The sequence below is a fragment of the Phocoena phocoena genome, chromosome 19, assembly GCF_963924675.1.
Source record: "Phocoena phocoena chromosome 19, mPhoPho1.1, whole genome shotgun sequence".
In the NCBI taxonomy this organism is placed as follows: domain Eukaryota; kingdom Metazoa; phylum Chordata; class Mammalia; order Artiodactyla; family Phocoenidae; genus Phocoena; species Phocoena phocoena.
This window is the reverse complement of record NC_089237.1, coordinates 2,306,264-2,594,621: the sequence shown is the minus strand read 5'-3', so window position 1 is coordinate 2,594,621 and position 288,358 is coordinate 2,306,264. Positions and strand designations below refer to the sequence as shown.

The 288,358-nt window shown below is 42.6% G+C and overlaps 1 protein-coding gene across 1 annotated transcript; it reads right to left on the bottom strand.

The window, feature by feature from the left end:
- Nucleotides 1-113,188: 113,188 nt before the first annotated feature.
- Nucleotides 113,189-236,407, bottom strand: MAP2K6 (mitogen-activated protein kinase kinase 6). The gene is made up of 12 exons (XM_065896548.1): nucleotides 236,126-236,407; nucleotides 145,906-145,972; nucleotides 135,363-135,411; nucleotides 134,669-134,782; nucleotides 133,198-133,317; nucleotides 132,263-132,379; nucleotides 131,538-131,589; nucleotides 128,710-128,837; nucleotides 127,491-127,568; nucleotides 125,912-126,051; nucleotides 118,267-118,312; nucleotides 113,189-113,544 (listed from the first exon to the last, which is right to left on the bottom strand). The coding sequence occupies exons 1-12, from the start codon at nucleotides 236,139-236,141 to the stop codon at nucleotides 113,467-113,469; spliced, it is 1,005 nt and encodes a 334-aa protein (XP_065752620.1). The 5' UTR covers nucleotides 236,142-236,407; the 3' UTR covers nucleotides 113,189-113,466.
- Nucleotides 236,408-288,358: the final 51,951 nt, after the last annotated feature.

Genomic DNA, 288,358 nt, shown 5'->3' with positions numbered 1-288,358 from the left:
ATGCCATGAAAAAGCAGAGCAATGAGGTAGTGAGGGCAGAGAGTTAGCCCTGTCAACATTACAACATATTATGAAGCCTCTAGAATTAAAACAGTACAGTATCAGTACATAAACTGTCAGAGAATAAAGGAACGTATTAGAAATCCAGAAATGGACCCAAATGCAGATGCAAAATTAACGTACAATAAAATCAGCATGTCGTATCACTGCGTAAAAGATGGTCTAGCTAATAAGTTGTATTGGGCTAACTAGATAATCATGTGAAAAAAATAATAAGACTGGAATATTTCCTCACATCACAGTCCAGGATAAATTCCAAATGGATAAGATATTTAAATGTAAAAATTTAAACCTATAATACTAGAAGTGAATTCCTTTACAACCTAAAAGGAAGGGAAACTTTCCTAACAGTGACTGAAATCCAGAAGCAGTAAGGAATTAGATACATAAATTTGGTAACTTAAAAATTAAAACATTTCCATGACAAAAGATCACAAAAGTAAAAAACAAATAAACCAGGAAAATATTTTTATTTTTATCACAAAGTTTTAAAACCTCTAATACATGATGAGTTTCTAAACATAGAGAAGTAAAACACTAACCACTCAACAGAAAAAAAATGGGCTCTAGATTAATGAAAATGAAGTTCACAGAAAGAGAAGTGCAAATGCCTCTTAACCATCACAAGAGAAAGACAAACTAAAGCTACACTGAGCCAACTCTTCTCATCTATGTTTTTGTCAAAATCCGAAAGTTTGAGAATATTCATCACGGACGCGTTGTGAGGATACAGGCAATGTTGTTGGAACAGAGAAAGGAGAATTTAGCAATATATAATGAAATTATACATGCATCCATCATTTCACCCAACAATCCCACTTCTCAGAACCCATCACAAAGCTACGTTTAAACAAACAAACAAAAATGGTATATGCACCAAGCTGTATACTGCAAGACTTTTTGTAGTGACAAAATACTGGAAACAACCCATACGTCGACTAGAAGTCTGACTGACTGAATAGCCTATAGCACATCCTGACAATGGAGAATGATTCATTTCTGCAAAGGGATGAGGAATATCTCTATATACAGCTATAGATGATGTTGAGGATATACTGTGAAGTAGGAACGGCAAGATGAAGAAAGTTGTGATAAACTATCACTCGGCCAAGATAAGCAGATATAGGAATATATTTAAGTATCTGCTTCTATTTTGAAACGAACAGTAAAATAATAAATATATAATAAATATAAAAATAAATGTATATCTGATCTGGTATATATGCATCTGCTTATATTTTAAAACAAACAGTAAAATAATGACTATTTTTTATAAATAATGACTATATAATAAATATATAACAAAGATAAATATAAATATATATATATATGCTTCTATTTTAAAACAAGCAGCAAAATTATATATAGACAAGTTTAGCCTTGCTTGAATCTACATCATTCTGGATATTTCCTTTTGAAACTATGCAAATGTTTCAGATAATTATAAAACCTAGTTATTTTTAAAATACAATGCCAAATATTAAAGTAAATGGTTTTAGGGGCTTCCCTGGTGGTGCAGTGGTTAAGAATCCACCTGCCAATGCAGGGGACACGGGTTCAAGCCCTGGTCCGGGAAGATCCCACATGCCGCGAAGCAACTAAGCCCGTGCACCACAACTACTGAGCCTGCGCTCTAGAACCCGTGCTCCACCACAAGAGAAGCCACCGCAATGAGAAGCCTGCGCACTGCAACAAAGAGCAGACCCCGCTCGCTGCAACTAGAGAAAGCACACGCGCAGCAACAAAGACCCAACGCAGCCAAAAATAAAATAAATTTAAACAAACAAATAAATAAATGGTTCTAAATATATATCTAGGTGGTAGCATAGTCACACATAGAGAAACCTAACTATCCCACGCGACTTTAAAGCACAATGATTTGTCTGCACGTACCTGAAGCTGGACTCCTCACACTCTAAATGTGCTAAGGACAAAGGAAACTACCCAAACAAGATGTACTCTGCTTTCTTAATTACATAGCTGGCAGCAGTGTCGGTAGTGTTATTCTTGGACTGTTGGGAGTACATCAAGGTATAAAAGAGTTGAGTATTTATGGAATACGCTAATTCTAAAATTCCTAGTGCTACTGAGAAATGGGGTTCTAGAGTAGGAGAAAGAAGATAGACATGTGATATCAACGTAGGGTTAGCACAGACCTTAAGCAGCCCTGAATTGAACCTGGAAGTATCAATAAAAACTCATTATTTTCTTGTTTTTAAAAATGTGTCTACATTTTTCCTAGAATTGTCCACTGAGAAAGCAATCTCAGCAGCAATGATGACCCCTACAGACTAGAATATGGTGTCCAAATATTTTTTCCTACTAAAAAGAACCAGGGCTTCTTAGAGAAATGACTGATTACAGATATGAAAGAGGCAATGTACAGAAGAGGCTGAAATCCTACTACATGACAAGGACCCTACAAAAGACCACAGGCGTTTTACCAACGGACCCAGGAACCAACCTGAGTAAGCTCTGCCCACTGCCCCCAGTCGAAGTGGGATACTTTGAACATCAGTATGAAAAATAACCATAATGGGTTGAAACATACTAAGGGTGTAGGTTTCATGTGTGTATACGTATGTGTTTGTATGTATAACCTACGAATCAAAATGACCACCCCCCCCAAATAAATAATCACACTTATCTGATCACAGTTGCTTATTAACTCATTATTTTAAAAACTAGTAAATATGGGGGCGGGGGGGAATGAAGCATTTGTCCTTATTTTCCTGTGTAAAATGTACCACATGGGAGAAAAGTTGGAAATGAGAGACATTTCTTTTTAAAGAAGTTTCTAGTTAATACATGAAAAAAAAGTTGCTACAATTAGTCTATAGCAATTTTGGAAACCCTAATTAATGAATCTAGGTCGCTAACAGCAGCATCTACAAACATCACAAAAAGAGAAAACAAGGCTCCTTACAGAAGAACCTAAACCATCCACAGGTCTCTCTGCCCTTCCCAAAATCTACTGTCAGATGTACCTTATCAAGCCTCCCAATAGAACTATCAATTTACAGGAAACTCAAAGGACAGAGCCACATGGGGTGCCAGCTGAAAACTCCAGACCCTGCACAGGCGACCCAGTTTATTCAATAAATAAATGGCAAGGAAGGAACCCCCTGGTGGTACGCTGGTTAGGATTCCACGCCTTCACTGCTGAGGGCCCGGGTTTGATCCTTGGTGGCGGAACTAAGAGCCCACAGAAAACAAAACAAGTGTAAAGAAAAAATAATAATAAAATAAATTGCAAGGAAAGAAGGAGAGAAAGAAAGAGATAAAAAGGGAGAGGGAGCAAGAGAGACGGCACCTGTAAATTAAAAATTATCTGTAACATGTGGACATTATTTGGATCCCAATTCAAATAAACAATGTTTTTAAAAATTAAAAGTACAAACACACAGCTGTAACTCTTAGGACATAACTGGAGGGCTGAACACTGGACATCTGATGACACAGGCAGGTCTCATTTCACTCCGCTTCACTTGACTGTGCTCTGCAGATACTGTGTCTTTTTACAAACTGCAGACTTACGGCAACCCTGCGCTGAGCGAGTCTGTCGGCGCTACCGCTCCATTTGCTCACTCCCTATCTCTGTGTCACATTTTGGTAATTTTCCCAATATTTCCAAACGTTTTATTATTATTTTATTCGCTTTGGTGACCTGTGATCAGTGATCTTTGATGTTACGATTTTAATTGTTTTGGGGTGCCATGAGCTTCACCCATATAAGACAGTGAACTTAAGGGATAAATGTTGTGCGTGTTCTGACTGCTCCACCGACTGGCCATACCCCGTCTCTCCCCTGTCCTTGGGCCTCTCTGTTCCTTGAAATGCAACAATACTGAAATCTGTCCAGTTAATAACCCTGTAATGGCTTCTAAGTGTTCGTGTAAAAGGAGGAGTTGCACACCTCTCACTCTGCATTAAAAGCTTAGTGAAGAAAGTGCGTCTACAGCTGAGACAGCCTGAAAGCTGGGCCTCTTGCTCCAACCAGGTAGCCAAGTTGTGACTCAAAGGAAAAGTTCCTGAAGGAAATCAAAAGTGCTGCTCCAGTGAACACACAAATGCTAAGAAAGCAAAACGACCTTATTGCTGATGTGGAGAAAGTCGCAGTGGTCTGGATAGAAGATCAAACCAGTCACAACATCCCCTTAAATGAAAAGCCTCATCCACAGCAAGGCCCTACCTCTTCAATTCTGCAAAGGCTGAGAGGTGAGGAAGCTGCAGAAGAAGAGCCTGAAGCCAGGAGAGGCGATTCATGAGGTTTAAGGACGGAAGCCGCCTCCATAACACCAAGGTACAAGGTGAAGCAGCGGTGCCGATGCAGGAGCTGCAGCAAGTCATCCGGAAGATGGAGCCGAGATATTTCATGAAGGTGGCTACACTAAACAAAACATTTTCAGTGTAGAAGCAGCAGCCTTATTTTGGAAGATGCCATTTAGGACTTCCATATCTACAGAGAAGTCAATGCCTGGCTTTAAAGCTTCAAAGGACAGGCTGACTCTCTTGTTAGGGGCTAAAGCAGCAGGTGACTTGAAGTTGAAGCCAATGATCATTTACCATTCCGAAAATCCTAAGGCCCTTAAGCATTATGCTCAGTCTACTCTGCCTGTGCTCTCTGAGGGGAACAACAAAGCCTGGCTGACGGCACGTCTGCTGACAACATGGTTTACTGAATACCTTAAACCCACTGCTGCGACCTACTGTTCAGAAAAAAGGATTCTCTTCAAATATTACTTCTCACTGACAAGGCACGCGGTCATCCAAGAACTCTGATGGAGCTGTGCAATGACGTTAACGTTGTTTTCATACCTGCTAACTTAAGAGCTGTTCTACGGCCCCTGGATCAACGAGTCATTTCGGCTTTCAAGTCTCATTTTTTAAGAAATACACTTTGTAAAGCTATAGCTGCCATAGGCAGTGATCCCTCTGCTAGATCTGGGCAAAGTAAATTGAAAACCTTCTGGAAAGGATTCACCATTCTGGATTCCATTAAGAACACCCGTAATTCATGGGAAGAGTATAAAAACCAGCATTAACAGGATTTTGGAAGAAGTTGATTCCAACCCTCATGGATGACTTTGAGGGGTTCAAGACTTTCATAGAAGAAGTAACTTTTGTAGTGTAAACATAACTTTCATATGAACCGGGAAACCAAAAAATTATGGCTCCCTTTACTGCAACAGTCAATTTACTATGGTGGCATGGAACCAAACCCATAATAACTCCCAGGTATACCTGTATGAAGAAACTTCTGTAATGATTTTCAAGTGTGATAATGGCATCATGGCTTTATTTTCTTGAGTCCTTATCTTTTACAGATGCATACAGAAATATTATGGATAAAATAATATGATGTCTTGGGTTTTGTTCAAACTGACAAGGGAGGGGGAAATCTGTGGGGATGTACATAGAACAAATTTGGCCACAAATTGTTAATTGTTGAAGCTGGGACATGGGTACTGGGCAGATCACTATACTGGTCGGTTTCCTTTTGTGTAAGTTTGCAATGTTCCACGATTAAAATTTAGGGGCGGGGGGAGATTTTGAATATAAAACATTTAGACAGCACCTAACACACAGGAAACATTCGATTGGTTATTAATAGTTATTAATATTATTTTGTTACTTTATAGATTAGAGATCACAATGTTAGTTTTCTGTACATATCCACATTACTTAAAAAGAAAATAAACATCCTTGAGAAAACTAATCTTGCTGCATTATTAATAATGGTGTACCATTATTTCCTCACGTTCCATGCCACTGGGTTTTCCAGAGGTATGGATTATTGAATTCATGTCTAGCCAACTACTTCATACAACGGCCTTTGTGAAAATGTATTTCAGAATTTATTAAAATATCATTTTTAGAAACACTATAATAAAAAGTAAACCAATTTCACTATCTCTTTACATTAAATTAACTCTAAATTTTTTAAAGTGACAAATCATAAGAAATAGAAATGCATTCGTTTGTTGTTTAATTACATAACCACTTTCCTAACTTTCATATGTCCCAATCCAGCTGAAAATAAACAAGGGAGACCCCACGCAAAGCCATAATGTATGACTTCCCTTTTATGTGCTGAAAGTCTCTTTTCCGTGCTTGTTTTCCCACCATCCTGGGTGACAATCCTTCCCTCAAACTCGGTCACCCAACACCCTCCTCCTATGTTCAGTCCTGACACCATCAAAATAGAGAAGATCTAAGTGTTTTTCACTTTCTTGATTAGATATGCCTTGATTCACATTAAATTATGCCAAAAATCTTGCTTTCCTCTAGTATTTACCTTTTAAAGATTTTTTTTTTTTTGAGTTTTGTAGCAGAATAAATTGAAGCACTCCTCTCCTTTTATTAAGTGGAGATTGGGTGATCAGGAAAGACCCATTCAGGCCTGGCACCCTCTGTTCCAGGTGGCCCAAAGTTCATCTCTGAGTCAACGTAAGACACGAAAGTAAGTTTAGGATGGCAGCAGTGGAGGCAACGTTCTCGGCAAAGAGAAAAGCAGACACAAGCAAACATGGGTGCACGAGAGTGCACAACATGTGAGGAAACACAGTAAAAGTTTTGGGGTTTTGGACTTCTATGGTTCAAACCACAGGTAGGTAAACCAGAGCCAGATGGCCAAATTCAGCCCACCACCTGTTCTGGAACCACCAGTGAGCTAAGAATGGGTTTTGCAATTTTAACGGTTGAAAAAAAATCACACGGATAATAATATTTAGTGAGATGAGAAAATTATAATATATGAAATTGAAATGTCAGTATCTATAAGTAAAGTTTGATTGGAACACAGCCATGCTTGTTTATTTACCTACTTTCTATGGCTGTTTCTGGGTGCAAGGGCAGAGCTGAGTAATTGAAATAGAGACCATACAGTCCACAAACCCGAAAATATTTATCATCCGTCCCTTTGCAGGAAAAAATTTACTGACCCTTGCTTTAAGTAAGGGGGAACCAACAACAGATTATATTGCAGAAAAATCATGATCAAATTTACATTTTAGGATGGTTCAAATAATACGAAGTCCAATCTCTCCCTGAGTGAATACAGTATTGTCAAACTGGCCTTTAGAAAGTCACACCAATTTACAAGGCCACAGGGGCTTTAGAAGAATGCCCATTTCGCTAACTGGACACGTGACTTCCACAGGCACCACCACTGAGCATAATCTTGTCTTTACTCGCCCCCTCGAGGGGTTCACAAATAACGCTGCCACATTATTTTAAGATTCTTTGTCACGGTGAACATCTTTTTCATACTTTAATAGCGATTTCTACATTCATTTGCCAAATGTCTGTATCCTTTACCTATTTTTCCATTGAGCTTTTTTTTAACCTGACATGTAAGAACTCTTTATATTACATTTAGCCATTACCTACAGGATGGGTACGTTTTAAATAAGGTCTGAGTACACAGGGTCAATCAAGGTCTCCTGGAAGGGAAAAGTGTGTTCCAGTGATTCTGAAATGCTGCTTGTGGGATACCAGTTCAGTGAGTTCATACTGTGAACCATGCTGATATAAAATGACCATCTATAAAGTCAGAATAAAATAATCAATGCCCACATTCATCTCTTTGACTCATTTTCCTTTAATTTTGTGTGTGAATTTTCCTTTGTTCTTGTTCTACTGTGTGTTCATTTTCCTGTTTTTTTTTCCTTTGGACATAAAATTTGTTTCCAAACATTCCAAAGCAGTAGAGTTAACACCTTCTGATCATACCTTATCTGCCACTACCCATCTGTCCGGGCCAATCTGGATGCCTTGAACAAGCCCGATGCCTTACTCATCAGGAACACATTTCCCGCTGCAGCATTGATAAGCCATCAGTATCACCATTTCTTGTAGACCTCTCGAGGTTACTTCTATGGAGATACCCCCACATTCAGTATTTGAAAAAAGCCACTTGACTCAAAGACAGTGAGACTGGATCATGGCCAAAGAAACACTCTCCTGGAATTAAATGTGTACCTGTAGAACCATCCAGTCACAGTTAGAGACTCGGCTCTGCCGTCACTCCAAGCCTGCTATTTCTGTTTTCAGACTCTTTGGTTTTCTCTTCTGCCAAAGGACCAAGAAGATGAAGAAGGAACAGAATGGGGGTGGAGGCTTTTCTCTGAACAATTCACAAATGAAAATGATAAACAACGTTACTAAAGCTCTTATATGTGCTAAAGAAATGGCAACGTGAACTCCCATTCCAGACTGTTTCTCACCTTCAATCCCTTTATCCCAAATATTCAAATTTCATTAGAGAAGACCAATTCCAAAGTCCAAGCTTCTTCAATTAACGTGCACTTTAAATTACTAGATAAAACTTGAATATAATCTCTTTCTCATTAAATTTGCACAGCTTCTGTACTCCCTTTCATGGTGCATCATTTGAATTCATAATTTCTATGGAAAAGCTAATATTCCACTGAGATAAAGACTCATATAATTTTTGCAGCCAAGGACATTACAGCGAACACTCACATTCTGTAGACGAGAAATAAAACTTTCACAATAGTCTCTAGAAGAACACAGTGAAAAACCAGCTGCATGAAACAAATTCCACCTGCTCTAGAAAGATTAAGAACCACCAGGGTTTGGTAGCGGGGGTGATGAGCAAATAAGATCCAGCCAAATGTACTACAGCAGCAAATGTTAAGGGAATTCTCGAAATTCACTGGTTGTATAAAAAGAGTATTGCTTCTGTGGTTCTCTGTGTCCAGGTCAGAAACCCGAAGCCCAGGTTCCTAGGAGTCTCTATACGGACACAACACTCTGTCCTGTGCCTGTCCTCACTCCACACCCAGACCTACGTGTCTAGGCTTCCAAGCCAGCCAGATTCCTTGGTGGGATGAAAGTGTTGTTTCAGCCCCTCAGCCATTCAGGAAAAGTGAGATACTCTAAATCCCTGTTCTCTCATGGCCCCAAACTAAAACCTCACTTTCTTCTCTCTCCCAGAAAACTGTCATGCATGGGCAATCCTCAAACTGCATTTGGTCTCACTCCCAGCTCCCTGGTGGCCGCTCGCCACCGTCCAAGGATTCCCAAGTCAGTCAGTGATGCTTGGGACCCAACATCACTTTCCCAGTCGTCTCCAGAGGCACTGCCTGCTGACGCCCTGCTGAGATTTCCACTGGCAGGGCCTTAGCCCGAGTGCTGGTTCAAAGCTCTGGGTCTCATGTCACCCTTCTAACTGCACTGTCTGCTCCCACCTGCTGTTCTCTGAGGTGAGGTACATTTTCAGGAATCTTCCGTCGAGCTCTCACACTTCTTCACGGGGCCTTCCCAGGAGCTGCAACGTGAAATTCCTCCCTAGGAGTGACATCATCAAGATGACATCATAGGTTGTTCTGAATTCAGTCCTTGTCACAAGAAGACAAACTCGTGTGAAAGAATTTCTATCGAAAATAAACCAGAGGATATGAAATGGAGACTCCTGTGCCTGTGCCCTCAGGAAGACAAAAAACTTAAAGACTAAGAGACTCAGATGTTGATCAAAAGTAGTCCCATATCATCCTCGGGAAGTTCTGCCAGAGGCACGGATGCGAGATGACCCGGGTCGGACTGGTCTCACCAAGTGGGCTGACTTGAGCTTTGCTTGTGCGACTGGACTGATTTTGTCTGCTCAGGAAGTTTTCCAGGCTGGTCTCCGTTTGTTGTGGATTGTAACTGACTCTAGCTAAACTCTCCCCCCTTTACATTCTCTGCCTGCAAATACAACCTACCGCAAACCCTCAACGGACTCACGATGGTTCCAAACTGCGACTCCTCGGCTGTTCCCAAATAAGCTCATCTTTCTGAGCTTGCCTCAGTTTACCTCTTCATAGGTCAACACTAGCAACTATCCACAGGCAAGACACCATCGTAAAAATCCTGAGACCTCCCATCTGGACCACAGAGACTGAGAAGGACCCCATTAGAAGGGTAAAAGGAGTGGCTACACTTTCACGGCAGGGCCCCTCCTCCAGGCTGGCAGAACACTGACTGCACAGAGAGGGCCCCCTGGGCCTGTGGTTTCTCCAGTAGGAAGAAGAGAACCCCAAGTGGACAAAGAGCTCTCCCGGCATTGCAAGACGCTTCCCAGGAGGCCCACTCAGGTCTAACCTCATGGGGGTCACTGGAGGAATCTACAGAGCTCAACCAGGGGATCAGATAGAGATGGAGAAGGGGAGGTGGGCATACAGCAACCAGTACTCTGATCCTGGCAAATGGTATTCCTGCTTACGGCAGCACCAAAGCAGTCTTTTAGTTACTACTAAAAGATTGGGTGGTACGTGTTCATACTACCCAAAGCCGTCTATAGATTCAACAAGCCCTATCCAAATTCCAAAGGCACATTTCATATAAGAAAAACAGTCCTAAAATTCATATGGAACCACAAAAGATCCCGAATTTAAGAAAGAAGAACAAAGCTTGAAGCAACCCACTTCCTCATTTCAAACTATACTACATAGTTATAGTAATTAAAACAGTGTGGTACTAGCATAAAAACAGACATACAGACCAAGGGAAGAGAACAGAGAGGCCAGAAATAAACCCATGCATTTATGATCAATTAATTTATGACTAAGGATCCAAGAATATACAATGTGGGTAGGACAGTCTCTTAAATAAATGGTGTTGGGAAAACTGGGAAGCCACATGCAAAAAAGAAAGAAACTGGACTCTATCTTATGCTGTACACTAAAATCAACTCAAAATGGATTAAACACTTAAACATAAGACCTGAAACCACAAAACTCCTAGAAGAAAACGTAGAGGGTAAGCTCCTTGACAATGGTCTTGGCAACAAGGTTTTGGATTTGACAACAAAAGTAAAGGCAATGCAAACAAAAATCAATAAATGAGACTACATCAAACTAAAAAAGAAACAATAAAAGAATGTTTTTATTGTTTCTTTTTATTGCTTTTAAATGCTTTTCTCCATAAAGAAACAATCATCAACATTGAAAGACAATCCATGGAATGGCAGAAGATATTGCAAATCATTAATTTGATTATATATATGTCCATATATATGTGTGTGTGTGTATGCATATATATGTATATCCAAAATACATAAAGAACTCATACAACTCAACAGCAAAACCCCCAAATAATGTAATTTAAAATGGACAAATCACCTGGATCGACATTTTCCAAAGAAGATATACAAGTGGCCAACAGGTATATGAAAAAGTGCTCATCACCACTAATCATCAGGGAAGTTCAAATCAAAACCACGATGAGTTATCACCTCACACTTGTTAGAATGTCTGTTACTAAAAAGACAAGACATAAAAAGTGCTGGTGAGGATGTAGAGAAAAGGGAACTCTTGTATGCTGTTGGTGGGAATGTAAAGTGGTACAGCCAGTATTTGAAAACAGTATGTAGGTTCCTTAAAAACTAAAAATAGAACTACATTATGACCCAGTAATTCCACTTCTGGATATATATCGAAAAAAATGAAATCACTATTTTGAAGAGATATGTGCACCTCCATGTTTATTGCAGCACTACTTACAATATTCATGACACGGAAACAGTCTAAGTGTCCATCAATGGACGAATGAATTTTACTTAATGTTGCATATATACAATGGAATATTACTCAGCCATGAAGAAGAAAGAAATCCTGCCATTTGCAACAACACGGAAAAAGGCCGTCATGCTAAGTGAAATATCAGACACAGAAAGTCAAAACCGCATGATCTCAAGTCACATACTGCATGTTGAAATTAAAGTTCATCACTCCCACCTCTCAGGACAGGATGCTATATTTTAGCCCCTTGCTATTCAAAGTGTGGTCAGAGGATCAGGTGCAGTGACATCACCTGAAAGCTGATTAGAAGTGCAGAATCTCACACTCAACCCCAGGTCTACCAAATCAGAATCTGCATTTATCAAGATCCCCAGCTGATTTATAAGTACATTAAAGTTTGATAAGCACTGGTGGAGGTGCTTCTGCAAATGAGTTTTTGTTTCTGTATGTCCAACTCACTCACTTCTGAGACAAAGGAGCAGATATCCACAGCTCCTTTTGGGAATAATCCTAGCTTTTATCCAGTAAATTTCCAAGGAAAATGTAATTAAAAAATTAGATAACCAACAAGGACCTACTGTATAGCACAGGGAACTCTGCTCAATATTATGTAACAACCTAATTGGGAAAAGAATTTGAAAAAGAATAGATACATGTATATGTATAACTGAATCACTTTGTCGTGCAACTGAAACTAACACAACATTGTCAATCAACTATACTCCAATATAAAATAAAAAGTTAAAAAATCAATCAATCAATCAATTTGAAAGAAAAAAGAAATTCACTTCATAGAAAGTAAGAGAAAATGTTCTCTGGGGACCCAATAGGTTTATTTTCCTTTGTGAAGATTCTGATGCTATATATGTGGAATCTAGAAAAATGGTACAGATGAACTGGTTTGCAGGGCAGAAATAGAGACACAGATGTAGAGCACAAACCTATGGACACCAAGGGGGGAAAGAGTGTGGGGAGCGGGGTGGTGGTGGGATGAATTGGGAGATTGGGATTGACATATATACACTAAAATGTATAAAATAGATAACTAATAAGAAAAAAAAAGAATCTGATGCTAAAATTAACTCTGCTGTAATTTTGCTGTTTCTGCTCTGTCTTCTGAGAATAAAGTATGAAAATGCAAAAAAAAAAAAAAAAAAAAGGATATCTATGAGTTACACCTAAATGAAGCATCCCTTGAGGTTAGTAAGTGGTTTTCTGATCAAACATGGAAAGCAATGGCATTTGACGTCAGCTAATTACTTTGCAAATCATACGTGATATTCATGCAAATAGTGACAAATAGGCCCCCTTGTCACTCCACCAAAACCAACACTTGTAGTCATACATGATTTCTGTCCCAATCTCATGAAACTGTTCATAATGACACTTTCATAAAACCGTTTCCAGTGAGAGGAAGAAAATCTGAAAATTATTTTTTAAATATTCCTTGGGAGTTATCTGTAACATTACAATAGTTGTTCAGTAAAAGCCAGAAATTCCACAAACTCGACTCTTACCTCAATATGCCCCACGACTATTATCTATGATAAGAATAACCTGGCATAATAAAAAAGAATGAAATGTTGCCATTTTCAGCAACATGGATGGACCCAGAGAATATCAAACTAAGAGAAGTTAGAGAAAGACAAATATTATATCACTTATATGTGGAATCTAAAAAAAATACAAATGAATCTATTTACAAAACAGAAACAGACTCACAGACATACAAAACAAATTTACAGTTACCAAAGGGGAAAGGATGGGAGGGATAAATTAGGAATTTGGGATTAACAGATACAAACTACTTTACATAAAATAGATAAGCAATTAGGATTTACTATATAACACAGGGAACCGTATTCAATATCCTGTAATAACCTATAATGGAAAATAATCAGAAAAAATATACATATATATGTATAACTGAGTCACTTTGCTGTACACCTGAAACTACCACAATGTTGTAAATCAACTACACTTCAATTAAATAAAAAAGAAGAACCCAGCATATTAATGCCCCAGCTTCCTCGCACCCAGGCATCTTTGGGGAACAGGCCTGAAAAGCTGAATGCTTCACAAGACCACACGTGATTCCTAACAACAAGAAATTGCGAGAAACTTGGCAAGTTGTTCTGACACGTTAGAGGGTAACAGATTCACCAGGACGCACCTTTCGTTAAAAAGAGCACGTTTCTAGATCCCAGCCTGAGATCCTGATTCAGTGAACTGGTGGAGAAGCACAAGACCTGCGTTTTAAACAAACTGCCCAGGTGACTGACTTTAATGAAATGTTCAACACCCACCTCTGGAAGGGCACTGAGTGGGGACATGCCCCCAACCCTGCAGATTCTGGCCCCTCCCACAGCTGTTCCCAGGCAACAGTTTACCGGATCAGATTTCTGATGGTTATGGATCAGACCTTTACAGCCCAATTTAACACAAAATGTGTTCTTGCCTCAATGACGTTGCCGACTAGTTCCCTGTAATTTTCCTATCAACAACTGAACTCCCGAGCAGTCCTTCCGTCCGTCAGCAGTTAAGGTTCCCGTCCTCAAAGCCCAAATTACCCTTGAAAGGTAATGGAAACATTCCTCATGCCACATCCAACGCCAGCTTCTGGACAGACCCTTGCCGTCTACCTGCTGCTTGCCTTGGGGAGCCCTGTCAATGTTGTTGGCCTTTTCTTTGTTTAATTGATCGGTGGTTTTCATAATTATTTTTAGCTATGAGACTCTTTTTCCTTTTTTCAAGAAATATCTTATATGGAACTCCAATAAAATACAAATAAAATAAAACTGCTGCGAAGAAGATGGTGGGGGAAAAGGGAATGCAGGCAGCCTTCCCAGTCTCTCTCTCTCTCTCTCTCTCTCTCTCTCTCACACACACACACACACACACACACACACACGCACCCTCGACCCCAAGGCGGTACTATATACAATCTTATGGCTCCATGGAAGACAATCTGAAAACCTCTACCCTAGGTCACGCATTCAGCTTTGGGGTATAGCATTGGACTGCCTTCCTAGGTTTAAGTGTCTGACTTTAAATCTACCTTCAAAATGTTACAGATGAACTTATTTGCAAAGCAGAAATAGAGTCACAGATGTAGAAAACAAACTTATGGTTACCGAGGGGGGAGGGACGGGGGGGGGATGAATTGGGAGAGTGGGACTGACATATACACGCTACTACGTATAAAACAGGTGACTAACGAGAACCTGCCGTAGAGCACAGGGGACTCTACTCAGTGCTCTGTGGTGACCTGAACGGGAAGGAAATCTAAACAAGAGGGGATACATGGATGTGTATAACTGATTCACTCTGTTATACAGCAGAAACTAACACAACAATGTAAAGCAACTATACTCCAATAAAAATTAATTTAAAATTAAAAAAAATAAATCTACCTTCAAAAGTACAGTGGACACTTGAAAAACATGGGGATGAGGGGTGCCGACCCTCCGCACTCAGTCAAAAATCCAAGTGTAATATAATTTGCCATCGGCCCTCTGTATGTAATACCTAGTTCGTCCGTATCCAGAATCCCACATCTGCAGGCTCAACCACTGATCATGTAGGTACCGCAGTATTCACTATTGAAAGAGCTCCAGGTCTAAGTGGACCCACGGACAGTTCAAACCTGTGTTGTTCAGGGTCAGCTGTGCTGTTCTGCGTCTTGTAAAAATGACTAGTGAAATTGACACCTGTGTTCACAATTCCAGCTCTAACTTAATCCCACAGGTTTGGTTAAAATTCCTTTCCAAACATTTTTTAGTCAGGCCCACTCAACTACTTACCAAGCTTGGATTATTACAGACTTATACACAGTCTCAGAAAAAATAAATTAACAACTTAGAAATCATTATCTGCAACGGCATCGTGACTGATGCTATTTTGAAACTTATACTTTTTCACCACTAGTATACGGGAATACAATTGAATTTTGCACTTTGGCTTCCTACTCTGCAAACCTGCTAAGCTCATTGATTACTTCCAGTACCTTCTTCGAGGTTCTTTGGAGTTTTCTACACAGGCAATCATGTTATCTTCTAATATTAACATTTATTTCTTGTGCTTACACGATGGCAGGCACTGGCTAAGGCCTCCAGTACAATGTGGAATAGGAGCGGCGAGGGTGGACCTTCTTGCCTCGTTCCCCATCTCAGAGGGAAATCGTTCTGTCTTTCATGATTAAGCATGATGCCAGCTGTGGGCCTTTTGAAAATGCTCGTTCTCAGGTTGAGGAAGTCCCACTCTATCCCTAATTTGCAAGAGATTTTATCATGAACAGATGCTGACTATTGTCAAAAAGATAGTTTTCTTCTTCTGTATGTTGATATGGTGAATTTTACTGACTGATTTTTGAATATAGTTTAAATCTTCGTTCGGGTCTCAAAGCCTTTGCTGTGTCTCAAACACGTGCGGCTCAGAGGTGAGCCTTGGACCTCCGTGGTTCAGACACAGAGGAGGCGGGGTCCCTCTTCACCAGCCAGCTTCTCTCAACCGCTCCCACCCTCTCGCACGCTCACGGCCTCTTGTCCTGGGTGCTCTGGCCGGAAACACAGGGCTTCTCTGAGTTTTAGCTGCCTGCCCTGAGAGCGTTACGCTTCTCTGGGACTGAGGCCTGCCCTCAGAGCAAGACGAGAGAGAAAGAGAAGAAAGAGAACAAGGGTCCCCCACACGGTTCAGATCCCAGGGGCTCCTTTTTCTAGTCCCTCAGGGAAGACAGGTGGCGCTACTCTAGGAGTTTTCACCTCCCATGTCAGGATGCACAGTTCAGGGCCATAAGAGAAAAGACTAAACACTGGAAAACACAATCCACTTTTGGTCACCTCTCCAGTATCTCACTCCCCAATCCCTCTGTTTATGTTTACTTCTGAGCGTCTTCAGGTAGCCGGCGTGTTTTTTTTTTGTATTTTGCCCAAATATTTTCAGTTGTAATGGGGGGGGGGGGGCGCGGATATAAGTTTGCATTTATACTATCTTGGACAGAACCAGAAGCCAGAAGAATCCGTACATGAAACTCCATCTGCATGGCCACACGTAAAGTACCAGCGGATTGCCGGCCTTAATCCGCCAATTTCTAGAGCTGAAGAATGAGGACCCTGGAGCACAGTTTCACTGAATAACTGTAACATTATGGGTATATTCAGTGTAGGCGCCAGAGGACGACATGAGAACTTTTACTAGGAGGTGGTCCCAGTCCCTCCCTTACACCTGAAGTCCACAGTCCATGTGTATTTGGGGGGAATCAAACCCATCTATATATCTAATCCCTTCAACTTCTGTCAACCAAATTTTGCTTTTTTTGAGCCATTTTGATATTTCAGACCTTAGAGGAGGTTTGGTTTTTCCCTCCCCGTAAAACAGGAAGTGGCCATCTGCCAATGTGAAACTAGCATGGAAATCTTCAGAGGGCCATGCTGGGTTGGCAACTTCAGATGCAAAAGTTCATGGATGCATTCTAAACTTGGCAACTATTGCTTTTTGTTCTTGTCTTTTATAAATTTATTTATTTTTATTTTTGGCTGTGTTGGGTCTTCATTGCTGCACTCGGGCGTTCTCTAGTTGCGGCGAGCAGGGGCTACTCCTCATTGCAGTGCGTGGGCTTCTCACTGCGGTGGCTTCCCTTGTTGCGGAGTACGGGCTCTAGGCGTGCGGGCTTCAGTAGTTGTGGCTTGCAGGTTCAGTAGTTGTGGCTCACGGGTTCAGTAGTTGTGGCTCATGGGCTCTAGAGCACAGGCTCAGTAGTTGTGGCGCACGGGCTCAGCTGTTCGGCAGCACGTGGGATCTTCCTGGACCAGGGATTGAACCCGCGTTCCCCGCACTGGCAGGAGGATTCTTAACCACTGTGCCACCAGGGAAGCCCCTCGGCAACTACTGTTGATTTGCGTTCTGCACTCCTACAAATCACCTGGTGTGACGTGTGTTTACAGAAATTAGAATTATTCAATCTTAAAGGTATTCCTACATACCATTTTTCATAAAAGAAAGGGATGGGGGGTAGGCACTGAGTGAAAAAGCAAAGGAAGTTTTGCTGAATGCAAAAAAACTGGAATAATCTGAGCCAAAGAAGTAACATAAGATTATAACCCAACATGTAAAATAAATAACCATGAGTCCATACTGGTATAAGCAAGTCTCTGAACAAATAAATAATAAATGGACAAATATGAGGTAATAGACAAATCTCCCACGCAAAAGAATTTCAAATATTTTACGTAGCTATTCCCCCTGAAGGAGATGGAGCCTAACGCCCATCCCACAAGCGCGAGGTCCAATAGTGATTTCTGCCACAGAGCACGGGATGGAAAGAGGGGAAAACAGAAAGAGTAACTTTATAATGGAGAAAGCTGAAAAACACCATCGCATTCAGGTGATCACAGTTAGCAGAAACTGTAGTAAGTCATTTTGATAGCATATACCCTCAATAAGATGCAATGAGAACGACCCTCTACCTCTGTGGTCTTCCTCTCCAAAACCTAAAACCCTGGTATAACTTTGAGAAAATATCGGAAACATGCAATATAGTGGATGCTACAATATACCTGACCTGTACTCTTCAAAACTGTCAAGGTCATCAAACACAAGAAAAGCCTAAAAAACTGTCACAGCCAAGATGAACCCAAGAAGAAAAGACAAGTAAATGTAATGTGGTGTCCTGGATGGGGTCCTAAAAAAAAAAAAAAGGTTAAAATGAGATAAATCTGAGTAATATATGGGCCTTATTTGATAATAATATACCAATATTGGTTCATTAGTGGTGTCAAATGTACCATTCTAATGTAAGCTGGTAATAACAGGGGAAACTGGGTGTGGAGCTTATGAGAACCCTCTGGACTATCTTCATAACGCTTCTGAAAATCCAATCCTATTCTAAAAAAAAATGTTTATTTCAAAAACAAATTCAGTCTTCTGTTGCTTTTAGGTATTATAAAATTATTTATTTAACATCTTTATTGGAGTATAATCGCTTTACAGTGGTGTTAGTTTCTGTATTTTTTTCTTCCATTATTTACCAATAATAAAATAACAAGAAGTACTTGGAAAAAAAAAAAAGCAAATTCAAGGCTGAGCTGCTTCTGCAACCACCCAGGCCCCATCTGAAGTAAAGAACGTGTCTTCTTCCCATTTTAAATTTGTAAAATGCAAAGTGAAAACAACACTTCCAAAATGCCCCTTTGGATCATCCTCAAAACTGGCATATGGCAAGCTAATTTAGTGTGATAAAAACATGTACTTTGCTGATTCTGTATTTCTCCCTACAAGAAAAATAGTCAAACTTTAAGTGTTCCCTTGTCTGTAAGGGTTTGTGTTGCCGGGTAAAATCTGAAGTTGTCTGAAGATGACTTCACTTTCTGGCTTATGTTTTCAAAATCCTGAATTCTCAAAGTATATTATAGTAGGCAAACCTCACGTGGCGTGAGAGAAGAGTGGGCTGTATGGGAGAAGACAGGATACAGGAGGAGAGAGAGAGGGGAAAGTGTGGTTCCTAAATCAGGTAGCATGGGGACCTTAGAATTGTCTGAGTAATAGGATCCCTAAACCTGCTTCCTCTCAGTTTCCTGGAAAATGGCCAGACCTCAGTGGACAAAATGGACCAACCTAGGAAGTCTGGACTCAAAACACTAGATGTCCAGGTCTTAGCAAATATGCTGATGTCCAAACTGACAAGAAGCTGCCGAAATGCCAGTACAGGACACTCAACCTCAACCCCCAAGAAACGTCAAATTTGATTGAGGTTCAATTTCTTGCTAATGCACTGAGTTAGCAACTGAGGGTCAAATGTCATCAGATTTTGTAAAAATAATTTAATCTTTTTCACCGTTTGTTCAGTAAAAATTGCATCTCCTTCAGTTACAAAGCATAATAGAGCATCAACCCCTCCTGCCCTCTGAGCTGAAGATGTTGCTTGTAAATATCATGCCAGGCAGAAGAAAGCGAAAGGGCCCTTAAAAGATGCTCTCAGCAAGCATTTTATAATAAAAATAACATTTACAGAATCACTATTGAGCAAACTGATTATATGCCAGAAATGTGCTAGTACTTTGCAGATGTGATCTCAATGCTTCCTATTGTGTGAGAAGGAAGAGACAGGTAGGTTAGTCTCACTCTGAGATGTGGGGGATGAATCTCCAAGAGGAAAGTCACCTGCTCACAGTGATGCTGATAATAATTGTCAGAACAAGAGCCAATCCACGGCCACGGACACAGGATGCACTCTGAGCCTGTCCTCTTTTTTTTTTTTTAAGGATTCTATTTATTCTTTTTTTTTCTAACATCTTTATTGGAGTATAATTGCTTTACAATGGTGTGTTAGTTTCTGCTTTATAACAAAGTGAATCAGTTATACATATACATATGTCCCCATATCTCTTCCCTCTTGCATCTCCCTCCCTCCCTATCCCACCCCTCTAGGTGGTCACAAAGCACCGGGCTGATCTCCCTGTGCTATGCGGCTGCTTCCCACTAGCTATCTATTTTACATTTGGTAGTGTATATATGTCCATGCCACTCTCTCACTTTGTCCCAGCTTACCCTTCCCCCTCCCCGTATCCTCAAGTCCGTTCTCCAGTAGGTCTGGAGTAGGCATCTTTATTCCCATCTTGCCCCTAGGTTCTTCATGACCTTTTTTTTTTTTTTTTTAGATTCCATATATATGTGTTAGCATACAGTATTTGTTTTCCTCTTTCTGACTTACTTCACTCTGTATGACAGTCTCTAGGTCCATCCACCTCACTACAAATAACTCAGTTTCGTTCCTTTTTATGGCTGAGTAATATTCCATTGTATATATGTGCCACATCTTCTTTACCCATTCATCTGTTGATGGACACTTCGGTTGTTTCCATGTCCTGGCTATTGTAAACAGAGCTGCAATGAACATTTTGGTACATGACTCTTTTTGAATTATGGTTTTCTCAGGGTATATGCCCAGTAGTGGGATTGCTGGGTCATATGGTAGTTCTATTTTTAGTTTTTTAAGAAACGTCCCTACTGTTCTCCATAGTGAGCCTGTCCTCTCTTGAATGTCAAGCTTCACAGCTTTCTTTGACCTTCTCTGCATCTGTCATTTCATCCTGGGCTTCTCCTTCCTTGCACGACTTGCCAAGATGGGCAAGCACATCTCTGTTTTTCATCGGTTGTGTCTTCCTTGGATGAAGGCAAGACTCGGGCCAAAAGAAATTCCCTTTCATTTTGGAATCAGAATCGGTTGATGGAAAAATGAAATTGCTATACAAACTACCCCACACACTGCAAAGTGTGGACTCATAAGGGATCGCTGAGGCACCCCAAACACCCTTGTGTGTCTTCAAGACACACCCCTTTCACTGGATGGGTAACATTTGGTTTGGGCATCAGAAACCATGAAAACCGAACTGATATTACAGAAGTTGGACGTTTTGGGTCAGACAAAATCACACAGAAACTTTCTCCAAGCCAGAGGAGGGCAACCACCACTGCCTGCACTTACCTCTTAACCAGCTCCCTAAGGGGAGACACAAAACATCACCATGTCCCTCTACCATAACAGATGCCACCGAATATACAAGCACCCTAGAAACTGAAAAGGTTTTGAACATGAAACATCTCTTTCAAAAATGATAACATAATAAATGATGGTTCTTAGAGATTATGACCTTACGTAAGGGACATTATTAGATGCACTGCAGCTGTTTAGTGAAAGTGTGTTTTTTTTCCTACTGCTTCCTGCTAATTTTTTTTACCCTTCTGTGCCAAGAAAATTTACTACATTTTTTTTCATTATTTCCCTTGTGTCAAGTGGAACTTTTTCATCCAAATCTCACTGCTCAGGCCCATATGTCTCTTCTTTCTTCTTTTTGTATTTTTTTAAGATACCACATAACAAAAATGTTTCTCTTATATTAATTTTGTTACTCAGGCAAAGTAAACCATCACTCCTCGGTATGTCATATAAAAGCCAGAAGAGTAGTGACTCACTCATGCAGAGATTTTATTTAAAACATTTGCTCTGTGGTCGGAGTAGATTAAAGACAGACCAGGTTGCCCTCGGAGCTGTGCTGGGGCAGTGAGTGAAAGATGCTGCCACTTGGTAGATCAAACACATGCAGCTCCTATGACAGTAACTGTCCTCGGTCCCCTCTCTCTCTCCTTTGACACTGGGACACCTGCATTCAGCAGACTCGGGTGTACTGACCTTGTGAATATGAAGGGTTCCTGGAAGGATCCGACACTTTCATTTGGTGACCAAAAACGAGATGGCGAGTGAAAGAGGATTGGGGTTTCCCTAAGGAACCCAGAGGGCATGCAGCAAGAAAAAGCAGAAAACGGGGAGGGATGAAAAGGGAAAATCAAAAGAAAAATGAAAGGAAAGAAATAAACCAAGACAGAGCACTAAGACAAGTTTCCATTGTTCTTCCTCTGTGCCAGAGAGAGTCTGGAATTTTAAATGATTGCAAATTGAGCAGCTCGTGGGTAATCGATTTGGTCTCCACTGGTAGGGGTCAGAAACCCATGACATGCAAATAATATTTATACAGTTGAAACAAGGAACAGATGAAGTCCATGGAACAGAATGAATCCCTGCTTTTTGATTTTTATAGAAAAGCACAAATTCCAACATCTGAGACCGACCCAGTCAGAAACTTGCACAGGGTAGAAGCTTACGTGTGGATCAATATCCATAACTTTTAGTGCTATGAGTCTATGTGACATCTATCGCAGGTCTATCAAGTAAACAGATTCACAAAAATCCACTCAACCGATTTTGTGTTAGTGCATCCATTTTCAAATTTACACTTGTTCTAGAGGCATTTTTCTTCTTTCCTTCCATTATTCCTCCGTTTTTAATTCCTTTAAAATATCTATATACAAAGCAAATCACTGATTTCTTCACATGTGAATTCTGAGCTGCTAAAGACGGAAGTTGGAAACTGTCAATGAGATCACAGAACCTGTGGATTAGAAAGAATCCCCATGCTCATCTAGCTGGACCTCTGACTCAGGGCTGTTAATATAACATATATTAGTATCTGTTAATATATGGTCACCAAAGAGAAGATGCTTGTATATTTTCACTAATAAGGAACCCGCTGTTTCATGGGTCCATTTTTCCATTGTTCACGTATCTATGTATTAAATACATATTTTAAGCACTTCCATAGGTGCTGGGAATAACGTAATGAATAGGAAACTCATAAGGCCGTGATAAGTGGAATTCAAAGCACTGAAATAGAGTAACGTGAGAGTGACTACACAGCTCCTAAAGATCAGGCAATCAAGGATGGCTTCTTGTAGGAGATGACATCGGGGTTCAGAGAGAAGAGTGTTCTAAGCAGAAGGAATAGTTGAGATGAAGGGTCTTTAGCAAAAGAAGAGGTGAAATAAACAATGTAACAGAAAACAAGCTCTGGATCAGATCAAGGATGCTGAAAGACAAAGCTGGAATGGTGGGCAGAGACCACTCAACGTTGGCCTTTGCAGGGTGGAAGAAGGATTGTGGGTTCTCTTCTAAGTGCAATGGGAAGCTGGTATTTAAATTTTTAGTTAAATAATTTTAAACAGGGGACATTAGTGCTCATGTGTGGAGAAGAGAATCCAAAGCAATAGGAGTAGAAGCAAGGACACCAACTGCAAGGTTATTGTGGTAAATCAGAAAAAAAAACTATGTTCTCAGCTTGGATTGTGACAGTGACCCTGGTGATAGAAGTGGGTGGATTTGGAATATACTGCGGGATCAGGGTTAACAAGACTCTCTAAGACGTTTGCTTTGAATAGCTGAGCAGGTAGTGGTACAATTTTCTGACATGTGGAAAGCTGAGTGCTGACCAGGCTTGCAGGCAATGTATGTAGCCGAAGAATTCTGCTTTGACCCTAATGTGTCTGAAACGCCTGCTGTGTAGACAACTGGCTGTACAAGTCTGCAGTTCTAGGCAGAGACCAGATTCTCGGGGCATCTGCATTTTGCAAGACCATTCAAGTATTAGTGCGCCACTGCTAATACTGAAAGGAGATTTTCTCCCCTACAACTGCCTGTTGGTCCTAAGCTGGTCTTGGGTCAGGGAGGAGCTAGTTACTTGCTCAACAAGCCTCCAAATACTTGAAAGAATGAAAACCACTACTTCCTACACATCTGGTATATGCCAAGTACTTTGCGTATAACTTCTTATTGGGACATCATAGGATATATAAGGGCACGCATTAGTGTTGCAACTTTAAAGAAAAGGAAACCGGGGCACAGAACGTATCTCATCCGAGATCACAGAGCTGCAGAGTAAAGGAGCCGAGTTTCACTTTAGGTCTGTCTGTTTCCCAAGGTCATGACTACGCTCTGCCTCCCAGACACAGATGAATAAACACTAGTGCCCTCAAGTGTTCCTCACGCAGCAGGGCTTCCAGAGCATTTTACCATTCTGAAAGAACCCTGGTCGCTTCCTACATCAGCAAGATCTCTCATTAAATTCTGGTCCTTCCCATGAACACATCTGATGTGACCGAGGAGGAGCACACCCATCTTCTGGTCAGAGGCCTGCTTAGAATGATGCTGGACATCGCACTAGAGTAACCGCATCACACTGCTGGCTCATATAAAATTTGTGGTCAACTACTGTCTAGCCAGGGCTCCCACATCCTATACTTGTGCTATAATTTTTGTTGCCTAAATTAAAAATGTCGAGATATTTGAAACCTGAGTCGTTTAACTAGCATATTAGTTATTCCTTCCACTTCTGTTGCAAATGCAAGTCTGAGAAATGACCCTTTTGTCCATGTCCCATTCATTGATTGAAATAATATTTGAATTATAGAATCAAAACTTTAACGTCATAAACATCACAGCTAGGATGTATTGTTTCAGATATTACTCCAAGTCTCAGTTTTCTCATCTGTGAGATGGAAACCGTAACAGCAGCAAAGGAGCAAACGACAGACTGCCTGTGGGATGTTTAGCCATGAGGTCATATTTATCTACCGCTCAAAATGTTGGAAGAGCACCTGATTTTAAGATGTCGTATTCACTCTGTGGTAGTGAGCCGCTCTCTGGTCTAACCATGGAACACTGTATTGAAAAAGTATACAGAAACCAAAGTTAATATGCCAAAAGCAGCTCTTCCATAGAAAACAAGAGCAAAGGACTTTAATATATCGTGGAGAGTAGCAACTACTGCTTAACTGCCTGCTGGTAGTCACACCAGTAACGTGCCTCCCATTCTATCCCAACAAGGAAAGGGGTTATTTTAGGAACCCACAGGAAGAAGATCCTGGGGAAGGACAGTAACCGAAGGCAGGCCCTCAAGTCCCTCTCCCCACCCCGCGCGGCCGACTTGGGTCCCGCCCACAGCCTGCGCTTCTGTCCTAGCTAGGCTTCCCCAGAGGCACCAGAGGCAGATCACGCGACAAGGATTCAAATGCAAGTTGTTTAAAAGATGATCAGAAGCACCAAGAAAATGGGGAAGTGAGACAGGGAAGGAAAAGAAATAAAGCATTGTTACTAAGCTAGTTCCCACTGAGAGGAGATACGCTAATTCCTGCTGGGGAGCTCTGGGGTCCAGTGCAGAATCTGTGCCTTGGAGTTATATCATACCCCAGTTAGTTCATTATACACTAACCCCCATCAGTCACTGGATGGCGTCTCAGGTGGGCACTACTTCCCAAGCACTTCCGTAGTGTCCTGAGCACCAGAGGAAGCGGTCAGATAGCTGTCATGCAACTGTACTACAAGATGTAGTGGGACCTGGGAGGCTGCAGAAGAAGCACAGCCAGAGAAGGTTTCCCTAAGCCTCCACACTCTCCAACAACCTAGATGATCAGATGTCCATTTTCCTTGTCAGGATGCATGGCCCAAAGAAGCCTGAACATGAAACATGTAAACTCTGCACAACTCAACCTGAAGAACAGCAACAACAAAAGCTTCAAATAAGTAAAGGACATTTCTCCAAAGAAGGTACACCAACGGCCAATAAGCACACAAAAAGACGCTCCACATCATTAGTCATTTGGGAAATGTAAATCAAAAGTGAGATACCACTTCATGCCCGCTAGGATGGCTACTATCCAAAGAGGGGAGGAGGGGTGACGACAGGAAGTGCAGGGGAGGAGGTGGGGAAAGTGGAGTCCTTGTGCATTGCTGGTGGCGGGCAAAAGTGCAACCACCGTGGTAAACAGGAAGTCTCCCCCAAAATTAACTCAAACAGTTAAGCGGAATTGGCATATGATCCAGCAATGTCACTCCTGGGCATAAACCCAGAAAAAGAAATGAAATGAGAGACTCATAACAGGTACTTGTACATCAATGGTGGAAACAACCCAAGTGTCAACAGATGAATGGATTCTTTAAATGTGGTAGACGCAAACAATGGAATATTACTCAGCTAGAAAACGGAATGAAATTCTTTTTTTAGATTTTTTTTTTGATATGGACCATTTTTTTAAGACTTTATTTATTACAATATTGCTTCCGTTTTATGTGTGGATTTCCTGGCCGTGAGGCAGGTGGGATCTCAGCTCCCCGACCAGGGATCGAACTCACACCCCCTGCATTGGAAGGCAAAGTCTTAACCAGTGGACTGCCAGGGAAGTCCCAGGAATGAAATTCTAATACATGCTACAACATGGATGAATCCTGAAAACATTATGCTAAGTGAAATAAACCAGATACCAAGGACAAATATTGTATGATTGCACTTATAAGAAATATCTAGAATAGGCAGATTCACGAAGACAAAAAGTAGAATGGTGGTTACCAGAGGTTGGGGGAGAAGGAGTGGGGAGTGATTGTTACATGGGTACAGAGTTTCTATTTGGGACGAGGACAAGTCCTGAAAATGGGTAGTAGTGATGGATACCCAATAATGTGAATGTACCTAATGCCACTAAATCTTACATTTAAAATGATCAAAATAATAAATTTTGATCATTTGATCAAACAAGCTCACATTTTTTTAAAAAATTAAAAATTGAAGAAAACTTCTTAACAAAGAAAGTCTGGAACCAAGCAACGCAGCACATTTAAACCAGGACTGCAGGGACTTCCCTGGCAGTCCAGTGGTTAAGACTCCACGCTTTCACTGCAGGGGAATGCGGGTTCAGATCCCTGGTTGGGGAACTAAGATCCTACATGCCACGCAGCAGGAAAAAAAAAAAAAAATTAACCAGGACTCCTATCTGAACGCCAGAAGCTTAAATGTATACAAGCATGAGTTTGCAAAGTATCACATTTCAAATGTGGAAACATGTACATTTTAATAAGCCAACAACTTTTACACCTGGTGCCAGATTTCTCCTTCATTACTGCTATGAACTTGATAATATGACCATTTTCTTTCAAAGTTTCATTGCTATTACATCACCAGGTCCTATCTGGTCAAAATTAACATGGAATCAAGTCCAGAGCAGCATTCGACCTTCATTTCTTGCTAAACTATCAATATTTTTAATGTGAACCTTTTCCCAAAATTTCATACGCCCGTAATTTACCAACTACTCAACTTTCTATTTTGCCTTCTCCTTTACAAAATTGGTAAACACATCTTGTCAACTTTTGCTTTAGCAGAATAAACGTTACAGCGAGTATGAGGCTTTTTCCATGAAGATGCTCCAACGGCAGTCTGTCTTCTACCCTTTCCTGCCAGCACCCTAGTCCACCGCTTGCCGACCCCTCTGACATGAACCTTGATCTTCCTCTCATGATGAGCAGACATTTCCATTCATAACAAAATAAGCAATCCTATATGTGAAAGCCATCCTATATTTGGAAAATAGCAGTTATAGGATAGATACTTTAGCAAATGCTTTCATGCTTCAAAATCTAAGTTATTTAGTAAACAAGATAGATGTATAAATGCTGATTTGAAAAGATACAGCTAGTGACAAGGATGAGAAAGGGACCTGGTTTGGCCTGCATGCCCTTCTATAAATACAGCACATTGTTTTTGCTATAAAGACAATACGTATTTATGCTAAAAATTCAAACAGTGTATAGAGGTGTATAGTGAAAGGTAATTTCCCCCTGCAGCTCTCAGACTCCCATTTTCACTCCCCAGAGCTAATCACAAATTGTATTTCCTAGGTATCCTTTTCAGACATTTTATATGTAAATATAAACATATGCATAAATGCTGATTTGAAAAGATTCTGAGTGGAAAAAAACCACCAATTATATGAGTATACATACTATAGTCTCATTTGTGTAAAGTATGATATACTTATGCATATGTATATTTTTATAATTGTATATAAAATGTCTGAAATGATACACAGGAGAAGAATTTGTGATCATCTCTGGAGAGATAAAAATGCGAGTCTGGAGACAGAGGTGGAAAATTACTTTTCACCGTACACTTCTACATACTGCTAGAATTTTTAGCATAAATACGTATTGTCTTTATCACAAAAACAATGTATTTATAAAAAAACATGCAAATCAAACTGGGGTGCCTTTTTCCTCTCTATCACTAGCTATATCTTTGCAAAGTCACTTAATCTTTCTGAACTTCATTTTTTTCCTCCATAAAATGAAATTACTAATTTACTGATAAACCAGTGGTTCTCTAACTGGAAATCCCTAGGGTGTTCTGTAAATACAGATTCCACCCCAAGTTGTATTAAATCGGACTCCCCAGGAGTGAGGTCCCAGAAGGAAAATCTACCCAAGTTCTCCAAATGATTCTGTTGCCCAATGATGGTTACATTCTAAATTATTTTCTGTAACTGTTATTTGTTTCTCTCCTGTATTCAGTCATCCAATACTTTTTTTAAATTCATCAATTTATTTATTTTTGGCTGTGTTGGGTCTTCGTTGCCGTATGCGGGCTTTCTCTAGCTGTGGTGAGCAGGGGCTACTCTTCGTTGTGGTGCGCGGGCTTCTCATCGCGGTGGCTTCTCCTGTTGTGGAGCGCCGGCTCTAGGCATGCAGGCTTCGGTAGTTGCGGCACGTGGGCTCAGCAGTTGTGGCTCACGGGCTCTAGAGCTCAGGCTCAGTAGTTGTGGCGCACGGGCTTAGTTGCTCCGCGGCATGTGGGATCTTCACGGGCCAGGGCTCAAACCCGTGTCCCCTGCATTGACAGGCGGATCCTTCACCACTGTTCCACCAGGGAAGTCCCTCAATAATATTTTTTGATATTGAAATATCATCATGTTTATGGAGGCGCTATGCTCTGAATGTTTGTGTCCCCCCAGAATTCACCCGTTGGAATCCTAACACCCAAAGTGATGCTTTTTAGGAGGTGGAGGCTGTAGGGGATGATTAGGTCCAAACGGTGGAACGCTCGTGAATGGCATCAGCACCCTTATAAAGAGACCCTACGGAGCTCCCTCACGCTGTCCATCATGTGAGAAGTCTCTCCCGACCATGCTGGCACACGATCTCAGACCTCCAGCCTCCAGAACTGTGAGAAACACATTTCTGTTGTTTAGAGGCCACGCAGTCCGTAATATTTTGTTACAGCACCCTGAAAGTGCTAAGACATGGCGTTAGGAGTGAAACACAGACCTGAAGGAATTTTCCATCTGGCAGGGAAAACAAATACAGCAGAAATACCGGAATGAACCAACCAGAGCACATATCACGTGCCTCAAGATATACTAACGCCAAATTACATCCCCCCTCACCTTCTTCTCCTCCCTGCCAGCAGGGAAGCTCGGCCCATTTCAGACTTTCTAACTAGCAGGTATCTCCTACCTGCTTCATGCTTCTGTACAGCCTGGACTCCTTGATGGCACGACGCTAGAAGTTCTTCCTCAGGTGGGAACAGACAGAAGGCTGTGTGATTAAACAGAGAGAAGGGAAAGTCACCCAAGTCGAGCAAAGGTTCACTCTTCTCAGTCAACTGAGTGGCTGGGCTTGGCCACTGTGGGTCAGAAAGCAGGACCTCACGGGGACAGGGCACAAGTCCTTCAGGAATATCAGACCCCAGGCAGACAGTCTCCCAACCCTGGCAAAGATGGCAGTGCCCCAAAGTGGCACAGAAATAGCAGAGGACAAGCTCTGAAGGTACCATAAAGCCTGGGACAAAAGGTATCTTGGGGATAACCAGTATCAACTGATGATGGAGAGGAACTGTCCCCTTCATTTCCCCTTATCACCTGGATGCTGTCTGTGACCTTGGAATCTTTATGCAACACCAGTGAAGGTGGGTGGGGGGAAGAGAGGGAGGAAGAGAATAAAGACAAGGAAAGCATCCCAATAATTATCGAAACATACGTCTCCTCAGGCAAAAAGAGGTTCAGGGTCATAGCTAAGTTCATTTAAGGAAAACATAAGACTGTGAAATACAGAGCACACTTGGATTTTCTGATTAGATTCATGCAAAGTGATTAGGCATTCAAGATCCTGGAGAAAGGAGAAGGTACAAGTATGTGAATAACTCGGGAAAGAGAGAATTTTAAAATACGTGAAACACTTCTGTTCATATCTGAAACCCTGGGTTAAATCCACTTCACCTGCCTTCACTAATCAAGGTCGTTTCAAGACTTGCAGGTTCTCCCGTGGCGCGGAGCCTGAACAGTAAGATGTCTGCCCGAGCTGTTTTCCAAGACCTTGGAGCCTGCTGCGCTGAGTCCGGTCTGAGCCAGTTCAGCCTGGACAGGACCACCGACCCTTGACTGGGCACGCGCGAGGGTCCGGAGACCTTTTGCAGGCGCACACGAGGCAGCCTAATGACGCCTGCGCAGAACACTGACGACCGCAGCTTTCCCCACTCTGCACACGCCTCCGACTGCCCTGTTTCTGTATTCCTTAGCCCGTAAATTCCCCAAGCCCCTTGCTTTTGGCAGGTGCATTTGAGATTTGTCCTTCCTTCCCATCGCTTGGCCACCTTGCAAGTAAACCCTCTCCTTGCTGCAAACGTCGGTGCTTCGGAGTTTTGGATGATGACCCTTCAGAGCGCTGGTGCTACTTTCCTGTGTGTGCTACTGGGATAAAGCTGTTGCTTATCGTTTATCTGAAATAAAATATTCGCCTGTTGAAACTGCCATTTAATTGACAAACCTTAATTTTACCTAAGATAATTTTATAAATAATTTTATCTAGATGATTTGATCGTATTATCTTAACTTTACCATAAATAATTTTATCTAAATGATTTGATCGTATTATCTTAACCATCTAACTTGAATTAATCTGAGACATTCCCTGTTCGTAAATCTTACTTAGTACCTGTGTTTCCTCCTCAAAGCCCCTTAAATAGGCAACTTTTCAGAACACCAATTGTGCAAACCAAGACATATCTTTCATGGGTGTAGAAACTTAATTCTCAGTAATAAGCACCCTCTTCATTTCATGGGCTGTGTAAAAAGGTGAAAGATCTAGACCTTGTCTGTCAGCAATTTAGAATTACATTAGGAAAACGTGATTATTGGGAATGAGGAAGGAGATGGTTAGAAGGGATGAAAAAGGAAAGGGGAAGGTAGTGAACAGAACCAGTAAAGGTGTTCTTAAACTAGAGTTTGGAAGAGGTAAAGAATGACACGCCAAATAGCCATCCTCAATATCTGGGGGCTAAGAAGGATTTTTGTAAGGCATTTCAAGTTGGTGTCCAGAGATCTATCACGCACGAGCGCAAGGTAATCCTAGCTAAACGTACACCCTGCTTCCTTGCAAGTGGCTTCAGCCAGTGCCGTGTGCCTAATTCTGAACTTCCTGACGAAATGTCAGGAATTGTGGATTAAAGCCCTGTGACAGTTCGTGTGGAGTGTCCACCTGGCCAGGCTACGGTGCTCAGTCGCTTGGTCAAACACAAGCCTAGAGGTTGCTGTGAAGGTATTTTTTCAGGTGGAACTGACATTTAAACCCGCCCACTTGGAGTGAGGCAGTTTACCCTCCATCACGTAAAGAAGCCCTTGTCCAATCAGTAAGAGGACTTAAGGGAAAAGACTGAGATTCTGGAAGGGGAAGGAATTCTGCCTCCAAGCTGCCTTCAGACGAGAGACTGCAGTATCCCTGGGTCTCCAGCCTGCTGACCTACAGATTTCAAACTTGCCAGCCCCACAGTTGTGTGAGCCAATTCCTTAAGATAAATCTCTCTATATATCTATCTATCGATTATTCGATCCTATTATTGGCTCTGTTTCCCTGGAGAACCCTGGCTAATAAAAACTGTTTCACAGTTAAGCAACACTGCAACATTTAAGGGCATTTCCTTTCTTATCAAAGACAGCCACCCTAAGGGAACCTGAATTTCCTTTGCGTTAAACTGCTCGGCTTGCCAACAGTGGCTATGTCTAATCTATGTAATTTTAAGTATGTGAACACTGATCAATTGATGTTAGCACAAAGACAATTTCCCAAAGCTAAAATGTGGAGCTAACATTTACCAGACACTGAGAGCTCACAGTAGAATATGGAAAGGACCTTTCCAAGTAAAGAGCTTCAAGTTAAGGATAAAGGTAGCAGAAGTAGCCTAACATTTTCCAACCCCCCCCCCTTTTTTTTTTGGCTGAGTGTTGGGAGGTAACTACAGTATAAAATACTGTACTGGGAAAAGGTTTTTTTTCTCTTTCTTGCATTAGTGTTATTCACCTATTTCATTTTTAGAGAGAGTTTTGTGATCAGCCAAATATCTTGTGATCAATTAAACCTCCAAAGATTGTGTGAGCAGGACTGCGCTTTGACTGCTTTCTTTCAATTACCCAGGTCCCCGAATGTCCGTGGCTAATGAAAAGGGGATCTTGTTACCAGTCAAAGTTCCTATCTCAAGGAAATGAAAATGATTACTGGCTTGCATGCCTGTGGGTACTGCCCTAAAGTAAAGCCAAGAATTTCAATTCCAAGTGGTCAAGTTATTCTGTATGCTTCAAAGTTATGGTTTCTACATGGGACAAAAAAAAAGGGGGGCAATCCATCCAAGATTACAATTGCTAATCCCTAAATAAACAGTTCAAATAGATGCTATGGTACAGACTCAGAAGACTGAATGCATGGGAGGGTATCTTACGGTTTATTTGGGGTATGGAAGAAGGGTATGACTTATCTCAATGGATGACTGCAATCAACAAAACACTGAGATATGACCACAATTGGATCATGGATGATCAGGGACAAAGTCTACCAGTTTGACTTGAATAAGGAGACATGGGAGAAAAGAACAGAAAAAAATGAAAAGGTAAGAATGTAGAGAATTTCAAATGCCCAATTTAGTACCGTAGGCTTTATTTTGTACTGAAGGTTGTGATCAGTTCACTGGCATGTGATTGATAAATTGGACTTTTGTTGCCAGTTCTTCCTACTTGTAATGAAACTATGTGTCCACATCCCATTCCACATGGCTTTGCAGTGCCTGCCTCTCTTTCTTCGGGCTTGGCCACAGGACTTGACTTGACCAATAAAATATTAACTAATGGGAACCTACAGAGATGTTAAATACGCCTACATGGGTCGGTTTGCTTATATATCTTTCCGTAGCCATGAGAAGAACACATACCAGGTAGCAGCTGATCCCAAGAGAAGGAGCTACATGGGATAGAACTGAATTCAATACAGGTGTGAAGTCAAGCAAGGCAATCCTAGCTGTGCCCGGCAAAACCACCACCACCGACCCACAGGCATGTGAGTGAGAAACACATGTTTGTCAGTGTAAACCACTGAGGTTCGGGGCTGTTTGTTACACAGCATTACTACAGCAACAACTGTCTAACAAAAGTGAAAAGCGCAATTTTGGAAAAAAATCAGTCTATCAGTGAGGATGAGGAATAAACTGGAAACAAGATAATTTAGAGACTTATTACAGACCCTCTAGAGATATTTTTACTCCTCTGACACAATAATCTATAATGTTTAGGAGGCAATGGTCCCACATGCCTGGCTTCCAGAGTCAGGAGACATGGAAGAAATGCCCTATCCCATCTACAGTGTGCAGGCAGTCTGAGCAAGGAATAAATCTTTGCTGTGAGAGGCCACTAAGTTTTAGGGCTTATTTCCTCAGCATAACTCAGATAATCCTAATACAAGAAGGATGTTCCAGGATTAATTCAGCAGCTCTCTGATGTCACGGGCTTTTGTGCTTCCCCTCTTCCCAATTTTTTCTTCTTTTGCAAACAGTGATGTCTCCCCTTAAAGTTTCAAGGTGATTATAGCAGGTCCAGTTCAGGATTAAGTGACATGCCCACATCTGGGTTGTGAGAGAGGCTAGGAGAACAAGAATATTTGCCTTTTCAATACCTATACTGAACAACAGGCTCTGCCAGCCACGAAGAAGTTCAGAGGAACGGCTTCTGAGCAGGCAGCCAACAGGCCCTCTGAATGTTGGATGAGATACTACCTACATTTAAGATCTCATCCTATTATTTATTGAGCATTTCATCCATGTTGCTTTCTTTCCATAGCTTATAGACATCGTTCCCCCCTGCCAGCCCCCATTTTACAGATAAGACACTGGATGGACTCAGGGGAGCTAACTAAGAATCACAAAGAAAAAGCAACATATCTAAGATGAGTCAGACAGAAGGTGATGGAATAAAGGTTTGAACCTATCAGGCCTGCCTATCCCTGAACCCTTTGATCCAAATGCCCTGCATGCTGAGATTTCTGCCCTCATCGTTTTTCAGTACTTCCAGACAGCCACTGATTCTGCTGCGTGATTCCTCTGTACTACAAAAGAGGCGCGGGGCACAGACACAACAACAAAGTCCCTCCCTGGGGGTCTGAACTAGCCAAGAAGGAAAAAAAAACACAGATGATGATTTTTTTTTAATGCCAAAGCCGGCTCCAGGGAAGCAAGAGCCTGCTGTCCCATGACTTGTAACCGTGAGCGAGGCTCGGGTTCTGCTGGGCTCCCGAGTCAGCGTGCCAGGTCTGTTTGTAATTTCGCAGCTCATAGCATGCCTGTCAGAGGCTTTCCATTCATTTTCACTGACGATTCTCTGGCCTTTTGAAGGCGTTGCGGCTCTCTGAGCCAAGACCCCAGGCTCCAGATTCTCAGAGGCTGGCAGCCCCCTTCATTGCGTTGTCCATATCCCTGGCTCTCCCTTTGCTTTCTCCAAAGAAAGGGCATCTTGCTACAGCTCAAAAAGCAGCGAAAGCTGAAACTGGCCAGGAAGTTGGGCAGTTAAGCCTCTGGTGTTGCTCGTCCCCAGAGCATCATTTCCCCCTTAACCACAGTGTCCTGGACGCTTGATCTCCCGGGACAGCGGTCTGTCTTGATCTCTCTGGGAGAGGCAGCAGAACGGCTGTGGTAGAATTTGATGCTGTGTGCAGGACACTGCACTCTTTCTTCAGATTCCCAAATGGCCGCACTCCCTCCTGGGTGGCCTTCCATGCAGACCAGAGCAGTCCCTCTTCCCAGGAAGGAGGCCGAGCTTCCCCTCTGGGGCATCTTGGGGGAAGTGACATCTTTTTGCTGCAGGATCATCTTATATTTTTCCACTTTGGAAGGTGGTTCCCAGAGAAGGAGACCAGGCTTTTTTTCTGGAAATGCTGATACAATTACTGCCAAGTCAACGGACGGTTCACCCGTTTGCATACTTCTCTCTCAATGAGATTTTTTTAAAGGGAGAATTAGGAGATCTCGGATGGAAGGCAGCAACAAGAGGTGTGTGCCTGTATGGGGACAGAATTCGAAGACTGACTCTCAACGACTCTCACTGGTGTAGGACCCCCTCTCCTTGGACTGTGGCTGGAACTTGTGAATATGATGAGGTATTATGATGATGTTAGGTTACGTGTCCAGAGAGAGATTACCCAGGTGCGTCTAAACTCATCACATGTGCCGCTGAAAGGCAGCCAGGTTTCTCTTGCTGAGAGAAGAAGTGGAAGAGATGCAAAGCTTGAGGGGGATTCTACATGAGGGATCCCATGACCAGCCTCGAAGAGGTGATGTTGTGAAGGGGTCTGTGAGAAAGCCCGTGGCGAGAAGCTGCAAGAAACCTCTAGGAGCTGGAAAAGGGCCCCAGTTGAGAGCCAGCAAGGAAATGGAGACCCTAGTCCTCCAGAAGCAAGGAAGTGGATTCTGCCAGTAACCTGAGGGAGCCTGAAAATGGATTCTTCCCTAGAGTCTCCAGATAAAAGCCCAGCCTTGGGTTCTGTCTTACGAGACTCTGCGCATAGAACCCAGCCAAGTGCACCCAACCTTCTGACGTACAAAACTGTGGGATGAGAGGTGGATGTTGCTTCACACTGCGAAGTTGCAGGAATTTGCTGGGAGGCCACACAGTACTAATCCCACCTGGGTACCCATTCCCTACAAACTGCACCTCTCCACTGGCGCCAAACTGCAATGCAGTGACTACGGGCTCTAGAACATGTAGGTTTTGCTCATCACGTTATCTCCAGGATCTGTTATCCAGAGTAGGGATGAAATAACTGTTTGTTGGCCAAATGAATGAAGCAAGGCATAAAAGCACAGGCTTTAGAGTCAGAGAGACCTGAGTCCAAACTCCAGCTTCATCACCTAATAGCTTCATCACCTAATAATAATAGCACCACGACCTGGAGTGAGTCATTTAAGCTCTGTGAGCCTTAACGGGTATCCCATTTGCAAAGCGGGGGGGATAAGAATGATACCTGACCCATCCGAGTAGCATCACTATAGGACACAGTTGACCACCTGCTCCTTTTTGAAGCCCTCAAGAGTGTTTGACCACACTGGACTCTCTTGATGTCCCACCAACATCTCAAGCCATCTCTTCTCAGACTCCGGCTGGAGATCTCGTCTCCCCATCTATTCCTTAAATGTTGGAGTTCTTTGGGGTTTGGTCCAAGTATCTCCTCTTATCTACCTCTTTCCCTTCTTATGAAAGTATTGCATCAATTTCCATGGCTTCAAATACCACACACTTATTACCTTTATCAAGATCATCTACATCAGCTCTCTCTTCAGTGGCCCAAGTTCCAAACCCATATGTCTAGCTACCCGAGAGTTCTCTTTGTGTCTTTTTGGTTTCTCAACTTTAAAAAGACCCATTTTGAATTCATGTCCTTTCCTCCCCCCCACATAACTCCTCCTCAATGTTTTCAATCCCCATAAATGGCTCTACCAGTCCCTCCTACTTGGAAACCTGGGAGGTATCCTTGAAAACATCCTCTTCCTCATTCATTCACATTCAGTCCAACACCAAGGCTTACAACCGTGTCGTTTAAAAATGTCCCTCATCCATTCCCTTCTCTCCACCTCCACTGCTACCATTACCCCGATTCAAGTCACCGTGTTTTGCCTGAATTACAAGAAGAGCATCAAAACTATATCCCACATTGACTCTTGTCTCTCTAAAATGCTCTCCCCGTGCTATGTCATTGTGATCGTTATAAAAGGCAAATTTAAGCGTATCGTGCTCAAATTAAGATTGTTTTATCTTATATTACCCTTAGGATAAATTATTGATAAAATTAATAACTATTAATAAAAGTTAATAATGCAAGAGCAATGGTCAGCGATTCTTTTTTAATTTCAACATTAAAAGACTATTTGGGGTACCTGCACAGCCCATACCCTCTTACTTGGAAGTGCCTCTATAGACTTTGCTGAAGAAGTAGCTTCCCTTTTCTATCTGGCCAGAACTAACTAGTTAAGAGATAGAGACAGAGAGACAGAGAGAGACAGAGACAGAGATGACGGACATCTTAATAGTTCCCATGAGGGCAGTAGTACTTCCCACAGTCGGGTTTCATGAAATTCTCTTGGTTCCCTATAATAAATTTCCTTTTGGTTAACATGGGTTTGTTTTCCTTGTAACCAAATAGCCCCTAAACAGAAATAAAATTAGCCTTTTGCCTTTCCTTCTCAACATAATCCCAAACTTGCATCCCAATTGTAATTTGCAAAGTCATCATATTTGAAAGCTCTAGTAGATTTCCCAAGTCAAGGGGCTCATTTGCTGAGTTCTTCACAAGCAAGCAATCCCTTGCCAAGAGAAATAAAAACTTCCCAGTTAAAGGATATATTTTTAACTTTTTATTTGGAAATAACTTCAAGTTTACAGATGGATTGTGGGAAAAAACATAATATGAAAAATACTCATATACCCTTTACTCAGATTCACCTATTTTTAACATTTTACCCCAACTGTTCTATCACTGGTTCTTTTTATCTAAATATATAGCTCTCTAGATACATCTAATTTTTTGAACTATTTGATGGGAAATTAAATATACCATGGCCTTGACCCATAAAAAACTCAACTCAATGTGTATTTCCTGAGAATAAGAATATTCTCCTGTGTCACCGAAGCACAGCTGTCAGTCCTGACAAGTTTAGTATCTGCGAATGTTTTTATCTAATCTGCAATTCGGATTCCAATCCTGTCACCTGGCCTAACAGAGCCATATGAAGCGTTGCCCTACCCCCACTCCAGAACAGGACCCAAGCTTTCTAGGGTCAGGTAGCGCATTGAGGTCTCTGACCTCTTTTCCTCTGAAACATTTCCACAGCCTTTCTCTACCTTTCATGATATTGACACTGGGGGAAAATATAGCCCCTCTTTTACTTAATGGAAAGTTTCCCCTTTGGGACTTGTCTGATCTTTCCTCCTGATTATATTGAGTTTATGCATTCTCGGCTGAAACACTGCCTAGGTGATGTGATGGTCTCCTGGGAGCGCCACACCTGGACGCACACAACGTCTACCTGTTCTTCGTGGGTGATGGCAACTTTGATCAAGGTACAAAGTATGATCTGATTCTTCACTGCAGAGGTACTAGATTATCTGCCTCCCTTACAACAGAGAAGTAATCTGTGGGAAGACACTTTAAACCCACACCAACATCCTGTTCTTCATCAAAATGTCTTTCTGTGTTAAGAATCCATTGAAGATTCTTGCTTGATTTGCAAAGAGGGTTTCAATGATGGCCCGAATTGCATCTTGCCACAATGGTTGCGAAATGATAGTTTTCCAAGTCCACAGTTCCCCTGCATTTACCAGTAGACCCTCGGCCTTCAACTATTAGCAAGAGCCCTCCTCTCTCTCCATTTATCTATTTCGTTTTGGTATGAACTTGTAAGTTCCCTTTTCTTTTCAATGGTTTATAACTCATTATTGTTGAATTCATTCATTATTGTTTACTTAATAATCACATAACTTAATTATTTTAATGTTCAAATTGTCCTAGATTTGGCTAACAGTAGCCTTGTGACAGGCCAGTATATGTGTGTATATATATCTAACAGATATATAGACATATGTAGATATACATATAGATATAGATACATATACATAGTTATACATACATATAGCTATATATATGTATGTAGGGGTGTGTGTGCGTGTGTATGTATGTGTGTGTGTGTGTGTGTGTGTGTGTGTGTATATATGTATATATATATATATATATATATATATATATATACCTTCCTTATTTTATGTTTCAGGTTCATCTTGTACTTACCCTGCCCCAGACCTGGAATCAGCCATTTCTCTTAATTATATTATAAAATTGAAATGTTGTACATTAGATTTTCTTCGAATGAGGCACATGTATGCCTGTCTCACCCTTTGGTGTCAGAAAATTTTAGGCATACATAAGAGCAAAACAAAGAAATTTCAGTGGAAAATTCTTCTAATGGTTTATTTCCCCCTTGGTTCCTTGGATATGAAGGTAGACTGCAATATGGGTTGAATTCTACTTATTGAAAATCAATGTATTATTATCCTAATCTGCTGAGAGCCGATGCTTGGCCCACTTCCTCAGATTTTATTGTGAGTTACAATGCTGGTGATCAACTAATCCAATGCATTGCTCAGATCTTCCAGTTCACTAAGACCAAATACGATTGCTCTTTAAAAAACGCAAACTTGTTGGAATCCATTCCTTCATCTACAAGTAAAATGATTTTGACTAATTTCACACAAAAATATTGCCATGTGTGGGTTCCATAAATCTGTCTTATTTTGTTACTTGCTGCTCTCTCCAGATGCTATGAGTTTAGCAGAAAATTGCCAAATCAAAAAATAAGCTGTCATGTGTGGTAATATCCTCTTTGTGGGCATTTTTAATTTTTGTCATTATATATCTTGTGTTTAGAAATATATTGTTTTAAAATACATTAAACACATCTGAGCCTATGCTCCAGAAACAATTATTGCTACTTTTAAAAATGGAATTGAGAATTCAGGGGATGGGATGTTAGAACTTGAACTCTTTCTTCGGAGATTTTCTGTGACAAGTGTTAGCACCTCATCTAATTACATTTGTTAGATTACCACTCATCTTTAGGAACAAAATGTTAATGAAAACTCAAAACACTGAAATGACAAAGAATGGGTTTTTTTCCTGCCCTTTACATTCATGCTGAATGGAATTTCAATCCTTTGAAAGCCAGGCCGTTAGGTTGTTGTGACAGGTTTTTGTGGGAAAGTTGGTCCCTAGGCACCTCCAACGTAGTCCAGACTATTGTTCATTTTAGTAAATTTCAAAACTCAGAAGAGGTGAAATAGGGGGAGACTCTTTCGAGTAACAGGTTTTTGAAATATAATTCACATACCATGAAGTGCACTCTTTTAATGTGGATAATTCAATGGTTTTTAGTATAGTCACAACGCTGTGCATTGGTCACCACCATCTAATTGCAGAACACTTTCCTCACCCCAAAAAGAAGGCCCATAGCCATTAACAGTCACCCCCCATTCCTCCCTCCCCCCGGCCCCGGCCACCACAGATCTCCTTTTCTCTCTGCAGACTTGCCTGTTCTGGACGTTCCATGTAAATGGCATCACACAACATGCAGTGTTTTGTGTCTGGCTCCTTTCACTTAGTGTGATGTTTCTGAGGTTCCTTGGTGCAGCATTCATCAGTGCGTCTTCCCTTTTCATGGTCAAATAATATTCCAGTGTTTATATACATTATAAAACGTTTTGTTTATCCATTCATCAGTCGACAGGTATTTGGACTGTTTTCACATTTTGGCAATTATGAATAATGTGGCCGTGAATATCTGTGTACACAATTTCGCGCAGCTATGTTTTCCATCCTCTCTCCTGGGTATATACCCAGGAGCAGAAGTGCCAGATCGTATATGAACTCTGTGTTTAACTTTTTGAGGAACTGCCAAACTGTTTACCAAAATAGCTATAGCCTTTTAGATTCACAGAATCGAAGTATAAGCATCCGATTTCTCCACATATTCACGGACACTTTTTATTGTCTGTCTTTTTCTTTATAGCTATCCTAGTAAGTGTGAAATGGTATTGCACTGTGGGTCTGATTTGCATTTCCCTGATGACTAATGATGTTCAGGATCTTTGCATGTGTTTATTGACCTTTCCTACATCTGCTTTATTATCTACTCAAATCCTGTGCCTGCATTTAAGTTGGGTTGTCTTTTTTTTATTGAGTTGTTTGAAGAGTCCCTTATATATTTTTATGCAAAGAGTCCTTTATATATCAGATCAGTCCCTTATCTGATATATGAATTGCAAATATTTTCTCCCTATCTGTGGGCTTTTCCACTGCTGATATCCTTTGCAGAACAGAAGATTTTAATTCTGATGAAGTCAAATGTATTTATTTTTCTTTTGTTCCTTGTGTTTTGGTGTCATGTCTAAGAAAGCATGACCTAATTCAAGGTCACAAAATTTACTCCTATGTTTTCTTCTAAGAGTTGTATAGTATTAGCTCTTGTATTTAGGTCTTGGTCCATTTGACTTAATTTTTGCATATGGTATGAGACAGGGATCCAACTTCACTCTTCTGCATGTGGATGTCCGGTGGTCCCAGCACCATCTGTTGAAGAGATTATTCTTTTACCATTTCATTGTCTTTGATGCCCTTGTGAGAAGGCAGACTCTTGACCCAACTTTTTCTCCCACAAAGATGAAGAAGACCTTTGAAATTTTCTTTAATCCACAGTAACTATGTTCTGGGTTTTAGAGGATAAAAATGGTAATTTTTTTTCCATTAACAAGACTGGATCCTTCTTTATTGAATACCTGCAATAGACCATCAGTGTGTACAGGACCTTATCTCAACCACTGCTCTTCTCTGACCACTGAGCACCGTGAAAAAAAAAAAAAAAAAAGTTGTCCAGCCACAGAATGTGTGTTTCAAAGCTTAACTGAGGCTCCAGAAACACAAGAAATGCCTTCATTATTGAATCATTTGACAGGATTTGGGAAAAGCGCAACGGTCACTGAAAAACTATAAGAGTTCAAATCTATGATCAAATGTTCAGATGAGCATGATATACTGAAAGGTTCTACCTTAACCAACACTTTAATTGAGAGAGGGTCAGGAAAGGTGGCAGGTAACTTCTTTCCAGAACTTTGGTTGCAGAAGGTTTGTCAGAAAGATAAAGCTGAGTCTGAATAAATCATTTGATTTCCTTATATTTACATCCAAGTGCTTCATAACCTATTCCTCTTCTATCTCGTGCTCAGCTCTGCGCATTCACAGGCAGCTTCAGCTCTACTTCCTTCCTTGGACGAGAGCATCTATCCCAGCAGATCCCTTTGTAGTAGGCTGCTTCTAAAACAGCCACCATGGTCTCGCCTCCTGGTTCAGTCTCTTGTGTAAATTCCGTCCCCACATTGTGGGTGGGCTGGTCCTAGTGACTTGACTCTACATAAAAAGTGATGGGATATGACTTCTGAAATTAAGTTAGAAAGGACCATGACTTCCATTTTGCTGGCATTCTCTGGCTCTTCCTCATTTGCTCTTTTATTTTTTACAGCTTTATTGGAATATAATTGCTTTACAATGGTGTGTTCGTTTCTGCTTTATAACACAGTGAATCAGTTATACACATACCTATGTTCCCATATCTCTTCCCTCTTGCGTCTCCCTCCCTCCCACCCTCCCTATCCCACCCCTCCAGGTGCTCATTTTGATAACGCCAGTTAACACAGGCTAAGCCTTCTGGAAAGGCTAAGTGTTAAGGAACTGAGGCCATCAGCCCTACAACTTCCCAGGAGCCGAATTCTCCCGACAGCATTGTCTTGAGCTTGGAAGCGGATCCCCCCTCATTAAGCCTTAAGATGCATGCAGCCCAGGCTGACACCTTGGTTGAAGCCTTGTGAGAATCCATGAGCTTGAGGACCCAGCAAAGTCATGCCCAGATTCCACATAAACTGTGTGATAATATATGTATGTTCTTGTTTTAAGTAACTACATTTTGGGGTGATTTGTTACACAGCAAAAGATAGTTAACACGTAGCATAACTTGGTTTCCTATGGTTTTGTATTTTGTGCTATACTTTCTTAACAAACTGAAAGTAAAGTCAAAGAAATCCTTCCTAAATCCTGGGTTTTCAAATCCATTCTTGCAGCTGTATCTTTCCACTCTCTCATCCCTATTCAATTCCTGGACCAAACTAGCCCTACTCACTACCTCATGGTCTCATTCGTAGCATAACTTGGTTTCCTATGGTTTTGTATTTTGTGCTATACTTTCTTAACAAACTGAAAGTAAAGTCAAAGAAATCCTTCCTAAATCCTGGGTTTTCAAATCCATTCTTGCAGCTGTATCTTTCCACTCTCTCATCCCTATTCAATTCCTGGACCAAACTAGCCCTACTCACTACCTCATGGTCTCATTTTCACTGCATAATCTAGGAGCTCATTGTCTTACCACTAAATTGCAACCGTTTATTCACAAACTCCTTTAACTTCTTAGCGTTAACTCAAACCAGGCTTTTTCAAAAACCACATCAAAGCTCTCTACCGTGGAGGACACTTCTGGTCACCTCCCCCAGTGCACTCCCGCGTCCTGCTCTGTTTCTGCCATTTACTAGTAATGGGAAGTTAGGCAAGTTAGATAACGCCTCAAAGCCTCAGTCTCTTCGTTTCTTAAGTCGGAATAATACCTACTTCATAGGATGGTTGGAGAATTGGTGGAACGATGCGGACGAAAGTGCCTGACAGTGCCTACCCCTCACCACGGAGTCAACTGATACTGGTTTTCATTTCCCGATACCCAGTCCTCATTCTTCTATGCAATAGTTTCTTACTGAATATTTCTACAGTCCTGTTTGTGAACCACGTCCTGGTGACACAAAGATGAATGAGTCTTCGAGGCGCTCACAAATCTGCCAGAGGAGATAGTATTTATCACACACTGATTCTCATCGTTATTTGGCCCGTGAAAAACGCACATACTCTGGGAACACAGAAAAGGGGTACTTCATTATCCTGACACTTCATCTTCGGTAATTACATCTGCCTCTTTCTTTCTTTTGTGCAAGAGTCTACAGAATCCTAAGACACTCTCTACCCCTCACCCTCCAACTTCCAGTCAGAGTTTTTCTTTCCACTCGTCTCTGTCCATCACTCCCTAATTCAGTAGGCTACCATACTCACGCTACTTTTAGTACCCTTCTCTCACAACACCTAAACACTTTTCGAATTTAATGACAAGCCCACGTTTGTTACCCATTAATATGGCTTATCTTCAGTCCTTTCCCTTACATCTCATCTTCACTCAGAAGGACCTCTTCTCCTTCACTTGCTATTTCTTCCCTCAGACACTTTTCTTTCCCTGGCGCTTGGCTAACTCCCACTCAAGCTGCTGCCTGCCCTCCACCCTATGACTCTAGCTGATGGCCAAATCCATCATTGTTTTCCTACAGACACGTGATGGCGCCACTCACTGTTCGCAGACACAACACACATCCTCCTGCTTCTGACTGTGTGCTCATTTCTTTGCTCCATGAGGGATACCCTCTCCTCTCAGCCAGCATCTAGCCAACAGACTGTGAATCCCCCTGCAAGGTCCATTACCAAGGCCAGTAACATTTTTCTTGTTCTAAGTGTGTGTGCTCTTTCCTTCCCTTTAATTTCCAAGAAGGTTATACCTCTCTTGTGATACTTAAACTACACTCCCGAGTCTCATGTGGTAATGTCTGTGGTCTAAGGTCTACCTCCTAATGCTTGAAAGTCAAAGTGGTGTCTGTGGCAGACTGAGAATGCCTGTCATAGACCTGCAGCTACAGGGAAGATAACTGAACAAGGGCCCCGTTTGCTGAGCTCGGAAATCCAGTGTCACGTGTCTGCCAAGGCTCTATACCTCCCACAGGCTGCTGCTACTGACCAGTAACTGAATGTGACGTACACTCAGGCAAAGCCCTTCTTTGGAGACAGGGGTCCTCCGATGGCCAGCTCTGGCTTGAGGGCACCCCCGCAGTGCCACTGAACTTCCACTGGACTGCAGGGCATCACTCTCCATTCGGGGTCAGACTGGCTTCATGGGCTAAAGGTTCTCTCAGTTCCCCCCATGCCCCTCCCTATTTCCCCTTCTATGGCAGATCCCCAGATGTTCTCAGATGTTTCCCTGCATATTTAATCCCGTCTTGGCATCTGCTTCCCAGAAGACCTGGAATAACAAAAATGGTGCCAGGGCTGATCCACAGAAACAGGCGATGAGGTGAGGATTTGCACCGGCCAACCCGCCACCCAGCAGAAGAAGAGGACAGCCAGCCTCCTGGTTGGTAGGAGGGGCATGGGTAGTCCCCGGCACAAGGCAGCCCATCATTGTTTTAAGAAGAGCTAGCATTTTCCACTACGGTTGTCCCTCTCCCGTAAAACAGCAGGTGTCTGTGGTAGACAAAATAACAACCCTCCAAAGATATCTCTATCCTAATCCTTGGAACCTGTGAATATATTACTTTACATGGCAGGAGGGACTTTTTTAATGTGATTAAACTTGAATCTTGACACGCAACGATGATCCTGGATTATCTGGGTGGGCTCAGTGTAATCACAAGGGTCCTTAGAAGAGGGGGGCAGGGTTAGTGTCAGTGAAGGAGGTGTGACAATGACAGCAGAAGTCAGGGAAAGAACAAGAGAAAGAGAGAAAATGAGAGACAGACAGAGACAGAGACAGAGAAGCACCTGAAGATGCTGCGGGCCTTGGAGATGAAGGAAGGGGCCCCCAGACAAGGATGCGACTGGCCTCTAAGTGCTGTACAGGCAAGGAAACGACTTCTCTTCCACTGACATCTTGATTTCAGGACTTCTGACCTTTGTAACTGTAACATAACAAACTTGTATTGTTTTCTGTCACTAAGTTGGTAGCAATTCGTTACAGCAGAGTCATAGGAAACTAATATATTACCCCCATCACCCACCCCCCACGAACTGCCCAAGAGTTAAAGAAGAGTTACAACTCAACAGAACCTGCTGGGTCTGGTAAGGATGGAGAGAAGCTGTGTACCTGAAGAACCACGTCCCTAAGAACTGGCAGGGGCCAGGGGGCTCTCCTGCGATGAAATTCTGAGGGCACTTGATCGAGGGGGCTGGAACGTCAAGCTGGATAAGCAAGACTTTGTTGAATTAGGAGTATTTTACTTAATTCCATTCAACATTCTAGCAAAGAATCCAGGGAACTGGAAAAACGTGTCACTGGTATGGCTCTTAGAAGCCTGGGAAGAAAGACAACGGGCAGCTCTCGGCAATGTAGAAATACCTGAGTTGCCTGGGCAGGGGGTAGAGGAATAAAGAAAGAAGCTCAGCTTCTCTCAGCCTCTCAGGGCGTGGCCATGCTGGAACAGAGAAATAACGTGGGTCCAGAAGATCCATTCAGAGGAGCAAGTTCCGTGGGAGACCCAGAGAACAGGCACCTTTCACCAAGGCCAGGAGGAAGGCACTGGGGACAAGGGACCAGTGTCACTAAGAAGTTCAGAGGTGGCTCCCTCTGCAGGCCATGAGTGACTGGAGGACAGGTGGTTATACAGTCAGGCTCCCTAGCATCTATGGGGACAATGGGGCATGTAGCTAACCATGTCAGCACATGCCATGGCAAGACGGACAGTCTGATCCACAGCTTCAAGAATGGGGCTTCAAGAAAGGTGACTTTGATCTATAAATAAGAAACGTAATGAGAAAAACTCCCAATTTACCAGTTCTTGAGTAATTCATTGCTCTAGTTCACGTCATTGAAGTCTCCTTCAAACATTCTAGAGCCATGCTGGGGTTCAGAAATGTTTGTGAAACGAAATTCTAGAACTACAAATAAAACTTTAAATGGTCTCTTTAAATAGAAAATAACAGGGACTCCCCTGGTGGCGCAGTGGTTAAGAATCCACCTGCCAATGCAAGGGACATGGGTTCGATCCCTGGTCTGGGAAGATCCCACATGCCGCGCAGCAACTAAGCCCGTGCGCCACAACTACTGAGACTGCGCTCTAGAGCCCACGAGCCACAACTACTGAGCCTGCATGCCTAGAGCCCATGCTCCACAACAAGAGAAGCCACCGCAATGAGAAGCCCACACACCGCAAGGAAGAGTAGCCCCTGCTCGCCACAACTTGAGAAAGCCCACGCACAGCAATGAAGACCCAACACAGCCAAAAATAAATAAATTAATTTTTTAAAAAAAGAAGATAATATATCTGTGAAAACAAACTTATGGTTACCAAAGGGAAAAGGTTGGGGTGGGGGAAGGTATAAATGAGGAGTTTGGGATTAACATATACACACTACTATACATAAAATAAATAACCAACAAGGACCTATGGTATAGCACAGGGAACTCTACTCAATATTCTGTAATCACCTATACGGATATATGTATCAAATGGATATATGTATATGTATAACCAAAACACTTAGCTATACACCTGAAACTAACACAACATTGTAAATTAGCTATACTCCAATATAAAATAAAAAATTAAATTAAAAAGAAGAAAATAATGTATCTGTAAAGATTTCATGTAACCTTGTACTTTCATTAGCCTTTTCTTTGCTAGGCATTATGTGTTTAAGTAACAAACAACAGAGCATATTTTAATTAATCTTTGGCAGTCAAATATGATGCTTTGTAGCCAGATGGTAACCAATATGTACAAATTCTTGGCAGTTCCATGCTATGTAATCACCACGCTTCGGCTTGACATTTCATATCTCATCAAAGAGGATGCCCACCTACAACAGACACCTCATCACAAGAGGCTGGTAAGACAGACACTGCATCTTGTCCAGGGGCACCAGGGTGGAACAGAAAAAGGATGGGTTTCCCAGTCCCACAACAGGAGATCTTAATGTCAATTCTGGTGCTTCTTAGTTTTCTCACAGTCAACATATCGTTTCTCATCTACACATAAGGAAGAAATGCAGGTTTCTTGTGAGCAACTTATGAGATAATGTCAACCAAAAACGGGTCCAACAAATGCTAGCTCTGCTCCAACCTCTGCCCTCTCTCCTTGAGGTTTCTTCCCGTGCCCACCCCCATGCCCATCAGCGTTCCAGGCTCGCTGTGAGGGGCCACGAGGAAGTGGGCCGGCAGAGACACAGAAGAAGCCAAGCCACCCCCACCTCCCCAGTCCTTCAAAGTCATTTCCATCCACTTTGGTCGGAAAAGCCTGCAGAAAACAAAAACAGCAAGCAAACAACGACAACAAAAAACCTGACCTCCCTGCTCTACTGCCGAAAGTTTTACTTTTAAAGTGAGAGAGGGACATACCCTGGTACCCCTGAAAAGAGCCGAAAGTCACCTTGGAAATCACCTACGAAACTCCTAAATGCTCATTTCTGAAGTCGACTGTAAACAATTCAGAGGGCAAGTCGATACGGCTTCATTCCTGCTTTGCCAGCTGCACTTCTAATATCCAACCACGAGCATCTGCTTTGGTGTTTCTCATTTCGATCTCTAATGTTGCTTTCTGACCATCTATACCACGCCCTCTCACAACAGTCAGTAATAAGAAAAAAATCCATTTACAATAATTTCTGTCTGCGTGTCAATGCGCTAACAAGCAACCTCAGGATCAAGTAGAAGCAGCAGAATGGACCTCCAGTCAGAAGGATGCCCCTAAAAATGTCCTCACCCACATGAACCTGGGGCAAGCTCACTCAGATAACCCTCCACCCAGAGAACTCTCCGGAAGTTCTGCAGCGGGTCTCCCTCGGCAACATCTGCCTCAATTGTTAAAAACAACAGTGCATGAGTGGGAAACAGAGTGAATGAGGGAGGTGACGGGTGGTGCAAGGCATTGTCTTGGTCAAGGAATAGTCTGTAAGGGTCTATAATTACTTTCCCCCCTCGTCACGAGCACTTTCCTCACATGAATTTTTTGGTAAAATATAGGAAAACAATCTATCAGCCAGCTTGTGGCTATTGAGTAACGGTATTATGGTTCTAGGCAGAAAAATCACGTCGCTACAAGTCAGTGTTTCTCCACAGGTAGCACCCCCTGCTCAGATGCCTCTACATATCTGGCAAAGTCTGGAGCCATATTTTTGTAGGGAGGGGGTGGTCTACTGGCAACTAGCGGCAAAGGCCAGCGATGCTACCAAACACCCTACACTGCACAGGAAAACCTCCACAAAGAAGAATGACCCAGCCCCAAAATGTCAATACTACTGACGCTGAAAACCTCTGTTCATTCCATACTTTGGCTATAAATTCATTTACGCTGAAAAGGAAAAAAAGGCTATCATACGATATCAAAAGAGGAGATGCAAAAGGAAACTCACAGAGACACGTCCTTTGTCACAGAACAAAACTTATGAGATTGGAATGGGGAGGAAAGAAAGCGCTTGAAACACAATAAGAGAACTTGCTTTAATATCAGGTGCATTTTAAATGAGTTGTTAAAGCTATTTCAATTGGTACAGACACTATGGAGCACGGTATGCAGGTTCCTTAAAAAACTGAACTACCATATGATCCAGCAATCCCACTCCTGGGCATATAGCCTGAGAAAACCATAATTCAAAAAGCTACACGTACCCCCAATGTTCATTGCAGCTCTATTTACAATAGCCACAACATGGAAGCAACCTAAATGTCCATCGACAGATGAATGGATAAAGAAGATGTGGTATATTTATACAATGGAATACTACTCAGCCATTAAAAAGAATGAAATAATGCCATTTGCAGCAACATGGATGGACATAGAGATTACCATACTAAGTGAAGTAAGTCAGACAGAGAAAGACAAATATCATATGATATCGCTTATATGTGGAAGCTAAAAAAAAAGATACAAATGAACTTATTTACAAAACAGAAATAGACCCACAGACATAGAAAACAAACTTATGGTTACCAAAGGGGGCAAGGGTGGGGGAGGGACAAATAAGGAGGTTGGGATGAACATATACACACTAATATATATAAAATAGATAACCAACAAGGAGCTACTGTATAACACAGGGAAATGTACTCAATATTTTGTAATAAACTATAAGGGAAAATAATCTGAAAAATTATATATATATATATATATATATATATATCACTTTGATGTATACCCAAAACTAACATGACATTGTAAATCAACTATACTTTAATTTTTAAAAATTAAATTAAATTACATAAATAAAAATAAATGCATGAAAGATGCTGGGATTTCAGGGGGGAACAAAGGTGGCGTAACAGTGCCCTGAACTTGCCAAGTGTGCCATTGGGACTATGACCTCATGGGCTTATGACATTACTCTAGGACCCAGAAATAGGTTTATTTAATCCCTAACTTCCTTTGAGCCCTGGCAACAGACGAGACCTATGGGCCAAATCCTGTCCACAGAAAGCCAGTGAGCGCTGCACACAGTTGTCCCAGAACAACTGGGCTTTGTGGTTTCTTGTGTGGCGTTTGGCTAGCTTAACTAGAGTAAAGATGGAAGCACAGCTAGATTCTAAGGCAGATGGCTGACAGGCAGTGTGCTACAGCATCTCCTACCAAACGTGTAGTTATCTACTTACAGGTACAGAGCATGGAGGAATATATCATTATTGCCCAACCCCATAGCTTCTAACACAGTTCTGCACACAGCTGGTGCTCAGTACCATTGGTTTACTATTTGATAAACGGTCTCACATTCAGTCCAAGGTGACAGAGATCCTCATATCTTTGGAACGTGGAAGCAGATACAGAAAAGGTACTTAGCTAAGACACACTTGCTATATGCCAAGCTCTGCACTGCATGCCAGAAATACAGTGATAAACAAGATGAATGAGTTAGTTGCCCACCATTTTTTAGCTTATTTTCTTTTCTGTGAGTTTACTGTGGCCTTTTCTAACAAGATAAGGCTAAAATCCTTTCCATGGCAGGAGGAAAGTTGAAATGCTCAACTCCTTTCTTCTTCCGTGAAGTCCTCCATCACTACCATACCTACGAGGCTGGCACAAGAATGTGTGCACCAGTGAGGTGAGCGAGTGGGAATGATGTCAGAAGGGTAAAGGGGAATGGTGTACATTTTTAGGAAAAGGAACTCTGTTCAATGCGCTCCTTTTATGGAGGGAGCGCGAGGATGAGAGGAGGCCGTGAGCGGGGGTAGAAATATTAACCTGCGCCAAAGCTACTCATGTTGGAACAGAGATTCCAGCATCTCTGAGGCCAATAAAATAAATAAAGTTTATGACCCCTCTGCCAGCCACTAAGCCTGTCTCCACTTGGGGATTAATTAGGATCAGCATTTTACCAGTGAATCTGTGCCACGAAAAAAGGAAGGAAGGAAGGAAGGAAGGGAGGGAGGGAGGGAGGGAGGGAGGGTGGGAGGGTAGGAGGGAGGGAGGGAGGGAGGGAGGGTGGGAGGGAGGGAGGGAGGGAGGGTAGGAGGGAGGGAGGGAGGGAGGGAGGAAGATCAACAGCGTGCTCTGCTTTTCCTTGTGCAATAAACCCCTCACGATTACAGATGCATGTATACTACGGCCAGTACCTTCCAGTACAGCTGGAAATATTAACACAAAGCATATTCTTGATGAATTTTTCAATTTAATGCAACTACACTACTGTGAATAAATGGAACTTATTCAATGTGATTTGATACTTATCTATGAAACACTTTCCATAAGCAGTCGCAAAGCAGAACACTTTATCAGATTTGGAAGATTAACATCTCCCGTGCCTAAAGCTAAGCGGCTCTGCAGACGGTGGTGTGGCCAGCTGATGTGACTAGAAAGTGATAAAAATGCTGCTTTTGGTAAATCTGCCTCCTTGGCGCACTGCATTTCTTGTTCTTGTCCGCTCTGCAGAACTTCGAAGGCTCGATCGACATTCCTGTGTTCTTAGCTATGACTTTGGTCTTTCCACCAAAGCAGTTTTATTTCCTGACAGGCATTATAGGCATTATAGCTTTTGAAAGCCAGTGCTATTGGGAAGATATTCCAAATGCACAGGTTATGCGGCTCGTGGAAAATAGGCATTAACGGAAAAGGGACTGAAACCAAGTTGTCTTCCGATTGCTGTTTCAGAACTTCTGGTTTTCCCGTGGAGCTCCTAGTCAGTGTTGGTGGCAAAACCAAAAAGACCAAACAGAATATATCAGAATTGCAAATGACCAGGAGGAGTCCATTTAGAAAACAGGTAAATGCCAATTGTGCTTTCTGTGTCTTCTTTTATAATCAGAAGGAATGGGTCATGTTCAAGAGTGAGTAATGTGGCAGAGTGGGAGAGCAATGCAGTGGAAAGTCTTTATTTCTCTTTTGTTCCAAGTCGGGCTCTGTGCACCTCATAACAGACTGCCTAGAAGGGTTTCACAGTTGTGCCCCTTGGACACAGGGCATGTTTTCACACGTAGAAGTGTGTCTTGTGCACTCCGTGGCAGCCAGCGCCACCTAGCTTCAGCATTTCCTCAACTCGACAAATTTCCCAATTGTTCTGTGAGTCTTCCAGGAGCGCTGATGTAAGTCTCCCAGATTTTGAATGATGGAAGTCGGGAAGGAAGTTTTGGAACAACCAAATTGCTCTGAACAGTTGTCAGGTGGAAAAACATGTCTCTAAGTCTGTGGAACTTTAAGCAGGATTTACACGGCTTCTCAATGCCTTGACTGCTCAGAGCCTGCCTGTCTTTCATTTGGCAAATCTTTGTGTGCCAAGTAGTTGGGGAATACGCACAGAGACCTGGCTTCTGAATCCTAGCTACTATGTCCTGAATCAGGGAATGTCTCTAAGAAGAAAGTCTTTGCTAGGCTCATACCCAGGGAATGCTTCCTTAGATCTACTGAACAACTGATTAAACGTCAGAGAAGTCAGGAAGTCTAGGGGAAATGGCACAAGGTAATCTGCCCTATCTCGGCATGTACTTAACCTTTCTGATGTCAACTCCGCGTGGAGGTTATGACTCTCACCTTCTTACAAGATAACGAAGATCTCATCCAGCTAACAAAGAACTTCTGCCTTCGTGACAGCAAACTAGCATAACAGGAGAAACAGAGGGACACAGAATTCGGGACCAGGCTGGTCTGCATTGTTGAGACCAATTGTTTGGGATCGTGTTTCCCATATGCCTTAGAGTCAGTGGGTGTTTTGAATATGTAAATGAAATGAACACAGAGAGAAACAAAGCAAGCAGGCACAGCCTACTTGGATTTTCTGAAAGGCACTTCTTTTCGTTTTGTTTTGGAGGCCAGGATAACATGATTACCAGCCATTAGTTCAGTGAGGGGATTCTCCAGGTGGCATTGCTGACGATGAAGATGAAAATTACGTAGATGATTAATGATGATGATGACGAAGAAACTGGGAATTGTTCAATACTCCCTGTAAGACTTTAATAAAACAGACTCCCTGCCACCTCTATGGATGTAGACTTTTTAAAGGAAACACCTAGAGTTACTACAGTTCCCAGTGGTAGCAAGTGAAGAAGACTGAAAGAGCTTCTCCAAGTCTTAAAGTTCTCTTGCTTCCAAAGAGGAAGCAGCTTAAACCCACCCAAATTCTTGCATGTAACCTTGGTAGGTAAAACTCTCATTCTACAGACTGGGAGAGTATCCCTCGCTCCATAAGCTTTGATTAAGGATAGAAACTTGAGCTGCAAAGAAAAGAAAACTGGGGTCTAGCAACAAGTCCAAGTTCCAGGCAGTCATTCCTTACTGACAAAACAAGTAAGAATAAAAGCCCAAAGTAAACCCCATCGAATTTCCATTCACGTTTCTCTGAATTGAGTTTGTAGTCTTTGGAACCCACACAAAGATCCCAGATGTTGGTGTATTTTTTGGTTTTCCTCTTATGAGGAAGGGCAGTGGGTTTCACACCAGCACTTGCCAACAGTAAAATGTAATGAAAAACATGTATTTGTAATAATGTAGACCACCTTCTAACTGCCTTTAACATAAGCACGTTGTATTTTCTAAAGATTTCAAATTGGCATAGGTGGTCTACAGGAGCAATTATGCGATGATACAGTCCTGCCTAGGAGATTCTGCCAAGATTCTTTAACTGATGTCACATTTTGAATTAAACATTGTAGAATTTTAAACTTTTTGAAGTTTATAAATGATGACACAAGAAGGCTTTTATTTTTTAATTTATCCTTAACTATAAACAATTAGCAAAGGGAGATTTGGGTTTACTATTTGTAGTGAGCTGAATGATGACCCCTCTCCCAAAATATGTGTTCATCCAGGACCCGTGAAGGTGACCACATTTGGAAAAGGGGTCTTTGCAGATGTAATTAAGCTAAGAATCTTGAGATGAGATCACCCTGGGTTACGGTGGGCCCTAAATCCAGTGACAATGTCTCTGTAAGAAAAGAGAAGTCACAGACACAGAGAATAAGACTATGTGGAGACAGTTATGTGGCCACAAGCCAAGGACACCTGCAGCCACCAGAAGCTGGACAATGCAGGAGGGATTCTCCCTGAGAGATTTCAGAGAGTATGTGGCCCTGACCACACCTTCATTTCAGATTTCTAGCCTCCAGAACTGTGAAAGAATAAATTTCTTTTGTTTTAAGCCCCTACGTTTCTGGTCGTTTGTTACAGCAGCCCTAGCAAACTAATACACTATGTAATAGCACAATGAAAGAATCACATAAGAGGAATAAATGTCTAAAAAACAAGTCCTTCTCCACCGATCATGGCAGGAAACCCTTCCCCTGCTATCGTTCAGCCTCACCAGCATGGAAACCGCAGTGAGAAAGTTTGGAGTTTTTCGAAGATTTAAGGTTTAGAAGTATAAGACTCAAGAAGAAACTACACCAAGTACTATTCACTCACATTCCCTGAGTACGTCCTGTTCTGTTACACTTCCACGCCTTAGCAACTGCCTAGAATATCCTTTTCTACCTCAGAAACCCGACTAACCCTCCAGATGCAGGACAAATATTGCCACCTCTTCCATAAAGCCACCTTCTCCACTGCCCTCACCATAGACACACACACACGCACACACACACACACAGTTACTCACTCTTCATCTGGGTTCTATAGCAGCATCGATTACAAAGCAAGCACTGTGGGTTTGGGTCTATAGAGCTATCTCCCCCCACAGACTCTGAGGCTTATAAGCACAGTGAGATGACCTATTTATTTCCAACCTCTCTACATATGGTCTCCAATCCTGCAGTGCTCTAGTCTGGACTTCCTTACAGCTTGGTGGCTGGGTTCCAAGTTCTAGGAAGCAGAAGCTGCTAAGGTCTACACTTTGAAGTCCCAGGATACTACTTCTACTTCATTCTTTGCTCCAAGCAAGTCGTAACACCGTTCCCAGTTCACGTAGGGAAGCAGATCCCACGTCTTGATCTAAGGAGTACAGGCACACACGGAGATGGGAGGGCTCGTTGGTGAGCATATCTGGAGACTACCTACTCCAGCTGAGTTCTAATCCTGTTCTGTCTCTTACTATTACGACCTTGGCCCTAAATATATAACCTCTATGACTCAACATCCTCTTCTATAAAACTGGAATAACACTGTCTACTCGATAAGACTGTTTAAAAGACTGAAGGAGTTGTTGCTATTTACTTAGTGCAGCTCTTGCACGTAGCAACCTTGTAACAAATGATAACTACTTTTCCTCTTCTGATAAAGGGGGAAAATAAGAAGTCATTAGGTGGCTAAAGGGAGAAAATGCAGAGGGAAACCTCCCTGGTAGAAAAAAGAAAGGCAAAAGGATGATAGATAAAGACAACCCTTACCAACTTCAATCAAGTTTGCCTCGGGCTAATCTTGCTCCCATTACGTAACTATAGTTGAAATAACCAAAGTTCTGAGAAGAAGTATTTGGGGTGTTGAGCAGTGAAGTACACTCACATCTAGGAAACCTCATAGTTAAGCTTCAGGATATATACTGTAGCTTTGCAGGATTTATGAAAATCTGTAGCTTTTAAAAATAATTTTTATTTCTATTAAAGCAATATATGCCATTGAGAACATTTCAGGTAACTGAGTGAAGCAGCAGGAAGAAAGTAACCATCCGTAACGCTACCACAAAAGGTAACTGCTAGAAATAACTTACTTTCTTGTAGCTATTTTGTTATCACAATATGCACACGGGACTGGTTTTAAGAGTGTGTAACTTCTGCAGTCACACAGGGTCCCACACTCCGAGGGACCCCAGTTTTGGTTTAATTTTATGTTGTCACCATCTTGAAATTCTTAATAAGTTTTATAGAAGGGGTTTCAATTTTTCATTTTGCTTGGAACCCTGCAATTATAGACAGTCCTGTGTACAGGTTGGTATGTTTGTAGATGTGTGTGTGTGTGTGTGTGTGTGTGTGTGTGTAAATGTAAGGATGTAGATACATGTGCATGTGTTAATGCTTCAAGGATATTTAGAATTACATTTTTATCAGATTTGAATGTCACATATTTTTATGTTTCCATATTATTAAACGTATTAGGTAAACAATCTTAATGTTTACGTATATTTCATCCATGGACCTGTCATATTTTAATTAACTATTCCATGCCTATTAAGCTTTCAGGTAATTTACATTTCTGTTTATGTAAATTATTTTCCAGCATATATCTTTGTGCATAAATTTTTCTCTTCATCTTTTATTTATTCCTGTAAGATAGATCTCTGGAAATGGAGTTATTGGATCAAAGAGTATAAATATTTTTAGGTTTTGAAATATACTTTCAAATTGATTTTTTTCTTAGCAAAAATTTTCAGAGTAGTAGTCCAAACAGCAGTCAACAAGAGTGCCTTGGGTATGTTTTATAAAAGACCGTGAACAGAGAGAATTCATTTATAGAGGGAAGATGCACAGTGCTTGAGAGCATGGGGTTTGAATTTGGTGTTCGTATTATTCCTACCATTTACTAGTTATATTGTTTCGCACAACCTCTATATGCCTCAGTTTCCTTATCAAAAAACGTTAAGGACAGTAATATCCACCCCACAGAGGTGCTATGAAGATGAACTTTCATCACTCAACCAGCGTGAATCCAGCACCAACTCTGTGCTAGGAATTCTATTAGGCCCATGGGATGCAGCAGTGAACAGAGCAGACAAGTCTCTGGAGTTTACAGTTGGACAAGGAAGTTAGCCACTAAGCAGGAAATGTAAAAAATAAATAAATAAATAAGTGTAATGAGTATTAGGAAAGAAGCAGCAGCAAAGCTTTTTGAAAGCATAGAACTGTTTCCAGAGAAGAGGTCTCTCTGAGGACCAGTGTTACTCTGAGACCTGAAAAGTGAGGGGGAAGGTGATCCTAGGGAAAGTTGAGTGAGTGAGAAGCAATGTTCAAGATAAAGGAAATATCCATGGGGGCAAAAGCCCAGAAATATTTGTCAAGTTCAAATAAAATGAAAGTCCCATAGAGCTAGGGTGACCAGAAGTCCCCAGTTACCTAGACAGTCCCTGTTCATATCAACTGCTTTGAGGTAATCATTAATATGGTCCCTACTTCATCTCAAAAATGTCCAGGCTTAGAAGGTAAGTAATACCATCATGCTGTAGCAAAAAAAAAAAAGCAAAGAACAAGAGGGAGAGTAGTAAGAAATGAGGTTAAGACTTTGGAGGATCTTACATATCCTGTCTCTCTTATCTTATCCTGTCTATTTATGTCTATCTTAAGGACTTAAGAGTCATTAAAGGATTTTCATCAGGACAGTTACATAATCTGATTTGCCTTTCACCATAGAGACAGCTGCAACAGAAGGAGAGATTTTGCTGAGTGAAGATTAGCACTCACGAAGAATTTAGAGAAGTTGGCAGAGTGTCTAAAACTGACAAGACTTACTACCCAGATCTGCTGAGGAATTTTTAGAAATCAACAATGAAAAAAATAGGGAATTAAATAGGTGAAAGTTTTGCACAGGCACTCACTGGAATTAGAAAATCCAAACAGGTAAGAAGTAGATGGAGAGGTGCTTGCCCTCAAAAGTCAGCCATGAGAAGGATACAAATTAAAACAATGTTACTATTATTATTACTATTATTATGAATCATCACAGCATACTGAAGAGCTACAAGGAATATATAAAGCTGTATGTCGATGGGTCTCAGGGACCCATAGGAAGCAGCGAAATATGATCTTACAAAAGTTGTCCCATCAGAGTGCTGTCTCCAAATGATGGTTTAGGTTCAAATCTATGGTGTTTGCAAGAACACAGGGAGAACAGGGTATCAGACATACCACTGATTAAATATGTTTTTCAGAAACAGAATCACAGACATAGAGAACAGACTAGTTGCCAAGGGGGAGAGGTCAGGAGAGGGATGGAGTGGGACTGTTGGGGTTAACAGATGCTAAACTATTATATAGAGGACGGATAAACAACAAGGTCCTACTGTATAGCACAGGGAACTATATTCAATATCCTGGGATAAACCATAATGGAAAAGAATATATAAAAAAGAATGTACATATATGTATAACTGAGTCACGTTGCTGTTACAGCAGTAATTAACACAACATGGTAAATCAACGATACTTTAATTTAAAAAAAATTTTTAATATGTTTTTCATCTTTACTGATTTATAAGTCTGATGCTTCTCTACCCTTAACTACCTATTTGTTGCAATGCTTTTTGATCAGAAACTTTCAGAAAAGAAAATATGGCAAAAAAAAAAAAAAAAAGAAGAAGAAGAATGATTTGCAGACCAGCCTCATTTGGAGCATGGAGAGGAAGGAGAAGAGGATGATAAAGAACAGCTTAGAGAGAAGACGCCCAAACAGTCCACACACAACCATGATATAGATGACTGAGAAGTCTAGACAGCTTACATCCACTCAAAGACACTAGCTTTCCCTTCTTTCCCATTATAACCATTTCTACTTTATTTCATACAAAGCAAGCTAGTCAGATAAATTTTAAAACAACTAAGAAGGCCTTTATTCAGAGTAACTTCCTGTCATAACACATAACACAACATGACACCATTTGGTAATAAGAACCTACTGTATAGCACAGGGAATTCTATTCAACACTCTGCAATGACCTATATGGGAATAGAATCTAAAAAAGAGTGGATGTACGTCTGTGTATAACTGACTCACTTCGCTGTACAGCAGAAACTAACACAACATTGGTAAACCAATTACACTTCAATAAAAAAATTATAAAACAAACAAAAAAATGACATTTGGGATACATCTGACCAAATACCGGAAATTTTCTTAAATGCTTAAACTTTTAATAGAAAAATTCAGAACTTCAATTTTTCTCCTTGAACTGGATCTTATTCTACCATTCGAAGGTCCGCGGGGAATGAAAAGCATAAATAGCTGCTTAAACTTCATTTAAGCATCAGTGTTGCTTGCTCTTTACTGAATCAGCGGTTCCACAGCTGGCCCTGGAGGAGCAGAGGGTTGGAACCAGACACTTCAATTGCATTCTCTGAATCCATCTAAACAGAGGGTTCAATACAAACTAAAGGAAGTGCATTCCAGGGGAAAAGTCCAGCCTAGGAGGTAACTCAGGCCCGGGGGTAGCCCACACAAATGACAGCAGGATTTGATGTGCCCACCAAAACAAGGAAGAGAGGAAGCAGGGTGTGCTTCAGTGACTCACCCCCACCCTGGGAAACCGTGAGTTCTTGTAAGCCCTGCCCAAGGTAATGAAAGTTTGGAAACACATTTACACAGTAGTCATTGAAGCTGAGTGTTTTTCATCTTTTTTCCTAGTCTACTGGCTAAACAGGAAGTTTTCTGCAGGATGCTCCAATATCCTCTGTTCAGAGTAATAACTTTAGCACTTTGATTTCCTTTTCTCCCACGATACGCTTAATGTTTCCGCTCTAGGTCCGGGACTCGGTCACAGATTTCCTGCAGGAAGCTGAAGCTCCTTAACGCTCTGCAAGGATCAGTTGTACCCCACCCACATAAAAAGTCACAAGGACCTTTCATAGATAGGCTCAACTTACTCATTCCCCAGGGAAGGTCAGAGTTGGTGAGTTAATGAAATCTTGCAAAATCTGACCAGCCGTCTATGTCAATCCCCACAGCACCCCCTGGAAGCCAGTTACTTAAAATAATTCCTGATCATAGTGAGGAGGATAAATGACTCAACTGGGGTTAACTAAGAAAGGAAGCTCTTCCTCCAGGCCTTATCTTGGCACCTGCAAATCATTACAAGGGCTAAATGTTACTGTCATCTAAAGATGACGGTGAAAATAAGAGCCAGCCAACGGGAGCTAGGCACATTGTACTAACATCCAAAGTGATTATATGTCATCAGCTGCCAGTCTTCTTTTAAACCGATCTCCTATCATCTGGTCGTATTTAATTTTAAGTTCTGCCTTTCTGGCTGAGCACAGCATGGTGACGGAGAGCGTGGCCTTGGCGTCCGCGGGCCCTGGGTTTGATCCCAGTTCCAACATTTGTATATGTATTATGTCGAGGAAACATGTCCGTTTCTTTAGGCTTCTCTTTTTCTTCACCTTTAAAGTGGGAATAATAATTGCATTTGGTTGACTCATAAAATGATCCATTTTTGTAGGTTAAAGCTGATATAAGGCTTTTTTTTTTGCAAGGATGAAGGAGTTAATACATGTATAGTGCCTGGCGCACTACTAATGCCTATTAAAATTCAACAAGGCAATTACATTTTTATTATTGTCATTTTGTGTCATTTGCTGTTTTAAACTACCATTATTAAGTATTTATAACATAGAGACCACTTAATACCACGCTACAGTGTAAGCTTCTGGAGGAGAGTGTTTGTTCACTACTCCAGCCAGCCAGGGAACGATGCCTGGTAGGTGGTAGGTAATCACAAACAGATAATTGAGTAACACAATGATACCTATGACAAGATAAGGGTGACCACCAGCTTGAAAAATCTTGAGCTCTTCTCTCCAATTTCTTTTCAGCGAAACTGAGCTATTTGCTGAAACAGCAGCGTTTCTAATGAGCCCAGGCAGGTGGGTGCATTTTCAAGATGGCAGGATAGATCTACATACTTCTGACAGCCTTAATTCCTGAATGGTTCACATCTTCCAGAAATGCCAGGAGCAATCGAAGTGAAGCAACAGCTGAAGCTAGAAAAAGGGCTCTGCTTTGAGAACAGGAACCAGGAGGGACGTCCACTGCGGCAGCGCTTGTAAAATTAATGATAGTTACCCCACTCAGAGGCAAGAATGATGCATTTTACTTTGACATGTACCTTCTCAATCTGTTTTCTTCCTCCTTTCTTTATTTCTTAGGCCTGATCCTTAAAAAAACTGTAAAGGGCATTGGCTCAATGCCATCAGGACTGCTGCACCATTGCAGGAAAGACTTTTGGCATAAACTGTAATTGGTATTTTGAATCTAGCACTGAAGGGTGATTCGTAATTTTAATAAACAAAATCAACATGGTGATCACAAATGTTCATTTACCAATTGCAGGGTATTTACGGAAGAGTATGGACATAATACAATGCCTATTGAAAAGTAAGAATCGTACGGCTGGGCAAAGATTGTAAGGGATATGTGAGCTAGCTCTGAGCCAAGTTGCCTGGGTTCCCATCCTGGAGCCATCACTCACTAGCTGTGCAACATGGGGAGAGCTACCTCACCTCTCTGTGCAGAAGTCTGCCCAGTGTGTTAAGTGAGATAACACATGGGAAGCACTTTGCACAATGCCTGAACATGGTGAACACTGAATCAGTGTCATCATTTGCTGTTCATACGACAGTTAACAAAGATAACATCTGCTTCAGAAGAGATGCTTTTGGAAAGATGAGATCCTCAAAATCCTTTCTTCTTTTTGTCTTGTTCCAATTTACATCATTTCCCTTAAAGTCGTGTCAGTCCTGAGGCACTCAGATTTTTATTCAACTAAAAACAGGCTCAACGTTGTAGGCTTGGTCTGGTTGCTCACACTCGTGTGCTTAAAACTAAAAGAGCAATAATAAAACTCTTTTATGATGTTCACCGGAAATTGTGAAACTTCATCTCCTGACATCTTCCTGTTTCAATAAAGATTCTCATGAGAGTCTTGGAAGAATGGGGTCAGACCAACTCCGGTGCGAGCTGTGCACGCGCTGCAGTCGCAAGGATGTTGTTTATGTTTTAGATCCTGTTTTCTTCCTGGATGAAGGGCCGCTGCCTGCAGGTGCTTCTCCTGCTGTTATCGTCCCCTCCGCAGGGTGCACCCTCCTGGAAGCCGCTTCCTGCCGCCTGTGTGTGACTCTTGCTGCTAAGGAATAGGAGAGAGGCTGTCAGGGCTTATCTCCCACCTGGCTGCGGTTTCCAAGGCTCCTGGCTATCACTATCTGGCACGGCCATTTATATGGGGAGACAGCATTCTTGCTCAAGGAGAGTTCAGAAAGCAAAACACAAAAACAAAATGCCAAAGATGGTAGGGGGTGGGCTGTTGAGATGCTAAATGGAATTCCAACAGTTAGACGCTGTAGACACCAGTGCAATGCCTTAACCTCCCGGGAAAAGCAATGAATGTGTGGCGCTCTCTGCAGTGACTTTCAGATTGCTTTGCACATAGCTCATGGTCATCGTGTTGCTCCCAAGAACAACTTGGAGCTAGCTATCCGAACAGAGTGGATAACTTTTTGCATTCTCCTAACGGGAGAAGTGTTGTTTCCTCCTCGGATAATTTAGCTCCAAAACTGAGATGCAATGGACCAGTTTTACTTCCAATGGCAATTCGTGAGCTCATCAGAAAGCAAGGATGCTTAACTCTGCACCTAAACTTACTGATTCTGCTCTGCTCTGCCTCAGAGTCAAAGGGAAGATCGATCTGTGTTCAACTCTACCTCCCAGACTCAGGGGGGTAGCAGGTAGACAGGGGCTCACAGAGGTACAAAAACTGACCATCTGGAAGTCCCACTACAGCCCAGTCACACGTTTCAATGCCTGCCAACATATACACTTCATGCTTATATAAGCCACTTATTTAAGGAAATGAATGACAAGGTTGTATCCTCTGAGTTATCAAGTTATTAACGGTAAAAGCTAAGCCTTGACTTAGGAATAAGGAAAATATCACCCATTATGCTTCCTCGAAGCTCGCCCAGCTATTTCCTCCTCACTACTCATGGCTTCCTTCCAGGCAGAGACAGTCTGAAGCAACAGTCCTGTAATTCCAAAATAGCCCCTTTGCCTGCCAACCCATTCACTGACTTCAAAGGCAAATCACAAATGGTAACCCTAACAGCAAGATTCAGAGCGTGACCAGTCACTTTTCCCTTTGTGGGTAAGTTAGGAAAGAAAATGCACCAGAGGAGTGATAGTGTTGGATGGGGGGGACATGATTTCTTAGAATAATTCTTGTGACTAGTTTTTACAGATTTCAGAAAATAGAGATTTGAAAATACAGAGAACTGCTTTTACTTTGAATCAGTTTTTCTAGAGTCATGTAAAAACCTTTTCTGAATCCCTGGGGATAACTGCTCTCCAGTACTGAGATAAAAGTAGGCAGTTTCTAGACCATGAGGGAATTCAGAATTCTTCCCACTGAGTTAGAACTACAATGTGTCTAGGAAAAGCCATGTTTCCTATAAGGAGGTTTTAGAGTCTTAAAAATTAAGTGAGACACAGCCATAAAAAAAAGAATGAAATCAGGGCTTCCCTGGTGGCACAGTGGTTAAGAATCCGCCTGCCAATGCAGGGGACATGGGTTCGAGCCCTGGTCAGGGAAGGTCCCACATGCCATGGAGTAACTAAGCCCATGGGCCACAACTACTGAGCCTGCGCTCTAGAGCCCGAGAGCCACAACTACTGAAGCCACTGCAAAGAGAAGCCCGCGCACCGGAACGAAGAGTAGCCCCCCACTCGCCTCAACTAGAGAAAGCCCACACACAGCAACGAAGACCCAACAAAGCCAAAAATAAATAAAAATAAATTAAAAAAAAAAAAAAAAGAATGAAGTCATGCCATTTGCAGCAACATGGATGGACCTGGAGATTATCGTACTGAGTGAAGTAAGTCAGACAGAGAAAGACAAATGTCATATGATATCATTTATATGTGGAATCTTAAAAAAATGGTACAAATGAACTTACTTACAAAACAGAAATAGTCACAGAACACAAACTTATAGTTACCGGGTGGTATGGGGTGGGGGAGAGGGATGAATTAGGAGATTGGGACTGACGTATACACACGACTATATATAAAACAGATAACTAATAAGGACCTACCGTAGAGCACAGGGGACTCTACTCAATAATGGCCTATATGGGAAAAGAATCTAAAAAAGAGTGGGTATATGTCTATGTCACTTACTTTGCTGTACACCTGAAACTAACACAACATTGTAAATCAACTATACTCCGATAAAAATTTAAAAAATAAAAATAAAATAAAAAAGAGATGCCCAAATATGTAACTGTAAACCCTCCCTCATGATTATAGAAACAGTGTACTTTTTTGTGTGTATGTGGTACGCGGGCCTCTCACTGTCGTGGCCTCTCCCGCTGTGGAGCACAGGCTCCAGACACGCAGGCCCAGCGGCCATGGCTCACGGGCCCAGCCACTCCGCAGCACGTGGGATCTTCCCGGACGGGGGCACGAACCCATGTCCCCCGCATCGGCAGGCAGACTCTCAACCACTGCGCCACCAGGGAAGCCCCAGAAACAGTGTAACTTTTGAGAGTTTTCTAACTTCAATAAAGAGACACAATGTGGCCAAAAAAAAAAAAGTGAGACTGATACAAAGAACAAACTAGTGGTCACCAGTGGGGAGAGAGGAGGGGAGAGGGGTAAGGGGGGGAAAAGCGTTATTATAGGATTATATGAAATCATGTGTGTGAAACTTTTGAAAATTGAGAAGCACCACACAGAATTTAAAAAATCTTTCATTCAATAAAAAAAAAATTTAAGTGAGAAAAATTAAATTAAAAATAAGTGAGCCTCGGGACTTCCCTGGCAGTCCAGTGGTTAAGACTCCACCCTTCCATTGCAGGGGGCACGGGTTCAATCCCTGGTTGGTGAACTGAGATCCCGCACGCTTGCAGCGTGGCCAAGAAAAAAAGTGAGCCTCGCCACTTGTAAAATATGAATCGAAAAAGAAAGAAAATTATCATAGTTTCCACTCAAGCTGGCTAAAATATCTGAAGGGTACTAAAGTACTATTCCAAAGTATGTCTTTCTCAAGCTACCACAGTTTGTAACAATCTACACTTAGGGATTTATCTGAGTTAGGACCAGTGTTCAACAATTGTTCACTGAGTGCCTCATACTTCCAGGCACTAAACTAGACGATGTCTATACAGACACAGTGCTTGCCCACTAGTATTTCAAGTTACTCCCTAATGAATCAGGTTTAAAGCAAAAAAAAAAAAAAAAGGCCGGGAACATTTTCAGCACCAAAATAAGCAATATTAGTAACAGATTAAAAGCACAAAATAAAATTTAAAATCCATGAGTTCATAGTGATAAACAAACAAATGGATAGACAGATAGATAATGAAGGGAAAGTTCTATCAATACAATTCAAACAAAAAAATAGAGGAATAAAGGAATTTAAAAATTCACTCTTACCAACCATCACAGTAATCATCGTTATAGAGCTGAATTACCAATGGATGCTAAAACTATTGTGTGAAAATTTGATAAGAAAAAAAAAGGATATTTACATACAATATCTTCCCACAAAAAACTGATTAAACACAAAGGAAACGTTAATTTTACAGTGGAGAAAATCTGAGTGATACCACCTTAGCCAAAATTAACATCACCAGTAACAGGAAAAATAGACACTGAATGTCTCCTGTTAAGTTGCATGGGGTATTCATTCCAGAAATGCACAATGAATCCAATCAAGGGAATTTTCAGGCAAACCTAAACTGAGGTATGATCTACAAAATAAATGGCCTACACTTATCAAAAATGTCAAGGTCATGATGAATCAAAAAAAACCTAAAGAACCGCTTTCTAGTGAAGGAGAATAAAGAGACATAACCATTAAATGTAACATGTGATCATGGACACAATACCAAACTAGGAAAAAAAGTTTTTTCTTTTCTTTTGCAATGAAAGACATTGTGGACAAAGGATGAAATATGATAAGATCTCTTAATTAGATCAAGGATCAAAAACTTTTTCTCTAGAAGATCAAATAGGAAATCCCTTCAGCTCTGGAGGCCATCTGTTCTCTGACATAACTAATTCAAGTCTACCTTTGTGGGAAGAGAGCGTCCACTGACACACCATAAAAAATGAGCATGGCTGTGTTCCAATAAAGCTTTATTTACAAGTATAGATGGCCATCTATACTTGCCAACTACTGGACCACATAATAGTAATAGCAATGTTGATTTCCCAATTCTGATGATTGCACTGTAGTCATGTAAGAGGATCCTTATTTTTAAGAAACATAAACTGAAGCATTTCAGGGTCAAAGACATCATGTTTGTTGCAACTTCCTCCCAAGAAGTTCAGAAAAAGAGATGCATGATAAATAAATGTGGTAAATTTTTAACATTTGGGGAACCTGGTGAAGGAAACTCTTTTTTTAACATGGGAACTACTTGGCAACTTTTCTCTAAGTTTGAAATAATTTCCAAATAAACAGTTAAAAGAAAAAAGGAAACAAATATCCATGGGACAGAGCAATCACTTGGGACCATAACCCACCACTGGCACTAATGCCAGGCACACAGAAAGTGCTCAGTTAATATTTGATAAGCAAATGAATTAATTAATTCACTAATTAATTTACTAGGTGTTCACTGGAGGAATGACATAGAGGACAGTTTTGTTCTAAGGAGAAGTTAGGAAAATAAATCAATTACAAGGGACAGCCCACGTGGGATAATGTCACATGTACATACACAGGAGGGGTAGGAGTCTGACAGACAGTAAGGATCAAGACATAAAAATAACAGCTGCGACAGATCATTGGGGCAAAATTCCCTCCAGGGCTGAGTTCCAAAGACCAACTTGAACTAAACTGATTTTCTCTTACTGGGCATCATTTCAGATGACACCCTCCTCCAGGCACAATGCTCAGAAGTGTTTCTCCTACCCTGTGTTGTGCACAAAATGCGTAACTCTGGAGGGAAATTGCTCCTCAGCCCTCACATTGTTGGGGTTGTCTGGGCATTTCAACATCTACAGGAACACTCTGCATAACACAAAGAGAACTGCCAAACATTGCCACCAACGCTTTTCCAAATATACGTCTGAATCACTGGGGTAAGAATTGTAAGACTGCAGAAATAAAGTCTTCATATCCAGGATAGTTTCCAAGGCAATATTTGGAACCATGATAAAAATCTGGATAATCATTCTGATATTAAACAAATTGGAGAAATGTCCAATAGGTTGATTGACTCAATGGTAAGGTAACGAGGAAAACCCAACACATGGACAGGTGGACATGGGTGGGTGCGCATTTCTTGCTCAGAGATGCAGAGCCGGATTTTCTCCAGGAAGTGTCTCTAGACTTCTTCCATTATCCACCTCCCAGAGACTTTACAACACAGGAGGAGAGAACGGGACAGTCGTGGAGGAGCTTCTTTGGCCAGGCATGAGGGTACCACGAGAGCACTTCTGCTCACATCCCATTGGCTAAAACTGGTCAATGGCTCCAACTTACAAGCAAACAAGGGTGAAAAACGGAAGCAACGGAGCACTGCTTTTGCCATTTGGTAGTTCTGTGACCTGAGATAAACTACATTACTTCATTACTTCCCTGGGCACTAAATACTTCTGCCACCAGTATCTCTTTTGTTTAACTATTCAATAAACACGTGTAATCCTCTATCAAGACTGCTATTTCATAGACAATGGAATTTAAAAGATAATGAAATGGAACAGCTAATAGATAATGAAACATATCAAGTTTACTCCATGAGACAGTGAATTTTTTCCCAAAGTTTTAAGGAATTGACTTCCCTGGTCTATGCTAAGACACACCCTATAAATGTCACAATGCACTTTGGTATTAAATCTCTAGCCTTTGAGAAGGTGCGTGTAAAATTTCTTTGTGACAGAAATGACAGCAAGGGTTGATTTTGTTGTTCTTGTTGATGTGACGTGTGGTGGAAGTGGGGGGGGGGAGTTGGCTGCCTTTATATTTTTATGGTAACTGAGTTTGGAAAACTACTCAATGACAAGTAAACAGAATACCACTGTCACCATAATAATATTCCAAGAGAAGTTAATAAATTTCTGACATTCCAAGGTGTGAAAGGAAGCAATCTGACGTCTGAAAGCCGGAAAAAAACAGTTTCTTGGCCCATGCTGTTCACACATGCCGAGGTCACCTACAAAGTTGTCAGGACTTAAAAATAAATGCAATTAAAAGTCTATTTTGTATCCTAAAGCACGTAAAGCCTTCCCTCCCTAGTTTGAAGGTCCTCAGGAAGACTCTATCACACTGAGGTGGCTGTTTAACTCAGGTAAACACTAGATTTACAGAGTGATTTGCAAACAAACATGCCGCCCCCTATACACACTAAAAACCATGAAAAGGGAGTCCTGAGAGTCTTCACTCAAAGATGCAAAAATGATGCAAAGTCATTACTCAAAAAAATCTAGATTAAATGAAAGGAAAATCCTTACTAGGACCAATGTCACACAGAAGCAAAGGAAGTAAAACAAGCTTTGCCTCGAAATTCAAATGTTTCCGTGGTGTAAAAATTACATCTCTAGGGATGACAGTGGTTTTAACTTGTTAAACCTCATTAATAAATAAAAGTCCCTCTTATGATTCAGAGAGTCCCAGGAAGGTTTTGCTAGATAAGCAGAGAACACATTCCTGAAGTTTCACCATGAAGCATTTTTTCAAAATTAAGCTTCACCTTCATAGGCAGGTAATCTCTCCCTCTTTCTCTCCCTCTCCCTTCTTCCCTCCCTCCCTCTCACTCTCACTCACACACACACTTGTTGGAATAACATCTTATGTCATTGGTGAATTATTACTTGGAATGTTTTTAATGTATATGTACTGTGGCAAACGGGAAAGATTCTAATATGAGGCAGTCAAAAGGAAGAGGTACTAGGAAAGTAGAAAAAAGAAGAAAACACTGAGGGTGTGAAATGATGGAAAGTGTTCCAGCACATCTTTTATCTGTCTCCTGCTCTCACCATTTGTTAGTTCTGTGACCGAGATAAATTACATTACTTCATCCAGCCCCTGGTTGACCCTCTCTAACATGGGAATGCTAGTACAGATCTTATAAGATACATGGGAGGACTAAATAACATAATATGTGTAAAATGACACAGAGTTGACCAAAGATTTTTCTCATTTTTCTTCTCTCAAGGACAGACCATCAATATCATTGTGAAAATCTTCTGACCACCCACATATGTGTCAAACAATAGATTGAAACTGAGTACTAACTGAAGTACACAGAATTAAGTGAGGAGTCATTGGCTGGTAAAAAAGTAAAGAAAGAGTGAGAAAAACAAGATCACTGTAAGGCTGGGTCATTTAGTAGGACACACTGACCTATAACTGGCCAAGAGGATCTTTCCCCCAGACCCAACTTCAAGTCATGAAAGAGGAACCAGTTGGAAAATCTATGCTTGTCATGTGGCTTCAAATTATCCTCAGGAAATCCACAAACGTGGTGATCAAACAGGCTCGTGACTTGGGTAAGTTATTTACCTCTTCTCAGTCTTGCTTTCCTCGTATACAAAGTGATCATGATTGTGAAAATGAGGGGAATCTATAGAGATCCTCGTACAGAAGAACGTCCCCTGATTCAATCCTTCCCTCACTTCATTCACAACCAATTCATGAGCAACCAGGACCCTTAACACATACCAAAGCCACCCAATTCTTCCCATCTTTACTTCTGCCATTTCTGTCTTGCCTTATAATGTTACTCACATAATGCATTAGTCAGGGTCCTCCAGAGAAATGGAAACCACAGGGTGTGTGTGTGTGAGAGAGGACAGAGAGACAGACAGAGAGGCAGTGAGGCAGTGAGAGAGAGTGTGTTATTTTAAGGAATTATCTTGCATGATGGGAAGCACGGCAAGTCTAAGATCTTCAGGGTAGAGCAGCATAAGTCAAAAGTCAGTCTGAAGGTAGAATTTCCTCTTCCTGGAAAGACATCCATCTTTTTTCTCTTTAGGCCTTCAACTGATTAGATGAGGCTCACCCACATAATGGAAGGTAATCTGCTTTACTCAGTCTATTGGTTTCAATGTAATCTCGTCTAAAAAATACCTTCACAGCACCATCTAGACTAGCATTTGACCAAATATCTCGGTACCATAGCCTAGTCAATCTGACACATAAAATTAACCATCACATGGAGAATCACCAAGCTTATTCCTGCCTCAGGGCCTTTGCACTAGCTGTTGCCTCTGCTTAGAAAGCCTCTCCCCATCTCTTCTTATGCTTCATCACCCAGATCCCAGCACAAATATCACCTCTTCAGAAACCTTCACTGCCCGACCCACGTATCACAGCTCCCTGGCCACGCTGCTTACGCCAGTCACAATCTCTTAACTCTGCCCATCTTATTTTATTTACACACTTGTCACTATCTAAAACCATCCTGGCTATGCAATCGTCTGTTATCTGTTTCCTCTCCCAGCTCTGGGCTCCACGTGTGCAGGGATCTTGTCTCCTTAGCATTCTAATCTCAGTATCTAGAACCGTGTCTAATACACAGTAGGCACTCAATAAATAACTGCTGAATGAATCAACCAGTCAATACTAGGTGCTCATATAATATCCGATTATTTTTATTAATAATTAATCTATTAATATTTTATTACTGTGATGGTTTGTACTCTAGTCTTTTTTTTTTTTTTTTTTTTTTTTTTTTATGCGTTACGCGGGCCTCTCACTGTCGTGGCCTCTCCCGTTGCGGAGGACAGGCTCCGGACGCGCAGGCTCAGCGGCCATGGCTCACGGGCCCAGCCGCTCCGCGGCATGTGGGATCCTCCCAGACCGGGGCACGAACCCGCGTCCCCTGCATCGGCAGGCGGACTCTCAACCACTGCGCCACCAGGGAAGCCCTGTACTCTAGTCTTTTAAAATGACTTCTATACCGTCTCTGGATCACCTTTTAATGACAGATGTTGTATTTATCCTTAACCCTACTGTAGTTACGGCTTGTGAAATTTAAATTCTATTATATGAGGAACAGAAGACAGATATTAAGGAATTGAAAACAAACATTATCTTGCAAAGCTTAATATTTTATACATTAGCTTGTCTAATTGTGGATTTAAAAATAGAGCCCTAATGCTTACACACGCAAAATTAGTTACAAATGACTCAATAACCCTGTATAATTCAGGCTGAAATAACTATGTCGATTTTAGATATTCTGATAAGTAAGGCAAAGGTGGGCCCCTAGTTCTTGGATTACCTTGTTCATTGGCTTCATTCCCTCCATCATTTTGTGCATGCAGACGTAATTGAAGAGTACTTTAAAATTTACACGTGGCAAGAGAAAATGAACCTCCCTGGAAATTTACCATCTTTGCAAGGAGATGAAAGTTATAACTTCATTATTTATTGGGGAGAATGAAAATATGAAGGTAGATATTGGATGGTGAAATGAAATAAACCTCTTAGTGAAATATCTTTTCATATTTTCTTTCATCTATATAATATACAACTAAAGCTTTGAACATGATAATGAATATGGCTGTTCCTGCAGAGACCATCTTTTTTTTTTTTTAGGAATGACTGAGCCTATTTTCATTAGCATAAAGGTAACCCTACAAGTGATAAATTGGTAAAAAATTCTTAAAGGGTTTCCTTCTACAGGGAGTTCCAATGAAACCCTTTTTCCCAAGAATCTCCTTAGCATCTCAGCTTCCTCCTTTCTTTCTGTTTTGCCTGCAATTTTCACATGAGCACAGATACATTCAATTATTTTAGTTTTTAATCTACAAGGAGAGTTTCGTTTTACCCTGAGTAATTATTCTTTAAAAAATGTATATTTTGATGAAGATACAGGAACATAATTACCTATTTCTTTCTCAGAGAAAGATGCTAAAACAGAGAACAGATGGGCAGTTCCTTGGTATCAATCCTTAGAGCCACTTCTGCAGGGCATTTATTAATTGGAAGCAAGATTAGTGAAAAAGATCTTCTGGCCTGGTCATTCTCTCCTTTAGCAGAACTAAACTGACTGTTTCCAGTTCATTTTGGAGATGAAAGCAAAAAAGGAAACTAACCTAGGGTTAGGACTGAACTTAGGGTTCAGTCCAGTGCTGAACCCTAAGACCTAAGCCCACTGTATTTCATTGAACAACGCTGTGAAGTAGATATTATTATTCTCATATACAAACTTGGGCAAGTGATTTAATCTTTCTGAGTCTCCGTCAATACGAGACAGAGGAGAGGATTCAACTTGTTCTGCCTGGCTCCAAAACCTGTCTGGAAACAAGCTTTACATCCAGCGACAAGGTAAGCCATCGAATGGAAAACACAAAAAGCAGAAATCATAAAAGACTAATAGGCGTGGCTACTTAAAAAAAAAACAAAGAAATAAAAGTGTACGGCAACAAAAAAGCCATTATAAGGTTGAAAGACAAATGGCAAACTGGAAAGTTACTTGCATACAGAAGAGAAAAAACTAATATCCAATAGAAAAATGATTCTTATGAGTCAATTAGTGAAAGATAACCTCACAGGGGAAAAATGGAAAAAGATAAAAATAATCATTTCCTTAAGGACAAAATATAAATAGCTCATTAATACACGTAAGAACATTCAAGCTACCCAATAACAAAGATGGTCATAAAGATTAAGAAGATGAACCCTCCATTGGCAAGAGTTTGAGGAAACGAAAATTTTCACATACATTTGAAGAAATTGTAAGTGGCTACAGTCTTCCAGGAGATGGACTGTCAATGTATATCAAAACTTTAAATGTGTATGCCTTTGCATCAGTAATTTCACATATATAACTTAATTTGAAGAATAATGATAGAAAAATTCACTGAAGTACAAGGAAATTATTTGCAGTAATATTGATGAGCAAAAAAAAGAAAAGAAAAGAAAAGAAAAGTTCATCAAAAAGCAATTGTTTGAATTTTAATAGCCCTGTAATGGATTCCTGGATTGAAAAGGATATAGGGTACTCATACATTTTCCACTTTTGTTTTTATATCTTTCTATTCTATTTGAACTATCTATACACATACATTCAGTTCAAAAGCAGGGATAACAAACTATAATTTTCAAGCCCTTTAATACACCTTGCCCTTTACAATTTACAAAGCACCTTCCCCTATTTTATTCCATAGTAAAAACTAGGTCTCCAGTCCAAGGAAGCCATTGTTTCACATAGTTTTATGCCAAAAGCAATCATTTCTCTCTTTGCCTGTGAATTTCTTTTAATTACTTCAAAAAAAGGAAGTAGGCTACTCAAATTCACGCAGATGTTTGCATCCAGCAAGCCCGATCAAAAGGAGAGAAAAATGTGGTTTTCTTTTATTTCACTGCCCTTGCAAGTCTTCATGACCCTTTGAAAGGACAGCTGCCTGTTCCAGACAACTGCTCTGCTCAGTACACAAGGAAGAGATGCAACCTGCTCCTAAGTGCGTTTGTTTTCGGGACCAGGGAATAGACATTTTCAGCATCTTCCCCAGGCTCCACTGGGCAGGCCTTTCATGTGAGCAGGAAGGAAAAGGCTGACAACTTTCTCGTCTTTATGGAAGGTGGACTTTATTTCCAGCTCTTGGGTCGAAAGGTGGCGGAAAGAAAACAAAACCACCGAGAGATAAAGGCTAAAAATAATGTCCTGTGGGGTGAATCAACACCGTTTGGGACCCTGAAGGCAGCAGCAAGGCGAGGATGTGCGTAGGGCTAAATCTGCGTCATCCTTAACAGGTGGTCGTGACCAGAATCAAGACGCCTGGGCCAGAGAGGAAAGGGATCTGCAAACAGGTGTGCTGGAGGGAAGGCGTGGGGGGAGGAGAGGAAGAAGCCATTTAAACAGCCTGGGCTTAGAGCCCAGACACTTTCCCAGCAGTTCACCTCTGGGAGAGCCCGAGGGCTGGGCATGGGCGGGGAAGGAGCTAAATTTGATCCCGGGGTTTTGTGGTTTGGGTGATGCACTTGGAGTTTAAAATAGAAATAGATGTGTTTATGCAGTTGGGCTTTCTTTCTCTTTACATTTAATTGTCACTTTAGAAGAAATAATCTATGATTCACAGACTAATGCCCCCCCCTCAAAAAAAGGAGCTCTCATTGGGTGATTTCCTATTTTATAGGAAGCAATGGGAGGATGGGTTCAAACATCACCCTGAAGACATCCATTCTAGACTTCTGAGAATGAAGATGATTTATTTTATTTCTATAGCACTTTAATTTTAACTTTTAGAATTTTCTAATTCCTTTAGAAGGTACTTGTAGAACATTTTAGTTTGGACTTATAATAACCATCCTGGGAGATAGATAAGCTGGCTATAACCATATTTTACAAGTTAGGAAACTGAGGTCAGATAAATTAAAGGATTGTATGTGTCCTAATTAAAACAGCCAGATTTTGTTTGGTAAGCAAAAGGTTTGGCTTGATCAACAGCTATTAATGAGTTTTATTATTTTGTCTTATTACAAAGTTATACAGGTTTTCTAAAATTTTAAAACTATATTCATCAACAGGAAGGAAACGAAAAGTCATCTGTAACCTTACTTTGAGGATAGTCACTATCACGTTTTTTAATTTCCTTCCACGCTTTTGAAAATGTATATACATATGCACATTCATTATTTACTTTTATAAAAAGGGGATCGTATTATACATTGTTGTTTTTTTTTTTTTTTTTTTTGATGGTACGCGGGCCTCTCACTGTTGTGGCCTCTCCCGTTGCGGAGCACAGGCTCCGGACGCGCAGGCTCAGCGGCCATGGCTCATGGGCCCAGCCGCTCCGCAGCATGTGGGATCTTCCCGGACTGGGGCACGAACCCGTGTCCCCTGCATCGGCAGGCGGACTCTCAAGCACTGCGCCACCAGGGAAGCCCCTATACATTCTATTTTTAATCATATATCTATATATTATGACTGCTATCTCCTATCATAGCACCTTACTATATGATGCATAATTATGCATAACTATATATAATAAATTAATTATAACTTTTAAAAAAAGGATTGCACGTATCCTTATAGACTAAGCTATAATAATCACATACATACAGAGGCCAGTCAGATCATTATTTCTCTAACTGTACCCTTGGGCAGACCTCCAACTGGGAAAGTTGGCATTAGATGCTAAGGAGCATGGTGCAAAAAGTAATACTGAATACAAGAAGCATGAAAAAGAATCTAGCCTACATAGACTTAGTGACAAGGTAGACCCCTCAAGTAACAAGCTAGATCCCTTAGGGAAACTGGACCAGTTTCCCTAAAGAGGTAATAATTTTTGAACAAGACATTCATGTCCTCTTGCCCACCCTCCCCTTGGGACCAGCTGGATGGAGCCATAAAAGATATAATCTATGGCTCAGCATCAGGCTGTGAGCTGAAAAAACAGCAGACTCTAGAGCCCAAAGCAAAACTTGGGGTCACCAAAATGAGGCCAAGACAGGGGCAGATTCTGGAGTCGACAGTTGAATCCAAAAGACAGCGGAGCTGGGAATCTGACTTGGAACTGACAGGAGGCGACACGTGGACAGGCAGGAACCCTGGAGAGGCCAGAAGGAGACTCAGGAACACCAGCAACAAAGCTGTCCAGCAAGGGTCTAGGACGCAGACAAGAAGGATGGGCAAAGAGCCAAGTTCCAGCAGTCCCAAGGCCAGAGCCCCATGGCGAGCCAGCCTCTGTATTCCCTCCTGATGTGTTAGATGTTTCTGAGAAGGCAGGATGTGGTCCTGAATGTTATCTGACTTGGGACTTTCAGTAGAGATAAGTGGAAGGCCCTGCCTGCAGAGGGTGGGAAGGGAGGTAGTTCAGCAGCTCCTGATCATTCACTGTCACATTCCCAACAGTACGTGGCAGGACTGAGAGTGCCCAGTAAATACTCCATAAACGCTTGTTGATTACCTGATCAATGGCGGGGAGCTGTTTGTCTCTTATAAACAAAAATGAATCAAGCCTGTTCAAGTGCCCCTTGCTCAAACTAGCACGGCAAATCAAAAAGGACTCCAAAGGGGCCAATTCCTTTGCACAGGGCTGAGCTGAGCCCCACGGGTGCAAAAGCATTCTTCTTCCTACACCTGGGTAACTGGAAATGCCGCACCTCTCTGCCAGGGAGTAGGCAGTGATCCCCTGCCAGATCCAGGAGCAACACAAGAATTTACCATGATGGAACGACTTCAAGCAGCGCTCAGGAAGTTAGCATGAGTACAATCAAAGTTGGATATTTCCAGAAAGAATCACCCCACTCCATAACAGCAGTCCCCAACACACCTTCTTTCCCAGATAAGAAAGTCATCAAACGTCATCATCAAATTCCCCCAAAACTCCAAGTTACATCTGAGTGTCAAAATTCAAAGCCAATTAATCATTCCAATCAGAAATTTCTGACCTTTCAGAAATCTGAAATCCCCAAACGTGTGAGACCAGACCAGATGCACTCTGCCCTTAGAGATTTCAGGAGGGAGGGATTTATCTTCAATTTTATCGTCGATTTTCGCCTGTACCCTTTGCTCTCAGATCGTCTGAACTAAACTCGCTCTTCTTTTTCAAATGGTGGCCACCAAGCGAAGTCACCGGGGCAACGCCTATTTTTCATCATTTTTGAAACATCACTAGATGTTTATTTTATGACATAGAAGGTGTAGAGACTTAAATGAAATATCCCCCTCTGCATAGGTCACTGTGTAATAACACTACCTGTAATGCTTTCAACTTGGTAGTAGGCAAATGTTCCCTTTCTGCCAGATGAGAACATAAATTAAAACCCATGAACAAAATAAATATTTTAAAACCAGGTCATTTTAATCAGTGGGTCCTCTATTCTTTCACGGATGTTGTGATCAAATCGTTATTCTCCATAATCGGATTTGTTCTTTTAATGACGTTAGGAGGAAAATCAACACCTTTTATGGCTGCTCAAATGATCCACACGTGTTGTAACCAGATATCAGTCAAGTGTCAGCCACAGAACAAGACGGCAACACAGTCATTAAAAATCAGAAATCAACACGAACACCTTTGGCTGTAAAGAACGTGTTCAAAGCTTTGCCATAAACTAATGCCAAAACATTAAGTTTGCACAGGTGTTTCTATTAATCTACATATCTGTGAGGCACAATAGATAGAATTTTAGCAAAAGGAGGTATATACCTGGATTGAAAACTAGAAATAATAAAAGGGTGGGTAGAAAAGCAAGTTCTCACTGAAGTCTAAAATATACATTAAAAACTACTTTTTCTCTCACCCTTACGGAAAGGAGAAAACAGAAAAATGTTAATAATCTAACTGTCCTATACAGGCGGCCTCTGATTGGTCACATACAAACCAGTCAATACTCTAGTGGGGTCATTTGCCTCTCGGGCTAAGCAAAAGGTCTACTCACGCAAATAAACATCCAAAAAAATGTGTCTGACAGTCCCAGCCCACCAATCTTAGACATTCCTGGAATATCATTTCTTCTCTCCCTGCCTGGGCAGAAAATAACTGAGAGCACACACCTGGAATCCACAACATTGTTCTTACTGGACAGGCGTCATCAGAAAAGCCTACATATCCATTTATAGCAGAATGACTGCATATGTAGAGTATTCCGTGGAACGCAGCACAGCAGTTTCAAACAAAACATGGTTCTGTATCAACTGACATGGAAAGAGCTTCATGAGACACTGGCCATGCTTCAAGCAAGTTTTAGTTCATGTGTGTGGTATGGTACCATTTACAGAAAGCCAAAATCACAAAAGAGCACAGAAACCAGCCAGAAGGATAAGCAGATCTGGAGAGAATGCTGGGATTGAGGGTAGCAATCAACAAGGCTGTGGCTTTATTTGTAAGTTTTTTCAAAGGAGAAAGTACTGATCCATTTCTTAAGCAAATACCCTCTGCTCCCGTCCCCTTCCCGACCTGGGATTTCTGCCCAGTCACAGGAGCCAATGAACAGAGCAGCCGCTCATGACGACACCCACCAAGCACCCATGATGGCCACGCAGCCCAGGTAGGACACACCACATGTGTCCCTCTTCTTGGGAGCTTTCTCTTAGCACTTTAGCTCCAGCTTTTTTTTTTTTCTGGCTGCGTTGGGTCTTTGTTGCTGCACGTGGGCTTTCTCTAGTTGCAGCGAGCGGGGCTGCTCTTCGCTGCGGTGCGCAGGCTTCTCATTGCGGTGGCTTCTCTTGTGGCGGAGCACAGGCTCTAGGCGGGCGGGCTTCAGCAGTTGTGGCACACGGGTCCAGTAGTTGTGGCTCACGGGCTCTAGAGCTCAGGCTCTGTAGTTGTGGTGCACGGGCTTAGTTTTAGTTCCAGCTTTTTAAAAGCTATTCCTAACCTGCAGAGTCAAGTGGCTCTTGTTTTATCTTTTTAATCCACTGCCTTCTAACTTTTGCGAGAATCCTCCATTTCAATCATTTTGTGGCTCCTGCTACAATTTTGCTGCTCGAAGACCCTCTGGGACTCCTCTGCTTGCCCTTTGCACCAGCATCTCCTTTTGGGAATTAACAAATCTTGTTGTAGCTTTCCCAAGCACTTAGAGCACTGCAGCTCATAAACTAGGATTAAAAACAACAACAAAAGTCTATGCCTTTTTACTTCCTCCAGTTTACTAGGCTTCCCCATCGTAGAACGACCACATCAATAATTCATGATTGTCCAAGTAAACTAATAAGGCGAACCACACTAATGAAACACTAAGTCTAGAACTGCACTAATGACCACGGAGTGGTCACAAAATTAATCATCTCTGTGAATTCTTCATCCAAAAACATCCCACAGCACTTTATGGTTTTAAGATATCAAGAAGCTTCTGCCCTCTTCACAACCAGTTTGCTGGCTGCTCTCAGACAGCACAAATGGCCAGGATAGGAAGTGTGTGCTTCAAACTGGAAAATTACAAGTATGTGAACCAGCTTTTGAAATTCCCCTTTGCCCTGGACTAGAGCCAGGACACCAAGTCTTACACTTCCAGCCATGCATGAAAGATGTTTGGGGATTTTTCTAATCCAGGGCCCACAGGACTTTTTCTTGTTGCCTTCCAGGGGACAAGGCACTGAATGAAAGCATATCTTGCCCCAGTCTGACTTTTATGCACTTTTTATTTATTTAAATGTGTCATAACAGCTCCCCACATCTGCTAGTTTATTGCAGCCCGTTAAGAAATAGGATAAAAGATTCGAGCCCATCATTGCTTTTTCCATAAGGATTTAAATCACAAACCTGAAACACAAGGAATCTCCAGAAGGTCCAAAACGGAGCATTTTTCAAAGACAGGTAACAGCAGAAAAGCCCCACCAAACCTGACAACGCACCATACGTGAGCTTACTGATGTGAAAACACTTTGTCAACGCTAAAGAGCTCTGCAAATGTTTAAGACATCATTTTCAAGGCTACGATAAAAGGTCTAGCAAGGACTTTGACCTAAGCATATTGTATAGCATGTAATGTAGCGCTGGCAGGCACACAAGATTTTTTTTAATTACTACTCACTGTTGTTGATAGGAATAATAGATGGAATAATTGTCTGCGGGCCAAACACTAACATTTGATATGGATTTTCCAGGAAGAACTTCCAGTTTTCTCAGCCTGTTTCCTATCCCCTCCTCCCCTTGGGCCCCAAAGTGGCACAGGGTGACTAAAGTAGATCACGTGTCTGTCGCACTGTGTGTGTGCAAACCAGCATGTGTAGACACCACACTCCTCTTTAAGGAATTTACACCAAAACGATGGTAAGGAAGGAGCAAAGCTGAATGTCGGAGCTGACTTCCAATCAGGATATCCTACCTGGAAGCAAGCCAGCTTCCGCTCCTTTGAATTAAGCCAGAAAGACGTGACCTTTCTTACAAATGAATGTACAACCCTTTGGCAAGACCACTGTGGACTTCTGCCTTGAATACAATTCTATGTCATTTCGTAACAAGTGAATTCCTGAAAGAGACCTTTGGTTCTGCAATGAAGTTGGACTATTCAAAATGGCAGCATTAAACTGCCTGGTTATTCTTCTTAAACAATTCACTTTTATATATTTTAACTTTAATGATTATACTCAGGAATAGTATATGAAACTGGGCAATCTCATACACTGCTCCTGATAGAATGTTAAAGATTTAAATGCTATTTAAAATATTCTTAACCTTTAACATAGAAATCCTACTTCTAGGAATTTATCCTAAGTAAACATTGGTCATGTCACAAAGATGCGGCTACAAGACACTTTTATAAAATAATTAATAAGAAAGGAAAATTGAAAAACACCTTATCCAATAATAATGGCCAGTTACAAGAGTGTATTTATTCAATCATATACTCTGCAGTTATTAAAGGATGGGTGTGCTTATTAAGAGAAAGAAAAGCAAAAATGTTTCATTTTCGTAAATATATATTTTGTAAACTTTATATATTACATAAATTTATATATTGTGTGTATTGGATGCGTAAAGCAGAGAAAGACACACACACAAACACACACAAACATACTGAAAGTCCATTCCCCAAAATGTAAACACTATATGTTTTTTCTGAATGCTAGAATTAGAGGTGATTTTCATTTTCTTCTTCTTGCTTATCTACATTTCCTTCATGAAAATCTCTTATTTTTATAATAATTTTTTATTATGTTAAAAAATTAGCAACCCAGAGAAGCAGAGGACAGTTTTTGGTTTGTTTTGATTATTACTATTTTTATTTTTTTTCTCTGTTTCTGGTTCTTATCGATTTTTTGCTTGTTTGCTCATTGTTTTACAGGTCAGGCTATTCAAGATATGTGTAACTTCATAGACAAACGGGACCTCTCCTGAATAGAATTCCAGATTCTCCCATTTTGTTCATGTTTTCCTGCTGACCTGATGGAGCTGTTCTTACCTGCCTTTGGGGGAAGAAAACCACCTCGGGTTGGAAAGTCAAAATAACACAGAAGAGGTCTACCGCCTGGGCAAGGATTAAGGGTGTTGAATGGACGGCTGTGAATACAACCAAAGTTCCAGACTGGCTGGCGGTCACCACACATCCCTCCGGTTCCATAATTGTATGTCCTTAGGCCACTGGGACGAGATCCTTACTCTGCCAGCCCCACGGCACTATGGGGTAATTCTGCTAAAACACACGCACACACACACACACAATTAAATTATCTTTTCATTTTCCAAACCAGGACCAAACATCACCCGGACAATGAACAGAGAGCCTCCAGCTACCGTCCTGTTATGCTACTAGAGACCATTCTTTCTGCTCAGAAAACTCATTCTACACAGAGAAGGTGAACTGCTCTAATCTGTCGTTTTCTTCCTTTACATCATTCTTTCCTTTTAGGTCATTTCCAAAATAGGAAGGTAAGTACATGTTTTAAATCATCTGTGGCAGTGCCTTAAATTATGTCATTTCTTAAAGAAGAAGGAGGAGAAAGAGGAGAGGGAGGAGGAGGAGGAAAGAAAGAAAAGGGAGGGAACGGGGGTGGGGAGGAAAAGGGGGGGAAGGGAACAGTGGGGGAGGAAAAGAAAAGAGAGGAGGGGGAAGGGAGCAGTGGGGGGAGGAAAAGAGAGGGGTGAAGGGAGGAAAAGAGAGGAGGGGGGAAGGGAACAGTGGGGGGAGGAAAAGAGGGGGGAAGGGAACAGTGGGGGAGGAAAAGAAAAGAGATGGGGGGGAAGGGAACAGTAGGGGAGGAAAAGAAAAGAAAGGAGTAAAAGAAAGGAGGGGGTAAGGGAACAGTAGGGGAGGAAAAGAAAAGAAAGGAGTAAAAGAAAGGAGGGGGGAAGGGAACAGTAGGGGAGGAAAAGAAAAGAAAGGAGTAAAAGAAAGGAGGGGGGAAGGGAACAGTAGGGGAGGAAAAGAAAAGAAAGGAGTAAAAGAAAGGAGGGGGGAAGGGAACAGTAGGGGAGGAAAAGAAAAGAAAGGAGTAAAAGAAAGGAGGGGGGAAATGGAACAGCAGGGGAGGAAAAGAAAAGAAAGGAGTAAAAGAAAGGGGGGGAAGGGAGGGGACGAGAGGAAAAACCATCAGTGATTATCTCCCTGGTTCCTTTTCTACTGAAGTTCACCTACGAAGGCTACTTCTTAGTGTTAGTTATGCTAGTAAGCACTCCAAGCAGCTTCAGGGTAGAGCTGTACAGACACATTTCTGATTATATAAACAAATGTCCGTTTTGATTTATTCTTTGGGCAGGAACATGTTTCCCTTTCAAAGGCTGACCTAAAAATCTCCTTTACAAAAATTTACAAGTGTATCATTGCATGTTTGAAATTAAAGCCCAAGGTGAGATAGGAAGCAGGATTCTACAGTGTAACAGGAATGAGTACAAGACCCTCTCTACAAAGTGGAATTTATATATTTCCCATATCTGCTATGCCATGTACCTATGTTGTAGATAGACTTCCTTCCCATGGACTTAAGCAGACACAAGTCACGTAAAAATCTACCGAACGTGATATGATGACGCTTCACAGTAGTTTCATTTGCAAATATCTGATACCAAAAGAAACATTAGGGAACTATTTCTCAGAGTAAGATTCAGTACTCTTCTGAGTATAGGTCTAGCCCTAGAATAAGCTAACGAGTGGAAGGAAACCTGAGGCTTTTGAACCTGAAGCTCTCTGCTTCCCTAACGCCCCCAGCACCTGCTGACATGATCGCTGAGACCGCCTCCCCTGCAGAAAGACAAAGGTGCAGAAAGCGCTGTGCTTCCCCAGGCTCATCCTCAGTAAGAACAGAATCCACCGAGAATTTTCCCCAAACCAGGGCACGTCAATGCCAACCACACTGAAGAGTAAAATAAGATCATTTACGTTTAGAATTAAAATGAACACTTCTTGTAAATACCTTTTTTAAAGTCAACAGATAAAAATCCAGGAGCTATTTTAAGGGCATTCTCCATTTGGCCCTCACCTTTGGAAACTGGTGTCCGGGTGGCCAAGTCCCACGGGGTCACACTCCACAGAATATTTACCAGGCAGGATGCGTGTTCCTCTGACCCGGTTTGCATGGGTGATGCTATAGGTTCGGAAACCTCGGGAGCTTTCCCGGGAGACGACTGAAATGGGACCCCGAGCACAGAGGGCAAGGAGAGCCCGAAGAAATAGCCCCTCCAGGCTGGGCGGTGGCAGGGTTAGGTAGAAGGGGACTTACATGCGAGGCTTGTCCTGGGCACAGAGAGAAGAGCAGGTCTTCACATCCACGGCCATAATCTTAAAAGTTCGTCTAGAAGCCTTAACGGGGTTCAGGCACGTACTGAGTCCATAGCTGATAACAAATCGCTCGCTCCAGCCTGCATCCTTGAAAACGGCTCCCACTACGGGACCCGTGGGCGGGATGTACGGTCCAAGGACGGGGGAGGGGTGAGGAGCCTCCCACTGCCCGGATCCAGCTCCGGGGGTCAGCAGGCGGTCACACCCTCTCCGCGACCCCCTCCAAGCTCCGCACCAGCTGCCACAGTCTCACACGCCCCCCACGAGGTGCCCTGAGCCATCAGCGAGGGGTCTCATCAGCATGGAGGTGGCCCCTTCGGCAGCTATGCGGCTGCACGGGAGGCGGCTGCCACAGCAAAAATACAGGCACAGGCGAGAAGAAACACAGAGGAAGATAACTGATTCCCGAAATAAGTTACAGTTTCTCCCACCAAGAGCCCCACGGCCGGAACCACTGATTTCTTAAGTCCCCTAGGCTGGGGGGTCTGATCACGCAGGGTGTTCACGACCGTCCTCGTGGGATTGAATAAAGATGACACCGGAGCGGACTCATCAGGGATTGTTACCAGCCCTCCCAAGCCAGGGCCCAGCAAGGGTCCTCCTGCCCAGCATCCTTTTCGCCAGTAGAAGGAGACCAAGTTCGGCTCAGAAGCCAAGGTAAGCGTTACCCTTGGAACAGAGATGGGAGAGGTGTGAGCTCCACCTTCGAGCACAAGCCCTCCGGCGCGCGGCTGGGGACGGGCTGCTTCGCAGGGTTCTCTCAGCGGGCGGAAGGGGCGGGGTTCTCCCGAGGACCAGGCGGAGTTCTCGCGGGGCGGGGGCAGCTGTGCGGCTCTGGCTCCAGGCGGCGATGGGCGAGGCCTCTCTGCACACGGCCCGCCAGCGCCATCTTGGATTGAGGTGTCGTGAGCAGCTTCTGAGCACGGCCCGCCGAGCGGAGGTGTGGGCGCCGCCATTTTGTACTAGGAGCTCCCGCGCGGGTGCAAAGTTTCTGCACGCTCTGAGCACGTGAAACTAGACTAAGCCGGAAGGAAGAGAAAAAACAAGGTTAGGCTTTATGACCCAGATTCTATTTGTATTTCCCGGGAGTTGTTAATGACCTCTGCCTGCGGCATTGTTTGGACGAGGGCGCAGGTACCTCCTGGCAAGGCAGTAATCACGTCCGAGGTCATCCTATTTGGGAGGACGGCCTTTCTCATTAGAGACACTGTCGTGTGTGGTAAAGACGAGCCTGGTGGGCTGTCACGGATGCCTGGCTGGGTGGATTCAGTAGGGGCTTTGTGTGCGCCATAACGCCCTCTAGGCCGAGAGAGGAACCAAGACGGCGCCAGTGGTCGTCCCCGTGGGAAAAGATGCTCAGCTGTCCTTGACGGGCGGGAGGTGGCAGTTTTAAGGACGTGACCTGGCGGTGCAGACCGTGCACATCGGCCTGGGGAGGCAGCTCTGGCGAGAGGAGGTGGACTGGGGGCGGGATGTGCCCGACCGGGACCCCCATCTTCTCCCCTTTTTACAAGGTGCGTGTTCCATGCCAGGTGCAGTGTGTTTCCAACAGCCCCGCTTGCAGCCGGACGGTGGGGTCCCGGTGGAGATTGGTTCCCCCTCACCCAGGGGTGTGAAGTAACTCACCCATCCCAGCGGGACGTCCCATTGCAAATCCCAGCAAACGTCTCATTGCGTTTCCCAGGCGTGATGGGGCCTGGTGTTCTCGGCAGCACAGCACGTTGATCCATGGTGAGAGTCAGGGCAGTGGCGCTTCCGTGACTTCCATGCCCTTACAGCCTTGGGTGTCTTGGCAGGGGTTCCCAGTCTGGCCTATGGGACAACGGGCCCTACTGGCTGATCCTTCAAATGTATTAAAGCCTGGGAAAGTACTTGAGTCTACCCAGCCAAGGTGGTTTTACCTGTTAGTAATTTAATCTGCTGCTTTAATAGCCCATTCTCCGTTTCTGTCAGTGTTGTTGCCTGTGGGTTATGCGGGAGGTGGACCCTCCAATGGTATGTTCTTTTCCCAGTCTTGCGTAGCATGACCTTTGAAATGTGATCCCCAATCACGGTCTGTTGGGTGAAGGTATCTGTAGGTGATACTCAGCTTCTTTAATTCCCTTGAGAGCCTGGTTTGCACAATGACAGGGGAAAGCTTGGTTTAGGCCAAATGCAGTGTCCACATAAGCCAAGGCATATTTAGAGAGAAGGCGTCAATGTAATCAATTTGCCAATCCCTCACTGGTTGGAAGTTCCCAGTGGAGGGCCCTAGACTCTTGGCAGTTGCCTTGGGCACTTTTTAGAACACATAGGACCAGCATTAACCAAGTCACTGTATTTCAAGGGCATCGGACAGAATTTCTTCCATTCCTTCTCTGCAGCCACAGGGACCACCACAGGAATAGGGTGTTTGGAGAATCCACAGGGCTTCGTAGCACTTGCGTTTCTAGAGGCAGTGGGCTGGCAGGCAGGGTGCTCTGCTGTAAACAGGCCACTTAGTCAGAATGGGAGTTTGAGCCGTGACGGGGGATCACTGGAACCTATTTTCAGTTCAGCCCTTGATAGGAAGGAAAGTTCTTACCGTGATATGCTGTTTGTGAGAGGTTCTAGCAATTGTGTAGGTTGCTAGGAGTCGTTCTATGGTGGTGTATCAGGTGTTTGCCACCTTTCAGAGGGCAGTCCTGGGGGTTTTCTCTCCTTCTGCCATCATGCCCCCCTGTACTTTCCAAAGTCACAGACATCTAACGCAGACGGTAGCCCTGCTTGGGGGATGCCCAGAGGTTTCATCTGCTTCACTGGTCTTCTTGCCGTCTAAAAGGCAGCTTGCTGCTCGGGTCCCCAGCCCCACGCCTGCTCTTTCTTTATGTTCTGGTAAAGGGATGGAGGCCCTGTTAAAGGTGGGGAATAAAAGTCCTCCCAAACCCCAAATCCCTGCAAAGGCTTGCAACTCCTTCATGTTCATAGGGGTTGAATAGGCGCACATCTTGCCGATCACAACTTCTGGGACAGCACACATCTCACCCAACCAGAGGACTCCCCCAAAACTTTATGAGGATGGCTGGGCCTTGGGTGTTCTGTGGGGCCCCCACCCATCCTCTCCCTCACCGATGTTCCAGCAAAGTCTGCAGAGGGTCCTGCAGCGGAGGCCAGTCTCCACGTGTTAACATTGTATCAGTGAAATGGGCCCGTTTTACTGATGTGGGAAGAACAGGGGCAGATCTCAGGCTGCTGTGCCGTGAAGCATGGCGGGGCTGTGCAGGTAGCCTTGGAGAAGCCCTTGAAAGGTGCATTGTTGCCCCTGCCACGTGAAGGCAAGTTGATCTGAGTTATCAGAAACTTACACTCGTCAGAGTCTTTTTTATGAATCTCCCTGAAAATGAAGCAGTTTTGTAGGAACACTTTTTTTTTTGCAAAAGCATCAGAATAAAACAATAACTGTCTGTAAATGACAAAAGGCTTAAAAATGGCCATAGTTAAAGATGTGATAAGAGTTCGTTATAATGCAACTGACAAGGGAATTTGGTTATTTCTCTTACATTCTTTTGAAAATAATTAGAATTATGATTGATAAATACATATCAGATTTTTAGGAATTTCATGTAAATGTAACTTGAAGTTTGGCATTGTTTCTTATTTGACAGTGCTTTCCATGTAATTTAATATATCAAATGAGCCCAATTTGTTTAATATTTCTTTTTTATAAGGAGAGAGAACAAATATTTTGAGATGTTCCATCAGCCTTCTGGAAAATTCCAAAGTTAGTTCTAGGTCAAAAAGACTTGCTTTAGAATTTGATTTTGGAGAAGTTTATCAAAAGTATCAAAAGATTTTAAAATTCGATTAAATAGGCCCATAGGTCACTGTGAAGCATACTTAGTTATCCATCTAACCAAAAGTGACAATGACTGAAGGCAAATACAGAAAGCTACATACTTGCAAAAAACTTAGCTTTTTTAATAGAGAAGACTCCATTTTCTTAAGTAATCAAAGACCTGATAAAGACACAGGAACTTGTTTTAATAAAACACAGAATCTTTGTTTTCTAGGCAAATTACTTAAAAGTAAAGAGTACCTTTTCACAATCTTATCAAAAACAGATGGATATTCCAAGAAAAGCTTGTCCTTCTGGCAGGTGAAAGAAAATTTAGTTTTACATAAGTATACTACTGATATTAAAGTTTATTTTTCTTTAAGCCAAGTAAATAGACCTCTTTTAAAAATTAATTTTTAAAATATCATCTAGAGGTAGAAAAATATCACAGATACATAACATGCCATTTATAGATATACATAAACAGACACGCACACACACAGAAACGCTATAGCTTTCATTCCAAAATTTTAGCCATGAATCATGTAAACAATACAAAACCCATTAGTTTATAAATAATAGTTGAATCCAACTCACTCAAATGGCTAGAATTTCCTACTGTTTGTGGAGAAGGCTTTTTAGATTTGTATTTGTCTTTGACAGGTAATCTTGTGGAGGCTGTGGACTAGATTTCTATACCAGTCTGTATTTTTAAAAGCCTCTATTCTTTTTTTTCTTTCTCTGTGAGCAGTGTTTTATTATCTCCTGGGGTGTTTATATTTCAAAGACCTGATAAGATTTACATCTTCAAGAAATGGAGAAAGAATACAAATTTTCTCTTAGGAGTTTGGGGGTTTATTTCTCTATTACCAGAAGTCTGGAGTAATTAGAGTGTACACGCTTCCTTCGTATTAGGGGTCCGACTGCATGGGGCACTTGGTCTGTTTCACAGCCAGTCACCACAGCATCCTCCCCCTCCCTCTCCTCACTTTCTCAGAGGTTCAGCCTCTCAGCATCTCAGTCGGCTTTGTCACGAGTGCTGGATCTTAGTCTGCGTCAACTTGTGTCCTCCTGGCTTTGCAAAAAGGCATGCTAAGCTCTCCAGCTTATTATCCTGTCTCCCACCTTGTCTGCCAGCCCCCAAAGCTAGCAGAGTCGTGGACACCCACGTATCCTTCTCTAAATTATTTCCTCCCAGCTTTCTAACTCCAGCTCTCGTTGGGCATTGGTGTCCACCTGAACTGACCACAGCAGACACCAGTGCACTGCACAGCCATTCCTTTCCCATTTTTGCCACAGTGCGCTATGTACAGCTCCCCAAACAAGTGCATCAGGCCAGCGGGCATCTTTGGGGCATCCTGCTACTCACCTGGCAGTCCACAAGCATCTAACATCTGGCCACTCCTACCCACTCTCAGGTCAATGGCCACTTTGGGATTTCCTCCACAGAGGCCTCTTTCCCAAGGCCCTTTTTTTTTTTTGGTCTCCTGGCTGCCTGGCCAATTGTTGGTTTGTAAACCGAACCCCACACTGGAAAAGCAAGGAGAAACCAAAGAAAGAGGCAGCCACTCCAGAACGGTAGGTAGAAAGCTTAAGAAAGAGGGAACTTCAGCATGAGAGTTATCTTGGGCACCGGAGGAGGAGGAGATCTCCGCGCCCACCCACCAGAATCTTAAAAGTTTGTACAGAGGCCTTAATGGGGTTCAGTCATGTACACCATCCAGATGGTCCCCACAACACGTTGTTCTCTCAAGGCTGCATCCTTGAAAACGACTCCCACTGTGATAACGGTAGGAAGAACGTATATTCCAAGGACAGGTGCAGGGGTGAGGGGCCTCCAGCTGCCCTGGCCCAGCTCATGGGTCACCCTACGGACACATCCTCTTGAAGGACACACGACCTTCTCCAGCAGATGCTCATGTTACAACATGAAGGAGTTAGGATCTGAAAACAGCTTTTACTCTTTTGGGGGCACACCAGGATTTTCGTCAAATAAGTTTTGAAGATAAATAGGTACTAAAGGAAATCTCATGTCATTTCCATAATTCTGTTCTCAGGGGATAAGAGTGTATATAGGTTAGTGGCCTTTCTGCTTGTAGTTTTGTGCTGTTCCCTTCTCTCATGGGAAAAATTTCTGACCTAAAATAACAGTTTGTGGAGTATCAAGCTATTTTAACCAGAGGAGATTTGGCTTTTTAGTTCTGTTTTGTTTTTTAATTTATTTATTTTTGGCTGCATTGAGACTTCATTGCTGCATGCAGGCTCTCTCTAGTTGTGATGAGCAGGGGCTACTCTTCATTGTGGTGCGCAGGCTTCTCATTGCGGTGGCTTCTCTTGTTGCAGAGCACAGGCTCTAGGCATGCGGGCTTCAGTAGTTGTGGCATGTGGGCTCAGTAGTTGTGGCACACGGGCCTCGTTGCTCCGTGGCATGTGGGATCTTCCCTGACCAGGGCTCAAACCCACGTCCCCTGCACTGGCAGATGGATTCCCAACCACTGAGGCACCAGGGAAGCCCCTTGTTTTGTTTTGATTTTTGTTTGTTCGTATGTTTGTATTTTTAATTTAGAATGTACAGTCAGTGTGTTTCTCCAGTGCTCACAGGGAGGGGTGTGTGTCTGTAAGCCTGTGAGGGTGGCATCTCCAGTTAAAAGTGGAAAAGGGAGTCTTGCCTCCTTTCATGAAAAGAGAGAGGTCATATACACCATATTGAGAGAGACCAGCCACAGCAAATTCTATGAATTTACATTTCTTACAAAGACCTCAAGACCATATTCTGATCCCAGACATGCATGTATTTTTTACCATAGCTGGGTCCACTTATTTCAACAATCACTTGTTCCTGTAGACAGGAATTGTTCTGGCTAAAGTGAGAGGTGCACAAATGCGTGTGATCAGGAGTCTGAGGTACGTTGCCTTAGACCGATTTCCTAGTTGAGGCTGGTTTGGACGTTTGAGACATTTAAGTAACAATTTCTTCCTCCATGATTTCAAGAAATCCCCATAACCTCTATTGGTCTGATTAGCCCATGGGAAAAGTCATAAGATTCTGTGTCCTGTGCTGGCCTAGCCAAACTGCTGAGTCATTTCCAAGAACTGTCAGGTGACTGTAGGAGTTACCAAAAGCAGGGGGAAAAAATGACAGTAGTCTGTCTGTCCCAAGTGTGGTAAAAAGTACATGGGCTTAGAATCAGAAAATCATAGGTTTGAATTTCAGCTCTTCTATTTAATTTATGATGTTAGCCAGATGACTAGTGTCTTTGAACCTCAATTTTCTCATCTATAAAAATGGAAGAAAGTAACACCTAGCTCTCACACTAGTGGTGAGAATTAAATGAGATAAGGTATAATCAGGTAGTCAAGAAATAGTTACCAAGCACTGCTGTGTGCCACTCATTTATTGTAATAATTTTATAGCTGCTAACTTCCTTGAATTCTTACCACATGCCAGGCTCCGAGCTAAGTGGGTGACATACATTCTTTTACTGAATCTTTGAAACAGCCTCTTGCATTACCCTCAGGTTATGGGTGAAGAAACTACGACAGCTGTAGAGGTTAAGAAATCTGCCCAAGGTTACCAGTTCCACACCCAGGAATTCTGACCACAGAATTCAGGGTTTTCCAGTACCTTGAACTCTACTGCATTTTGTAAGGTTCCCTGCTGAAGAGAGCCTAATAATTAGTAAGTGATTCACAAGTATTTACTACTTCTTTTGAAGAGAGTCTGTTTCCCTATTTTCAAAAATTAAATCTTATTGAAATTTTACCCTATTGTTATTCTTCCCTTAAATACTGGAAAATACTAATGGGGGAGGGGGTTCATAACCTGCTCCCTCCGGCGGGAAGTACAGTGAACCACTGCCAAGTTCTAGCCCTCTCTGTGTGCACATCACCAGTAGCCCTTTATAGGATATGCTGAGAAAGCTGGTGTCTCACATATTGTCATCCTAGGAAGTATGGTCCCCTGTACTTGTCTCACTGTGCTTTTACTAGAAATGCTCATGTGCCAGGTACTTCAATTAGTTTTTTCATTTGCCTTCATTGTATCCCTGGAGCCGGATAGCAGATTGTTTCTGCAGCACGTAAAGGAAATCCAGTGTATTTTGCTGTCCCCTTGTGGCCATCTTAAATTTCTTTATTTCAAGCGATAAAAAAATTTCCAATTAAATTTCCAATTAAAACTCCTCTCTTCAGAGGACCAAGCATGCATTCTTTGTACCATCGTCATCAATGTAAAAAAGTATATATATACGCTAGCACACTGAATTTTAATTGAGCTATGACATACAGTGATGACTGAATTCTCAGCCGCATTCACAAGGGATCTCTGGATTGAAACTCCTGCGTGTAAAGTTCTTTCTTTTTTTCCAGAGTTTAGTATTGGAGCTTGATCATTCACCATGTTATTAACATAAATAGAACACTATATTGAAAGGGACAGGAGGAGAGTTATAAACTTACCACTGCGTAACCTGCTCTCTATGAAAATGTTAAATAATTTTAATATTTTAAATAGAGAAGGCATAAGAAAGAAACGTTGAGTTATTTTAATATAGTTTGTTCATCAGTGCTGTAGAACTGCTAGTGAGCAGTTCTACACCATCACTGAGAGGTTAACAGGTTTTCTATTAACCTCCACCATCACTGAGAGGTTAATAGAAAAACGGAATGACAAAACACTACTAAAGTGGGAACTGACCAAAATATACCTGAAATTTTTAAGAGGAAAATTTTACTGACTAGTTTAAAACCATTAGTTAAACATTTATCGGTCTCTTCTTTACAACTTTTTAATGTCTATTCCTATTCTCACCATCCCCAAAACATACCCTAACATTAGGAAGGCTTTCCCCCCAGATTCACCAAGCACATTAAAAACAAATTTTTTAAGAGCTACAATTGTGTACTGTGAACTACCGGTAATCAAACATAGAAAGTGATTTTTCTGCTCTTTTGTAGATCTCTCTTTTGTGAAAATGTACTCTCTTTCACTCCAACTTACATTAAAAGTGGGAAACGTTTTGAGACTTCCCTGGCGGTTCAGTGGTTAAGACTTGTGCACACCCACTGCAGGGGGCATGGGTTCGATCCCTGGCCGGGGAACTAAGATCCCACATGCTGCAAGGTGCAGCCAAACAAATAAATAAATAATACTAAAAACTGGGAGACACTTCAAGTTTGGGGATAAACTGCCTCTGGGTCAGCAAAAATATTATAAGCTATATTTAACATAAGCCCTATACATAGTGCATAAAGAGACCTTGTTTGCCTTGGTGGGAAAGTTGACATAGATGTTTGGGTGTTAATGGGTTAAAATCATTTAGTGATCTGATCTGGATATGAGACCGGTCACGTTACTAACATTTAAAATAAATATTGTAAGTTCTGTGAAAATAGCATTTCTTTTGATAGGAGTAAAGCAACAGATTTAATCCTTTTTTTTTTTTTTTTTTTGATTACAAAGTTGCACTGCTATAGATCCTCTCAGAAGAATGGACATACATGCTACACATACAATTTTACATTTTATTTTGTCACATCCACAGCCCATTTGAAACCACCCATGGGTCCCAAAGCACCCGTGACAGCCTGATCTGACCGCATCCAGAGCTGTTCATTCAGCACCAATGAGGCCCCTCACGCTGACCTGACCAGGAGAACGCAAGCCCCCCAGGCCGAGCAGGAGAGTGGATTTCAGTTACTGGTAAGTGGCCGTAAGAAGTGCAAAGCTGAGCTCCTGACCGTGATTCGTGGACGGTATGTGTGACTTTCATTCATCATTTTCTGGTGTTAAGGTGGTCTTACTCCTCCATTCATAGGTCCATGAACGTGCTGCATGTAGATTTTATTTTTAGGTATTACTATGGTGATGCTGCTGATACACCAACACAAACTCTTTTTTTTCTCTTAAGCATGTGCTACACCCTCAGTGAATCATTGACATCAGGATATCTTACCAAAGATAATTTTACAGTCTGGAACGGATACAGTTCGTTCTCTGATGAAAAATTGAGATGGTTATTCTATTTCCTATGAGCTTGATAATTTCTTGCCTCAAAAGAGCTAATTCTTTAAGGGGAGGGAAAAAAGAGGTTTGTCGAATTCGCTGAATTGTTGCCCAAGGTTAGGAGTATCAACTACCTGGTATAAAGCTGACCACTGACCTTTGAAATATAATGGGAAGAACTGAAGCACTTTGTGTTGTTATACTGTTTGCAAATCAGACAATATTTCTAAACCGCCTAGAAGCCTTCAGCACAAAATATTGTTTCCCCTTTGAATTTTTGCTAACCTCCAAAGGACAATGCAGAACTTCCCTGTGTTCACTCTTATAAGGAAAATGGAAATTCAATAACAGGCCCATGTGTATTATACATCTTAAAGTATTTCCATCTGCTTCTGAAGTTTCCATACGGGAAGGCCAAAAGAGTCTGGTACAGATTAACACGAGGGTAAGTGGGGAGTTGCAGTGGATCTTTTCCCAGCTACATCTTCCTACCTCTCCCTGCCTGTCAACCCCCCACACACCTAGTAAACAGTTTGGTGTCACTTCGCTCTGAATGAGCTCCCTATTCACATGCAAAAGATGTTAACTTTACATTCCCATAACTTACTCTGATCACCAGAGAGACCTTCGTTCACTGCATGTCACACTACATGTGACACAGGAGGTTGTTTCCATGTCCATCAGGGAGGGCTGTGTGTTTGGGGAGGCTGAGCCCCACCTCCACCCTCTCCTGTCCCAGATCTGTCAATCTGATGTTAGAAAAAGACAGTCACCGTCACAGGTTAAGGGAGCCAAAGGGGTATTTACCCAGCCTCGAAGCATGATTGCATTTCTGAACGGCGGTAGAATTTGTCTTTGCCATGGCCCTTAAAGAATGCATTTCTTTCTTTCTGTCCTTTGAATCAGGGAATAAAAGTAGTTTATATGCTCTACAGCCACTGGTTTCAACAGGTGGGCCTGGTTTTTCATGTTCCATCTGAATGGCACAGAGTTGCCTAGTAACAAACCCCGAGTTCCAAAGGGTAAGCCCACCTTGCAAGGCAACGGCCCCCGCCTTAGACGTTTCTTAAGGAGTTCCTGAAAGTGAAGGGCAAATGATCTGAGATCTCTTCCTCCCAAGCACCTTGACCTACACTTTACACATGGTGGGTGTGGGATCATTCAGCCCCTCCAGCTGGGGAAATAGAAATTTTGCCAGAGCTTCAGGCTCTTACGACGGTGGGTTCTGGTTCCCGGTCCCCATTCTCCTACGTTTTCCTAGTTGGATCCAGCAGTCCTTTCTACCTGAAGGTTCAGTCCCAGCCTCCCAGTCGTAAGAGCAGAATAACTGGGTGGCTGGCCTCTTTTGCGTTTGGCTTCTCTGCACTCCTTCACGCTGGGGAGTTGAGTTACAGCCCCACTCCCAGACGCGGTGACGCTGTCATAGTAACCATAGAGTTACTGGGTTGCCCACAGTCTCCCGCACTGCATCCTTACATGCGATCAAGCACACAGGGACAAGTTCAGTTCTCCCGGCTTGCCTGCCATTCTCCTCTGTCTCTCTTCGATTGGTCCCCCGACCTAGGTTTCTATTGACACTCCCTTTCCTCAGTCCTGACCAGGATCCAAATCTCTAGTCTACCTTATTCCACTCTAACAAAACAAGGCACCATCTTAAAGCCAGTCCAACCGCTAAAGTCCCGGTGATCGGGCCCCCCCCCACCCCCGCCCACTGGCATAACATCTGCCCACCTGACTCCCCACATCCCACCCCTGCAGTTTGACTGGCCAGGCCAGTCCTGGATCTTCTGGAGTTTGGTCTGCAACTCTTTCCTCTGCCCTCTCGGGATCACACAGGTTCCAAGGTCCTGGTTAACCCAGCTCCCCAGAGTGGACCATTTAAAACTCTGGTTTCCTTGGCAACAATGGAAAGCCCGAAAAATTACTCTCAGGGTCAAAAAAGTTAGAACCCATTTTCTTTGTTTTAATGCAAACCTAAATGGTACACGATAGAGACCAGCCCCTTCTGGAGGGAGTCTGGTGTCTAGCGCCTCCACATGGCCGTGTAAACGAGGTCCTGAACTTGTCCTCAGCAGGCCACTGAACTTGCTGGTCTCCGTTGCTCTGAAACCTCAGGAGCTTCGGGGTGGAATCTGAAACTGGGCCTCGAACACAGACGGCAAGGAGAGACGGAAGAAAGAGGGCAGCCCCTCCAGATTGGGAGGTGGCAGGTTTAGGAAGAAGGGAACTTACATACGAGGCTTGTCTTGGGCACAGAGTGACCAGGAGACCTCTGCACCCGCCTGCCTGCCAGAATCTTAAAAGTTTATGCAGGGGCTTCCCTGGTGGCGCAGTGGTTGAGAGTCCGCCTGCCGATGCAGGGGACACGGGTTCGTGCCCCAGTCCGGGAATATCCCACATGCCGCGGAGCGGCTGGGCCCGTGAGCCATGGCCGCTGAGCCTGCGCGTCCAGAGCCTGTGCTCCGCAACGGGAGAGGCCACAACAGTGAGAGGCCCGCGAACCGCAAAAAAAAAAAAAAAAAAAAGTTTATGCAGAAGCCTTGATGGGGTTCAGTCACATATTGAGTCCTGATGGTGTCAACATCATGTTCTCTCTCAGGGCTGCATCCTTGAAAATGGTTCCCATGGTGGGAACCCTGTGAGGGTGTACATTCCAGGGATGGGGGAAGGGTGAGGAGCCTTTGTTCTCCTGGGTCCAGCTCAAGGGTCACCCCGTGGTCACACCCTCTCAATGACCTCATCCAACACCATTGCTCCACTTGTAAGGTGGGAGCGCCCACGGTGCACACCTCCCTGACCTCTTGTAAGGATTTAATGAAATAATTCTGTGTCATAATGTTATTGTCGTTTCAGATATGTTTCTTTTTAAAGCAAAATGTTAGGCTTTCTTATGGACATTTTCAATGTATCAGAATTACATAGAGCTGTGTCACGTACTGAAATTTTACTCCAGACACTTTTCACTCTGCATGGTGCTGTGTTAACTCACATGCATGCATGTGGGAACCAAGTCCTCACTTTGCATGGTTGTTTGACCACTGATGTCACCACAGCAAAACAAGGACTATCTGTATACACCAGGTGCAGTGTTAGATTCTTTATTTCATATCCTTACAATTCTCGCTCCGCCCTCCATAATGTTCTTACTGGTTTCCCTCTGTTTTGGTAGAGAACTAAGTCTTAGGATGCTTAGGAAATTTTCCTAGACCCCAAAGCTAGCAGTTAGTAGAGCTGAGATTCAAACCCAAGTCTAGATGGCATCAAAGACCACATGCTTCCCACTGATATATGCTTGGTGCTTTCTCTGAGAATAAAGCAGAATAACAATGTCTGCACAGATGGCCAACAGGCACATGGAAGGATGCTCAGCATTGCTAATTACCGGAGAAATGCAAATCAAAACTACAGTGAGGTATCACCTTACACTGGTCAGAATGGCCATCATTAAAAAGTCTACAAATAATAAATACTGAAGAGGGTGTGGAGAAAAGGGAACCCTCCTGCACTGTTGCTGGCGATGTAAATCGGTGCAGCCACTATGGAGAACAGTATGAAGGTTCATTAAAAAACTAAAGAGAGAGTTGCCATATGATCTAGCAATCCTACTCCTGGGCATATATCCAAAAAAGATGAAAACTCTAATTCGAAAAGACCCATGCACCCCAGTGTTCATAGCAGCAATATTCACAATAGCCAAGATACGGAAGCAACCTAAATGTCCATTGACAGATGAATGGACAAAGAAAATATGCTATATACCATATACCAATGGTATACACCAATGGAATATTACTCAGCCATAAAAAAGAATAAAATAATGCAGCAACATGGATGAACCTAGAGATTATCACACAAAGTGAAGTGAGACAGAGAAAGACAAATATCATATGATATCACTTATATGTGGAATCTAAAAAATGATACAAGTGAACTTATTTGCAAAACAGAAATAGACTCACAGACTTAGAAAATAAACTTATGGTTACCAAAGGGGAAAGAGGGGAAAAGAGATAAATTAGGAGTTTGGGATTAGCAGATATACATTACCGTGTATAAAATAGATAAACAGGGCTTCCCTGGTGGCGCAGTGGTTGAGAGGCCGCCTGCCGATGCAGGGGACACGGGTTCGTGCCCCGGTCTGGGAAGATTCCCACATACCGCAGAGCGGCTAGGCCCGTGAGCCATGGCCGCTGAGCCTGCGCATCTGGAGCCTGTGCTCCGCAACGGGAGAGGCTACAACAGTGAGAGGCCCGCATACCACAAAAAAAAAAAAAAAAAAAAAAAAAGATAAACAACGAGGACCTACTGTATAGCACAGGGAATTATATTCAATATCTTATAGTAATGTATAATAGAAAAGAATCCGAAAAAGAATATATATATATATATATATATATATATAACTGAATCACTTTGCTTTACACCTGAAAGTCACACAACATTGTAAGTCAACTATACTTCAATTTAAAAAAACAAAATACATATGATTTTTAAGGTCTTGACCCACATGGAATGCTTTCTCAAGTATTGGATAAACTGCAAAGAAATTTTTATTTAAAATTATTTCTATGTTTTCAGTATGTAAAGCATATTCCAGCAATCTATACTATTTTATTATCTGTAGCCTTTTTTCCTGATATATCTTATTTCAATCTTAATGAATACCTTGAAAATGTCTTTCAATATATGTTGGATTTGCCATTTCAAACGTGGTTATGTCACTGTTTTAATCTCACAAAGCAAGGTTTGCAGAAGTAAAAATGCTGGTTTTCTCACTGATGTGAGGAGGTGAGCAAAGTTTTTAATCTGAGATACAAACTGAAAAATGTAAACATTTGTTTGTGACAAAATGAGATTTGGCTTCAGTGTCTGAACTCCTGCACGTTCAGCCAACACAAGCCAAGAATTATCGCGATGCATTGGGTTAGATGGTCTAAAATACCTGCATTTCTGTTCAATTATATTTGTTGAAAAAGGATGTGATCAGAGGATGACATTAAGAAAAACTTATTGAGTGACGATGTGGCAGTCACTGGACTAAGTGCTTTACAGGCTACATTTCACTTAATTCTCACAAGCACTCTCCAAAGTAGGCCCTATTATTATTTCCGTTTTACGAAGGAGTAAACTGAAGGACAGAGAGCTGAGGACATGTGTCCTAGGTCACACAGCGAGTAAGAGATGGAGACAACGTGGCTCTAACCTGGGGACGTTCTCCTTGTTTCCACCAACTCAAAGCTTATCTCTTGCTCAGTTGCTTCACACTATCTTTCACTATTTTAAAATAATTCTTCACCCATTTTATGAGCATGATCAAGTCGTACTTCAACTCAGATTATCCTGCAGAAGTATGCCGTGAATCATAGATATTTTTGCACACAGACATAATTTTCAGATAAGCGAAATTAAAACTCACGGGCTCCTTGATTTTCGAGAAATTGCTTACATTCATGAACAGAATTCATGTTCTTTGCTATTGGCAAACAGACGTTGCCACTTGCCCTACATTTGTGGCTTGAAACAGACCTCATCTATTCTTTTTTTGTTTTTTTTTTTTTTTGCGGTACGTGGGCCTCTCACTGTTGTGGCTTCTCCCGTTGCGGAGCACGGGCTCCGGACGCGCAGGCTCAGCGGCCATGGCTCACGGGCCCAGCCGCTCTGCGGCATGTGGGATCTTCCCGGACCGGGGCACGAACCCGTGTCCCCTGCATCGGCAGGCGGACTCTCAACCACTGCGCCACCAGGGAAGCTCCTATTCTTGTTTATAGTTTAGGGAATCTGGCAAATCAGTATTTTTGTTGATTCCAGTGAATGAGTCAAGGAGAGGAGAGCCTATCCAAAGATCACTATCTGACTAGCGAGACCGATCTAGCCCTTTTACAGTGAAAGTTGTGAATTGTTCAGAGGTTATCAAAATCACGCAATGTCACTGGCTTGACTTTCCTGGCTGCCAAATTGGAGGAGTCGAGAGAGATGGCATGTTCTCAGTAAGCAGTTCTGCAGCTGTTGAAAAGGTCAAGTGGTTTAGCAAGTTCTTGTCTACGGACAGCTCTTTGCCTCCCAGGCCACAGGCTCACTCTAGAATGTAGTAAAATGAACTGCCCTGAGCTCAGCTGACTAAGGCGAGTAGCATGAAGCGCTGACTCCACCTCCCTTGGGACACAGAGAGCCACCACTTACCAAAGAAGTTTCTGGATACACTGTCAGTGCAGAGAAACCCACAGTGAGGTGCATGAAGGCCCAGATAATACCAGGAAGTCACTGAATTTGGAAGCAAATTCTTTTAGGTCATTCTCTAAACTTCATGGTCACCACCTCCTTCACTGTGAAGCCTCCACAATGCTCTGCACCCCTAAAGCAGCATTCCATTTGGAATCGATAAAACCCTGTTCGTCTATAACTGGTATAAAGGCGCTCAAGCTTAAGGGTTATTTTTTTCCCTTCACGATACTTCCTTTCAATAATCCTGCAATTAAAAAAAAGGGAGGGGGATGGAGCTGTATTTAACCAAACATCAGATTGCTGATATATTTAAATACACTTTCACACATATATTCCTCCATCCAATATAGATATTCTACTTCATAAATCTGGTGATCACTTCCTGAGGCATCTTTTGTCTGTAACCTGGGGTAAATGTTGAAAGCATTGCAACGACATTTGAGGTCTGACAACTGAAACTTCAAAATTGGATGAGCTGGATAGACCAAGACTCCTTCTCAAGCTACAACGTGAATATGAATCACCTGGGGATAGTATTGCCCTCCAGGTTCTTCCGTGGGTTGTCAACAAGCTCCCAGACGATGGCATTGAAGAGCAAGGTCCCAGGAGGCAAATTCTAGGGTAGGGCAGAGCCTCTCCGAACTAGCATGGCCACCTCACGTCTGAAAAGGGATTCCAGAGCTAATGCCCATTGGGTGAGTGAGGATTGGTTTTGCTTGTAGAGTTCTAGCTCTGACTTCATGAAGAGTGCCCACCGGACCAACTGGAAAGTTTGCTCTTGCCTTTTCCTGGCATTGTATAATCATTATACCAAAACTGCAAAAAGGTTGTGTTGTTGTTTTTTTTAAGCAACCTTTTGCTTCTTAGAGTCAGATTCTGGTTCCGTGTCCTTACACTCTGTCCTTTTTCTTTAAGTTCTTCACGCTGCTACCTTCCTCTGTGGATATTCATAAAAGAGATTTCTTACACTCCAGCTTATTTCTTGAATGACCACCAGGACACCATTGTGTGAGCAGAGGCCCCAGCACTAGACGTTTCTGATTTGGGTTTATTGCCCAACAAGTCTGATCTCTTAGTTTAAGGCTGGACCTTAAACTAAGAGATGAGAGAGGTGAGCGCCAGAATAATGGAAGGAGAGAGCTGTGTTGAGGCAAAGTGAAACCTTTGTTGATATTCAGCACGAGGGAAAGTGTTTGAGGCCCTTCCGCTCTTTACAACTTTCCCAAAACAATCAGAAAGAAAGAAAGAAGGCCTTATGCCCATCGAAAGAAACACATTTTAACTATCTCATGATATGTTAAGGTATGGAATGGCTGTAAATTCCTGTGGAAATGGAGAAATGGGTAAAATAACTTTCATATGTGATGCCTGAGAATCTTGTGTGTGTTCCTGCTGTTCCCCTTCACACACCTCTACCCCTTAGAGGAACTTAAAATTCCTAAAGCCAAGGAAGGCCCATCACCTAAGAAAGATGATGGACTGCAGCAATCTTAATACCCTCCAGGGGGAGAAGGACTTCAAAATCAGCATAAGAGAGTGTATTGTCATTGGAAAGTCATTTGAATGATGTCGGCAGAAGTAAGGTGAGCCCTCCACTTGGTATTCCAACAGCCTGTAGAAGGGATGTAAATCTGAGGTGAAATACTAGGGACTGCTAAAAGAGCCAACTCCTGATTCAGCAACGCCAACTTGTTTCGGCAACAAGCAAGAGAGAGGTGAGTGCGTGCCTCCAGATGCAATTGGTGATCCGCTCAAACTGTTAACATTAAGATCTAGCAGTTCTTCTCTAAACTGGAGTAATGTGGATACAAGTCAATTAGGTCTAGCCACTCGGTTTACAGGAGAAATCGGAGAACTCTGCAGACCCATCCCTGTTGACCTGTAATGTAAGAACATGTTCTTTCCCAGAACATCTACATTACAGGCGGCGGCACTACCCGAAGGTGTAAGGCAAGTTTCCTAATATTACGTGCATTACGTATAGGACCGGGAAAAACTCAAATAACTGGATGGCTACTGTTCACCATTGTTTGGTGTCAGGAACACATGGAAGCCAGAAAGTCTCGGTCTTCGTCTTTTCATTTCAGCCATCTGGACTCATCCCCACCACAAGCCATCTGATTTTAATAATGAAATAATGGCCTTCACTTCTAGGAATATCGAGTCTGAAGTTCCCTGCAGATGAAATGGCTTTCTAATGGGTCTTCAAGACTGTGATGCTGTTGTTTTGTTATGTTTTGTTCCATATGTTTTGGAAGTGGGGTAGTATGGATGAGAGAACAAGAGAATATAGAGTTCCAGCAAAGCTTTTACCTGCAGGGCATTTACACATAAAAGCAGCATTTCTGGAACAAAGGATTTCCACAAACAACCCAATTAATATAGATTCACTGCCCTTTTTGAAATGTCTTTTATTGGTTGTACATTTTCCTGTGAGATCAACACACCCTTTCTTTTGAGGCTACCTGGCTCCTGCAGACTTAGTTCTTTGTCCTAGCCATGAACACAGGGCAAGCACTTTGACGGAAAGAGGTGGTGGGCTGTCATTTGACATTGTCACTATCTCCTCCATCTTCATCACGTTATCGAGTCAGTTCATAGATGGACCCGACATGGAAAACAACACCCCTGGAGTGAAGCCTTACACACACGAGCGCAAACATCCGGAGACCAGATACGGTGTCTGCAGCCCGTTCTCAGCAGCAGTAGGAAACCGAAGAGTATCCTGAGATAGGAAATCAGTGTCAGCTCTTCATCCACAGAGGAGTCCAAGTGTGACCTAATCTCCCGATTTCATTTTCCTTTGAAAATTCTCAGTTTCCTTGAGGTGGTGGGAGGGAGGCCAGGGCGGTTGCCGTACAAGCCACGTAATAATCACGTGGTTCGACGCCTCAGCCATTTCCTTGGCCAAAAACACGGATTCAAAGAACTGTTGCGCGGCACATCAGAACCTTGTTCTTCGTTTCCTGTGCTCTCAGATCAGAAAGGGTGGGGGGGTTACAAAGTTATGCTTTGTGCACGATAGTCTGATTGGAAATTTCACCACTGAATGACCTACGTCAGAGAAAATCACTCCCACCTTTGGCAATTATTATAACTCCGTGTTTACTGACTGCTAGGGGCCAAGCATCCAGGCTATGAAGTATGCCCACCAATGGTATTTACATGAAAAGATGAATTTCTCAAGAATAAGGACCTAGGACAGGTGGCTTCTCCCAATATTAAAAACAACCGTGACCTCTTTAAAGCCACTTTATCCCTCAATCCAGGATATTTCTGGTAACTCTATTAAAACTTAACCTACGTCAACGCTAAACTTGCATCTACCTCAAGTCCTGCGCATTAGCTTCCAGGAACGAGCTTTTTGGCCAGCCCAGTATTTCCTTGGTTTCGAGATTTTGAGATAACATCACCAATTACAATAAGCGGTAGTTTAGATGAAAACAACAACAGCAGTGCACACAACCTGGGTAACAGGAAAGCTAAGCTAAAATGAAAATGCCTGCCCCGCCCCCACCAAAGCTAACACGGGAAAGACAACAAAAGGTACACGTCCCCTCAAAACAGGTATTTTTAAATACAATACTGAAGCTTTGGCTGGAAGTTATCAATTGATATTCGTAATTCCCCTTTCCCTATACAATGGTTAGGAAGGTTTTCCCCTTAAGGAAGCTGCCACACACATTTCCATGTAGAAAAATACACACAGAGTTAAGGGTAGACCCGCAAGTTCCTCTTTCCTCCTTCATCTCACAAGCAAAAAGTCCCCAAGGCCAAAACGTAGATGTAACATGCACCTCAAAGGCATGGAAACATTCTACCCACAGTCTTCAGAGGTCTTTACTGGATAAACTTACAACAAATTGCATACTTTACAGCCCAGCCCACCTCAGCCATAAAGAAAAGATATGGCAGTCCACAAAGAAGAGATGAGTTTCACCAGGAAAGGTAGCAGTATGCTCTACATGGCAGGAAAGATGAGGGAATCCACAAAATGGGAGTCAATCTTCTATTTCACACTCTCCAGAGACACAGAGCCAGAGACGGGTTTCGAAACCTCTCCGATCTCCTTTCAGAATCTTATCAGGTTCCAGGAAGAGATAGCAGGGCCTCCTAATAACCAGCACCTAGAATTACTTCCTTCTAGCATCAAGGGATTGTAAAGACCAGGCATGTTTCCACTTGCCCAACAGCTGTCTTTACAATAAACATGGCTTAAAACCAAAGTTGGGGTGCAACACAGGAAAACAATCAATCATATATACAAATAAAAAAGCCCTCTCATAAAATTCACACAAGGTAAGAAAAAGGTGTGTGTTTTTTTTTTTTCCATACGAAGACCAGATTAATAAAGAAAGCATTTTCAGCAGTAAGACTGAGGCACAAAGGAAGCTGGGGAACCCCACTTATCAAACTAAAGTTCTTGTAAAGTTCAATTCCATATAGTATGTATATATCTAGCATCTCATCAATATTTTCACAAAATATATAGAAAAATGTTCATGTATTTAAATAAACAATTTGAACTACTGATAAAGCCCACCCCCTCTTCCAGCTTTAAATGACCCAACGTGATGATTCCGTAGTGTAGGAAATATGTCCCAATTGTGGAAGTTAAATTACAGAAGGAAAACATTTTTCCTCTAAAAATACCTATTTTATTAAAACATCACTTCATCATTCCAGTTCATAGAGAAAAATCACTCCACTCAGAAAATAAATTTGAGACTAGAGAATAAAACAAACACATGGATAAGGTCACGGATAAATTGTCTGAATTTTCTTAATCGAGCCTCCTCGGGTGGCTCTGCAAACGCGACAAACTGTTGCCACATGTAACTTTTTGACACAAATAGTTGTTCTGAAATGGCTGCTGTGGAGCTCCAGCTGTTAAATTTGGTTTGATGGCAAAGGTACCGCTGTCAGGATTCACCGCAGATTTTTGATGAGTGTGCGGAAGGCACCTGATACGATCCGTTTGATGTCTGAATGTTCCCTTGCGTTCCATTCACGACAGATACACTGTCTCAGTTTCCAGCTCCCACGGGCCACCCTGGGACCCACTCCTGTTCTCCACCTGCAGCCTTTGTAAAACCCAGCAGTGGTGACCTTCAGCTTGAGCCTCAGAACGCACCCTTCTCCGTGCTAACACTGTCCAAAGAGCTTTATTTTTTTCCTGTGTGTCAGTGAACAAAAATGACAGTTCCCGCCTCTGCAAATGTAGAAATTTAGAAATTCCACTGCCCATCAAGATCCCAGTGACAACACTTCCTTGTCACTGAGATCAGGTTACCCTCAGCCACTTTACAGTAGTAACCAATTTAAGGATCTGTAGGCACGGCCGTCACAGGTCAATGTCTACGCTTTCTTTCAAATGATTCATGCTTGAAAATGAACATACATGACCCTCTCTTGCCCTTCTGCTTCCGAGTCTTGTTAGCATACTCCAGACAACAAACATCAAGGACGCACAGATATTGCTGAAGACACAGCTCCCAGATTCTTGGGCTATTTGTGGTCCTCGATGGGTCATTTCATCCTAAGTTCCCAAGGCTTTAATAGCCACAGAGACTTCCAGTTAAAGGGAACAATATTGACAGCCAAATATTCTGACTGGAGTTTGACAGGGGTTTCAGATAGGCAAGGTTGACCTTTATCACACTCTCTTCCCTCCCGCTTCAACGAGACCCCTCCCCTCCCCCAGAAGCACCAATGAATATAGTCTGGAAACAACTTCTGTGCCCTTAACTCTTACCTCCCCGAGAATTGAACATACAGTAGGCCACTTGAGATCAGAAGAAAAGAAAATAGAACAACCACTTTTTCCACACTGCTTCTGAAAATTCAAACTAGCTTTTTTTCTTTTAATTATAAATTCTAGCTCTTCTGGTGAAGACCTGTAGTGTATTTCTATGAACATTCACAGTTCTCTGCATTGTGGAAAAAGTATGCTCATCAGATAACCTTTGGTGTCCACCTTTCTTAAAAATGTTTGCCCCCGGAACTAAACGTTAGGAGGCTCGGTTTTGTGTTCATTTTTCTTTACCCAGAAGGCAGCTGATAGATGGGTTGCATACTCTCAAAATGCTTTATCACCCTTCTAATCATATACCTTTTTTTCTGGGTGCCATCAGTTTAAATGGTCTCTGTAGAATCAGTAACACTAGGGAAACAAGAGAAAATTCTCTGATATCCAAATCTATGTCACTTTCTGAATCCTCTTATAGTTCAGTATTTTGAAGAAAAAAATAATAATAAAGGCTTGGCTTTTTGATAGATTTTCCCATAGGGGATCATCTTTATAGTATTACTGAAAATAAATTAAGGGATATATCTGTCTGCTTCTCTTATCAGCTTGCTCTTCCATGGGGTGCCAGCCCTTTGCATTTATCTTTTCTTCGAGCCCCCAAGCACAATTTCACATCACTGTTCAGCCTGAAACTACAAAGTCCGATGACAATCCCCTAGGGCAGTGGCTTGACTTGCTCTATTGAAATAGCTTGCAGGCTCCAACACAAACACTGGTAGTGACCAAACGATGCTAATTGTTCATTTCTGGCCACAGTAGAATGTGACTTTGGAGGAAGACGTAGCCAACCCAGCTGCTCTTCTTTAAAGGCCAAATGGAAGTTTTATTATAAGGTCTTATATTGTGAATGAGAGCTTTGCTACAAGTTCTCTTAGCTGTCCCTCACCATTTCACGATCTGAGAACAACAGAGTCCACGTAGGCAAGACCAATGCAAAACTGCTGATTCTGACTTTTGATATATGAAAATGGTTGGATCACTTCCTTTCCACAGAAGTGTTAAGTCAGCCCAGTTCATCTGTAACCGGCAGAGGAATAACAAGCAAATGCACTCAAGAAAAACGGAAAAGACCCTGATGGCCTGGCCGAAGCCACAGACCCTGGGGATACTTAGGAAGTTCTGTTTTGTTTTTTCCTATATTAAGACACAAGTAAGTGCCTAAACTGCCCCGTGCTTTCCCTGAACTCATCTCCAAGTCATAAGAGCGTTAGCCTCATTCCTCGAAAGAGACCTTGAAACCCGAAATGCAAAAGTGTGTCAGGATTAAGTGTCCACAGAGACATATGTCCATACTGACAACTGTAAGAAAGAAATACAATGCAAATCTCCCAAAATCCAACTGTAAACTCCCAAGAATAAAGGGCTTGATATCCTAGTTCAGATGACAAATACAAGTGATGTCAAGATACTGACAGTCCAAGGGAACAAGGCTGGATATTTTTTAATTCTCTTAACACATGTTTGTGTTACGAGGTGCTATCGGCTTCTTTTTAAAGAAAAGAATCCCTATCACAAAGTCCTTGACCTTGCTTTATGTTTTTTCTGAGGCCCAGTTCTCTTCCCTCAGTTCTCTTCCCTCAGATACAAAAAAGGCTTTTAGAGAAATGTTGCTTGCAAAAGGAGTTTGGGTCAGGAACTGAAAAGAATAAACCCCAGCTGAAGTCTTGATTCCAAATGGCTCCATTAGAAAACCTGCAATGGTAGAATGATATTTGTAGAGTTGTAAACACAGACACTCTAAACCTCAGAAAAATGACACATCTTCTTTGCAGAAACCAGGAACAGGTGGTGAGTGATGTATTTGGTGGCAATATGCTTCCCCCAGAAGGATAGTTTCATTTTGAAGGCTCAGGAATTCAGGTTTTATTTCCCTAGGTGAAGAGAAAACATTCTTTTAGGTAAATTACCAGATCAAATACTTAAATATGCTCCCATGAGGAGTTTCCAGGTGTCATTTTAAGTGTACTTTATGTTTGCCCGATGGTGTAGCAGGAAAAAAAAAAAAGTTTCTGAATAGTAAAGAGACTATAGCTTTAAGGAAGATGTGTTGTCCTGGAAGAAGAAAATAGAGACAGCTTAGGTAACTGGCAGACTGTTATTTGTATAGCATTCTGTACAGCAAAGAGGATAATTACTGACAGAAGCAAAGCAAATTATACAGTTGTTACAGTCCCATGGAGAAAACAGAGCTTTCACTGAGGGCTGTGGAGCCCAGAGATTCAAGCAAGGCTGGCAACCCAAGACAGTCACATCAGAAAGGAGGCATCCAGCATAGACCCCTTGAGAAAGGAGGAAGGTAAAGCGGTCTCCTCTCTCCAAGCCCAGGGACAGCACTCAAGGGGTAGGTCTGCGTCTCCTATAGCGCTAAGTCTACCTGAGAACAAATATTTTGACCCCAAACTATTCTTTATCACTCTCTTCAAAGACAGCCTAACAGATGAGGTGGATGACTTGGAAGATTTTCAGAATTCTATCTACCTTCTACTTCTGAGGTTAAAGTGGCCTCCCAGCTTCTCAAAGCCTGTTGCAGTCCAGGAAGAAGGAAAACCGGATGATTTGTGTCGGGTTTCATGGTTCTCCTTGCACATGAATCACACCACAAAGAGAACCAAAATGCAAAAAAGCTAAGAGACAAGAATGCAGCGAACGTCCAGGAGAAGTGTGCCTTCACTTCCGCGTTACGAAGTAAGTTATTGCATAGAAATGCAAGAGGTGGACACTCAGTTTAATCTGAAGAAGATTGTCCCATTGGCTTCCAGAGCAGAATACTTACCTGAGGAAATTAAGAGGCAATTCTCATGGGATTGAACAGTCCCCATCTTTTCAGAATTCATTTTCCTATGTCCACCTTCCTCATCTGCCTCAACAGCAGTTGAGCTAAATACTAAATGGAAGAACTCTATACACAGAATTAATCAATTGCAGTTTTGTATTTGATGGTCTAGAACAGGTTATGGAAAACCATGGCCTGGCCCGTTGCCTGATTTTGTAAATAAAGTTGTACTGGAACACAGCACTGTGCTCATCCATTTACATATTGTTTATGGATGCTTTCACTCTCTGACAGCAGACTTGAATCGTTGCAACAGAGACTGCATGGCACACAAATCCAGAAATATTTACTATCTGGCCCTTTATACAGAAAAAGTTTGCCAACCCCTGGTCTGGGGTGTCACAGTCCACATTCTACAGAGCCAGAAGTTATTGATCATATGGGATTGTACTCTACTCCCCTCTCCCACAACGAAAAATGTTTGCAAAACTATGTACAGTGTACATTTTCCTAGGGAAAAGGTCCTAGCTTTCAACAGAGTCTCAAAGCAATCCAGAGTACCCCACTTAAAGCCAAAGAAAGCCAAAGAGTATCCTTAGCACATTAAACAGTGCTACACACACACACACACACACACACACACACACAAGAGGAACATGGACCTTCTACAGTAAAATACCTTTTGTCCATTCTATCAGGTTTGGTAACTTCCTCTTCCTAGATTTTACTCTGGCATTTTTCCATCTGAATATGTAAATCATCAGGGGTTGGATTGAAAACTGCATCTTCTACTTGCTAATAAAAATGGAAGATTCCTTTAAGCTAGGAAATCTCCCTTTAAGTCATAGATAGACATTAAGAAGGCAAATTCCCCAGCACAGTAGAGGTTTAATTCATTTTACTAGATCTGACCACCAGCTCCAATGAATTTTATGAAAATAAGAATCCTTCAAGGTCAGAGGGTGTTACATAGCTAAAAAAGCATTGGGGTTGGGAAGTCAAGAAGTAGGTATCCACTGCACTTTCAGGCCAAAGATAAAGTGTTTTGTTCGACACCTTTGGGAGAAGCAGAGTAGTTTCCCTGAGCAGAGCTGGTGAAGCCTCTTGGTCAACAAAAGCATTTTTAGAGTTAAACTGCAAAAACATTCGCCCTTCTCTGCCTCCTTTGTGATTCTGTTTCAAAGACACTAAATCAACTGCATTAGCAGAAAACAGTGCCTCTTTAGCCTCAAGGCTGACCTCCTCCAATGCTGGGGCAAAGGAATGTTTCACTTTCTAGACCATGACACCGGGCGCAGGGCTGACGAACAGCAAAGAAGGGTAGGGCCTCAATTAAAAACCTAATCAGGGCTTCCCTGGTGGCGCAGTGGTTGAGAGTCCGCCTGCCGATGCAGGGGATACCGGTTCGTGCCCCGGTCCGGGAGGATCCCGCATGCCGCGGAGCGGCTGGGCCCGTGAACCATGGCCGCTGGGCCTGCGCGTCCGGAGCCTGTGCTCCGCAATGGGAGAGGCCACAACAGTGAGAGGCCCGCACACCGCAAAAAAAAAAAAAAAAAAAAAATTGTAAAAACCTAATCAATGAGAGGCAAGCAGCAACAATAATGAGACACAAAAGTGAAGTCGTACAGAGGACTGAGTAACCAAGAGTTGCGTTTTCAGGGTCACGAACTGTAGACAGAACAAAAAAAACCCATACACCTGTGGTTCCCAAACTGTGTGCTGAGACACCCTGAGACTCCACAGAAAACTCCTAGGGACACAAGATATCATAACTTTTCAAGGGAACCACAGCGGCATCTGTAGGACATCCTGCAAACTACTACAATTAAGTTGTGGACCTAGTATGGGAGGATGTGCACAGATTATATGCAAATATTATACCATTTTATAAAACGGACTTGAGCATCCATGGATTTTGGTACCCATGGGGTGTCCTGGAACCAGTCCCCCAAGGGTACCAGGGACAACTGTGTAAGTCCTCCAACTTTGCTCTTTTACTTCAGAACTGTTTGAGCTATTATAGATCTTTTGTGCTTCTATATAAATTTAAGAATCAACTTGTCAATTTATATATTTTTCAAACCTGCTGGAATTTTTATTGAGAGTGCATTGATTCTATAAATCAATTTGGAAAGAACTGATATGAAAACAATATCTTCCAACGCAGGAACACAATATCTCGTTCCATTTATTCAGGTCTCCTTCACTTCTCTCTGAAACATTGTATACTTTTCACTGTTCAGGTGTTGTGTCTATTTTGCTAAATCTGTCCCTAAGCATTTTGAGGTTTTTGATGCTCCTGTAAATGGTACTGTTTATTGTCATTTCAATTACCGACTTCTCCTTGCTAGTTTAATGAACTGTTTTAACATGAAGAAAAAAAAAAGTTTTGTGGACCTAACGACTTAATAAATGGAACTATTAAGTATTTCTTTTGGCCTGGGGCACCGTGGAAGAAGTTACTAAGACAATCAATGGCACCCTGAACAGAGGATGTTTGGGAATCTCTGGCATATACATTTTTGGGTTAGGCTTGGAGGCTATACAAGCACGGTAAAAGACAGACAGTTCTGAGCTGTACACACACATACTCATTTTCCATCTCAGACTGTGTAAGCAAGAGAGAAGCGGCGTATGTAACCAATTTGTTCTGATTACATCAGTGTGACCAAACACAGACACTGGAAGAACGGCCGGTTCTTCCACATCGGGGCTGATAGAAGTAGCCAGCTGGGAAACTGGGGTCTCTCTGATATTTCATCATGACGTACACACATCTGTGTGATTTCCTTCCCCTTAAGTCACCACTGGGGAGGCTCTACACTTACTCCGGGGAGGTTGACTTTGCTTAAAAACGAGCGCGTGCTTTTTTGAGAAATCTACATTTGAAATTATCTTCAGAGCCAATGCATGGTCTTCTAAAAAGACATTTAAAAGTTGTCAATGGTGAAACTCCAGCTCTGAGGGCAAATTTGACTTCTAGAAGTTGCCAAGCACAGCTTGGTGCTAAGTCTGATACACAAGGTGGGTAAAACAGAGAGGAAAATACCTGGTAAGGATTTTTGTAAAAACAAACAACTAAGGAATAATTATAAAATGATGATTCTACATTAACACTTATGGGGGAGGAAGTGGATTCTGAAGCCTTTTCTGAAAGAGAAGTGGCCAAGATATTTAGTAGCATTATCCACATAAATAATCCTGAAAGTGTTTCCTCCGAAGGGCAATCCTTACTGATACACGCACGTAAATGGCAATTGTCCTAAAAGTCGTTCACATTGCTTTTCTGGCATACCTCTGAAGCCAACAACATATAGAGAAATGGATATTTTTATCAACATAAAGACAATATATAATGTGGGTAATTATATCACACCAAATCAAATACATTTGTGGAAAAAAGAGCATGATCTCTTATAGAGATACATTGACTTTCTGATACACTGATAATTATAGGCAAGGCTAATATTCAGATGGTCCATGCTGGTAGCACATGAAATATTTTGAGTATCATCCCTGGACAGGGATTTCTTCTCTCTCTCTCTACACACACACACACACACACACACACACACACACACACACACACGTATGAATGTATGTACAGGAGACTCCCAACTTACATCAACTTAAATATAGTTTATGCATCTCTATATTTATTTTAAAATTAGTTGTTTAGAACTTATAACACAGTTCTAAAAAAAATCCTAAACTTTAGACTTGTAAGGCTATCAGGCCATTCTACTTTAGTATGTAAGATACCTAATCACCATGTAGAACATCATTTCTATGGGGAAAAGGTATCCCAAATTTCAAATCAGTATTCCATCTGTCTCCTTAGGGGGTAGTAGACCATGCTGTCAACCTTGCTGCACATCAGAATCACAGTAGTGGCCTGTGAAAACTGCCTGCTCCCAGGTCCTACCCTGACCAGTTAAGTGAGACTCTCTGGGGCCTTGGCATTAACAGCATTCACAAGCTCCCAGTGATACCAGTGTGCACCAGGGTTGAGAACCATTGACTAACCCCTCTCCCCGGGTGTACTTGTTTTGGGATTCCAGGCCCCGGCCTCACAGACTGGAGATGGGTACACATGAGACACACAGTTAAGAAAATTTCAAAGTAGAAATCACACTGAACGAGAGGTAAGAGTAATCTGACCCAGACCAGATAGATGTCTTGCTTTACATATTTCACCAAAAACTGTCATGAAATGGCCTCAGATATTTTTCTGCTACTTCCTTTTCTCAGAAGATGAATGAATACAGTTTTGATTTTTTTCTCTGGGTCTCAAAGAGAGAAACTTCCAGATTTAGAAAGAAGGGTAGGAAAGTGAATGGCAATAATGACTGGGATAATACCCTTTTTTCTGGCTGGAGAAAGATGAAGACCGGGGTAGCATCAAAGCAGATGAATTTGATGTTTATCAAACAGGTATGTCTTGGAACTGAAGATGAAGAAGTGTATGGACGAGCCAGACCCTCTCTGGGCATGAGCTGGATGCCAAGAACAAGGGAAACATGCAAAGAGAGAAAAAGAAAAGATTGCACTTCACAATCTAAAAGGGGAAAAAGCAGGGTATTCAAGGGAGCAGTCTTCTCTCCATATTTGTGAATTTGAGGCAAAGAAAGGAACAGAGTGTGTTCTTTTTTCTTTTAATAAGAATTCTCTGCCCTTGTGCTGCAAGAGTGCGTTTGCATGATTAACACAGTGTTTTCCTGGTGGTTCTCAGTCGTATTTTCCCTGTGGACCACTTCAGTCTTTGACCTTTGAGGAACCTCAAGCCCCAGAGCAGAGAACCCGTGGGTGTATCTGGCCACGAGAAAGAGCTTTTGTTGCCTCATCCGCCTGTTAGGAGTCCACCATGGAGCTGGCCTCCCACCGGGGAGCGATCCACTGCTGAAGAAGGACGTGCCTTGAACTCGGCCTGTGGAAATGTGGCCTCTATTTCCAGGAATTCATTCAACCCTTCCCATTACCTTCTCACCTTATCAGAGAACGACTCACTGCCTTTAATTTTCTTCTACTGCAGCCCTTGCATTTATAGTAAGGCTTCTTCATTGAACAGAAAACGAAACCAAAAACAAAGCAAGAGTACAGTAACAACAAAGGCAATCCTTGGGGCTTATACATGGTAGGAGGGGGAAAAGCAGAGGAAGGCACTGATTCTCTGTGTGGTATGACGTATTTCCCCTTAGGACTGACAAACGTCCTCCTTAGATGGTATTTATAGATATTAGACGTTATTTATAAGAGCCATGTGGCAGAATTTGTGACATCAAATACAAACATACACATGCACGCGCACGTGTAGAGGGATAGACAGATGATGGAAAATCACATCACAAATCACATTCCATTAATAGTGTAACACAAATATCAAGAGAACCAAATCTGTGACTCTGAGCTGTGATAAAAGTGATTTTATGTTTTCCAAAATTGGGAAAAGAGTATGACCAGGATACCTTGCCACTTCACCAGAAAATGTGGTTATTCCCCAGGATGGAGCAGAAATTTAGGAACACGGCAGCAGCCACAACAGCTGGGACAGATACTTCACAAGAGCTCCTGGTGGATACTTTTATAATACTCTTAAAGATGCACATTAAATAACTTCTTCTGGACCACAGACACGACTGAACTTAAAAAATGAAAAAGCCTATAAATACTGCCAACCCAATCTTGTCTTTTGTCTCTCCCTCCTTGCATAAAATCGAATCTTTTCAACCAAGCGCTTAAACATAAATATTAAAATAATAAGTGGGACAAACCACAGATCTACTTACAATTTCATCACCACTGTAGCACCTTTTTACCAGGGCCAATGCATTCATTTTGTAAAGAACAAGAGAAGTCTGAAAAGCCTAAGGACTCATATGATACATCATTAAATATTTAATCACCTTTTTTAAGTCCTAAGCCTTTATCATATTTCTTCCATCTAGACAGTTCATTCTATACTATAGATTCCAAGGCCCCCTTTGGAGGGGGAAAAAAAAAAAAGAAATGGGGAGAAAAAAACCTTCTGAGAGGCAGGGTTAAATTATCTCAAAGATGAGTTTCTATTGGCGCTTTAGTGAACTTGCTTCACCCCGTTAAACCCACCAATCCACAGGAGGGTCAACTGATGGAGTCCATTGTTTTTAGTCTCCAAGAATCGATTTTACAAAAGATGCCACGTCTGTCGCTTTGGATTCGTGTAGGGTGAAAAATGGATGTTGCTGGTAGAGAAAAGAAAAATACCTGATATTAATGCCTGTCACTGACAATGCATGAGATTACCAAGTTAACAGATCTGGTTAGTCAACAAATTAAGTACCCCTATCAGGGCTAAACTGGACTCTTCCTACCCCCTCCCAAACCAAGTACACATTTAGTGATGCTAACTTTCTTTTTTTAATTGGAGTATAATTGCTTTACAATGTTGTGTTAGTTTCTGCTGTACAGTGAAGTGAATCAGCTCTATGTATACATATATCCCCTCCCTCTTGGACCTCCCCCCTCCCAATCCCACCCTTCTAGGTCATCACAGAGCACCGAGCTGAGCTCGCTGTGCTCTACAGCAGCTTCCCACTGGCTGTGTATTTTACACATGGTAGTGTATTTATGTCAAACCGAATCTCCCAGTTCATCCCGCCCTCCCCTGTGCAGACTTTTTAAAGATATTGCTTAGCTGCTGCTCCTCCCATTTTGGTATATATTTCCATGACAGTGTATCCACTGCTTTAAAATATACACATGTAACTAGCTATACACATCCGTCCCTGGTAAAATACAAGGAATAGCAAAGATGGTCCAAGGCTCCGATTTACAAATAACCCTGTTCCTTACAAAGTAATTTTTAGACAGATACAGTAGTAAAATAATTAGAAATTTCAGAGGCTTATGTACATCTCAGTTCTCAAGAAATGGGTGGCAGAGTGAGAAACCAATTTTTAAAATACCAGGAGAGGTGGTTTGGACTGAGACAGTTAACAATGCTACTTTTTAAGCCACATCTACAAGTGATACATATGTCTCTCCATGATGATTTGATCCATTTGGAAAATAATGTAGCCTGCCCGACTCGAGGTATGGGCAGAGAAAACTCAACTTGGAATTTAAAAACTGAAAAGCAAAAAAATGGTCTCTATTCATATGCAGCTCCGATTAAGTAAACTTTACACCAAGTCTTGTCCTTTGCTGGGGGAATAAGCACGGTCCAATACAGGAAGCCACACGTTTCAAAACAATTCTGAAGGAAAAGAAGCCATTTGCTCTGCAGCAGGGCAGTCCTCCCCAAATTGCTCAATTTTGTTACAGGAAGTGCCTGGCCGTCACACTGGAACCTTACACCTCTAGTTAGTAGACACATCAGCTCATGATCCGCAGTCTCCCAGTGGAAACAGAACCAACGAACAAACCAAAAAGGACAATTCCTTCAGGTAGAACTACTGCCACGTGCCCCCGAGCTAGGAGGGCCCTCTCCCTGATTGTCTGGGGGCATTGTTCTCAAGGACTAGTTGAATAGCTAAATATGAGTATTTTTGCACGCAGACATGCGGATGACTCACTCGGTTTCCCCTGACTTTGAGGATTTTAGTTTACAACTTTCATGTTGCCTAGCTGTAGGTTTTCTAATTATATTTGTTTTAAACCTGACAGCAGAGGGCTGGCTGAGTCAGCCCTGTGGGAAACTGAATGCCCACCCGTGGAAGTTTTAGAAAACAATGCAAATGGGAAAGGAACAAAGAAATAAAGCCCCAAAGAAGGTAGGTGGTCACCATTAAGTAGCATGACTGAAAAAAAAAAAAAAAAAAAGAGGTTTTCTGCCTTTGCCCATCTGAAGATACAGGTTGGGTGCTGCTCCAGAGTTTCATATCCATGGGATTAACTGAAGCTCTAGGTGCTGGGCCCTTCCTCTTGAGCTCCTTGGATAAATAAATAGAAGCATTACTTTTGATTACTAACCACTTACACAGCACACTTACCAAGTGTTTTACCATCATGCTTATTAGCTTTCCCACATCATCTTGACACTTAGAGATCATTTTATGTCCTTTAAAGCTTTTTACTATCAAAACAGGACACGTCAAGCCTTGGACCTGTCTCAGCGACTGCTTTCAGTGCCTGCCAGTCCTGTCCTACCTCTGGTTCTGCTGGTGGTTCTCAGCTCAGTGTACGTAGCCCGGGTCTGTGATTGAATTCAATAACCTGACCCGGAGCCTTAAAAAATAAAAAATCCTCGGCATCTTGCAGTTTATTCTCAGGCTGGGAGAATGCTGTGAGAGCCAGAGGGCAGGGGCAGGGGAAAGCAGGCGGGCATGCGAAAATGGAAAGTGTGGCTCGTCTTCTTGTGCGGGTTTTGAGGCTGTAAAAGGTTGGGAGGGAACCAGTCCCTTCTATAAGCAATCAGCTAAGAATAGCAAGGACAGCAACCAGGAGACAGCGAAGGAGCACCATGGAATCATCCCCAGGCGATAGGCCCAGGCTGAGTTTCTCCAAAGAGGGGCCAGGTACAGGAAGGGAGGACTTGAACGTACTGCCGGGAGCATCGCTGCCATCACCAAGAGTCTCCAGATCCCCTGCAGACACCTCATCCCTCAAGACGGTGGTTTTCTCTGTGTTCGGTCATCCCCGTTTAACACTGTGATTCAATCTAGGACTTCCCGGGACATTCAGGGAACATAATCACCTCACTGGGCAGTCACCTGGTTTTCATTTCTCGTGGTTATCGTCTAGGACAGGGGTCAGCACTTGATGGACCAGCGGCCATGTCTGGCTCACTGCCTATTTCTGAAATAAAGTTTTATTGGAAAGCAGCCACACCCTTTTGTTTACCTACTGAATATGGCGGCTCTCACACCAAAACAGCAGAGTCAAGTCGTTGTGACAGCCCACAAAGCCTAAAATATTCACTGTCTAATCCTTGACAAAAACCCTGGCTAGTCCCCTGCCCCAGAAGAACAATTCCTACCGAGTCATGTCCCCCCATGGACATTTGAAAGAATAAGCAAATGAAATGATCTTAAAGCATGTCCACTTCTCAAGCCAAACAGGGCAAAATATATGGAATTTCTATAAGAGGCACATGTCTGGGTTGGGGCCTTAATTATACTGTTCTTCACCTGGAAAAGAGGAGTTTTTTTTCCTTTCTACCTCTTCACCAACTCCCACAACCTAAACAATAGCCTCTCAGCATGTGTTCTACCAAAGCTACCAAGAGTTTGGACTCAGATTTTCCATTGAAAAACCTCAATTCCACAGAAAAGCAAGGAGCAGCTATAGCCTTAAAAGGCAAGTCCGTTTCCAGGACCACAAAGATGAATGCCATAAAAGGCAGGGAGGGGGGGAGGGGAGACCCACACGATCTTACAACATTAATATGTAGACCATAATAGACCATAGTGTTAGAATAAATTGGAAAAGTAGAATTCAGCATCAGCTACCAATGGATATTAAGCTAGGACTCAGCATTTTTTCTCAAGGGTGTTCCAATGAAACCTCTGATAAGAAGTCACTTGGAAGGGGGAAAAAAATGTCATGCATTTTAAATCATCAGACATATACAGAAAATATTCTTGTATCTAAAAAGACTGACAAACAAGGCAACTTTACAGTAGGAGTACAGGCTCCATAGGACCGCACAGGAATCGCTCTATGCCTATTGCCCTTTATGTGACATTAATTTTAAAATACTCTGGGGGTTGCAGAAGAATACCAGAAAAGAGTAGCCAGGGTTGAAAAGGCCCCTGACTGGCTATTATAAACATAATCAGAGAGGAAATATTTAACCCAAACAGGCAGTATGCTAAGATGTTTTCAAGCATTACTCATCTCCTTTTCTGCCTCAATTGCGGGTATTAGTTGAATAAAGCTTCGCTGAATGCTGAGTCCCAGGGGCTGCCTTTTTAAAGAGGACAAAGAAGCCCGAGAAGGGTGCCTTGTCTCTTGTCAGACTCTTCCCAGAACTCTTTCACAGTCACACAGTCGATGCATGGTTCAGACTTAAATCCACGCTTAACCAACAGAACTAAAAATCCACGTGATAAGCTGTGACTAGCCAGATATGCTTTCTACTTTCCTGGCAACTTTCGAATATATGTAATAAATACATTGTTGTCAACTCTAGTCCCCATGCTATATATTCTACCCCCAGAACTTATTCATCTTGTAAATAGAAATCTGTATTCTTTAACCACCTTTATCCAGTCCCCCAACCCACCCACCCCTGGCAACCACCAATCTACTCTGTTTCTTTAAGTTCAATTTTTTTAAGATTCCACATTTAAGTTAGATCATACAGTATTTGTTTTTTTCTGTCTGACTTATTTCACTTAGAATAATGTCCTCAGGCTTCACCCGTGTTGTCGTAAGTGGCAGGATTTCCTTTTTTAATGCTTGAATAATATTCCATTGTGTGTGTGTGTATATATACATATTTTTTTTCTTTATCTGTTCATCCATCATTGGGCACTTAGATTGTTTCCACGTCTTGGCTGTTACAAATACTGCTGCAGTGAACACGGGCTGCAGATATCTCTTCAAGATAGTGATTTCATTTCCTTCATTGATCAAAAATCGATCAATCATGTAGCACTTAAGTTTCTCTCATTATTGAAATCCTTTAAATTATGGTTTCCTTCTATTTGTGTTCCTTGGTGACTCCTAATGTCTTTAAAATTTGAAAATATAAATTTCACAGACATAATTTGGTCTATACGATGACAGGTTTTATTATCATGTAAAAAATTGCTAAGACTGGTGACACAGCCCGGTTATACTAAGGATGAGTATAGGGCACACGAAAGCCTCAGCTCTTTTTTTCTTAGTTTGACCTCACTTACCAATGTCTCAGTGAATCAGCACTTCCAATACAGCTGTTTGATTATAATTTAGGTGTCAGTCATTTTCCCTGTCCTCGCTATTAGTCTGGACACATTTACACCACTAACAATACTCACCATAAGCTCTGGATATGTTGGCCTCTCTTTGGAATTCTTCTTCAAGCTTAAAGAAAGAAAGAAGATCACATTAAAATCTAGAAACCATCTGTATTTTCACTAGACTAGGATTTCAGAACCTGTAGAAGACTAAACAGAACCACCTTTAAAAATGTACTGAAAACATAAATCTCCCTTCTTGACTTTCCTCTTTAGTCTTACCAGTTACATTTTAAATCGCTCTGGGTGTACCTTAATGGGAAGAATAAGAGTGTGTGTGTGTGTGTGTGTGTTTACTTATGACACTTTACCAATGACATAAAAACCAACTTTTATTATATAACAAAATACATGTCTCCTTTCCTTCAAAACAGCATTTAATCCACCCCCACTTGCAAAGAAATTGGCAGGTATTTCTTATATAACATGCATTATCTCCTCACTATCTTCAGTACCTCGTTCTCTTTGCCTCTGGCCCCTTGTATGCATAATTTGCTTTTCTCTACTCCCTGCTGAACCTGCTTGCTAGAGAAGCAATACACACAAATGTCTAAGGTCACGCTGCTGGTTTACGACCTCTTGGCTGAGGAAAGAGCACACGCAACCAAGGACTTAGCAGTTATTCTTCTTAGAAATATCAGTACTTGGTGGTCATACACTCCTGTCGGGTGGCTCCCATTCATTCAGCTGTCTGTACACACAGACATCTTAATCACATTTGATACTGGAGGCAATAGTAATAAAACTGCAGTGAAGAGACCAACCCCTCACCCCTGTTCTTGACCCACCCCTTTATCCACCCGCAGCCTTAAAATGGAAAAAAAAAAAAAAAGAAGCAGTTTATTTGGAGGTGGAATCCCAGGTTACAGAATGGAGAAAAGAATGATTTTGAAAAGTATGATTCGCAAGGCAACCTACAGACTCCTGTACCCTGGGCCAGAAGATCATACGTGGAAAGGAGGTTTGCCTGGCGTTGAAGGAACCAAAAAGTGACTGGTTATTGGGTGGCTGGGGTTCGTGCTAATGGATCATTTAGAGAAAATGAGACCTAGTATGTGTGACATGAGCTCTGTTCCACCCACAGAGGCTAAGGATTGAGGGGAGGGCCAGATACAGAACCAACCAGAGAGTGAAACAGCTGAGATGCTTGGAAAAACTATGGTTTAAAACAACACAAAATGAAAAAAAGAAAAGGAAGCCTTTGAACCAGAACAACTTAAAGCAGCCTACCCGTTGACTCCAGGCAATGCTGTGGGTAGAAGCCAGGGAACCTGAGAGGGCACAGGTAGATGTGAGGACAGAAGTTTCAACCTGGAACTGAGGGCAGATCTAGGACCCTAGTGACCTCACAGCCCAGACAACCTAAGAGAGGAAGTTTCATCTCAACTGAGGATAAAAATAAGATCGAATTAGAAAGAGGACTTATCGACTGTCACAGCTGGGTTGACATAGGAAGATGTGCGTGAGTGAAATGAATGAGACATTGTAGCTCCCACTGATGACGCCATGTGCACCTATATCCTGAGATTCTAAAAGGCTCTGTTGGTGGTTCTCAACTGCAGGTGGTTTTGCCCTCCAGGGGACTTTCGGCCATGTCTGGAGGCACTTCTGGTTGATGTAGCTGGTGGTGGGGGGAAGGTTATTGGTACTAATAGGAAGAGGCCAAGGATGCTGCTAAGGACACCCAACGATAAAGAATGATCCAGTCCAAAATGTCGCTAGTGCCTAGGTCGGGAAACCCTGGGCTATGTGTCCTAGGGCATTCCTCCTCGCTGCCCCCTCTAGCTCCTTCTCTGAAATGAAGTTGGCTTACAGTCATCTCCAGCTGGTTCATCTCTCTTTTGGGCATATCCTCATGTCTACCTCCCCTCCCTGCCTTCCACCCCAGGAAACAAAAGTCTTTCTAAGTTCAAGAGCTAGTTCATCTAGAAAGAAACACGGAAGAAATGTGATCCCAGGTGCGTGGCTGACTTGCACAGAGACCCTAGGAAAAAAAGTAAACAGACTGATGTACAAAAGCCTTGAATTTCGGCTGTTGTTCAAATCGAATCAAGAAGCACAAAGTCTTCTCTATAATCTGAACAATTTCTCCTCCTAAAATCAGTAAGGAAAAGCACACATGCAACGTTAAGTCCACACTCAGTAGTCAAGTGTCCTATTTAGATGGACCATTAATCAAGCATCAAACCCTAAATCTATACAGACTCTGAAAAAGTCTCCTTGAAGACCACATCCCAACTTTCCATTCCCACCTCTCACTGGTCAACCCTGAACCAAGGAAATGATAGAAAGAAAAGCTTGCCTCTCAAATGATTCAAACGAACAATGCCCTCTTTTACCAACCTGAGTTCTTTGTGATATAGCTGATTTTTGACCTTCTATTTAGTACATAATGAAATGATACTCTCTCTTCTCACCACGTAGAAGAAATTAAGTACTTATTTTTTTAAGGAGAGGTCATTTTAAGTCAGGACGTCTTATCTTTTCACTTGTGGAAGTTTATGAAAATTTCTCCAGATTTCTTTGTATAAAGAAAATGTAGGGAAAATACCCCAAGTTGACCGTCATAAAGTGCTAAGAATTCCTAAAACCTCAGAGATCGCTGTCAATAGACTATTTCTTGACCTACGGCCTCTGATTAGAAATCTCAGAATGTACCACAAGCACTACTGCAGAGTACTGTTGGAAAATATTTACACAGCAAACCAAGGCTGTTTATTGAATTAATATAACTGATATAACCCATTCTCTCCATCTTTTAAATCAAGAACACTTCAAAACATGGGCTAAGAATAGCAAAATACTCAGGATAAGGTTATAGGAAAAAAAGCAAATTTTCCATGTTTAATAGGAAGTGCTTGAAATTCAGTACAAAATAGCAACTGTGGAGTTCAAAGCTACACCAATTTCTTTTTGGATTTGAGTCAGACTTTTGATTTTCAAGTGGCTTGTCATTTTCAAGCGTGCAATTAGCTAACTGCCCTAATTGCTCTTCCAAATGCCACAACACACACTCCTGACCGTAGCTGACACTAAAAAACAGCTTTATGCCGCCTTGAGCATTGCTAGCTTCGAGTTTGTGCTGACCAGAGGATTTCTGCCTATTTGAATTCCCCCTGACTGTTTCCAAGAAGGGCTCTTTGGTGCGTCCACAGAATAAACACAATGCGCCCCCCGAGCCATACATTGGTCATAAGCTAAATAAATATCCAGGGCCTCTTTTTACTATCCTTCCTGAACAAGTCAGGAGCTATATTTGTTTGTCTCTTTTGTACTAGTTCACACAGTATCGACATCTGGGTGGGCCTCTAACCATCTCCGACGGACATCGGGCTGGTGGACTGGGCGCTGAGCTCTTAAATAGGCCTAAAGGCACAGCAAGAAGGAAGTCAAGCTGTTTGGGCCCTTCGCAGAGCTGGTCCCCAATGACCTTCCCTCAGTCCCCACGCCTATAACCTATCGAAAGAAGTTATGGTGAAAAACTCTAAGCCTGCCAAGATTCCATTTGCTGGAGAAAGTCAGTTGTGAAACCTTCTGTAGGACTAGAATGTAAGGCTTTTCTATTCGATTTCTCTACCGTGAATCCCCAAACAAGGCCTAGATGGTGAGCCTCCCTGGCTCCAGGAACTCTTCAAAAGCCCTAAGATAAGAAAGCCAAGTGTAGGGAAGAAAGAGGAAGAAAATGTCATTCGCTGGTCCTGTTTCAAAATCAGTACAGAAAGGAGGGGTTTGTAAGGTATCGTTGCTGTTGTTTTTTTCAAGTTCATAAGGAATAAATGCCTTAACTTTCTTTTCTTTTCTCTCCTCCCCGCACCCCTTACCCCAACTCAGAGGATAACGTTTCTCTGATACTGCTACAAAAGAAAGATACCAGCCGGATCTCTGGGCTCTAACATATCATAACTTTGGATATGACAGTGATAGCCAGTAAGTGCCTCTACTCCACCCCTCAAACTGCACTTTACTGTCAACTGACCAGCAGTGACCAGAGGACAGTGACTACCAAGTTGATGCCCTGGACGAAGGTGTGCGGCTGCGATGTCATCAGATGCTTACGGTGGATGCTTCCCACGGAAGGTCACAGATACCCTGACAGGTCACCTAAGCCGTGAGTAATGCACCCTTTTTCTTCTTGTTCTACATTTAACCCAAAGACAGACGTAGGAAATAAAGACACAGATGCACCTTTCCCAAAATTTGAGATTAAGTTTTTCACTGTCCAAATCTGTAGTCCTTCTTCCCCACTTTCCACAAAGAATTGGGCTTTTTGAGAAGCCCTGAAGGATCATAGCCTGACTATATCATAAAAATACACACAGAGGTCACTCAAAAAGGGGTCCTTTCATGAAGGTGTGCCTCAAAAATACACAGGAAGGGCTTCCCTGGTGGCGCAGTGGTTGAGAGTCCGCTTGCCGATGCAGGGGACGCGGGATCGTGCCCCGGCCTGGGAAGATCCCACGTGCTGCGGAGCGGCTGGGCCCGTGAGCCATGGCCGCTGAGCCTGCGTGTCCGGAGCCTGTGCTCCGCAATGGGAGAGGCCACAACAGTGAGAGGCCCGCGTACCGCAAAAAAAAAAAAAATAAATACACAGGAAAATGGAGGAACCAGGTATAAAAGGGAGATAACACTCATAGGCTACATCTTTCTTTCATCAAGAAATAAAAGAGGTGTTTAATAGGTAATGATCATTTTCCCATTCTTTCCACCCAGCCCCAAATCAAACTTAAAACTGTCAGTAATAAAACAAGTGAACACCTAGACTGCTATTGTGGACAGGTGTGTATCTGTATGCTAATACATGTGAAAAGTAAAATTGCCTCCATAAAGATCTAAGCCATTCATAAAATCCCCCCAAAAATCAATACTCTTTTTTGAAGTATTAGACAACTTTCCCAACTCAGTTGACTTCAAAACAATGTTCACACTAAGGGGGTATCAAAGAAAATATATTGGTGGTTTACGGTAGGCAAAGAACGATGCACCTGGCATCTGAAACAGGAGAGCCTGGGACTCTTAAAAACTCCGACTGAGGATAAGTAGGAATGCTCATAAAATTCAGAATTAATGCTCCCCTTCAACTTCTCAATTCTCATACCAACAAAAATTACTATTTTACACAATTGATCTTAGGTATCAGATTCTACGGGAGCTACCACACTCAAAAGTCTGAGGAAGAATTTATTCTTTGACAACTTCAAAGTTAAAGCGATTTGAGTTTTGTTTCAATTATTATTATTATTTTAAGTAAGCCCGTAAACAAGCTAGACTGGCTGACTTGAGTGCAAATGAAATGACAAAGAATCAACAGTATTAACGGAATTAACAGTTCCGAGAAAGCTGGAAAACGTCTATGGCTCAAAACTTTTAAATTAATGAACCACAGTAGCTGGGACTAAAAATGAGAGAAAGCGAGAGGGAAACAGAGACTCAGAGGGGTGGCCATGAGGACACTCTTATGCTGTGCGGCGGGGAGGGCCGGCCAGGGCGGCTGCTGCGTGAACAGCAGTAGCACAGGCGTCCGCACCTTCCACAAACGTGAGCGTGCGCTGAAGTTAGAAAACATGTCTTTTCCCCAAAGCTTTCATTTTTAAGATATCTGTAAAAAGCTTTAACACTCTGACTCTTTAGGGGAAGTTCTAAGTAGGAGAAGAAAACTGGTAAAAAAGAAAGTCATCCAACGAGTTTTCAGTAAATTGCAGATGAAAAGGAGCTTTCTGAATAGGAAGAAGTTAATAACGGGTCCCTAGAGCATAGATGTGAATCATGGGTTCTCACCGCAGCCCTAGGGTAGAAGGATTTGAGAACATTTGAACAGGACTGATATTCAGGACGCTCCCCAGGCCAATTAGATCAAAGTCTCTGAGGCCGAGGCCTAGGTGATGGCACATCTTAGAAACGAGCAGCCGGAGTTGAGAACTGTCGGATTAAACGGCTGGTTCACAACAGGCAGCGTGGCTTTCTCAGACCTTTCACACCAGCCTTGCTCTTAGCAAGGCTTCCTGAAGTTCCCAGAGTCTTGGGAAAGGGGGCCAGGTGGGAGAAAGCTTACATAGTGCAGAGCTTGAAAAGGCTTCCTTACGGAAGCTCCTTCTCCATTATCACCCTTCTGGAGAACTGTCGGTGTGAACTGTCAAAGATGCCTCAGTCCATTTCCTAGGTGACCTTTAAACATTTGAGGGTAAGGAGAACAAAAATCAAAACCAAAAACCAAGTTCTCAAAACCAGAAGGCAAAAGCCGGAAGCCATCTCAGCCTGGCAGGTGTACCACCACTCCCTGCATACTCAGGCAAGGAGAGCAGAGAGGAGGATGCATCCCCAGAGCCCAGAGGATGCACGTATTAGGAGGACCCAGCAGCACACTGTCCTACAGCCCTCTCTGGCCATCCAGCCAAAACTACACCAGAAACAAACTGTGGCAGCTCAGCCTCATATATCCTTCGGGAAAGGTACCCGGAGTGACATGGGCTTAGAGCCGATGAAAAGTCTAAGGGCCTTAGTTTCATAAGCAATAGGCAGCTGCTTGGTCTTAATCCTGTTTCCTGATAAAAGCCATATTCAGAAGGCTTCTTCCAAAGGGCATGGAGGCCGAGGAACGATAACCTCGAGGAAGCCAGACTCTCAGCAGCCTTCAGAACACCAGCCCCTCCCTTAGCAGCCAGCAGCCCGACTGCCCTTCTCCAAGGACCGCAGCTGGGCTTCTCGCCACCTCTGAGTCCCTTCCCCCAAGTCTCATCTGCTCCGGAGGCGCCCGGATAAACCACCTCATCTCCAACGCAGCCTCCTCTTTCCAGCATCACTTATGATGGTCATTAGTATCAAGGCATGCCACGCATCATGTTCCCTACGCAGACAGAAATCACTAGATTTTCTGGAGAAAACAATCCCCTCTCCAAGTCTCCTCAATTCCACTTTCAATTTCCATGAAAACAAAGTTTACAGCATTAGCACGGTTCCTTCCAACTTTTTTTATTTTCCCTTCTCAGACCCCCCCCCCCCCGCCCCCGCCCAGTACTGTCCACTGTACACTTATGGGCAAGCACGTCCGTAAGTTAGCAAGTGTTCTGTAAGAATCAGCCTACAGACACTAGAACTGCTTTGTAAGACTTCTAGGTACCTAAGGAAGGCTCTGAAAGTAGCCTCTGTCTTATCCAGGGTGGTTCTTTGTGTCATACCTACTTTTCATCCCTAACCCTCCGGTGGGTCGCCCACCTTTCTCTTTATGCTCCGGTCAACATCACATGGCTTGAAATTCCCATAAAAGAGATTCTCCCTTTTGCGATATGATGCACGGTGTCCCTTCTGCCTGGAATACCTCTTCCTCCCCTATTTCGCTTTCGCTTGGACGTACCTCACAGGGTCCCAGCCCAGCATTTTTTTCCTCCAGAAACTCAACCCAGCGCTGTTCCTCTGCGTCCCCCAGACACCCTGTGCATGTCTCCATGTCTGGACTTGCAGTGTGGACTAGAATGACTGACTGTGGATACGCCCTCCTTGGCTCTGAGCTCAGCGGGGGAGGGGCAGAGCCATCTTTGTTGCTCAGTAGCAAGGACGGACCCGTCAGTGCTTTGGGGATGGATGCATGCATCGTGGATTAAAACGACGGCGGAAAGTCATGAGAGCTCCTCTTGTTTCTTCATGCTGGCCTCTGAGAGACAGGCTGTCTTACCACTGTGAGGTAAAGTCAGCAAACTCTTCGGAGAACTTGTCTGCAGGGAGTTGTGGCGACGGCTCCTCCACCACCTGTTTGAGCTGCTGAAAAGGAGTTCCCCACGAATCATAGGGAAACCGGAGGATGGCCAGCTCGATCTAGAGGGGAGAGGGACACAAGGAGACAGGAGCTTACACGGGGTGCTTAGGTAAAGAGGGGGTCCGCTAGGGAATCCACTTGGCTCCAGGAGAGCCAGAGGGAGGCACGATGGTGACCATCAGGTAAACCGGCGGGAGGGGGAAAACTAATGCCGTGTTCTCTAGCAGTTTTCCTCCAAGTCCTAGTGCTAGGGGTTTGCAGATTACGTCGTACCGGAGACAGCCACTTAAGCCTACTTAAAACTGGGTCCTCCCTAAAACCCGGTGTGGCACTTCATAAAATTGTAAGCCAGCAGTATGAAACTTCAGGATGTAAAGCGACCAGGTTTTCAAATGTTGAGTCTAAAAAGTAGTTCTCACCCTAAGACTCTTACAGAGCTGTACATCTGCTGCCATCTGCTGGGAGCGTGCTAGAATTAAAAACAAACAAACAAACTAGGAGCAAATGACTGATCTTTTTTTGGACTTGAGTGAAGGCCACTTTGCTGTGACAAGATCACGTGCTTTCTGGGCAGGGATGTGAAATAACTCACAGGATTTAATCAGCTGCTGTGTCTGGGAAGGAAACAGGACCACCATGGATCATTCCAGACCTCGGTGATACACTGAAAATTTATAATCAGCAAAGTTACAAATCAGGCACTCATTGTGTACCTTTAGGCCTGTACCTGAGAAAATTATCCTATGCGCTACTATGAGTTTGGGCTATACCTGTACTCAACAGCCAAGACTTCTGTCATAACCATGTTCTGGGAAGCTGAGCCCATGTCCTGGATAACAAAGCTCTATCAGGGTCTGGGCGGGGGATAGATTTGGAGTTTGGGATTGACATGTACACACTGCTATATTTAAAACATAACCAACAAGGACCTGCTGTACAGCACAGGGAACTCTGCTCAATATTCTCTAATAACCTAAATGGGAAAAGAATTTGAATAAGAATAGATACATGTGTAACTGAACCACTTTGCTGTACACGTGAAACTAACACAACATTGTTAATCAACTATGCTCCAATATAAAATAAAAATTGAAAAAGAAATAAAAAGCTCCATCAGGGTCCACACACATTAGCACTCTTTGAGTAGCTTAAGCTTCTGCATGCCTTGATTAGAATAATTTAATTTTAAACCACAAAGAAAACTATCAGGAACAGTAGTCAGACCCTCTCATTTTACAGACGAGGACAGTGAGACAGTCTATGTGATTCCATCAGTGAATCAGGGGCACACAGCTACTTGGAGGTAGAATCAAGAGAAGTGTGTTTTGTCCAATCCCAGTTCCGTATTTCTGCTACACCACACTGCAAACAATGGTCGCTCCAAATCTCCTGCTCTCTCAGACCGGCGTCTCAGGCACCTGCCTCTTGTTCTCCAGGCTCACCCCATTCCAACTTCATGCCCCGGACACCCTGGTCCACGATGATTATCATACACTACCATGGTGATGCCCAGACTCCAAATGTCGGACTTCACGCTGTATCCCTTCTGGTTGAGCTCTGGGTTTATTCTCTCGGGCTGGAAAGGAGACAGAAAAAGACAGCTGAGATGACATTCCTGGCTCCATAAAGGCTCAGGGCTGAGAGTGTCACCAGCTGCCCAGTGAGTTGCTGTGAGCTGTTAACATACCTCCCAGGCCAAGAGGCTCGCTAACTACAATAAATAACAACGTCTCCATGGGGTTTTCCTCATTCTCCACACGTCTTTTCTTGGAGACAGTAATGGATCAAAGTCCCCTCTCAATTCAAAAGCAATTTCAATTCTGCCGTATGAGGAACATGATATACATTACAAAATTACTTTGTCAGCCTAGAAGTTGCCTTGTTTAAAAGACCAGCGGTCCAGAACTCAGTAAAAAGAGTCAACAGAGTCGCTGGGCTACTGTCTGGTGTTAATAGACCTCAACAACTTTTAGCCAAACATGGACAGAAAGCTTTTCAATTCTAAGAGCAGGTTCATTTCGAAGTAGAATATTTACAGTAGAAGTCCCTTAAGTTAAAGGGAGTCTCTGCTAAAGACAATGAGCCTTCATAGCTATGAGGTTCCTTCAGGACTCACTTAACTGACTTGTTTGGGGAATTTAAATTCTTTCTTCTGTTCTCAACAAACAAGGCAGCATTCCCTTGTAACACAGTGTGGAAAATTGTGTGGGCTCTGTGTATTACCCACCTGCTTTTTCAAAGAATATACCTCTTTGCCTGATATTTTAAAAGAGTGATTTGTAGAAACATAGGCAACGTGATTCATTGCGTAGTTTTAAATTTTATTTTATTTTTCCAGTTTTATTGAGATATAGTTGACATATAATATTGCGTAAGGTCTTTTGTTGTGTTTTTTTTGGCCACACTGAACAGCATGTGGGATCTTAGTTCCCCAACCAGGGATCAAACCCACACCCCATGCATTGGAAGTGTGGAGTCTTAACCACTGGACTGCCGGGGAAGTCCCCTTTACCTGATTTTTTTTTTTTTAAAAGAATACCTATGAAGGAAGGGATTCAGTATTTCAGACAGGAAATATTAAGAAAAAAGAAGATGCAGAATATTTCTCGCATCTTAGGCACATCTCTGTTTTCCCTCCCTGGCCATCCCTTTCCTATTTCCTGGCATGGTTTGAAGGCAGTTACATTCTCGATGCTACCCCCAGCTGCTGTACTTACGGCCATGTACGGTTTGCATCCTGCATCGATAGTTTTAGCGACGGAGTCAACAAGGTAGCCGCTGATTCCAAAATCGCACATCTTCACCTGGCCCAGGGTGTTGATGAGCACATTGGAAGGCTTGACATCTGAAAGCAAGAACAGTCAGGAGCCCAAGGTGGTAGTAGCATCCCTCTACCACCAGGGGCCCTGGAACCTCCCTTCCTCCTTCCCCTTTACTTTCTTCTCAAGACCCAGTGCAGAAGTAACCGCCACCCCTGTGATACAACATTGTAAATCAACTCTACTCCAACATAAAATAAAAATTTTTTAAAGAAAGAAAAACATCAAAGCTGAGAAAAGGGGGAAAAATCAACTTGATTTTCTTTTTCTTAATCATTTTCAAATGTTTTATTTCAACTTACAAAAGTAGAATTTACTAAGTTGATTTGGATTACGGAAAGCTTGGAAGAAAGAGAAAGGACATTCTTATATACGTGGCAGATAGACTATAAAATGATTTCAGCAGTATTTAGAATGAGTAGTCACAAAAACGTTTTTCTTTAGTTCATTCAGTCTAATGTCATTAATTCTTGTTCGGCTGGATCTTGGCTTAGTAGTCTGCTTTCTATTTCAGCGGTCCCCAAACCTTTTGACACCAGGGACCGGTTTCGTGGAAGACAATTTTTCCACGGTGGGGGGATGGCGGTGGGCGGGGATGGTTCAGGCCGTAATGCGAGCGATGGGGAGCAGTGGGGAGCCGTGGGGAGCGGTGGGGAGCGACTGGGAGCGGCAGATTAAGCTTCACTCGCTCGTCCGCCGCTCACCTCCTGCTGTGCGGCCCAGTTCCTAACGCGCCGCGGACCGGTACCGGTCCAAAGCCCAGGGGTTGGGGACCCCTGTTCTATTTCACGTTGTGTCCTTCTTGTCGGATTGGGAATCCATCAATGGAAAAAACTGTTTCCTCTATCTAATTTCTCATCTTCGTTGCCCTCATACATGCAGTAAGAACTTAAAAATTGATGATTGAATTAAACGCCTAGCCCCACGGGCCAATCATCTCTGTTATGTTAGATGAATAAGTTCTAGAGATCGGCCGTTACAACATTGCCCCTGTAATGAACAATTCTATATTGTGCCCCTTAGAATTTGTTATGAGGGTAGAGCTCATGCTAAGTGTTCTTGTGACAGTAAAATAGTGTTTTACAAGCCCGGTTCATGATGACCTGTTGCGCATTTAGTGGAATGAAAAGGCAGACTGTGACATAACGATACACCAAATACGATCAAAGCCACCAGTTTTCATGGATGCTTCAGCCGGAAGTGTGTCAGAGGTCACAAGGTGTTAACTCATCATAAACCCAGATATTCCAGACCAGGAGGCAGGTCACAGAGTATACATGTGGATAAAGAAGTTTCATTCTTCAGTTCTTAAATGAATCCTTCAGTCTCGAGAGAGATAACGCACTCCCCAAAGAGATGAACCATTGTTATGTCTTGATAATGGAATTAGAAATTACAGTTAACTTTTTCCCTAGTGACACTTTTCCCAAAGGGCATGTACTCAAAAGGAGAAAGTTATTCTAAAAACTTTAAAGACTATCCTTTATAATTTTTCCCTTAAACAACAGATACACAAATTTCATTTTATTATCTTTTATACTTTATAAACATTCTCTACTATGAGTGAAACATTTTATAATTTTGGAATAAGCCTTTAAGATTCAGTTTCACATTTGTGGATAATCCACATTCTTCTATCTGAATTCCTTCCCACTTTCTTCTTTTTCTCTTCCTCCCTACTTTCCCCATTTTTAATCATAACAATGAATAATAATAATAATATCATAATAGGAATACTCTTTGAAGCATCTCACATTACTTTCAGGCTCAGAGAGTGTAAGAATTATCAAATCACAATACCCTATTAGCGATCAATACTTTCCATAAATTTTTTCAGAGACCTGATTAAACATATCTCTTCCAAGAAGCTTTCCTTGACTATGGTCACCCAGTACTAATCATTTTCTTGTTTTGTATTCTACCTCTACTAGTTCCATACGTGGTACATTCATATTTTTCATGTGGTTTTTTCCCCAGGTGTTTGCCATATATTTGTCTTATTTCCCTATCAAGAATCCCTATGTAGAATTTAAATAAGAATATATTTTTTTCTCAGATACCTGTCAGGGCATCTATTACAGTGCTGTGTAAACATAGTGCTGTGTACATGTTGGACAGTGATTGCAAAATGTATATGGATGATTGGAGGCATGGAAGAAAGGTGGAAGAAAGGATGGATGGATGGATGGATGGATGGATGAAAAGATAACAGGAAGGGAGAAAAGGAAGGAGGGAGAAGAGGAAGAGCCATATCTTCCAATTCTTTCACCTTATCCTGACTCCCGCTGTCTGAAAGGGCTGTGCTTTATGCCACTTTCATGTGCACAGGCATCACCTGGGAGTCTTCTTAAAATGCGGGTTCTGATTCGGTTGGTCTTAGGACCCATGATTCTGCTTTTCTAACAAGCTCTCGGGTGACGGCCAATACTAGGTGAATTTTTATCCTATTCTCTAAAGTTCTCAACGGGTAATACCACAGCTCTGCTTGGTAACAGGCATTTTATATTCAAGTTTTCATATAAAGCCCACGTCTTCTGATGCCCTCAGACAAGTTAAAGAACAGCTACTTGTATATGATTTTGCTATCCAGTCCCAAAGGAAAACCCCTCCATTCTCTTGCCTGACTCAATTCCATCCACTGGGGAAGAAAAAAAAAAAGATAAAACTCAGGTAAAAGAAATAAAATTGATAAAAGGAACAGCCAAGGCAGCTCCGTGGCTACTTACCTCGATGAATGACCGAGAGCTTACTGTGTAAATGTTCTAATGCTTTTACAATCTGCAAGAGAAACACAAGGTGGGTTTGTTTCCCCCCATCACTGGAAAGAAACTGAGTGTTAAGCATATCCAGGTTTATCATCCCTGGCTTAAGGTCACAAGGAGAAGTATCTTCTCAGATAGTGGTGTTCCTATCCAGGAAAATACACAGGAAGTCATACAAATTGGATTCCGCACACCAGAGAGGACTATACCCCATAGCAGAGAGGATGCCTCACTCATACATTTTGATTTTCATTTGGCCTCCAGCATTTTTTCTCTCCACCCTCCTGGGCCTCAGGAACCATGAAGGGAGCAGCCCTTCATTTCATTTTCTCCTGCTTCCTCCTCTGCCTATTGATCCTAAGAAAACATTTAAAACTCTACAAATGAAAATCAAAATCAACTAGTATCAGGACAGAGACACCAGGAACGTGGTCATAACAGAAGAATGTACTGCTTAGAGGCCCTTTAACTGAGAGTTTACCCAACCAAGTCAGGAGTAGACTCTTCTACACAATGCCCGGAAAGAAAAGCATTAGTTGATCCATCCACAGATGCACTCATGCATTCAACAGACACGTACGGGATGGGAGCTATGGTCCAGGTAGTGTTTCCCCATACTGGGGGTACAGGGACACATAAGGCCCAGACTTCGCACATGCTCCTTGAAGTAGGCTTCCTGATGTACTCACAGAAACTGCTATTTTCCCTAAGATGTCCTCTGGAATTGTTTGGCCTTTATCAATCACTTGTTTGTAGAATTTATCTAGGGACGTGTCCATGAGCTCCATGCAGATCCAGACATCCCCCTAGAGGCCGGTCGGTTCAGAGGTGGTTAGAGAGGATGGAAAAGGGAAAAAAAGAGGAAACAGTTAACACCTGTCAGGAAGAACGGACGGTTTCTTGCTTGAGTTTTGGAGGAAATGTACTAATCCCTTCAAGCTCTCAAAGGGATTTATAAACAGGCAAGATTACCTCCAAAGAACAAACTAGCAGACAGCCAAGCCGACTTGCAGGTGATCACCCACTCCTTAATGAAAACTAGGATCTACACACTAATAGCCACAAGCAATAGAACTCAGAAGTCTAAGCCTTTACTGTCACTGCCCTCCAGGAGTTAAGTCCAGATACCTACTCCATGTCTGACCTCCCAGGCTGACCGCTGGTGGTAGTTTATCAAAAGGCTGGTTTTAAGAGGGAGATGAAGCATCGTAACCCACATCATCGTGAAGTGAAAAAGAGAGGCAGAGCAAAGAGGTAAGTGTAAGCCCACGTGGTACACAAGGCTACCTGAAGTATAGCAAGAGGCCAAAAGACCAGAGGATTTCAGGTTTTAAGGAATCTATCCAAATCAGTCTACAGACTCTTGATAGAGACAGTTCTGGCAAAATAGACAAACCAAAACAGAAAGGAGAAAGGGGGCCTCAGCCATTTAAAAGGGCTAAACGCATTTGAAAATACCGTGGTTTCAAGCCAACTTTGCACCAACATTTCACAAGCATGAAACGCTACAGAAGACACGTCAAACAAGAAAGAGCACTGTGACTATGTATGGCATTTATGTGATCAAGGAAACTTCTTGTTAAGCTATCGCTCTCCTTGGAGTTTGAAGGGAAGGATCACCTACCTCACGGAAGAGTGCGCCATAAAAGGTGACCGTAAAAGGACAGTCCACGGTCCTCATGGAAATATCCAAATCCATCAGTAACCTTTTCTGCTCCTGGCTATTTACTGTGGCCCGGATCCGCTGAATGGGAATGCATGAAAAATGTATGGTTACTGCTCCGAGGATGAGTCTGGTAATAAGGCAGAGGGACCTTGAAGCGTCCCATCCTGAGAATGGTACCAAAATCCACAGCACAACTTCCAGAAACAGCCCTTCAGATATCTACCCTGAAGGATTAGCTGTTTGTAACGAATGAAAAGGAAGGAAGACCGTTATTCATTTGATTTCCCGAATAATCCCCAGTAAGGAGCAAACTGATAGTATATTTTGGAGAGTGTGCAAATGTTTGGGAATGCATTTCCAAGTTATAAAAACAGTCTGATTTATTATGTGGGTTTAGTGCAAAGAGGTCAGAGTATTAATTGATTTCGGGCTGATTTGGGGTCCTATAAAAAAAAAAGCCAGAAGCCCCTCTTTGTGAACAAGTAAGAATATTTGGACTGAACAGCAACTGTAAGAGAATTGATTCAGGAAAGGAAAGAGGAGGAATCAAACCGAAATGGAGAAACTGTTCATTCCTACCCCAGGGCCTCTGAGAGAAGAGAAACTTGTCACACCAGCAAATGTAGCCTTATAGAAACACGATTATGTCATTAAATGACAAGACGATATAATATCACGAGGCTTTCACGTTTTTTGCCTATGTAGCAAAGAGCCTGCAGAAGAAGAAACTGAAAAATCTACAAGGTAAGGGAAAGGTATCTCCTTTCTCCAAAAAGAGGCATCCCAGTCATCTGACCACCCACATTCCTAACAATTCATCTAGAATTAATACGTTGGTCATTCTCCAAGGTCCTTCCAACATCTACTCAAGAAATTTGCAATGATTCTAAATTTCTTTTTATAGCTCAAAAGCTATGCAAATTTGCTCAAGATGATTTTACCCTCCTTTTTCCCACAAACGGAGACAATTTCCTCCCTCAGTTCGGGTTTCCTGATTTTCAGGGACAATTCTTTAAAAGCAACAGAATAAGGGTTAAAAAGACACTTGCGAGACACAAAACCCAAATGCCATCTGTGACCTCTTGTTTGGATTCTGATTTGAAAAACCAGCAGGAGAAAAAACAGCAACAACTATTAGATGACGTTGAAGAGCTATTATTGATTCTTTGACGTGTGATGATGATGCGGTGGTTGCACAAAAAATTAAAAGGAGGGGTCGGATTTATCAGTTAAAAAACCTAGTTGATGTAACTCATGCCAAGGAAGCATATTTCACATATTTGGAGGGGAATATTGTTCCCTATGAATAAGCTTTTCTGTTTCACCCCATGGAGGATTGTTTTGCTTATATGAAGAGAGCTGGTTTGTGCTTGAGATGGACAAACACATAAATCAGGGATGGAAAACGTTTGGGGAAGGGGAACTCTACCTTCACCGCCATGATCTGCCCGCTGGGCACATGCCGCATCTTCTCCACCACCCCGTACGCCCCCCGGCCCAGCTCCACTATAGGCTCCAGGTCATCCGCCTTCACCTCAAAGTTCTGCAGGAGAGAAAAGCAAGAATGCAAAAAGGGAAAAAGGGAAATAAACTGGACACAGGCTACCTTGTCCTCTCTCTAGTTTCTCCCAGCGTTCTAGGGGCTCTTTCTAGTCCAGAACTTTCTGGTCTAGGAGCTTTTCCAAGCAGCTACTGAAAGCAAGAAGTGCGTGGGAGATGGGTAGACCCTACTGCACCTGCTCGTCACGGGCAATACAGACATCCAGCTCCGACCGAGCCTCCACATCGCTCGGTGAAGGCTAACTCTGCACCGTGGTTCTTTAGCCCTGCCCCTCGTTTGTTGGCTGATGGCAGCTAGATCTAGGCCTGGACTTCGACGAATCTACCCCAAAGAGCACCATCTACTCGCTTCAAATACCTTCCCTCAGGACCACAACAGCCCGATTTCAGTTCGACATTCAAAACAGCAAGAGCTCCACAGACCATTTCCATTTACATTCAGACTTTATTGACCCACCGCCCCTGACAGCATGTTACAGAAAATACAGATTTTTCGTTGGCCAGTTGGAAAGCATCCATGTAAAATGGTCACGATGTTAACTGGCAGACATGATTTTTCTCACCTGATTTCCAATAGAAATGCAAGCTTTGGAGTCTAAATCTCGAGGTGGCCTAAGAAAGAGAAGGGGAGGAAAAAAACACATGAGACATCTAGTCAAATACGACCTTCCCAAATCAGATGCGACTGGAGAGATCTTTCCTTAGGAATAAGGTGAAAGCTCATGGGTAAAATAAAGCAGCATAAAGGGGTTGATAGTGTGGGATTTGGAATAAAATACGTTTGCATTTAAATCACTTAATCTCTGAACTCCCATTTCTTTTTAAAATTTATTTTAATTTATTTATTTTTGGCTGCGTTGGGTCTTTGTTGCTCTGTGCGGGCTTCCTCTAGTTGCGGTGAGCGGGGACGACTCTCCCTCGCGGTGCGCGGGCTTCTCATTGCGGTGGCTCCTCTTGCTGCAGAGCGTGGGCTCTAGGCGCGTGGGCTCAGTAGTTGTGGCTCACAAGCTCTAGAGCGCACGGGCTTCAGTAGTTGTGGCTTGCGGGCTCAGCAGTTGTGGCTCGCGGGCTCTAGAGCGCAGGCTCAGTAGTTGCGCTCGGGCTTAGTTGCTCCGCGGCATGTGGGATCTTCCTGGACCAGGGCTCGAACCCGTGTCCCCTGCACTGGCAGGCGGATTCTTAACCACTGCGCCACCAGGGAAGCCCCCATTTCTTCTTTAATACAAAGATATTAGTACACTACCTCGTGGAGTAGGAGTGGGTATTAAATGAGATACTCTAAGTAACATGCTTAGCAGAATCCCTGGCATACAGTAAATATTCACTAACTATGAGTCGTATATATATAGTTATGTGGATAATTACACTACTCTAGTAAGCCCCTGTATAAGTAATTATATTCTTATAAGGAAGTAAAAGTACCAGACTCTTCTTTCATCCGAGAGCATCCATGTGCCCAATTATCCCACCACTTTTTCCACAACTGTTTTAATAAAAAGAAACAATAATATGGTTCTGTTAACTCACAGAATTCATAGATCACAGGAATTCCAAATCTATCTAATCCTGCCTTTAAGATGGAACAAAGGTCCAGACAGGTAAAGTGACTTGCCCAAGGTCACGACTAACCCAGGCCTCCTGATTTTCAGGTCAGAATCCTTTCTGTTCTACCAGGCTGGCATACCCAGTTGTGATATTTCTTCTATACATAGTGTACTCACTACCCAGGGGTCATCTCAGCAGCTGAGGTTCGCTGCTTTTATGTCTCCATTAGAGAAAACAGAGTCTTCTCATGTGTATTTATTTCCCCTACTTCACTGCTACCTTGGCTGATAACAGTCCATGTACGAGAAAGATATTTGGCTTGGCTGTGCACCTAACTGTGAGCCTAGAGAAGCCCTTTCTTCAAATAAATACACCAAAAGCATCCTGACAAAAGTAGTAAATGCCAAGAAACACAGAAAACATAACATACAACAAACAAAACACACATAACAAACACAACGTAACAAACTTGTTAATATGATCAAACGAATAAAGCGATAGGAGGCTAAAGACAAAAAGAATCCCGGTGTTGCCTGAACAAAGGACGACCAAAAAGGGTGGAAATGCAGGTGTCCCCAAGGGGACGTTCCAGGTCAGAATTATACAGAAAAATACAAGGGACGAAGAAAGGAAGAGAGAAAAAAATCCTTGGCCAATGACAATTTTCCCCATCCCTACTATATTATAATTCTACCCCTCCTGCTGAAAGTGACTAAATAAAACAATAAGTAAAATGTAGGAACATAAGCACAGGTACACACGTGAATCTAAGGTTTTAATGGCAAGCCTTGCCTCACCTTAAAAATCTCTTTGAAACGTATAGAAAACCTAAAATAAAGATTTTCTATAGTAACTTAAAACCAGGACTGAGAGGGAGGGATAAAGAGGAAAACACACACACACACACACACACACACACAGCAGTGATGTTTTCATATATCTTGTGTTTCTGAGCAGGGGATTTTTCTTCAGAAACACTTTCTGAGGAATTAAATTTCTGAAAACCTGATTTCTCACTCTTAAAACCTCCAAAGCTCTTTTTCTTTAGTTGTCACAATTTGTTTGTAGTAATTGCAATGGAACTTTGATATAAAGACAAATATTATTTGAAGCACGTGACTAATCTAGACAGTAAAAAATCCTTTGCAATTGTTCAGACCCTTCCTTTTAAAAAGAATGAATTAACAGAAAAGGTCACTAGTTATTTGGGGCTATGTCCACGTGCTTGCCGTCCAGCGCGAGTGCTGGGTGAGACCTCCTCCAGGTCTGACATTCCAGTATTCATACCAGGGCTCTGCAAATCACAGTCCATGACCCAGCTGTGGGTGAATTCTACACATTTAAAGGGTTGGAAAAAACAAACAACGAAGCATCTTCGGCAGAGGCCATGGTGGCCTGGGTAGCCCCAAATATCTACTACCTGGTCTTTTGCACAAAAAGTTTGCTGACTCCAGCTTTATTCTAACCTTGCATGACAACTTTACCGCACAGGAGGGTTTCACGCCATTTTCCAGAAAGAGAAAAATGAAACCCAGAAAAATTCCTCAACAGAGCTGAAAATAAAACTCATGTCCCCCAAGTCTCGGCCTTGACCTAAGGAGAAGGGGGTAGAGGCTGAAAACTGGGCTAAGTGCTTTACCCGCTTCTCCTATCATTAAAACACACACACACACACACATACACACACACACACACACACACACACACACACACACACACACCCCTACCTAAAAGTGTCATTGTTCCCATATTCCAGATCAAAACCTGTTTGGTGTCACCTTGAGCTAACTTGCTCCCAAGTGGTGAAGCTATGATTCAATCCAAGTCTGACTGAATGAGAAAACTTCCCCCACACCCAGGCCCCCTCTAATGAAAATGACCACCCACTCGCCATGAGGCCTACAGGCTCAGCGAGTCTGCCAAAAGCATCAAATGATGGACTGAAATGGACAGCTTGTATTGGGTTAGTTGACACTCTGTCCTGTCCAGGGCTGGGCATATCCATTTGCCTGGGGCACCAAGTCTGTGCAGGAGGTTTAAAATGTGTGTGGACATTCTCTGTTGCTTATCCACTATTTCAGTGTTCTGGGGAAAGAACCAAACTTATTATGAAACTCCTAACCCTGGAAGGCCAAAGGTATTCCAAAGGCCACCTGCTATTACTTTTTTATATAAACAAACAGCTCCGGTTTATTAAACTAATTATTTATTTATAATTCTACATGAGTAATGAGGTTACTGGTTACTATTATAATTATTATTCACCTATAATAATGTTTATTAATAACAATGTGTACTTATTACCTAATGATAATATTTATTAAGCATCTGCGTGGGCCAGAGACCATGTGAGACCCTTTACATCAAATATCTTCTTTAATTTTCACAACTCTTAGAGGTGTTAGCTCTATTTTAATGTGAAGAATTGACATTGAAACAGACTAAATAATTTAAGAGATATCATCAAAGAGATGGTGACACTGGAACACAGAGCGACGCCACGAAGTCTTCTCAGCTGCAGAAGTAAAAGATCCTGCCCCTGACGGAGAGCCATGGGCTATTTGGCTGTAGTCACGAGCAGTCTAACGTGTGGCTAAGAGCACATGCCTGAGGGTCAGAGAACCCTCAGTTTGTATGCCACCTCTTCCACTTATTAAGTGAAATAATAATGATAATAACAACAACACTTAGATCGACATTCATTGAGAAATTGCATTGGAAAATGCACTACACTTGACACTGAATATGGACTGTGACATCTAATCCCCATAGCAACCCCATCAGTGTTCCCGTTTTTCACAAGCGGGAACTAAGGCTTAGAAAGGTTAGGTAACTTGCCTAAGATATCCAACTGGGGAAGTTCAGATCCCAGATGGGAACCCAGGCATTCCAGCACCAGAACCTGGGCTCTTGGAGCTCAGCTGCTTTGAGCAGGGCCCCTGACCCTTGTATAGGTCTGTCTTCTCACTTTTGAAGTGAGAGGAATAACAACTACCTCTGAGTTTCTTGTGAGGATTAAGTGAAAGAATACTGACTAGCATGGAATCGATTTAGAATTAGTTGCTGCCAATCAAGTGAGGGAACAGCCCAGAAACCTGAGTCAAAGCCACATTGGCATCAGTGACTCAAAGAAAAAACTCAAATGAAGAGACCACACACGTGGCCCTAAAAAGAATGGGGCTCTGTCCCGGTCTATTTATTTGTGTGTAGTTCAGCAGAAGGCGGCAGGGTGTATATAAATGGCAAGAGTCACCAAGCCAAGCTCACAAAATTGCCAAGAAAAACTCAAAATGAGGAAGCTTCTTCTTTAGGAGTACATATTTCAGCCTCAGTATTAAAATAATAATAATAACAACAACAGCAATAATCCTGTCCATGAGCTAACGTGGGACAGTCTACAGTCATGAAGGGACCTTGGCTTTACAGGATGAAACAGAAAAGTACATTCAAGGCTTATTCTACCACATGAGGGAAAGACAACAAAGAAACTACTTTTACCTTTGCATAGGTTTTTATTCACTTCTTTATACCGAGCAAGGATTTATGGTGGTTTTCAAAAATTCATTAAAAAAACCCAGAAAATTAATATAAATTAGAAGGTGAAGACTAGCAAATTTTAAAGGGAAGGAATAAAAGACAGCTGGAAAGTGGATATGAGAATATATCCTGAAGGAAATGATAAAGAGCAGAAAAATGTCAATACACCATTCAAATGGCTACAACAAAAAATAGTGGCGTCACCAAATCTTGGACAGGATGTAGAGAAACTGAATCACTTATACATTGCCGGTGAAAATGCAAAATAATATAGCTGCTCTGGAAAACAGTTGGGCAATCTCTTAAAAACTAAACACGCACTGCCACCAGCAATTCCACTAATGGGTACTTTCCTCCCAGAGAACTAAATGTTTATGTTCACACAAAAACCTGTACATGATTGATCATAGCCTTACTTACAACAGCCAAAAACTAGAATCAGCCCAGATGTCTTCAGTAGGTGAGTGGTTAAACTCTGCTGTCTGCGTGCACACTTACAGATGTACATGCATAACTCAGCAAGATATACTACTCAGCGATTAAAAGGAGCAAAGTATGTATACAACATGGATCAATCTTCAGGAAATTATGCTGGAGTGGTGAAAGCCAATCCCCAAAGGTTGCACACTATAATCCCACTTATATGATAATATTTTTTTAATGAGAAAAATTAATAGACAACAGATTAGTGGTTGCCAGGGGTGAAAAACAGTATTGGGAGAGGCGAGGAGGGAAGGCAGTCGTGATTATGAAAGGGCAACATGAGGGATCCTATTGGTTTCAGAACCATTCAGTTTCTTGACTGTAGTGGTGAATGCATGAACCTACACAGGTGACAAAAATGGTACAGAAATTTAACATCACACATACTAGTGAATATAAGTAAAACTGGAAAACCTGAATAAGATGGGTACATTGTATCACTGTCAATATCAATTGAGCTTATAACACTATAGTTTCACAAAATGTTACCATTGGGCAGAGAATATAAAGTTTCTCTATATTGTTTCTTACAACTGAATGTGACTGTACAATTATCTCAATAACATTGTCAATTTGAAAAGTCAAAAGAAAAAAAAGATCAGAAATCAATAAAATTGAAAGCAGGAAAATAAAGAAAACAAAGTTGGCTCTTTTAAAAATTCAATAAAAATTGCTAAACCCCTAGGAAGACCAACACAGATAAAGAGAAAGAAGATACAAATTATCAATATCAGCAAAAAATGAGGGGGATATCTCAATATATCCTGCAGTCATTAAAAGAATAATCAGGAAATACTATGAGCAACTTTACTTTCATAAATTCAACAACTTAGAAGATATTCCTTGAAAACTGCAAACTGCCAAAACTTAGCCACAATGAAATAGATTATCTGAGTTGCCCTATAACTATTAAAAAAAATGAATTGGTAATTTAAAAGCTCCAGAAAAAGGAATATATAAGCCCACTTTGTTTCCCTGGGGGAATTTTTTTCTTTTCTTTCTTTTTTTTTTTTTTTTTTTTTTTTTTGCGGTACGCGGCCCTCTCACTGCTGCAGCCTCTCCCATTGCAGAGCACAGGCTCCGACCGGGGCACGAACCCGCGTCCCCTGCATCGGCAGGCGGACTCTCAACCACTGCGCCACCAGGGAAGCCCCCCGAATCATTATTTTGTACACCTGAAACTAATATTATATGTCAGTTACAGCTCAAAAACATTTTTTTAAGAATTACCGCCTATCTTATACAATGTCTACAGAAAACAGAAGGTACTCTTACCAACTCATTTTATAAGGTCAGCATTACCTTAAATACCAAAACCAGAACATAATAGCTCAGACACACACACATACACACACACACACACACACACACACACACACACACACACACTACAGGTCAACATCTCATGAATTTAAGACACAAAAATATTCACATTTTAGGAGATTAAATCCAACAATGTATAAAAAAAGTAGTATACCCCAACCACGTGGGATTTTGGGGGGTTATGCGAGGCTAGTTCGATATTTTAAAAATCCATCAGTGTAATCCATATCAACGGGACAAAGAAGAAAACTCCAAGATGACATCAACTGATGCACAAAAAAAAAAAACACTCAACAAAATTCAACACACATTCATGATAAAAATGTTGAGTACACATCGACCAGAGAGAAATTTTTTCAACCTCCTAAACAACATCTATGAGGACTTAACATCATGCTTAACGGTGAAAGATTGAATGCTTTTCCTCTAAGATGGGAGACAAAGCAAGGTAGCCTGCTCTCACCAATCTTATTTAACATAGTACTAAATATCCTTGCCACTAAAATTAGGTAAGAAAATAAAGGTTAAAAAAAAAAAAGGAAGAAATAAAACTGTCTTTTTTGCAGAAGGTACGGCTATCTACACAGGAAACTCTAAGTAATCTACTAAAAAAGCTCCTAGAACTAATAATTGAGTTTTAGTAAGGACACAGGGCATGCAATCAACTCAAAAATCAATTGCATTTCTGAATACTGACTAAACAAATGCAAATCAAAATCAAAAGTGGAATACAATTTTTATTGCTTCAAAAAAAGGAAACACTTAGGTATAAATCCTCAAAAAACCTGATGGAGAGAATCTGTATGATGAAAACTATAAAATACTGTTGGATGAAATCGAAGGAAATCTAAATGGTTGGAGAAATCTACCACATTCATGGACTAGAAGACTGAGTGCAGTAAAGATGTCAGTGCTCGCTCAACCGATCTATAGGTTAAACACAATTCCTACCAAAAATCTCAGCAAGTTTATTTGTAGACATAGACAAGCTTATTCTAAGACTAACATGAAAAGAGGAAAGCCCTAGAGTAACCAAAATGGTTTTGAAAAAGAAAAACAAAGTGCAAGGAAATCACTTTTCTCAATGTGAAGGCTTACTATATAGCCGCAGGAATCAAGACAGTATGACAGACTGGCAGAGCAACAGACTCAGAGACCAGTGGAGCAGAATAGAGAACCCAGAAATAGATCCACACAAATACGCCCAATTAATATCTGACAAAGGCGCAAAAGCAGTTCAGTGGAGGAGGGATAGCCTTTTCAGCAGATGGTGCTGGAGCAACCAGAAATCCATTGGCAAAAAAAATAAAGCCCAACCTAAACCTCACATCTTGTACAAAAATTAAACTCGAAATGTAACATAGCTTTAAATCTAAAATGTAAAACTAAAACGCTTCTACAAAAAACATAGGAGAAAATCTGTAAGGCCCAGGACTAGGCAAAGGGTTCTTAAACTTGTCACCAAAAACATAACACATAAGAGGAAAAACTGATAGATTGGACTTCATCAAAATAGAAAGACGGGGGCTTCCCTGGTGGCGCAGTGGTTAAGAATCGGCCTGCCAATGCAGGGGACACAGGTTCGAGCCCTGGTCCGGGAAGATCCCACGTGCCGTGGAGCAACTAGGCCCGTGCACCACAACTACTGAGCCTGCGCTCTAGAGCCCGTGAGTCACAACTACTGAGCCCGCGTGACACAGCTACTGAGCTCGCGCACCGAGAGCCCATGCTCCACAACAAGAGAAGCCACCGCAATGAGAAGCCCGCGCACCACAACGAAGAGTAGCCCCCGCTCGACGCAACTAGAGAAAGCCCGCACGCAGCAACGAAGACCCAGAGCAGCCAAAAATAAATAAATAAATAATTTTAAAAAAAAAATAGAAAGACAGAAAGACCCATTACAGACTGGGAGACAATGTTCTTGAATCACATACCTGACAAACTCTGTGCATCTAAGATATATGAAGAACTCTCAAAACTCAACATAAAAAAAAAAAAATCTGATTACATAATAGGCAGAGAAGTGCACAGACATTTCACCAAAGAAGATATAGGGATGGGAAATAAATGCCAAAAGTATTCAACAGCCACTAGAGAAATGAAAATTAAAACTGCAGTGATATCTCACATCTACCAGAATGGCTAAAATGAAAAGCAGTGATGACGCTGACAGGGATGCAGAGAAAGTGGGTCATTCATACATTTTTGGTAAGAATGTACATGGGTAAAATCACCCTGGAAAATACTTGGCAGTTCTTTCAAAACTAAAAATGGACTTACCATATGACCCAGTAATTGCACTACTGGACATATATCCCAGAGAAACAGAGACTTGTTTCTATGCAAGAACTTATACATGAATGTTCACAGCAGATGTATTCATAACAGCTCAGCTGGAAACTACTTGTATCTCCTTCAAAGGCTAAAGGGTTTAACAAACTGTGGTATATCCACACCATGGAACGGTGGTCAGCAACAACAAAGAGTAAACTGTGGATACATGCGATAACTTGAATGAATCTCAAGGAAATGATGCTGGATAAAAAAGGCCAATCTCAGAAAGGAGATGCATGATTCCATGTGCACCACAATCAAGAAGTAATGAAATGCAAAAGGAGAACAGATCAGTGGTTGCCAGGGATTAGGGACGGCAGGGGTGGGGGTCAGAGGTGGGGAGTAAAAGGAGAGGGTCTTGTAGTGCCATACACTTAGGTATCTTGATTGCGGTAGTCGTTATGCAAGGCTGCACGTGTGATACAACTGCACAGAGCGACACACACACACACACACACACACACACACACACGAGGGCTTATATTGCTGGTGAAATGTGAACACGTTCTACGGCTTGCATCAACACCACTTTCTTGGTTTTGATATGATACTAGGGTTGTGTAAGATGTTAACATTGTGGGGGACACAGATGGGGGAAGGGTACAGGGGACTTTGTACATTTCTCTGCCACCTCCTGTGAATCTAAAATTACTTCAAAATAAAGTTTTAAAAGTATGCCCCCAGAAGTCCCGTATAGGGAAGCCACATGTTTGATCCTAAGCTCACGAGAAGAAACCAATCAGAGAGGAAAAGTTATTAATTACATAGTTCATAGGTCCAAGGGAAGAAAAATAACCAGAGGGACCGAAAAAAAGAAAAAAAAAAAAAAGAAACTCCAGTCTTCGTAGTAGATATGGAAAGAATTCCTCCTGCAGATCCTCATGAAAGGAGCACTCTCACTTGAATTTGGCTCTACAGTCCAGGGCGCTGAAGAACAGCCCTCCCCTCTGCTCCGTCCCTAGAGGTTCTTCAGTGGAAAGTGTGTTTACATGGTTGCATAAGATGCAATGACCAAAGTCTTACAGAACATGATCATTTTTATTAGCACATTCCAACACCAGGGGTGCACTGTCTGATAGGGAATGATCACGGTTAAGGTCAGAAACCTCTACAAAGGGAGGTGCTTTTTTATAGATGAGCAGAAGCCTGAAACATTTAAGTTTCCACTGGTATGGCCTCTCATTGTACTTGCTGTGCTTTTATGGTACCTCTGCTGTAATTGTTTTTCTTGGAATTTCCATTCCTCCCATGCAGATGCTTTGATAGGTGGTCATACCCCCAGCTAGGCAGGAAATACCCTCCCCACCCAACAGAGGGACAAAGAAACAAGATGGAGGCTCCAGGAGAGGGTGCCCTGCTTCACCAGGACCCGAGCTCCCTTAGGGATTTGGGCCAAAGGCTCAGCTAACAAAGGAGTGGTCCTTCATCTCATGTTTGCCTTCTGTTTATATGGGCAGGATTTAGGTGGCAGGATGCTGAGTTCTCACCAAATACCATCTTTCTACCTCAAACCAAATTTTATAGTAGTGGCTCTCTCAGGGGTTTGCTTGTTTGCTCACATCTATATAGAAAAGGCAAAAAGTCCATGTCCAGTGACCTTTTTGGATTTACATAGGACCCCATCTGCTGAACGCATTTGTAGAATTTTTAACCAACTAGCAATGAGTTCAAAGCTACCCATTCCATATCGACTGACCGACTATGATTTTTTTTTTCGGGTCTCAGAAGAGTAAGTACTTGGCTTCCTCCTTTAAAGGGCTCTCCTTTCTAACAACTATCTCCGTAGTTAAGGTATTGCTCACCAGTCCAAAAATGAACTCCCATTCCCTGGAAATCTGTAAAGTGCAAGCATTTGGATTAAGACGATGATCTTGCCAGACTTACGTGGAACTGGTCTGAGGTTGTTCAAATGCTTCTTTTGGGATTTTAAGGCCAGGGTTTCTCTTCTTGCCTGTTGGGAAAGATGGAAGAATAAAGTTAAGGTCTGAATCACAACATGAGAGCAGGGACAGAGACTGCAGCAGAAAAAAAGGACAGAACTGGGAACGCAGGTCTCATTTCCACATTCAGAACTCCACTTCCTACCAGGATGGCTGTGAATGACAAGCACCAGTGACCAGGCTGAGCAGAGCCTCCCAAGTGCAGACTGAGGTCAGGGATGAGGTTTTCCCCCCGTGCAGGGTGCAGTGTCAGTATAAGGCTGCCAGTCCTCTTTACCCAGGAAGACCTGCCCTTTTCTCCCTGCTGGGAGTTCGGCATTCCAACTTCTTCTTTATTTTCTTGTACACAACAATGGTAATGGTAGACGGTGTTAGTTACAGGGTTGTTTCCTTTATAATGTCAGTCAGATGTACTCACACTTCTCTTAGTATACCATAGTTTTCTAAATTGATCTTTGATTAGCTGACAGAGTTAACCATGGAGGTAGAATAAAACATACTTTCCCACTGTTCTCCCCTTCCTCTTCTCAACCACCTGCCGTAAGTTAAAACACCTAAGCGAAGGGTAGGGTAATACTTATTTACTTTTTCCCCGTTCCAAAAAGGATTATGATAACAGATGGGCCCATGCAAGGAGGCTGTCGCTTCTTTGGGGGCAAGATGGGAACATAATCAATGTGTTTGTTCATCATCCCCGGGCTGAAACCACAAGAGAGCTTGGCTCAAATACTTTTGTTGATGGTTTAAAAGAACAGACTGAAAAATGACGGCTCAAGAAGCGATAGAGAATCCAGTCTTGTAAAGGCTCGGGACTTTCCTCATCTAAGGACATCCTGTATCTCTTCATGCTTGGCAGGAAACGCCAGAGCAGAGCTGGATACAACACCCGTGGGCTTACATTCTTTCTCACCTCTTCTCCACGTTGCAGGGAGCACTACAGAGCTGACACAAACCCTGCTTAAGGCTCTGAGTAGAGATCTGCAGCTGCGTAGAAGCTGCAGAAGTCATATTCTGTAGCCTCTTGCAGGAAAATGACATCCAAAGACTTCAGTGACTGCTCACCACCAGAGAGCCAGCAATGACACAGTCAGAATCAGAATCCAGGTCTCCAAACACTCAAGTGGGAACTCTTGCCTCTGTGCCACAATGGATGAAGTTTAGAGGTGACCAGAGAGAATGAGGTAGGGGAGTACGGGGTTATGAGTTTTTAAAAACCAAATTACAGGGGCTTCCATGGTGGCGCAGTGGTTGAGAGTCCGCCTGCCGATGCGGGGGACACGGGTTCGTGCCCCGGTCCGGGAAGATCCCACATGCCGCGGAGCGGCTGGGCCCGTGAGCCATGGCCGCTGGGCCTGCGCGTCCGGAGCCTGTGCTCCACAACGGGAGAGTCCACAGCAGTGAGAGGCCCGCGTACCAAAAAAAGCAAAACAAAACAAAAAAACCAGATTACATCCAGTTCCTTCACTCACCAAGAGACCTCCAGGGTCACTTTTCATCTGACTCTTGATATCCTCAACTATAAAACGGTGTAGTAACATCAATACCTACCATATCGGACTGATGTGAGAACCATGGGATAACACATATGAAAGAGCAATGAAATTATAATCATTTAAAAAAAACAAGCACAGTCTCATAAAAGAAAATGAGTCATTTAAGAAACTCAGGAACAGGGACTTCCCTGGTGGTCCAGTGGGTAAAGCTCCACGCTCCCAATGCAGGGGGCCCGGGTTCGATCCCTGGTCAAGGACCTAGATCCCGCGTGCATGCTGCAACCAAGGGTCCTCATGCCGCAAGGAAGATCCTGTATGCCGCAACTAAGGCCCAGCACAGCCAAAATAAATAAATAAACATTTAGAAACTCAGGAACAGAATTGGTATATTATCATAGTCCAATGTAATGTATAATTGTGATCTTTCTTTCTATGCTTTCAAAATCCAGAAATCTAGATCAATTCTGCCAAGTTGCATAAAGCCAGGAAGCAACATGCTTGGCAGTAATCAACACAGAGAAAGCCTTTCAGACCCACCTTCACTGAGTGAAGTTAAGTCAGAAAGAGAAAAACAAATATTGTATATTAATGCATATATGTGGAATCTAGAAAAATGGCACAGATGAACCAGTTTGCAGGGCAGAAATAGAGACACATGTAGAGAACAAACGTGTGGACACCAAGGGGGGAAAGTGGTGGATGGGTGGGATGAATTGGGAGACAGGGATTGACATGGGTACACTGATGTGTATAAAATAGATAACTAATAAGAACCTGCTGTATAAAAAAATAAAATTAAAAAAGAAAAAGAACCACCTTCATCGTAACAGGTCTTCTCAGTTCTCTCCTCATTTGGACTTACCTATGCGTTTTACAAAAATTCAAAACTCAGCATTTACCTTCCTGTTCCTGGAGCTCAGATGGCCATTGAGCACATGTCACTGAGTTAGTTATTGACAATACACAGAGCTGTACTATGCTGGATCTGATTGTGAGAATCCAAGTAGATAAATGGCCTAATTCCAACAATTCCCATCCATGGGCCTCAGGCAATACATAGGGAAGGCTATTTTAAATGAGATACTCTAAGGAAGAATGAACAAGTTTGACTTGTCTAAACATCATGCAGATTCTAACACAGGTGACAGAGAATTCAGGTAATCCCGACAAATACAACCCTGCAGTTCTCACAGATAAAATGAAACTAAAATATATTTTTCCTGCAAAAAAGCCTCCCCAGACGCCATTTACGCAAGCCGAAAGCAAACGTTACTCTTAAGTTTCTACATCTCTCTTCTTCATTTCTAACTCAGCTCTTACAAGATGGATGTCAAGAGAAATACCTATTTATGGAGGAAAACACCTTTGAAAAACTTTAACATAGCAGTGAATTATTACACCATAGGAATTAATTATTCGTAGTTCATTAATAGCAATCGGCTATTAAGCTATAACTAACAAATCATCAAAACGTCTATACGAAGAAATAGCAAAAGAAAGAAAACTTTTGGCACAGAGACTAAAGAAATAAATGACCCAAACAACAATAAAGTCTTGTAGGTGTGGGAAAAGAAGACCCCTGGTTCTCCTCTGACAAAAAAAAAAAACAAGAACAAGGGTTCCAGCAGACACAAAACCTAGTTGAATCACCATTAGAAAACACCCTGCCTTCATTTTTTAACAGTAAATAAAACAAAAATCACAAAGGCACGCACCAACATTCCATAATTCACTTACTTGACCATCACTGGAAGAACAGCCCTGTAAAAGACCAGCAGAGGTACCTCTAATAAGGGTTTCAGGGCTGCTGGGAGAGCGAGCAGAAGAAAACCCCAGAGAAGGCTTCTTTACTCAGAAGACGGCACTTCAGCCGAGCAAAACGGAGCTGCACAGACTCCACCCCTCCTGCAGTGCCGATCACCCCAAACCTCTGCAAGTTTATTGTTCCCAGGGAAACTCCCACTTCAGGAAGGGAGAGTCAAAGTGGGTCTGTTTGAACACCAAGGTGTGACATTAAGCATTAACCAGACTTGGAGGAATAAATCTATAAAGTAATTCTGGATAGCACAGCGTTCTCCAGCTTTTCTATAAATGCCTCTTTCATTTCTTAAAGAAAGGAAAACAATATGTGATCAGTTTCCAGCTGTGTTTATTTCAAAGCAATCTGTTCCCCTTGGTAAGGCTGCCAACACCTGACTGTTAACATTTAACACTGTGTTAAAAAAAAAATTAAGGAGAGGCAGCAAAATGAATAATAAAACTAAGTGGCCAACTATGATAAGTGGCCTTTTTGCTTGACATTCAAAAGCAAAAATGAAAAATACGTCAGAAAATAGGCGCTATGTTATGTCACATGCTAGTAACAAGCCTTCTCAGAAGGAGAGAATTCTGTATACGTCTGCAGATCTCAACCAGCTGTGCCGTCTTATTGGCACAATCTGCAAAGGATAAAAACCTCCTTGGCCTGATGGAGCATATGTGGTACCATATTACATCAGCCTGTGTCACACCCATGCCTGTTTTCTCCAAAAATATTGTAGTCCCACTGCACACATGTATTGGCAAAATTCATCTTAAACCAAAGCCTTTCCCCAATGGCACTGGGGAAAAAAAGAAAAAAAACCTTGCCAGTAGTTAGAAAACATTTACCAAGCCACAGAAATGTTCACCAGCTCTGACCGTAGCGAAAATGATGGGGTACACAAGACATCTTGCTGGGCACCGCTCAGAGAAGCTAAGCACAAAGGGCTTCTCTCATGTGCCTTATTACATAAAACAGAAGATCGCGCTCCAGCGCCAACCCAAACAGCAAGAGAAACCAGAGGGGTGGAATCCGGAGGCTCTCCTGACACCTAAATGTTTGTCAGCCTGGCCAAGGGTCCGGGGACATGATTATGAGGGTTTACGATTATTGACACAGCTTTACAAAAGGATGGCTTTGCTCCCGGCTCCAAATTTATTTTAAAAATCTGTTTCCCAACGTGAATGGGATTTCCAGCCAAGTAACTGGCAACCTGAAGGCCCTGGCTGCCCTTGCCTTCATACTTGCATCTAGGCTTCAGTTCCACGGGTAGCTGGCACTAAAAATGGCGGAGAAGTGTCATTAAATGTTATTAAGTCACAATGGTCAGATGTAAGGCAGCTCACAGAGCAGGGCAGAGTGAAGGGAGAACAGAGAGAGAGCTGGCTTAACAACAGTGACACGGAAGTGGACACAGAAAATTCCCCCAAACCACTGGATCTCACCCACCACTGAGAGTCCCACCAGGATGCCAGATTTCTTTGGAATTACATAAAATTTAGGGAAGGAAAGCTGCAAAGTTCATTTTAAAACATGCAGTCATTTTTATTTCAAGGAGGCAGATGAATCTCCTGAAACAACAGCTTTACCTCCGTGTCCCTGGGCTCGGGGGCTCCAGCCCTCCTGTGGACAGGAGCGCAACCTTCTAAATTCAGCCCGTTTATCACACGCCCCACAGAACCTTGCCAGACCTTCCCAGACACTACTTAAGGAGCACAGTCCACACCCACCAGCTTCCACAGGCCGGCATCTCGAACACAATACGAATTCAATGCAACTTCACTCGGGGGCTTCCCTGGTGGCGCAGTGGTTGAGAGTCCACCTGCCGATGCAGGGGACACAGGTTCGTGCCCCGGTCCAGGATGATCTCACATGCCGCAGAGCGGCTGGGCCCGTAAGCCATGGCCACTGAGCCTGCGCGTCCGGAGCCTGTGCTCCACAACTGGAGAGGCCACGGCAGTGAGAGGCCCGCGTATCGCCAACAAAACAAAAAAAACAAAAAAAATCTCCTAGCTCTCAATGCAACTTCACTCAACTCCCAGGGTTTTAATTTAAAATGTCCACTCTACCTAAGATAGATCTCCACGACCGTCCACTTATATTCCTCATACCTTGTCTCACAATCTCGAATCACTTCTGCATTTGTGTTCGTTTTTGAATCTATTTATTACTTATTTATTATCTGTCTCACCCAGAAACGTTCAGCTACAGCAGCAATTTTGCCCAGGGCTTGTACACCGTCAGTATTTGTTGACTGAACATTTGTTGTTCTTTTCTCAGCTGTTTTGAATTTCGGTATTGAGGTCTTCAAAAATAATTTTAAATAGTGTAGTTTGTAAAAATACTGAATCACTGTGTTGTACATCTGAAGCTAATATAATATTGTATATCAACCATAATTTTTTTTAAAAAAAAGCACAGAGTGGAGTAGAAATAGTTCAACCTTGAGCATACGTAAGAGCTCGTTTTAAGTCCCCGCTGTGCCACTTAACACTGGGACCCTGAGGATGATTCTGAAACTCAGTTTCCACAGCGACAAGCTGGAGACGAGACTCTGGCTGCTGAGAGATTTAGTTGGCATAACCTACGGGAAGGAGTCCAGCACACAGCAGGTACCCACCGGATAGCAGTTTCTTTTCTCCCTTCCACGTTTGTGCTTACATTTTTAAAATAGGAATGAAAGAGAATGTCCCCTCTGTGGGCAGGTTATTTCTTCAAATGCCATCTCTGTTCTCCCCCTCCTGTGTTATTTATGTGAAAATGACATTTTCAAACATCTCATCCATCTTGAACCGTATTCTCTTGGTTCCCACTGACTATGGGAATTGTTTAAGCTCTATAGGATCAGGATCTCTGAGGGCAAACCCTCAGAATCCATATTTTTTATAAAGGACTTCAATTTTTGAGAGCAGTTTTAGGTTCACAGCAAAACTGAAGGGAAGGTACAGAGATTTCGCATATACCTTCCTGTTCCCATACATGCAGAGCCTCTCCCATTAGCGGCATCCCGCCAGAATGGTGCATTTGTTACAAATGACGAACCCATATTGACACATCATCACCCACTCACTCTTGGTGTTGTACATCCTAGGGGTTTGGATAAATGTATACTATGCATCTATCATTACAGTGTCATACAAAGTAGTCTCACTGCCCTAAACATCCTGTTCTCCCCCTATTCATCCCTCCTTCCCCCCAACCCCTGGCAACCACTGATCTGTTTACTGTATCTATAGTTTTGCCTTTTCCAGAATGTTATATAGTTAGAATCATACTCTGTGTGTGTGTGTGTGTATAGCCTTTTCTGATTGGCTTATTTCACTTAGTAATATGCATTTAAGATTCTTCCATATCTTTTCATGACTTAATAGTTCATTTCTTTATAGCACTGAATAATATTCCATTGTCTGGATATACCACAGTTCATTAATCCATTCACCTACTGAAGTGCATCTTGGTGGCTTCCAAGTTTTGGCAATTATGAATAACGCTGCTTATAAACATCTGTGCGCAGGTTTTTGTACGAACGTAAGGAGTGTCACTGCTGTATTGAGAGAGCTAGAGAATAAGACAAACCAATTCCTGTAACATCAGAGAGCATGTGTGATGTGCAGAAGTATCGCACCATGAATACACAGGATGTTCAAAGAGGGAGAGAGAAAATCAGGCAAGGGAAATGAGAAAAAAAAGTCTCACAGAGGAAGTAGTATTTTACGTGGTCCTTTGATAAATGGTAGGATTTGAGGGTACATGATGGCTCATTATACTATTATGTCTTCTTTTTATATATATCCAATGTTTCCATAATAAGACATGAAAAAACAACAGTAGGATTCCGAGGAGGAGGAGGAGGAGGAGGAGCTCACGGTGTGGCGAGAAGGACATTGTGGCGTCTCAAAGGCTGTGACACGGAAAGACTGAAAGATTGTAGCTAACAATTTTTAATTTTCAGATTTAGGAAGAGAAGTCATCTATTTTTTAGTAGAGGAGTATCGTGCCATGTTGTGTTTTAAAAACAAATAATGTAACAAGATTAATCTACTATCTGCAGGGTGTTTTGGAACTGTGGTACACATGCACACATGTAACACCTGCATACACGCTCACAGGCCCACATACACACACCTTGGTGGTTTAAGCTGTTGGGTCTCTGCTCATATTTTCCCTGAAGTGTTATCATCTTTCTCCCCTGGTCAGTTGCAACACACTCAGCTCAAGTGTGTTCTCCTCCAGGAAACCGTCCATAAAAAACATGCAATAAACGACCCTTATCTGTGTGGCCACAGGACTCTACACATTATCTTCCGTCTTCCTTCTTAACACTGCTTGATTGAACACACCTGCTCACCCGTCTCTTCCACTACAAGGCGAGCTCTTCAGAGCCGGACCCCATGCCTTACCCAGGTGCCGAGTAAGCACTAGACCCAAACAATGAGAGGCAGAGACCACGGCAACTTGGCTAATAAATTTAAGTTGCTGAAACTTCACAGAGGCAAAATCTATAGGCTCTGGTAACTTCCTGGATAAGAAGTATAGAAGACCGGAAGCTAAGCTGTGGTAGTAACAGTGGTAGCAATCTGGCTTTTCCCCACCTAGATAAAATTAAGTAAAAAAGGAAAGTCAGGCCAGGTGGGGTGGGAGGTGGGAGAAGGCAGATAATGAACTCCAGCCCTTAGATGTGCTAGGGATAAGCTGAAGGAACACCTGGCAGATTTCAAGCAGGCACACGGAGCTTCAGAGAGGGATGGCGGGGGTGGGGGTGCGGGGATATGAAAATCTGTGAGTGACAGAGAAGTAGAAAGTTGAATGAGACAGGCAGAGAAACGAGAAAGAGAACGGAAAGCAGCCTATGTAAGAACATTCTGAGAGAATGAGATGTAAATGAAGCATCAGCGAAGGACACCAAGACTCTCTGGAGGTGTCCAAGGAGAAAAACCAGCGAGTGCAGAGCAGCACCGTCCACTATTCAGAAAAGGTCCTATTTTCGAAGGATGAGAGCACTCAGAGTTTTCTTACAGCTTCCCGGAACTGAAGTTCTTTTTCCAGACCCGGTCGAGCTGAAGTACATGCTTAGTCACGTTAACCATTTGGTGCTGACTTTGTGCTTTTGAAAGAACCTAAAAGCAAAGCACAGCCAAGGCCCTCCCGTTGTGGTCTGGGGCCCAGTGAAAGCAGGGGGTGTGCGTGAGGGTGAGGCGGGGAGGGCCCACCGTCTGTACTCATCTCCTTCCTCGTTTACATGCCGCTTCATTCATGAGTCTTATCAAAAGGAAACGCAGTCACAGGGTGTTAAAAATACCGCTTTACAATAAAAATATGGCAGCAGTGGCAAAGAAATTGAGGGATGTGGCTCATCTTTTCAAAATGCATGCTCCATTCTGGTTAGGTTTAAAAATTGCACTTATATTTTAGAGAAAAATATTGAAATGTCTCCAAGTGCAATAATATGATTCTAGGATATGCTTCAAAATAATATGGGAGTGGGGTGGGGTGGAGTTAGAGGTGAAATAAGCTAGTAATTGTCAAAGCTGAGTGATGGACACACGGTGCTCACTATATGTCTGTCTTTGAGTATGTTTGAAAATTTCCAAAATGTAATGATTTTCTTGAATAGCTACTGAATCACAGAAAATTCTCTTTTAATAGTTAAAAAAGAGGGATAGTAAGAAGACTGCATTTTTCTCTTGGGAGAAGTGGATTCTTTTTTCCCTTTGGTCTAATAAGATCACAATGTTTTTCAAATTTTTATTGGAGTAGAGTTGATTTACAATGTGTTAGTTTCAGGTGTACAGCAAAATGAATCAGTTATACATAGACATATATCCACTCTTTTTTTTTAGATTCTTTTCCCATATGGGCCACTACAGAGCATCGAATAGAGCTTAAGATCACAATTTCAATAGCACTGAGATCACCTCCCTTTAGCCAAGAAAAACTACAGGGTCATAATTTTCATTCAACCAGCTGCTTGAAGACTAAGAAGTGCAGAGAAATACAGAGGAAAGTTCTTGATCTATATGTCTTCTAAGAGTGCTACCAGTACAGTCCATCCTGCTTCTCCCCCAGATTTACCTAATTTCTTTTAGTGAGCTGCATTCTACCATGATGTCATTGACCCATGTTGAGGTCACCTTGAAAAGGGGACTCTGGGGCTTCCCTGGTGGCACAGTGGTTGGGAGACTGCCTGCCAATGCAGGGGACACGGGTTCGAGCCCTGGTCTGGGAAGATCCCACATGCCACGGAGCAACTAGGCCCGTGAGCCACAACTGCTGAGCCTGCACGTCTGGAGCCTGTGCTTCGCAACAAGAGAGGCCACAATAGTGAGAAGCCCGCGCACCGCGATGAAGAGTGGCCTCCGCTTACCGCAACTAGAGAAAGCCCTCGCACAGAATCGAAGACCCAACACAGCCAAAAATAAATTAATTAATTTTTTAAAAAAGGGGACTCTGAAATTCATCTCTGTAAGGTTGTTTTTGATTACCTTATATAATGTCTTCTTTTTCAAAAAATTTTATTTTTTATTGGTCTACAGTTGATTTACAATGTTGTGTTAGTTTCAGGGGTACAGCAGTTACCCCTGATTCAGTTACACATATATATATAGCTATTCCTTTTCAAATTCTCTTCCCATTTAGGTTATTAAAGAATATTGAATAGAGTTCCCTGTGCTCTACAGTAGGTCCTTGTTGGTTATATATTTTATATACAGCAGTGTGTACATGTCAATCCCAATCTCCCAATTTATCCCTCCCCCCACCAACCTTTCCCCCTTTGAATAACCTAATGTCTTCTTTATAAAGACTCTTGGGTAAAAATATGTGTTACCAATAACAAGAAGAGTTGGTTTCTCCTGTATAATCTCTGCCTATGGATGATGTGAATGTTCCTCTAATGTGTTTCCTTCCTTGGGTTGATGGCTAAAAGGCTTAAGGCCAAACCTGGACTCATATTCATACTCATTTCTGACTCAGTGTTTTTTGTGGCTCTGTTTCTGTCTTACCCACCCTTTTAATAATATTTTATTGTGGAACATTTTATATACATGGGAAAGTAAACAAAACAGTTATAATCAACCTCTGTGTACCTATTCCCCAGCTTCAAAAAATACAGACTTAAGACCAATTTTGGTTCATCTACACCCCACCCACATTCCCAGACATCAAATCATTCCATCCATAACTATTTTATCAGATCTCTCTAAAGGAAATTGACTATTAAAAATAACCATCATACCATTATCACACGGAAACAAATAAGTAATTTCTTAATATCTACTCAGTGTTCAAAATTCTAATTGTCTTGTGAAAAGGAGTTGGGAGAGGGGTAAGATAGGAGAAGGGGATGAAAAGGTACAAACCATAGGTATAAAATAAATAAGATACAAGAATGTAATTAATGTATAGGACAGGAAATCTAACCAATATTTTGTAATAACTTCAAATGGAGTATATAAAAACATCAAATCACTATGTATACACTTGAAACTAATAGAACATTGTAAATCCACTATACTCCAGTAAATAAATAATTCTAATTGCCTCCTAATAAATAAGATAAATAATTATCTTGTTTATAAATATTCTGAATACTCTTAAATTATGCTGTGTTTGAATCAGGATCAAAATTAGGTCCTTGCTATATAAAAAGCAAAGGGGACTTTCCTGGGAGTCCCGTGGTTAAGACTTCACCTTCCAGTGCAGGGGGTGCTGGTTTGACCCCTGGTTGGGGAGCTAAGATCCCGCATGCCTCGCAGCCCAAAACCAAAAAACCAAAACAGAAGCAGTATTGTAACAAATTCAATAAACACTTAAAACGGTCCACATCAATTAAAAAAAAAAAAAAGGCAAAAAAACAAATTAAATGAACAAATGAACAAACCAAACCAAACATGTAGATGCAGAGAACAGAGCAGTGGTTACCAGAAAAGAAGGGGAGAGTAAAATGGGTAAAGGGGGATCCACCCTATGCTGATGGATGGAAACTAAATTTTGGTGGTGAGCAGACTGCGGTGCACACGGAAGTCAAAATACAATGTTTTAAGATTAGGTGATGGAATTTCCTAGGTCCCTGTCAATCTATAAGCTCTCCCTCCATTTCTTGTTGTCCACCCCTCCCCACCCAATGCGACTACTTTGCTGAAGAAATCTGGTCATTTGCCCTATACAGTTCCCCACTAATTCTGAGGGTGCGCCTTGTGGGCTTGTGTGCCCCTTTGTTAGCTAGAGTGCGATCAGACGGAAACTCGACTGCTCTGTTTGGCACAGCGGCATCACAGGTGGCCTCACCTGCTTTTAACTAAATTGCTGAATTCTTTGCATCCTAGTAAACGCTCCTAAACTCTTAATGGAAAAAGGAATAAATAAATAAATAAATAAACAACCCTCAACAACACTGGGTAGTCAACAAACTTTTTAATCTTTGTCAATTTGATAAGTAAACAAAGGTACCTCATTGTTTTTAATCACCCTTTAAAAATGTGTAATGAAGTTGAATATTTTTAACATGTCTACTGACATCTGTAGTTATGTTTCTATGAACTGCCTGTTCAAGCCATTTGCTCATTTTTATGTTAGGTCTTTATTGTTGTTTTATTTGTAAGAGAAGACATTGCCCCTTCTGTAGTTTGAATCACAAAACACACACACATGTGAGTGTGTCTGCCCACTTGGGTTGGGTTTTTCCCCCCTTTTTGATTGTACAGAATTTAAAATTTTTACATCACTTCATGGCCTTTGCACTTTTACGAGGCAGGAACATTCTTTCCTTTTCCCCAAATAGCTAGATAGTTGTCCCAATACCACCTATTAATCTGTCCATTTTTTTCTCCATTAATTGTACACATCTTTTTAATATTTATACCTCTTATATAAGTTCATTGGCTGCTATGTCTAAAAGTTATTAAATATTCATGGCATTGAAAGGCAACTTCACTCAATCCTGACTTTAAGAGAACTCTTTCTAGCTTTTCACCTTAAAAAACCTATGCTGGTTTTACGAAACTGTGTCATTTGCAGAAACGTGGATGGACCTGGAGACTGTCATACAGAGTGAAGTAAGTCAGAAAGAGAAAAACAAATATAATATATTAACGCATGTATGTGGAATCTAGAAAAAATGGTATGGATGATCTTATTTGCAAAGCAGAAATAGAGACACAGATGTAGAGAACAAACATGGATACCAAGGGGGAAAGGGGGGTGGGTGGGGTAGGATGAATTGGGAGATTGGGATTGACATATCCACTACTACGTATAAAATAGATTAACTAATGAGAACGTACCCTATAGCACAGGGAACTCTACTCGGTGCTCTGTGGTGAGCTAAATGGGAAGGAAATCCAACAAAGGGGATATGTGTATCCATATGGCTGATTCACTTTGCTGTATGGCAGAAACTGACACAGGAGTGTAAAGCTATGCTCCAATAAGAAAAAAAAATATTATGCTGGTTTTAGATTCAGTTTGACAGAAGAAAGATAGAGCCATCCAAGTTTACTGAGTGAAATATCTTATCAAGGCTCTCAAAGACTTGCCCATACCGTAATCCTTAGAACTTGTGAGTGTTAGCATGCTCAGGTTTCAGCAGATGTGATTAAAGGAAGGGTTCTGGGATGAGGAGATTATCGTGGATTATCCAGTTGGGTCCTAAATGCCATCACAAAGCTTCCTGATAGCAGAGGGTCTGAGAGACACGAGACACACTGGAGGAGCAGACGGAGGCAGAGGCCGGGGGATTCAGCCACAACCTGAAGAACGCCACAAGTGCCAGCAGCTCCTGGAGGTTGGATTCTTTATCCCAGAGCCTCTGGAGGGAGCCTGACCTGCTGACACCCTGATTCTGGATTTCTGGCCTCCAGAAATGTGAAAGAATAAATTTATGCTGTTTTAAGCCACCAAGTTTGTGGTTACTTGTTAACAGCAGTTACAAGAAACTAGTACACTACGGGCGGACCTCGGAGATATTGTGGGTTCCGGTCCAGCCCAGGGCAATAAAGCAAATATCGCAAAACAAGTCACACGAATTCTTTGGTTTCCCAGTGCATGGTAAAGCTATGTTGACAATATAGTCTATTAAGCACGAAACAGCATTATGTCTAAAAAACAATGTTCATACCTTAATTTAAAATACTTTATTGCTAGAAAATGCCAACCATCAGTGAGCAAATGCTGTTGGGAAAATGGCGCCGATAGACTTGCTCGAGGCAGGGTTGCAACAAACCTTCAATTTGTAAAACATGCAATATCTGCGAAGCACGATAAAGCGAAACCCAATAAAGACAAGGTATGCCTGTATTAGAAATGGATGCTGAATTTTACCAAATTCCCTTTCAACATTTATTGAAGTAATCCAGTGTCCTTCCTATTATACCCAAGCTGCCACGCTCTCTACCAAACGGATTTCTTACTTTTTCCTTTTCTGTTTTCTTTCTTTCACCGACTCATTTTCACTCTCTTTATTTCCTCCTCAGCAGCTACTGCCACTAAGCCTTCCTGAGGATCCTGTGTTCCTACATTGCCTGTGGTGGTAGAAACTTAGAGCCTGCTAATCCCTGGATTCAAGAAACATCTAGAAAGTCTTAACTTGACAAAACAAGGGGGCAAAACAAAGTTAAGAAATTAAATGCAAACAAGAAGGAATAGGTATTAGTAAATGTTCCTTGGTAGATGCCTTTCTCTGGAACAAAGGAGATGGTGCTGGCTTCCTTTCATTTCTCTCTAGCTTGGGGCCAAGGAAGAAATGTACCCTTTCCCCAGGCCTGTGTCACATTGTGAAATTCTTCATGTCCCCTGCCAACAAGAAACAAGAAGGTAGAGAAAGCAGGGCCAAAGCAATCTCAGAAAGTATGGCAAGATTCCTCACCTTGACACTCCAACCCTGCAGCCTGAAAAAACTCAGGATCATCCTCTTCCCCATGGCTGTTTCTGCAGTATCTCTCACTTTTTTCTCTCCAGGGAGGCTGGACGTTTTTGAGAGTCATGTTTTACAAACCACAGCCTGGCAGAAAACCAGTGGCCTCTGCCTTTCGTTCTGCCACATACTTTGCTGGCTTCATGCATCCCCCACTGGTGACACTTCTGATTAGAGGTTCAGGATGGTTGATAAAAAAACAAAGACTAAGAAATAGCTTCAAGAAAACCGCAAAACTTAAATGTGAGGTTTTCTGAAAAGAGAAAGCAAACAACTTTTTTATGCATGTCTACTCATATTTCATTACTATTTCAGATCCTCATGGAACCCTTAAGGGAAAATTCCACAGTCCTATAGAAGGACTTAGGTCCTTATCTCACCGTAATTAACAAATATTGCTTCAGGCAGTGCCATAACTCTGCGTGTCAAAGAAGTGGAGTTCTCTAGTCTTGGTCATATGTCTAGAAATTGTTCCAGGCACCCACTTTGAAACTTGTAAATCAGTTCATCTCTAAGACTAATTGCAAAAAAAATAGTACAGTTGACCCTTGAATAACACAGGTTTGAACTACACCGATTCACTTATATGTGGATTTTTTTCAATAAATATGGTATCTGTATTTTCATTTTATAGTTCTTTAAATGAACTAAGTGTGGGGGAAAGTTTATGCTCAATCAGAGGTCACAGTATGTGGAATCAAAAGAACTAGGGTTTGAGTCCTGATTCTACCCAAACTGTTTGAGCTTCCTGCCCTGGGGTGAGTCACTGATCAATTCATTTATTTATCAGGCAGAGATAGCAGTCTGCAGGTTTTTGACTGTGTGTGGGGTGGGGGCAGGGGGTGTCGGTGCCCAATCGCTGCTTCGTTGTTCAAGTGTCAACTGTACATAAATTCCCTGTTGCATCCATAGAATGATCCACCTTCCTATGTGATCAGAAATGGGAGTGAAAGACATAAATTTAAATATGCATCATGATGCCTTACACACAGCTACCTATACAGTTTCCCCAAACTGGTTTTAATGGCTAACCAAAAATTCAAGGAGATAATTTATAATGATCCCTGGATATACTAATTTTATAAGATTTTCTTTAGAAGAACTACAATCCTGCAGCCTGTGGAAAAAAACCACCTTCACAGAAAGATAGACAAGATGAAAAGGCAGAGGGCTATGTACCAGATGAAGGAACAAGAAAAAACCCCAGAGAAACAACTAAATGAAATGGAGATAGGCGATCTTCCAGAAAAAAAATTCAGAATAATGATAGTCACGATGATCCAGGACCTTGGAGAAAAAATGGAGGCAAAGATCAAGAAGATGTAAGAAGTGTTTTAAAAAGATCTAGAAGAATTAAAGAACAAACAGAGATGAACAGTACAATAACTGAAATGAAAATTACACTAGAAGGAATCAATAGCAGAATAACTGAGGCAGAAGAACGGGTAAGTGACCTGGAAGACAGAATGGTGGAATTCACTGCTGTGGAACAGAATAAAGAAAGAAGAATGAAAAGAAATGAAGACAGCCTAAGAGGCCTCTGGAACAACATTGAATGCAACAACATTCGCATTATAGGGGTCCCAGAAAGAGAAGAGAGAGAGAGAGAAATGACCCGAGAAAATATTTGAAGAGATTATAGTTGAAAACTTCCCTAACATGGGAAAGGAAATAGCCACTCAAGTCCAGGAAGCACAGAGAGTCCCATACAGGATAAACCCAAGGAGAAACACGCCAAGACACATAGTAATCAAACTGGCAAAAATTAAAGACAAAGATTATTGAAAGCAGCAAGGGAAAAATGACAAATGACATACAAGGGAACTCCCATAAGGTTAACAGCTGATTTCTCAGCAGAAACCCTACACCAGAAGAGAGTGGCATGATGTACTTAAAGTGATGAAAGGGAAGAACCTACAACCAAGATTACTCTACCCGGCAAGGATCTCATTCAGATTCAGTGGAGAAATCAAAAGCTTTACAGACAAGCGAAAGCTAAGAGAATTCAGCACCACCAAACCAGCTCTACAACAAATGCTGAAGGAACTACTCTAAGTGGGAAACACAAGAGAAGAAAAGGACCTACAAAAACAAACCCAAAACAATTAAGAAAATGGTAATAGGAACATACATATCAATAATTACCTTAAACGTGAATGGATTAGATGCTCCAACCAAAAGACACAGGCTCGCTGAATGGATACAAAAACAACATCCATACGTATGCTGTATACAAGAGGCCCACTTCAGACCTAGGGACACATACATACAGACTGAAAGTGAGTGGATGGAAAAAGATATTCCATGCAAATGGAAATCAAAAGAAAGCTGGCGTAGCAATACTCAAATCACAAGAAACAGACTCTAAAATAAAGAATGTTACAAGAGACAAGGAAGGACACTACGTAATGATCAAGGGACCAATAAAGAAGAAGATACAACAATTATAAATATATGTGCATCCAACTTAGGAGCACCTCAATACATAAGGCAGCCGCTAACAGCTATAAAACAGGAAATCGACAGTAACACAGTAATAGTGGGGAACTTTAACACCTCACTGACACCAATGGACAGATCATCCAAACAGAAAATTAATAAGGAAACACAAGCTTTAAATAACACAATAGACCAGGTAGGTTTGATTGCTATTTATAGGACATTCCATCCAAAAACAGCAGATTACACTTCTCAAGTGGGCGCAGAACATTCTCCAGGATAGATTACATCTTGGGTCACAAATCAAGCCTCAGTAAATTTAAGAAAATTGAAATCATATCAAGCATCTTTTCTGACCACAACGCTGTGAGATTAGAAATCAATTACAAGGGGAAAAACGTAAAAAACACAAATACATGGAGGCTAAACAATACGTTCCTAAATAACCAAGAGACCACTGAAGAAATCAGAGGAAATCAAAAAATACCTAGAGACAAATGACAATGAAAACATGACGATCCAAAACCTATGGGATGCAGCAGAAGCAGTTCTAAGAGGGAAGTTTATAGCTATACAAGCTTATCTCAAGAAACAAGAAAAATCTCAAATAAACAATCTAACCTTACACCTAAAGGAACTAGAGAAAGAAGAACAAACAAAACCCAAAGTTAGCAGAAGGAAAGAAATCATAAGATCAGAGCAGAAATAAATGAAAGAGAAACAAAACAATAGCAAAGATCAATAAAAACAAAAAGCTTGTTCTTTGAAAAGATGAAATTGATAAACCTTTAGCCAGACTCATCAAGAAAAAGAGGGAGAGGACTCAAATCAAAATTAGAAATGAAAAAGGAGAAGTTACATAGGACACGGCAGAAATACAAAGCATCCTAAGAGACTACTACAAGCAACTCTATGCCAATAAAATGGACAACCTGGAAGAAATGGACAAATCCTTAGAAAGGTATAACCTTCCAAGACTGAACCAGGAAGAAATAGGAAATATGAACAGAGCAATCACAAGTAATGAAATTGAAACTGTGATTAAAAATCTTCCAGCAAACAAAAGTCCAGGACCAAATGGCTTCACGGGTGAATTCTATCAAACATTCAGAGAAGAGCTAACACCCATCCTTCTCAAACTCTTCCAAAAAATTGCAGAGGAAGGAAAACTCCCAAACTCATTCTGTTGAGGACTTTTGCATCTATATTCATCAGTGATATTGGTCTGTAATTTTCTTTTTCTGTCATATCTTTGTGTGGTTTTGAATATAGATGCAAAAGTCCTCAACAAAATACTAGCAAACAAAATCCAACAACACATTAAAAGGATCATACAACATGATCAAGTGGGATTTATCCCAGGGATGCAAGGATTCTTCAATATATGCAAATCAATCAATGTGATACACCATATTAACAAATTGAAGAATAAAAACCATATGATCATCTCAATAGTGCAGAAAAACCTTTTGACAAAATTCAACACCAATTTATGATAAAAACTCTCCAGAAAGTGGGCATACAGGGAACCTACTTCAACATAATAAAGCCCATATATGACAAACCCACAGCAAACATCATTCTCAATGGTGAAAAACTGAAAGCATTTCCTCTAAGATCAGGAACAAGACAAGCATGTCCACTCTCACCACTATTATTCAACATAGTTTTGGAAGTCCTAGCCATGGCAATCAGAGAAGAAAAAGAAATAAAAGGAATACAAACTGGAAAATAAGTAGAACTGTCACTGTTTGCAGATTACATGACACTATACATAGAGAATCCTAAAGATGCCACTAGAAAACTACTAGAGCTAATCAATGAATTTGGTAAAGTTGCAGGATACAAAATTAATGCACAGAAATCTCTTGCGTTCCTATACACTAATGATGAAAAATCTGAAAGAGAAATTAAGGAAACACTCCCATTTACCACTGCAACAAAAAGAATAAAATACCTACGTAAGGAGACAAAAGACCTGTATGCAGAAAACTATAAGACACTGATGGAAAAAATTAAAGGTGATACCAACAGATGGAGAGATATACCATGTCCTTGGATTGGAAGAATCAATATTATGAAAATGACTATACTACCCAAAGCAATCCACAGATTCAATGCAATCCCAATCAAGTTACCAATGGCATTTTTTTACAGAACTAGAACAAAAAATCTTAAAATTTGTATGGACACACAAAAGACCCCAAATAGCCAAAGCAGTCTTGAGAGAAAAAAGTGGAGCTGAGGAATCAGACTCCCTGACTTCAGACTACACTACCAAGCCACAGTAATCAAGACAATATGGTACTGGCACAAAAACAGAAATACAGATCAATGGAACAGGATAGAAAGTCCAGAGATACACCCACGCCCCTATGGTCAACTAATCTATGACAAAGGAGGCAAGGATATACAGTGGAGAAAAGACAGTCTCTTCAATAAGTGGTGCTGGGAAACCTGGACAGCTACATGTAAAAGAATGAAATCAGAGCACTCCCTAACACCATACACAAAAATAAACTCAAAATGGATTAGAGAACTAAATGTAAGATCAGACACCAGAAAACTCTTAGAGGAAAACATAGGCAGGACACTCTTTGACATAAATCACAGCAAGATCTTTTTTGCCCCACCTCCTAGAGTAATGGAAATAAAAACAAAAATAAACAAATGGCACCTAATGAAACTTAAAACCTTTTGCACATCAAAGGAAACCATAAACAAGATGGAAAGACAACCCTCCAAATGGGAGAAAATATTTGCAAATGAATCATCGGACAAAGGATTAATCTCCAAAATATATAAACAGCTCATGCAGCTCAATATCAAAAAGCAAAGAACCCAATCCAAAAATGGGCAGAAGACCTAAATAGACATTTCTCCAAAGAAGACATACAGATGGCCAAGAAGCACATGAAAAGCTGCTCAACATCACTAATTGTTAGAGAAATGCAAATCAAAACTGCGATGAGGTATCACCTCACACCAGCTAGAACGGGCATCATCAGGAAATCTACAAACAACAACAAAAAAACCCAACCAAACAAAAAACAAATAAGATTTTCTTTAGTTCACAGGTCTGTATTGGATTGATTTCAATTGCAGAGTATGGATGGCATTTCTTACAAGTCTTTATTACTGGGGAGCAGGGTGAAGGCCTGAGGGAAGTGCCCATTCATATCTATATATAATTAGATGGTTAAATTGGAAAACAACTCAACATGGCGCTGTGAAAAAGAGGACTTACGGGAAGGGGCCAGGCCATAGCACTCATTAGCTGTAAGATCTTAAGAAGTTATGAATCTAAGCCTCATCCTTAAAATGAGAATACCAATATCTACCTTGGTGGGACTGAAGGAGCAAAAGCGAATATAGGCAGGACCACAGGATAAGCATGTGTTGGATAAATAAATACTGAAAGTTGCCAGGTCAGCTACACTGCTATTTGGGGCAAGTGCTTTCTTTGTTGTTATTGTTTTAATTTATTTTATTGAAGTATAGTTGATATACAGTGTTGTACTGTATTAGTTTCTGCTGTACAGCAAAGTGATTCAGTTAGACATACACATATACATTCTTTTTCATATTGTTTTTCATTCTGGTTTATCACAGGATACTGAATATAGTTCCCTGTGCTCTACAGTAGGACCTTGTTGTTTATCCATTCTCTATATGATAGTTTGCATCTGCTAATCCCAAACTCCCAATCCACCCCTCCCCAACCCCCCCCCCCCCCCCCCCCCCCCGGGCAGCCACAAGTCTGTTATCTATGTCTGTATGTCTGTTTCTGTCCCGTAGATAAGTTCATTTGTGTCATATTTTAGATTCCACATATAAGTGATATCACATGGTATTTGTCTTTCACTTTCTTTCTTCACTTAGTATGATCATCTCTAGGTCCATCCATGTTGCAGGCAGGTGCTTTCTTACAAGTAGCAGCTCGTAAAAATAATAAAAGCAACTAATACTGAGAACGTATAACATGCAAGGCACAGTGCTCAGCATTTCTCATAAATTCTTAATGGTCACTACAACTCCATGGGGTAAGTATTACCTCCACTTCAAGGGCCTTGTCCCGATACACAGAGCTTACCCAGAGCTGACCAGTCAGCTTTCCCATGTAACTACATTTCGTCCTTGAACCACAATTACTTTTTAGCAAAAGTCTTATTTCCATGGGCTTGTAGAAGGATTCTTGCTGAACTGTGTCAGGACGACACATAAAATCTGGGAGGCAGAGGGCCCTTCAAAATGGCGGAGGAGTGAGACGTGGAGATCATCTTCCTCCCCACAGATACATCAGAAATACATCTACATGTGGAACAGCTCCTACAGAACACCTACTGAATGCTAGCAGAAGACCTCAGACTTCCCAAAAGGCAAGGAACTCCCCCATGTACCTGGGTAGGGCAAAAGAAACAGGAAAAACAGAGACAAAAGAATAGGGACGGGACCTGCACCTCGGGGAAGGAGCTGAAAAGGAGGATAAGTATCCATACACTAGGAAGCCCCTTCAATTGCGGAGATGGGGGGTCGGCAGGGGGGAAGCTTTGGAGCCACGGAGGAGAGCGCACCAACAGGGGTGCGGAGGTCAAAGCGGAGAGATTCCCGCACAGAGGATTGGCACCGACCAGCACTCACCAGCCCGAGAGGCTTGTCTGCTCACCCGCCGGGGCAGGCGGGGCTGGGAGCTGAGGCTCAGGCTTCGGAGATCAGATCTCAGGGAGAGGATTGGGGATGGCTGTGTGAACACAGCCTGAAGGGGGCTAGTGCACCACAGCTAGCTGGGAGGGAATCCGGGAAAAAGTCTGGACATGCCGGAAAGGCAAGAGACCTTTGTTTCTGGGTGCGCAAGGACAGGGGATTCAGACCACCGCCTAAACGAGCTCCAGAGATAGGCGCGAGCCGCGGCTACCAGCACAGACCCCAGAGATGGGCATGAAACGATAAGGCTGCTGCTGCAGCCACCAAGAAACCTATGTGCAAGCACAGGTCACTATCCACACCTCCCCTCCCGGGAGCCTGTGCAGCCCGCCACTGCGAGGGTCCAGTGATCCAGGGACAACTTCCCAAGGAGAACACATGGTGCGCCTCAGGCTGGAGCAACGTCACACTGGCCTCTGCTGCCGCAGGCTCACCCCGCATTCCGTGCCCCCCCCCCACCTGAGTGAGCCAGAGTCCCCGAATCAGCTGCTCCTTTAACCCCCTCCTGTCTGAGCGAAGAACAGACGCCCTCAGGCGACCTACACGCAGAGGCGAGGCCAAATCCAAAGCTGAACCACAGGAGCTGTGAGAACAAAGAAGAGAAAGGGAAATCTCTCCCAGCAGCCACAGGAGGAGTGGATTAAATCTCCACAATCAACTTGATGTGCCCTGCATCTGGGGAATACCTGAATAGACAATGAATCATCCCAACATTGAGGAGGTGGACTTTGGAAGCAACAGTAGACTTGGAATTTGCTTTCTGCATCTAATTTGTTTCTGGCTTTATGTTTATCTTAGTTTAGAGTTTATTATCATTGGTAGATTTGTTTATTGATTTGGTTGCTTTCTTCCTTTTTTTTTAACATATATTTTTTCCTTTTTCTCTTTTAGTGAGTGTGCATGTGTATGCTTCTTTGTGTGCTCTTGTCTGTATACATTTGCTTTTACCATTTGTCCTAGGGTCTGTCTGTCCAGTTATTACTTTTTTTTTTTACTACTGTTCTTGGTGCTTCTTATCATGGGTGGATTTTTCATTTCATTGCTCTCTACTTTCTTTCTTATTTTTTTAATACTTTTTAATTTTTTAATCCTTAATAATTTTAAAATTTTTATTTTAATAACTTTGTTTATTTTTCTTTATTTCTTTCTTTTTCTCCCTTTTCCTCTGAGCCAAATGGCTGACAGGGTCTTGGTGCTCTGGCCGGCCGTCAGGCCTCAACCTCTGAGGTGGGAGAGCCAACCTCAGGATATTGGTCCACCAGAGCCCTCCCAGCCCCAAATAATATCAAACAGTGAAAGCTCTCCCAGAGGTCTCCATCTCAACACTAAGACCCAGCTCCACTCAGTGACCAGCAAGCTACAGTGCTGGACACCCTATGCCAAACAACTAGCAAGACAGGAACACAGCCCCACCCATTAGCAGAGAGGCTGCCTAAAATCATACTAAGTTCACAGATACCACAAAACACACCACCAGACGCAGTCCTGCCCACCAAAAAGACAAGATCCAGCCTCATCCACCAGAACACAGGCACTAGTCCCCTCCACCAGGAAGCCTACACAACCCACTGAACCAACCTTAGCCACTGGGGGCAGACACCAAAAGCAACGGCAACTACGAACCTGCAGCCTGTGAAAAGGAGACCCCAAGCAAAATGAGAAGACAGAGAAAATGAGAAGACAGAGAAACACACAGCAGATGAAGGAGCGAGGTAAAAACCCACCAGACCAAACAAATGAAGAGGAAATAGGCAGTCTACATGAAAAAATAATTCAGAGTAATGATCGTAAAGATGATCCAAAATGATCCAAAATCTTGGAAATAGAATGGAGAAAATACAAGAAACGTTTAACAAGGACCTAGAAGAACTAAAGGGCAAACAAACAATGATGAACAACACAATAAATGAAATTAAAAATTCTCCAGAAGGAATCAATAGCAGAATAATTGAGGCAGAAGAACAGATAAGTGACCTGGAAGATAAAATAGTGGAAATAACTACTGCAGAGCAGAATAAAGAAAAAAGAATGAAAAGAATTGAGGACAGTCTCAGAGACCTCTGGGACAACATTAAATGCACCAACATTTGAATTATAGGGGTCCCAGAAGAAGAAGAGAAGAAAAAAGGGACTGACAAAATATTTGAAGAGATTATAGTTACAAACTTCCCTAATATGGGAAAGGAAATAGTCAATCAAGTCCAGGAAGCGCAGAGAGTCCCACACAGGATAAATCCAAGGAGAAACACGCCAAGACACATATGAATCAAACTGTCAAAAATTAAATACAAAGAAAAAATATTAAAAGCAGCAAGGGAAAAGCAACAAATAGCATAGAAGGGAATCCCCATAAGGTTAACAGCTGACCTTTCAGCAGAAACTCTGCAAGCCAGAAGGGAGTGGCAGGACTTATTTAAAGTGATGAAAGGGGAAAGCCTACAACCAAGATTACTCTACCCGGCAAGGATCTCATTCAGATTCGACAGAGAAATTAAAACCTTTACAGACAAGCGAAAGCTAAGAGAATTCACCACCAAACCAGCTTTACAACAAATGCTAAAATAACTTCTCTAGGCAGGAAACACAAGCGAAGGAAAAGACCTACAAAGACAAACCCAAAACAATTAAGAAAATGGTAACAGGAACATACATATCGATAACTACCTTAAATGTAAATGGATTAAATGCTCCAACCAAAAGATATAGACTGGCTGAATGGATACAAAACCAAAACCCGTATATATGCTGTCTACAAGAGACCCACTTCAGACCTAGGGACACATACAGACTGAAAGTAAGGGGATGGAAAAAGATTCCATGCAAACAGAAATCAAAAGAAAGCTGGAGTAGCAATTCTCATATGACAGAAAATAGACTTAAAGACTATTACAAGAGACAGAGAAGGACACTACATAATGATCAAGGGCTCAATCCAAGAATATATAACAATTGTAAATATTTATGCATCTCAATACATAAGGCAAATGCTAACAGCCTTAAAAGGGGAAATCGACAGTAACACAATAATAGTAAGGGACTTTAACACCCCACCTTCACCAATGGACAGATCCTCCAAAATGAAAATAAATAAGGAAACACAAGCTTTATATGACACATTAAACAAGATTGACTTGATTGATATTTATAGGACATTCCATCCAAAAACAACAGAATACACTTTCAAGTGCTCATGGAACATTCTCTTGGATAGATTATATCTTGGGTCACAAATCAAGCCTTGGTAAATTTAAGAAAATTGAAATCGTATCAAGTATCTTTTCCGACCACAACATTTTGAGACTGGATATCAATTACAGGAAAAAAATCTGTAAAAAATACAAACACATGGAGGCTAAACAATACACTACTAAATAACCAAGAGATCACTGAAGAAATCAAACAGGAAATCAAAAAATACCTAGAAACAAATGACAATGAAAACACAATGACCCAAAATCTATGGGATGCAACAAAAGCAGTTCTAAGAGGGAAGTTTATAGCAATACAATCCTACCTCAAGAAACAAGAAACGTCTCAAATAAACAACCTAACCTTACACCTAAAGCAGTTAGAGAAAGAAGAACAAACAAACAAACGAAAAACCCAAAGTTAGCAGAGGAAAGAAATCATAAAGATCAGATCAGAAATAAATGAAAAAGAAATGAAGGAAACAGTAGCAAAGATCAATAGAACTAAATGCTGGTTCTTTGAGAAGATAAACAAAATTGATAAACCATTAGCCAGACTCATCAAGAAAAAAATGGAGAAGACTCAAATCAATAGAATTATAAATGAAAAAAGAGAAGTAACAACCGACACTGCAGAAATACAAAGGATCATGAGAGAGTACTGCAAGCAACTATATGCCAATGAAATGGACATCCTGGAAGAAATGGACAAATTCTTAGAAAAGCACAACCTTCCGAGACTGAACCAGGAAGAAATAGAAAATATAAATAGACCAATCACAAGCCCTGAAATTGAAACTGTAATTAAAAATCTTCCAACACACAGAAGCCCAGGACCAGATGGCTTCACAGGCAAATTCTATCAAACATTTAGAGAAGAGCTAACACCTATCCCTCTCAAACTCTTCCAAAATATAGCAGAGGGAGGAACACTCCCAAACTCATTCTACGAGCCCACCATCACCCTGATACCAAAACCAGACAAAGATGTCACAAAAAAGAAAGCTACAGGCAAATATCACTGGTGAACACAGATGCAAAATCCTCAACCAAATACTAGCAAACAGAATCCAACAACACATTAAAAGGATCATACACCATGATCAAGTGGGGTTTATCCCAGGAATGCAATGATCCTTCGATATACGCAAAACACCATATTGACAAGTTGAAGGAGAAAAACCATATGATCATCTCAGTAGATGCAGAAAAAGCTTTTGACAAAATTCAACACCCATTTATGATAAAAAAAAAAAAAAAAACCTCCAGAAAGTAGGCATAGAGGGAACTTACCTCAACATAATAAAGGCCATATATGACAAAGCCACAGCCAGCATTGTTCTCAATGGTGAAAAACTGAAACCATTTCCACTAAGATCAGGAACAAGACAAGATTGCCCACTCTCACCACTATTATTCACCATAGTTTTGGAAGTTTTAGCCACAACCATCAGAGAAGAAAAAGAAATAAAAGGAATCCATATTGGAAAGGAAGAAGAAAAACTGTCACTGTTTGCAGATGATGTGATACTATACATAGAGAATCCTAACAATGCCACCAGGAAACTACTAGAGCTAATCAATGAATTTGCTAAAGTAGCAGGATACAAAATTAATGCACAGAAATCTCTTGCATTCCTATACACTAATGATGAAAAATCTGAAAGAGAAATTAAGGAAACACTCCCTTTTACCACTGCAACAAAAAGAATAAAGTACCTAGGAATAAACCTACCTAGGGAGACAAAAGACCTGTATGCAGAAAACTATAAGACACTGATGAAAGAAATTAAAGATGATACAAACAGATGGAGAGATACACCATGTGTCTCGGACTGGGAGAATCAACATTGTGAAAATGACTATACTACCCAAAGCAATCTACAGATTCAGTGCAGTCCCTATCAAACTACCAATGGCATTTTTCACAGAACTAGAACAAAAAATTTCACAATTTGTATGGAAACACAAAAGACCCTGAATAGCCAAAGCAATCTTGAGAAAGAAAAATGGAGCTGGAGGAATCAGGCTCCCTGACTTCAGAATATACTACAAAGCTACAGTAATCAAGACAGTATGGTATTGGCACAAAAACAGAAATATAGATCAATGGAACAGGATAGAAAGCCCAGAGATAAGTCCATGTACCTATGGTCAACTAATCTATGACAAAGGAGGCAAGAATATACAATGGAGAAAAGACAGCCTCTTCAATAAGTGGTGCTGGGAAAACTGGACAGCTACATGTAAAAGAATGAAATTAGAACACTCCCTAACACCATACACAAAAGTAAACTCAAAATGTATTAAAGACCTAAATGTAAGACCAGACACTATAAAACTCTTAGAGGAAAACATAGGCAGAACGCTCTATGACATCAATGAAGGATCTTGACAGCAAGATCCTTTTTGACCCACCTCCTAGAGAGATGTAAATAAAAACAAAAATAAACAAATGGGACCTAATGAAACTTCAAAGCTTTTGCATAGCAAAGGAAACCATAAACAAGACGAAAAGACAACCCACAAAATGGAATAAAATATTTGCAAACAAAGCAACTGACAAAGGGTTAATCTCCAAAATATACAAGCAGCTCACGCAGCTCAATATCAAAAAAACAAAGAACCCAATCCAAAAATGGGCAGAAGACCTAAATAGACATTTCTCCAAAGAAGATATACAGATTGCCCACAAACACATGAAAGGATGCTCAACATCACTATTCATTAGAGAAATGCAAATCAAAACTACAATGAGGTATCACCTCACGGAATGGCCATCATCAAAAAATCCACAAACTATAAATGCTGGAGAGGGTGTGGAGAAAAGGGAACCCTCTTGCACTGTTGGTGGGAATGTAAATTGATACAGCCACTATGGAGAACAGTATGGAGGTTCCTTAAAAAACTAAAAATAGAACTACCATATGACCCAGCAATCCCACTACTGGGCATATACCCTGAGAAGAGCATAGCTCAAAAGGACACATGTACCACAGTGTTCACTGCAGCACTATTTACAATAGCCAGGACATGGAAGCAACCTAAGTGTCCATCGACAGATGAATGGATAAAGAAGATGTGGCACATGTATACAATGGAATATTACTCAGCCATAAAAAGAAACAAAACTGAGTTATTTGTAGTGAGGTGGATGGACCTAGAGACTGTCACAGAGTGAAGTAAGTCAGAAAGAGAAAAGCAAATACCGTATGCTAACACATATATATGGAATAATAATAATTCAAAAGTTGTTTGTGAAGAACCCAGGGGCAGGACAGGAATAAAGACATAGACGTAGAGAATGAATGGACTTGAGGACATGGGGAGGGGGAAGGGTAAGCTGGGACAAAGAGAGTAGCATTGACATATATACGCTACCAAATGTAATACAGATAGCTAGTAGGAAGCAGCCGCTTAGCACAGGGAGATCAGCTCGGTGCTTTGTGACCACCTAGAGGGGTGGGATGGGGAGGGTGGGAGGGAGACCCGAGAGGGAGGAGATATGGGGACATATGTATATGTATAGCTGATTCACTTTGTTATAAAGCAGAAACTAACACACCATTGTAAAGCAATTATACTCCAATAAAGATGTTAAAAAAAAATTTTTTTAAGGGTAATAAAAAATCTGAGAGGCAGAGGAAAAAGTCCTGGATTAAATCTCCTATACAGATTTTCTACTTCTGTGTGGAGACTTCTCTAGACAAGAAATGCAAGCTATAAATCTGTTTACCAGGAACTATCGTGACATGACCTAGGTCTATCGGGAGATCCAGACTCAACTGGAAAGCCATATTGCCATGAACTTTGCCCAAGACATTTTAACCTTTCTGGACTTTAGTTCCCCTGATGCTAAAATGGAAAACATTCCATCTGTATACTAGGTAATTTTCTCGTTAAATGGCACTCTGGTATTTGACAGGAGCACTATTCCAGCTTTATTGATAACATCATAAAGTTTCCTACTATGAGAGAGCTCGGTGGTGTGTTTATAAACTAACACCCCTTCCCTAAGGGGGTTTCTGTTGAAATTGATAAGCCTATTCCCTATTCCCATAAATTACATTTAGCAGGAGTGTATCAGTCAAGTGACTCTTTCAGAGTTGTGACTGTGGCTACTGTTTGCAGAATGCTGTGTCTCAGTGATACTCGTGCTGTGTGGTGATACCACTCTCAATAACAAGGAAGGGGCTCTTAGTTCACTAGTGAATTCCTTGATCACCTCATCCTGACAGTAATCTCACCTCATGCTTCTTACTTCCTCCTGGCGGATTCATCAGTCTCAGGCTAAACTAAACACTCAAGGCCACTGAGCCTCATAAATCTAGCTACATGCCAGAAACCTTAACATTCAAAATAAATGCACAAAACCAAATACATCTCCACAACCATCTTGGGGCACTTTCTGCGTAGGAAGAACTCCTGTCTCTTACTAAGGATAGTATTTTCTCTCCAGGATGCCACTCTGTTCTCCAATGCCTAAAAAATAAATAAACAAACAAACTAGGGCTTATACCAAATAACACTCTCACTGCATCTGTCCATGTAACCAGAACACGAGTCCACATGTGGTCATTGGGCTTCTAGCACAATGCCTGGGAAAACCATTTAGAGAATTCTCTCTCCTCCTTGCTGCAGGCTCATTCTGCGTTCCCACCCAGAATTGTTCTAGGTATGATATGTTCTAGACTTAATTTTAGCACAGGGCTGGTAACTTTGAAACCTCAGGCTCTTCATCAAAAGTACACATCAATGAAAATAGGAAAAGACACAGACTTTCCCCAACATAAGGTTACTATGGGGGGGAAAAAAGAACATAGGATATTAAGGAAGAAATCAGGATCTAAGGGAAGTTTTGGTGTTGGGGTTTTTTGTACTTTTGTTACTGCTTTCTAAAAAATGATGGGAAATTTGACCAAGAATCCAGCCAAGGAAAGAATCCAGTGGGAGATAGAGACCAGAGCAACAGCACCGATGGGGCAAAATCCCAGGGGACGTGGTGGGATCCATAGCCCAGAGGAGAGAGTTTAGACTCAGAGAAAGGAGTGGAGGGTCCCTCTTTAAGACAAGAAAAAAGAAGGACATTAAGAGTGACAACAAAGACAAAATTCTATGTGAAGGGAAGTACTGACACATAACGGGGTTCTGCCACGATTTCCCATGGGGTCCAGGAAACACGAGGCCAAGAAACATTAGAAACAGCCAGAATAGGTCAGCAGAGGGGGTTCCTATAGTTTCAAATGAAATCTTACCAAGGACTCTTGCAGTATATGAGCTCCTGAGGAAGTAGCTAATATTCTATGAGAAACAAGAGAAAATTCCAACAAGCAACTCAGTTACGTAAGGCTGGAAAGTCGGTAGATGTGCTCTAAACCCTCCTTATTTCTTCTCAGAACCTCCCCATTCCAAAGCTGCTCATCATAAAACCTGGAAACAAGAGTCAGAAGTGGTTCCCAGCTCAAGAACCATCCATGAATCTCAAAGGCCATATGTGAGTACATGATGCATTTTACTCTTCAATAAATTTTAGAAAGTTTGCTACTAAAGAGTTGGAATTCTTAATCTCCAGAGTTGCAAACCCCAAGGTCTACAATAGGTCCAGACATTACCTTTTTTGAAAGTGCCAAAGCAGTTAAACCATTTTACATTTTCATCAGCGACGTGTGAAAGTTCCAGTTTCCCTACATCCTTACCAACACTTATTTTCTGTTTTTTGGACAACAGTCATCGTAGCGGATATGAAGTGATATCTCATGTGGTTTTTATTTGCATTTCTCTGATAATGACATTGAACATGATTCATGTTTATTGACCATTTATATATCTTCTCAGTGAAATGTCTGTTCAAATTCTTTACTTGTTTTTTAATTGGATTACTTGTCTTATATTATTAAGTTGTAAAAGTTCTTTACATATTCTAGAACAAGTCCCTTATCAGATACATAGTTTATAAATATTTTCTCTTGTTTTGTGGGTTGTCTGTTTACTCTCTTGATGGTGTCTTTTGCCACACAGAAGTTTTTAATTTTACTGAAGTCCAATTTCTCTCTCTTTTCATTGGTTGCCTGTGGGTTTGTTGTCATACGTAAGAAACCATTGCCTAATCCAAGGTCATGAAGACTTACACCTATGTTTTCTTCTAAGGATTTTAGAGTTTTAGTTCTTACATTTAGGTCTTTGATTCACTTTGAAGTAATTTTGTATGTGGTGTGAGGAGGGGGCTTAAATTCACTCTTCTGCATGTGGATATCCAGTTGTCCGAGCACTATTTGCTGAAAAGGCTACTCTTTCCCTATTGAATTATATTGGGACGCTTGTTGAAAATCAACTGATTGTAATCAGGGTTTATTTCTGGGCTCTCAATTTGATTCCATTGATGTATGTTTATTCTCATGCCAGTATGAACTGTCTTGATTACTGTAGCTTTGCAGTAAGTTTTGAAATCAGGAAGTGTGATTTCTCAAAGTTTGTTCTTTTTCAAGGTTGTGTGGCTATTCTGTGTCCCTTGAATTGCCATATGAATTTTAGGATCAGTTTGTCAATTTCTGCATAGAAGCCAGCAGGAATTCTGATGGGACTGCATTGAATCTGTAGATTAATTTGGGAGTATTGCCATCTTGACGATACTCCATGTTCTGATCCCTGAACATGGTATATCTTTCTAATTACTGAGGCTTTCTTCAATTTGTCTTGACAATGTAACTTTCAGAGTATAAGACTTGCACTTATTTTGTTAAATTTATTCCCAATTATTTTATCATTTTAACACTATTATAAATGGAATTGTTTTTCTTAATTTCATTTTCAAATTGCTTTTCAAATACACAATTGATTTTTGTGTATTGAATTTGTATCCTGCAACCTTGCTAAACTGGCTTATCAGTTCTAATAGTTTTTTAGTGGATTCCTTGGGATTTTCTATATATAACAGTGATATCTTTACTTCTTACTTTCCAATGTGCCTGGCTTCTATTTCATGTTCTTGCCTAATTGCCCTGGCAATATACTGTTGAATAGAAGCAGCAAAATCGAACGTCCTTGACTTGTTCCTGACCTGAGGGGAATGTCCTCTGATTTTGCCTTGACTCCTGCCAACGCCTCATGTAGACAACCATCACTAGATAAATAAAGTAGGGTCTGGAATAGTATAGTAATTTCTCCTTGTTATTTAAAATTCCCTAAGATGATGGTAAAAGTGTAAATTGGTATAAGCCCTATTGTGGGTGGTTTGACAAAAATTTATATTACAAATGCACATTCCCTTTGTCCTAGCAATTCCACCACTAGACCTATATCCGACAGATACACCTCCCTCTTATTGAAATGATGTATGTACAAATTTATTCAATGCAGCACTGCCCATAACATCAAATGTACAACAATAGGGGATGGACTCAGTGAAGAAGTAGGTGCAACACATTAGAAAATAGCAATATTGGTTGCAAATGGGAGAGCAGCCAGGATATTGGAGGACGAAAGTGGGAAAAAGACAATAGACTTTAAATCTTTGTATACTTTTTCAATTTGACCCATGTAAATATATTACCTATTCAGAAAACTAAGTTTAAAACATGGAGAATAAAATCAAATGCCATAAAAGCCAGTAAGTAGTTAATAACAAGTAACAGAACAGTCTTTAAAGGACTGGAAAGAAGTGGTGCGTGGTGGTATCCAGAGTCTTGACGTTGTCAGAACCTAGGCTCTTCTTCTGAGTCTGCTGCTAACTAGAAACTTGGAGTCATAAGTTGCTCAACTTTTCTGGACTCGATTTCTTTGCCGGAAAATTCTGTGGTCAGACTAGTTTATGGCCTGTACAACTAATACAGTTAACATTTTCTGAGCCCAGCCCTATGCCACGCCCTTTGTATGCATTTGAGTCTCATAGTCACTCTACAAAAATAAGCTATTTCATCGAAAAATTAGAAAGAGAATTACTGTATGATCTAGCAATTCTTCTGAGTTTATACCCAAAACAACTGAGGGCAGAGGGTACAACGGGCTGAATGACCCCTTCCACAGAATTAATATGTTGGAGTCCTAATCCCAACATCTCAGACCGTAATTGGAGACAGGGTCTTTAAAGAGGTAATTAAGTTAAAATATGGTCATGTGGGTGGGTCATTAGGAAATTTGGATACTCAAACACAGAGGAATGTATTCCCATCCAGGTCTGAACCCAAAGCCCAAGCTAGAGATACAACTTTTCCACCCTAACACCTAATTGCTTTTTATTTTAACTCAGGAAGAAACGCTACTTTAAAAATTTTTTTTTCCTATTACTTTCAAATGATTTTGTTTTCCCAACAAGCATTTTGTTTGTTTACCTGCTCTGGAGGTTTAAGTTTTCTCCAGGGAGACTTGAGCTGTTGCCTTTCTTTGTCTCTCCTACCAATCTCTATATTCCTGAATGGTACTACAGACTCTTATTTCAGGATCCAAAAAAGTAAGAATGAAATGGAACTTTTCCAAACTTCCCAGGGGCTATAGTGAAAGATGCCACGAGAGCTTCCTCCTTCTATGCCACAGACTACCATCTGTGAAGTTAAATGCATCGCTACTTCTCCCCGTTGCCTCAGTATCCAAAAGCTGGGCCCTGTTGGGCCAGGGCTTTGGTCTCTGAAAAGCTGAAACTAGTACCGTCCCAGGGGTTAGACTCTGCAAAGAGTCCTGTTCTCCCCGTGTGCCAAGGTGCAAACAGGCTGGGGCTGGTGGGAGGAACAGAATGTCTTATGACAAAGAGGAGGGGCGCAGAGATAGCCACAAGCAGCAAGAGGAGCAACCACGGTGTTCCACGTGCTGTGGAAGGAAAGTGAAAGAACATGAAGGGGCCAAAGGGAGATGCGAAACTCTAGGAAACGATGCTCAGTGCTCTAGAACGCTTAGCTCTCAAGAATATAAGCCCCGTAAACAGCTGAATGGTTCTTTTAAATGACTTTTTCTTAAATTTTACGAAATCAAGTATGAAATCTTTCAACTTGGGAATATCAGGTTAACTCTCGAAACCCTTCTGTGCCGGGGAAGAGCAAACAGCAAGTAACTGTGTAGCCAAAGACATATTACAGAAAGTAAAAGCACATTTCCTGGGCTCAGCTCCCCAAATGGTCTCGCCATCAGTCAGAATCTGTTACATATGGCTCCGAGAAACTGTTCACATTCTAAGGTGGTACTGAAATTCTGTCATATTTAACACTGCTTTGAATACATAGGCCATTAACTAGGGCTAAGATTTATTATTGAAATAGAGTAAGTCGCTCTGGCTATTGGAGTCTCCTTCCTGCAGAAAGCAGCCTGTTCTGGACATGCCGGCAGAGGCTGGGATCACTGGCCACACCACAGCCCCTTCTGCACGTTTACCGGCCGCATCATTTTTCAGTGAACTGAATGTGTGTGCAAGCGCAAGCTGAAACACAGCCTGATCTGACCCGGGAAGAAAAGTGGAGACACATACATTTAACGTGAAGCTCAGCGCAAAACCCCTCCCAGTCTTCATCCTCGGGACTCAAGAGGATATCCTAGCTCTGTGGTAGCCAGGCTGCAGGCTGCCTGACGCCACACGACTGAACTTGGCCGGGGAATAATCCAAGGTATCGCGGCTAGATAAGGGTGGAGGAAGGGGTGCTTTGCCCACACCCTGAATTTTCCTTCCTTGACCATCTGGAGCGGAGTGTGTGCATGAGACAAGTCTGGCGCCCCCCCATCTCTCCACCCTCCCCCCCGCCCCCATCTCCCCACCCTCCCCCCCCGCCCCCATCTCCCCACCCTCCCCCCCCGCCCCATCTCTCCACCCTCCCCCCCGCCCCCATCTCCCCACCCTCCCCCCGCCCCCGCCCCATCTCTCCACCCTCCCCCCATCTCCCCACCCTCCCCCCGCCCCCGCCCCATCTCTCCACCCTCCCCCCACGCCCCATCTCTCCACCCTCCCCCCCCGCCCCATCTCTCCACCCTCCCCCGCCCCCGCCCCATCTCTCCACCCTCCACCCCGCCCCATCTCTCCACCCTCCCCCCCGCCCCCATCTCCCCACCCTCCCCCCGCCCCCATCTCCCCACCCTCCCCCCCCGCCCCATCTCTCCACCCTCCCCCCCGCCCCATCTCTCCACCCTCCCCCGCCCCCATCTCTCCACCCTCCCCCGCCCCCATCTCTCCACCCTCCCCCCCGCCCCATCTCTCCACCCTCCCCCCCCCGCCCCATCTCTCCACCCTCCCCCCCGCCCCCATCTCCCCACCCTCCTCCCGCCCCCTCCCATCTCTCCACCCTCCCCCCCGCCCCCATCTCCCCACCCTCCCCCTCGCCCCCATCTCCCCACCCTCCCCCCCCGCCCCATCTCTCCACCCTCCCCCGCCCCCATCTCCCCACCCTCCCCCTCGCCCCCATCTCCCCACCCTCCCCCCGCCCCATCTCTCCACCCTCCCCCGCCCCCATCTCCCCACCCTCCCCCTCGCCCCCATCTCCCCACCCTCCCCCTGCCCCCTCCCATCTCTCCACCCTCCCCCGCCCCCCATCTCCCCACCCTCCCCCTCGCCCCCTCCCATCTCCCCCCCTCCCCCGCCCCCTCCCATCTCTCCATCCTCCCCCCCGCCCCCCATCTCCCCACCCTCCCCCCACCCACTTCCTTTCTTCACGTGGCTTTCCAGTTCAGCACAGGTTTTGACCAGCTTCCACACGGATGGAGCCAAAGTACCTCCTCTCCCGTCTCTGGGTTCCTGCTCGAAGAGTTCTCAGACACCAAGGAAGCTGCTGGGCCTGCTGACACGCAGAAGCTGGGGGCTCGAGCATGTTGGGGCCCCCTGTGATCAGCAAACCACGCTGGACAGGAGTGATGAAACCCCTGTAGTGCCCAGGGCACACGACTCTGAGGTACATTTCCGAGGCTCTTAGAGATGGTGTTAAACATTAGCTGTCCCTAGCGGTCTGCTGCTCTCCCTCCATCCCTGCTTCATCCACTAGTCCCTCCTCCTTACTGAGGTCTCACTGACAAACAAGTCTGTTGCACACAAGCCTCTGTTTCAAGCTCTGAGTTCGGAGTCAGTACGTGTAGGATGTGGTGCAGTCGGACCTGCCCTGGAGCCGTGGGAATCAGCGGAGCCCCGGTGCTTGAGGGGCGCTTGGAAGAACGCACGACTCCCCTGTGGACATCAGGCAGCCCCCTGCGCTCAGTGCCTCCGCTGCCGGCACAAGGGCCCCGTGAATGGGCCGGCTCAGGTGGCAGGGAGGGGGGCTACGCCTGGGTCCAGAACACGGGCCCCCTCTAGCCATTGCCACTGGGGATGTCTGACCAGCCCGCAGTGGAGACAGATGTCAATCCCTACAGCACCTTCAAGGGGATCAGCCGGCCCCTTGGTGGAAGGTTAATTACCGACAGACCACTTGCACCCTGAAGGGAAGGAGGAGACAGCAAAATGCTTACTGGGATCCATAGCAACCTACTCCAAATGCGGGTCTGCCTTCTCTGCACGGAACGCCTCTGCGTGCACACAACCCAAGGATGTAAGAATGCCTGACCTCCCAGCATGGGAGCCCACACCACACTGCGGCAAACCAAGGGGCTGATTTTATGTCCAAGGAGGCGCAACAATGAGTGTATGACCAAGGGATCCGCCGGCTTGATCACAAACCTCTTTGTTCAAAAGCAGCCACTTAGCTGAATGGTGGGATGGCCTCTTCCAAAGGCTTGGTTACGGCCCCAGCCTGAGAAGAGCGACCTGCTCCTCTAGTTACACCTCAGTTCATGCCCCATCCCTGGAATTGTATTTTTTGTTTTTGTTTTTTTGCAGTACGCGGGCCTCTCACCGTTGTGGCCTCTCCCGTGGCGGAGCATGGGCTCCGGACGCGCAGGCTCAGCGGCCATGGCTCACGGGCCCAGCCGCTCCGCGGCACGTGGGATCCTCCCGGACCGGGGCACGAACCCGTGTCCCCTGCATCGGCAGGCGGACTCTCAACCACTGCGCCACCAGGGAAGTCCCCCTGGAATTGTTTTAACATCTTTATTGGAGTCTAATTGCTTTACAGTGTTGTGTTTCTGCTGTATGACAGAGTGAAGCAGCTCTATGCATACGTATATCCCCACATCTCCCTCTTGCGTCTCCCTCTAGGTGGTCACCAAGCACCGAGCTGATCTTGCTGTGCTATGCAACAGCTTCCCACTAGCTATCTATTTTACATTTGGTAGCGTGTATATGTCAGTGCTACTGTCTCACTTCGTCCCAGCGTACCCTTCCCCCTCCCCGTAAAGACCCATCCCTGGAATTTCTGCAAGGAGACTTGCTTCCTGTCAGTGGGCAATGGTGTTGAGATCTGTGTACTAGGTGTGTTCACTGTTACTTTGTATCGCTTCTTCTTGGCCCTTTCATCAATCAGTCGATCAGAGGCGGGAAATATATCAATGTGTGTGCACATATACAGATACAAACATACAAATATACATACGCCCCGACATAAAAGATCACATAGGTATTCACCTCTGCATGTGAACACACACACATCCATGTACATGTTTTAGAAATCATGAATCGACACCAGTATGGCCCATTCCACTCCATTTCCACAGAGTTCTTCTTGCTTTCTCTCATTTGCTCAATCCTATATAATACCTCAGAAAGAGTGTCAAGATGGCTTTCTGCATACTACTGTATGTTTCTCATTTTAAGAGTGATGCGATTTTGCCCCAAAGCTCCTCAGCACAAAGACGCCAACAAAGTGTCACAAACGTTTGCCAGAACCATCTCTGGAAAAAGGCGTGGGACCATGGTGATTGGCTTAGAACAACCATCCTCCCTATCCCCTCCATCTGGGCGCTGGGGTCAGGGCCTCTCCTCAAAACACATGGAGGAGGTGACATACCAGAAGAAAATAGGGCTACTGATACAAAGAAGGAAGGGCGGTGACATAGCATGGACATCCGAGCGGCAACCAACTGGATCTGCTGCATTAACCTACAATCCATAGAGTGGATTGGGCAACGCAAATCCTCCGAAATTATAGGGAGAATTTTCTTTGTGTGTCACATGCCTAATTTTCCGGGGAGAGGATCCTCAGCAATCATCTTTTCTCAGAGGGCGCATGGACCCAAGAAAATTTTAGAACCATTTTTGTTTTAAACCAGCACAATCCTTAATCTTAAATTTACAGAGCACAAGAGGTTTCCAGGAACTTAAACCCTAATTCAGAATACGCAGACGTTTTTCCCAATCTCATTTATTACACCTCTGCTCCTAGGGCAGGAACAGAAAAGTGCACACCGCCTTTGTCAGAATACAAATGCTTGTCTCAGTGTGAATCCTCCTTGAGCTTGTTCCCAGAGGCTGATTTTCCTGGCTTCTAGGGCAATTAAGGGAGGCTAAATCCTCAGCGAATTAGCCATGCTGCTGTTCAGCACTCATTCTTCTAAAGGAAAAGGGGACCGAGAGGGAGTCTACAAAGGAATGGGGGAAACAGAAGAGCAAATTGTTATGAAGAAGAAGAAAATCTATGGTTTAAAAGCCAAAGAACAGAAGTCAAGGCAGCTTGTCAGTTTCAATGTGTTTTCAGGGTTTTATCCCATTGGCTCCAAATGCAGCGCTCAGAGTCCTAGAAGTATGACCACCATCTGGCACAGCTGTGGTTACAGAAAGAGATCAACTTGTCCAGAGCTTTAATCTTCCAGGGTTCCTTCAACAGTTCTATTTATCTATCTGAAAAGGCTTAATACAAAGGCATCTACTGCAGTCAGGGCAGGGTAGGGAGGAGGGTGTGGCATTAAAAAGCGTGTGCCCTTGGGCGTGGCCCTGAAATTTCTGCCAGGCAGACAACTGCTGTTCAGACAGAGATGGAAACATGGCTCTAGATTTTACTTAGCCATCTCGGCCACAGGGTGACCCAATAAAATGACCGTCCCAAACGGGACACTTCTGAGAGTGAAAGAGGAGGCTGTTCACGATGAAACCAAGACAGGAGGTGTGAAGACGGGCGGTCCCAGCCAGTCAGATGCATGGCACCCTGTTCAGCCCGTACTTGATAACACTACTCTCCTCTGCTTTGGTGTCTGTCCTTTATCCAGCACTTGGCATGTTGCTTATATTGTGTTAAACGTCACAGAGAATACAAAAGAGTAATGAAAATAACATAGCATACCATAATACACTGTAACATGGAGTCCTCACCCACAAAGAAGGGGCCATCTATCTATTTTTTTGAATGTCTTTTCTTAATTTGATTTTTTATTTATTTATTTTTAATTGAAGAATAGTTGATAGCCATCTATCTTCACTCCAACAAGACTGTGTCTTGAGCAACAGCCACTTTGGTAGCCTTGCCATCAAAACTGACATTCACTCTGAGCTAAGGCATGAGGGCCACTTGCATGCTTTGGTTTTTAAATCTTTGGTTCAGAATATATCCAAGTGACTCACTGAACTATTTTGGTCTTGGGGATCGAGCTGTATTCAGACAGTCTTGCTGCAATCACACATACCAGGGTAGACAGAGGCCCTCCTAAGAAACCACTGGAACATCTGCTGAGGCTGGGGAATCCAACAGATCTGATGGGGCACCACTTGAAAATCTCTTGAGCCCTGATCATATTCTTATATTTTAAGTCATCTGCAAATCCTCTCCTGGGTCAAAAATCATTTATGTACATTAACCTTCATTCTCTAAGTCGTCTTGGCTAAAAACACATTTCAAATCTAGGACTCCTGGTTTCTTGCTCTCTCCATCACTGGCCAAAATAAAAAATAAAAATAAATTTTAAAAGATACCTTACCATGGAGGCTTAAAGAATAATGGGTTACTTTTAACAACAAATAACCATAGGTTTCCTGAGTTCAAAAGTAGAAAATATTTATTATAAAGATTCAGAAAATAAAGAAAAGTACAAAGAAGGAAATTAAAATTACCCAAATGAATTCCAACCACCCAGGCAAAGCCAGCATTAATATTTTGGTGCATGACTTTGCAGGCATTTTGGTATACATATTTATAACTATATATACTAACACAGATATAGAGTTTCCTCATAAAATTAAGACCCCACTGTGTACGCAGTTCTAATATTGCTTTTATCCTTTAACATTTTATTGTGAATATTTTCTGCAGACACTAACCACAGTTTTGTAAACTTTTTTTTTTAGTTGCAAAATATTTCATTCAAAGCACTGCAAACACCGGTTGTGAAGATGTCTATTTATACATAATTATTAAGTGACCAATTGCATAGCTAGCGTGCCTTAGTAGCAAGGGTGAAATATGTTTGACACTTAAAAAAAATAAGCTGAAAAACAATGTGCTAAGTCACTCAGCTTCACAGAACTTATAGTCAACCCACTTAGAATAAACCAAGACCTCTGAAACGAACAGAGATCAAAATGAGGCTTGTATCAGACACATTTTCTCTAAAGGCTGATCAGAGAACATGCCCTGGAAAGGAAGATTTGCTAGATACTACAGCTTCTAGAGAAACAGAAAATCATTTTAAAATAATACGAAATCATTAAGCATTTTTAGCTTCCGACAGGCTTTGCCCTGTGCCAAGTAACGGCAACACAAAGATGACTAAGCCGTAATCTTTAGCTGGGTGCTTGAGCTCGCTGAGATCCAGCTGTGAGGAGCGGGCAGAATGAAGTGATAACAAGTCAGTGAAGAGCAGCATTACAGTTCCCGGGCAGTGAATGGATTTATTTTTCTATCCTACTTTGATATTTTTTGATATATGTTCAATCAGTTTACCTGCTAGGAGACTATCAAGTGCAACCAACACTTTCACGATGTGCGGGCACTGTGCTAGGTGCTATGGAAACAAAGATGAAAGAGACATGCCCCTGCGCTCAGGGAACTCACGTTTTAGTAGAGACGACGGACACACAGCAAGTAATTATACTCGGAGTGACAGGAGCGCGACGAGGGAGCGCTGAGAGAACCTGAGCAACTCACCCACCTAAGTGAAGGTGTGTCTCAGGCTGGCTCCTGCAGAGGTGTGCACGGAGGTCGAGGGAGGGGGCGGGGAGGGGAAGAGGCAAGGCATCCCAGTAAAGGGAGCGAGCAAACACTGGTCAGCAGCAGAGAGGAGAGGCACGGCTGTACGGAGCACACGAGGCGACGGAGCCAGGAGATGAAATCAGAGGTGAGCAGGCGGAACCACGGAAAGGTTAGAAGCGGCGAACTGGTGCGGCCACAGTTCTGTCTTCAACCGTGGCCCTGTGTCCTACGTCGTTGAAGAAATGGAAGGTGCGCGATGAGACCTCACCTCTCTCCCATCACAGGGTCACGAAGCGTCCACCTCCTTCCCTTCTCTACAGAGTAGGCAAGTCCTCTCCATCTGAGGCCCCCGCCTCCACTTGCCTCTGGATCCATTCACTCCCATCCTAGGAAGGATTCCAGCGCCTCAGGTGTTGCTTCTCTGACAGCGCTCCCCAGCATCGCCATCATGCTACTCTTGTCTGGTTTATGCCTGTAAATACACAGCTAGGCTCCCGCACCTGCTGTAACAAACGCTTCACTTTATTCCACATCCCCCTCCGCTCGTAACTCCTGTTCGTCAAGAGCTGTCTGCACAGTACTGCATTGTTTCTACTTCCTAACTTCTTTCTTTGCTCAGCCCACCACGATCTACTGTCCTTTGCCATCGCACCCCTGATGAGGCTCTTGTCAAGGTCACCAAACACCACTGTGGACACTTTTCTCATTTTACTCTAATCAAATGCTGGGGTAGCCAGAATATTCCCGCCCTCCAAAGACTTCCAGTCCTTAATCCGCAGAATTTGTGAACACGTGACCTTACGCGGCAAAAGGAGCTTTGCTGCCGTGTTTACGGTTAAAGACCTTGAGACAGGGGGATCCCTTCGATTGTCTGCATTCACCCAGTCTAAACACACGAGTCCTTAAAAGTGGACGAGGAAGACGGAAGGGTCCAAATCTTCTTCATCTCAAGAGATGACCTCCTCCACCCAGTTGTTCAAACCAGCTGTCCTTAACCTCCTCCTGTTCTTTTGTCCTCATGTGTAGTCAGATAGGAGGTCCCATTGACTTTACCTCCCAAAGCGATTCCAAACCTGCTCCTCTCTCCACGTCTCTGGAGAGACTAACGCCTCAGTCTACACCATTGTCACCTCTGACCTGGACCGGAACCACCTTCTCCCCGGCCTCCACGCTTTCTCTTTCATCCTCCCCTCACCCATGCTCCACGAAGCAAAAGCAATCCTGAAACGTAGGTTCGAGAAAACTGCTCTGTGCTTAGGATTCCTAAACGGCTTTGCACGGAACTTGGGAAAAATGCACTCCTTCCTATAGGCTACAAGGCCTCGTGTGATACAATTCCTGCCCATTTCTCTGATCCCACCTTAAACCACTCTCATTCTCTTCCAGTTTCCAGTTCTTTGAGGCCCCCCAAGCTTTCACGCATCTCAGGGTCTCTGCACAAACCATTTTTCTGCCCAGAACGTTGATTTCCCCACGTCTTTCCATGCTAGTTCCTTCTCATGCTTTAGGTCTCAGCTTCAATGTCGTCGTCAAGGACAGCCTTGCTTATCTACACAGCAAAGCATGTCCACCCTTTGATCCTCCACCTCGAATCCTTGTTTGTTTCCTCTGTGATGCACTGCAGTTTATAAACATGTTAGTTACTTGTCTGTGTACGTGACATGGCTTTGTTTGTCTTCAGCACTAGAAAACAAGCTCCGTGAGAGCAGAAACAGTGGTTGGTTCACTGTTTTATTCCGAGCCCTGGAAAGAGGGCGATTGGTCTGTAAGTGGTTGCTGAATGACTTCTTTAATCATTCTGGTGGCACATGGAGAGCAGATGGAGATGGAGGACAAGACTGGAGACAGAAAAAGTGGCTGAGAGATAACCGCGGAGGTCCAAGTGAGAGAAGAGAGGAGCCTGGACCTGATCAGTAAACCGTAAAGACGGAGAGACGGGAAAATGAGCTGCACTGAAAAGGTCTTCCTAAGAGGAAAGCAGGTCCCAGCAGAGAACAAGAACGCAGGAGAGGCAAATTCGAAAAGATGGGAAGAGATGAGCTTGCGTTGCAGTAGAGTGAGGCTGAGGGAGCACCCAGCAAACAGCTGTCTGTTTAAATCTAAAACTTCAGGAAAGGATTGGACAGGTAACCACGATTTGAGAGTTACTGCTATTCACAGATATGGGCATATTCACATTTCTGTAGTAGAGTGTTTCCAGGATGGTCCCAGTTGTCTCACCAAAAAGTCCAAGTCTAAAACCGTTGCTTCACTGTCAGCCTAGCAGCAGTGAACATGGAAAGGGACTCGGTCCAGAGCCTTCCTCTAGAAGAACCGATCAATACACAATGAAAGGAAACTCACCACAATGGCATTTCAGAGCTGCAAACAACCCCTTTTCCTCCTCTTCCCCCTCGATCATCCCAGACCTTCCTGGCTACAGATTTCCCGCTTCCTAACAAACATCAGCCCGTGAGCGCCAAACGGCCGTGATGCCTGCAGAGCAGACCAAGGAGATACATTTCAGTATTAGATATAACACCACACCAGCTCGGGATTTCTCCCTCAGAGGTATTAAAACACAGATTCCAACATTTTCTAGTCTTTTCCTATGTATGTTTGTTATAAATGGTCACTCTTCCTTTTCTTAATCCCATAGTCTTTGCCTGATCGAGCAACCTTTACACCTGCCAGATGATGCGGGTATGAGGAGATAATTGGCTGAGTGATATCCAGCTTCAAGTAGAGCAGTGACCAGAAGGACAGAGTGGTGTCCAGTCAGATGGTCCGTTCATGAGTCATTACTGATCCTTACTGAAATCCATGTAAATACGAGGGTGCACTTTTCTGCTTTGATAATAGTACCTTTAACAGATTTCATGGCAGAATCTACCTTAACGAAACAGACGGTGTATTAGGAGTTCACTTGTTAACCTGATTGTTTACAACTCTGAATCTATTTTTATAGATACACAGTATTCCAACGGGGAGTTTCCTACAAAATGCCCATTTAACTGATAACGAGTCACAGATCTTTGAAGCTGAAACAGGCCTTAAGGGAGTGGAAGTCATCTTATCCATCACAGATGAGCAAACTGAGGCTGTTGTAGGACATATAATTAGTCCTGTGAATAATGCATTTAACCCATACACCAAGTCTGTGAGATTTCAACTCGGGATGCGGAGAGCACAGGATTTTTGCTTCTGCTCTGACAGTGGGTGCAAGGTCTTTCCTAGATTCAAACCACCGGAAGGGATGTGGCACCGATGGCTTGAGAAGTGAATTCCAGAAAGGAATCGGCCGAGGAATCGAGGTACAGGACGGGGAGAAAGATCCAGAAACTTGCTGGGAAAGCGGAGGTCCTAATAAAAGTAACCATACTAACTATCCTCTTACAATTTTTTAGCACCACTGTTTATGAAGTGCCTTTAACATAAGAGGCAAAGAGGTGCTGGCAGGGAGGGGGTAAAAGAGGAGGGCAGCCTATTTCCAAGGAGAAGGGAAAATGGCCGAGAGGAATGGGAAGAGAGCAGCATCGCTAGGATGGGCGAACCCTCCGCCTGAGCCCCTGCTCCTCCGCTGTATAGTCAACGGAGTCAGCACGAGGGAGCATCAGGGAGAGGCCTTCCTTCTTTCAGCCTGCTGCTAATTAGATCGTAGGGCGCTTAACACACATCTGAATGAAGGCACATACACTGGGGATCTCAAAGCAAGATGAAGAAATGTTCGCCTCTGCTGAGCTTTAAAGGTCAAATGAGGCTGCTTTTGATAGAAAATGCAAGAGGATGGTAAAAACGTAAATAAGGGAACTAAGCGGGCAGGCTGTAGCTTGTCAATTTATAGAATGTAGTAACAGCATTTTATTTAAGACTTGGTGTTTGTGGTAGTCAGTTCAGTTAGCCCAGCTGGGGTCCCCAACGAGGATGGAATGAATCTGGAATTCCTGCGTGGACTTTGCTCAATCTCACACGCACAGACTGCGGCTCAGAAATGGTCCCAGTCATTTAAAAGAGCTGTCTGACATTCATTATTCAATCAACAAACATTTTCAAGGAGGAGCTATTATGTGCCGGGCTTTGTGGGGGGGGGGGGTCTCTAAAAGTAAACAAAACGTCTCCTCTCTTAAGTGAGCATATAATCTAGCAGAGGAGATTAAAAGATACCAAACTAAAAATAATAATTAGCGGTGATTGAGTGTTTATAAATGGGAAAGCACTATACTAAATATTATACATGTAACAACTCCTTTAATCTTCATGAAAATTCTATAGTCAACTATTACCATCTCCATTTTACAAATAAGAAAACCAGTCTCTAATAGGGGAAATAGTTCACATGCCCCAGAGCTGGGGTTTGGGATCAAAAATTTAATTTCAGGGTCCATTTTCTTGACTATGGAGTATGGTGATCATGTACTTTATCACCTAAATAGGGACACTTTTGTGATTGAAAGATAGTATGAAAAACAATAATTATACAATATGTTAATATTTGTTTATTGATCAGCAGATTGGTTTCACCATGGTGAACCTATACAATTCAAACCTGTTTTCTTCAAAATATATATTAAAACGCATATGTATGTATATACATATGTACACTAAAGCAAAATGTAGAAAAAGACTTCATACTGATTAGCTGAACACTATAAAATGACACAAGCAGAATTATTTTTCTCGGCACGTGTTCACTTAAAAGTCAGTTTCTGAGCCATCAAGCCTCTAACGCTAGGTCTCACAGACCACAGCTTGGACCACAGTGATGACAAATACTGGCCTCCCCCCCAGGACGGGAAGGAACTAGCCAACCCTGGCCGCTTGGGTTTACCAGGAAGCAAGCACCCTGCAGGCTCTCTCTCCATGAAAGGCAAGGACAAGAGACCTAAGACGTTGCTGTGTCTGTGCGTTAACATAAAATCCTGCTTGCTGCATTAAGCCCCACGCACGAATTGAGATCATGGCAGAAGCCAAGAACTACAAGTGGTCGTCTGTAAAACTCATCCTGGCTTGTTTTAATGCATCCACTAAATAATGACAGTTTACTTTAAAAAATAAAAATAAAAAATCTGGGGTAAATGCTAAACCAGATGGAATGCAGGACAAAGGAGTTGCCCAAGACTGTCCTGAACAAATGACGATGCATGGTCTTCTGACTACTGAGCTAGTTAATCCACTGCCCTAACAGGAAGCAGATGTCAAAAGGAACCACCACAAGCAAGCATCACACATGTGCGGGAGTAGATCACCCCTGGTTTGGGTAATTAAAACAACTTTTCTTTTGCCTTTTATTATAAGAAAATTTAAACATACACAAAAGAGAACCATCTAATGAAGTCCTAAGTACCCATCACCCTGATGAAACAATTATGGATTCTGGGCCAGTCTTGCTTCATCTACAGCCCTGCCCCCGCTAGACTTCTTGAAAGTGGATCCCAGACATCATATAATTTCATCTGTACGTTCAGCATGTCTTCCTGAATAGTAAGGAGCCTTTGGGGAAAACTTTATCCATGAGCTATCATTTGAGCTAAGTCTTAAAAACATGATTTCTTAAAGGCAAATATGAGGGCTTGCCTGGTGGCGCAGTGGTTGAGAGTCCGCCTGCCAATGCTAGGGGACGCGGGTTCGTGCCCCGGTCCGGGAAGATCCCACATGCCGCGGAGCGGCTGGGCCCGTGAGCCATGGCCGCTGAGCCTGCGCGTCCGGAGCCTGTGCTCCACAACGGGAGAGGCCACAACAGTGAGAGGCCCGCGTACCGCAAAAAAAAAAAAAAAAGGCAAATACGGAGAACAGAACATTCTAAGGGGAAAGGGAAGGAAAGCAGTAAGGACAAGAGTGTAGATGTGGGGAAGTGAGGGACTGGAGGAGAGTCTAAGTGGAAGGGAGCCCAGACTCCATGGAGGACAAGAGATGCCCAGAAACGAGGCCGGGACCCGATCACACAGGGTGACACATACAGGGAAAAAATATCCCTGGCACAGAGACGTAAAGAAGACGAAACTGAAGTCCGGAGTGGTTAAGAACTTTACCCAAGGCCATCAAACTAACACAGGGTAGAACTGGGAGTTGAACCTGAAGTCCTTTAGGCTGCGGGTCTAGAATTCACTGGAGGAAACCATCCTTATCATGGCCCTGGGGGAAAAGTAGATGGCTCAACACAAACCCAGTAGCACTCGATAGCACACTGTGTTCTGCTGTCATTTTATGGTAGGACTGCGTGTTCTGGAATCCATAGAGAGCAGCCAAGCATCTCTCATTGCTGGAGTGTTCTTGCGACACAGGTCAGCAGACCAGGGTCCATGCCCCCATAAAGAAGATGCTAACCTGCTCCCTGCTAATAACTGAGGCAGAGGGCCTCACGTTCTCCCTGGCCGTAGCCAAAGCCAGCCTGTAAAGAGTTCTGCAATGTGCCCAGGGTTCTGCGAGGATGCGGGAGGGCCCGAGAAGGGAAATTCAGCACGATGTTTGCACGTTGCAATCCCAAACGTGTGTGATTCATTCCAAATGCGAGCTGAAAACCTCACTAATTGCACCTTCCTTTCCAAACTGCCTGATTTCTAATGTCTACACATAAATTCTGACTAAAATTGACATCGTGCTTTCTGCAAAAGAAAGCAGTTTGACTGCCAACCACGGAGGGAAAGTTCTGAAAGGTGGTACACAGCTGGGTTTTTTTTTTTTTTTTTTGGTAATGTGTGATTGACAGTTAAAACGGAATCTTGCTGGCCTGGGCTCCTTCCTGGCTACTACGAAGCCGGTTAAGTTGGTGACAGTTTCCGTGACTATCAGAGTTAGGCTGGGGACAGACTGCAGCGGCCTCGGATGACCTCTGCCGGGCGAGGGCCGCCTCGGGGCGGTGAAAGGCAGCTCCCGGGAGCCCCGGAGACGGCCCTCTCAGCAGCCCGCTTTCTCAAACCAACTCTTCCCAGAACAAAAACGACCCTGTCGGGCCCCAGAAACAGTCGGACAAACATGCCTCTGGACAAAGCAAGGCCATTCAGCGGGCCCCGGAGCTGTGTCTCCCACCCCTCGGGAGCATGGACCCAACAATGCACGCAGAGTCGGCTGTAAAACGTGGAAGAAAGAAACGTCTGTGGAAGGCGGAAGGGATGAGGTCAAGGGGAAGTCGCTTCTCTCACTCCTTCCGTCCCACTGCGACCGCGTGCTGCTGGAGGCTCAGAAACCATATCACACGCGGGCGCGTGGGGGCCACGGGGAGCCGGTAACACAGGGGCAAACGGTGGTGGGAAGTCACAAAGCTTTCGTCTCGTCACTTCAACAGCTGTCACGACGAAACGGGGTGCTCCCCTTTCTGAGTGCCTCCGGGAGGTGAAGGAATGGGGGGACAGGAGTTGTGTCGCCAGAAATAGGACTTTCTTACGAGTAGCTGGACAAGGTAGTGGGCGTTTTAAGTCTGTACCACACAGGTTTTCCTCCTCGTTCTCTCAGCGATTCTGCCTCGACTCTCCCCATCGAAGTCTGCCCTGACCCAAGGGTCCATCCCCAGCGCGTCCTCTCCCTGTGCCCCTCACCCGTGCTCACGTTTTCTGGGACACCGGGCCACTTCCCAACACCGAATCCCAGGCTAGATGTGAGTCTGAGCTGCAGTCTGCTCGGATCTTCTCAATGATCTCCCACCTTTCAGGACTGCACTTCTCCCATCCACGGTCCTCGCAGCTGTGACAGCCGTGTGGTCACTAAAATCCAGACTTGTGGTCCCCCTTACTCCCCCAGACTTCCCCAGCCTCGTCTGTCAGTACTCCCTCAAGACACCTCGGGGTCCTGCTGGTGAGGGTGCAGCGCCCAAACTACGTCTGCCTCTGCGCTCCTGATGCAGCCCAGGACACCTGCTGCCCCTTCGAGATTCAGCTCCAGCAAGGTCCCTCCTATTGTGAGTCTCCGCCTGCTCTCCACTCACCCCATCTGCATCGCTCCCTCCCCGGCCATCAGACCCTCACCTTTCCTGTATGCTTAGCAAGTTGTGTTATTTATTTGGTGACAAGACTGCCCCGTGCTAAACCCTTAGTATCTTAAATGCAAGGACCATGTTTGTTTCATTGTACTGTACCGAATGGACCACCTGGAATATGTCTGCTGAATATGTGAAAAAGAGAAGGAAAGAAGGAAGGGAGAGAAAGAAGGAAGAAGGAAGGTAATATGTATATATTTTTTGAAAGGTGCCCCCGAATAAAATAGAAAGATGCCCTGCCTTTGGTGCCTTCTTATTCTATTTCCTTTCAACCTCAGCACCTACTCTTCCATTGAATTTTAAAGATTTAGTTTACAGTTCTCAAAGAGAAGATAATGACTTGTTTAGCTACCCCAAATATGAGTGCATTCTATAAAACAAGGGGAGATTCTAGTCAGAATCAGTTCCACAAGAATAATACAGGCAATAATTTACCTGAAGAAATTTGGTAATTAAATGAATTAGGAATTAAAATAACTAGCTTAATGCTAAAAAGAAATTTTTGCAGTAAACCTGCATTTGTAAAACATGATTTTTTAATGCATACCATACTGTAATAATCAAGACAATTCAGCTCTTTTTCTCGAGTATGTTTCAAACAGAGTTAACATATAACCCGTATGTAACAATATTGCTGTGTTTTTAGTCATTTGATATTTAAGGGTCCAAAATATATTATATTCACAAAATATTACTGTTTGTGAATGTCAACCAGTTTTTAATTTATATTCCTTCAGAAACATGCTACCCTGGTCGTACACACTAATCTATATCACTGAAAATAACCAAAGATGATAATTCACAAACAGAGTCTCAGCCCCACATAGAAGTTCTAATTGCCCTGGAAACCTGTAGGGTTTTTAAGTATAAAAACCCTCGGTGACTGAGTACTTTCCTACCCTGAGGGTTGGCAAGTAAAGCGAGAGTGAGGTCCATTTTCTCCCTGGCTTAGGGGCTGATATTCACACTCAGCTTCGCACTGCAGCAAAGCAAGTCATAACCATGATACGTGATTTTTTTTATGGGGCTGCAAACTTCTAAGAGGTCTGCTTTAAAGCAGTCAGGTCAGTGAGGGCTTCCCTGGTGGCGCAGTGGTTGCGAGTCCGCCTGCCGGTGCAGGGGGCACGGGTTCGTGCTCCGGTCTGGGAAGGTCCCACGTGCCGCGGAGCGGCTGGGCCCGTGAGCCATGGCCGCTGAGCCTGCGCGTCCGGAGCCTGTGCTCCGCAACGGGAGAGGCCACAACAGTGAGAGGCCCGCGTACCGCAAAAAAAAAAAAAAAAAGGTCAGTGAATAAGAAAATAAAGACGTCTCTGGTGACTTTTGTAAGAAGAGTTTTGGTGGTGAAGTGGGAAGAGATGCCAGACTAGAGGCACTAAAAGTTGCATGGGCACAGAGAAAATGGAGAAACTGAAGAAAACAGAGACAGTGGCAACATACGATGGACCTAAAAGGAGTGACACACGCAGAGACGCGGACAATGACCAGAAAAGGCAACAGATGGAAACAAAAATGTCTCGTCTCTGTTTCCCTGAAACCGGGAGACACTGCATTGTTTAATGCAAGATAAAGGAATATTCCAGTAACGGGATGAAAGCCAGGTGGAAACCTGAGGCAACAGGAGAAGGACAGCACAGCTGAGAGCAACAGGGACGCAGACCTCAGCAGAGTTAACACCAAGTATGAGGAGAGGCCTCATAAGTCCACATTTTGGTGGAAATCAGAGACAACTAAACAGCTAAGAAGTGCCCTGGGATGTGGTTCTCAGACTTCAGGCTGATAGAAATCTCCTGGAGTATTTGTTTCAAAGGTTGTGGCCCTGTTCCCTGGGATTCTGATTTAGTAGGTCTGGGGCAGGTCCTATGAATGTGCATTTTAGGAAGGAAGGGAGGGAGGGAGGGAGGGAGGGAGGGAATAAGGAAGGAAAGAAGGAAGGAAGGGAGATACTGTAAGTTTTTCTGAAGGACCCGCATTCAAGGGTGGTTGTATTAGAGGTGGTAATGGCACCATAACTTGAAACGAGCCTAAAGCGGTATCTCTCAAACTTTAACCTGCTTATGAATCTTCTGGGGATGTTGGTAGAATGCAGATTGTCCTGTAGCAGGTCTCGGGGGAGACTGGAGACCCTGAATTTCGAACAAGCTCTCTGCTGTTGCCAGGCTGCTAGTCTGCAGGTCCAGGGACCACACTAGGGATAACAAGGCCCCAGCAAAGGATGTAGCTTGAAAAGGAGAGGAAGCCCCATGAAAATGCCACACTGGGCTCCTCCATTTACTCAAGCGTCACGCGGAACGGTGGGCCAAGCCCTGAGGATCCCCAGTTGAATGCTGCTCAATATGGGGGACAAACATGCCAACAGGCATTGGATAAGAGAGGGGAAACACCGTTACAGGGCTTAGCAATGGGAGTCCTTCCTGAAGTGTTCACTGTTGGTGCACAAAGGTAATTCCAGGCAGAGTAGGGAGTCACACACTCATTCTGTAAATCCCCAAGCTGTATCCTTCAACAAAAGAAGCCACCACTACAGAAAGGTACTAAGGTCTCTCTGAGGCAGGAACTCTTGCTGGGGAGTCTCCCAGGGAAGAGAGCACTTGAACTGGGTCCGAAAGGATGGGTCCATAATGTCCAGGTGGAAAAGGAAAAGGGTGTTGTCAAAGGGAGCGGCAGGTGCAAAGGTGTGGATTGTGAAAGGGCTTCGAGCCAGTGGCCCGTCAGGCAGTAGGTCAGGCAGAGCTTCCAAGCTAAGAAGCTGGCTTTCCTCGTGGCGCCAGAGGGAAGCAGCAACGGCAGTTTTAGAGCAGGAGGAGGATGAGAGGTGTTTTGCAGGTGTTTTGCGGCGTAAGGGAGGGAGATACTTAGCAGCCGTGTAAGGGAGCAGGCAGTGTCAGAGCGCCCACAGAGACTTGCGGCCTCCAAAACAAAGCAGTCAGCTCAGATGAAGACAGGAGGCCAGGCAGGGGCGGCGCGAAGGCAGAATAACAGGGCTTAGTGGGCAGGAACGAGGGGGAAGGTCATTTAGTTCAGACATCACCCCAGATGTCTGTATCTCACACGGAGAGCTCTCGGTCCCACCAAGCATATCTCTGTGACACTGACAGCAGCTTCCCATCCTCAGATTGCTAGCCCGACATTAGCAAAGTCACAGGTGTGTAGGGCTCAGCAGACCAGACGACAGTGAGTTTAAAGACCTGATTACTACAGGAGAGAAGCTGAACTCAGGACAATTTCTAGTATCAAAGTTCCAAAGACATAAGGTTGCCCTACCTTAAAATAAGACTCAACACAAATCCCAGGCCGTTCCCAACCAAGTTCTTTCCCTTTAAAAGAACAGAAGAGTCATCATAAAGCCTAGATACTATTCTCCCCCAGAGAGCAAATGTATAGGCACTCCCCCAGGCCGACCACAGTCAGGTTCCAAAATGCTCCACTAAATACGGTGACCAACTCATTCTGCATTGCCCTGGACATTCCTGGCTTTAACACTGAAAATCCACACCCCGGGAACCCACTCAGTCCCAGGCAAATCTATACAGTGGGTCCTCCCACAACTAACAAAGATCCAGTTGATAGATTTTCTAGCCTATGTTAACAAGTATAAGATAAAGAAGAACAAAGGAACCATTAGATCTGGGATTTTTAGGAACTTTGTGCTCGTGTCCATTTAACTTTCACAGTATTTCAATGGGGTCCACTTTAAAGATAAGTAAACAGAATCAGAAAGCTAAGTGACGCACGAGGCTACGTAACAACCAGTCCCAAACGGAAAGCTTTTAACAATCACTTGATTCCTCTCACCTTGAGTATGGCAACTTGTAATCCTTAAGTAAATGTTTGGTGAGTGCAGAGGTTTTTCCCATAAGGGAAACTGGGGCAGGGCAAGAGTTAGAACCCCATCCTGCAAACACCAAACCTACAGCCTGCTGCGTCCTGAAATAGAAGAGCTTATCATCATGGTAAGAGAATTAATGGTTCTCTCTCTTTAAGTATGTTTTACTTGGGGCTACCAATGTTTGTCTATGTAATTAATTACTGTTCTTCTCCAGACATATTTTTTAAATCATTAACAGCAGTTTCAAGCATTAGAATCTTCCCTAAGTCAACTTCATCTTTTTCTTTGGTTATACTATCCCTTACTTGCTCTCCTAGAAATCTAAATTCTTAAGTGTGAAATAGGCACATCCAAATATAATTTTAGCAAGAATATCATTACCATCATTAAAATGCTTTGGGTCCTTTGAACGGTAAGCACACATTTACAAACTTTTTTGTATTTTTGAAACATGCAGCAGAGACATCACACGCTCTCTGAATACACATGAGTTCCCCCACATTTCCGAGCCTCCCTTGCCGTTTGTTCTGGCCAATGGGATGTGAGTAGAAGTGACAGGTGCCACTTCTGGTTTAGGAATTAGTTAGTGAAAAGCCCACGTTGGGATCTCTAGTTCTCTCTTCTCCTGCCATAAACACCTTCAAAATCCACGTGTCCTACATGGCATTGCTGAAGGAGGGTAGTCTAGGACTCATCCAATTTTATCTGACATAAAGTGAGTGAAACAGCATTTTGTGTTAAGTCACTGAGAGCTGCCAGTTACTTCGATAGCTTACCCTGGCTACTTTCTTTTCTCTCAATTATGATATTTCCTGTGTGGGTCTTAAGAAAAAAACATCCAAATTTAAAATAAGGCAGAAGGTCGACTGTGTCTTTCAAGGACACATTAGAGCAATTGTTCTTGAAGTGTGATCCCTGCATCACCAGTATCGGCATCACCTGAGGCCTCTGTTAGACACGCCAGGATCTCCCCGCCACACACCTCCTGAAGGAAAAACTGAGGCTGGGTCCACGCATCTAGTTTCTACGGGTCCTGGGGGTGATCCTGACGCAGGCTTACCTGTGGGAACCGTTGTTCCAGAGTACGCTCTAACTCTTTGACATGGTGTCTTCTACTGAGTAAGGCCCGGACTCCCTGAGGCTGTGGATTAACTTGCATTAACATCTGTGCAGATGCAAATGACTTCTGTCTGTTACCAAAACTAACCTCAACGGTTACAGTCCTATGGCCCTGAAAGATTAACAAGTTTTTTACCTTAACTATCAACCCTTTGCCAACAGTCTTTCTTCAGTGTCTGTAAATCCTCATTGTCTTGATCTCTCCCATGAACCAGCTTTGCTATCCTCATTAACGAATTACATAATTATTCAATATATGTTCCCTACACATTTGTATGAGTCACATTTTTAGCTATTTAGAAAATCATACTTTGACAATGGTGACTTGGATAAACAAAGTGAAATATTCTAGAACTCCACAGATGTATAAAGCTTGAGAAGGACAAAAGTAAAACGTGAAAATTTTTGCATTCAGAGATTCTACCCGAACCCTGAGGAAGTCTACTTCATAATCACAAAGTCTGTAAAAGAATCAACTAGCTACCTGTGCTTGCGGGGGGGGGGGGGGGGGGGTGCGGCGGGGGGGGGGGGGTGCGGTTTACATTTTTACCTTTATATAGTCCACAAAGGTGTGAAGTAAGTCAGGCTCATGTAAATACGTAAAGGCTGCTCAAGAATCAGGTTCAAGATAGTAATTAGTAAGAGAAAGAAGCAGCATTTTCTTTTCTTTTATTGACGTATAGTTGATTTACAATGTTGTGTTAATTTCTGCTGTACAGCGAAGTGATTCAGAGATACACATATATATCGCTTCTTTTTCATATTCTCTTCCATTATGCTTTATCCGAGGATATTGAACATAGTCCCCGTGCTCTACAGTAGGACCTTGTTGTTCCTCCATCCTGTATCTGATAGTTTGCCTCTGCGAACCCCAAACTCCCAATCCACCCCTCCCCCACCCCCGTGACAACTGCATGTCTGAGTCCGTTTCTTTTTTTTTCTTTAATTTTTACTGGAGTATAATTGATTTAAAATGTTGTGTTAGTTTCTGCTGTACAGTGGAGTGACTCAGTTATGCATATACCTATACCCACTCTCTTTTAGATTCTTTTCCCATATAGGTCATTACAGAGTATTGAGTAGAGTCCCCTGTGCTCTACAGTAGGTCCTTATTCGTTATCTATTTTATATATAGTAATGTGTATGTGTCAATCCCAATCTCCCAGCTTATCACTCTCCCCCCTTCCCCCTTGGTAACCATAAGTTTGAGTCTGTTTCTGTTTCGTGGATAAGTTCATTTGTGTCATATTTTAGATTCCACATATAAGCGATATCGTATGGTATTTGTCTTTCTCTGTCTGACTTACTTCGCTTAGTATGATCATCTCTAGATCCATCCATGTTGCTGCCAATGGCATGATTGCATTCTTTTTTATTTTTATATAATATTCCATTATACATATGTACCACACAGAAGCAGCATTTTCTATCTCAACACTGTTGACATCAGGCCCTGATAATTTTCTGCAGCCGAAGGTTGTCCTGTGCGTCGGATAATGTTTAATAGCCTATCTGACCTCTACCCACTAGTTGCTGGTAGCGACCCCCATCCTGTGTGACAAGCAGAACTGCTCTTAGATGTTGCCTGATATTCTCTAGGGAGCAACATCTCTCCTAATTGAGACTCTCTGGGTTAGAGGAGTGTGCAAAGAGCAAAAGAAGGTGCTTTTGACATTTGCAATGATAAATCCTGTCAGATTTCCACACTGTAGTTACCCAGCTGGGACACACCTTCTCACTTCTATCACTTTCTAATTCATTCACTGTGACCTTTAGAAACTCTTGACAGGATTCTAAACTGTATAAGAAAAGGGAAAAAGAAGAATGTAATCTAAAAATGAAAAAGAAGAATAAAGAGGAAACAAGTGAGAATGGGGTACACAAGAGTGTAAGACAAGATAGAAAGTAAAGGACTAGGAATTACCCGTGTTATGATGGTCCAACTTCATCAACTGTCTCCTTCTGAAGAAAATGAATAGAGCAATGGGGTGGTGAAAGGGTCAGTAATACGCACCCAGTATTCCATTTGCTCCCCCATATTTCCCAGCCCTCCTTGCAGCTGGATCGACCCATGTGATCAGTTCTGGCCACTGAAATATGAGACGTGAAATATGTCATTTCCAGGCTGAGGCAGTGAGGTGCTCCCTTGTCATGGAGACTGGTGACAAGGCCATCTTCTCCAGATGGTACAACCATCAATGGCGGAGCCTCCATCAGGCCAGGTCACTGAGTCACTGAGAGGGGTGGGGTTCCCTGACGATTCATTAGGGACATGGAGCTTGGGCAAGGAATGATATGTTTCTTGTATTGAGCCACTGAAATCTGGAGGTGTTCTGCAACCTAGTCTAAGCTGACGGACATAGTGAGAATAATAACTCTATTCCAATGAAAAGGCTACTAAAGGCCTCAGAATTCAAATCCCAATTTTCCTTCATCAAATTGCCCATTGCCAAATTACTTTTTTTTTAATTTTTGTTTTATATTGGAGTAGGGTTGATTTACAGTGTTGTGTCAGTTTCAGGTATGAAGCACACTGCTTTAGTATAAATATACGTGTATCTATCGTTTTTCAGATTCTTTTCCCATATAGGTTATTACAGAGTATTGAGTAGAGTTCCTTGTGCTCTACAGTAGGTCCTCGTTGGTCACCTGTTTTATATACAGTAGTGTGTATGTATGTTAATCCCAATCTCCTCATTTCTCCCTCCCCCCCACCTTTCCCCTTTGGTAACCATAAGTTTGTTCTCTATGTCTGTGACTCTGTTTCTGTTTTGTAAATAAGTGCGTTTGTATCGTTTTTTTTAGATTCTACATATAAGTGATGTCATACGATACTTGTCTTTGACTTGCTTCACTTACTATGATAATCGCAGAACTTTAAAATTTTGTATAAATGGACGAGATATGGAATTCAGAGGCCACACTTCCCCACAATAGAGGAAAACTGAATCAACTAAAAAAATCACCAAGTAATGTTTTACTACGGTCTAATCAGAATTCCATTTACGCATCTAAGCCGAGTTTAGATGACAGAATTCCACAGGGTGAAACAAGATTACTAAACAACGACAATAACACAAAATAACAATAATAATATAAGTATTTTGGTTGTGGACCTAAGATGTGCCCAGAACTACATTATTTGCTTTCTTTAGTTATGCCATGTAATAATCATTACAGCAAGTCTACAAATTAGATATTGAGGCAAACACAGTTGGCTGCCCACTCAGTTTGCTAACAAAATCACGGTTTTGTTCTGAGAATGGGTGGCAGGGCTGGTGGGCCCCTCCACCAGCCTCAGGAGATGAAAAGCAATTGATTAGTGTATGCCTGGCACACACCCCTAGATATAATCATGCTTGTTTACATTTTCCCAGGGCTAAGAAAAGAAAAAGAGGAGTATGGACCAGAGACCATATGTCGCCCACAAAGCCAAAATATTCACAATCAGACTCTTTACAGAAAAAGTTGGCTAACCCCTATTTTATGCCAACCACGGTAAATTAACGCCTTTTGCCAATATGGGTTTGAGGGGGAATAAGTAACACAGCTTTTGGCTCCAGGTTTGAAATCTGAGAAGTCTTCTGGGAGCTCCTGGAAAGCTTTTCCTTCCTGATTAAAATAATAATAAGACCCAGGGGAGAAATGCCCCCTTCTTTTCCTGCCTTTTGATGTTGTCATGTGACATCATGACATTTGGGGCTACAGAGCAGCCATCCTGTGACCAGAAAGAAAAAGTCAAGGGAATCACGAATTGAAGGGATGCCCTCCCAGGCCCGGGCAGGGTTCAACTGGTGAATTAACCAACTCTGGAGGGATGCCTCTCCAGGTATTCTTGTAGAGGGAGCAAGAAACCCCCATTGCACAACCACTTTTGCTGGCATTCAGTTACTTGCAGTGGACAGAATCCTATTCTCTTTCCATGGTCCCTCAGTAAACGAAGCCACACCCCCAGCATATGTAATGGGGCTTGAGAAGCTGCAGTCGTTATTAGACGCTCTGCTCCCAGCTGCGGTCCTCTTCAGGACCTTGTAGGCTGCCCCCCACGCCCCCCAGAGCCATGATTCTCTAACTCTCGCTTAGGAAAGAAAGCTCTAAATCTTTGAAGTTCAGCTTTGAATAGTAAATACTTGAGCAATGCCAGCACCACAAGGTTAGAATCTTGCATTTATAAAGTGCAAAAAAAAAAAAAAAAAAACTTGTGAACCATATGCTGTTGACACAATCCCTTAAAAATGTTGCTACTTACAAAGTATTATTATCCCCAGGTACATATTTTCAAAATAATTTTGACATACCTATATAAAAGTTCCTTGAGTTTACCTTTTCAATCGCCCTGGGTCTCCCTACATGAAACAAAAGTCACCTTGAGCGGTCAAGTAGGTTCTGTAAGAAACACCATCAAATACGTAGGCGCCCATGACTACGTTAGAAGGTTATTCCCTCTGGACACAGTCAGAGCATCTGTCCTGATCATTTACTCTGGTCAAGACTGGCTCCTGTGGATAATGACTTAATCACTGGAGCCTGGAAGCTTTCACCATGCTCAAAGGCTGTCACCGCACCCGGGGATGGAAAAAGCGCTTCTGGCTAGGAATGCAGACGTCAGCCAAGTCACAATACCTTCCTGGTCTTTCTTTTCTTGCCTCTACCACAACAAAGAATTCCGACTGTGGCACTGAGAAATAAGCTTGTCTGAATACAGCCCTTAAAATCTGAGGAATTCCATTTTCATAGCTATAACCTGTGGGCCATAAATGGTTATCTATGCAGGTTAAATGTCCCTCTTCATTTCAGCATCTAGGACAATGTGTCGGGGACATTTTTTTCCTTTAAATCCAAAGCAGTGGTTCTTAACCTTGGCCGTACATCGGCATCCCCAGGGAGCTTTAGCATCTAATGATGCCTGGGCCTGCCTCTGGAGTTCTGATTAATTGTTCCAAATGCAGCCTGGGTATTGGGATGTCTAAAAGATCCCCCAGGTGATTCTAACATACAGTCAAAGTTGAGAAACACTGACCCAAGGTCAGTGGCAAATAGAGGAAAACGTAATTAAAGAGCTACCCGCAAGAGAAAAATAGCTAAACTGCATTTACAAAGGGCTAACAGAGAGAACTAGACGAGGTTCCTCCTACAATTTAACACTTCCCAAATAACGGGAAATCAATTCTTATTAATCAATAAGCAGCTAAAAATACACACACACACTAAAAATCATTTAGAAAAAGGAGAGAGGGACTTCCCTGGCGGTCCAGTGGTTAAGACTCCGCACTGCCACTGCAGGGGCCGCGGGTTCGATCCCTGGTCGGGGAACTAGGATCCTGCGTGCCGCGTGGTGCGGCCAAAGTAAACAGATAAGCCATAGAGACAGGAGAGAGGTGGCTCGGAGACGGAGACCAGACGCAAGGAAGGAGGGCGAGCGCGTCCGGCCCCCTCGGCCGTAACTCTTACCTGCGCCTCCTTGCCCACACCTTCCTCAAGCTGCACATGAAAATCACTTCTTACGTGCACCCAGCTCCTCAAGACCCTAGCGCAGGGGCTCAGCGAACTACCGCCCATGGGCCGGATTTGGCCTGTCGCCTGTTTTGGCAAATAAAATTTTGCTGGAACACCGCACACTCACCCGTTATCTGCCTGCTTTCACTCTATGACAGCAGAGATGCAAAGGAAACCCTAGGCCCACAGAACCTACCGTCTGGCCCTTTACAGGAGCGATGTTCAGCCCGCCGCTCTTGTCCGTCATCCTGTCCATTAATGCACCAGGCGTTAACGTGCCTGCCTTTTCTACCTCTCCCACCCGTGCACATCCAAGAAATCTGCACCTCTGCTCCTGCCAAAGTCCTCTGCTCAGGCCCACCCAAGGGCGCTGCAGTGGCTCCAGGGGCCCCTCTGCTCCAGCTCGCTTGGAGTCTCCTCCTCAGCTCTGGCCAGGACACCTCAGAGGCCTGGCTGACCGTCACTCTGTGCAATACCAGCTTTCAGGCAAAAAAAAAAAAAAGCACCCAAGTCCTTACCAATTTGCTGTAATTGAATGTCCTCATGCTAGAAGCCAGCTAAGATATGTGATATGCCCTTCTTCACGACCCAAGTTCAAACCTCCCTTAGCAGCTTCTGGTTTTCCCTGATTAAATTTCATTTTCTTCATTTGCTTTTACTACCTTGCTAAAACCTAAGTAACACATTTCTCAATAATCCCCATAGTTCTACTATTTCTTAGCAAAACTTTTACCATGGTAGCAAAAACCAGGGGTGATTCCAAAAGCCCCTTTAGTATTATTGGCTTGCCTTCACATCTGTATTTTTAAATACAGGGTGAAGCTCTAATGGAACTTTTTGGAAGGGAGATGGAAAGGAAAGACATGAGAATCTATTGCTATCTAGAATTCAAGTTTCCATAGGAGACAGGAAGGGTTTGAGAGACAGTATGATGTGTATTTGCTTCTAAGATAAGAGTTCTTCTCTCCTCTGCCCATCAGTAAAGGACTGTCTCCACGTTTGCAGTCTGGTACTGACTTGTGGACGCAATACCCAGATGCCCTGGGCAGAGCCAGAGGAGGAAGGCATCTCACGCTTCCCTTCCCCTTCTCCTGATGGCATTCCTTTGCTCGTAATACCATGTCGACCTTGGCACTACCGACATTTGGGGCCTGGTGATGCTCCGATGTGGCGCTGTCTTGTGCATTGCAGGATGTTTGCCAGCCTCTCTGACCTCTACTCCCAAGATGCCAAGAGCACACACACAAACACACAGCCCCTCCCAGTTACACAACCAAGACTGTTTCCGGACGCTGCCTAATGCAGCCTCGGGGGCAGCTCCAGCCCTCAGCTGAAAACCACCACGGGCGGGCGGAACGGGTCCCAGAGACCTACCTGCTCACCAGCCGGCCCTCCCCCACCTCCTCCATCCTTGGGGCTGCTCCTCTATCTAGGCCTTAATCACCCTTGACCTGGACAACAGTCACACTCTCCCATCTGGCTTCCTGGCTGCCCTCCTCCCATGGGGCTCACAGATCCGCCACACTGCCGCTGGGGTGCAGTGGGTGCGGGGGTGGGACAGCCCGAGTGGCCTTCAGGCCCGCGGCGTGCCCTCCCCGCTCGCGGAGCTTCTCCTGGGAGTGTCCTCAGCTGCAGAGCCACTTCCCAGTGGCTGCGCGCCCCTCCACAGGGCCAGCCTCGTCCACTGATGGTGGGTGTATAAAGGCCTGACCCCTGAGGTGAACCCTTCCAGCTCCAAAGCATCCCTGGGGCCTGGGCCTTAGCAGCTTAGTCTGTCCCCTCTTCCTTCTGTCCAGTCATGTTTCATTCACTCCCCTTCAATTCTAGTCCCAAGAACACTCCCCAGAAAGCTCCTGCATGAAAAGCTCCCTCTCTGGGTGTGTTTCCTGAGGGACAAAACCAAAGACACAGAGTTCTCCTTCTAAATTACAAAGCTGACCATGCCAGTCCCTTGCCAGCATCCTGCACTGACTCCCATGGCCGACACGGAGGGGCCCTACAGAATAACCATCAGAGAGGGGCACACAAGGGCATCACCAGCAGTAGGGCACTGAGAAAGCCCTCTTCGGGGGGACAAAAGCCCTGATATTTGCCGATTTCCATGGTGTAAATATTTCCACCACTGTCGATTTCAAGCTACCCACAGTTTAACAAGCAGATTGGAAAATTACTGGCTACTTAATAAACAGCTTTCGTGAACCAGACACAAGGCAGCGCCAGCGTGCCGCTGATATAACCCCTGACTGTAAATTCTCATTGTCCTTCACTCATACTTCACTTCAGCCAGGACAAATTCTTGCCATTCTCAGACCACCAGGATGCTTGGAGGTTCTGTGCCCTTATTCACGTTGTTTTCTGTCTAGACTATGCTTCCTTTCCCTGACTGACTCACGCCAACCGACTCAATGTTCTGGATTCAGCTCAAATAAAATCCCTTCCATAAACATTTTTCAAGATTCACCCCTACCCATCCCGTTTCACTCACAGGTTAACTAGAACCCTCCTGGGTTTGTGTTCACAAGTACCAAAAATACTTTCCTATTATATTTCATGATATATACATGTGTGTATTTACAAAACTGTACTGTCTAGACTGTAATTACTCTGAGGGCAGGACCATATTTATATTTTTCTTGCATCGAAGGTGCTCACAAAATGTGTTTTTGGACGAAACTAAAAAACTGGCCTCAACTTCCTATAGCTCAACTTTATCATGAAACACAGATCTTAAGAGAAAAAGTACTCTGGAAGAAATTTTTTCTCAAGGAAAAACTACCCTGTTACCGCAAACTGGAACAATGGGTTTGACCCCCTGCCCCCGACCTCCGAAATGCTACAGAGAAGCCGAGCATGGGTGAACGCTGGGCCAGAGCGTGACCTCCACGGCTGCATCCCAAACACAAGAGTCTCAGAAGGGAGCTGAAAAGCACTGAAAACAAGAGGGACATTTGGAGGCCCGAGGAGATGGGCAGGTGACCGGCTGGTTACCTTCTGGCCGGGCAACGTGGAGACCAGGCTTTCCGAATGCTACCGCCCCAGACCCAGAGCCATCCAGGTGCTTGCTGTGGTTCAGATTTAGATCAAGCTACACATATTCACTCTGCACCTACTCCTAGGAAAACACGACATCTTTAAATTAAGGAGAGAAATGACAAGTAACCGCTCAGGGCAGTCTGAGCAATAATAATCAGCCTTGCTTTTAAGTCAAAACCAAAAATGCACTCCCCTCTCCGCCCCCCGCAGAAAAAACTCCACAGAAACCCAGAAGAATAAGCTCCTTTTTTCCTATTGATTTTTCTGTTGAAGTATAGTTGATTTACAGTACTATATTAGTTTCAGATATACAGCATAGTGACTCAGTATTTTTACAGATTCTACTCCATGAAATGTTGTTACAACCGTAATAAACTCTCACATAGCACCTGCTTGCTGTATACCAGCTCTGTTTTAAAGGCTTTACATTTATGAACTCTATATGCATGGTTTATACACTACATGTTATATATTATAATATCATATATAATTTGAGTGATATACTATTATGATATATAACATATGTTATAACTATATTATTATATATGTTACATAATACATAACTGTAATAATACATTGTATTGACATATGATGTTCTTTTACATGTGGTATGTTATAAATATATAAAACATGTATCACATAATATAGAATCTTCACATCAGCCTTATTTCCAGAGTACTAGTATCATCCCCATTTTACAGATGGAGAAACAGAAATGTTAAGTCCTGTGCCTGAGGCTACACTGCTAATTAGGGGAGAGCTGGGATTTAAACCCAGGCAGCCTGGCTCCAGAATCGATGCTGTTAATCATGCCAAAGGAAGGAGAAAAACAGGCTCCTTTCACCACTGTCATCAAAGGGCTGGTGATGTCACTTTCAAAGCTGTAACCCAGGCGTGCCGGCCTTTGCCCTAGACCTCGACACAGCACGCGTGGCTGATCACGCCCGGCCAGCCCTGCAACACCTACAAACACACCAGTTGTGAGGGGAGCCTTTCACTCAGCAACTTCACCATGCGGAAAAAAGCCGTGAACCCCAAGGACAGAAGACACCAGAGGCCAAAGAGGAAAGGAAAGCACCTCCACCGCCAGCAACGAAAACAAATGCTCGGAACCATGCTGAAAAGAGCCACGATGAAGCAAAGCACCAAAAGGACATCCGGCCCCGCAAGCAGCCCATCCACCAACCAGAGGGAGGAGCCTGGCGTTACCTGGAGATGCTAAAGAAGTAAGCCACAGGGGCCGACAGACGGGATGCTGCAGAGCGAAAAAACAGAAGCAGCACGCAAAGAGGAGTGGAAAGAGCAGTGGCCCGCGGTGGCTGCCATCGGGAGCGGGGCCAGGGCGGGGACAGGGACCGCGGCACAGCAGCAGGACGGCAGCGGGCACACCGAGGGCTGCCCGCCCCGCGGGGAACACCAGGCCCAGCACCTCAGCAGCCTCTCCCGGGCTCTCCGCGCACCACACACCCGTAGGTAAAAACGTTAGACTGCGTTTCAGTGACGAGAAGAAAAGACAGTGCCTTTCCAGAAAGAGTCTCACGTAAAAGAGGGTTCAATTAGGCCTCCATGCTGAGAGGACTTTAGTTTTTTAAAAAAATGCTCTGAGAATATGTCCCCACAAAGCTAGATAACTGAGCCAGTTCCTTGCTTTTACGGTGGGGTAAGGAGTCCTCGCACAAACGAGGAGGGGCAAGACGGATGAGAGAGGCGCTGGGACAGTACTAGGTGCATCTGTCCTGCTTCCCGAGCGACAAGCGCGTGCAAGGGCGCCTCGCCGTTTCAGGCCTGGGCTGCCCGACTTGCTTGCCTGCTTCCGACCCCGAGTCCCTAGGTCTCCTCGCTGCGGTGTGCCGTACGCTGCCCCGCAAGTTCACGTGTTTTGGTTTGTTTTGGTTTGGTTTGCTTGTTTGTTTCTCGGCCTCGCGGCGTGCGGGACCTCAGTTTCCCGAACAGGGATTGAACCCGCGCCCCCTGCAGGGGAAGCTCAGAGACTTAACCCCTGGACCACCAGGGAAGTCCCTCAATTTCAGGCTGAAAGGGCCCTGGCTCCCAGCTGACCTCAACAGTCTGGCACGTCTGCATCTCCCTGGACCCGGCCGTCCCCTCTTTTCCAAGGCTCCCTGCTATAGGGAAACGTGGACCTTGCTTCCTCTCCACTCCCATCATGCCTTTAGGACCTGACTTCCCTCCGGTCGGCCGACGCTCACCCTTCTGAATGCCCCGGCGGCCCCAGGTGAAACGGCTACCCTAATTCTTCCCTGCGTCATCTCCTCTCTTCCGGCCGCTACCTGTTGACGAAACCGCCTTCCGCGCCATCGCCCGTTTCCGCTTCCGAAACCTACCTGTACGTAGGACTCCTTTGTTGGTAGGAGACAAAGATGACAATAAAATACGAAGTTATATAAATCACCCACATCATCGAACCTGCTAAGGGTATCGAATTCAGTGACTACTTCACAGAATTGAATAATTCAATATCTTAAAAAAAAATCATGACAAAGTCTAGCCATTGTGTTTTCAAGCACCTCTTCCCCAGCAAGCTCAAAACACAGCCATCGTGAAAAGGCGGAGGAGGCGTGCACACGTGTCTTTCAGGATCTGTGGGGGGGCACTGATATGATGCTGAAAGTCAGGGGATAAGAAAAGGCAATGAGGCTGAGGGGCCCCGGATCTAAATCCGCATCCCCACCCTGCTACCGACTAGCTCCGTGACCTCAAAGGAAAGGACTCAGCCTCCCCGAGCTTGGATTTCCTCACCTGCAACAGGGAGAAAACACCCACCTCCAAGCCTAGCCACACATGAGAGGTCTGGGATCTAGGATATGCCTCTAAACACTGGAGGAGAAACTGAGGTACAGAGAGTGACTTGGCTCTGCCGTCCTGCTGCTGCTGACTTAGCCCGTGTAACACGACTCTGAATAAGTAGCAACTCAATCTCTAGCACTTAGTATAGTTTCGACTTCCCGTGCGTCACTCCCAACACTTGTTGACTAACGCAAATCCGAGCTGTATCCTTGCACTGCGTCCTCCTTCCCTAGGAGAACGCCAGCGTTCAGCCACTGAACAGTCAACTGTCAATCACAGGCTAGATTATACAAACTTGATATTCTGAGGCAAAGTGATAGATCTGCCCTCCCCCCGGCTCCGTTTCCATTCGTCCCCAGAAGAGACGAAAGCAATGAAAGCTAATCTAACATCGAGGGAGACGGCAGCTGGCGAGACCACGTGCACACACCCAAAATACCTTTGTTGCAGGGTAAAAAATAAACATTTTTTTCTTGCTTAAACTCTTAACGCCTTAGCTGTGTGTGTACCTATCTGATTTCTTGGGCCACCTGACCCGCATGCTTTAATGACTCGAAATAAATGTGACCTAAAGCTCAGAATGATACATTTGAAACTGAAGTTGATGGTATAAAATATCTCAAAATAAGGAAGAGACACCTCCACGAGGTTTACTTTTTCAAGCCAGAGTATAGAAATGCAACGTATCCCTCATCCAAATAACCACCCTGAGAAGTAAAGCTACTGTTTATGTCCTACCAACCCAATCGTTAGGCAAGAAATCAGAGTTCTTTTAATACTCTTCATGGTACTCGGGCATTTACAGACAATTCATTTCTTACCCAAAGAAAACGGGGTTCCTACAGACAAATACCCGAGGCGTGGTGAAAATACAGAAAGCAAAAGGGAAAGACTAGGTCCTAGCCTCGGGTCGACCACCTGGTCGTTACATAACCCCAAACGAGCTACTCCATGCAACAGTTTTCCCTTCTGTGAAACAAGAAACACACCTATTCTACTACTCAAGTTTTTAATTAGGATAAAACAAACTTTATTCTCTGATTTTGTCTATGATTTCTGAAAATCATTCACAAATCAAGGCAATGCCATTCACATTTCAAATCTCACTTCTCTTAAGTGAAACAGAATTAGCTCCCTGACAGACCTAACTAAGGCTGAGCCAGCCCTTTTGCTTTTGAGGTCAGTAAGTAATCTAAGACTGAGAGTTTTTGCTCCACTACTGAACTCTCTGAGTCTGAGTTTCCTTCCTCTATCTCAGACTGTTGCTACAAATCTTTTCCCGATGCAAATACACTTTTATTTCCCATGCGTCTGAAAGTTGGTGGCATGTATACAATGGCCAGCTTAGGGATGGCAGTAGATGCCGGTCCTGCATTTAGCATGAGTCCCCTTCCTGTGTTTGGAGAATCTGCAGCCTCACGAGGCGGAGCCAGCTACCCGTGATGGAAGCTAAGAGTGCTGGATACTCACTTTCTCAGCACCCTTTGCGCTGGAGTCTGGGCCCAGCACAGCCACTGTAGACTTGGAATTTGTCCCTCGTGATGTAAACAGGCCACACAGGCTCCATTCTGGCACTTGACAATAGCAGTGGCAGCTCCTTCCAGTTTGGGAAGCCGTACTGGAGCAGCTACGATGAGGACCGCACCCCAGGTCCAACAGCAGTGGCACAAGCGAGGAATCTGTACCCACTAGTGGTAGCAGTGGTGTCAGCACCAGCCCCCTTGTTTGGTATATTTTCGTGTCTGTTCGAGCTCTGTTGTCTGATTCTAGTTCTCTGACCCTTCGGCATCTTCTACGAACTACCCCAGATTCTTTCAACGGATTCATTTCCTGCCAAGATCAGTAAGACTCAGTTTCTATACCTTTTCACAAGGACTCTCATTGATTCAGAAATCATCCTCAAGGGTGAGAAATCAAGCAGCACAGCACCTGCTCCATCCAGAAACTTCCAGTTGAAGTACCACTAAACCTATGACCCTATCAACCTTTGCATTCACAATGTGCATCACGCAGTAAGCAGAAGGATTGAAGCAAAAGGGGGAGGGGGAAGCCTGAAAATAACAGAATTGTAGTTCAAGGGCACAGAAAGACAAACGGACAATGTTACAGCACCTCAAAAGGTTTCAGGGCCAAATCTATTCAGACCTTTTATGTGGAAGGAAGTACAATGAGGTACTAGAAGAAAAGCATATGGACTTTTTAATAAAAAAAAAAATCTGAATTGTGGTCACTCCATCACCTCTTCTCCCCCAACTCCCTAAGAAACTGCACCCCAGACAAAACCCACTTGTACCCAAAACCTACATACCATACAGGACATGCATATTCAGGCCTCCTTTGCTTCCCCTAAGCTCTTCAGTCCGACCAAAATGTTTTCCCCTTGCTACTGAACTCTTATTCATCCTTCAAAACCCAGCTCCAATGTCACTTCCATTGTGAAGCCTTTCCTAATGGCCCCCAAATTAATCACTACTTCCTCTATGTTGCTGTAGCCTCTGGTGTGGTTAGTCATTCCCCAGACCCCACCCCACCCTGATCGTCAGCTCTCAGGACAAGTGGAGGTCTCACCAGGACCAGCAGTAGGTCAGGGCAAGCAAGGTGCCTCGGGAGGCACGTGCTGTCAAGCGCAAGTGCACGAAACTCGTCCTTACTATCTTTCTTCAGTTCCGAGCCTATCATAAAATAAGTACTGAGACTCTGTGGATTGAATGGTGAATAATGTAAGAACATGTGCATGATTCAGAGGTTGTTTATATGAAAATAGAGACGGCAGTGTCAGACATTGCCACCAACGGGTTGGATGACCTTCCTGAGGTCACGTAACCTGACCAAGTGGGAAGAACAACGTGGTGCCTTTTGTGGCCAGTTGATGACTCTGTGACTCCCCGTTCAAAGGGAGTTCATAAAGGAAGAGACCAGGACAAGAGGGGCCAGTCACAGGTGGCGCTAGCTCTTAGGTGAGGCCTGACAAACGCATAGGACTTGAAGGAAAGGAGGGGAAGATGGTCAGTCTATGAAAAGGCACCGCCTATGGGAGGGGTATGAGATGCTGGAGGGAAAAAACTATAAGAGGCTAGAGGAGATGATGCATGTGACAGAGGGAAGAACAAGCTGAATATAAATTGGATGGTTTAAGTGGAAAGAGACCATGAAACACCCCAGAAAACCGAGTGAGGTAATTTGGGGGCTTGGGACTGAGCAATAGAAGTCAGACAGAGAAAGACAAATTTCATATGATATCGCTTACACGTGGAATCTAAAAAAGGGTACAAATGCATTATCTACAAAACGAAATAGAGTTACAGACGTAGAAAATAAACTTACGGTTACCATGGGGTGAGGGCAGGGGAGGGATAAATTGGGAGATGGGGACTGACATATACACACTACTATATATAAACTAGATAACTAATAAGGACCTGCCGTACAGCACAGGGAACTCTACTCGATACTCTGTAATGGCCTGTATGGGAAAAGAATCTAAAAAAGAGCAGAGATATGTATATGTACAGCTGAATCACTGTACTGTACACCTGAAACCAACACAACATTGGAAACAAACTGTACCCCAATTTAAAAAAAATTTTTTTAAAGCATACAAATTAAAAGTGTTAAATTTCTGGAATAAAAGTAAAAACTCTTTAAAAAAAAAAAAAGGATAGACAATACCATTCTATAATAATAGAAGACCAAGAGCTGCAGTTCTTAGTGTCTGTTAGACACAGGCACGTTTAGGTATAATAGCACATAGGTGATCTCGTTTAATTCTCGAGTCAAGCCTCTGTGGCTGCTATGATCACCATCCCATTTTACAGATGTGTACACCCAGATTTAGTGAAGTCAAGTATTCAAGGTCACATGGCTGCAAATGACAGAACCAAACTGAACTCATGCTTTTTTTGCCCTACTTACACCCAAGAGGAGAGGAATCTCATGAGGGTAGGGATAGGGGTAGGGCTGGCGGGTATGGTCAGAGGAAGAGCTGACCCAAGGGGACATTGTTCTCAGGATGCAAGCTTAATACAAAAAAGAAAAGAACATCAGAAAAAGTGGGGGGAATGAAGAGGGTATACATAGAGGGATGGGGGCCGTATGGGGTCAGGGAGACAACTAGGTAGACAGAGAACCAAGATCACATCGGTCAAGAGAAGTAGCGGCCCTGGGGTCAGGAAGACTGGGGTCCCTCTGCCAGCACCACGACTTGCTAACTGATGTGTCCTGGAGAAGCAATTTCACCGCCCTAAGCTTCAGTTCTCACATCCCTAAAATGGACGTAATACACCTGACTTGACACGTATCATCTCTGAACCTTCTTCACTGTCCCATGGAGTGCCTGGGTATGACAGGCATGGGATAAACCATAACCTTGCTTATTACTCAGACTAGGTGAATCAGTGAAACGACAGATGCACAGAGAGATGTGAGGTCAGGGCGTGGGTGGGTATGACCAGGAGTGGGGTGGGTGGGAGGAATGTCTGTTTCAGATGGACTCAGTCTTTGTCCTCAGAGGAGCAAACTCATCAGCTGACAATGAGGAAGGTGGAGGGAGCTGGAGGCCTCCCGGGAAAGCAGAAGATCTAAACACCCTTCTCTGCAATTCTCAGAACATTAGAGCTGAAAGGGACCTGAAGGATAATGCAATTGAATTCTTTCCCGTCTCCATTTTACGGGTGAGGAAACAAGCAAATGTGTTCCATAAAGGGCCAGATAGGAAATATTTCAGCCTTTGTGGGCCATAATTTCTGTCCAAATAACTCAATTTTGCCATTGTAGCATGAAAGCAGAGATAATACATAAAGCAAACAGGCGTGACTGTTCTAACACAGAAACTAGAACTCTGTATAATTTTCATGGGTCATGAGACATTCCTTTTGATCATTTTAACCATTTAAAAATGTGTAAACCATTTTAGCTCGTGGGCTGTACAAAAACACACAGTGAGCCGTACTTTGCCAACCCCTGCCATAAAGTGGTTCTGAGGGACTTCCCTGGTGGCGCAGTGGTTAAGAATCCGCCTGCCGATGCAGGGGACACGGGTTCGAGCCCCGGTCCGGGAAGATCCCACATGCCGCGGAGCAGCTAAGCCCATGCGCCACAACTACTGAGCCTGCGCTCTAGGGCCCACGAGCCACAACTACTGAAGCCCGTGCGCCTGGAGCCCGTGCTCGCCACAACTAGAGAAAGCCTGTGTGCAGCAGTGAAGACCCAACACAGCCAAAAAAATAAAAAATAATAATGTAAAAGAAAGTGGTTCTGAGCTCAGGCTAAAGATAATCAGACATGAGTCTGACTCTTGCCCCACAATTTACTACAAGTGAAACTTCAGCTTTGGTATCTAGTCTTCCAACATTTCCTTATGTACAGACTCCTCGTTGATAAAATGTGGATAAAAAGTAGACTTATTCCATGCAATTTTTGTGAGGATTACATGAGATAAAAAGGTATGTAAAAGAGCTTAGCAGAAGGCCTGGTTCAAAATCAAACCAAAACAACAAACAGAAAACACTAGGCAACATAGTGTCAACTAACAATTAACCCAGGATCAGAACTCTGTGCCCATCTACTCAGTTCAATACCTTTTCCAGTCCTACAACCACCGGGTAGACTTGGTTTTACAAGAAGTCAGATGTTCATGAATATGTAATTCAGTGGCGCTAAAAAAAAAAAAAATCCCCTATCCCCTTGGAAATGTCTTCCCATCTTGGAGATTCCCCCATCAGAAATATATTACTTTATTTTCAGCTGTTTTCCACTTGAACAATGCAAATTCCCCTTGGATGAGTTTTTAGGTTATATTTATTATGTAGTTTATTAACTACTTTTTAAGAGGTTCTCTTAGACACTGGATTTTGACAGGAAATAAAAAGAGGAAAGAAATGTGATATATCCAAACAATGGAATGCTATTCGGGTGTAAGAAGGAATGAAGTACTGATAACACGCTACAACACGAACGAACCTTGAAAAAAAATTAGGCTACGTGGAAGAAGGCAGATACGAAGACCACGTGTTGTGTGGTTCCACTCACAGGAAGTATCTAGAATAGGTAAATCCATAGAGACAGAAAGTCGGTGGTTGCCAGGGCGGGGAGTGGGAGTGACGGCTTTCCATCTGTGGTGACAGAAATGTTCTGGAGCTCAACAGTGGTGACGGTTGCACAACCTTGTGACGACAGTAAAACCACAGAACTGTAGACTCCAGAACGATTTAATAGTGAGTTTTACGTTACATGTATCGATATTTGACCACAATAAAAACTATACGTATATAAAGAAGACACATGAGGGTTCCACAGGTGTGATAAGAAGTTCTCCTGTGAGAAGCAAGAGGAAAGGTTAGAAAAGGGAGACTGAATTCGTCCAAGTCCATCTCAGCCTACCTTACAAGTCTGCATAAGGCTACCTCTGCATGTTGCTAGTCGGTAATTTATTCAAACAGTACTTGTTAAGCACCTACCCTGTGCCAGGCACTGAGCCTGGCTCTGAGGATAAACTAGAAAACAAGAAAGAAAAGTGTTTTTTACAATTCTTTCCAGTCTATAATTAACTGGAGCAAAAGCCCCCATCCAGTTATTTTTGCAAAAAAAAAAAAAAAAAATGCAGAATATTTACTGTAGAGTCATTATTATACAGTTTTGTTTGTTTGTTTGTTTTTTGCGGTACGCAGGCCTCTCACCGTTGCGGCCTCTCCCGTTGCGGAGCACAGGCTCCGGGCGCGCAGGCTCAGCGGCCACGGCTCACGGGCCCAGCCGCTCCGCGGCACGTGGGATCCTCCCGGACCGGGGCACGAACCCGCGTCCCCTGCATCGGCAGGCGGACTCTCAACCACTGCGCCACCAGGGAAGCCCCTATTATACAGTTTTTAAAATGACAGCATTTCTTCATTGATTGTCATTTTAAACCTGCCTGATAACTAGCATATCCAACAGTGAGAAAAAGGAAAAAGTGTTCTATGAATCAAGAGAACCACAGGATTGTGCTCTTGGGGGGGCGGGGGCGGTGGAGTTGGGGTAGCGGAAGCTCCAGGGAAGAAGGATGGAATTTCGATGAGATCTGTTAATTTGCAAACTTGCTATCTTCCCAAGGCTAAATCTCTACAAAGGACAGAAAATGTGACAGCTGTACTTCTTCCAAAGTGCTGTTTGCAGTCTAACAAGCTAACACTGTTGGCAGCACGTGTATTTTGTTTTTAAATCAATTCCAAATGATTGAAAATACATTTTAGATTTTTTTTAACTTTTAGGAACCTCAGATCTAAAACAATCCATAAAGCTGAGTCTGTCCTTTATTTTAAAGACTTCCTTACCTTTCTTGGTCATACACTCTTGCATTTACAATTTATATGAAAAACAAAGTTCTTCCTCAATCTCCACTATTTATGTTTCTCTTTTTTTGTTTAATTGAAGTATAGTTAATTGACAATGTTGTGTTAGTTTCTGGTGTACAGCAAAGGGATTCAGTTATACATATATATGTATAAACACATATATATCCTTTTTCAGATTCTTTTCCATTACAGGCTATTACAAGATATTGAATATAGTTCCCTGTGCTCTACAGTAGGACATTGTTGTTTATCTGTTTTATATCTAGTAGTGTGTATACGTTAATCCCAAGCTCCTGATTGATCCTTCCCGCCCCTTTCCCCTTTGGTGACCATAAGTTTGTTTTCTATGTCTGTGAGTCTGTTTCTGTTTTGTAAATAAGTTCACTTGTATCATTTTTTTAGATTCCACACATAAGTGTTATCATATGATATTTGTCTTTCTCTGTCGGACTTACTTCACTTAGTATGATAATTTCTAGGTCCATCCATGTTGCTGCAAGTGGCATTATTTCATTCCTTTTTATGGCTGAGTAATATTCCATTGTATACATGTACCACCTCTTCTTTATCCATTCATCTGTCGATGGATACTTAGGTTGCTTCCATGTCTTGGTTATTGTGTTGCCGTGAACACTGGGGTGCGTGTATTTTTCCAAATTAGAGTTTTCTCCAGATATATGCCCAGGAGTGGGATTGCAGGACCATATTTATCTTTTATTCTCAGAGGCGTTTAAAATGGATAAATGCAGTTTGGAAAACAAATGAGTCCAGTTACATATAAATTCAGGTTACTATTAGAGTATTGTTTAAGTAGTTCATTTCTCCCAAACTTCTACCACAAACAGTAAAAGCATGGATGATTTCCTTGAGCCCAAATGGAGTAGAGGAAGGGTGAAATGTCTGAGATATTGATACCTCACCCACTAGGGGGCACCTGCCTTAATTTCACGCTTCTGAATTTGCACCATCTCTCTGTATTCTCTGCACGTTTCGGCCTTCATGTATCTTCCCAATCAAATTAGTCATTTCTTTAAAACAACAGAATTAGCGACCATCTAGTCACAACAAGATGAAACCAAGCCCCAAGGAGGTAAGAGGAAATAGATGAGATTACACATCTAGTGAAAAAATACAGAAAACTGGTTCATTTTTTTTCTCTGATTTGTTGCTAAGTTTGTTGCTAAGAACTATGCAACGCTGTGGATGTAGACGTTGGAAATTTTGAGTTAAAAAAAGAAGCAAGTTGAAAATAACACAAAAATAATATTAACTGCTCATGAAATTTGGAAGAAACCATCTTAGGTTTGATTTTCCATTTCCTAGGTGCTCCCTCTAGCACTTTTGTTACGACACTGGGACCCATGGAGCAGTTTCCCTTTTTCAGAGATCAGGACCCACCTCCAGAGGTCCGGATGGTTAGAATCTCAGGCTCTAGAACCGAGGCTGGGGTTTCCGTCGGTAAAACCCAGAATGGCAGGCCCTCAGATGCGAGTAGCATTTGCCTGCCCTCACGGAGGAAAGCGAATGGGGTAAGCAGACAATCTCCCCGGGGCTTAGCAGGCAGGAATGTCAAGTTCATTAGCTAAAAACTAAAAACAGCAGGGTGGGAGACATGCTCCTATGAACAAAAACCGTAGAATCAGGCCTCCGGGCATGCCCTGGTGCAGAGGCAAGCGCGAGCTGGTGAACCGCCAACAACATGTCATTATGAGTTGAGTTATCAAACGGTAGTGAAAGAAAACTACCAATACTAACCAACCCTCGCAAACGCTTTCCCATAAAGCTCGCTATCTTTTTTTTTTTCCTAACTGATAGAGAAAGTTAGTCGTAGACTTGCCAAAGGAAAGCTTTTCATGGCCAATTTGGCTTCTCCACTTTAAACCCAGCTCAGGATATTAACAAAACCTGTTGCCAAGGGACAGAGATGCAGAGTTGAGTCTAAAAGACAAAAAATTATATTCAGCTAGCTGCTGGAAGAAACCCTCTCTCAGCAGTACTTCATACTGTGGATTTGAGTCCGGCAATGAACGGCTCCCAAGCTGCAAGGCCTTCCCTACCTTGGTCCCTGCCTTTTCTCCTCCCTCAGCTCACTGCTCTGCTAGGTGACCCCCTACACTGCAGCCACACGAGGCTTTAGGATTTCCTGGACGCTCACGACTGCACACACTGCCCCTCAGACCAGAGCTGGGTCTCCTCGGACTCCCCACGCCCGCCCAATCTCCAAGTCTCCCATGCCCTTTCCAAGATCTAAGCAGTCGTTCAACCTTTCCTCTGAGCTCTCATTAAGTCACAAACGTTGGTACACACGTCTGTCCCTCATCAGATTAGAATGTGAGCCTCTTGCAAGTAGGAATCGTCTCTCTGCACCCTCCCTGGCACCCAGCCGTGAACCACACCAAGAGCATCCAATAAGTGGTCAGGGAACGAAAAAACGCCTGACTGACTGCGTGCGGGATTGAACAGATCCATCCATTCAATCATCTGATGACCGACTGAATCAACAGAGTTCCTCACTTCCCGGGCCTGGCGCTCTCATTTATTTTTTATCTTTAGGCCTCAAGGGTTAGTTAGTTTCTGCCTTTATAGGATGAGCATAAGGGCTTTCCAGAGAGTCAGAGCTTGGCCTAGCATCAAGATGTGCCTGGGGTGCTAGCAGCAGCCCACGTGTCAGGAGATCTGTCTTCCCGACCTAATCCACTATCACCTTGGACTTCCCAGTGCCTTAATCCCTCCTGATCATAACTGCTTTGCCTATAAAATGAAGTGCTTGGCCTACATGATTTCTAGGGTCCCCGCTAGATGTAACATCCCACGTTTCTAAACTCTTTACGTTTTGCCAGGTATCTATCTACCACCCAGACTCTTTGTACCGATACACTTGGGCACCTGTCACATCAGCAAGTTAATCATGTATTTCTCGCTCAGCCATTCGAGAGCACCAGGGCGCCTTTGCTGTGCTGTTTTCCAGTTCCGGGGCATTGACTCCGTTTGTTCACCAGATGGTATTACTGCTCTTTTCACTGCTCAAGTGACCTCCTTATAAAGGCAAATGATGGTGTATATGGTCTGAGTCTCTCCCACTCACAGAGAATATGAGGGAATATGAGTAGACACAGCTCCTTCCTTAATAATTAAGTTCTTCATCATTGACAGTATGCGAATTTTAAACATATTACGCAAATGTAAAATGCCACAGGTCACAAGACTGTCAAAGTTTCATTCAAGTTGAAGGCTAGGCAGCCGTATTCGCCGTTTTCATTTTTTCATGTATTTCCTGGTTTATTGTGTCAATCCGTTTGTCTCACTTACGCCCGTACTCAGATGACCTGTTCCCACAGCCCCTCTAGGTGGGCAGTGGGCCACGTGTTTCACCCTCGTGCTCCTGGTGTATATGGACACCTGACTCAGATCCAGTCAGTCCAGCACCCACTCATCGTCAGAATTATTTTTTCTTTTGCAAAATAGAGATTTTGATCTCAGACCAGAGACTGTAACTAGTCAAAAAATGGTGGGCACTCAAGTACGAAGTCACACAGATGCAGGGCTAGTGGCTCCTTTGCACCATGTGCACACTGATAAGGTGACAAAGCCTGGTCTGCGGGGGAAAAGAGTAAAGACTCTTCTAGAAAAGCAGAACGAGGCCCCTGCAAAGGGAGAGAGAAAGGAGTCAGAAGATGCCTTTCTCAGTTCCTACCAGGCTCTGCTGTGTCCTGCAGCCGGACTCAATAAAACTCTCCTGCATAAAGACTCTTTTATTGGAGGGAAAGCAAAACACACACAAATACACAACTGCATACACAGACCTGTGACCGCTCTGCCTGTATGTTGTATACACGCTTCCCAGGTCATAAGCATCTTTCCGTTAGTAGTTTCGTCCGCCCTCATCACCTATTCCATCAGGTAGGTCATTACCTATTCCATCAGGTAGGCATCTGTGACTTCGGCTGTTCCCTTATTATTATGCAATAGGGTGTTTCTGTTTTTCACTGTTTTCACGTGACAGTTACGTAGTGAAAAACATGAACTTTGGGATTTCAATGAACTGGACTCAAATCCCAGCTCTGCAAACCACTAAACGGTATGATTCTGGGCAAGTTATTAACCCAAGTTCCCATTTCCTCCTTTGTAAAATGGGGATAACTTTACCTACCTCTCAGGTTTTTATGAAGATCCGCCCTAGTAACTTTAGTGCTTACCACAAAGCCTTGCACACAGTAGGCACTCAAAAGTCGCTCGCTATTTAGGATAGAGTCTCATAAATGGGAACGAAATTGTCCGGGTTCTCGACACTGCCCAACTGCTTTCGCAAAGACTCTGCATCCCCCGATATACTTTTTTTAATCGAATTATAATTAACATATATTATATTAGTTTCAGGTGCCCCCCCTCCCCCGGCCAATACCCTTTTTAAAACAGAAAAGCAGCACAAACTTTCCTCTAGAAGTTTCATTTCTCCTTCCCAGCTTTGCCTTGGAATTGAAAGTCTAGAAGTCAGGGCTGCTTTTCCACATAAGACCGTATTCACCTCCGAATCCGAGACGGAAAATCAGAGGCTGGTTTTAGTCCTAAAACCAGTGGTCTGACCATCCAGCTGATTCACTACTTCCTCTTTTCCTCTGACTCTGCTGGTCCCACTTAGAGAGCTGTGTGCAGGTACTCAGCGAGGAAATAAGTCTGGGCTCGCTTTAAACAAGCCCCAAGCTAGTTTCTGTTGCTGCTTTTCCTCATATCCATATACCCTAGGCAGCATCACACCATAGGCAGGTGAACAGAGACTGCATCCGAAGCTGCAGGAAACAGGTGAGGTGGATACTTGTCTCTTATATGCAACGTGGAATAAAAACTCACATTCACGCCTGGCTTCTGCACCCTGGGTGCACACCCCTTCACCCTCTGATCCCCACTTTCCAGCTGACCTCCCCGCTGATGACTTCTTTATTCCTCTTCCATGCTGGCTCACCTCATTCTTGACTTTCTGCCTCACTACTGTTTGACCACCTGTTCTCTTGCTGTTTGGATCACCTGCCCCGGGACCACCCACCCAGCTCTGAGGGATGCCTTACCTTCCTGTGGCCTGTTCTGGGTTGCCCACCTGGCCACGCACTTGAAGGATGCTGCCATCAATACCCTGACCGACGATGGACATCTGCCCTAAGCTGGGAAAGTTCCTTCCCACTGACCTTACCCCTGACCACCCCACATAACACATCCTGACAATTTCATCCCTTACTGTCCCCTCTTCCTGAAGCTGATGCGGGTACTTTTATTCAGAATTTTATGCTAAACATACTCAGACCGCATAAAATAAAGCTTCCTATTAACACGAATACGTAAGACACGCAAGTTGGAAAGACCTGTTGTTAATAATCAATGTTGGAAGAGCTTGGTAACACTCGAGTAGTACTTTTTTTTTTTTTTTTCTAAGGCTTACAGGCCTTTTCTAAAAATAAGCTTTTCCTGGCTACAGATCCTCGGTTCTTACTCACGGCCATTCCCTCTTAAGCTTTGTTCCATTAGGACTGGAACCATTTGTTACAAAGGGAAAGGCCTCCGTATATGTGCACGGAAGGGGCATGTGACAGCCACGGACGGTTCACCAGCAAACGCTAATTACGTTTGGGAATCAAGACAGCAACAGCGCGTACGTGTGTGCGTGTGTGTGTATGCGTGTGTGCGTGTGAACTTAACGACCCCCCTTCCCGCCGCCCCCCAGCTTAGAAGCATCCAGTCTCTCACTAACAACAGAAAATCAGAGGAGCCGGTAGTGTGCTCAAGGACCAGATGGCAAGTCTCCTGTTTTTCTTGCTTATCCTCCCGAGAAGCACTGCACCGAAAGTTCCATTTGGCCAAGTTAACGTCCTCCCTCTACCCACATGCGGTAACCCAGGTCGAGGGGTGCCCTCCTTCCTCCGTACCCCAGCCGCACCCTGTACCGAAACCACACGTGTATCACACACAGGAGTGTTAACCCGCTGACGTGCTCAGCTTCTCGTGCTGTGGGTTGAACTCTGTCCCCTCCCCCAAACTCCTAACTTGAAGACTTAACCTCCAGCGCCCCAGAATGTGAGAATTTGTCTTACTTAGAAATAGGGTGGTTGCATATATCATTAAGATGAGGTCATACAGGATTAGGGTGGGTCCCTAATCCAATAGGACCGGTGCGCTTATAAAAAGGAGAGGTTTGGCGATGGCACACGCACTGGGAGAAGGCCGTGTAACGACGGAGGCAAAGGTCTGGGCAATGCTTCTACAAGCTAAGAGACGCCAAAGATCGCCTGCAAAGCCCCAGAAGGTAGGAGGAAAGCACGGAGCAGGCTCCCCCTCACAGACCTCAGAAGGAATCTACCCTGCTGCCACCTTGAGCTCAGACTTCTCGCCCCCAGGACTGTGAGACAACAAGTTCCTGTTGTGCAGGGCACCCACTTTGCGGTACTTTGTTATGGCAGCCCTAGCAAACCAACACATCCTCCTAGACAGTGAGCCTCTTGAGGGTAGAGATGGAATTCTATGCACCTTTGTAGTCACTGAGCACAGGGCAAGGTGCAGGTTATTTATATAATTGTTCAATAACGCTTGTTAAATTCAACCAAGAAATATGTGGTCCTCTGCCCCCGACACACAATCTCACGCATCTACCCCACCCCCTGCCCCGCCAACACTGACTTGCTGTCGGTCTTGCCTAAGGACAGGTCACACCAGAAAAGAAAGATTGAAATTTAAGACGGAAAAAGTCATCCTAACCCTAGTGTATCAAAATTTCTCAATCTCATTCTTAAGTCAATTCCAGAACTGAATCTGCATTTTCCCCCCTACTCTACCTATAAAAATAGGAGCTCATTCAGGAGCAGAGTCCCAAGCAAGGAGACTTAGCAAGTCTCTTGAGGGAGATGACAGAATTGGCAGGTCGGTCCTAGCCCCCCGGCCGATTGTGTGTTCCCTTTAACTGCCCAGCAAGGCGAGGCAAAACCTGCCCCGTGGCTTTCCTGACTCAGTCTGGGGGTGATTCAGCCCCCCCACCCAGTCCACTCTACGGACCCTGAGCTGAATGAAGTCACCAAGGAGAAAAGGTGACTTAGCATGGTCACACTGAGAAACAGCCTATTGTGAGCTCCAGAGCTGTAGGTCACGGTGTTTTTGAAACCAAGATAACGAAAGAAACACAGATTTAATCTAACGATTGTATTAAAATATCAATTGTATTAAATCTGTTCACCTTTTAAATGGAATTTTTCGGAAATTAAAAATACACACAAAAATGTATGAACTCCCTTGCCAGTACCCGGTATCATGCTTGAGAAAGTAAGTTTGGTAAAACAAAGAACTTTCTGGAGCACTTCTCTTCAGGTACAAGTACAATGAGAATTCAGAAGTGCAGTTTTCCTTCTTTTCAACTGACTTCGGCTAAGTCTAGAAAAGAGAAAAGGAGCTAAGAAGTGGAACAGGCAGGTTGGCAGGTTATAAAAAATGAAAATTACAGCTGTGGCCATGCTCTGGAAAGTATCCCCTGACCTAGGTAGACGCTGACTATTGAACAAACAGCTTGCTTATATAATTATGGTGTGCCTATAAACCCAGTTGATATACTTGTTTAACTATTAACCTCTAGATTTCCTGGAGTTTCCACAATCCAGAAAAAGAAAAAAAAAAAACACCTAAAAGTACGAGATATGACATGTTCCATTTATTAACCTACTGTGATCGTAAGTGATAAAACCATGTTGAGTTCTTAGAAAACACACATAAGGTCTTTGAAGCTCCAGAGATTTTCCTAGGACATCTTCTCTTCTTTATTCTTCTGAGGAATTGTTCTGCCTCTGTCAACATTGGACTGGTTATCCTACCTGAAGTCAAGATCCTTCTCCATATTTACTTTGGATCTAGGACACCATTTCCTCAAGAGCTCTGAAAATCATATTGATACTTGCACGCTCGCTGTAAAAAATTTTCCTGATTCCCCTCACCTGCAGGGCTTTCTAACCCATAGTATCTATTCTAAGCATATCTCGGATTCTAGCTTGTATTCTGTACATTTCTGTGCAATCTTACCTCCTATTAGACTCTAAGCTCCTTAAAGGCTAGAGGGAAAGAAAGAGTAAAGCAAAGTCATGCGTATGGTGAGCTCAGTGCCTCAAACCCAGAAGAGCTCTCGATAAATTGTTCCTGAACAAATGAATGCCAAGCACTGGCCAAAGCACCTTACATACACAGCCTTGCTTAATCGTTGTAACGATCCTGCGAATGAGTATTAGTCTCTCCATTTAGCAGGTCAGGAAACTGAAGCTAGAAGTCAAGTAGATTTTTCAAGGCTCAGAGCTAGTAAGTGGGAAAGTAGGGCAGCATGCATTTTTATTTAGTTCCACCTAGCACAGTATCTTAAACATAGCAATCGGTAAAAAGTTATTTGTTGAACTGATACGGGCAGGCCCTTTATCCACGTTCTCTCTTTAGATGTGTTTGGAGTCTTTGGGTTTATTTTTTTCAATGGCTAAGAAGTTTGGGGCACAGGAAGGAGTAAGTAAAGTGGGGAGAAAATGCCTGTAAAGATTTCAGATATCACAGAAAGGCTGTCTCTGCACATTCACTACAGAATAATTCCCAGACTCTTTGCCACTCTGCCCCCACTGGTTCTCCAGACTCTAGCCTCTCCCTTATCTCAAACTCATCCCTCCCATGTGGGACTGGAGGAGGGAGGATGGAGGAGGGGAATAAATAACTCATCACTCAACACCCAGGCCACCTACTCCCCTGGCTTCTGTGAGGGATCAAGGGAAGGAATCACACACAGGCACTCGCTGCTGTGCTTGGCTCGAGAGACAGCTGGCAGAGGGCTCACCGGTTTAAGAGAGAAAACTCGTCCCGAAACCCCCGTTTCCTGTACCACAAAAAAGACGTGATTCCTGTTTCGTCCACTCTGTCCAGGGAAGAGGGAAACAGTGAAGATGAGGGTTCGGGCCCAGTTTCAAGGAAACTGCACTTGTTACCTTTACATAGAAATAACCAAGAAGAAAGGAAATCACTAAGCCAAAAAGGCTTGTTCCTCTACGCAGGTATGTTGCCAAATGGGCCATGTTCTCATTAGTGTTTTAAAACAATTCAACTTGGATGTGCAGAGAAACACATAAAGTTTAGATCTGCTTAGTTACAGCCTCTCAGAGAGCTAATGGAATCAACATTCATTACTGAGGTTTACCATAAACCTCCTGTCTGTACACACCAGTATGTACCAGTAGACCAGTTGTAACCAGCTTCCTTTAACCAATGGGCAGTTTGTACTTGGAACTCAAGCTTAAAACTCAGAATGAGTCCGGCTCAATATTCTATGATCAACAGAGGCTTAAAGGAACAAGTGGAAAGGCACCCATGTATAGGTAGACACAGGTCAGCCCCTCCTAATTACCATACCTGGCCCTGGTATGCACAAGTTCCCATGGCATCCATTCATGTTTTCCATCTCCAACCATGTCTTTTGGGAAATGGGTTCAGACATTTATTGTGGAGTGACACCTCAAGTGGAGTAGCCAGGAGCTCAGGCACTGGGCTCACACAGACCTTGATTAAAGCAACTGCTCTGCCACGATCAACCTTGACACTTAACCTCTGGCCTCAGTTTGCTCATATACAAAATGGGGCATCGCCTCATCGGGCCCTGGTGAGGGGAGAATGAGATAACTCATGTTTGTCACTAAGCGTGGTATCTGGCATAGAGAAGGGCTCTCCAGCAGTGTAGCCACCTAAGATGGTAGGAATGACGGCACCTCCTTGTATGGGACTTGAACGGACCTCATTTGGAAGGCGGTGAACAAATCTGGGCTCGTCCTACCAAAGCTACTCTGTCCTCAGGTAGCCTCCATCCCCATCCTTCCCTCCCTTCATTTCCAAAACCTGTGCCAGGACCTTCCCTGCTAAATACGCACAATCCCCACAATATCGGTGACTCGGAAAGCAAAAGGATACTCACACGCAAACGAAAACTGTCCCCAGGGCTGGGACAGTTAATGTGAGAAAACGGCTCTAGCCTTTGTAGGACGTGACAACCGGAAACCCGTCTGGGTGAGATGGAGGCTCCTACGATGAAGGGGAGCTTCCATCCTCATTCCACACAGACGACATGGTGGCACCTCTGACCTGGGTCGTGGCAGGAATCAACAAAGCCAGGCAATGGTGGTAGCGTGAGAGGTGTTTCTAGTTTGTTTTTTAAACACAATACGGGACAAAGAAGGGGAGGATGAAGGGACCAGGAGAAGAACGAATGAACAGCCTCTCAACGGGAGGGGCAAGAAAGGCAAGAAACGTCAAGCAAACAGGAAGAGTGCACCTGAGGGGAAAGGACCCCAGGATGGGCCAAAGGAGACGGGTAGCTCCGCTGAGCGGAAATGAGCAATGGCCGGCCAATCTCACAGCCAGGAGAAACACCACTCAGACGTTTCCTGTGGGCTGGGCCCCAGAGGTCGCTGGCTGAGTCATGGGCGAGTAGTTATCCAGGTTAACAACTTCCAGTTAAAGCCAAAGAGGAATGTAATACGGACCAGGAGTCATTACGTGATTGAGGAAAGTCAAAAAGGGCAAGGTCACCAAACTTTTTTTGAAAAGGGCCAGAGAGTAAATGCTTTGGGCCCTGCGGGACATACGATCTCCATCACAACTGTTGGACTGTACAACCGTGGGGGAAAAGCAGCCCTAGACAACCTGTAAATGAATGAGCAGAGCTGTGTTCCAATAAAACTTTATTTGTAGACACTGACTTCAAATTTTATATAATTTTCATGTGTCATGAAATGTTATTCTTTTTATTCTTTTCCCAATCATTCGAAAATGTGCAAATCATTTTAGCACACAGGCTGTACTTAAAAACAGGAGGGGCTGGATTTGGCCCCCCAGGCTGTAGTTTGCTGGCCCCCAGTTATGAGCTTGGGCCCCGTGGCCGAACATGCCTGGCTTTGCATCCTGCCTGGGCTGCCTGCTGGCTCTCCAGCTGTGGGCAAGTTCGTGAACTCACCTGAGCCTCAGCTTCTTCATCTGTAAATTAACGATAACTGTATCTGTCCCCCTAGGATTTATGTGAAGTTCAAAAGCATAGTACCTGAAAAGTGACTGACATAAAATAAGTGGTGATGATGGTGATGGTGATAGAACTGGGTGTCTGGGTGTGGGTCGTGATGGCATCAGATCTATAGCTAATTGTCTCTGAAAAAAAACCCAAAAAAACCAAGGCTGACCCCAATCCGACTTAAGGAGGGATATACAGACTAGAAAGTAAAACAGATGAAGAGAGATTCAGAAAGAGCCTGTCTAATGCTTCAACTCAACTGAGTTGACTAAATTACGATGATTTGTAACAGACTTCGCGTGTGTAGGTTATAACCTGACTACCCTTTCAACTGCAGAAAGAGGGGGTTTTATGAACCGTGTACCAAACCTTATGGACCAGCTCAGGAAAGGAAGACCATCTGAGGAGGCAGAGTAGGAAACAGAACCCAGGGCGGGGTGCATGGAGGGGGCGGCAGAGACAGTGGTAGGTGGTCGGGAAGGAAGTTGTTTCATTGGGGGGTTATCCATGCAGAGTTCCCTCTTTTGTCATAGGGCAGCCAGCTGTTAAAAACTTTCAGGTTATCTCTCCCAACGCGTCAGAGGCTCAAGTTCAGAGGTAACTTACAAACCAGCTCCTAAAACCAGCACAGGGTGGAGGAATTCACTTCAGTCCTTAAGTCCTTAACTTAAGTTATCCCACGGGACCCTTCAGACAACCCATCTTAGTTCTGCATAGTTTTAAAAGAGTTAATAGCCAAGGATCATGCAACCTTTAGATCTCTTTAGAAGGCCTAGGCGGGAGAAATCACACTTCTTCAGCCATTGTTAAGTTGCTTTTTATGCTGTTCTTGCAACTTCCAAATAATCAAGCAAAGATAGAATGGAAATATTAATGCAAAAAAAGGAAGCACAGGAGAGCTGCAGTATAATTTAACTACCCCACACCTTTTATGAAATGTGGGGCAAAATGACAGAGATCTCCACGGATGAAAAATACTTTCACTGTCAGACATTTATTGAGCACCTAGTATTTATAAGCTCAATGCTCAAAGAGGCAGAGTTGCAAAGATGTATAAGAAGAAATATGAGCTACCCAGCAGGGGCTCTCAGAGATCGTCCATAAAAGGCAAACAACAATCACAGTGGTTAAAACTTGCAGCTGTATAGTGTAGGCATTGGGACTTAAAATGAGAGCATTCGCAAAATATCCTTTGGCAGAAAATTGGTAAGAAACCCCACCACCATGATTGATGTATCACCATTTCTTGGGCACAGAAGAAGAACCCCTGCTGACTGTACTGTCAGCCTTCCTTACCAGCCTGCTCCCCACAAAAACAAACAAAACAAAAAATGTGAAATATACTAAAGATTCTGGGGGAAAAAAAAGTTTTATAAGTGTGGATTACTAGTGTTTGTGTGTGATTTAGTGAAAAGAACACTGGGGCAGAGAAGCAGGAGATGTGAGTTCCACCTATGGTTCTGTCTTCAAGCAAATCACTTTCTTCCAAAGCTTCAGTTTGCTCATTTGTAAAATGAGATGATTAGACTATAAAACTCCTTTCAAAGCTCTAAATTCTACTGCTTAATATCAAGATGCATACATAGGCGCGTTTACTAAGGAAGGCTATGTTAATAATACGTGGAATACATGGGCGCGTTTACTAAGGAAGGCTATGTTAATAATACGTGGAATACATGGGCGCGTTTACTGAGGAAGGCTATGTTAAGAATACGTGAAGTGTGATTGACTTGATAGAATTTCTGAGGTCATCAAAGTCGATCCTTGCCTTAATTATTCTAACAAATCTGGTAATGTAAACCACTTTTTATGATTAGACATTACGCATGAAGAGGAATAAATAATAATAATAATTACTCTGCAACAATGCACATAACACAACCAGGTGCTTATGTGAGAATTATTTATGAAACCAAAGAAAAACTACTTTTGCCTGTAGAGATAACTGAAAATGCAGAAATGTCCAGAAGTTAGTAAATTCCAGATGGAATTTAAATCAAATCATTACACTTTTCTTATTATTTTCATAAGATCTGGATAGGTATAATTAGTATAACAAAATGAGTTTATAAATTGTAAGTTTACTTAAGACATTTTGGTTAAAATTAAAATGAGAACTCACCAGGGAATTAAATTGTTTAGATGCATTAAAGCTGAGCCCAACTTTCAACCCATGATTACCTAAGCTCTGCCATCTTGGAATGTTCTGGCCTAACTTTGAAAATAATTTGATCCCCAAATTAAATTTTTAAAGATACATTTTATGAGGAAAAAAAGAAACACATGAAACACAAATGTCAAAGAAAAATTCAACTTCTTTATCACTAAGAAATGCAAATAATAGTAAAATAGTGTTACTTTTCATCAAATTGGCAAAAAAATTTTTTCAAATTATTACAGCCAGGATGAAGGAAAGTGAGCATAACCTTTCTTTTTTTATTTTTTTTTAGTTTTTATTTTATATTGGAGTATAGTTGGTTTACAATGTTGTGTTAGTTTCAGGTGTACAGCACAGTGAATCAGTTATACATACACATATATCCATTCTTTTTCAAATTCTTTTCCCATTTAGGTTATTACAGAATATTGAGTAGGGTTCCCTGTGCTCTACAGTAGGTCCTTGTTGATTATCTATTTTATATATAGTAGTGTGTATAACCTTTCTGAAGAGTAATTTATTTGGCAATATTTGGCAGGATGCTTAAGGGGAGAGAATGGGCACTTCCACACATTACTGGTGAGAATAAGAACTTGTTGCAGGCACTCTGGAGGTCCATGCCCGCCCTTCGCTCCGCACTTCCACTTCTAGGAATTCATTCATCCTAAGGAGATCATTGGGCCAATGTGCAAAAATGTGTGTGTTCAAGGTATTCCTTGCAGTTTTGTTTATAGCTGTAAAAAAGTGGAACTCTGTGAGAGTCCAGTTGGAGATTGATGAAACAGCTACATTCTTACAAATTAAAATGAGCAGTTGCTAAAAAGAATGAGGAAACTGTATGTACATGATTATAGAAAGATGTCGAAGATATATGGGGTATGAAGCAAGTTGCAAAATATCATATATAGCGTGTGAAAGAGCGCGTATGCAAATATATATATGCATGTACAAATGCAAAGAGTCACTAAAAAGTTAACTAGGTAGCTGTGGGTGGTGTGACTTTGAGTAATTTGTATTTTCTTATTATGAATTTCTCTTCAGCTTGAATTTTTTTCAATGAGTATATATTGTTTTTATAGTAATAAAAAAGCTATTTTTAAAAGGTGAAGAAAAGAATGGGTCATGGGGAAGAATTAGATATCCATAACTTGTAGTTCTGTGTCCTGGAATTTAGTCTAAGACCACAGTATACGTAATAATGTATGAACTGGGATGATTATCACAGCAATATTCATGATATTGAAAGTTAATAAACATTAATGTCCTATTTAAATAAATACACTAGAATTAGACATTATTAATGTAGAAATATATTAACTTGGAATATTTCACAGTATTATTGGTAAGTGAAACAAAAGGCAACTAAATAACTTTATACACATTTTGGATTTATTCATATTCACATATATATAGAAGAGAAAAAAGTCCGAAAGGATATATGCCAAAATGTATACTGCGGTAACTAGTGATTCTTATTTTTCTTCTCTACATTTTCAAATGCTTCTACAATAAACGAGTATTATTTATGTACTTTTTTCTTTTAAGTTTTAAAAACGTCCCTTATAGACCTTTCAGACTTTCAAATAATGCAAGGTAGTTATAATGATACTAATCTGTGAAAAACAAAGGAATGAGAATCTCAGCCCTTTGCTCCAGCATCAAATTACCACCAAGAGACCCCCGGAAAGCCCCTGCAGCTGACCTGCAGCATGTTGTAAAGTAATGAATGCCACACTGATGCAAAACAAACTCAGGAAACCCAGGGTACCTATTCTGATTTTGTGTCCTGCGATGTGCGAGGTTATAAAACATACTGGCTCAGATTACAGGCTAAGCATGACAAGTCCCTCTGCTGCAACCTAACAAAGGAATTTACAGAATGAGAAATTTACACATTTCGTTTCCCAGGGTAGAATGAATTCCAGAAGCAAGGGACCCACAGTAGGGTTAAGTCCTTGCCTGTCACTCTCCTACATGCTTCTGAATTATGCCTTATACACAGTTCCCATGACACAATGTACCTATTACTATTTTAAACCAAGGCAAACTAATATTTTTTAAAGGTGAATAGAAGGAGAAGTGAGAAGAAGTGCATTTGTAACAGAGTCAAACTCTTTGTATATTTTCAGGTGAACTGGGGGATGCCAGACCTCTCTCCCCCAAGCCTCCCTCCCTCAGATCATTATGGCTGATAACAATAGTTTTACTTTCCCGGGTAATGTAGATGACACATTTTTCCTGTAGCCTGTCTTCCTGTAAAGTGCAGGAATTCCTGCACCTTCTGGGTGCCCTTCCTGTTAACTTACATTTCAGATTTCCTCAAAAGGCATTCTACCACTTTAATATTTGAAAAATGTCAGCTCAACCCCAGATAGCTAATATAAACAAGCTGAAAAGCATACCACCTAAAGTTACAACTGTGGAAAACAAAATTTCTTTTTAAGAAATTCTTTCTCGGAATCTCACTGTTGGTAAGGCTGGAAAGAAGTAACCCAGTCCTTCCAGCTCCCAGGGAGTCTGTAATTCTTTTGCCTCTGCTGTGCCTTAAATTAGAGGTCTGTAAAACGGAATTATAGTGATCTAGAAAGTTCGTAAAGGTCCTTGAATTGAACATGTTGTTAAAATCTTCAATACTATGAGGTTATAGCCACCTTTCACTTTTCCTCCATTTCATTTGGTTATAGTATTACAAAGAAGTTTGGTACTGCACAAAAACAAAAACAAAAACAAAAACAAAACACTGTCTTTGCCATCTGAGAATACCGTAGCTGAATTAGGCCAGTTCCACATTTACAGCCCAGGCCAAAAGTCTTTGCCATTTCTCAAATGATCACACACCTCCTTCTACCAGAAACTTTCCTTTTGGACAGGAATCCCATGTTCACACCAGATGCACCTTCCAAAGGGGACCCAATTAAGAAAACTATTTGGATAAATGGGAGTTAATGTAAAGAACCACCAGTACCTGATCTACTAAGGGTGCACCCATAATGGAAGAGTGCCATGCTAATATGTTTTTCAGTTTCCCAACTTCTTCTGCTAGGAGGGAGCCGCCTTAGGAGTGAGCCCCCCAAAATGCACAAAGAAACCTGATTGAGTTTAAACCCTAAGGTTCGAAGATAAGATCACTAGAGCACCCCCTTCCTATCTCCCAGAGAGATCACTGCCATCTCTAAACTCCAAACGCACCATTTTGCTTCACTATCTATGCAATTATCTTATATCACAGTGATTTGCATACGTGCTTTCTTTCACCAACTACATGGTAAATTCCTTGAAGAAAACAACTACACATAAAATATTTTTGTATGTCCCCAAATCCTGTGCGCTACAAACACACACACACACGTCTCATAATATATTTACTCATATATTAAACTGACCTGAATGAATGAGTGAATGCACACCAAATACAGAGTAACTAGATGCAATCTCTCTCATACGTCAAAGCCTGGAATGCCCTCCTAAGCTATTATTTCTACGCTCAGTTAAAAGATTGTCGGTTTTCCCGATATTAAGGAACACTGGCAGCTCACAATGCCCCTTCCTAGGTACTTCGGCACTCTTACTTAGCTTTTCAGATTTCCATTTTTTCCCCTAATATCCAAAGAAAAGAAGAGCCCTACTTTGAATTCTTGAGAATATATATTACTTCCTTCTGGGGCTGAGATGTATGATTCCCAGCAGGTAGAACTAAAAAGTGACACAACAACTCTCCCCAAAGTAGCAGAACGCTGATGAGACACTTGAATTTCACTGGATCTGACTTACCTAATGCCCTGGGTAGCCTAACTCACCTTGTGCTGAGCTCACCTCTCCTTTCCATACGTTCTCACAGGGCATATGCTTTCTCTATGCTCAATTTGTTCTGAAACAAGTGACTTACAGTCCTAGGGCCACCTGACAACACCCCCTCAGCTCTCTAATGCCATGTCAGGGTTTTTATATTTTTAATCCCTTCCCCAGCATGACATTACGCCTGCAAAATACAACTGTGTAAAAAGAATATTTTTAAGAACAAAAAAAAAAAAAAAAGAAAGAAAGAAAACAACCATAACCCTGAACTTCTGACCTATTACAGCTGACTAAATATATGCAATTACACACTTAAAAGGTTTCATTATGGTTGTCAATGAAACAGTGCAGTCCTCCCACATTGGCGTAATGCTTAAAAGTACAATTTTTCTCCCAGTATTTTCCCTCGAGATGCAAAGCATCTCCCAAATGGGAAGACATAAAACCTCGATGTCCTCATTGCTGCTTCTAAATACTGTGAACCAATAAGGAATTGGTGTAAAGTGCAAAATCTCGGAAGAGAAAGACTTCTTGTCTGCTTTTTTCTAAAATGCTATTATTCACCTTTACTTCCTTTAAAGATCAGAAGTTGCTTAATGTTCAAAATGATACCAATGGAAATTTAACTAAATACTAGCACCAACAATTCATTCCCAAAGGAATATAAGATTACATTAATTTCCTACTAGTTTAACTCAAGTTTTACCTTTCATTTTCATCTACAGACTTTTTAAAAGTTTGTATTCCTGTTGCACGTAAAATTACCTATTATATGTGTGCATACTAAAGGATTTTACAATTATATAAAGCATTGCACATTTAGACGCTACCAACCTGCTCTATCTCTCCTGACTGTGCAAAAGGCAAAAAGAGCTCAGTAATCCTAGCAGAAGAATGCAAATAACGTCAATGCACAGCTGAACTGCAAGCCCTGCCTTACAGGAACTCTCTGTGTCTGCAAAAAAAAAAAAAAAAAAAGAGACACATACTAAACAGGAAATGCAACTGAGATGTGGAAAACCTCAAACTTAAAAATGCAATCGCCAGGCGAAAATTGCATCCATGCATTCATAAATGCATGCACAACCCTTTGCATTTTTGCAAGTAATGCAAATAGGCTCTTACCTTTCGACTGAGACATTTTCCCCTTTCCTTTGATGGGGGAGGGGAGCACAAAAGACTTTGCCTTGCTTCTCTTCTGTAGCTAGTTTTGCAACAAAGATGCAAGCTGCAGGCGTGCAATCTTCATGCAAGTGGAGTTTCTCTTGACCGAGGCAGCAGATGGACTTTCAGGGAATCCAGATGGAAATGCACACCTTGCAAAACAGACTGGAAAGTGATTTTTCCCCCAGTTGCAACGTTAGGGAAGGCTGTGCTGCAGCTACATGATGGGCCAGGGCTGGCAGCTAAAAGCTCCAAACTTGGAACTGAGTATCTTAGTGCGCAGACGTCCTTCCTGCGAAGGGCGCGGGGGCCGCTGGGAAATGTAGTTCCCGAGCGGAGTCCACGGGACTCTGATTTAAGGACACGTGGTCGCGCGGGTCGCTGAGCGGGGTGATTGGGAGCAACATAGGTTGCATCCAGGTAAACAAGTCATAGACGCACTCGGTACTAAGTGATGGGAGAAAAAGGCAAGGCCCAGGGGAGCGGGCATTTACCTTCTCCAAAAGCCCCTGAAACAACAGCCAAAAAAACATATCAGTTTGGCTAAAAACCATTCGGCCCGCTCAGAAAGTCAGTTTCGGGGTTCAAGTGTTTGCAGGGCAGCACCTGTTGGACGGTTCCTGCCTGTAGACGTTTTATTCCTCTCAAACGTGCATTTTAAAAAATCTTTTTCTCGCCTGGAGAATTTGCTGGTGACCTGGCCGGGCGGAGGTAACAGCAGAGGAGATGCAAAGGATCCAGGTCGGTTACAATTCAGTCCTGAGGCGGAGTGGAGGTGGGGGGATCGGGGAGTTCTCATTTCTTGAAGGGTTAAAGAGAAAGTTCTGCTGTTGGTGTGTCAAAGCAAACTTTATCAAAGTTAAAATGTTTCGATGTTTTTTTTCTCACCTGGGTGGGAGGAAAGTCCCTGGCCTCAGGGAGAAAGTGGGTGGTCATCTTAAATTAACAAAATCAAATAACTTGAATTTATTCAACAAAATTTACAGACTTTTGTTGAGCTCCCAGGGTGTGCCAGGCACCTTTCTAGGACCTTGGGTCATCCCGTTGTCATGTATTGCCCACAGCTAGGGCCCGGACACCGTCCTGGCGGAGAATAGGGTCACCCCTTCTCAGGGAAGCAGAGAGGCATAGAATATTCCATTAGTGAGGGGACCTGGGCTGAAATGAGCTCAGACTCCTACTTCATCGAGTGGACCAGACTCAGAAATGTGCTTTTCAGGTACAGAGGGAGGAATTGAGGGTGTGGGGCTGCTGAGGTGTGAATAAGCACGGAAGTCTGCAGAGCGCCTCTTCAGGGGCCGGCAAGGCTGCCTGCTGCATTGCATGCAGAAGTGGGAGTGGGTGGGATTTACCAGTGGGGACTGTACAGGGCCTTAGGGTCAGGCCAGAGGTTTGGACTTTCTTTATTCTGCAGACACTTGCAGGGTGGCGAAAGGGCTTTGAAAAGAGATGTAACTGAACCAAAGCATTGTTTTAAGGAGGTAAATTTGCCCTCAGCGATCAAGGTGAGCTGAAACTGGGAGAGGCTGGAGATAGGTCAGGTCAGTAGCAAAAGGTGAAAAGACGCACTTTGAAAGAGCGTTCGGCTGTATTTGATGACTGCTGATGAACGCTGTTGGAATTTTATTAAGAATTCTAAGAAGCCAGGGCCTTCTGAGTAATGGATGAATCAGAGGGAAGAAGGCTACCATGTTTCAGCTACAAATCAGCAAATCAGCTCTTAAAACAAATATGCAATAGGTCATGGAACTAACATTCATTTACTTAAGTTGATCCCCTCTGCTGACATTAATGAGAATTAATCAAGGTCACCTCATGTTCATATTAGCTTCTGCCTCAGAAAGGCAGAGATCTCTGTTCCATGAGCTCAGACAGGAAGACTTGCCAATTCACTTTCTTTCCCCCTCCTTCTGGGCGAATCCGTGCTGTCTTTTCCTCCCTCTCTTACACACACAATCTCAGACTCATCGAACCAGTATTTTTTCCTCTAAGTCTCATTTAAGCAAGAGACATGTGGGCATGGAGATCCATTTTAATGCATCCAGGTCACTCTTCCTCAGCATCGAGGGAGCAGCTGCTGTGTGCCAGGCCCTGGGTCAGCTACTGGAGCTGCTCGGAGACTCAGCCCCGGCAGGGCCCGAGCAGCCGCCTAGAACTCATTTCCATTTGCATTTCATGTGCTCAGCGGCATCGCTCTAAATCGCCCTGGACTCCCATCTGTGGAAGAGCTCTAATCACATCATGGCTGGTGCATCTTGCCGCCACCGTGCTTGTAGTTTCTCTGCACAGGCGTGCACGGTTCACAGCTGGCAAGTGGCTCGTGTCCTGCAAGTGAGTCTGTAATTCATATTCCCATAGAAACAGTGATATGTTTAATAGCCAGTGCACATCTACGCTCACACACGCACACCTGTGCAAAATACCTTTGACCGTAAATGGAACCATACATTTAAAAATTGCAACATGTATTATTTTTCTTTCCGGGAAAAACATATTTTGAGTTTCCACAGGGAACTCAACCTCTCTGTAAAGTCTTAGATTCCCAGAGAAAAAGTTCTTCTTCTTGCCTTGGTGGTAAAAGGTTTCCTCCGCCTCGTTCCTGGGTGGAAGAAGAGGTTGTACCTCCGTACAGACGTGCGCCTTTCTTCTTCTTGCCCGTTTGTGGCCATGCTCCTAGGAAGAGAATCCCTCCCGCGGTGGGAATGGCAAAAGCCAAATCTGCAGCACATTAGGCATTTATCTTGAGGTGACCTGTGCTCCTACCTCGAACCCCTCATCTTTGAAGGGGTCTGTACTTCCCATCTTTCTAAAATGCGAGTTGGATGACTCTCCCCCCAGCTTCTAGTTCCCTTCGAGGTCGCTGCCAGACTCTCGGGCTTGGTATAATTGGCCCCTCAAGACCTGCTTCCTGCTTACTCTGCCACTTCATTCTCACCCTGTGTTGATGCTACAGCCAGAAGCCAGGTCTGCTCCCTCCTTGCTTCTAGATACACTGCTCCCTCTGCCTGGCAAGCCTTATCCGTTCTCTTCGCGGCTCCTTCGGATTTGTCCTTGAAGACTCTGCTTAGCAGACACTTCCTTTTGGCCACCTCCTGCGATGCGTCACCCTGTGGCCACCTTCAGTGTGAACGAGGGTATTCCCTAATTCTGTAGCACCCTGCCCACAGCTGTCTCGCAACACTCACCCTAAGGCAGGCAGGTGTTCACGTTCGTATGTGTCTCCCCCAGAAGACTGAACTGCTGGAGATCAGAGACTAATCTCTGTGTTCCCCACGCCCAGCATCTAGCATACAATGCCCACTCAAATGCACGCTGAAATAGGGAATGGAGTAGATGGAAGAGGGCCTGTCACCTCGATGACCTGGAATAACTAGACGCCAGCGACAGAGTTAACACCTGCAGGGGAAACTGGAACACCTGGGAAGAGCCCTTTGCTGTCAGGTTAGAGGTATGAGGTGCTTGGAAGGAGGCCCTTAGGTTAGGTCCGACTGGCTCTGAAGGAATTGCTCTAGAGGGTTACGTGAGCTGGAGAAGGCGGCGGCTGGGGGTAGAATGTCTCAACCGAGGGTGGCTTTTTACCCCCAGGGATCGTTTGACAATGTCTGGAGATGGTTTTGGTTGTGTCACAGCCAAGGGGTGGTGGTGATTGTGGCATCTAGTGGGTAGGGATGAGGGATGCCGGCAGTCGTACTGCAGTGCATGGGAAGCCTCCACCAACAAACAATCGTCTGGTCCAAATCATCTGGTACTGCATTTGAGAAACCCTGCTGGGTAGTAGTACCATGAGAAGTTACCTATGCTCTATTTTTTTAAGTTCATCTAAAGCTAATGAGATTTGGTAAGGTGTACCTTTTTTTTTTTCTTTTTTTTTTTTGGCCAAACCACACGGCTTATGGGATCTTGGCTCCCCGACCAGGAATTGAACCCGGGCCCTTGGTGGTGAAAGCATGGAGTCCTAACCACCGGACCACCAGGGAATTCCCAAGGTGTAACTTTTGACGTAAGAAATCTAGAATCTAGGAGATGTGAATTCGAGTTCTGGCAGTAGAAAAGTTAACTGTATCTTCTAAGGCAAGCACTTCACCTTTCTGGACCTCTTCTCGTTCCACTAAAATAAGGAGGGTCAGACTAAGGCCCCTTCCAGTTCTAACAGTTCGTATCTGTGAACCCAGCTCACGTGTCTGATTAAGACCACTCATGATTTGAAGAGAGTCGTGATCACACATCCTGTTTTTCACATTGGTTACATGTCCTTCTGTTCAGGAATTAGAAGGGTTCCTGATCCCCTGCTCTAGCAAGACAGCCGGTGACCACCATGACAACATCACTTCGGAGGTGAGACAGGAAATACTCCTATTACAGTTTGAAACATTGCCGCTCAGGTCGCAATACTCACCTGCATGTGACATTTATGAATGTTTTCCAACAGTGTCCACTAGGTCTCAGGAACAAGGGAAAGGAAGGCACCAAGGGTAAAGCTAAGAGTTCAGGTCTGAATATCTGCTTTTCTAGATCTTAGAAAATTGTGGTATAAATAGTGTGTTATATATAGTATATAATGAAGTCTGTTGAGGATCTCCCCACATGGGGGATTGGTTTAGGGGGCTGGATGATGAGTTGTGCTTATGCAGTATCTTTTTATTTATTTATTTATTTTTAATTTTTAAAACTATTTATTTTTGACTGTGTTGGGTCTTCGTTGCTGCGTGTGGGCTTTCTCTAGTTGTGGCGAGCGGGGGCTACTCTTCGTTGAGGTGCGCGGGCTTCTCACTGCGGTGGCTTCTCTTGTTGCGGAGCATGGGCTCTAGGTGCGTGGGCTTCAGTAGTTCTGACGCACGGGTTCAGTAGTTGTGGCTCACGGGCTGTAGAGCTCAGGCTCAGTAGTTGTGGTGCACGGGCTTAGTTGCTCCGTGGCATGTGGGATCTTCCCGGACCGGGGCTCAAACCCATGTACCCTGCATTGGCAGGCGGATTCTTAACCACTGTGCCACCAGGGAAGCCCTACAGTATCTTTAAGTACATTTTTTTTTACTGTATCAAAATATCACAGTGAATTATGTCTACTGGCAGAAATTCTAGAAATCCCAAAATAGATTCAGCTTGGCTTCCATTGTCCTCCCCAATATGGCGCAACCATACCTGTTTAGCCTTCTCTCTCTCTCTCATCTACTCTACGCTTCATTTGTTTAAACAGTCTGGTCAAAACAGGATTACTCATCTTACTGGAGACATGAGTTTACATGTTACCATTTCTGTTTGTTAACTTGTGCTATTCTCTGTCTTCACCCTTCTCTGGTCCCCACCTGAGTCTTCGTTTTTCCAAAGTCTACCTTTCGAAGGTTCAAGGTCATCTCTGCCGTGAAGTTGTCTTTGATCACATGGACAAAGTATGATCCCTGGTCTGAGAAGCTTAAAATCCTGTGGCTAATTTTAATAACATTTTTGTAATATTTTAAGGTTTACAGGTTCTTTCCGTCCTCTCTACATCATTTTACCCTTACAATGACACTGTGAAATGCATTGTCCCAACATCTCAGTTTATCCTGATCACCTCATGTTGTTGCTTCCTTTGGCCAAGGTGGAAGAACATGATTTAAAACTGTCCTGACTGCAGATGTAAAAACTTGTCTTCTGATCCCTAGTTCCTTCCTTTAAGCGGTCCAGTCTCGTCTTAAGCTAAGTGACTTTTAATAAATGCCCTAGATATGTGTCTCTTCAGGCTAAGTGTAGTCTGGTAACATTTTGCCTCATTTTGTATGCGTTATTAATGGGACAAGCACAGTTCAGGACTTACGAAGTCCTAGTAAATCAGTATATCTCCTCTACACACTGCACCTTAGCCGATACACTGAAAATTCGGTAAATGCTAGACTATTTGAGGATGAGTTAGAAACACTGATATAAGGCAGTGTTGTGCCCTTCAAGGCTCCTTGATCTGTTTACATTGATATTAATAGATGGTTCTGGGCTTCAGTCACAGGCCTGAATAATTCAGGTCAAACTGACCTGCTGCTCTGCTTTAAAAAAACTATAAAATATTCTGGGAAATATTTTAAATGGGTGATACATGCAAGTTATAGAAAAAGTTCAGAAGTCCACAGAAAATTAAGAAACTGTCTGAACTACAGTGGTGTAGAAATAATTAGGGTCAATATAATAAATCAGCTTGTTCTTAAATTATTCCATTTGGATTAGTGTCCGAAGGGATTGTTTTATTAGTAACAGCCTATGGCAGAATCATGGAAAATACTACCAGTTTTTCATGTTTACTCTCTTTCTGAGATGGGTGGACTAATCATTTTTATCTGTCGGCCAAACTCCTAAAACAGTGGGTTCAATGTATTCTTTAAATTAATATATTGCATAACTGAAAAGTATAAGTATGGAATTGTATAATATTAGAAATCGGCTATTTGAGGCTATAATGAACACCTGAGGCTATTTTATGGATTGGGCACTGGCGTGAGTTACATGCCTCAAACCTGTCTGTAACTTTGTTTCCTACAGTATAAGGAGTGAAACAGCAGAGATACATTAGACAGTAGTCTACTGCTGCTGGAAGTCTTTGGAAATTATTCTAGAGCCCTTTCCAGCAGCCTTACCTACTGGGAATTTACCTACAAGGGAATTGAAGTGAACCCCAAAACCTGCTCATTCGCTAAAGACTAGAGGTTTCCACTTCACAGGGCCTTATTTCTCCTTTTGTTGCTGTTTTTTTTTTTAATCCAAATAAATATCAAAATGCATTTATTAAACGTGTTGGGGGCATGTTGCCAACTCAGATGCTACTGTACGTGAGGAGACTGTGGATTATGGTCACACCATCTGGCACTGTGAGTGAGTTTTGGAATGCTGTGGAAACTTCAAAGAAAAATTTAGGAGATTTTGTGTATAATTTTCTTAAACGTATTTCCAGGAGACCCGTGATTTAGGAAACTCATTCTGTAGGGTTTCAACAGACATTTCAATGATTTTTTTTTATATACCCAGATAGTGCCTTGTGAAAAATATAATGCTTGTCTCTTAGCTTTTAATGACTCATTAATTTTGTGTAAAATAGAGCATATGCTACATCATAATTTTAGTTCTTGTCTTAATGAGGTAGCAGAGCAAAGCGCCTCTCAGTTTAAAGTTAGGGAAACTGAAATACATCCATAATATGTGTTTGTCTGTGATGTTACAGGTATAATCAGGAAAGGAAGCAGAACACTTGTACACATGCTTATGACATCTAACTACTAAGCTAGGATAAAAAAAGTTATAGCTCACAGGAAGTGAGTAAAAAGGCGTCTCAAATGTAAAGTGCATTGCTCTGTGTATTCCTGTGTCTGTTAATGCCTATTTCTTTTTTCCTCAACATTGGAGGAGTCAAGTCAATTCAGATTTTAGTTTGGTCAGCTGAAGGCACTGTGTTGGTTTGCAGACTGAGAACCCTCATTGTCACAGTTTTCAGTGACCTGATTTATATGATGTTGACCTGGGAGCAATACCAAGGTGAAACTGAAACCATTACTAGCTATTTTCACTGTTATTTTTAAAATTAAGTATCAGAGAAGCAGAGGTTTCCAAAATACGATTAAAACAAGATTACACTTATTTGGATGTTACCGGCATATTAATACACCTCCCAACTCAGATACATAAAGCTTGTGCTCTATAAAGTTGTTTAATTGTTTCAGGTTCAAGTCTTTTTATAACCAGTAGCCATGGACTATTTTTCAAGGGCAATGATGAGTCTGAAATATGGAATTTACTGACCAACGATGCCATTCAAGTGTCCTTCTCATTCTGTGTTTCATGTGTTCTGTTCCATACCCATTTTTGATAGTGTAGCAACAGATATTACATTAAAAAAAAATCATTCTAAGAATTCCTGCTAGCTCTTTTATCAGCCGTTCACGTTTAATTTGGGAAGGGAATTTGAGTAAGTAAATTAATACCTATCCTACCTGTTTTTAAAATTTATGTTAATGCAAGAGTCAAATATGATGACTGTTTCTTAAATTCAAGTGTTCTGTTGAAACCACTTTAGCTTGGAAGAGAGAGAAAGATTCAGAATGTTCACATGTTATATTACAACATAAGTATTTCATGAGAATTGGTAAATATGGTCAAACTCTGAGAAAAATGAAAGGGAATTGGATGATTTGGAGTGTATTTGATCTATTTATAACTTATACCTCAAACCCTAAATTAATACACAGAAAAAGCAAAGTCATCAGTTTTAGATTAAGTAAATTATTTCAGGTATATATGATGGAAAAGTGTATAAGCTTCTCTGTTATCTCACTTACAATCGACATCGTTTTCATTCAACTGTTGAACAGTTGCTGATTGAGGACTTAAAGACAGTTCAGCTGATGGGATACCGTTCATTGTGATTTAGGCTGTAAATATTGTGAAGAATTAGGTACAATAAACATTCAAGTAAATGTGAATTTTGGACTCCAGTTTTACGTTCTGAAGACTTTGGTAGAAATAGTAAAGTGTCAAATGCCAAGAATATACCATTGGAATTTTTCTGTACAGTATTCCAAAGAAGCAGATAAATTGACAACTCTAGTCCTTGCTTCTATGATCAATTCCAGTTTCCATTATCTTCTTCTAGTTGTTCGTAGGTATAACTTGACTATGCTATACCTACATAGTTTGGCCACAGACTCTGGAGCCAGACTGCCTGGGTTGGACTCCCAGCTGTAGTTACTAGTTCTGTGACTTGTTACTAATTACTAGTTACCAGTTACTAGTTCTGTGACAGGCTAAACAGATCACTTTTCTATGCCTCAGTTTCCTACCTGTACAAAGGCCATGATAGTAGTACCTACCTCATGGGGTCGTTGAGAAGACTAACTGAATTAATACACTTAAAGCTCTAAGAAGAGTATCTGATCCATGATATATGCTCAGTGGCTATTAGCTACTGGAGCTTTTCTTACTATTATGGCTATTACATTTCCAAGCATTGGTTCCTTTCTTGAGAATGAAGATACTGTAGTTGAAATAGAAGAACACTGAGATGTAAGAACATGTGTCCTACCCAATGGTGATAAAAAAAACCTTTTAAGACAGGAGATAAGCAAGCTATGATCTTAGAGGAATGTTTCCACCGACCTAAGGACTTATGAACAGAAATGCTTAGTTTAATGAAAGAGAAAGGGAGAAGACATATTTTATTATTGTGGTAAATCAGAACTCTGTTGGATGCTTGTGAAGAGGGATGGAGACCATCTGGAGAAAACAATTCCACGCCACTGTGTGGACTGGGTCGAAGGACGGCTGAATAGCTAGGGCATGAATGATGTAGGCTGTTCACCATAGCGTGTCACAGCCTTGTAAAGCAAACGGCAGGGGGCAGAGTGGTAGTTAATGAGAGGTGGAAATGGTTGTCAGACTTCAGTGCTCAGCTTTTATGATATGGTTTTCCTTAAGAAAGAAATGGACTGATAACATTTTGGTCCTTTCCACTCATTTGAACGCGTTAGGACCTTACTATTCTAAGTCCTTCCACTTCATTTATTCCATCTGCATATTTCTTATTTGTTGCTTTTGTACTAACGTTTTACTTGTGACCGTTACTACTGGTTGCTACCTTTCTACTAATTAACTAAATAGCTCAATTTTAAAATTTACCTTAGGCATATTTTTTAAACCACCAAAATACATTTTCTGTGGTGGCCTAGTTACCTAATAACTAAATAGTAGAGGAGTTTAAGCATGTACTGGAGATATTTTATAATTTTTAAATGGAGAAATTCTCATTTATTGAGTCTATTTTAATTCTCACTTATTAGTTGAGTCTGTGTTTAAAATAACTGTTCAATACTACCTATCCAAAGTGATCCATGTGGATAGTTTGGAATTAGGCAGGGGTGAAAGAAAAGAACCAGAAAACAAAGACAAATTAATTTTTTTATGAGCTAAAATATTTTCTTTTCCATCATAGTGAATTAAAAAAACGAACATAGAAAATAAGTGCACATTCTTCCTTTATCAGTGTTGAGAGAGGTCCAGACATGAAAACCATCCTGTAAGAATCTGCAGAATTTCAAAAGGACACCTAGGATTATATTGAATTTTTCGGAGTTCAGGAAAAGTTAAAAGTCCGACCTGTAAGTAGGATGTGCTATTGCTTTCTTTCCATAATATTATTACTATTTTCTCCAGGTATTATGAATCATAAAGCTAAATTTTTGACCTTACTAAGAGAGTATACATTTAACCTTTTGACTTTAATTGATATGGGTGAGTTATTTTAGCCATTTATGGTCAGTGCTGCTTTTGAGTAGATAGAGAGTGAAGAAAATAAAGTATTTTTAAGATCCCGTGTTCACAGTGACTGAGATTCCTTCAAAGAAAAAAGTTTCTGCAGCAAGACCTGAGCAAACATCTGTATCAGAGCACCTTCCAAAAAATGAATTGAGCCGCGTATCTTAAAAGGCAGTATTTTTAAAATAAGTCTTAAGGGAGATGAAGAGCTGAGCTGTGGTGGATGCTGTTCCAGTTGTCTCTTCAATCAATTCTGTATAATGCTTTGGAAGCAGAATAACAAGTAATGTGAAATCACTTTTCAAAGACTATACGTGCGCCCTCTTCGTTCTATTTCCGTATTCCTTGGGATGGGCAATTTATGCAATGCACTCGTGAGACTCCAAGAACAAAGACCAATTTCCCTGAAGGGTGTGAGCACTCTTGGATTTTACAAATGCCAAAAAACAAACAAAAAAAGTTATTTTCATGTTGTCACGTTGAGATGATGAAGTGTGCTGGGTTCGTGCACAGGGAGCCTCAGGAAGTATGCCCGCCGTGCTTCTGTTTTATTCCCAGATTCAGAGAGTGGATGCAGGCAGTTCTTAACAAGCATTGACAAGTAGTGATTAACAGTGAGCGCTGTGGAAGGTAGAGGAAGGGCTTGGCATCATTCTGAACAGGAGTGTCTTTTATTCCTGAGGAAACAGGTATCCAGCTGATCTGTGAGGATCCTCGGTCTAGGTTTCCAGATCGGGTCTTGAATCTCTGTGTCGCTGGACTGAACCACCTGTTCTCTTCAAATGGAAGTGAGGAAAAGGTCAAGTAAGGACAATGTATTAATCCTTCTGGCACCTCCTAGCCGGGCTGCTTGTTCTGTTGTACTTTGGGGAGACGTGTAGGGCTGAGAGTAGAAATGCCACCTCTTTGGACCCCCTCATGTGACTCGACCCGTGACTGTGGCCTCCGAGCCTATGGTAGCCAGACAGGAGCCTCTGAAGTTCAAAAGCAGGCCTGTATCTTTGCTTGTCTGTTTGTTCCTTGAATGCTGACGTGGGTTTGTTTATTCTTCAAGGCACCAAGGGTGCCTTATGGGCAAGCTAGTTCCCTCATGACGTGGGTAGAAACAGTGTTTGTGTTTAACACGTTCATAGCCACCTGACAGACAGTCAAATGTGGAAATCCACAGGTTGCAAGAAACACAGGTCCTTTTCAGCTTTCCTGCCCTTTCGCGACATCTCACCTGAGTGAACAGAACACAGAGACTGGTTGCTGACGGTCTCCATGTGCCCCCCCTCAGGTGCCCCTGCCTTTCGGGGGCACAGTCCTGCTTCAACTTGTTTCTGTCACATTCCAGACTGAGGGCAGAGTTCTCAAATGTGCACGCACAAACCCTTGCCCACTGGTCGCATTATATAATAGCTGTAAATGCTCTTGTATGCCTGCATATAAACCGCCAGGAGAAAGGGGCTGGTACAGAACTAAGCCCTGATACAATTTCCGCCAGAAACAAAACATTGTGTTCTCAGTATTTTAGGCAGAAAGGTGCTTTTGCCCCTTTTGCTAAAGCTTGGGACCCCATTATAAGATCACAGAGGAAAATGAGACGGGAAAGGGTTTGAGATCCTAAACCCTTGTCTGTTAGACCTGAGTGCGGAAAAGGAGGGCTGGTTTGAAAGTTTTCATTTCTTTCATTAGCTTAATGGCTGAGATGCTACTCTTCATCTCTGGCTGCTCAGAAGCCAGCAGGCTTATTCAGATAAAACCAACTATCGGAGTCACCTCATTCTATGACTACATTTAACTGGCAAAAAAAAAAAAAAGAAGGGGAGAATAAAAATGCAAGAACCTAAACTGGGACTATAAGAATGCTTTTAGGTCAGCTAGTGTGAAGTTTTCATTATAACTTCACAGATGGTCCAAACAGATGAAGGGGAGAAAGGATGGCTACAGAGATCTGGCAGTCGGCCACTCGTTTTAATGGTGTTTTCATTCATTCATTCAGCTTTGGAGGGAAAATGGAGTGAGGATGAGAATGAGCCTGGCTATCTCCCTTGATCATCTTCCTGAGAGATTTACCCGTCTGTGGTGAACAGGAAGAACTTTGCTGGTAAAATCAGTGTCAGCGAACCGTATTCAGATGGGCGGTGATCACGGCGATCATTTTTCTTAAGGTTGCGTTCAAACTTCCTTTCCTTATATATCTACTTTGGAAATCCAAGAAGCCAACAATGGTGCTGTAGCTGAACTGAGCCTTGGTAAAGGAAAGGGTAGCTGGGGAGTGGGTGAGGGTCCCAGTAAAGCCCTGCTCATAATAGTCATTGATGGCGTTTATTTCTTGGTGCTGTTTTTCAAACCTTCTTTAACGTTAAGGCTAATGAGCTCTGTCGATTCTTTCAGTTGTGTAATTTCTTAATACACCGCTGCGTTCAAGGGTGTATGCCTGGGTTTTTTCGTTTCGTTTCGTTTTTGTTTTGCTTTTTGGTAAAGGACGTTATATATTTTGTAGAAGTAGGCTGGATAGAAATGATAAATAAATGAAGAAATAAGCATCCTCATAGTTTATCTCTTCGATTGCATTGATCTTCACCTCAATTCACATCAGCAAAGCTGGCCTCCTCATTCTTTTCTCCATCTCCAGGGCAGGGTTTCTCTACCCCGGCACCATTGACATTTTGGACCAGGTAGTTCTTTGTCATGGGGTGCTGTCCTTTGCACCCCGGACCTCTTCCCACTGGGTGCTGGCAGCAGCTTCCTTGTTGTGACAACCAAACGTGTCTTCCAACACTGCCAAATGCCCCTTTTGGGGGCAAACTCTCCCCTAGTTGAGAACCACTGCTCTAGGGTGAACAGATTCTCCAAGATAATCCAAGTTTCCGTGTTTCCCCAAATATGTATAGCATCTCTTTCTCTCTCAGAAGTGTCATAATTTGGACAGGGAATTAAATTGTTACCCAGCATGTCTCTGTAAACAGCAACTCCAGCTTCCCAGTTGCTCACGCCAGACCTTTGGAGACATCCTTAACTCTGCTCATCGTCTCGTAACCCCGGTCCACCGTTAGCGAATCCAGTTGAAGAAAACCACCTTCAAACAGGATCCAGCCCTTCTTTCCACATCCACTGCTAGCACACGGGTCCCGGCTACCTTCTCTGTCACCCAAAAGTACGTGTCCGTCGTCAATCTGCTAAAGCTGCCGCGTTTACTTAGCAAGTCCTCCTCTGCTCCAAATCCTTCAGCGGCTCCCCTTCCACTCAGAGTAAAAGCCAGAGCCCTTACAGCGGCCTCAGCGCAGCCTCACAACCCCCCCCCCCCCACCCCGCTCCAGTGGCCTCTCTGACTGTCCCTTCGCCGTTGCAGCTCCAGCGGCCGCTGCTGCGCCTTGAACACCCGGCCTGTCCTGATTGAAATAAGCATGTCAGTCCATGTGCCTACAGCCTCCCCCTCGCCCCACTCAGGCATCCACCCGGCCTCCTCCCTCGTTTCTCAAGTCTACGTTCTAAGATCCGCTTTCCAGTGAAGACTTCTCTGACCACCCTATTTCAAATCACACCCTAGTCCATCTCGTCTGATTTATTTTTTGCCATCGCCTTTATCGCTGACATACTAAAATTTTACCCATTTATTTATTGACTCACTTCCTGATTTGTTGCGTGTCTCTCAGAATTTTCGCAGACTCCACGAGGACAGGGATTTTTCTGTTTTGTTCACTGTCCTGCACGCAGTGCTTTTAGCAGTTTTCCTAGGAAGCGCGTAGTAGGCACACCATAAATACTGAAGGAATGTGATGATGAATGTATTCACTGCTCACTTTCCTCTAGGCATCGGGCTGAATACTGAGTATAGGAACGTAAGTGCAGCACTGCCCCTGCCCTTGAGAAGCTTACAGTCTCCTTAGCTCCTTAGCGCTTCAGCAGTCGTCCTGATGAACAGTGTAAACTGCAACCACGAGCCAAGCCCCTAACGTGAGCTTGAACTTCCAGCCAGAACCCCAAACGTACAACCCCCTGAATATGTTAACATCCTCTCATTTGGTAGGTCTTCAGTGGGTTTGGCTGCCTTTTCAAAGAATGGATTAATAAAACCTTTCAGCTGTGGGGGGGGAAAAGAGAGAAGCTTACAATCCCGTAGAGGACACATGCGTGTAAATAAATCAGAGCAGCAGAGCGAGAGGCCTGCGGTAAAGAGAAGAATGCACGGATGCACTAGAGGTAACGGGACAGGATGCAGGGGTGCGGCCGAGAGGAGCAGGTGGTAGAGCATGAAGCATTGCCGTGTGTTGAGGAGAAGGTGGGGGCGAGTGAAGGGCTAACGCTTAAGACGCTCCTTCTTCCCAGTCGGTTTCACTCCGTTATCGGTGTAGCTGCTGCAAAGCAAACAGAGCGGGAATTGCAACGTTAAGCCACGGCTCCACCAGCGGCTCCTCGTCCTGCACACCTTCCCTGCCGGCTGGAACGCTTGCCCTCGAGCGTGGTGTGTGAGGCTCGTCGTAGAACGGCTCACCTGCCCACACTTTTCTGTCGCACTGCCCTCCAAAGAGCCCTTCCTGCTAGCCAGACGGGTGAGAACAAGGTGTGTCGTCAACACTCTGAGGCTTTTCCTTGCTCCCGGATGCCCTCCGAGCCCACCTGCTCCACCTGTGACATGTTTCAAGATTCCACTGAAATGGTGGAGGACAAATGTATGGACGCCAAAGGGGAAGGTGGTGGGATGGGCAGAATTAGGAGACTGGGATTGACACACATACGTTATTGATACTATGTATAAAATAGACAACTGATGGGAACACACTGCATAGCACAGGGAACTCTACCTAATGCACTGTGGAGACCTAAATGGGAGGGACGTCCAAAAGGGAGGGGATATCTGTATATGTGTATGGCTGATTCATTTTGTTGTGCAATGGAGGCTAACACAACATTGTAAAGCAACCATACTCCAGTAAAAATTAATTTTAAAATTTATTAAAAAGAGCAAAAAAAAAAAAAATTCCACTGAAATGGAATAGCCTCTATGAAGCCTTCCTGGATGTCACCTTCCATCTGGGCAAATTACCACATCCAAGGCCAAGGGCAGCTGCGTCAGACAGCTGGGAAGAGTAGGCATTTCTGAGGAGTATGAACCTAGTCTGGAGGTTTGGAAAACAGTACCAAAAAATATATGCCATCAGTCAAGACTGTGCGTCAACTTGGAGTAATTGTAGTCTGAGATCCCCATTCCTGGAGCAAAGACGTGACAGACCTGTCATAGGTCAGTGTAAACAAGGAGACAGAACAGGACCAGAGCCCGGAGAATAAAAGAAGAGGAAGGATCAAAACATATCCCTCTTCGGCCTGAAGTTTAACCTGGGAATTAAGTTCTGGACTCTACTATGCTTATGACTACGTATTAATTGTGTATATATATAATTTATATATTTATCTTAGTAAACTATATAAAGTTTATTTCATGTTTTGAGTTTTTAATCTATAACTACTTATTCCTATTATCGTGATAAAGTTGTGGGTAGAAAGTGCCCCGCTGAGTATTTTTAAAGGTAAATACCTCAATCAGGCAGACCAGAGCAGTGATTACAATCAAGATTCCAGTGACCAGAGTCGAACCAGTTGGGTGAGCAGCATGCTTTATAAAATGGTGTCTCTAGGGGACTTGCCTGGTGGCGTAGTGGTTAAGAATCCACCCGCCAATGCAGGGGACACAGGTTCGAGCCCTGGTCCGGGAAGATCCCACGTGAGGCAGAGCAACTAAGCCCATGCACCACAACTACTGAGCCTGCGCTCTAGAGCTCGTGAGCCACAACTCCTGAAGCCCGTGTGCCTAGAGCCTGTGCTCCGCAACAAGAGAAGCCACCGCAATGAGAAGCCCACGCACCGAAACGAGGAGTAGCCCCTGCTCGCCACATCTAGAGAAAGCCCGTGGGCAGCAACGAAGACCCATCACAGCCAAAAATAAATAAATAAATAAATTTATTTAAAAATAAAATAAAATGGCATCTCTGTAGTACCTGTTACTCTTGACTGTTTATTCAATAATTGAATAATTCAATATTCAATCAGCATTCAGTTGAATAATTCAGTAACTGAAGGCCCAAGTGTCAGGCATTGTTCTGCTTTTGTAACGTTCTCAAGAACCTATGAATTAAGTTGTATTTTCTCCACTTAAGGATAACAAAGCTGACACTTAGGGAGGTTCAAGCACCTTCGCCAGACAGCAAGAAGAGGTCTCAAGACCCGAACCCCATCTGTTCCAAAGTCAAAGCTCATTCTTGGCTACAATGCACATCTGCCTCTGTGCTACATCTCTGGGTGATTTCATTTCAGGGCATTGGTTTCTGAATTGAGGACCATCTTTCGCATCAAGTGCACGCAGAGTTTGATGGTAATCTATGTGTCGTGAATCATGGTTAGTCACAGAAATTATTTATTCAATTTGTAGTCATTACACCCTAAACTCATTGAGATTAATGAAATGGCTGGTAATAATGGCGGCCTAATTGTTAGCTTGGGCAGGTGTACTGGAGCCTTGATATTTAATCACGTAATGTGCATTTATGAGACTTAACAGTTGGAAGACCAGTATCAGCAGTTCCTGAACGATGATTCCAAGAAGCAACTGACAAGACTCTGAAAATTCCCCTGGGTGTTATGGATTTAATTTTAAGTGAAACTGCAAGGCAATTAATTTTCTTGTAACTGAATTCCTTAATTATACATGCTTTCTGTTGTCTATTTATTTTTATTTAAAGGTTCACTGATTTCTCGCAAATATGTAGAAATATTGGTGCACGTGGAAAAGGACTGGAAGATGATAGGCAAAAAAAGAAAATATTTTCGATCTTAGGAGAGTATAGGGGAGCTCGGATGATTTTTCCCCTTTTTCCAAATTTTCAGTATTGTTTTAGTGGTTTCCCATTTTTAAAAGAAACAAATGTAAAGTAAGTGAAACTTACATTCATCGAAGAACACAGTGGGTTGGAATCTAACTATTTACTGTCTATGTGGTGTTACACAAGTCACTTAATTCTGTACATTTAGAGTATTTTTACTATGTATGAAATAAATACCCTAATTTAGAAATTTGGATCCCCAGATATATATTTTAAATGTTTTCATCTCAATCTTTCATTAATTTTAAAATAGGCATTTTCTAGCCTGTTTTAAGTAGGACTATAATTCGTGTCTTGGGTGATACTTAACGCTGAAGGGAGACTGTTTATCGTCCTGCCATCTTGTTCTTTATCATTTGTTCTCTTGTAACAACACCCCTCCTCCTCCCACTTACAAAACTCATGCAACTCACTCGCTTACTTCAATATCTGACGCTTTCACCTTTTTGGAATCTCTCTAAATTTCCTGACCAAAAAAAAACTAGAAAAGCAGACCAGAGATCCACGGATGACCTCTATAAAAAAACTAGATTACCAATTCTCCCCACTCCCCACTCCCCACTCCTTCTACTCACAGCAGGATCCACTGGGGGCAAATCACCTATTGTGGGTTGAATTGTGTTCCCCAAAGATACGTTCAAGTCCTAACCCCTGTGGAGTTGACCTATTTGAAAAGAGGGTCTTGGCAGATACAGTCAAGTTAAGACAAGGTCGTGTTGGATTAATGTGGGCCATAATCCAATGAGTGGTATCCTTGTAAAGCACGGGAAACTGGGGCACACTGAAGACACACAGGGAGAAGGCCATATGATGACAGAGGCAGAGTTTGGAGTGATGCATCTATCTATAAACCAAGGAATGCCAAGGATTTCCAGCAACCATCAGAAGTAAAGAAGAAACAAGGAAGACTTCAGTAAGAGCATGGCCCTAACAATACCCCCATTTCAGATTTATGGCTTCCAGAACCATGAGGCTATAAATTTCTGTTGTTTCGAAGCCAGTTTGTGGTCATTTGTTACAACAGTCCTACACTGGGTGTTACGTCACAGAGACCTGCGAGATTCAGATGGAATCACCATCCGTGTGGGATGAAGCAAGGGAAGCAATGTAGCATCTAATGACCTTGGTAACAGGAGGACCGCCAATCATGAACAGGTACTCACTGAGAACAGCAGCCCAAACTGGCAGGGGTTCTACTGGATTCAATTAGTGAGTGTGTGCAAGAGTCCGTGACAGGATAAGGTCTAAGGATGTCGAATGATACTTGAGGAACCCAGCCTACATAAACTTATGTAAAACTAGCACACCAAAGTTCCCCTCCAGGGAATTTCTGCTTTGAACACGGTGGAGTTAACAGCCCACCCAGACTTCCTTTAGATAAACTCTGAGCAAAATACAAAAAAATGTCAACAAGCCAAAGCAAGCAGATTTTGGAAGAGAGGCAATACTTGGAGGGAGTGTATGGCTTGGTGGAAGGCTCCCATTTTTTTGTTTGTTTGTTTGCGTTTTTTTTTTTTTTTTTGTCACTTTACCCTGAGGGCATGGGCAGTCCCATTGGAAGTACAGGAGAAGTTTCCTCCTCTTTCTGGTCAGGTGAACCAGGGAAGGGACTCAGGGCAGTCAGAGCTTTCAGAGAGTGGGGAGGGAATCCCAGAAAGAGCGGATGAGAGATGCAGCACCCCACAGTCTGTGTGAACACCTGCCACGTCCAGGGCTCAGCCTGGAATCACTCATGAGCAGAACAAACTTGAGTCAGTATGGACTGAGGGCCAAGGCACCACCTAACACAGGGCTGACAGTCTGTAGTTTAAGGAAAACCCAGTTAATTGCCTGCTGAAACGCAAATATCAACACTCTGAAGGAGTGCTGTACTCTTGAAAAGGATGCGCATCCCATGGTCGTTTCGAGCACTGTTCTGCAAATGTCCGTTAGTTCAAGTTTTGTTAATCATGTTGTTTAAATCTTCTATCTGTCCTGACATTTTAATTTTTTTGTTGCATCAATTACTAAAAGTGGGGGTTTTCTTGGTCCCACAGTATGATCTATGGATCTTTTTCTTTCTTCTGTGGTTCTTCATTCTTCCTTATATATTTTTAGGCTGTGTTATTAGGTGTACACAAAATGTAAAATGGTTACCTTCCCTTTATTAAATATTTTATCCTTATGAGGTGGTCCACTTTATCCCTAGTAATGCTTTTTATCTTAACATCTACATTTTTTTATATCAATCTGACTACCCCAGCTGCCTTGTGGTTTACACACTCAAATGCATATGAGTATATTTAGCTTCTTATTTTCCCTTCTTGGGATGTACTGAGCCACTTAAGTCTATGGATTAGTGACCTCATTAGTTCTGGATAATTCTCAGCCATTATCTCTTCAAATATGGCCTCTGTGTCTTCCCTCTCCTTCTATAACTAATCAAACATATGTTAGAATTCTCTGCCTCTCTTAAGCTCTTTTCTGTAATTTTCCACATTTTTTTTTTTACTCTGTAATAAAATTCTGGATAAATACTTCAATCTTCCCATTAACTAATTCTTCTACTTTGTGTTGTCTGCTTCTTCACAGATTTATTGAGCTTTTAGTTTATTTTTAATTTTTATTGGCTGTGCCTTGCAGCTTGTGAGATCTTAGTTCCCTGACCAGGGATTGAACCCAGGCCCTCGGCAATGAAATGCAGAGTCTTAACCACTGGACCACCAGGGAATTCCCTATTGAGCTTTTATTTTTAGCTCTTATATATATGTTTTCTTTTGAGACATGGCGCTCGGTTCTTTTTCAAAACTGCAAGGTCATGCTTTTAGTTTCCTGCCGACTGCAGGTATTTTCCAAGCTTGTCATTTATTCCTCTAAACACTGAGGATGTTTGTCTTATAATCTGTATCTGGCTGTTCGTGGGGCTGTTTCTGCTGTCTCTTGTTTCTGCTGGTCATCATTCATGTTTCCCTGTTACCTTGTGTCTTGGTTATCATTGACGGAATACTGGTCATTGTCTTTGAAAAACTTGGTGGGGATTCTCCGGTGCCTCTAATGATGGTGGCCTCCTTCTAAAGAGATTTGCCATTCACATCTGCCAAAATACCTGAGTGTATTTTACCAACGGAGGACCACCTCAAACTGACTTCAAGACTTGGGATTCCCTGGCCCATCCCAGCTCTGCCTGTCCAGGGTGCAGATCTGCGTGAGGCTGTTCTGTGGCAAGAATAGTAGTTTTGTCCCCACAACATGCCAGGGCAGCCTTTATGCCAGGGCAGCCCTAAAGTTGGGGCCCCGGGGAGATCAGTTGTAGTTTATCTTTACCCTGAGAATGTACCCTTATGGGGGTCCCAGCTCATATAGTGAGAGAGGGTTCTTTCTAAAGCACTATACTTTAGATGTACTTTGGTCATTGGCATCTACCTTTACTCCACTTAAGGCAAAGGAACTAAAGCCCAGGTATGAGGGATCAGCAAATATCTTCTTTAGCTCAAAAATGTCTTTGATGCTTTAATGTAAAGGTTAGCTAAAAATTTTCTCTGAAGTAAAAAATACATAAAATCCAAAGAAAAAAATAATCAACTTCATTTCCACCACCTACAATTAATTACTATTTATATCCTCTCATATTTGCTATATTACTTTTTCTAAATTATTCATGCTATTTTGAAGTAATTTAGACAACAAAGAAATGTAAATATATGAGCATTTAAAAACTTGTGTTGTCAACCTTCACCAACATTCTAGACACTGCTAACACATATGCAACTTTTTTCTTCATAAGGATAAGAGAAAATATTGATGATGGATGAGTAGATAGAAAGATAAAATTACTTTTGTAAAGATGATAACTATAAATGTTATTGTAATTTAAAATATTAGATTTTCTTGAATTTAGTGTAAGAAAAATAAAAGGAAGTGAAATTGAGGGAAATGTTGAACTTCACATGTCTCTTTACCACAAGGAACCTCATTTCCTAAAATATGTCTCTTAGGTTAATTTAAAAGAAAAAAAAAAGCACAGATGTAAACATTAAGATATGAGTCGTTATGCTTTTTTAAAACATTACATGCTTCAAATTTAGAAAGTCTGTCTGCTGTGAAAGATATGCAAGATAGGGTATTCTTCCTCCCATTTTCCCTGTTGTGAGTTATATTGTTTTTACGTTATCCAGGTTACTGCATTGAAACTCAGTTCTTTACCATAATTCTCGTGGTTGTTTCGCTCTTTGTTCAAATGGATTCAAAGTTAACACCGGGCTTTCACTTCTTGCTTCTTTGTTCCTGAATTCTTTGAGACACATCTGAATTTTGTTATCAAGCCTTCAGAAAGGCTCCTGGGTGCTACTTCTCTAAGTAATTTCACATTTGAAAATACGACCTTAGAATAGAGTGACATACTAACTGCAATAGGATATTCCTGACAGCACCTTCTCTCTGTGAGATCTTTGTAGATGACTAATTCTCAGACTTTCATCTGCAATCGAAATTACCTGGGAACTTGTTACAAATGCAGCTTCTGCAGGCCTGACACTGGGCCTGAGATTCTGCACTTCTAACAGGCTCCCAGGTGTTATTGTCCACACTACCACGTTTGTGGATTTTGCTTCGTTATCTCTGGATCCCAAATGCTGCTGCAGAGAAGTCTAACACCTGCTTTACTTCTCTCCTCTTAGAAATGATTTGCTTCTTCTGCCTGGATGCCTGAAGAATTCGTCTATCCTGAGATTCAATCATCACATGGATTTGAGCATTCTCTATCAGACTTAAGTAGGAAAGAAAAAATGTGTTTTTAAATTTGGAGATGCAATTTTTTCTTCATTTATGGGATATGCTTCTTGAATTATAATTTAAAATACATCTTCTGTGCCATCTGATGGGGTCCATCTGTTTCATGGGGAGAAATTATTCTTATTGAATGACCTTGGTCTATGTTCTGGATCTCTTAGCTTTTTTTTTTTTTTTTTTTTAAGGAGTATAGTTGATTTACAATGTTGTGTTAGATTCAGGTGTACGGCAAAGTGAATCAGTTGTACATATACATATATCCACTCTTTTTTAGATTCTTTTCCTATATAGGCCATTACAGAGTATTGAGTAGAGTCCCCTGTGCTGTACGGTAGGTCCTTATTAGTTATCTGTTTTATATATCATAGTGTGTGTATGTCAATTCTAATCTCCCAGTTTATCCTTATCCTCCGACGCCCCCAGTAACTGGATCTCTAGCTTTGTTTATTGCTTTATTCTCTGTATTTCTCATATGCATTCACTCTGATTATTTGAAGCTCCTCTATGTCAGTAATTCAATTTTCAGTAGTGTCTATTCTATTAATTGTTACTTCTAAATTTTTTTACTTAGTTCTCTAATTACATTGTACTGAAGCTTGTGATGGGTTTCCTTAAGTCTGTTCTTGAGCTACATTTCCTCTAAGGTGGCTCCGTGCCTCTTGCAAGCTATATTCCTCTCCCCTTACAGGGTATGTGCATAGTTAGGAGGCAGTTGCTTTTGAAGGCCTGGGTACCTCTGTCTCACCTGATATAATGAGGTAACCTCTTGACTTTTTCCCACCGTGCATTACAGCTGTTTATTCAACACTTGAACCATTTCCCTCACTTCACAGTATAGCCCTAGAACCTTTGTATCCATGAGCCAGTGAGGCTCCTTGTTCATTTCTCTGATGTCACTCCTCACCCCCAGCAGCAGTGCAATATTGTGATTTATGGAAAATATATATTTTTGATCATTCAGATGACCAAAATATATTTCTCATATATATTTGTTCTGTGTCCACAATGCCTGGCTCACAACTCCCCAAATCCGTGGACTTAGCATCCTAAGTGATAAGAGAAATTGGAGCATTTTTGTTATAATGTTTGGTGTCTTGTCCTCAGTTCCTGCAAAACTTCAGAGTCATAAAAGTGGAATTGGTGTCTTGTTTTTCATAGCAAGCCTCTTCCCGCCACAACTGGGTTTATGTTAAGAAGGTGACTTTTGGAAAGCACCTAAGGATGGGGGCTGGTTGCCAGGGAGACCAACCAGCCCACTCCCTGATTTCCGGGGAGGGGAGAGGAGCTGCAGGAATCCGTCACCAATGGCCAGTGACCTAATCAATCATGCCTGTGTAATGGAGCCTCCATTAAAAACCCAGAAAAGGCGGGGGGGGGGCGGTTCAGAGAACTTCCAGCTGGGGGGAACCACAATGCTTTCACGTGCCACCAGTCCCCAAGCTGCAGGAGGATAGACGCTCCTTTGCTTAGGACCTTGCCCTGTGTATCTCTCTCCTCATCTGGTTGTTGACTCAAATCCTTTAATATCCTTTGTAATAAACCAGTAATCTAGTGAGTCAATGGGTTTTCTGAGTTCTGTCAGCCGCTCTAGCAAATTAATTGAACCCAAGGAGGGGGTCTTGGGAGCCTCAAATCTGTAGCCAGTGGGTCAGAAGCACAAGTACCAAGCTGGGCTTGCAATTGGCACCTGAAGTGGAGGACAGTCTTGTGGGACTGAGTCCTTTATCTGTAGAATCTCAGGCTATCTCCAGGTAGATACAGGCAGACCACAGAGATACTGCAGGTTCGGTCCCAGACCACCGCAATAAATCGCTCATGGCAAGAAAGTGAGTCACACGAATTTTTTGGTTTCCCAGTGCATATAAAGATTATGTTTACACTATACTACCGTAGTTTACTAAGTGTGCAATAGCATGATGTCTTACAAAAAGCACATACCTTATAAAACATACTTTATTGTTAAATATTGCGATCCATCATCTGAGCCTTCAGCAAGTCATAATATTTTTACAACATTAACATCAAACAAAACATCAAAACTCATCACAGATCACCATAACAAATATAATAATAATGAAAAGTTTGAAATATTGTGAGAATGACCAAACTGTGACAAAGACACGAAGTGAGCAAATGCTGTCGGAAGACTGGTGCTGAGGGACTTGCTGGATGGAAGATTGCCAAGAACCTTCAATTTACATATGTACTTTTTAAAAAGGGCAATAAATCAAAGTATAATGAAAGCAGGTATGCCTGTAGTGTCAGAGTTGGGTTGAACTGTAGTACACCCAGCTAGTATCCTGAGCGTTGATTGGTGGTGTAGGGGAAACGCCTCCCTCCGTGCACTGGAATTGGGTCCAGAACCCAAAATAAACTGTTTTACTAATCCTCAGAGAAAAAAGTGAAGTGAACCAGCTCGACTTGACTGTCTCCAGGTTTGGGGGGAAGGAGATCTTTCAATATGGCTTTTTGGCTGTAGGGGGTTGGGTGGGGGGAAGGAGATCTTTCAATATGGCTTTTTGGCTGTAGGGGGTTGGGTGGGGGGAAGGAGATCTTTCAATATGGCTTCTTGGCTGTAGGCGGTTGGGTGGGGGGAAGGAGATCTTTCAATATGGCTTCTTGGCTATAGGGGGTTGGGTGGGGGGACGGAGATCTTTCAATATGGCTTCTTGGCTGTAGGCGGTTGGGTGGAGAAAGCACAGGAGCCAGTTTGGAATCAGTGCTTCCCTCTCTTTCTCTGTAGACGCTTCTATTTCGTGTTGACTCTTGAATTTTCTTTTTTTTCCTGGTGGTCCTTTTAAAATCTAAGTCAGGTCATATCACTCCACTTAAAATTCTCCAGTACCCCCGCCCACCTCTTTGAGAGTGAAAGCTGAAATCTCTTACTAGCTCTCTGGGCCCGTAAGGCTCTGCCAGCATCCTCACTCCCAGTACCTCCCTAACCTGGTCCAGTTCTCTCCTCCTCCCTCTTTCTGCTGAGACCCGCTGGCCTCCCTGTTAGTCCTCAAGCTCACCAGGTGTTTACCTGCCTCAGGGTCTCCTACCTGGAACATTCTTCCCTCCTTCCACCCCTTCCTGTATCCTCAGGGCTTGCTTCTTCTCTTTCTTTAAGTCTTTGCTCAAATATCCCCTCAAAGTGACCTTCTCTGACCAAGTTCATTGAAGCTACAGCCCTCAACTCTGCTTGTTTTCGTTTCCCTCCATAGCACCTGTCACTGTCTAATATACGGCGTCGTTTCCTTCTTCATTTTATTTACAGATTGTTCTTCTGCTCTTCTCCCTCCCAAGATAAGCGTCACAAGGGCAGAGATTTTCTAAAATAGCACCTGGCACACAGCATTTCATCAATGTTGGTTGAACTTATTTGTTTGTTTCGTTTGTTTTATTTTGCTCATGACGTCGAGGGAGAGAAGTTCTTTGAGGATGTTTCTCCTGCCTCTTCCACCCTTCTCGCTCAGTCTTCTCCAACAACCTATTTCATGTATCTTGATGAAAGGCAGTCTTGTTCCTAGAAAACCTGTTCCAGGGTGTAATAAGCTTGCAGTCAACCCATTCCAGGGCGTAATAAGCTTGCAGTCAACCCGTTCCAGGGCGTAATAAGCTTGCAGTCAACCCGTTCCAGGGTGTAATAAGCTTGCAGTCAACCCGTTCCAGGGTGTAATAAGCTCCTAAGCAGGAGTCCTTCCTTTTAGAGCAGTTTATCCAACTACATCTGTAAGCATCTTAGTTCAGGTTTCTTTGTTCAATGGAGTAACGTAGAAATACCAAAATAAAACATCCTTCACTCTAAGTGTCTTCATTCAATGGGGTAACATAGAAATACATACCTAAATAAATATCCTTCACTCTCTGCATTGCAAGGTCTATCTATTTTGGTGGTAAGGTAGGCTAGGAGGAAAACGATAGGACAGTTGGAAGTTTATTTTATTTATTTATTTTAAATTTTATTTTATTTATTTATTTTTGGCTGCGTTGGGTCTTCGCTGCTGCGCGCGGGCTTTCTCTAGTTGCGGCGAGCCAGGGCTACTCTTCGTTGTGGTGCACGGGCTTCTCATTGCGGCGGCTTCTCTTGTTGTGGAGCACGGGCTCTAAGGTGCGTGGGCTTCAGTAGTCGTGGCACACGGGCTTAGCTGCTCCACAGCATGTGGGATCTTCCCGGACCAGGGCTCAAACCCATGTCCCCTGCATTGGCAGGCCACCAGGGAAGCCCCGGAAGTTTAACTCCCTTATTTTGATTCATTTATTTGCCATTCCTTCTTTTATTTCCCCCACATTATTAATGCCTCTTTGGCAAGTGGGTGACTTCTTTGAGTGGCAGAATTATGAGCAGTGAGGAGGGGGTTCCCTTCAGACTCCACTACATATTTTTCCAGGGTGTTTTCTTGAGCGTCTGCAGCCTTAGGCACTTCTGGTGATAACTAAATCTCTGCTAGCCCCTTGGCAGATTTTGAAGGTATTTAATATGAAATCAAAACACGATTTTAAGTGAGATATTGATTTTGAAGATTCATAACCAAAATATATGTAGTTTAATGATATATAGGTTTGTCTCTCAAGAACTCTGTAGTCTTATTAGCTTCAAACCACCTCAGCTAAATCCTTTATGTTATTTTGAATTCTTACCAGTTAACTCTGAAGACACCTGTTCACTAGAATCAAAGTTCACTTGATCATTAGACTAAACATGAAAAATCATCATCATTGTGTCTCAGGTGCTATATGCCAAGTACTTCACACGTGTCATCTCATTTAATCCCCCCAGAAACCTATTTAGCTAATTAGAAGGGTAATTTTTTAAAGGTTAAAATCGTAACCCTAATACAAATATAAAATGCACACATGTCCATTTATTTTATTTAATGCATCTTATTTAATGATAACTTATTAATAAACGAGGGAACCAATAAGGTTTTATAACTGATTCAAAGAACAGTTCAAAGAACTACACACATGTAGTCAATTAGGAATACTGAAATGAACTTACAAATAAATGTAAAACAGGTTAATATCCAAAGATAATGATCAATTACATTTCAGTAGACACAATTTGCATATGGACAACTCATTTGAATTACTATCAGTATTTTACATCTTGTGGAGTTACAAAAGAGCTCAAGGAAATAACCTATATGGGAAAAGAGTCTGAAAAAGAATGGATATATGTATGTGTATAACTGATTCATTTTGCTGTACACCTGAAAGTAACACAACATTGTAAATCAACTATACTCCATAAAAAATTAAATTAAAAAAAATAGCTCAAGGACAATGAAAGGTAGAGATAACCCAGAAGGTTGTGCTAGACAGGTCACCCAATACTCTTCATCCATTTCAAAGTCTTTTACTATTGTTGTCTCGGTGTTTTCCTGACAGTATGATTCCAACTTTGGAGGTTTTAGAACTCAATGCATAGGAATAAAAGATCCGTTTACTATAAATAAAATCTTCAAATGTTTGGTAAACAAAAGATGATCTTTAAATAAAGCAAGTAATCACAGAATATTAGATCTGGATCAAACGTTGCAGATAAAACTTCACATTTTATACATGAGAGAATCTGAGGTTAAATAATTTGCCTAAAGTCATAAAGCTGGGTGTTGGCAGGTCAAGAGAAGAACAGAGAGACCAGGACTTTCTCCTAGAGTATTATTAAAATAAAGAGAAACAAAATAATTTTAAAACCTTAAGTTTTAAAACCTGAGGGGTAATTAACAAATTACCCCTCAGGACTTCCCTGGTGGTGCAGTGGTTAAGACTCTACACTTCTACTGCAGGGGGCCCGGGTTCAATCCTGGGGCCGGGGAACTAAGATCCCACATGCTGCACCACACGGCCGAAAAAAAAAAAAATTACCCCTCTATCGTTACCAAGATGAACTGGGGTCTGCTTGCCCATGGCACAGCAAAGCCAGTCTACTGACCCTGGGCAGTGGTGAATGAAAGTCCAGCGTTTACGGCAGGGCGCCCAGAAAGGAGAACAGGCCACTCATGCTCAAAAGACCCCAACTCCCTGCTGGCTTTCACAGGAGGGGTTTTAGAGGCCATGTCTTCAGTTAGGGTTGCAGGGTGCATGACTTTCTTCTGACCGGTGGGTGGTGAGGTAACAGGGTGATGCTTCTGGAATCTTAATCGTCACCTTCTGGTTCCAGCCAGGCTGGGCTCCACGTGCTTGTGGTCAGCATGCAGTCACCACCCTCCACCTGGGTAGGGGACGAATTCCTGCAGAACAGCTCAAAGCTAAGTGCCAGATTGTTATGTGCAGCCCTTGAGGGGTAAGCAGGGCTCTGCTTTATCACTGAACCGTTGTTTAAACCATCGCTCCTTTTCTCGCTTGGCTGCTTTTACTTTGTGTCTGCACTCCCTCACTTCCCTAATTAGTAACTGCTTGGGTCTGCTCTGTGGAACTCAGGGAAGGCCTAGAAGATGAAGCCTCTTTCTCCAAACAAGGAACAGGGGACATGGAGGCCCTTTTGTACCCAGGAGGGCCCTGCAGGGCCCTGGTCAGTTTTAATCTCCCCTTTTCTCTGATATTCCTCAATCCTAGGGGGACCAGGGGTGGGACAAGAAAAGGAATACGGTTTTGGATAGAGAAGTTAATCATAAACTTGGCAGGGGAACTCGGTTTTAGGGGGACTCAGTTGCACTACGATAAAAATGAACTGAAGCAAGTATCAGTTAGGAAAATTCCCTAGGATCATAGTTCAGGATAAGATCAGGGACTGTGTTGCTATCAGAAAACCTATTTTCTCCCATCAGGGCAAAAGTGACAAACTCACATTGCCTAATGACACAAATGGTATATTCATTTTAAGATTTACAAATATTTTATTTAACTGTAAGGTTTCACTGAACTATTATTTCTTTGATTCAATATATCTGTCAGGAGACGTTCTCTGAAAAGACATGCTCATCAACTGACATTCTCTTTTTAATTAAGTCAAAGTATTCCCCTGCCTTAAGGACACATTATCAAAGAGATTATTTCAATTACAGACTTGAATTCTGATTTAGTAAATTAAGGATGTACTTGACATTTAATCCAACAGAAAAGCAACCTGAGAGCTACAATATTTAAATTAAAAATCAAGTCATGTTCAGATTTGATTCATATATATGTACATATATATATAAACAAATCCGTTTGTTACAGTGTGCCTTTGCCACTTACGCTACTGAAATGCACCTATAGGTAATCAATACAGCTTGATTTAACACACTTTCGCAAGTGGGAAAGTCCTGGAGATCCATTGATAAAGCGAATATTGGAATAAAACGAGTCACATGAATTTTTTGGTTTCCAAGTACATATAAAAGTTATGTTTACACTATACTATAGTCTGTGAAGTATGCAATAAAATTATGTCTAAAAAAAATAATGTGGATAACAATTAAAAAATATTGCTGTTGGGTAAATGGCACCAACAGATCTGATTGATGAAGGGTTGCCACAGACCTTCGATTTGTAAAAAAATACGTTATCTGTGAAGCACAATAAAGCAAAGCACAATAAAACAAGCTCTGCCTGTGTAACAGTAAGTGAACAGATGCAATAACTTACTGTTGTGGGAAATAAGCAAAGGCTCCTGCATGGGACTGAATCACATAACTGTTTTCTCTACTTAATCTATGTCCGTTTTCCAAAACCATTCACTCTGACTTTGAGAAAGCAATCCTCTGACCAAAGTAGCAACTAATCAGTCAACATTAGTGTTGGAGAAAGATTGTTTAGATCTTTTATGACCTAAAGGCTGGAGCACATCTGGTGAACAAGGAAAAAGTGTTGCAATCTCTTCTTTGGAATAGAGATCATCTGTCCTGGGCTAGTACATGCTTGGCTAAAAAAATTACTTGTGCTGGCAAAGGCATAAACATTCCCAACATAATGAGATTTTCTCTTCAGGTACATCTTGCATTTGGAAAAATCAAAAATGTTGGGGGGACTGCTGTGAAATCTCTTCACTGTACTTGCAATTTTAATTGGTTCTCCTTCCAGCACCAGGACGAGTTTTAGAGCCACCATCTGAATGTTATATTGAACACTTTGGGTCTGTCGAAAACTTTATTAAAATTGCAAATTGGGATTTGAGTATACAGACTATAGAGGTTAAATGAAACTGGGATTTAATCTAGAGAAGAGAAAAATGATTTTTAATCCTGAGTTAGTAATTCAGTAAATGCAGAGACCGCCTGAGTTCCATGTTTAGTTGACGTAGACCATACAGCCTCTCTTTTTCTCACGAATACAGACCCAATTCATGAATAAATCTGTAGGCTCCACCTTCAACATTTATCTAGAAACGGACTTTTGTCATCACCTCCACCTCACCTTGGTCCAAGCCATTGTCCCACTAATTTATTACTCTAACCAGCGATACCATAATGGAAGATACTGAATTTATCAGGGAACATTGAGTTACTATTTCTTAAGAATTTTGGGACTTCCCTGGTGGCGCAGTGGTTAAGAATCCCCCGCCAATGCAGGGGACACAGGTTCGAGCCCTGGTCCAGGAAGATTCCCACATGCCATGGAGCAACTAAGCCCATGTGCCACAACTACTGAGCCTGCAAGCTACAACTACTGAGCCCGTGTGCCACAACTACTGAAGCCCATGCACCTAGAGCCTGTGCTCGGCAACAAGAGAAGCCACTGCAATGAGAAGCCCGTGCACCACAATAAAGAGTAGCCCCCACTCGCTGCAGCTAGAGAAAGCCCGTGCACAGCAACGAAGACCCAACGCAGCCAAAAATAAATAAATAAATTTATTTTTTAAAAAAGAATTTTGATTGTCTGTGTTCACTCTGAGTGTAAAACGTTATCATCAGCAAAGGCATTAACGAATCTCCAGGCTTTTCTACCATATTTGATTTCTGAAATATTTATACTGATAACGGTTTACCTAGACATATTTAACCTAGGCTAGGCTGTGTGCACTTTCTACTTTGAAAAATATTCCTATACAACTCCTACTATTGTAACATATCAAACAAACTTAACCAAATTATTTCTAGCATCTCTCTTTTCATAAAGTAAAAGCACAAACATTTGTGCTTTTCCAGAGGCCCTCTAGGAAATCTCAAAGATGGTTTTATTATAAAAGATAGTCTGACATTAAAAAAAAATTCTATATAAAAAATGTCAAAGGAAATTGGGGGACTTGATTAAGATAGGATAATGGGTGCCTGAGAAACTATTTAATCAAAGTGACGGTATAACACTTAAAAATAAGCATAGATGGGACTTCCCGGGAAGTCCAGTGGTTAGGACTTGGCACTTCCACTGCAGGGGGCATGGGTTTAATCCCTGGTTGGGGAACTAAAATCCCACATGCCACATGGTGTGGCTGAAAAAAACAAAAATAAAAATAAGCATAGAAAATAACTGTCCATCTATGAACCAGGAAGTGGTCCCTCACCAAACACAGAATCTGCCAGCACTCTGAACATGGGCTTCAGATCCAGGTCCCCAGAACTGTGAGAAATAAATTTCCATGGTTTATTAAATAATTAATTTTTTAAAAGCATAGAAATAGCATTATTGTACAGAACTTAGCTCTTTCATAAGCGAGGATCTTTGCTTTTCTTTTTCTTGAATAATCGAGTTCATAATACAGTCAATATAAAATGAAGAAAATTATTTAAGACACAGACTCTCTGCTTTGTAGGCAGATTTCACTTCAGGTAAATAATAAACGTTGATATCATAGGTGAAAGCAATAATTGGTGAACCAAGGAAGACAGCCTATCAGAATTGAGAAAATTTTGTTATAGTTTTTAACATTTCATAGCTTTTATTGAGACTCAGGTATAATAAATCAAAGCAGATAAATTCAGTTTCAGAGTTTTGCGCTTAATTATGCTCTTTCATATTCTGGAACAAACTGACGTTTTAGGACAGTAGTTTCTTAGCGTATGATGTCAAAATAATACCAATATTAATACTAGGATGACACTAACGTAAATATGCAGTGTGTTCATTATTCCTATCTTCAAACCATTCAAATAACTTTTCAGTTTTTCAATTTCCAAAACATTAAGTCTTGATATTTATAACTCACAGACAAAAGTTCTTTAGGATACTCAACAAGTCCTAAAAGTATAAAGTAACTCAGAGACTAAAAAGCCTAAAGATTGTTGCTTCAGAGCAAAACTAGTCTTCCTTGAAAAGTGAAAGAACAGTGGTATTTCTCTGTCACTCTTTTTCTTGGTATAGTTTCAATCTCTTGTTTATAACCTTTAATGAAAGTGATGAGCTTCTATCTCACAGAGGAAAGCAGGGAGTGGACAGTTGAGAACTATCAGACACAAGCCTTTTTTTAACAGACTAGCAGCACTCATGAATGCACATAATTTTCTGCAGCTGTATTATGGGCTGAATGGTTGTGTCCCGCCACCCCAATCCACATATTGAAATCCTAACCCCCAATGTGATGATGTTAGGAGATGGTACCTTTGGGAGGTGATTAGGTCATGAGGGTGGAGCCCTCATGAATGGGATTAGTGCCCTTATAAAAGAGATCCCAGAGAGCTGTCTCACCCCATCACCCATGTGAAGACATGTCACTCATGTGAGGACACAGAGAGAAAATGCCCATCTATGAGCCAGGAAACAGGCTCTCTCCAGACACCAAATCTGCCAGCACCTTGATCCTAGGCTTCCTAGTCTCCAAAACTGTGAGAAATAAATGTGTAACCCATCCAGTCCATGGTATTTTTGTTATATCAGCCTGAACAGGCTAAGACACACATACATCTCTTACGTGGTCTTAAAATGGCAAAAAAAAAAAAGAATACATTGATTAATATGACCCAAAGCTATAGCTTCTCTGTAGCACAGAAAAATAAAAAGGCAAAGTATATAACGATCATCTGTTATTTATAACTCAATTTAATGTCAACCCAAGGCTGAATGGGAAATGTGAGCTGGAGGAAGACCGGTGGATAAGACGTAACAATCAAAGACAGCTTGGAGGTTCTGAATTTGGGTGGCTCCAGGGGCAGGAATGCGATGAAGAGGGATAAAGATCTCAGGGTGGTAAGCACCTTTCTCTGAAAGAGATGATTTCTGTTTGAGATGAAATGAGTTGGAGATGCCAAAACAATCAGAGGGAAATGAGCATCAAGCATCTGGCCATGCATCACTAGATTCAAAAGATGTGTCAGGGCATTCATTTGCGCTGGGTCTTCGGGGTAACAGATTTGTGAATTGTCATTATTGAGGTCATGCAAATAGACGAAATAGCCAAAGAGAAATTTGTTTCAGAATTTAATTGTTACTCTGTGCATAAGTATTACTTGTTTTGTTCCTGAAATAGTGTTGCTTATAACTGTTTTGAAAGTGCAAAAGCCAAAAGAGGTTACACCATAGCACGTTCAGGCTTGAGGTCACCAACACAATTTAAAAAAAAAAGTTTTGATGAACGCTTCAAGGAGGCTCAGAGAATTATGCCAGTATCACCTTCCTTTTCCCTACTTGGAACTTCCTTCTGCACTGGTTTCTCTTTAGTTTGTGACTTACTTGAATTTTTAGCTCATGAATTTCTTGCTGTGCCTGACTCGAATTTTGCGATACTGTTCTGGTTTACCTTGATGCCAACTTGGAAATCTAATGGGATTCTGCTTTTGTGACTAGCTCATGGTTTTTATTCAGGAGATGATACGCCCACCTTGCCTAGGTGCCCAGAGCACAACTGCCTGGTTTAAAACTCATGGTAAATCTAGTACAGCTTGTGGCTCGGTCACCACTATCTTTTCAAAATGTTTCAGGAAATTTATAAACATTACAAAGTTATGTTATGAAAACCAATTGTATTTCTACCTTTTGCAATATACACATCAGTATCGAGGACAGTGCGTGGCACACAATAGGTGCTCAATAAATAAATGTTGAATAAATGGGTGGGGGCCTTGGATAGGTAGTTAGGTAAGTTTGAGTTATTTACTGAGGTGGTTCTAATCCCCTGTAAGTTGCACTGTGAAATTTGAACTACTCATTATGCTGGGGGTAGAGATGGAACCATAAAATGCGTGGCATTTGACCTCGAAGATAAGCCCTTGAAACACACATGAGAAAATATTCTTGGAACTCTAGACTTTTCAACTTCAGAGCTGGGTTTTGGAAAGATGATAGTGTTTTGAGTTTCAAACATATGGAGATTTAAAATTTAAGAATAATAAATGGGAGAGGGAGAGAATAGGTAAAGAGCCAAGGTATGCTTGTCCCCATCTTCAACTCGACCAAGTTTGCCCAAAGTGTGGAAGGAGTGTCTTTGGGTTGGGGGAGGAGGAGGGTCTGGTTGGAGGGAACTCTAAGGTTCTTTATGCCTCCTCGTAACTGGTCCCAGAGGAGGTTACAAATGGTACAGTTCTGGGCTTGAACATCCGGGAGTAGAAAGGACCTACGTGTCCTGCTTCCCAAGAAAGCCCAAGGATGTGGCAAGTCCGTGAAAGAAGAATCTCCACCCAGCAAAGTTCAGTGGCAGTCAAGGAGGAGTGGTGTCGTGGCATCTCTGGATAGAGAAGGTCCAGGGTGGCTGCCTAAGTCTTACTTGACTCTGACATAACCCAGGGGGCGTAGACTAAAATTTTCCATTCTCATTGACGGTCATCAAAATGGCAAAGGGAAGAAAGGTCGTGGAGCTGTTTGGGATGAAGATAACATGGGATGAACTTCATGAACTTGAAGTCCGTAAGTGATGGGCCAGACTACGTGATGAGGTGATAGCAGGGGTACAGCCCAAATCGATGACCTGAATTGACAAGTTGCTTCTCTGTAGAGGCCAGTGGAAGAGAGAGGGTGAGAGCAGACCCGAGCTCTTCCCCTGCTGTAGGAGCCCCGCTAGCCTGCCACATCATTATACCCTGAGCCCTGAATCTGTGCTGGTGGTAAGATGCCACGTCCTGAAGGGACTGACGGTGTTAAACCTGAATGCAGGGATAAACGACTGAAGTCTTTGACTTTATTTAGCAGGTATTAGATTGCCTTCTCAGCCAGCAGACAAAATGGGGACTCTATAGGGATTAAGTATTCAGAAAAATAAATTATCATTACAAACACCTGCGTTTGGGGCTCTCTCCCCTGTGCTCTTCCTAATATGTGTATTTAAGAGTGAGCCCATGTACCTACTTGGTTACCAGACGACTTACAACTCAGTAACAAAGTAGGAAGACTTATTCTTAAATCTCATAAGGGCAAAACATAAAATGGTTTTGAGGTATGTGCATTTATCACTTAGAGATGCAAATACTTATAAATTGTTTTTGAATGTGCTCCTCTAGAAAGACTCGAGGAGGTTAGGAGCAAAGGCAACCGATCCACAAGAGCACGAGTTGTATTTTTAGTGTCCGGCTGAAGTTTTTGTAATACTAATGGAAGTTGAATTTCGGAAGGGACCACCTCCAACTGAAGGATAGGGAACAGGAAAGAGATTTCTTCAGTAGCATAAGGTCAGACGCGTTTTTATTTCCGCTGAAGCTTGCAATTCAACTGTGTTTAGAAAATTTCAGCATCCCAATGTTGGAAATAAAGCAAAGCATACAGTGTTAGATGCCGAACAAAAAAATAAATGTTTCTGTGTTCCACTCAGCAGCCCCATCTGAGAGGAACATAAATTAGATTTACATACTGTAAATACATCAGATAGAGAAGCAGTTCTCCCTTATTTTCCTATCTGCAACATGTATACGTGGGCAAAATGAGGAAGAAAATGCCCCATTTGGGCTTATACAAAAGGATAGACCAAATAATAATAATATCCCAAGTTACTTACATAAGATTTCATTATACAAGTCTTTAATTACTCTTATTAAGACGGTTGGTGGGCTTCCTAGATAATACACATTTAGCTCTTCTGTCTTCGTTCACCCTACATTTACATATTTGTTGACTTTGAAAGAAGATTGTTATGTTATCAGCAGTATTGTAGGAGATTTGAAAAGAATCGGCATAATCTTGCTGCCCAGACATAATAACTTTTAACCTTAAGGATTTTCTCTATGCATCTACACATTTATTTTCATAGTTGATATCACAGTACCTAAATAATTTTTCATCCTGTACTTTGTAAAATAAGTATTTTCCATGGTTAGGAAAAAAACTTTAACCCTTTCATTGACTGATTAATTTTCTGTCTTATGTTGTATCACAACATACTCAACTCTTAATATTTTTTGAACGGTGTGTTTGTTTTCCTAGTCTAACATTATAAACAATACAAGGACTGATTTTCAGTTTGCATATAGGGCTACATTCCAGTTACCGTTCCCTGATCCACACCCTCACCTCACACGCAGTTTAGGCTCCTGGAGTAAGTCTAACCCCACTGGACTATGGCTTTATAAGAAAAGAAAGTGAGAGAAATCTTTCCTCTCTCCACCACGTGTGCACATAGGGAGAGGGCAGCTGTCTGCAGGCCAGGAAGAGAGCTCTTACCAGAAACGGCCCTGCCATACCTTGATCTTGGACTTCTAGTCTCTGGACCGTGAAATATAAGTTTCTGTTATTTAAGTCACCCAGACTATGGTATTTTGTTATGGCAGGCTGAGCAGACTAACACATTTTAAAAGTTATTGATACATACTGATAAATTACCTTCCAGAAAGTTGTTACCAATATACATTTCTCCAGCAGTATGTAAGGAGTCCTATTGCCCTGTACTCTCACTAGCACATTCAAGACATTTTAAAATTTTATTCTTTCAAGATGTATCTATGTATCAATCATCTATCTATTCTTTCAAAGTTTTCTTTTTTTTTTTTTTTGGCCATGCCTCAGGTCTTAAGGGATCTTATTTTCCCAACCAGGGATCGAACCCGTGCCCTTGGCAGTGAAAGAGCAGAGTCCAAACCACTGGACCTCCAGGGAATTCCCTCTTCTAAAGTTTTTTGAAGCTTGTTCTTTTAAAGTTTTATTTCATCCAAATAGACTTAGCTTCTATGGCATTGCCCCATGGATGTACCAGTATATTTTGAAGTTCTCAGTGTTAGTAGTATTTCATAGAGGTAAAAATGGCCACTCAGGAATCCTAAAGCAAACGCATATGAAAAAAAAAAAAAAAACTTTTAAAAAATTTCCATTACTTCATCATCTCCATTTTATATTCATGGAAAGGAAAAGCTAAGAACTAGGAACCTGAGATGGTTTCAAGGCAATTTGTTAAGAGGATTCACGATCAAGGACCTGGGATATCGGCTTTCTTCAATATGAAGCCCTCATCTATCTTGCAATGAAAGATGTCATTTTTTTTTTCTTTTTGGCCGCGCCGTGGGGCATGTGCAATCTTAGTTCCCCGGCCAAGAGATCAAACCCTTGCCCCTGCAGTGGAAGCACGGATTCCTAACCACTGGACCACCAGGGAAGTCCCCAAAGACGTCATTTTTGTTAGAAAACAGTAATGTAGAATAATTGTCACATGCATAGAAACCATACTCTCCCTCAGTAACTTTCTATCATGCTCTTAAATAAAGCCCTGGCTAGCAGAGCATTCTCCTTTCCTCACTATGCACCCTAGACTCTTTATATTTCCTGAACGATAATTTTCTTTCCTTCGGCTTGCAATAGAAATCGGTAACTTAAGAGACAGCTTGGATCTGAGAACTAAATTCCACTTTTCGTCTACTTTTATACTAAGAACATCGTACCGTGCTCTGTGCGGAATGCAGATGTTCATAGCATAAATTAGTTTACTATTAAACAGTAACAGAAATTTGCCAGTTATTGCCACTGACAGTTTATCTTGAGGATATATTCACAATGGTGTGACTTGTGTCTGACTCACTTTTCCATTCTCCATTCTTAACTCACCTGTTCCATACAGTATTACTTTACAGTACACTGTGCACTGTTTTCCTGACTTTGCCCTGAGCTGGCACCAAGTGAGTGGAGATGAAAATATCTTTCACGTCAGTCTGTCTTGCCTCATAACATTCTCAAGCTGCTTTCCCCATTGTAGCATTTCAAGGACAGTTCTGCCCTACTGGGTCCTCTTACAGCAGTTTGGATTTCCATGGAAGGGTTGCCTGCAGAGTTGATAATGGCACAGAGAAGAGAGAAAATTAAATTCACCTGGGTTGACCAAGTGGGCAAAAGAGAGCAATCCAAGGTCACACAAAGGATATTTCAAGAGTCAATCTTAAGGGACTTTCATTTTATGGAAACCCCAGCCAGAAATGCCCTCAGCTCAGAAAGTTTTTCTTATGAGGTTTGAGTTTGCATCTTAATGTTATTTTTATAGCATCAGTACTGGTTTTCATTTACCATAAATAGAAACAACAATAACAACAAACCACTGAGTTGAGGAATTGAAATGATAATTTGAGCAGAGTGATGAATGGGTAGGGTATGGAGTAAAAATGCCAGTTCTTCATATAGAAAAATGTTCTATTTCAGAAAAAAAAAAAAAACAAAAAACTCTTGTGGTTCTTTAAAAAAGCCACTTCAGTGACGCTTGTTTTCTTCAATTTAGAAGTGCAGGTATAGCAATTCTAATTTCTTAAATGTCGAATGCTCTTTAAATTGAACAGAAAAAGATGTAATTAAGTGTGTAATGTACTTGGAATGAAATTAGGCTCAGATCTAATTCTTCTTCTGTGCCCACCGTAGTGTGGGAGTTGCCAGTTTTTTAACAGCCATATAGAAAAAGATGACTTTTTAATATTAGGATCTAATATAATTGAATGCATGCTGGAGAATAATACTTACATAGTTTCAGTGGAGACTTTTAGAAAAGACTTGTGTCTAATTCAAAGAACATTTTGATTTTTGCAGAAAGTCAGGTGGCGTTTCTCCTCTTTCTGTTGACGTGCATGCCTCTGAGAGATGGGGTAACCAGGAGAGCTCAGCAATTCCACATCACGACAGTTCAGTTAAGATCCAGAGTTCTAAGTATATTGGTATTCCCCCAGAAAAGGGAACTTTCTCTCATAATATACAAACATGCCATAAAATAGTAACTCACGGCTTTGTCAAGACTGCCCCAAAATGGTATGTGGTCCTACACAAATTTTAGACAAATTAGAAGTTATCAAGCCCTGATCTCAAAGAAAAAGAATAACCGTGTAGTGTGATTACTCTGTATGCTAAGTGTGTCACTTGTATTATATCATGTGATTCTCGTAACAGCCCTCTGAAATAGTTACTATTATTATTTCCAAGTAACACATGAAGAAACTGAGACTGAGACATGTCAAACTTATTCCCCCAAAGATCCCACAGACAGTACGTGCTGGACCTGTGACCAGAATCTACATTTTGAAAAAAGCTACTTTACTCTGTTGTACCTGATCCTACACAAAGTCTTCTTTTTAATTAATTAATTAATTAATTAAATTTTGGCTGCGTTGGGTCTTCGTTGCTGCGTGCCCGCTTTCTCTAGTTGTGGCGAGCGGGGGCTAACGTTCGTTGCGGCGCACGGGCTTCTCTCTGCGGTGGCTTCTCTTGTTGCGCAGCACGGGCTCTAGGCACGCGGGCTTCAGTAGTTGCAGCACGTGGCTTCAGTAGTTGTGGCTCACGGGCTCTAGAGCACAGGCTCAGTAGTTGTGGTGCACGGGCTTAGTTGCTCCACGGCACGTGGGATCTTCCCGGACCGGGGCACGAACCCATGTCCCCTGAGTCGGCAGGCGAACTCTCAACCACGGCGCTTCCTTCTATTTGAGCATCTATTACAGGGGCCAAATCTAACCCCAATCCTGTTTTTGTATAGCCTACTAGCCAAGAATGATGTTCACGTTTTTAGCAATTTAAAAAAGAAAAAAGAAAAGTAATATTTAGGGGCACGGGAAGATTGTACAAAATTCAAATTTTAGCATCCATAAATAAAGTTTGATTGGAGCACAGCCACGCTCATTAGTTTATATATTGTCTATGGCTGCCTTCCTGCTACAGCAGTTGCTCAGTTGCTACAGAGACCTGATGTAACCTTCTTGCCCTCTACCACCTTCCTTCTCGTTGCTGTATCTCATCGCGGCTCGTTCCTGGCCGCCACCCCCGCCCCTCCCCAACCAGACTCCGAGTGACTGGAGGGATTCCGACGCCACCTTAGTTCTCTGAGTACCGTGGAGCCCTTGAGAGCCCCTTTCGGGCTGCGGGTGTGGACGAGGCGCCCAGCATCCGCTGCTGTCTGTTGCGTTCCCTTGCTCTCTCCTCCCCCAAAGAACTGTCTCTGCTTCACTGATCCTCTCTCTGCTGGCCAAACCATTGCTGCCTGCCCGCTGCTGCCTCCTAATCCAGCCTGTAGTATTACTAAAACATTGTATTCAATTAGAATTCTTATATTTTGAACTCCATCAATTAAAAAATTGTGAAAATTTGTTTTCTCCCTGTTATAGAAGAGTTGATATAATATCCTAGATTTTGCCTCTTGGCCTGCAAAGCCTAAAATACATATCTCTAGCCCTTTAAAGAAAAAGTTTGCCTATCCCTGTTCTTTAATTGACAGGTACTATTCTAGCGCCTGGGGATATTGCGGGGACCAAGAAAGAAGTAGTTCCTGCCCCTGTGGGGCTCATGTTCTTAGAAGAAAGACTGAAAGTCAGCAAATTAATATGTATGTATGTACAGGAGACTATCCTTGTTCTTAGGTAATACGCACCATACTTAGGGGTAAAGGGGTTTGATGTATGCAACTTGCTCTCAGATGGTTTGGATAATAGCAATAATGTGTGTATCTACAGAGTTTTGAGGGGGAAAGAGCGTTACCCAAGAATTCTGTGCCCAGCTAAATTATGATTCATGTGTTATGGCAACGATATTGCATTATAAGCATCAAACTTGTTAAGAGACTAGATCTCAATTATTCTCACCAGAAAAAAAAGAAATGATAATTATGGGATGGGATGTGAAGTGAAAGAGGTGCTAGCTAATGCTGCAATGGCAAGTATACTGCAATATATAAATGTACCAAATCAACATGCTATACACCTTAAACTTACACAGTATGTTAAATATATTTCAATTTAAAAACCAGGTTTCTGGATGACCATGATGCCAAGTTAGATTTAGTATCTACTGACATCATACTCTGTTTTACAGTTGGTTCTGTGCATGGATTTCTCCTTCACTATAATTAAGTTTCTTGAGGGCAGGAACTATGCCTTGCTATAGTAGAGTGCCTTGCACATGTCAGAGTAAGAACTCAGTGACCATTTGTAGAATTAAATTGAATAACGGCTGAAATCTCTTGCCAGGTATGAGCATCTCATTGTGCCATCTTTCCTATGCTGTAGCGCTCTACCTACATACATATATGTGGTACCTTATGACTTTGATGGGGTTGTGGATATTATAAATACTCATATTTAAGTTCATAGTATATAAATTCACTTTTCTCCTAGCTAGGTACAAGAATTGCGTGTAAGAGCACCACCTGAAAACACACACACACACACACACACACACACACACACACACACACACACTAAAAGAAGATATAATTGAGTTGTTGAAAGCCCTAGGAATTGGTGGTGATATTTCTAAGCTTCAAAAACCTGGACCAGGAAAGGCAAATATGTGTTCCTCATATCACTTCTTCTCATTTCCAGTGCCTTTTAGCAGACTGCTGATAGATGAGGGTCCTCTTTCTTCCCTAAGAGGATTGGTTTTAGACTCCTTAACCTGGTGTCCTATTCAGCCACTACTGAGCCCTGTGCGTCAGCATGTGAAAGAAAAACTGGTTGTCCATTCTTGAAACAGGAGAAGGTAATCGAATCTGATTTTATAAATATCATTTCTTAATTCCCTTTAGTCCTTTCTTGCCTTCTGTTTGAGTGATTTTTTTCTTTCCCTTTTCCTCCCTCCTTTATTTATGAGTTATATGTTTATCTCTACTTCTTAGTGGTATGTCAGTGGGGAATTATTGTGATGCAATGGTAGCTTCCAAGGCCACTACCAAGGGGTTAACTTGGAAAGGCTCACAGAACAAATGAAGATGCTGAAATCACACGGTTTGTTGACCCTATGTAAAGCCAATAGCAAGAGGCCAGGGAAAAGAGAGGGAGTAAGGTTAATCGTGTTCTTAGGAAAGGCTGCAATTGAGACGGAAGGACCGAGTTACCTGAATCCTGTAGAGGCGGACTCCGTGCGTCCCGACCCCCATTCTTCTGCACCAGCCTTCCCCTCTGACGTCGTGCTGTGAGGACCAGCATTCAGGGTGAGCAGACAGAAGGTGTCTGGAGCCAGTTCATACTTCCTCTACCAGACTCAGGGACTGGGGTGCTGGCTAGAGTTGTAACTCAACCCTGATAACTTGCTGAGCATCCATGTGTTTTATCTAACTGGCTTGAGCAGAGGGCACACGGGGCCACAGTAAATCCTCACGAGTTTTTGGTGTCTTGTATGTCTCATGAATGTGCTAACCTGGTCCTCCCATCCCTTTCCGTCTGTATGTTCAGTGTCAATATAGTCTATTTTCTTTACCTATAGCAACATATCTGTGTATCTGTTCATTGTTTCTTTCTTTCATTTTCTATTACAGAATTGAATGTCCTTAAAAGTTGCAGCAAACACACGACAGGTGATTACAGATTTTTAACACGCGTACTTGATTTTATGCCGTCCGAAATTAATCAATGATTGATTGTAGCCTCCTCTCAGAAAAACCATAATTTAGGAACACAGAATGTTTCAACTGTAACCTCTCCTTCTTTCATGTTAGGATGTCTTAATTTTCTTGGTTAGAATGCCTTATTATTACAACCAATACTCATTTAGTTTCCCCCAACATGTAAAATCGCACTCTCACAGACGAGGACTTTGAATTTCCATGGGAACCATTACCTTCCCTACTCAGCTGAGACTGCTGAGCAGGGGATAAGCTTGGCAACTTCCTGAGCCTTCAGAAAGTGAAAATCTCTTCAGGGTCCTAATTTACACAGGTATTTCAGTTCAGCTTCTCATTAAGTGGCTCTAGGGCCACATCTTCATTGGGTTAAGACCTCAGTTCCTGGGTCTTACTACTGTGATTTGAATTTCACCTTTATTTCTGCCATCTGAAGCTTTTGCTTTCTCTATTTTGAGAGCAGTTTTATATTTTAACATAGTTACACTGGACCTGTCATTTCTATAAATTTGGAGTCTCATGCCACGACCGTCATTTCTAGGTAGAAAGACGATTTGGTTCCACAGGTCTCGCTAAACGAACTTCATCCAATTTATTCAAGAGACTATCACGAAGAATCATCATCTCACTTCTGATTCTTAGAGTTTTGGGCAACAATGTATGGATATTATTCAAATCAACTCAATAAATAATATGGTGCTGAATACTTCAGGAAACGTAAAGATGACTAAGATAGTCTCTGCACTCAAGAGGCAAACATTATACAGTACAGAGATGAAGAAATGTTCATAAATAATCATAAGGCAGAAAATCTTTACGTGCTAGAGAGATGCATATCGCTTTGCAATAATGCATGCTACATTTATTATTAAACAAAATAGTAAGCTCGTTAAAAGAAGGAAAAGGGAATGGAAAGAAAGCATTTTCTTGCAGTAGTAACCGGAAGAGTTTCATGGGGGAGGTGCTAGTTGAAATGTGTCTTGAATAATGAGTGGGATTTCTAAAAGTATCAATAATAATGGAGGGGGAAGTATTGGAAGAGAGGAAGTGAGTCTTCCAGGTTGAGAGGAAAGCATCCGTTTAGATAAGGAGATGGGAGAGTGGAGGGCATAAATAAGGAACAGCAAGTAGTGCCCGTTGCCAGGTTAGGTTGTTAGAAGACAGTATTATTAGAATGTCAAAATAAAAGAAATGAAAATAAAGCTTGGGTCAGGATGAGGTGGGACAAGATGGGCACTAATTTAATTTAATTTAAAATTTCTTACCGTCCTATTTATCTAAAAGGAAAGGAAGATGTTGGTTTTACCCTTTAAGGATAAACTTAAGAACCAGGATCACTTAAAATTTAGTTTGAGTGTTTTCCTCTTCGCAATGTCCTGATAGCTTAGCTTCACTAGTTTCCGAGGTAAACTGAATCAGCATTTTTGTCTCTCAGGCACACAAGCTCCATCTAGTGGCCAAAGAATGTAAGCACTGGAATGAAAATCGATATAGAAAACATTTATTTTTCACTTGTTGTTTATATAATGATTAGCTAATAAAAGTGGGCCACACTCTAACTGGACAGGGAAATCAAGTTGTCTCAAACAACTTTTGTCATTTATTTAAGAGAATATTGGATCAGATAAAAATGGATTCTAGACCAAGGACTTCTTAAACATGAAACCTTGGAAAATTTCACATCAGGGACTTAACATCAAGTTGTATTTTGGAATGAACCTTAAAGCAGGACCTAGTTGAGTTTCTAGAGACAGTCAAGAAAAGGCAAGTCCACGTAAATGAGGAAGAGGCTGAAATACTGGAGGTAACGGTATTCGACCAGAATATTCTCTTCTCCCCCGTGCCTAACTCCTACTTTGCCTTCAGATCTTAATTTAGATGTGACTTCCTCTGGACAGTGTTCCTTGACTTCTCAGGTCTGGATTAGATGAATCACTTAATGTCCTCCTAGCGACCGCCATCTCCACGATGCCGTGACCACACTGCACTGTCACTTCCCGTTTTCGTCTATAGACCTCCTTACAGTTTAAACTCCTCAACAGCTGGTACCATGCTATTGGTGTTTACTTTTCTATCCGTAATGCTTAGGGTAGTACCTGCCATCTAACAGGCACCCCACATATATTATTTACAAAATTAAGGGACAGATAAATGAAGAGAATAACTGTGATAGAAATGTCCAAGGAACACATATTGAAAGTTAGTGTCAGTAAAGCTTAAACGAAAAAAGAAAATATTTTCAGGAAAATTACTAGTAGAAGAAACACATTTTTCTTCATTGTATGTTGATTCTGCGCATGAAGTCCATTTACTTATAATCTCTGGTGCTTTATCATTTTCAGAGTCCTTAGCTACTCTCTGCCTTGGTGGGGGGAAAATAGTTTTTAAGATACTACTTGAAATAGTAAATACTTAAGTTTTTTTTTTTTTTTTTTTTTTTGCGGTACGCGGGCCTCTCACTGCTGTGGCCTCTCCCGCTGCGGAGCACAGGCTCCGGACGCACAGGCTCAGCGGCCATGGCTCACGGGCCCAGCCGCTCCGCGGCATGTGGGATCTTCCCGGACCGGGGCACGAACCCGCGTCCCCTGCATCGGCAGGCGGACTCTCAACCACTGCGCCACCAGGGAAGCCCCCTCGAAAGTCTTTTTTACAAATGAGAAAACTCCTGATTATAGAGGCTATAACCATATTACGGACTTACATCAGTTATTACGTTTTTGAATCCACACTAAGTAATATTCATCGTCCCTTCCTTGTCACCATGTTGCTTACCTAGAGGGAGAGAAGAAAATAAAGGACGTTTGGATGCTACGTAATCACAGGGCCACCTTGCAGAGGATGAAACTAACTTGTAAGGGGCATATTATTTTTTTATTGCTGCTCTAACAAATTGCACAAACTTAGTGGCTTAGAACAATACAAATGTATTAGCTTAGAGTCCTTGTAGGTCAGCAGTCCAACACAAAGTTCACTCTGGGATAAAACCACGGTGTTGGCAAAGGCTGCGATCCCTTCCGGAGGCTCTGGGGGAGAATCAGCGTCCTGACCTTTTCCATTCCTTCCTGCCGCTCCACAGCCAGCAGTGGTGGGCAGACTTCAGGGCACAGCCTGCTGACGACCTCTTCGCCCTCCTCTTCTACGTTTAAGGGTCCTTGGGCTTACTCTGGGCCCACCCGGATGATCCGGGAGAATCTCCCTGTCTTAAGGCCAGCTGATTAGCAAACGTGATCCTCTTTTTCCGTGTAAAGTAACACGTTCACAGGTTCCGGGGATCAGGGTGTGGATATCTTTGGGTGTACGGTGGCATTATCCTGCCTATTCCAGAGGAACAGTGAATTCTAAGGGGAATCCTGGCAAAGGGATCCCCGAAGGAAAGCAAGTGCTAGGTGATTGTGGGCATAGTGTCTTCAGATGGAAGGATTAGAGGTATGACTGTCAGCCGCCTGAGAGGACCTAGTAACTCCTATAGATCTGGGCAGACACTGCACCCTCCGCGTGCTGTTTACATGGCTACCGCCAGGACCTATAGCCTATTTTGTATTTCTGCAGTGTTCTTTCCAACTTGAACAAATGTGGGGGTTGCTATATATGTCTGTTAAATTGTATCTTTTAGGTTTTAGAGTTCAAACTGTTAAAATGAATTTTGTTTCATGGTTCTGTCTTCAGTCGTACTTCCTATGCTATGTAGGTTTTGTTTCATACTCTGATTTGACCAGAAAATGATTTCTATATCCTAACCTATGTTACTTATGAAAGATTATCAACAAAAATTTGGCTACAGTTACCCAGCTTTGAGTTTACCTAATTATTATTATGTCAAGCCCTTATTTTAGAGTCTCATCCACAAACATCATAAAGGGCCAGATTAAATGCTTTGCTGAAATTAATTTCTATCGTGACTATATAATTCCCATTTTTAATTCAAAGATTAAAAAAGAAGTATAGTGTATAACGTGACATCCTTAGTTTAGTGATTCTGGTTCTTAGTGACCATCAACCTCTCTTCTAAATGTTCATAAAATATATTGAATGATGGACTCTGGAGTTTTACTTTCCTGTTCTAAAGTTTTCAGTGTTTTTTAAACTTTTTTTTTTTAAAGCAGGTGATCTATTACCTTTTTCATTTTTTACAGTTTCTCTGAACTTACCAGCAATGCAGTAGGTCTTAGATTACCTATAAACAGCTGTGGGATGTCGTTTGTGCCCAGAAACATGAACTTATTTGAAACAGATAGGTGTTTGTGTACAGTCTCCTCAGCCATCTCGAGTTTCAGCTCTCTTCCTATGTTGTTTTGCCTTTACTACTTTCAAGTTCGTGTTCCTTAGTGAAGAAGGAAAGGACGCACAGATTAAGTCGTCTCTTTTTTAGCCTATCTATTATTCTTTTAGGTAAATTGATAATCCTGTGTTTATAAAAAGCCATGCAGGCTTGTTTCTCTGTGCTCTCTGATACATTCTCCACTCTGGTTAAAGCATCCTCCTCCCTGTCTTTCCCTCTTGAAGGTACCTGGTAACTCTAGACCTCAATGAATTCTCTGTGGTACTTTATAGTTTGCAGCCCATAGTTTAACAGTGGAACGGGTATTATCTCCCATTAGATGCTCTTTAATTATTATTTTGTGGTCTTAGAATAATTGTTGATTTCTTGACCTTTTTTTGGTTCCCCTGAACAGTGGGGCTTCTTGCTAAGCAAGGCTACTAGGAACTCCATAGACATTTGTTGGTTGGTTGAGTTTTTAAGTATCAAATTTGGCTAGACATTCTTCAAATATTAATCTCCTTGAGTAATTTTTCCATTTGGGGAAACACAAAGAAAGAATATAATACTTGAAATTCTTTTTAGGGCAATGAAAACAGTAGTAATAATTAGTAGTAGTAGCAGTATTAAACACCCAACAAACTAAAAGTACCTTTGGAAGCCATTCCCTTCTCCAACCTTCCACCAATTACTAATCATCTCCCTAAGCCATTTATTAACAACCTCAGCCACATCTGAGACGGTAGTTTGGAAATCTATTGTTAAAGACATGAGGTTCTCTTTCAGCCTTGTCAGTCAAGGCTGTGTTTCTTGATTTGTCCCGCCTTATTCTCGAAAAAGGTACCGATCTGAACGTCTTTGAAGGTGTACCTCATTTACACACTAAAGTTAGAAAGCACATCACTCTCCTGGCACATTTTTTTAGCTTGTAGAAATGGTAAATGCTTAAAACAATAATAAATAGTGTTTAATAGTTATAGATTTTAAAATGGTTTATGTAGTTTTCAGTGTATTGATAATCACGCGAAATAATGTACTAATCTGGCTGCAGAAAAACCATGCCCTAACAACTTAGCAATTTTGCTCTCAATTTTGGATAAAATAGCATCAGAAAGCCATGAAGTAAGGCTTTGGTCTCTAGGAAGTAAAAAAGCAACACAAATAGAATCCATTGTTTGCCAGCAGGAGGTTAGGATGTAGGTTGGCGTTTAGAGTAGCAAGCAAGAAACATTCTCTTTTTCTACGTTAAATACTGTGAAAATTCTGGTACGTCCTCGTTTATTCTGTTCAACGAGGCAACTTGTTACATCTCAATCTACGACTTCTATGGTCTGTGTATTCCCATGTGATTTATTTGTCTAGAACTCTATTAATTGGATATGGGGATTTGGGTTGCCACCATGACAACCAAGCAGTATAGCCTGTTTGCTTTCTCCTAGATACAGAAGCTTGGAAAGGAACATCTTTGCTGCAGCTGCTTATTTAGTACCAGGACCTGGTAACTATGGAAATTTAGATCGAGATTATGTGGCTAAATTGTTCACAAGGTACATGCAGTCTGCTAAGTAGCTGGCTCAAAGATACAGTAAGACATGTCATGGCCAGCTCACCACTTTGCAGCAGTCTTTTTATTAAAAAGGTCTTATTTAGCATTCTCTCTGTTTTGTGATTCCACAAACCATATTTTCATAGCTTTGTCATCCATCCATAAGAAGAACTTAATATCTTTTTTTTATTAGGTAGATTTTGTTCAGTGCATGGTGACCTTTTGGGGGGATAATAATGACAGTTTACATACTGTTGTACATGTGTTTTCTCATCAGCGGTGTTATCCACAGCATTTACTGTACACCATTATGATGCACAAGACCTGGAAATTTAAATTGGTATGAGAAAAAGCTCTTAATCTCAGACGACTCACAATATGATTGAAGAGAGTATATAAGTACACGTGAACAAGATGGTAGATGTGTGCAGTTGAAAGTGAGATCATTTTGTCTCGGGTGATGAGGTTTTTTTGGTTTTGGTCATGTTATACTGAAGCAAGAGCAGAAGTATAGGCAGACTGAATGACAGAGAACATTGCAAGGATAAGAAACTCAGGAAACCAATGTCTAGAATAGTGGTAGAAATGATGCATAGACTTCTGAAGTTAAAGCAGTTGAGGCAACTAGTGAGAAGTACAATCGGAGAATTGGGGTGAATGTATATTTCAGTAACACATTTTCTCAAGTAGATTTATTTTTGACCTCCATTTATTTACATGCCCACAAATCCTAGGCCATTAATAATGCATTCTTCTGAACTTGTAACTAAAATGTCTTAGATATTCCAAAAGAGAAAAGAATACATCGTGTATAGTTTTCACTACTTGCCTTCTTCAGTTTTCTGATGTAATTCCTAGAACATTCTGTCTCCCTTCCCCTGACTCTCACTGCCAGATTTTTAATCATAATGGATTCTGCTAAAGCTCTTTGAATTTCCTGTTTAATCCATATTCAGTAGGAGAAATAACACATTTCCTTGTTTTTTTGTTTTTTGTTTATTTTGGTAGAACTTAGAGTGACTGTTGGAGAGATTTGGTTTAAATTTAAGAAGCAGAAAAACTATGATAAGTAAAAAAAACAACAACAACAAAACACAAGGTATACAGGATCAACGGAATTTTTAAGATCTTAAAATAGTTAAATTCCCCAAAAGTAAAAAAACTGTGCAAAGAAATGTGACCATACAGAAATCTGGAGAGTAAAAATCTGTTGTGAGCTTTTCTTCCTTTGCGATAACTCTGACCACCATTTAGGTCAATTTGGGCAATAAAACTCAAAACACCAGTTTACATTTTTAGCAAATATAAGTGCGGTATAGAATCTCCCACAGATGCGGTATGTCTCAGGCCATTTGTAAGATTCAGGATCTGCCACATCCCAGACTCTCAGGAGGACACTTCGGAATCTGAAGCATCTTTTAATGTCTACATGTCCTAGGTCAGGGTCTGATGGAACGAAGAGACTGCACCCCACACAGGGCGGCGGGAAGGAGAAGGGGCTGCGGAATGCAGACCTGGGAGGGGACCGCTCAAAAGCCGAGAGGCAGAGAAGAAAGGATTCTTAGTGGGTATGACGCAGGAGGCAGATAAGGATGGGGCGGCGGACCAAGGTCACACGCCAGGATACTGCAGACTTTGGACTCAAATCGGAGTCCCTGACTTCAAGCCCGTTGTTTCTGCCAGTGTCCCGGGGGGAGCTGGGCGAGGTCTCCACGAAGGAGGCAGATCTGAGGCGCCGGGGGCCCCGGGGGCTGAGCCACGAGGCCGCGCTGCAGAGAGTGGCGGCCAGGCGGACCCAGGGGTCCCGGGCCTTGGTGCGCCCGCTCGCCCCGCCCCCTCGAAGCCCCGCCCCCAGGGTCGCTCTCCGCGCCTGCGCCGGGATGCGCCGGGCCGAGCGGCGGGAGCGCGCCCGTCTGCTGGCGGCGTCCGCGGGGTGCCCCGCCCTCAGGTGCGTCCTGCGCGGGGCGGAGCGCGGCTTCCGGCACCGCGCCCTCCCCTCTCCGCCCCTGCCCTCCCCGTCCTGCAGCGTCGGGGGCGCGCGCGCGCGGCCGCCCTCTCGGACACTGTTCCGAGCTGAGGTCCCCGCAGACTCCGCGCGTCCCGGCCGGTCAGCGCTCGGCCCGGCCCTGAGGTGACGCGGTCGCCCAGGGCTGCGGGGTGTGAGGCCCGCCGGGGTGGCTGTCACCCCTGGGAGGGGGTGAGGGGTCGAGGAGGGGCGGCCGGCGGGGTAGGGGTTGGTGGGTGCGGCCGGGGGGTCTGGGGCTTGGAGTGCAGCGGGGCTCGGAGGGGGCCGAGCCGGCAGCTGGGGGGCAGAAGGGTCCCCGAGGTCGGGGAGAGCGCGGTTGCGGCGTGTCCTGTGGAGGAGGATGCTGTTGGCCCCCCGGGGTGTCGGGGTGCGGATGCCGGGGTCGCCGCGGGACCCCCGCCTTGGGCTGGCCGGGGTGGTCTCCATCCTCAGGGCGCCGTTGCGGAGGGCGGAGATGTTGGGAAGGAGATTCCCTCTGAACACCTGGCCGCGAGCGCGGGTTCCCTTGGGAGCTTCGGGCTGCTCCTCGCTCTGCGCTAGGAGGAGTTCGGGAGAGATGCGCAGAGCTTGGGCCACGGTTTTGGGGGAAATGCCCTGGTTCCCGAAACGCAAGGCTCCAGGCGTGGAAGTATTGATACTACAGCAGACGCGAAAGCTCGGGAGGCTGCCGGCGCTAATAGCTGCAGGAGGGTTGCTCCTGGGCTCCCAAGGCTTGGACAGACGTTTCTAAATAAGTCTGAAAGAATAAAGGCAGTCACGTTTACTTTCCATCGAGGACGTTGTGCAGGAACGGAAGGGGAGAAAAGGAGTGTATGTTGGACTCCCAGCCGTGAGCCAGGTTCAGTATTATCTCGTCCAGTCTTGCCAGCATCCTTTGGAGGTCGGAGGGGTCTTATTCTATTGGGCAGATGTGGGAAACGCTTCCCAAAAAAGTTAAGTCACTTATTTCGGTCCCAACTAGCCAAAAGGGCTGAGCTTCCAACCCAGGGATGCTAGACTCTAAATTCTCGTCCTTGATGCCCTATATTTTGCTTCTATCCAGAGAGCGATGTTACATATTTTTAGGGAAGACTCCGTACAAGAGAACGTTATTAGGGCAGTTAGGGCTCTTGGGGGTATTTGGGTTAAAAGCTAACTAGTAAGGCATTAATCCTGGAATATGTGCTGTTTAAGTGTATTTTCCTTCAAACAGGATTCAGTATAGGGAAATCTTGCATTCAGGGTCAAAGCAAGTTTATTAATACATTAATACATTATTAATACATTACAGGTTTATCTGAGTGTCTTTTATATTCTAGATGCTAAGCTATGTGCCAAGAATGCCAAGATGAATACGGTTTGTAATCTCTGACCTTGAGCTTGAGGAGATGATTGCATAAAAGAATTTTGTAGTATTCTCATAAATTGGAATCTTTGCTAGTGTGTGAATTAATCGTCCTAGAATAGTTGTAAGCGCAAGTTTTTAGGAACCTGTTATATATAAGAAAAGGTATTGGATAACTTGTCATGTGGGTACCATTGCATTATTTTCCCATTCAGCAAGAAATACTGTCATAAAATTTAGGTTAAATCATATTGACAATTATTATTTTCTTTTATTATTATACTACCTTCAGTAAATTTTAAAACACTAGAGAAGAAGAGAACATTTATAATTTATTCCCTGTTAAGTTAAAAGGCTTGATTTCTTTTTTTGACTGTGCTTCGCTGCTTGTGAGATCTTAGCTCCCGGACCAGGGATTGAACCTGGCCCTCAGCAGTGAGAGTGCCGAGTCCTAACCACCGGACCACCATGGAATTCCTGTAAAAGGCTTGATTTTAATAGTGCCTTTTTTTAAAAAATTTATTTCTGGTTGTGCCAGGTCTTAGTTGAGGTAGGTGGGCTCCTTAGTTGCAGCTCACCAGCTCCTTTAGTTGGGG

Excerpts from the sequence above, each read along its gene's own strand:
- MAP2K6 (XM_065896548.1), bottom strand. Across the intron at positions 131,590-132,262 it reads TAGGGAAAATAGCAGTTTCT|ATTGTAAAAGCATTAGAACA; the intron begins GTGAGTACATCA and ends TTTCTCTTGCAG. Across the intron at positions 113,545-118,266 it reads CAACATATCCAGAGCTTATG|CAACATCCATTTTTCACCCT; the intron begins GTGAGTATTGTT and ends TTTCTCTACCAG.